At 36.9% G+C, this 218,029-nt stretch overlaps 11 protein-coding genes across 14 annotated transcripts; 5 read left to right on the top strand and 6 right to left on the bottom strand.

Moving 5' to 3' along the window:
- The first annotated feature begins 38,148 nt into the window (after positions 1-38,148).
- LOC124641433 (sodium-dependent noradrenaline transporter-like) lies at positions 38,149-62,763 on the top strand. Its single transcript, XM_047179503.1, has 20 exons — positions 38,149-38,212; positions 42,417-42,478; positions 43,763-43,861; positions 46,238-46,400; positions 49,948-49,995; positions 50,065-50,145; positions 50,701-50,823; positions 52,175-52,306; positions 53,276-53,338; positions 54,369-54,549; positions 55,511-55,644; positions 55,928-56,067; positions 56,419-56,522; positions 56,675-56,799; positions 56,898-57,010; positions 57,358-57,495; positions 57,864-57,963; positions 58,278-58,378; positions 58,704-58,871; positions 60,627-62,763. Exons 1-20 carry the CDS (start codon positions 38,149-38,151, stop codon positions 60,723-60,725), a joined length of 2,238 nt encoding a protein of 745 aa, XP_047035459.1. The 3' UTR covers positions 60,726-62,763.
- Positions 62,764-63,610: 847 nt separating this feature from the next.
- LOC124641173 (dystrobrevin beta) lies at positions 63,611-88,218 on the top strand. Its single transcript, XM_047179172.1, has 20 exons — positions 63,611-63,926; positions 64,141-64,350; positions 64,847-65,063; positions 66,018-66,103; positions 66,869-67,020; positions 67,791-67,899; positions 68,381-68,547; positions 69,357-69,484; positions 69,902-70,005; positions 70,312-70,403; positions 70,904-70,942; positions 71,021-71,133; positions 71,485-71,656; positions 81,535-81,635; positions 82,254-82,342; positions 82,671-82,730; positions 83,707-83,802; positions 85,327-85,377; positions 86,501-86,583; positions 87,572-88,218. The coding sequence occupies exons 2-20, from the start codon at positions 64,149-64,151 to the stop codon at positions 87,623-87,625; spliced, it is 2,115 nt and encodes a 704-aa protein (XP_047035128.1). The 5' UTR covers positions 63,611-63,926; positions 64,141-64,148; the 3' UTR covers positions 87,626-88,218.
- On the bottom strand, positions 72,882-75,026 carry LOC124641171. The gene is made up of 4 exons (XM_047179170.1): positions 74,833-75,026; positions 74,180-74,263; positions 73,635-73,745; positions 72,882-73,026 (listed from the first exon to the last, which is right to left on the bottom strand). Exons 1-4 carry the CDS (start codon positions 74,951-74,953, stop codon positions 72,962-72,964), a joined length of 381 nt encoding a protein of 126 aa, XP_047035126.1. The 5' UTR covers positions 74,954-75,026; the 3' UTR covers positions 72,882-72,961.
- Positions 78,242-80,661, bottom strand: LOC124641170. Its single transcript, XM_047179168.1, has 4 exons — positions 80,520-80,661; positions 79,902-79,988; positions 78,952-79,062; positions 78,242-78,398 (listed from the first exon to the last, which is right to left on the bottom strand). Exons 1-4 carry the CDS (start codon positions 80,638-80,640, stop codon positions 78,334-78,336), a joined length of 384 nt encoding a protein of 127 aa, XP_047035124.1. The 5' UTR covers positions 80,641-80,661; the 3' UTR covers positions 78,242-78,333.
- Positions 88,219-103,726: 15,508 nt separating the features above from the next.
- On the bottom strand, positions 103,727-122,321 carry LOC124641167 (facilitated trehalose transporter Tret1-like). Its single transcript, XM_047179162.1, has 7 exons — positions 122,115-122,321; positions 111,441-111,670; positions 110,801-111,124; positions 107,847-107,982; positions 105,190-105,416; positions 104,590-104,787; positions 103,727-104,185 (listed from the first exon to the last, which is right to left on the bottom strand). The coding sequence occupies exons 1-7, from the start codon at positions 122,185-122,187 to the stop codon at positions 103,913-103,915; spliced, it is 1,461 nt and encodes a 486-aa protein (XP_047035118.1). The 5' UTR covers positions 122,188-122,321; the 3' UTR covers positions 103,727-103,912.
- Positions 122,322-129,500: 7,179 nt separating this feature from the next.
- LOC124641174 (disintegrin and metalloproteinase domain-containing protein 10-like) lies at positions 129,501-136,385 on the top strand. Its single transcript, XM_047179173.1, has 10 exons — positions 129,501-129,735; positions 130,085-130,280; positions 130,503-130,666; positions 131,202-131,399; positions 131,634-131,742; positions 131,996-132,107; positions 133,626-133,808; positions 134,806-134,965; positions 135,401-135,579; positions 136,279-136,385. The coding sequence occupies exons 1-10, from the start codon at positions 129,501-129,503 to the stop codon at positions 136,372-136,374; spliced, it is 1,632 nt and encodes a 543-aa protein (XP_047035129.1). The 3' UTR covers positions 136,375-136,385.
- LOC124641175 (jmjC domain-containing protein E) lies at positions 136,382-149,820 on the bottom strand. Its single transcript, XM_047179174.1, has 10 exons — positions 149,406-149,820; positions 144,430-144,735; positions 144,101-144,217; positions 143,669-143,786; positions 143,047-143,256; positions 142,883-142,952; positions 141,072-141,227; positions 140,394-140,560; positions 139,700-139,951; positions 136,382-136,788 (listed from the first exon to the last, which is right to left on the bottom strand). The coding sequence occupies exons 1-10, from the start codon at positions 149,550-149,552 to the stop codon at positions 136,568-136,570; spliced, it is 1,764 nt and encodes a 587-aa protein (XP_047035130.1). The 5' UTR covers positions 149,553-149,820; the 3' UTR covers positions 136,382-136,567.
- Positions 149,821-149,873: 53 nt separating this feature from the next.
- On the top strand, positions 149,874-150,486 carry LOC124641172 (splicing factor 3B subunit 5). Its single transcript, XM_047179171.1, has 2 exons — positions 149,874-150,027; positions 150,111-150,486. Exon 2 carries the CDS (start codon positions 150,115-150,117, stop codon positions 150,370-150,372), a length of 258 nt encoding a protein of 85 aa, XP_047035127.1. The 5' UTR covers positions 149,874-150,027; positions 150,111-150,114; the 3' UTR covers positions 150,373-150,486.
- A 349-nt stretch (positions 150,487-150,835) lies between these two features.
- LOC124641168 (exosome complex component MTR3-like) lies at positions 150,836-166,106 on the bottom strand. 3 transcript variants are annotated; one of them, XM_047179163.1, is made up of 7 exons: positions 165,956-166,106; positions 160,435-160,603; positions 153,226-153,316; positions 152,208-152,440; positions 152,017-152,134; positions 151,664-151,823; positions 150,836-151,325 (listed from the first exon to the last, which is right to left on the bottom strand). In XM_047179163.1, the coding sequence occupies exons 4-7, from the start codon at positions 152,377-152,379 to the stop codon at positions 150,843-150,845; spliced, it is 933 nt and encodes a 310-aa protein (XP_047035119.1). In that variant the 5' UTR covers positions 152,380-152,440; positions 153,226-153,316; positions 160,435-160,603; positions 165,956-166,106; the 3' UTR covers positions 150,836-150,842. The 3 variants fall into 3 exon arrangements, with proteins under 3 accessions (XP_047035119.1, XP_047035120.1, XP_047035121.1); XM_047179164.1 differs by lacking the exon at positions 160,435-160,603 and having other exon boundaries at positions 165,956-166,078; XM_047179165.1 differs by lacking the exons at positions 160,435-160,603; positions 165,956-166,106 and having other exon boundaries at positions 152,217-152,440.
- On the top strand, positions 153,537-188,341 carry LOC124641169 (transmembrane protein 165). Of its 2 annotated transcripts, XM_047179166.1 has the most exons (5): positions 153,537-153,687; positions 156,853-156,985; positions 179,845-180,198; positions 183,583-183,856; positions 184,517-188,341. In XM_047179166.1, exons 2-5 carry the CDS (start codon positions 156,860-156,862, stop codon positions 184,585-184,587), a joined length of 825 nt encoding a protein of 274 aa, XP_047035122.1. In that variant the 5' UTR covers positions 153,537-153,687; positions 156,853-156,859; the 3' UTR covers positions 184,588-188,341. The 2 variants fall into 2 exon arrangements, with proteins under 2 accessions (XP_047035122.1, XP_047035123.1); XM_047179167.1 differs by lacking the exons at positions 153,537-153,687; positions 156,853-156,985 and adding an exon at positions 166,279-166,359.
- A 1,335-nt stretch (positions 188,342-189,676) lies between these two features.
- On the bottom strand, positions 189,677-194,757 carry LOC124641432. The gene is made up of 7 exons (XM_047179502.1): positions 194,628-194,757; positions 193,860-194,068; positions 193,062-193,442; positions 192,487-192,634; positions 191,629-191,773; positions 190,995-191,128; positions 189,677-190,272 (listed from the first exon to the last, which is right to left on the bottom strand). Exons 1-7 carry the CDS (start codon positions 194,755-194,757, stop codon positions 190,130-190,132), a joined length of 1,290 nt encoding a protein of 429 aa, XP_047035458.1. The 3' UTR covers positions 189,677-190,129.
- Between the last annotated feature and the right edge of the window lie 23,272 nt (positions 194,758-218,029).

Genomic DNA, 218,029 nt, shown 5'->3' with positions numbered 1-218,029 from the left:
TCGGTTGTAGTGTCTCTTAGGTGTGTTAGTGGACCCGAGTTTCATTTTCGGGTTGGACCGACCAATATGTTAGAAGACCATGTATGTTAGAAGGTTTTTCTTATAATTCTCAATAGTAACCTGTAGATTTACATTATCCAGACTGACAGTAACGCGTTGACAATAAGGCAACGCAAGCTAGACGTAGTGTTAAAGCTACCTATTCAGCTTTGTTCTGTTCTGTTACAGCCTTTTGGCACAGGCCTCCTCTCACACGGAGAAGGATTGAGCATTAATCACCACGCTTGGTCAATGCGGGTTGGTGATTTCAGACTTTATATTCCAGGTTTCCTCGAGATGTATTCAGCTTTAAACATATGTAAATAGGTAGGTAGGTATATCGAATTTTCCTCATTTTAACAATATATCAATTTATCCGAATTAATCGAGTTCAATACGGGAAAAATATATTTAATTTTCATTTGAACTATTGTGCCACCAATTATAAACCTTTATATTTGCGATTACAACGTAATATTAAGGCTTTGGCGACCATTTAATATTCCTTTTGGGTAACAAACTCAGTGGCCCGTGCAGGGTTGTAAACACGTAGTAAGGAAAGATGAGCGGATATGCCGTAATGCAGGTAGGTTACTCACCTTCGTCTAGGTCAAATACGTACGGTGGACATGCCCAAAACGATCAGTTACGAGTGAACTGACGAGGCGGTCGGGTTCTTTAAGACATCGGTCAATGATTTTTATTATTAGATAAAAAAAATGAAGACAGAAACGTTCCTCGTCCCCTGCACACCCGCATTTTGGCGCGTTACTTTCTTAGGAGATTTTCCGTTATGGCACCTCCGCTAGTCTTTTGTTCTCCATGATTGTAACATATTGTATTAATTTCATCCGTCTTGGATTGCTTGTGAAGCACTTTACGGAAAACCCTGTGTACTGCAAGGCTTTTTAATTAGCATTTATAAAGGTGGACCGGTTTAAAGAAATATTTTAATTAATGCTAGCATAGACTGGCGATAATCTTAATTTTTTTTTAATGAAATATGAAATGTTCACTATAATGGCGTCCACGGCCGATTTCGGCCACGGCGGCTGTTCTCGTTTTTAAAGAGATCAGCCAGCTGCGCAGGACATATTATAGTGCACGAGCATTTGCGCAGACACAGTTGGACTCCCTATTCCTTCACTTTCATAGCCCGATGGGTCGGCAATCCGACACGACCGGAAAGAGATCAGGCGCAGGAGCGACATTTACGTGCTCTCCGATGCACGGGTGAATCAATCACCAACATCCAGGGGTGAATTTCCCGGGACCAAAAATTGCGTGGCATCGATGAAATCGGTACTAAAAATCATTGTTATAATATTCTTATATTTTTTTCTAAGTAGGCGAAATAGTAATGTATGTGTAGCACTAAATATTTTGTTAATAAGATTAATTGGTTCTCCAAAAAAAAAGTTAAACCTCAAAATTTTTCATTGCCGTGTTTGTCCACACGTCACCTTGATGTGTACTAGACCTTATTGATAAAAATGTATTAGTTATTTATATTTGATTCGTGAATAGTTAAAGTATTGTTACGGAATACATTTGTTCAAATATTTAAACAATATAACAAATGGTAAATTAAAAATAGTTTATCCCAGAACTACCATTCATCGCCATGTCCTAAACATATTTGAGAATATTGCTTTTTCTAACGGTTTGCGTCCCTCCCGCTGTGCGCTAAATGTTGCATATTAGTGGACGACAAGTGTTCCACTTGGAATGACGTGTGCACGTGCCTGCATTTTCGCGCCATAAATGTAAGTATTCAATTTTTTTATTACTAGACATTTTTTCTTTCATCGCCGTGAGTAGGTCTAACTTCTGTTTGAATAAGTTTGTCCTCTTAATTGATCATTCGGTACAATTCCATTAATCTTATGTTTATTTGTGACGTGTTAATTACTGTGAATTATTAACAGATTTTTGTTTTTTTGATGTTTTTGCCTTGATATTCATCGCCACGCTCTCCTTGCCGTGGTTTCCGTGGTCAAAATTTGCTATGTCAATGAAAAAAAATACACGGCAATGAAAAAATTTTCATTGCCATGCCTTGTAAAACAATTTCGTTTCATTGCCGTGGCCACGTGTTTTATTTCCGTGACTTATGTTTTCATCGCCACGGCATGAAGAAAAAAACAATTTGTACTATATAGTCAAAGATATTTCCACGTTCACCTCACAAAATGATACGCTTACACACACACCACTCCACTCTCTCTGTCATGTCATGTGTTTGACACTTCATCACACGACAGACATTCAAACACGCACACACACCATCTCAGACATGCACACGGACTGACACAAACACACACACGTACGCACCTCCACATACACACGCACACACACTCACTTACTCACTCACTCACATATACTAGTCTAATTATAAACATAATAATGGATTGATTCTTTCTAGAAAGCCAAGATGCCTAAACCGAAACTATCGGAAGAGGACAGAAAGGAAATAAAAAGATTGTCTGAAAAAAAAACGACGTGAAAAGTTCTTTCATTGCCACGGACGCATGTTTCATTGCCGTGCATGCATGTTTCATCGCCGTGGCATGAAAATTTTAATCTTGTATATCTCGTTAGTTTTTTAAGCTACCTATTAGATATTAAGTAAGAATACATATCTTATAAAAAACTTGAGTAAACACAATTTTTTCTTGTTCTAAAGTTGAAGAATAAAAAATCCACGGAAATGAAGATTTTATTGGACCTGTTGAAATTCACCCCCAGACTACGGGCTACTGTGTAAGTTTTAAGAAAACCCACAAAGCGATTTCGGCCCGTCCCGGGAATCGAACCCGAGACCTCGAGCACAGCAGCCGCGCTTGCGACCACTAGACCAACAAGGCAGTCAAAATCACTATACTTAAGCACTAATAAGCCTTATCTCTAACAAACATAAAATATACAAATTTACTTCTTTTCTAAAAAACCTTGTAGAGAGATAATTCGAAGCAGTCAGCAAAGTGAGTGTTGGGTAGTTTCTTCTAAGAGGAAATACTATGCATATCAAGAAAACTTCGTTCCTTTAAACTTTCACTATTTGAACACTTATAAAAATAAAGTTTAGGTCCCAATTGTTTATAAATAACTATACCTGTACATACTAGGCACCAAATAAAAACATATCTCTGTATACGTGCAGTAAAAACATCTAAGTATATCTATAAACACCATAGCTAATCCTATCACTGTAAGTGATAGTTGTAACATGATCGCCGTCGCCTCTGACGTACTGTGTACACATTATACATTGTACCTACTTACATATGTCGCGCGGTCGTCGCAATACTCACATGTACAGAGTTTGTATTCTGGTATAAAGGTAGGTGAAGGAAAACTACTAATTTTATAAACGTGAAAAAGTGTCACTTGTGAGATGACAGCATCGGTCAGAAGAGTACGGAAGAAAAAAAAAGTGTGTACTATGTATGTACATATGAGCAATACTCTTTTACGCTAAAACTTATGAATATATTTTGATGAAACAGTAGTATTAGCTTGTATATCAGAACAACACATACTTTTTCCACATACAGGAAGCTAGTAGATCATATTGAATAACTCTAAGAAAAATCAAGTTTAACGTCTAAACGTTTCTCAAGAAATCTTCACAAAACCACTGCCGGGAAAGCAGATTAATTCGTACCAAGTGATAGTTGTGAACGGTGCATCCTTAATTTGAACTTTGACATAAGAACTATGGAGACGCCAAAACCATGCACTATAGTCGGCTAATTGAGCCAACTAGTTCGATAAAGTGCCTCGGACTGGATGCCACAGAGTAGTAACAGCAGTGGCTAAAATTTTCTTCAGTCTATCACCTATTTTCATGCCAAATTTTATTCCAATCGGTTCAGCAGTTTTCACTTGAAAGCACAATCAAATAAAAATTGGGATGATGAATTTGTCAAGATTCTTTGGGCTTATTTAGGTTGACAAGATATGTAATCGTTAGGTTCGGTTTCCGAGTTTACGTGAAGCGACTGCCTATCTAAACCCCCCTTCAAAAATGTGTGGTAATCTGATTGTCAGACTTTCTGGCATTTTACTATTCGTAACGACTAAAGATGTTCAAATGATCCAGTAAATTGATGCGAAATTACACAGTATATGTCCTCGCAGAAAACTTGTTGCACTTTCTTTAACTACGCTATCTAGGTATCACAAAGCAAGTGGAAAAACGCTCATCACACAATTTTTATTTACGAATGGTTTCTGAATAATTAGGAATACTATAGGTATAAAATATGATGATCGTCGCGCTTTTTTTTCATCGCATATTGTGTGAACTTGGAAGTACTTGCATTTTTTTGCGAAAAGCAACACACTGTCATTTTTTTTAAGGAATGATTACACTTTTTACTTTAACACATAAGTATAGAATAGAATATCATTTATTTGCATAAAACATGGTATACAAGATGGTAAGTTAAAATATAATTGAACATACATGTTTTGCTCAATACATAAGCGTGCAAATTTTACATGCATAACAATACAATAATAAGTTATCTAATCTTATGCTCTAGGAATTCCTTGACACTGTAAAAGCTATTAGTAGACAACCATTTATATAATTTGATTTTGAATAATCTTATATTTAACATTTTGAATTCATTTGGAATTTTATTATACACGCGGACACACATAAACATGCAATTTTTATTGTATTTTGCAAGTCTTGGCAAAACATCTAATGTGAGCCTGTAAGGGTCGCGACGGCTTCGAGAATGAATATCGCTGGCTCTAGTGAACAGCTCTATATGTCTTCGGACAAACAAACAAATTTCTAAAATATAAAGGGACGGCAACGGTAACAAATCAAGTTTTTTAAATATCGGCCTACAAGAGTCGTCAGGTTGAAGCCCATATATTGCTCTAATGCATTTTTTTTGAGCGACAAACGCTCTATTTTGATCAGTGCTATTACCCCATATAATTAAGCCATAACGTAGCACCGATTCCACATATGCATGATACGCAGTAATTGACGTTTTAATGTTCGTTACGTTTTTGATCTGTTTTAGTGCATATACAAACTTATTAATTCTTTTGGAAACTGTATCAACATGTGCTTTCCAGTTGATGTCTTGATCCAAAATTACACCAAGAAATTTCGTTTGTGTTACCTCGTGTAATCTATGTATATTCATTTTAATATTAGATTTCGCATTTGATTTATTAAATTGTATATAAACGGACTTCTTTAAATTAATAGATAGGTTATTTTGTTTTAGCCATTCAATTAAACTCTCAACTACGTTATTAATTTCAGTTTCGTGGTCGGCAATTGTATTGTTTCTTTTATCAGATGTCACAATAATAGATATGTCATCGGCGAATAAAATACATTTATGATTAGTTATGTCAATTATCGAATTTATATATAATAGGAATAGAATAGGGCCTAAAACACTTCCCTGTGGGACGCCATATTTATTATAACTGATTTCAGAATAGTGTAATGTCAGATCATTATTATTATCCATTCTTGTAATGGCCACACATTGTCGTCTATTATTTAGATAAGACGATATCCATTGAAGTGAAATGCCTCTTATGCCAATTGATTCCAATTTCTGCAGCAATAAGTCATGAGAAACTAGATCGAAGGCCTTAGATAAATCAAAGAACAGTCCTGTCGTGTAATGATTATGATTAATATTCGTTAATATTATTTTTATTACATTGTAAATCGCTAACGTTGTGGATTTATTTTTTTGAAAGCCAAACTGTTCCTTCTTTATAATATTAAATTTATTACAGAATTCTATTAATCTTTTATACATACATTTTTCAAATATTTTCGATATAATAGGTATTAAGGTTATTGGACGGTAGTTATTAACGTCTGACTTCTCTCCGTTTTTATAAAGAGGCTTAACAATTGACAGCTTCAGAGCTTCAGGAAAAGTGCCAGTTGAAAATGATAAATTAATTAAATATGATAAAATTTCAATTAGTTCATTAGTGCATGCTTTAATAATTTTCGTGTTAATTTCATCATAGCCTTCAGAATTTGTGTTATTTAATGACATTATCACCTCTCTAACTTCATTTTTTGATACTGGTTTAAGAAACATAGAGTGGGCTATTGAACATTCGCTACAGTTTAGTGCTACACAATTACTAGAGGAATGCGCCATATTAATATAGTGTTGATTAAAAACTGTTGCTATTTCTTTGGGATCTGAAATCACCTTGCTATCAATTTGAATATATTCAATGCTATCCCTATGAGTGTTGTCCATGATCTCATCTTTTATTACTCTCCATACAGCTTTACATTTGTTTTCACTGTTGTTTATGAATTTGATGTTAGCGTTCTTTTTTGATGAGTAAATACATTTTTGTAAAATCTTTGAGTATTTGATGTATTTGGTTTTATTTCTTACATTTTTGCTCTTATAATATTTGAAGCGCAAATACCGTTTTGTTTTGCAACACTGTTTTAGACCTTTTGTTATCCAGGTCTGTTTTCTTTTACTATTAAGGTTCACTTTTATCTTTATTCTTGGGAAACACAGATTATGAAAAAGGCATACTAATTCGTGAAAAGAATTAAATGCTAAATTTAAGTCGTTCTTCGCGTAGGCATCGGACCATGACAGATTACCTATGCATTCCTTAAATTTCTTGATATTATCCAAACTATAATCTCTTTTATAAAAATTATATCTTGCCTGGTTTTGTATCTGTTTTAAGGGGAAAGTCAACATTTGTGCAGTGTCGTGGTCGGATAGATGAAGTGGCAGTATTGTAGCATTAGCATTGGGGATATTACTTAGAATGTGATCGATACAGGAAGATTTGCGAGTTGGACTGTTAATATGTAATTTTAAGTTATAATTGTATGATAGTTCTTGCAATTGATTAGCAATATTATTTTTTAGGAGCGTATTAATGTTAAAGTCGCCTGCCAAGACCACGCTTATTTTGGAATTATATTTTTTAAATATATGATCCAAGAGACTGTTTAATTTAATCAAAAAATTTGTGGGATCGGAGTGAGGTGTTCTATAAATACAGATAATAATCAACTTCTGATGTGGAAGTTCTACGCCACATACTTCGAAGGTATTTTGAGTCGCGTATGTACTTATGAAAGGTAATTCTTTATAAACGAGATTTTTTTTAAGCAGAATACAGGTACCGCCCCTTTGCTTTTCTCTGCAAAAATAAGCCGTCATATTGTAGCCATGGATTTTGACATGCGATTCACTACCTTTTTTTATGAAGGTCTCGGAGAGGCATATTGCGTCTGGACTATTGTTTATCTCTTGGAGTTCTTGTAGTGTAAGTTCAAGGAGCTCTTTTTTGGATAGGATACTAGCAATGTTTTGGTGTAGTATTTTAAAACTATGAGATCTCGGAATTTCTGACTCGAAATAACTTTGAATTATTTTTTATTACCGGAAAATAATACGGGATTGTTCCTTTTTTGGGTTTCTCGGTGGAGGTTATTAAGATTTCTGATTGTTGCCGAGAAAGGCTTACACGATCAAAATAGAACGGAATTGTTCCTTTTTTAGGTTTATTAAGTTTGATGTTCTTATTAGCACTTGATTTGTTACTTCGCATATGATTGACAAGGTTCCTAGGATCAAGGTATTTCTCATAATAATCATTATAGTCAATTAGATAATTAATTTTAGTACACAATTCGGATATGTTATTAGATTTACATTCAAGAAATTTACATTTTTTATAATTTATACATACATTTTTAAGACGATAATTAAGTTTATTAACATCAAAGAACTCATTTTTAAACACATTTAAGACAATGGTCATGTTATTATAAAATGTATCTAGTATAGTTTGTAATTGAGATAATACATAGTATATACAAACAAACGTACATACATTTTTTAAGTCGGTAAAAAAAATACCTATCTTGTATTATTTCAAGTGTCCAAATCATTACATCATTACAAGTATTATTATTTCTTGATCCTTTCAATTCAATTGTGTTTGTCCTGCTGTATTTTTGTAAGCTATGTACCAGTATTCGCGGTCTTCAAGTAAATTAATTGAACACTTAGGTTTTTCCTTTCCTCTTCAAACAATTAAAAAACTTGGCTTTTATGTGGAAATCCCTTTCTTTAAATTCATTATTAAATCAAACAATGGTTAATATAAAAAAATGTATTGCCAGTATTATCTATTGACATTGAAATAAGTCATCTTTTGAAATATTGTCTACTTAATCTCATTGTTTATATTATGTTTCTAGAGCCCGAAGTGCTGAAGGTTTAACTGGTTACAACTGGATGTAACTGACTTGCGGCTATACTCGTTGTATCCTTTTATCTTTGGTTAGAATAAGGTGTAATCTTCATCATAGTGGCTGCAACTCGGTACAGCCAAAGACAAATTTTAGGTAGGTGACTCAAAAATCAAAATCAAAAGTCATTTATTCAAAGTAGGCTGAAAATCAGCATTTTTTGAAAGTCAAATTTACAAAAGACAGCGCCCAAAACGGTCACCCTTCACTGCTAGGCACATGCCTCTTCTCATACAAAGAAGGACTGAGCGGACGATGAAGATTTAAGTTCTTTTTCCTTTCTTTTCTTTCCCTCATTAATGTTAAAGATACTTAGAAAGTTTGTTTATATGACTTTAGGAAAGTAACATTGGTACCTGGAATCAAATCGCAGTATTTGAGCGGCAGGCGTTTTAATCACTAGGTCACAATGACTTTGTAGTTTTATACATCCTATTCCTCTACCCACCACAATGCGAAAGCCGCACCTTGAGAGTAATTTGAAGGGCTTGATAGCCATTGTATAAATCAAGCTTTTGCTTAACTAACATAATTACAGTGCCAGCCAATTATGAACTGTACCTGTAATGATATACGGTTGAAATTAAATAGTTTGAAAATGTTTAAGTATTTCCGATGAATACATTGATTTCCAATTGCTTTGAATAATATTTAATTTATTAATTGCTGTTTCTTATATTGTAATTTGAATAATTGAATTAAAGATACGCCTGTCATGTGAAATTTTTATCTTTTTACTGAATACGCGAGAGTTCTTGCAAAGGGTCAAATATACAATAAAAAACACACATATTATACTTATTCCAAAGTACGTTACAAATATTTTATACAACTTTTTTCATTACAGTATAAAAACATATCGATATTCGATACGATTCACAAACTCCTAGAATCGATCTTCAGACCCGCCATTATCGTTCGTGTGGCCACAAAACTCCTCATATTATCTCACAGAATATACCTTTACAATGTACTAAATGTTAATAGTTAATAAAATATTAATAAAATCCTGAACCTTTCTCACGAAACTGGATTATTTTATTCATTTCGGTGTTACGGTCACTTACGGTACTTTTGCTACGAAGTTGCGGCGTAGCAGTTTCGTAGTCAATGCTACGGCGTAGTAGGTGATGTAGCAGAGAAGAAGTTTTATTTTGTTTTGTCGAATATGTAAATGAAAAAAATAATGTTTTAAATACTATATTATGTTAACCTATGGTTATGTTACTTAGTCTGGGTAAACATTTGGCCCTATATGCCTGTGGCCATAGGTTTAGCAGAAGTATGAAAAAATTGGAATATTTTCAAACAAATAGTTGTTAACAACTATGCCCTAACATTCATAATAAAGACCCCATAAAATTACCTGAACTGTGAAGAATTTAAACTTCAAAACCCAGTTTAATTAAGTAATTGCTCATGCAAGTTATCAAGTATAATCCATTCACCGCTATTTTCCAACCAGCAATTTAAACAAACATAACAACGCAATCCCAATACATCAGAACCATAGAGCACTCTATTTTCCAGCAGTAATGAGTCCGAAACACCTGTCTTACCAGCCAGTGCAACTCCAAGAGCCGTCGCCTCAGTCAGTCGCGATCGGGACGCCAGCGAGGACGCACGTCCCGCGCTCGCTCCGCCAAACTTCGTAACTTAACGTAACGTGAACAAACACTTTTCATTGAGTGCCCTTTAACTTCTGAAGCCAATAAATCGGAACTTATTAAGATTTATGGCAGGTAAGTTGTTTTTGAGTACTTTCGGATTTTGTGTTTCGAGGTTTTCCGAGAATTTTGAGAAACTTTGCAAATATTACGCGTAATAGGATTATGATGGTATTCACTTTTAATTGTTAAGTTGAATTTTATCGATAGATTTGATTTAAATAATGATCACACTCTTCGTAGATAATAATTTAATTTTATGATTTTCATATAAAGTCTTAATAAACGGTGACTACAGTATTGGAACTTTTCTATAATGGAATTACGATTTTTCGTCTTTGTCAAATATATATCTAGGCAGGATATGCCTGAAAATCAGGAGGTTAAAAAAGTAAAAGCTCGGTATGGGCTCAATATTTGCTAAGCTAATAAACTTATCTTTTGGATCAAAGTACAGCTACATATTTCTAAAGATATAGGGAGCAGAGGAGCGTCATTCGACATCTTTACCACGAAGGTGTTTCTTGTCGCTTATGTCTTTATCACAGTACTCCAGTTAAACTTTATACTTAACTAGCTTCCGCCAGCGGCTTCGCCCGCGTGTTGTGTTGATAAAAAGTAGCCTATGTGTTAATCCAGGGTATCACCTATCTACATACCAAATTTCAATCAAATCGGTCCTGCCGTTTTTGCGTGATTGAATAACAAACATACATCCATACATTCTCACAAAGATGTTAGGATTATGTTTATTAATTTGGAGTATTTATTTTCTTAAACTTTTGTTTTGGTGATTTGGTTTTTAGTTACCTACTTATCCTTATTTATAACAACTGTATTATGATATTTTAAAGCCTAATTTGTCACCACTGTTGCGTTAATATAATGTCATGTCAAATTGGGATTCGTCTTTTTACAGAATGTTTTAAAATAACGATTTTATAGTTTAATCGTATTTCCACTACAAAAACTATCACTTTAAATATTATTTACGCATATTCATTATCATCACTGACCTTTTTTTTTTTTTTTTTTTTTTTTTATCGACGTAAAATCATCAAATGACCCCTCCCGCTGTGGGTTAGCAGCGGTGAGGGAGTGTCAGACTCTTACTGACTAAAATCGTCGTGTTCCGTCATAGGCCTTTTATGTACCAGGGCCGCGGTATCTCTTTCGAACAACCCGCAGCCCCGGCAGGCCTTGGCCCTGCTGGGCCCCGCTGGGGTTGCTGACGTCTCTTTGAGGAGCGCGTAGAACAACGCGCGCCGTCGACACGGGTCTGTCGTCTAGGAAGACAGAGGGACGATGAGCCACCCGAACTCACCGCCCACAGACCCACGCCTACGGTGGCCGGGAGTCATCTCGCGACACCCGGCGCCCATGGTGTCTACCTGGTCCAGCGCGGCGGCCGGGATGAGAGGTGCGGACTCTCTGGCGTTCCGCCTCCTCCTTCTCGAGCATGACCGCTTCGCAGAAGGAGGCGACGGCATCCCATTCCCTCTCGCCCCGGACCATGGCCTGAACCAGGGCCGGACGCGAGAGGTCGCCGCCGCCCAAAGCCTCGACGAGGACCCGGCGGTGCCCTTCCCATGCGGGGCACACCTGGACTGTGTGGTCCACCGTGTCCTCGGGGCTGTCCGCACAATGGTGACACCCGGGCGCCTCCTCACGACCGATGCGGTGCAGGTACCTCCCGAAACAACCGTGTCCGGTGAGGACCTGCGTCATGCGGTACGTGAGGGCGCCGTGACTCCTCCCGAGCCACTCCTCAAAGAGGGGACTTACCGCCACGATGGTGGCGTGCCCTGCACTGGGTTGCGATAGTCGCTCCCTCCAGGCCACCTTCGTTACTAAATAATAATAAACCAGTTAATTAACACATAATTATTTGAAACATTTCACTCAAAGGCGTGGGTGATTTTATCAATTAATACGTCATCATGCGACGTTTAATTAGTCCCCAAACTATTATGTTACAGTCATTTTTATACCAATTATAATTTGCTTGTCAACAATTGTAATTGGTGTAGAAAAACGTGTTAGCTTGCTAGTGTAAAAAGTGTTTAATAGATTTGAAGTAAGAGAATGTGGAAAACTTTCTAGTTTTTTTTCTCTTTATTGAAATTAAACTATTCTCCGTGGTTTCCAGTCGTTGGACTGTACAATGTAAATACTGTTTAAATTAGACTTGTGGTTTTTGAGATCACTTTGAAAAAATAATTTGTGTCCAAATATGTTTTAAAATTTATGTCCAGTAACATCTCTGTTAAAAAACATACCTAATTAAATTACCTAGTTTAAACAACAAATATACATACAAACAGAGTACATTTCTCACTCACATCACTAACGATTAAAGATTATCTCATCAAGTAACAATATCAATTAGTATAATAAAGTTTAAAGTGCATTTCAGTGTACGACTAAAAGCCAAACAGATTATAAGTAGATATTTGGAAATCATTATCGGATTTATCGGCTTATACAAGTCTACTAAGGGACATAATACACTGCTTATTTAATGCTGGCTGATCCCCGCGGTTTCTCTCACGTTCGAGGAGTCACTTTCTGTAATCGAATAAAAAGTATAATTTCATTAAAATCATTCATTCAAAGATTTTAAATCTGAGATCTGCTCGATATAAGTAGTTATTAAAGTTTACGTTTTCTTGTTTTACTTTTCTTCTATACTAATATTATAAAGAGGAAAACTTTGTTTGTTTGGTTGTAATGAATAGGCTCAAAAACTACTGGACCATTTTTTTAAATTCTTTCACCATTCGAAAGCTACATTATCCACGAGTAGCATAGGTTATATTTTATCCCGGTACGGGCAGTAGTTACCACGGGACGCGGGTGAAACCGCGGGAAAACGGCTAGTAAATAATAATATGATTTTAATTTGAGTGGTTTTCCGTTTTTATAGATATCGTGATGAAACGTATCCAGTTTGTTAGACTCTGCGTCATAATTAAGGAATACGGTATTAAAGATAATTTTACATTATATTTACAGTTCAAAATAATGCAATTGCATTTTTGAGCCGTTTGGGGTTGAAACTCTGGGACCATGGGGCCCAAGTGCCCACAGACTCTTTCGAGAAATTAGTAAGCGATTAGTGGAGTCCACTCGTGACCAAAGGGCTGGCCTATACTTCGGTCAAAGGATATGCATTGCCATCCAGCGTGGCAATGCAGCCAGCCTTTTGGGCACGATCCCAGCTGACAGCGATGCGGATGAATATTTTGATACTTAGTTTCCCTATAATAAGATCATTTTGTAAAACTCTTCAATTGAAATAAAATATAATGCATATAAATTTGCAGTTCATTTGTAGTTCTCCAGTATGTAATTCTAGGCTCTATTTTAGGCTCCAGTATGTAATTTGGGCTCTGTTAGACCCTCACTTAAAAGATTTGGATTTAAAAAGTCCGAAATCGCCAATCCGCCTTAAGCCTTCGTGATATAAATAGCCTTGGGGAATAACTATTTATATGTATTGAACTAGTATGTATTGAATTATGTATCGGTAGGACACAGTGATAAATGATGTGGTATTGAACTTAAAAGACTGCCAAAAGGTGATTCCTTTTAATATTATATACTTCAGGAATAAACCCTTACTTAAATCAGGTTTACTTTGTATTTCAGATGATTTGAATTTCCAGGATCAACCTTATTTATAATTTCGATATTCAGAAGTGCTTGTAAAGGCCTATGAAATAAATGATTTGACTTCTTGATGCAAATAGGTACTTACAAAACTTTGTAAAACCTAGATTTGGGATTTTTCAAAATTTTAAATGGGGGAAGCAACTAAACTATTCCAATACAATATATACAAAGGAAGACAAGATAGATATTATATTTAGGTTTAATGAGCTTTAAGATTGTACTGGTACGGCATCGAGTCTATATACCTCTTTCTACTTTTGTGAGGATATGCTTTGATACATATCGTTCATACGTTCTTCCTTTGTCCTATCTAACGGCTTTGTAACTTCTTAGCTTCATATCTAAGACTTTCTTTGCAACCACTCTAATAAAGCAGTCAAACAATCACAAACTGATTGATCACCGACTTGATAATCCCGTAATGAAACATCTTACTGATGGAAATGACGGTATTCCCCTGTCGCTGGCCATCCGTCAGTATTTCGTTACTAATCGTGAACAATTCGTCTCGCTAATATTACTCTAAGTGCAGTACTGAGGACGGGCTGGCACGCGATTTTGTTTACTTTTAGCAGCAATATGAAGCACTTAAAGTGCATTTTTCTGTGATATTTTGGGAGTATTTGGTGTCATCTCTGGGTAGATCGTAGTTAGAAAACAGTGTTAAGATAGTTTGACTTTAAGATCTTTGTTTACCGGCTTTTATTGATTTTATTTATTACAAAGAAAGTAAGTCTAAATTATACCAAGCCCCACAAAACGTTGCAATGGTTAGATTTCTACATTTCTAAGAGGGTTACTGTTTTTTATTGCGTAAAATTAAAATTTTTACGCCCGGATTGTTTCGTTAAATACAATGTATGGTAATTGATATTGAATCATTAAACAAGCTTTTGACTGGCCTTAAGAAATCGAAAATAATTATTTTCGCATCGAAATATGTATGAACTACCATAGACCAATGTCTTTTCGTCTTTCCTTTTTCAAAAAAACAAGTTTATCTGCGGTCTAAATAGTGTCGCGCAATAGCGATCAAAAACAGACCAAAACAAATAAAAATAAAGCGAAAACTAATTTATGTTAAAACGCGGCTAAACCAACAACAGTAGGATTTATACAACGGCGGGAGTAAGTAAGTAAGCAAAGGGTACAGGTGCACTCTGCCGCATTACCGACAAATGCAATACCAGTCGGGTTTATTAAATGTTTCTTTAATCATATTGCGTTTAGTGCTGCTTTTAGAAACATTGTTTTTGTATTATTTACTTTTTGTGTTTGTTAGGTAATTTAATTTGTATTTAGAATGAGTTTATGGCGTTTTGTCCTGAAAATATTTGTATGATGAGGAAATGAAGGAGTATAATCTCCCTTACGTGCCCATTTATGAATATGATAAACCTACTTTATGTGTCGAACCTAATAGAAAATTTCGTAAAAAAAAGTGTAACTTCAACAAAGACCAAAAGGCTTTTGGTCATAATTTTTGACTCAAACACATTCTTGGTTAAAGTTGGAAAAAATCTGGCCTGGAAAGTACGTTTAGTTTGAAACATACTTCAAGGAAGACCTACATAGTAAGATAGTCCCATTTTCTAATACCTGAGAGTAATAGTTAGTTGGTCTTTAAACCTTTTCATTAAGAAACCTATAGTCATTATTAGTGAGATAACGGCAAGTTCAATCAGCCGTAGCGGACTTAATAGAGATTGCATTTGTTCAATACGGTAAAGAGCAGTGTAATTGTGCAATACACTGATAAGTCAATAAATGAGTTTGCTTTCTTTCTACAGTGCACGTTTCATCTATACTAATATTATAAAGAGGAAAACTTTGTTTGTTTGTTTGGTTGTAATGAATAGGCTCAAAAACTACTGGACAGTTTTTAAAAATTCTTTCACCATTCGAAAGCTACATTATCCACGAGTAACATAGGCTATATTTTATCCCGGTACGGGCAGTAGTTACCACGGGACGCGAGTGAAACCGCGGGAAAACGGCTAGTTAATGATATTTTCTTTACCTACTGTTTAGATTGGAACTTCTTTTGTACGTGTCTGGACTTGTGACGTCATTCGCCTTTTTGGGAACTATTTCGCGTAGCCTAGCATTTCTCCATAAATAAGCTGCCTGATATTGCAAACGAATTCAGTAATTCCCGAAATTAGCGTGTGTAAAGAGAAAAAATCTCTTCAGCTTTATAAACATAGAATCGTCGACCTTTAATCCGCGACCGTGAAAAGCTTAAATAAGCTGCTATTTAAACTATATTTAAAAGAAGTTTTTTACTTCTTAATTCGAAGTTTCACCTCAAATAAATTAACCTCCTTACACGAAATATACAGGAATACACTAATAGACGTTGGAAGTACCACATTGTAGTCTACCAGCAGGTATTAGCTGTCAATTCCAATACTTGAGCCTCGGGAGTATCCTGGAAAACTCAATTACACTTCAGCCGAACAATTGAATCGTCGGCGTCGTGTTTACTACGCACATTCCTCTTATTGCACTCTGTTGCATGTATCGGAGAATTACTATCTTTACTAATATTATAAACGAGAAAGTGAATCAATCTGCACTAATATTATACGTAAATATGAAAGTTACGTTACTCTGTCTGTCTGTTGGACTTTCACGACGAAACTACTGAACCGATTCAAAAAATTGTTTCACTCTTGAGATGCTACATTATACCCTGAGTAACTTGAGCTATATTTTATCCTGCAGTAGCTCAGCAGCTAGTTTTTATATCAATATGTATTCATGGTATTTCTTTATCACCACACTTAAACTTCGGCATACAAAAATGATAACTTACACATTTTTAAACCCTATTTTCTTAACAAAAATTTAAAGATCTTTACACATCCTTAGTATTTCCTTCCGCTATTAAATCTTTTAATTACACATATCTGCCACGAAGCACAAAGCAGCAAGGAGCGTGGTCGATACATTAGCACAAGAATACGCCTTATCTCCCGGCTTTTGTGCAGCGAACGTTTTGCCGCGCCGTCCTGTGGAAGATAAGCTGCCGTAATGACCTAACAGATACTTGTAGTGTGAAGTATGTTGTAAAATATAAGAGCAAGAAGTTGGTGTAGTATAGTATACAACATCTTGTAGTATGTTTCTTGTACATCTATGTATACTTAATGTTATAAGCTAAAGAGTGTGTTGTTTGAAATTGAAATCATTTGTTTGCTTGAACGCGGTAATCTCAAGAACTGTTTGTTCGATTTCAAAAAGTTTTTCAGTCAGTGTTAGATATCACTTGTATTGAGACAAGGCTACGTTTTATATTGGTGCGTGACCCACGAAACGCGGGTGAAACTGCTGGCAGAAGCTAGTTACTAGATACTCGTATACTTAAGATGATTGATTGAAAATCATACAAATTCCTTTATAGGGATTACAATTCCAGGAACTGTATATTCAATTTTCAATAACTTTCAGTTTTTTGGTATCTTTTAATTGCCTACTTATATTTCAATAGATTGCACGGAGGCAACATTGACAGTCTATTGACATTTCTCGATAGAGAGATTAGCTAATCAAAAGTATCGATTTTAAATAAATATAACATAAGTAATAATAAGAAATATAACATTTTCAAACGGAAATTGGCTGTGTGCTGGTTGGCTAGATGTTAAGATTGGATATCAAGGAATCATGTAGGATTTATAATGAACGATTGGTTTACGATATTTCAGTAAAATACATTCGAAAAGTTACAACTAAATATTTCATTACTTTAAACTTAAATTTTGTTATTTTACAGGGGTAATGGTAGTGTTATGTTACAGATAATTTAAGTATTTTTTGTTTTACTTTTGTGATTTTCAAGCAAGTTATTCGGAATCATGCTCCATGATTCTCATGTATTTCAGCTCTGTAAACTATCTGTGTACGAAACATTTAAATCGGTTCAGTAGTTTCGGAGCTTTTATATATATAATATTATTTATTTTTATATATAATATTATTTATTTTTATATATATTTATTTATTTATAACCAAAAAACAAGAAAATGTTTCCTCTGTCTCTTCAAAATAAGGAAGAATTAAAGTAGTAATCTCAAACTTGGTCTCTGCTATAATAAACGACAATTTACACAAGTTTGAACTGAAAGCAACACGGTATCTTCTACTAATATAAATGTATATTGTAAACAGCAGTTCAGAGCCCTTTAAGTTGAACTTTAACTATACAACATCTTAGTAATTGTACAAAGAGAATGTGTCACGATTGTGTAAAAGGTACAGTCGGCGCAACATTCGAGATCAATTTATTTGTACTACAGTTTGCAATATATTGAATACTAGCTGATCCCGCGAACTTCGTATCGTTCAAACCTTCCCTGGACTTCTATCAACATGTTAAAACCAAAATTAGCTCAATCGGCCCAGCCGTTCTCGAGTTTTAATCAGACTAACGAACAACAATTCATTTTTATTTATATAGATTATTGTAAACATATTTTTGTCCGCCTAAGCTGGAATAAAATTGTATTAAAAAGGGGATTTTAAAGAATTTGTTTTATATATTTTGATGAAAAGTTTAGGAAAGGGTTTTGCTTATAAAATATCAGATAAGAAATCACATTTGCGGATAAGCGGGATATTTAATATTATTTAGAAGATGTTTAAGCAGGAATCTACTCATTTTATTATCAATTTACATAGCAAAGAAACTATGAATTAATCTCGTAAGTATTTAGATAATAATATTATTAAAATATATAAACTCAAAATATGTCGATTTTCGTCATGAATATTTCCGTCTGACTGTACATTAATGTGTACGTTTGACGTTATTCAGTGTTGTGTAGCTTTCAATTCAAAGAGTCTCCTAGGAAAACTATGGACTTTTAGATACTTTGATGTTTTATATTAATGTATGCAGTTGAATATCAATGTGTTATTGATAGGCAACGATTCTCTTTATTGGCGTATAGAATGTCTTCCACAGTCAATAATTTAGTGATAGTAGCAGGTTTTAGTAATACCTATTGGTTTTCGATTAAGATGTTTTTAGAATCGGTCAAAACTGATTGGTTTTCCCGCGTTTTGTAACACAACTTTTATGTACGTAACTACATTAACTATATAGTAAATAAATCCTTTGATTTTATAGATAATCGTGTAGCAGAAATAATGTCGTGTTTACTTCAAAAGAAAAACATTGAAAATGTCTCAAAGTTACATTTCATTACCCAACAAAAAAAAAAGTTACCTGATCATTATTTTTACCCCATTTTTAACCAGCTTCATTAAAAAGCCCAAAATCGCAAACCAGCTTTATATTCGGTCACAGATTACCGCGGCAGGATTACACAGATCTCCCCACAACTGGATGTGTCACGTAACACTTGTAAAACAAGTGACTCTTGTCTGCAACGAGTGAGGCGCCCTTTGTCATGCGTGAGGAGTAAATACAACGACTCCTTGGTGAGCTTTGGTCGTACTGCGCCTTCGTTTGAATGTATATCTGTTGTAAGGATGTACGTAGTTATGTACTTGGTAGTGCATGTGATACTGGCTAATATACATGTTCTGTAAAAAACTACGTTTATATGTATATTATACACGCAAATTCACCCTACTCGTGAGATTAAAGATGTTTTTGAACTATCTAAGGAAACATTTTTGTAACATCTATCTGAATCACCTAAGGATTTTTTTTTGTTTTTTGTATCCTAAAGGCTCCGAAACCACTGAACTGATTTGAAAAATTCTGTCACTATTCTAAAGCTACACTATTAGCTAAGTACACTGGGTATACCCAAGCAACGAAGGCTATATTTTGTCCAGGAACGGGAAGAAGTTCTTCCGGTATGCGGGTGAAACCACGAGAAAACAGCAAGAACCTAGAAACAAACAAAAAATAGATTTACCAATAGTTTTAGCATATTAAAATATTTGCAATATTACAAATTATAACGTATGTAGTCGTAGTGTGCTCTCAGTCCGTCAGTCACAACTATTACCGTGTGTGAGACATGCATAGACATAATATTAGTAAACAGGACTGCGCATATAAACCCAAAAAACGAGCCGAGTGAAACAGTTAGTACGGAGGCTGTCTGTCCCTTTCTAATAGGGTGACTATGAGATTAAGCTATGTGAGACAAATCCGAATTTGCTAAGATTATTAAACGCAGATTGGTATTGAAGTTTTAACTTACGCAGTTTGTGACCTTAAGATACTTATAAAGGCTTTTAATAATCAGTATAAAAGCAGGAAGATTCGAAGTGAAGACTGTTTTTTTTTTGTATTTCTACTTCATATATAGACTGCTGAGCCATTTATGTCGCCTTTCTTTATTTTTTGGGAAACTATAACAATAGTACAACAGTTTTAAAATCCATCACCCGTATTTTCACTCATTACAAGAATTCATGGGCACCCTAGTTGTTTGGTTTACGAAAATGTTATTATTAGCTAACCTGTGGAACGATATATTGCAACCACCATAGGATTCACTTTTACAAGTATAAACGCAACACTTTTTCACCATTTAAATAGATTTAATACAAAAAATATAAACAAAATTTTAAATGCTGATTACGCGCCAAGAATGTTCAGGGTTACCGCGCCAGGAATGTTAATATGTAATGTAGAGGTTCGATTAGTTAAAAAAATACTGTGGACGTTATTTGCCGTAACATTCAAGTATAGATTTTTTATTCACGGTTCTCACACTTTAAATCAAATAGCAGTCTTGAGGGTTAACCGAAGACGTTCCTTATAACAGAAAATATCTTCAGGGCATCCTCGACAAGAATCCTACGATATTTTTGCGGGGACAAGGCCTATTGGGGCTGCGGGATTCTTCGAAAGGATTATCGCGGCCCTGGTTTCCCCATGATGGGTTTTAGTCAGTAAGAGTCAGACTTCCCCATAACGAGAGGGGGATCATTTGATGACTTCCCAGGTCGGGCAGGAGTCGTTTGAAGGCAGCGGCTGGCTTCTCCAGTTAATGGCCGTAATGTAATGCACCAAACATTGTGGGATTTTTTGGTATTTTCAAAGTCAAATAGCAGCCTGGGGGTTAATTGTAGATAATTCTTGTAATAGTAAAAAATCTTCAGGGCATTATTCTCTACAAGAATCCACAATTTTTTTCTTCTGGCCGGCACTTTCAGTTTTGGGTACGAAATGAATGTTGTCCTTTATGTTTTTTATGTTTTAAGAATAATAATTTATATAAATAATTTATTCGTATAATAAATTAATGCGATTTTTATTAATTTGTTGACTTACAATTGTTAAAATAAGATAAAAATATATGTGATTCAATTGTTTTTTTGGGAAGACAAAACTGTTGATCACAACATTTTTTTATGCTGGCAAGGTGTTAGAAAGAGACAAACGGCCTCCGTTCTAACTATCCCTCTCGGCTCGGATTTGCATTGTATTATGCAACAATTTTAGTACATTATTGCGTTGGAATAGAGTTCAATTTCGTAAATATATATTTCGAGCGTGCGCAATCTTGTTTATTATATTACATCTATGGAGACATGCTAACAGTGTATTTGACATATCATTGACAATGTCTGCTGTAATTTACGTATGTTTGTTCGTAATAGCCCTGTTGTATTGGATTTAGACGTAATCATATTGACAAGGTTATGCAACTAATTCACGAAAATATCATGGATGGACATATTCATTGTACCGCAAATTCATGGATAAACATATTAAATGAACCTATGGTTATCTGAAATAAATAAATTTAGGCTAAAATGGTATATTTTATCAAAGTTAAAAAAAAAAACATAATGTGACAACCATTTGAATAACGTAATAAGTTCTGGCGCCCAGCCTGGGACTTCGATATAAAGTATTATATTTATGTAATGTATTAGTATATTTGTGTTTAAACAAAACAAGTGACTTATTTAAAAGCAGGAACCATAGAATATAGATCTATTTCGATATTTCGGTGCTCAACGTGTGATAATAACTTCATCATCATCATCATCATCTCAGCCATCAACTCAGGTAACTAACGCAGTAAATGACTACAAAAACTAAATAACGTATTTTTCGACTACCTAAGTATTAAAACTTCAGAGCATGTGGTTTCATAAACTTCATCAAACATTGTTTATCATCATTATTCTATCTATAAGTAGCTTTACATGCACAAATGTCAGTCAGTTTGAATCGTTAGCAAGTTAAGTTTGCAATAAGCAGAATTAAGTGCGTTTGTTAGACAGAAGTTAAGTTGCGACAACTTAGGGTAGCTTAGAAGTTGTGGTTATAAGTCAAGCTCACACTACAGGGAGATAATGAAGCTGCGAATTATAGCTTCGTCTTACAAACCTTTGTGCAAATGCAAAGTTTTAAATGCAAAGGCAAGTTTCTTCAATTTTCATCAATATTTTATTATTATATCAACTAAGAAACTACAGGGTGGATTTCTATAGAAGTAGGTATACCACTAATAGGTAAGAATTATAATTAATAAAAAACTTCTGTTGCTCTTCCAAATAAAAAATAAATTTGAAGAAGATTTTACCTAGACCTTGCCAAGCCAGAGCGTTTATTTGTGTATGTTATAATAAAGTAAAAACCGGCCAAGTGCGAGTCGGACTCGCGCACGAAGGGTTCCGTACCAGAGCAAAAATGAGCAAAAAATCACGTTTGTTGTATGCCCTCCCCCCCCCCAAATATTTACTCTATTCTAGTTTTCAGTATTCAGGATAAGATCAGAAATAACGACCTAAGGTCAATAACAAAACTCACGGACGTACTAACACGAGTCGACCAACAGAAGTGGAGGTAGACAGGGCATATGATGCGTGATAAGCTAGGAAAATGGAGCAGGAAGGTAACGGAGTGGTATCCGAGAGATGGCAAGAGAAACCGAGGAAGACAGAACTCTAGATGGGAAGACGAGCTTAAGAGGACTGCAGGTCCTAACTGGAGAAGGGTTACTCTGGACAGGCAACAGTGGAAATTGTTGGAGGAGGCCTTTGCCAATAGGCACGCCGACGTCAGGGATATATTATAAGAAAAACTCAATGTATATTAGTATTATTATTTTCGGAATAAAGGGCTTTATTATAGTTTTCAGTATTTGTTCTTATAGCGGCAACATAAATACATCATCTGTGAAAATTTCAGCTCTCTAACTATCACGGTTCATGAGATACAGCCTGGTGACAGACGGACGGACGGACGGACGGACGGACAGAGGAGCGAAAACAATAGGGTCCCGTTTTACCCTTTGGGTACGGAACCCTAAAAAGTGTCTACCTGGGCCTCTTTCACTGGATTGCATTCCTTAAATGAGATATCAAAGTTTTTAAAGAGCTTGTTTAATGAGCTTTTTCCCGCTAAGTCCCGTAAGAGAATAAAAATCGTAAATTTTACAAAAAAACTGCTGGGTTAGCATACATTCGTTCAGTTGGCGAACAATTCAATTTTAAGATTCACTGGTGGCGAGTAACTTTTTTGTTTTCTAATTGATGTTTTTGAAAAAATATTGTTGAATTGCAGAATGAAATGAACATGAAAATCACCGATTAAGTAAGCTTCATGTCTAAGAGTTAGGTATTTATAAATAGGTACCTAAATATAATCGTTTTGGAGGTAAAATAATTCTCAGAAGACGATTTTAGTAACTTGACACTGGTGGATAACTCTTACACCGACAACATACTTAGACGTTTGTTTCTCTTAAAACAACAGTTTACTTCGAAAATTCATGGTTAATCATTGCTATAAGAAAACTGACGTTTACATTATCAGTGAACTCAGTGGTTCAAGTACAATATATTTAGATATCTTAAGAGTGATGACGTATTATTATGGTTCACATAAATATTCAACAATAGGTTCTAGATAGGTCCAAGATGGCGGCCCGTTCATTCAAGAGCTTTACGAGTGTATAGTATTTTTAATTTAGCCGTCAAAAGCTAAAGCTTAGGTGTGAAGGATAGGATTATTTTTATTGATGATAGGTACTCTTTTGACCACTATCTCGCTTAGATTCTGAATATAATACTTAAATCATAAAAAATATGAAGAGGTAAGTTTCAATTTATTTTGTTAAAAACATCTCAGAAGTTTACAAGTAGCTTTTCATAAACAGAAAGCTACTATTTTTAGATGTTCGTACACGATTACACCCACGTATATAAATTCTTCAATTCAAACTTATTTTCACCCAGGTAAGAAGATTTAAAAATTAATCCTTTACCCGTTATTTAAAATGAAATGTACTACGAGATTTACCGTGTAGTGGCGTATTAGAAATAAGCCGATTTACAAAGTGTCAACAACCTTTTGACGTAAACTTTACATAGACAACAGTGTATTATAGGTATTTTATGATATTTTTAATAGTCTATATCCTTCATTTCAGCGTCCACAATCAGATACGACCGCTTTTCAATGTCCCCCGGGTAATAAAGGCAGGATAATCGTGAAAATTCGCGCACAAAGCGGTTGAACCTCATCCGTGTATCGCTTCTCAGTCCACTGGTTCCGATCAGCAAATGTTGCCAAATACTTACATACAATTTGTATTTCGTTACAAAGTTACAAAGGAGGTGTTAATTCGTTCACAATTTGGATGATGTTGAATATTTTACCGATAAATAAATGATAGAAAGGGTGACAGGGTGAACCAAGAATTTATAAAATTGACATTCTGATTTAAACAAGTGACAATCAAGTGGAAGAACTAAATGAGAAGACGTATTAGATGTGATGATAAATCAGGTAACATTGTCTTTAATGCTGAATACTTCTGTTTTGTTATGAAAATAACCCGGAACCAAAATCAAAAGGAATTCGGGCACACACGTGGCCTTATTATGATGCCAAGTAAAGTGTCATCCAAATGCATTCCCTAACAATAAATTAATTATTCAAAACAAAAAGTTCGAAAGGATTTCATTTCCCTTCGGCGAGAGAGGTGTAAGGCTTACTCCAGACTGCTTCACAGACAATTAGGCTTGGTGCCCACTGCATGACAATGGCGTCCCTTATCACGGAGCGAGCCACTGCTTTCAGGCCCGCCGTAAGCGGGCGTGCAGCGTGCGCTGCACGCGGGCGGCACGTCCTAGGGGGCGGCAAATCTAGCGAGTTATCACGTAATATTAAAAAAAATACAATATCTTTTTACTAATGATTTGATTTCAATATTTCCGAACACAGCAATAGCGCTAAGAATTTACACTGCCGGTTTCAGTTAGGTACATCTGTTGAAAGGACATTTTCAAAATTAAAGATCCTTAAAAACGATTTAAGATCAACCAGTGGCGTAGCGTGGGGCAAATGCTATTTAGGGGGCGGCGAAATTAAACCAATAAAATTTCAGAAAAAGCCGCCCTAGCTTTGGTCGTCTCCTATAAATTTTGACTGTTTCACCCTTTGCATTCCCAAAAAAATTCGCGCTCGCTGCGCTCGCGGCTCCATGTCAGATATCGCATTTTATCTTTGTTTAATTGTTGAGGCATTCAATTCCGAAAAAAAATTTTTCGCGCACGTCCGTTATGGCTTTTTATGACAATATGTTTACTTCATGAAAACTCTAAGGAAAAAATCGCGCTCGCGTCGCTCGCGGCTTTTGCACTTCACTTCTGTGCATATCTTACTTTTTGACTTTGCTTTGTTAATTTACAGTGGTCTTTATTTGTTTTGTGTCCCCAGACTAAAAAATTTTCGCGCTCGCTCCGCTCGCGCTTCCTTACATATGAAATGTGCCTTATAAGTTTTCAACGGGAAACCCACCAAATAACATATGTTACTGACTTTAAACATTGTTTTAGATATTTAAGTGCGTTAGTTTAAGTTAATCACAATCCTTCAATACATAGGGGCCACTTGGGTAATGATTGCACTGCATTGATGCCCTAAGCAATTGCTTAGTTTGCTTATGGGCTAACCCAGGACTGCTTAGGTTACTCTGAACATTTCAAGTAAATAAAAAGTTATGTGTAATGTATGTTATGTATTGCAATAGTTATTTATCCAAAAGTAGGTGGGTTTTCTGCAATCAGAGCGGTGCATGTACATATTTTTTTCTGTTGGACAAGTAAGATGGATATGAATGGGCGGCCCCTTATATATTTTTTGTCAAAACGTATGTAGTCGTAGGGCGGTATAATCAGTTTTGCACGCGGGCGAACAAACAGCTAGCGGCGGGCCTGACTGCTTTCTGCTGGCCTCACCTCGGCTTTATAGCGGTTCTGATGAGGGCTATGAAGGGAGCGGTCGCGGGTTGTGATTGATTTATCTTTATTTTTTTCTTTGTACTAATGTTTTTTATTTATTTGGGATTTTCATACAAATTACACACATACACATATCATGTAAACGAAAATTAACTAAAATAATGTATAACAATAATTCAAAATTGTATTATATTTCAAAGAAGATATTTTAGAGCACTATATTTTAGAGCACTATATTTTAGAGCATCTAATTGCTTTTGGTTGATCGCGGTGATATGAGAAGCAGAACTAGTAGTTCTAATTGACTTTGAGTGTTAGATATCTCGTTTATAGAAAGTGGTTACCGATATAGGTATTGGCAACTTTTTATCCTGGACATGGGAAAATTTTTGGCCCAAACAATCAAAATGCCAAAATAAAATAATATAATAATGATAAAATAAAATAAAATAATATAATAATATAATTTTATTTTACTTTTCACTCTTTGAAAGAATTGATGACTTTTTTCCATCTTTTCACATTGCGTTTTCGCACGACGTTATAATATGTACTTAGCTAGTTTTATACCTGGTCTTAGCTCTTCCTTATCTCAGTTCTCATGGCCCCGGAATTTTTGTATGACTTTATCAGCGGTAGGTAGCGTGTAAATTAGACTTATGCTACATTAAGCACGCCACGCCTGACCTTCACTAACGTGACTGTGTACGATGGCGCGGAAAATATACTGTTCTGTTAACTCCACAGTTTTGTATGTAAGATAACTGATTGAGGGATAATGATGACGTGACGTCACATTCTGAGGTATTGATAATAATCTTGAGTGCATACACGTATACTTCTATGATTATTCCATGGGTATATATATAAATTTCAGATGCATATACGTCACGATAAAAACACATAAGACAATTTTAGTGAAATTAACGCTCTCTGGAATTTGTGATACAGTAAAAAAACTTAGGTACTTTTTATTTACTAACTTTTAATTTATAAACTTTATAACTATTTATAACTTATATACTTTTTATTTACTTTAATAACATACTACTACTAAGTATATTACATTAAACGCCTTCCTCTCTTCTAACTATTTTGCTGCGCCCATCAGGGTCCATAATTGTGACTACCTCTATTATTTTATATTTTCCACCAAACGTACATTATGGAATGCAATAAATGATATGATATGATATTTCAGACCTATGCAAACAAGTAACAACCAAATCCGCGACAGACAATGCTCTTGACGTTGAATTCTCTGTCTTATAAATACTCTGACACTGTGAGTGATCATTCTCTCTGCTCCTCCACATTGCGAAGTAAGCACAGTTGTGGTCTATGGGTCTAGGATTAGGGTCTAGGTCGAGTGTAGGATTCTGGATACACTAGTTAATTGCTTAGGTAGTGCCGAGACAGACACAATTAAGAGCAATCTTGAAGCACGTCTAATAGTGTACAGGACGAGTAATTGACCATTCTGTATTATTATTTAGTGTCAATTAAGAGGTTTTTTTTTTAATTTACAATGTATCATTGATAGCATCATCGATTTTACTAATAGTTGTGTAATATTATTCATAATTGAGGACATTTCCACCAATCTAGCCTTTCTGGTTTTCATAACAGTTACAACTCATTTATCGGTATCGGTGTGACACTTATTTACCTAAATGTACCAACTAACAAGATCAGTTTCTTCTTAATCTTTTACTTAATCTTTTCGACCAAGAATGTTGTAATTCTAATTTATTAAGAACTAGCTTCTGCCAGCGGTTTCACCCGCATCCCGTGGAAACCTCTGCACGAACCCGGATAGCCTTCCTCGATAAATGGGCTATCTAACACTGAAATAATTTTTCAAATCGGACCAGTACTTCCTGAGATTAGCGCGTTCAAACAAACAAACTCTTCAGCTTTATAATATTAGTATAGATTAAAGTACTGTGAGTTTCTGTCTCAAAATCATTACATAGATAACTAGTTGAACGAAGCACCATTAATATAGCAAAGGTGAACCATTGCACTGCATCGTAGACTTTTCTAAATGGACCGCCAATTCAATATTTATTACGAGTAAAGAGATCTTCAAAGACATGATGAACACAAAAATTATAAAGCTGCCTTCTATGTCTGTTCAAGAGGTAATCTGATCGCGATTCTTGATCATTTCTGCTTTGATCATTTCAAGTCTTTTCTTCGGATCATAATCATGTAATACTCTTTTTGTGTGAAACCGTTTTTGGTACTAAACGGCCTTGAAACTCGATTACAATTAACAGATATATATCTACATTTTCTTGTAGTAGAAAGTGACTCAAATATTTTATTGAAATAAACAATAAACAAAGGAGGTTTCGCATCAAATTCTATAAAGAATTTGTTAATAAATTCAGTGTTATTAAATTGCTAAAGAATTTGGACTTTATTCCAATTTGAATAGAGATACTGCAGTACGCATAAACAGCTACAAAAAGGACCTTTTAAAGTTAAAACTAGGATCAGTGGGAATATAACCCAATTCATTTCTTGCCTACAATTTGAAAAAACTTAGGTACTTATCTACTTTATTTACATAAACCACATTTACAAACTTAAAATTACCTTCCAATACTAAAACATACCTTTATAAAATATCTTGTTGAGTCTACAGATCCCCAATTCTATTGAAAAGCTAGTAAAAAACAAAGTTGTGGATTTCACTTCACACATTTACAGAACGTAGCTGCCGAGGCATCTCACTCGTATCGGTTTTCGATACCGAATATGAGACGAACATTTGAATTCGTGTCGTGAAATTCATGGCCAAGATTAAAAAGCTGCCAAGTGCGAGTTAACTACATAACTAATGATAGAAATAATCAAGAGGTGTTTTATTTATCCATAGTTATATAGTTAAATCTGTTTGCCTTAAAATTTTATTAATATGGTATATTGTAGAGTCCGACAGTAGCATATTATTGTATTGTCATCAGAACTGCATACAGCTACCAGTTTTCATGATGCTATCATTGATAAAATTAGGGAGGGAGGGATTTAGATGGTCATAGACAGACCTCGAAATAATATTCAAGGCCATCTGAACTCAAATATTATGAACAGACTCACTCAATAAGGATATACGAATATTTTCCAATAATTGAGTTTATCAGGAAGAAGTAACCGTGTTTTGGGCATCGTACTGCAAGATGTAAAAACATAACCCTTATATTCAGCGCAGTAGGGAAAAAAGCTCAGAGATTTTCCGTTAGTTAGCTCAGCTAATTTAATATTTTATAAAAACACTAGCTGTTGCCCGCAACTTCGTCTGCGTGGGCAATATAGAATAGTCAAAATACTACTTATCCCGTAGGTGCATTCTTTCACGTGACAGTATAATTAGGATTAGCACTTAGCAGTCGCATAGATTCATTGATCAAGGTTGTGTTGTGGATGTGACCATTTATCTAAATAAAAGAAGTAAAGTTTGTGACGTTGTGAATATCTCTGGATCTAGTCAGCCAATTTGGAAAATTATTACGTAAGGTGCGTAAGTAATTTTCACAGGAAACAGCTATAATCTATGTCTATATGCTTTGAGTCTGACAAAGCTGTCATTTGTACATTTTCTGCAGCTGCTGCGACTAATCAGAAGCCAGAAAGTCTGTCAGTCTTACCATGGATATCGTCTTGTGTAGTTGACTGGATTGAAGATAGGTAGATAGGTAGTCGCTCCAAGCAAAATATTGGTACTCAAACAGATTCGGTGACTGGAAGCCAACACCAACATAGTTGGGGAATAGCTGGATGGATGATAAAATGAGTCATCATCATCAGCAGGCGCATAGGGTAGGATAGTTTCACTACTGGGGAGAAACACTTGTATGACGGGGATTTTCTGTGCACTTACTCACTATGGTAAGGCTGACCCCACATTAGGCGTGCGTGATCCTCGGGCGTGTGAGTAGCGCGGGCGTCGCGAGCGCGCTGCGTGAACGTCGCGTTTTGCTGCCCTGCGGCATGTGTGAAGAGTGCAAGCGACGCGCTCGCGGCGAGCACGCGGCGCTCGAGTTGCGTTCTTACCCCTTCGCCCGCTATCCCCGCCGCCCGCTAAACGCCTTAGCAGTTAAACGTCAAGGAGAGCGGCGCGTGCGCGCGGCGCGAGGCGCGCTGCAAATGCCGCAGGGCAGCAAAACGCGATGCTCACGCAACGCGCTCGCGACGCACGCGCGGCGCCCGCGCTACTCACGCACGCCTAATGTGGTGGCCTAAGCCGGGACTCCACCGAAATGTTTGCATTAGTTCATCATCATCATCATCATCATCATCATCATCAGCCTATCGCAGTCCACTGCTGGACATAGGCCTCTCCAAGTGCACGCCACTGAGATCGATTTAGTTCATTATCGCATTAGTTCACGAATAGACAAAATGTACGTATCTGTGCGAGTCCACTTCATGTGTTCGTACTTGAAACCTGCAGTTTTGCCAAGATTTTCAAAATGTACGCTCGCAATTTGCCATTTCTTGGTGGAGCCAGCAAATCAAAAGAAACATAAGTGTTGTATACTGTGCGTCACTACCGCACACCGGGAAAATTTCGCTATTGCGGAGGACGTTTATATACCATATTTTGTGTCACACATAAACAGGACGACAGTAAGTATCCACCGAAACACTTTCAAAGATCTGATGAACAAACAAATCAGACCTGACTTGGTCACCTGGGGCCAATCAGAGCTCTATGAAGCGATCATACGCTTTGGCTCCTACTGTTATTGTGGTTTCTGAAAATTTAATCACCTCATTCAACGATGAATGTAATTCTGATGGTACTATTAAGAACACTTGCTTAGCGCAGAAGCTGACGTTAGCAGGTCAACTCTTTTGACTTCTCGAATAGGATACCATTGGTTTTTGTGCAATGCACACCTGCAATGCATTCTGGATTAAGATAGGATATAGGTGGATAGGATTTGCAACAGAGAACAATTCTGTCTTTGTGATTAAATGACATCAAACGTAGTTTTATATAAAAGGTGTTTTTTTAGACTTGGCTCGGGCCTTACTGAGACTGTTCGTAATCGTGAACAGTGTATTTGCGATCAGAAGTTGAAAGTAAACATGTCTCTGGTATGCGGCGCGTAATTTGTACGTTTTCAGACGCATAAAATAAAGCATTTTACGTGTGTATGGTATTAAATCGAGAAAGCTCCCATTTCTTATCTGCACTTTGTATCTGGGCTTGTTTTTAAAGCTACAGAATCCTACATTACCTACCTCACGCTTAGCAGCACTTGCGAGAGATAGATCCTCATTTCTTCTAGGATTAAGTTTACATATTTTGCATCAGAAAAAATAATTAAAGTCTACTTAATACTACTCACCCAAAGTAATTTGTTTTAAGGCCACCACATTAGTGGAAGATAAGCTAAACTATGTTTATGAAAAAATCCTGATATGAACTCCATCTGTAACTTTAAATGATAATTAATTGTTCCACTAAAGTCATCATTTTTGACATAATGTTCAAAAAATAATTTAGATGGCACCGTTTTAAATTTGGCCGAGAACTATTAATTTTCCTTTCATCAAGGTAATAATTATAGTTGGATTTTGATGTGGCACGGCAAACTGACAAACACTATTGAAATGTCTATCGAGAAATTACACTTCGTGTTAAAATATGGTGAATTACGGAAAATACACAACTCCATCTGTTGAAATAATAATCCTCTATAAAGAATGTATGGTAATATTGTCATTTACCACCTCGCTCCTTTGACAAATTGATGATGTATTTTATTTACCACAGATGGAGCTACTTTAACCTTGGCTAAACAAAATTTTCATATTTTTTTTTCTTCCGATGTTACTTATAAAGGTGTGATTTTCTGTGTAAAGATTAATAATAGGCCGATCAACTAATATAAGTACAACATTCAAATGTACAGTTTTGACAAATAGATTGCGTGTCGTAATATTTTACATCTTGAATTCACAAAATTAATCATATCTTTTGATAGAGTGAATCGATTTCGATGAAACAAAAACTAAGTAATACCCCAAGTTACGTAGAGTTTTTGTATATAAGCATTGTCTGCATTTAATTCGTAGATTTTACGTGAATCGCGAACAAACAAACAGATAAACAGACAAACAGACAAAAATGACAAAAATGATGGAAATGGGTTCTGTTAGTTATCCTTTAACATGCTGGCTATTTTTTTTGTCAATTTCTTCAATGTACAAAAATTACTTTTCTACAGATTTATTATATGTATAGATAATAATAATCTAAGCATAACAAAATGTACAAAATATACAGTTTGTGAAGAATTGACATTGAAGCAGGGTGCGGGGTGCTAGATACCTACTTTTATATTCGACGCAGTAGGAAAAGTAGATAATACGGAACTAAGAGATTTTGCACGTAGCTAGCGTAGGCCTTATAGCATTCTACGTGTGAATAGCTTTGATTATATTACCTATTAAAAGACAAAAAACATATCAAAAATATTTTGCGAAGAATTGACATTGGAGCATTTTGCTAGATAAATATAAAATTATCAGCAAACAAAAATAGACTTTACGGTCCCACTTTTTGAAGTCCTTTAAAAAAATATGTACAATATCAGGTTCCTTATTTAATTATGTTTTGTTTTTAAAAGCGGAAAATATTGTATGTATTTATAGATTTTTTCTTTGAAGTTCCGTTAAAAACGGTCACACTATAAATTGTTGTTTCGAGTCAGGAAATTAACCATTAACTAGGCGGCAACATCAAAGTATCGGTCACGTGCTTCAAACGAACAACTCTCATTTCCCGGTCGCGATATTTTATATTTTACGCTTATCATCGCTTGCTCTGTAACATTTCCTTTTTCGACTTGTTGTTTTGTTAAAACAATACTTTTGTAATTGACTGATGTTGCATAGATAGGTATGTGTAAAAAAGAAAATCGATCGATTGATGTTCGGTAAGATTTCAATAATATTACGTAGGTAGTAGGTACATTTCACTATTCCTTCTATTTAAAAAGTTTTACATGGATTCCAAGACTTCAAGATATAATGTGTGCGATAAAAAGGAACATACATTATAATTTTTCCCTCATGAACAAAATGTGAATAATTTTAGTAATATAATAACTAGTTTAGGTCATAGTAAAATGAATGCCTGTCAGGTTTGTGATTCCACAGCGCTCAAGGTAACTGCTGTTATTTATTTTGAAATACACTACAAAATATTGTAGTTTACAGTCTTGGAATGTCAGTCTACTTACAGTTATTATCTTAGTACATCATGTGGCCTTCCTTATGCATGTACTTATAATTTATAGTCAAGATGTAACGTAGATAACATAACACTGCAGTATATGGTGACTTATCAAGGTCAAGAAAAAGCATACAAATAGTGGAATTGGATCTACAATTAACTTAGTACTTGCGTACTTAGTATTAACTTAATTTACTTAGTATTAACTTAGTGCGACCATTGCGCCATCGAGGTCGTCAAAATACATTAATGTTTCTTATCAACATCAACTTCATAATTAGACATTAATGTTTCTTATCATATTATTTACTTACGATGTTTCATTTACTGTTTGTGGCAACCAAACCGATGTGAAAAAGTAAATGTAACTTCAAGAATTATAGGAATTCCACCGGAGAAAAGAAACATTTGTGTAAAGAAACAATGTTTCAAACAGTAACAATTTGCGTGAAAACATATCTTAAAACCTTGGCGTGAATAATAATTTCGGTGGAATCTCTCACCATAACAAAAAACATATGTGACCAAACTTATAAGTAGTTGCGCATCTCAGCATCACATCACAAGCATACTGAACCTGTTCTGTCGACAGTCTTGGTTTTCGCAAGACATTAATACAGATTTCACGGGTTCACGGGCGGGACGGACCTTGGGTGCGAGTGCGGGGCTGCTATGCAGACCATGTCCCACCTCATCACATGTCCACTGTGCCCTGAAACTTGCTCGCGGCAGGACCTCATGAGTGCATCCGGCCGTGCTCTCGCTGTGGCGGCATATTGGGCTGACAAAGTGTAGTCTCACTATAAGACATGTCATCGACTCGAAAGAAGAAGAAGAATACAGAAAACCATCATCTGCCTAGCTGAATTCCTCAACCCAGTTGTCCGGGCAGCCCAATACACCTAGATAAGTCTCATGGGCTTATGACTATCCATAACGACTGCCAAAGATGTTCAATGACAGACGGGACCTACAGTTTAATATGCCCTCCGTAACAGTCATCGGTGTCCAAAATATACTTAGAAAGTACATACAAACTTAGAAAAGTTGCAATGGTACTTGCTCGACCTGTAATAGAACCCACACTCATACTTGAGAAGTTCGTTTTTACCTACTAGGCCACTAGGACTCGGCATTAATATAGAAAATCGTTAATGTTTAGAGAGCAAATCGAACCAGGCACTGTCATGCGCGACCACTCCATCGGATATTTTTTTCCTCCAACTATCACGGTCATCAGAGAGTTTTTCCCAGATGTTCGGGTCGATTTTAAACGATACCATGTCGCGTTTAACGCTATCTTTAAATCGCAACAATGGCCGCCCAACTGGTCGCTTGGCATCTGATATTTGGCCGAGGAGAGTTTGTCTTGGCAAACGAGAAGGTTCCATCCGCTGCACATGCCCTAGCCAGCGCAATCTTCTTTGTTTAAGAAGTGCGGTTATGCTAGGTATGCACGCCATACTAAGCACCTTCTCGTTTGTTACTCGATCCTTCCAAGAAATATCCAAAATGCGCCGGAGACAGCGCATATGGAAGTTGTTTAATCTCCGCTCCTGTTTAGCATACGATGTCCAGGTCTCCGCGCCATACAAGAGTATGGATAAGATGCATGTCTGGTAGATAATAATCTTAGTCTTAACTGTTAGATATTTGTTGTGCCAAACTCTTGCGCTCAGCTTCCCGAACATCGTAGAGGCCTTACCGATGCGGCTGTTTATTTCGGCGTCCAGGCAAAGGTTATTTGTGACTGTGGATCCCAGGTAGCAGAAGTTTTCAACAACCTCCAGTGGTGAACCATCCAGTGAGATTGTGGGTATCTCAGTAATCCCCTGCGTCATAATTACCGTCTTCCTTTCGTTGATTGACATAGAGAATTGCTTACAAGCTTTATTAAACCTATCCAGCATTTCCTGAAGTTGCGATGGGCTTGAAGCAACAAATGCTGCATCATCCGCAAACAGTAAGCTATCAACGATAATATCCTGGCGATGTTTTTTGGATTTAAGGAGCGAAATATTGAAGAGCTTACCATCCACCCTGGTGTGAAGGTGTATGCCTTGTTGATTATCTCCGAACGCAACTTTGAGGACAGTGCCTGGTTCGATTTGCTCTCCAAAAAACGCGATCTACGTCACCAACGAATGGCACAGCCTCCAACATCACCAGGAACTCAATTCGTCTGCGGACGTTGCGACCGGCGATGTCGCTCCCGTATAGGCCTTGTTAGCCATCAGCGCAAGTGCCAAAGCCAAACCACCTGAAACGGATGCAGCTTTAATCATCTTTTATAGATGTTATCAGGCCATAGTTAATGTTTAATATGTAGTTTTTACTCCCCATTAAATGACATCTGTTGCAGTTATAAAGCGAAGGTTCTGGCAGATATATCTCGTAAAATATCCGGCTTGTACTGACGGTTGAAATGTGGGGGGAGAGGACAGCTCGCCAACGTGCGCGATTGATTTCACACTACTTATAACACTTCTATAAAGGTAGAATTTTAGTGTGGTACTATTTTAAGCATGTCTGTATGTTTTTTATTTGAAGACAAAGTGTCAGTGTTTTGTTTAATATAAATAAATTAATAGTTTAAAAACTAGAAAAATACGCTCTCGCGTAAAAACCAAAAAGTACCAGTTCATATCTACCGGCACCATCATCAGACAAGTTCGAAAGTACCATGTTATTGTATTGTCACTAGAACTATATGCAGCTGCCAATTTCCACGATGACGTACCTAACACTATAACAAAACGGTTCAATTAGTTATCTTAGATTCCAATACATTTAAGTTACATACGGGTCGACTTAATTATAAAAGCGTGTTAAAAAACTCTACTAAATAAACCTTGCAAATAAAACAGACAAATCCTTGAATTTTAATTTGTTTCTTGGTTCTCAAACAAAATTGATGTAGTAAAAGTAATTAGTCAAAACAAAACCTTTCTCAAGGTCAGAAATCTATTAAAGTGCGCGTAGTGAATCAAATAAACTAAATGTGTAAAACAAATATCGTTGTGTCACGCATCTCGCCGTGAGGTAACTTTTTAATTTCATTTAATTGACTGCTTGCGCGTCATACGAAGTAAATCAGGGCTGTCAAGCTGATTTCAACTGAAAGTATTTTCCTGTGGGTGTAAAATATTAGTCACTACGTTTAACTAAATGGGTCATTGTACAGTTTTCTAAACAAATAATGATTTTGTGATTAACTTGTAAGTAGTTGCGAATGCTAATTAAGGCATTATCTCGAGTGTCTAAATATTTGTTAGATCAGATTGGCTATGATTCCAAAGAAAAAATCTAAAAGACCACTACGTAGACACGCTTTTATTACCTTACATCGTCACAAGTTCAACAAGCATAAATTGGCGTATTAAATAATACAATAAACATGCCTAAACTAAGCGACATACGAACATCTTACACTACTTTTCAAGATCCCTCAAATCTTGAAAACAACTGAACCAAATTCGAAAAATACTTATATCAGCAGAATGCTAGAGAGTCATAAAGGCACTGCAACGACATATGTTATTGTACTTAAGTTAAGGACTGTTGCACATAAAATCTAGCCAGATAACAAAGTGATACTCGAATCTATACCTATGTTCTCACTGAAGATCTAGGCAGCTCTTATAGAAATCGAGTTACCAGTTCAATCTATAGACAATTTAAATTGATCGTAGATTGTTGTCATTTTTGCCCGACGGAGAAAAGGGATGTTTAGAATGAATTCCGTTCAACTTATTTTAATTTTTCTGGAATACCTGCATATTTTTTCAAATTGCAAGTTTCTAAACGATACCTGTACTTTAAATATGACTTTGATTTATTTTATGATTGAATAGTGTATTAATTACAAACTTACAAAAACCCACCTTTCGAATGACTTTGTCTGTTTTAAGATGAGCAAAAAGATGACTATGACTTTTTAATAATATGTGGTCTTTTAAAAAAATAAGGTATTTTCTTTCATTCCATGACACGTCAGCCCTACAAATCGACAGGGTGTGAACATAATTCATTACTCTCTAAGTGATAGCACGCAAGGGTTGTCACGGCTCACACACACGCGGGACGTACGGACAGGCCTTCACTTATATATCTTTATATTCTATTGAGTTAACGGGGCTCTTCAAATTCTTGTATGTATACCTTTGTAGGTAGGTTTCTACCGTTTTTTGTTTTTGTACGGTCCTTAGGAGAGAGCGAGATTTTAAGGACTGAATGTGGGAAGAAAGTTGTAGTTTTTTAAGTTAAAAAAGAATCCAAAATAGGTTCGATTAAGGTAGCAAAGGTCTGAAGGAACTTTGTGTTCTGTACGTGTAGATCACAGCTTTTACAAATAAGTTGTTACAATATGTTATATTATAATTTACCCTAGGCCTGTAAAACCTATGGTACGTTTAAAGTAATAAGCTTAATTCGAAGAATGTACTAATGAATTCTCATTCTACGAGTAAGCCGCGTAGCTGCGTAGCATTGCTACGACGCTACGATGCTACGGCGCTACGGCGCAATTAAGAAGGTATTAGAAGTTTATGCAAATTATTGCTGCAAGTATTTGCTTGGAAAGTCAATTAAGTTAAATAAATTATTTCTTGTATTATTTCAATTATGCTGTGTGGCTGTCTTAGGAACGATGAAGGGCATTCTATGGACTTTTAAAAGATATATTGTGCAGTAAAATCTTTTATGAACGAAGTTGTACAGACTGGCCAACGTTGTCAGCAGTGTACGTTGGATTTGTGCTCATAAATGTCGGTCTTGCGCCTGATCTACCTCCAGTCGTGTCGGATGAGAGTTAAGGAATAGTGAGTGCACCTGTGCTGCGCAAATGCTTGTGCACTATAATATGTCCTGCGCAGCTGGCTGATCTCCTTACGCAGCCGCCGTGGCCGAAATCGGCCTTAGACGTAATTTTAGTATACGTTACCTATATATACATGTGTTATGTGTTGTACAGGTGACATGGAGGAGCGGGTAGCGTAGCGGCCGGCATGGCGGGCATGCCCGTGCTGGGGAACAGCGTCGGCGCAGGCGAGCTGCGCGACAACGGCCGAGGTCAGTATACTCCATGCACAGCCTGGGCAGCTCAGTAAAGGCACTACTCCGAGCTCCCCCGTAAGCACCTCTGCTGCCTGTGTGCATTACGCAGCTGCGTCCATCTCCCCGCGTAGACCATGAGAGTATCTTTAACGAGTTGGCCACGTTGCAGTAGTTACGATGCCAGACCGAAATTTATTTATTTATTTAAATCAGGAACTTGATGCCCATAGAAAACACTATACATAAATATTATAACATTAAATCATATACTAATACATATTTAATATAAACTACTTAAAACTAATGCACACGAAGTGTCGGCGTCGTGTTACGCTGCGAGGTGTCGCGTAGCCATCCTCGGAACCTCCGATATACGACACCCTTCGGCCAAAACTCTTCCTTTAGGAATGTGTCGATGTTATGAGTTGGAACTCGCACCATGAACGAATTAAAGTTCGTATTGTGGCGCGACTCCAACTTCGCCACCCTCAAGGTCCAATTGGTCTTGGCCCGGACATACTCCACGATCTTCTCCACCGTCGTGGTGTGATGTAGACGGGACACGTACAGCTGCGTCGTTGGTACTGCAGGACGCAGCAGGATGTTGGGTCCAGTTTGTGTGGTGCCGCACTGATTCCTACAAGGTGGCCTCTTTTTTCTCCTTTCTACATTTTTCATCCTTGTTGCACGTGTCCTTCTTAAGACCAGTCTGTGGCTGTGATGTGCCACGGGTTTGTTTACCCCCTTTTGCTTTGGCCCGCTTTGTTTGCGTCACAGCGGGCTTGTTCGGAAATGTTTGCGAACAATGACTTTTCCGCGGGCATAAGGCTTGAAATAACGAAACTGCATTGAGCCAAGCGTGCTGATTAACGATCAATCTTTCTGCGTGTGAGAGGAGGGCAAGGTCCATCAGTGGAACGATAAAAAGGATAAAGAAACACCAATATGATTTAAAGTTTTAAAGTAAACAAATATGGAAATACGTATCTAAACTTTTTATATGGTAAGCACTAAATTATTCTGTAGTTCTGGGAGCGAACACGGGCTTAACTCAGTCTCGTGCCTAATCCTTTAAACACATGACGATCGCTAACTTAAGTATTATAAAATCACTCCCGTTTTCCACGAAGGATTACAAGCATATATCTAGAGCTAGGTGGTAATTCTCATTTAAACTACTCCGCTCCCACCTGGCTAAAATAATAATATGTAAATTATGATCTTTACAAATCTATACACACAGTAATTGCATTCCCGCGGCTTCACCCACATCCCATGGGAACTAATGCCCGTATCGAGAGATAGGCATTAGAATTAGTATGATAGGGAAGATGTAACTTTCCAACTCGGCTGCTTAAAATCAAAACATAGTAACTCGTTCCAACAAAAATGTTCAGGAGAGCCAAAAAACTGGTCGGCTACTTTGATTCGTTCGCCCAAAGAAACCAGAAGAGATAGCGATTTGGATGTTTGGCGGAAAGTTGTGCTATATTGTAAACATTTTAGTTTGTTATACTTGCAATCATTTTAGAGTTTAGTTACACTTGAATCGCTCATACTTTATTTTTATTTGTGAATTTACCTAAATATGAATGTGAAAACAATATCAAAACATAGTAGGTCTGCTTACTAGGTTATCAATTTGATTTTCTATGGTAAACGTAAGACTAAACAAATTCATTATAGATTTTAGTGTTTATAAGATTAAAAAAACAAATCCCAAAGGACCTATGAATGCAGGTTTTGAATAAAAATCCTGTTGACACTTCAAAGGACTCTTATATTTAAACATGACTTACACTTTCAACAGTCAACCAAAACTAAAAAAAAAAACTTAAGCTAAAATCGTTCTTATTGTTAATGAACTATTCGTTGTTATTGGTTACGATTTGTCCATCAGTTTGCAAATCAATGGAGTTATCACTCGTGGGTAGATTCAGCCAAAACTCTCTTCTGTTCAATGGCATTAGGGGGACCAATTTTGTAACAATACCCTCTTTCTTCGATGATTTCACCCCTCGGGGGATAGTATTTGAAAGTGGAGGAATAGTGTTGACATTAAATTTCTGCATCAATAAGTTCAGTTCTTGGTAAGACTCATCAAAATCTGTTTTATAGAACAAATTTCGCGATCCTTTGACGAACTTAGCTTCAACTACTGGGTTTAGCAAAAATGTGCTGAGAGCTGAATCATCATTTGTATTACGCCGTGGAATTACTGTGAAAGATTTTAAAAAGAAGGATGAATCGATTCGGTAGTATTAAAACCTGTACAAACAATCAATAACAATGATATTAGTTTAGATAAATTACCATATGGTCATGTTTATTTACTTGTGTCAGGCATCTGAGGCACACAGAAAATACAATACTTACATTGTGTCAATTGTATCATAGCTAAATAGCCCCATAGTAGGCACACTTGTTACGATTAATATACCTACTCAAATCCTGCAAGACAAGTATTTTATCTGAGATTCTAACTCAGCATTATTTCAACAGTTGACCTTACGGTGCAGTCACCCAGAGACTTTATTTGAAAAATATTTTAAAACGGAATAAACATGATAATCTTAAGAGCTAGGGGTTCAATTTGAAAGAATAGTTAAGTGTTAAATACTTTTGAATGTACCGATGAAGGCTAACTGCTACTTTATTGTGGGTGTGCGAAGTAGCTTCCAAAGTATGCGGGTGAAACCGTTGACAGAAACTACAAATCCATAAAAAATATAAGGTGCATGTAAAACTGCATTAAAATCTATGATTCATGTTTACCTTAGGATAGTTTTAATATTTACCTTCGTGTTTATTCCACAGCGATATTAATTACGAGTGATACGCCGCCGGCAAGCGTTTGTTTGACTTTCATACTACATTTCACGTCCAATATCCGACTGTTTTTGAATATAACTGGGAAATTTAAATTTTATGAAACGTATATTTACTAGAGTTTGTGATTTTACAACGCACGATATCATTTTCAGAACCAGAAATCATTTGTTTGTATGAAAAAAAAAAATAGTATAAAAAGTTGTAGTTTTTAACGGACTAAGGCTCAAGTTCTTAGAACGAACGAAAATAACATAGGCCTAAGTAAAATTTAAAGCAATGGAGATTCTCAATTCGATTTTGGCTAATTCACCGTTATAAATTCTTTTGGTGAGCTGAAAGTGGGTATGGATTAGGAACCACTTCTAAAAGATTTTTGTGGCTAAGTTTCTGTGACGCCAAGGTAATGGCAAAGACGAAACTATGTGTAATATACTTATTGATTTATGTGCAATTAACTAAACTCAAGACTAATTGTTTTTTACTTCGAGTAGGTAATTGCTTCGAACGCGTGACTAGTTTTCACAAACAACAAATTGTACCTAGTATTTGGGGATCTATTTGCAAACCGGGGAATATTCCAAGAACTAACGAAATTTTATTCAGTCTAAACTGACTCAAGTTTACATAAAAGTAAAGTTATCCAAATGGCAACAAACATGTTATTCTGAAGTTCCTACGTACGAGTATAACTTACTGTATCTGACCGCTAAAATGTTTACTGAAGCTGAAATCTTAGAAGAGTGTAAATAAATCTACATATGCCGAAGATTTTGTGGTCAGTATATAACATCGAATGCTTTTGGTTTGCAGCTACCGGGATACAGGAATAAATATGTGCAGGATCTGACTAAACTTCTTAAACAATTTTCGGTCCATCATTCAGTATTAAAAATGCATTCATATTCAAAGCGACCATTACAGATTTCAATTAAGTTTTTCCTGCGTTAAGTTATAGTTTCTGCAACTCCTTCAGTTCACTTCATTGATTTCCAAGTTGCCCCTTGAAGACATTACTCTTCGAATGAACTCGTTTAAATAAACAGACTCTTTCCGTCTTACCACAAAAACTTTTTAACGTCAGTTTAAGACTTGTCTAAAAAAATGTCAAATTATGACGTTGACATAAGGTTCATTTTGGAGCCACATTTTTTTTAGACAAGTGGAAAACAGTGGTTAAAGTTTTTGTAGTAAGGCCATTTAGGTTTACTATATTAGTATAGACTTCAATTTCATACATTAAAATCTTGGGGAAAATGAATGTCAACTCTCCATGGAATGTCCTCTAAATTACCTACCAAAATATTTTGCTCACCTTTACCTACCAACACCATCACTAGTTCCCACCTACCAACCTAATCATGTATTATTTTGTTTCGTTTTCCCACAGAAGCCAGCAACAGGTCGTCAAGCAGCGGCTCTCGGCGCGGTTCCTCCCCCCACCACGCTCAGGTACCTACCCCTTGTTTACTAACACACGTCACTCTGTCACTCAATGAGGAACTACTAAGTAGGTACTTACTTCACGAAATGAAGCTTTGGAAGCTATAGATAATTAATTATTATTCTTTGTTACACACAAGTACATTTTGACACGCCGAATAAAGACTGTTTATGTACAACGGCTAGCTTAATCCAGTGTGGAGTTCTCTTAGAGCCAACTTGCGTTGGGGTGTATTAATACCCCCTAACTCCATCAAATTGAATCGGAATAAACTGTACGTAATTAGTTTCGATAATGATGCGGTAATGAATGCCATCTAATAGCCAAAAGCAGTTGTGGTTTTTGTTATTATTAGAGTGTTTTAAAATCCGCCTGTAAAAATTGTAAAAATGACTCCTAACGAGTTGCATTTGACGACGCTATCCCAAACAGGCGGGGGTGTAACACCGCCAACTTCTAGACTCCGGGCTGCATGTGAAAGTTTCTAAAACCCACAAAGCGATTTTGGCCCGACCTTGCAAATGAATGCGGGACCCGAGAGTTGTGGTAAACTTGAGAGCGTAGATCTTCAGAAATATCAATGTCAATTAGGATGCAAGTGAAACGCTCACACACTGTGGTGGCGACTGAACACGTATGAAAAAGAAAGGCTGTTCCTAAAACATATTTGTGATAGCATGCACATGATACCATATGGCTATAGCAGTAACCTCACTGTTCAAAATAGTTCTGCAATAAAAAAATATTGCTACATATGTATTTGGCAGCTCTCCATTTATTTAATACGGAAATATTTACCTCCTATTTATTTTTATCGGTGATAAATTCTAATTATTTTCCAGCCAAAAGCCAGTTGGCTAGTTGCGTAAAATACCCTTTTACGTCAATGGCTTTCATTTCATCATTCCATTATTTCAATTGTTTGAAAAGTTTGTGTTGGCGACACGGACCTAGATGGCCATTTTGTCAGTTTATTAACAAGGTTTTGTTTAGAGTTAATAAAGTTAAATACAATAAGTAAATATATAGTACAGTTTTGAAAAAATAAACCAAATTATAGGTATAAGTAGAATAATCTCAACACTCACTCTGCAATTACATCCTACATATATGCTTTCTGATTACCAAAATACATAAAAAAGTTTAATTACATAAAAACCAAAGAGGTTTGAACCAAAAATATCAAATTTCGAAAATCGATCTTGTTAAGCCTGGAAGCACACATTATTTTTTGGAAATCCAATGTTTACATAGTTAATGTAACATTTCTGATTTTATTTTTATTTTGACAGGAGCATGAAACATGCGATGCGACGGTTCACAAGTCGGACGTGACGCGAACAAGACCCACCAGCTATGAGAGAGAGTACCATGATAAGGTACCTACTATGGTAAGTATGTCATTATAAGGCATCGTTCAGACCAAACGTATTGTCGGCCGCTGACTGTGAGCGCGCGTTACGCAGTTTATTGCTTTTCCATATATATTGAAATTGTCGTTCACACCGAACCGACTATACGCTATTACGTCGCCTGTTGTCGCTGACTCTCAGTGGCCGATTATTTTACTACGCGACTATGCACGGCGGACGCGGATTGGCTACGCGGACGCAGTTGCCGAATACCGCCGCTCCGCCGCGCCCGCACCGCCGCGCGCATCGGCCGCAATACACTCGAGAAACAAACTTCAATGAGGACAGACGTGACACGTGACACCTCGCGATGTTCGACACCGAAAAGTTTATTGCAGAAGTACATTCTAGAGAATGTATTTGGAATGCGAATCCAGAAGAATTTAGTGATAGAAACTTACAAAGATGCGCTTGGGAAGACATAGCATCTGTTATGTATGAAGATTGGGGGGTTCAAATACTGAGCTCTTTTATGTGTAGAATAGTCAGCCGCTCAGCGTACGCATCTAGTGTGAACCTACACGAGCCTATTCTTTTGTTCACACATGTAGCGCATCGTACGCTATAGCTTATTGTCGGCTTGGTGAGTACGCGTACTGCAGATTGAGTCGACGTTCATACTGGGGCAGACAGTGAGTATACTCACAGTCAGCGGCGGACAATACGTTTGGTGTGAACAATCCCTAATTGCTGTATCAGAATTATCAATGTCTGCGTTGCTGAATGTTACCTTTCTCTTAGAGCGCCGATCAGGATTTTGGTCGGTCAGGTTTGGTCGCATCTAGCCTTATACATTTTCGTAAATAAATGAACCATTTTATTGCAGGATCGTTTTTAAGGAATACATAGTATTTCTGGCAAGGGGAGGCCTATGTTCAGCAGTGGATGTCCTATGGCTGAGATGATGATGATGATGATGATAGTATTTCTATAAGTATTATCTATTTTTAATTTCATCTCTTTATCCATTTTTCACGGGGTGTCAGATTTTTACAGTCTTTTGTTTTTAGGGTACCGTACCCAAAGGGTAAAACGGGACCCTATTGTTTTCGCTTCTCCGTCCGTCCGTCTGTCACAAGGCTATATCTCATGAACCGTGATAGTTAGAGAGCAGAAATTTTCACAGATGATGTATTATTGTTGCCGCTATAACAACAAATACTGAAAACTAGAATTAAATAAATATTTCGGGGGGCTCCCATGCAACAAACGTGATTTTTTTTCCGTTTTATAAATCGGTACGGAACCCTTCGTGCGCGAGTCCGACTCGCACTTGGCCAGTTTTTTCTATCTAAAATTAATATTATTTAGCAGAAGGGTTAGCCGTTCTTGAGATTACCCATAACAGCATACCCACTTATTTATTTATTGGTATCGGCATCACAATGTACGTTCTGTTTTCAAAATAGATATAAGCTGAAATATGCACATAATAATATACTGCCAATAATCGAAATTAATCAGCCTACAAAGATCTTAACTAACAACTAACCGATTATTATTATTAACTGTAACCAAAAGCTGTCAAGTTAGAACTAAGTAAGCCGCAATAACTTAATAGCAGCTTAAGTTTGATAATCAGAGTGTTACTCAACTTAGCGGGGGCGGTGTGCCTACGTAATTGCTTGGCTCATCAGTGTTTGTACACGTGAACGTTCTAGAATAATATTAGGTTTCTAGTACTTCATTGAAACTTGGTTTATTTTTGTTTTTGAATAATTCCTTTTGATCAATTTGTGGTAGTTCAGCTTCTTGTGTTTTTTTTTGTTTTCAATAGGTACTTGTCATTTCTTATTGCTTATCAGTTACGTAACTAATAATACCATCTAACATTATAAAGAGGAAAACTTTGTTTGTTTGGTTGTAATGGATAAACTCAAAAACTACTGGACCGATTTTAAATATTCTTTAACCCGGTGCGGGCAGTAGCTCCCACGGGACGCGGGTGAAACCGCGGGAAAACGGCTAGTTTAACTATATATTTACTAACTTACTTTATATAGTCCTATATATGCAGACTTTAGTAGGTCCATGATATTAATTTCGCTTTCATTCCAAATGGGGAATCGGATTTCCGGATGAAAACACTGTCAGTATATTGTTATTGCGTTCCATTTTTATCAACTTATGGCAAACAACTACGATTCTGCAATAACCAGTTAAATGCACCATCATTAGGTATAGGTACTCTCTTCTGGCGACTGGAGAGGTCGTCATTTGTGAAATATAGAAATATTATACAAAGCACACACACACTTGTCGGTAAAGTTATTTTGGTGGCATCTGCCCATCATCGTGCACTCACCACTGGGCTATATTTGAACAACTATGATAATTGTCTGTCTTGTCTACCAGGCAACTCTCAGCGGTGGAGGCGTGGTGACGCACACAGCCCCGTCATATGAAGAGCAGCGCGCGAACCCTGCACTGCTAAGCCGTGGAGCCAGCGGCACTCCTGGGGGCCGCAGCGTCAGGGACGATGGATACTGTTCAGCTAGCAGCACGCCACGGGCTTTTGGTAACACCCTAGATAAATTTTATAAGCCCTAAAGTATGTAGTTAGTTGCAAGGCACCAGTGAAGTTTGGCGAAACGTTCTATCGGGCTGTCTGGGTATGCGGGTGGTAGTAGTTCTCTTGGTAAGCGTGTGAATAGTGTGTGAACAGTGCACTGCTGACCCGCGGTGTCAGTGGCACTCCTGGAGGCCGCAGCGTCAGGGACGATGGATACTGCTCAGCTAGCAGCACGCCACGGGCTTTTGGTAACACCCAAGACAAATTTTATAAACCCTGAAGTACCTATGTAGCTAGTTGCAAGGAACTAGTAAAGTTCGGCAAAAGATTCTTCGGTCTGTCCGGGTATGGGTAGAAGTTTTGTCGGGAGTGGGTGAACAGTGCGCGAACCCTGCACTGCTGAGCCGTGGCACCAGCGGCACTCCGGGGGGCCGCAGCGTCAGGGATGATGGCTACTGCTCAGCTCGTACGTCACTTGCTTTTGGTATAACCCCACACTGATATTAGGATCAATGGTATATTTCAAAGTATGTTGGGACCTGCGCCAGGTTTGACTGAAACAGGTGGCAAGCAACTAAGTGGGTACCGGTACCGCTGTTTATATGGAGTCACTGCTTATCTGACTTCTGACCATTGAAACTTGCGACCCACAATACCTTCGGAAATTTTTTGCAGCATCCACGGAGTTACCACTTCAGGAGATTTTACCCTTGATCGACTGTCCCGTGCAATAAACTAAACATCATTCTTTTGAATATAACATTAGTTAAGTTAACTTAATGTAATTTTAAGTAGGTAATTTCCTAATGCTGACGTGGTAACCTTAAAATTCTTAAACCCTATCAGGTTGACCAATCTTTATGGAGTGTAGCCATCTGCACGATAGATATTGCCACGACATCGAGCCGACACAGTAGCACCTTATATTCGGTCATTCTGATAGTCCAGCCGAACGGAAATCTGATTGGAACACAGAGATATTAGACAGCTTTTATGTTCTTCGAAGCACAAAGGTGGTCTTGAGAAAACGGTCAAACCTTTCTACAAACTAAAACAGTGTTAGTGCAACCTAATCTACCTTACATATCAATTCATTCATTTAAAATTTTCAATCCTGATGAACCTCGTCAAAATATGGATATTAGTGCTTGTTTCCCGCGAATTCACCCGCATCCCAAGGGAATAAATTCATAATTCTGTATTTCGTAGGATAATTATACATTTCCTTCAAAAACCTATTTATCGAGCAAAAAAGGAATATTATTCACTGTCATTTATTTAACGCGCTATTTAAATTAGGAACTTAAGAGTCAAAGTCAAAGTATTCATTATTGATAAAGAAGATTTGATTTTATATAAGATTTTTAAAAGACTTCCCAAAAAGGAGGAGGTATATGTTTTTTTTTATTTAATTGAACATCACATCAGTTAGTAAATCTACATCAAAACGAATTTAATACAATTGCAATAAATACAGTATCTGGCTCAAGTAGTGAGGGGAAATATATTAAAAACTGTAAGTCCGGTAGGCGTTGTGCCACTCAAGGGAAACTTATTGCCACTTCACTATTTATTTCACAACCCTTGTTTGAGTTGGCGGGAAACTTAGGCCGCCATCTTGTTTTCTTAAATATTGAATTAATTTTATTGAGAAATTGGTATTTTTGTAATAGACTTTTCATTGGAGTTTGGAACGCGTTTTTTTAAGACCAGTTTTTTGTATATTGTGGTTTCATACCGATTATATCTCGGTACTCATATGTATGTAGTAGTCAATGTACTTAATATGTAGCTATTAATATCATAAAGTTGTAGTTGCTTGAATGTGAGTTTGTTTTTTTGCTTGAATGCATTAATCTGAGGAACTATTGGACTGAGCCTATTTATCGATGCGTAAAGTAGTTCCCACGGGATGGGAACATTTTTAATAAAAGTACCTTTAGTTATAAATAAAACCAGATAAAAATAGTAAGCTATTTTCTCACCGTTTCACGAAAGAAACGGGATATTTTAATAAAAGAAAAATAGAATTTTGCTCATCAAAGGTCAAATAAAACCGTGGGTTTTCTTATCTGTATGCAGTCAAATGGAAAACGTCTCCTGAGAGCAACATCCATCTTTACATTATTTTGATACCTATTTCAAAAATATCAAGGTTTTTTTAAATCATTCTGCGAAAAAAACAATTTGACATTTACTCGTAAAATGACGCTATATTTTGATTTCTCAACATCCGTTTATAGTTCCACTGCAGAGAACAGGTCTCTTCTTATGCTGAGAAGAAATGAGCGTTAATCACCACGCTTGCAAGGCGTATCGTATTGGCGATGTCAGACATTAAAGTCATAGTTTCCTATTCATCTTAGTAAAAAAAAAAACATAAAATGATCCAGTAGATACTAGACCATCTAATTCACTTAAAGTTTTTAATGAATACCTGGGGAGACATGAAAACATCTAGATTTTAATCAAAGCACAAGTTCTACAAGAAGGTTTCACTTGATTACACCCTATGCATGTTATTTGCTTGCTTCACTGGTTGGGGTCTTCAAACTTTGCTTTCACTTATAAAGTATGTATGTACTATGTGGATTAGTTTTCTATACTGCAAGGTATCTGTATCTAGATACATATGTAAGTATTATAAAAAGATTAAAATACATCATAATTGCCTAACACGTTATACCTATGAGAGTCGAACCTAATACGCAACTAAAACCTTGTATGCTTAATCTTAGGCTTCCGTACAGACTATTAACTACAAAACACACATTATTGACCTTTAAACAAACAACAAACAATCCGCGCTCAAGCAAATTAATTAAAATTTTCGTTCCCATCACACACAGCACAGATAATCAATAAATTCAATAACAGAGCGTTAAATACCGATGCATATACTTACTCGAACATACTTTAATCATCTGAATACCGCGCGAAACCGATCCGACATTAAGGTTCCGTTTTTGAATTCCAATGGAATCGCACACCTCACGATTATTGCGGAATTTTTCCGCATTGGCATCCTATTATGGCGTTCCCGGACGAATGCTTTTGACGTTATTAAGATCCCGCGGTAGGTGTAAGAATGATCGGTATTGGGACAGTTAGGACTTATCTAGGTGTAGGGAAGTGTCCGCATATTGATGAGAGATTAATGTGAGAGCTTTGGGTCCATGTTTGAGGTGTGATGTGGCACATAATCGATCATGATGATGCATTTTTGGTGTGCAATGACAATTGTATGGTAATTTAGGAATGTATGCATCGGGGGAGTTATGAACGGTGTTATTATCTCAGCATTAATCTTAATTTGAAAATATAACTTTTAGTAAATCGATTACGTATTTTGTTGATTTTTGTTGCATGGTTGAGCCATGTTTATTTATATACTTGTGAATGTTTGTACAGAATGGGGTAGCTGACTGTTTTTTGGACTCTGGTTTTTGGACGAGAATAGAATTTTGTATAAAATTACCAGTGGTCAACGGTTATGTGCACTAAAATAACTGGCCTTAAATGTATGAATATCTTAAATAACTTTTTTTTTCAGATAACAAATCAACGAAAGGCTCGGTTGTAACTCTGTCATGTTATAAAAGTAAGTTACTAACCGTTACAAATGAATTTTATTGCTCTGGTCAGATTTTAACATATTGTTCTTTTTCAGAGGAGCCGAAAATACAAATAGAGGAAGAATGCTTTTACAGTGAAACATCGAAAAAGCTAAGAACAAATAGTATTAAACCAGGTATTTATAACTAGAGCTTAAATTATACGGTAAAATTGGAAAACTTTAATGTAACTCGATATATTTTCCGAAACCAATAGTTGCGGATTACGTAGCGCGTTATAATGAGAAAAATAAATATTTCATATTGAATTGAAATGAGAGATATAAAGACGCGTTACGTTCAAGGCTGAGAGATAATCCTTTTCCGCAATAAATAAGTTTTTGCATATTTTATTTGAGTTTATATTTATGAGTATGTCATGTTTCAGTGCATTAACTACTATTCAGAAATTATATTGTGGCGAAAAATAGTACACAGCATCTCTTTTGAGTCCCTTTACACCGCGTACCCTTAGTCATGTTTGCCCATGCTTATTGATCAGGGAGGATATGATCGGTAGTGTGCACATTAGCAGCGATCAGGTATCAGATCAACTAAAAGATCACGATTACCATCCAAATTAGCTTTCAGCCAACCATCGGGCCAACTACTGGCCGACAGTTTAGCCTACTGTGTGCTTTTAAATATCTACCATATTATAAATCTGGATAATAACTGACACTTCACTACAGAAGAGGGTGATGGGCGCGAGACGTGGGGCACGGGGGCAGACTTTCTCCTGTCCATCATTGGATTTGCAGTGGACTTGGCGAATGTCTGGCGGTTCCCTTATCTGTGCTATAGGAATGGCGGAGGTGAGTCTATTTTGTGTAAAATATTTATATTTTAGTGGTTATCCTTCGCGATTCCACTCGGATAAAAATTATTCTATATCTTTTCCCAGGTCTAGACTGTAGATGTGATGTAAAATTGTGACAAACATACATAGAGCTACGGCGGAGTTTAGTTATATGAATGCGTAGTGGCATAAATCAACTTTAAAATTAAAGCCCATATTTAGGGTATATTTTTTTTACACGATAACTGAATTAAATAATGATGATCTATAATGCTTCAAGAATATTTACCGAATCGTTTTAGTTTACGATTTTTCTCCATCAATTCATATACCTACACAAGTTTAATCATCGAAGAGTTCATATAGATAATTGCATGAAGTTTAATACTTAACTTCATTTATTATTTTCTCATATCATTAGTTTGACACGTGGCGCTATAAAACAATTTTCTGGGTTTTAATGAAGGACACGAGGAAAATTATTTAATACTATCTTTAATACTACTTACTAGCTTTAATGAATACCTGGTTAAAAGTAGCTTCTTTCCTTTGTCAGGCTTTCTGTCTGACCAAATCAATCTCTCAGGTATCTGTGTACCAAATTTAATTTACATCAGTTTAGTCGTTTTGCCATGAAAGCGCAACAAATACTAAAAAATGAAAAAGTAATAATAATTACTTTTTCATTTTTTATATATTTTTGAAAAATTTATATAGGAATCCATATTTTTTCATCAGTAATCTCAGTTACGATTACTTCTTAAAGAACTTTTACTCTGTAAGATTTTGTCATGAGAGAGATTTTCATTTCTTAGCGTTTTTCGTTTACTTTTCATTTATGTAAGGCTCTATACGAGTTTCCATGTCAGTGGGTTTATGACTTCCAATGCCTGCTTCCTGGATAAGCGTGTATTGTATGTGACTGTTCAATTTGTATGGCTATGATACGTTTCCACGTGTATGCCGAACTTCTTAACATTTATATGATGTTAAAGTTCATAAAAATCATGGGAAAATGAGTTGTTCTGATGAGAACTAATTATTATTTTCTATAGTTTGGAAAGATTACCCCAAGCTCTCAAGCTACGGCGTAGTAACTACATCGTAGCAACTGCGGTAAAATCACTACGGCGTAGCGCGTAGTAATTTTATTCAGCATACGTTTTTACATTAATTTTGCATTTCTGATCAATTTAATATTAGAAACCTTTATTTTAATTTGAATGCTTCATTATAAAATATAAACTATCGATCAACTCATTCTCGATTCTCGTGAGTCGAGAAAGGACATTTGCTACTTTTGCCAGGGAGCGGAAAGGAGTTCCCTCGGGTTACAAATCTTATGTAACTAAAACTGCTGTATCTAGGAGCATTCCTGATCCCGTACACACTGATGCTGGTCTTCGGAGCGGTGCCGCTGTTCTACATGGAGCTCATCCTTGGACAGTACAATCGACAGGGACCCATCACACTGTGGAAGATATGCCCGCTGTTTAAAGGTATACACCAAACTATTATATTTCTATTTAATTATGTCTGTTTCTTGTTCACTTATTAGGAAAAATATGAAAGACTTTTGCAAAATTTTAATAATAACGATTTCTCGGCGCGGTCAGTATATTCAAATTTCCACAGCTTGGGCAGGCAGCAATCCAGTAGTGGACGTTTTTGGATGTTTTGACGGCTGTGACGACGACGAATTCTATAGTAAATAAAAGGTCATGGCATAATATAAACACAGAAATATACTTTTACAAAACTTAAACAGACATAAAACCAATTCCATTTCACGTCCATACTGAAACATAAACCGATTTTAACATTTAAAAGCCACGTTCAAATTACAAACAAAAAAACACACATTTACAAACGTATTTCATTTCATCGAAACCCGAGAATTATTGGCCGAATGTTTATTGAATAAAACAAATATGGCGAGTTGATATCAAGGTGAATTGACACATTCATTCATACACGAATTTTACACGTTTTACATCCCACGTAAAATGTCGTATCGTCATCTTTATTGTATGACGCTTACACCTTTTTATCTAAAAATAGTCGTATGTATCGCCTACGGAGGAAGGAAGGGTAAGCAGCTGCAGAGATGCCATAAGGATGGTAGGTCATACGTCTCCTTGTAGGTCAAGTATCGTATGGTAGGCGTGATCAGGTAATAGAATTAATAAGGCGTTCGAGTTCCTTGTCAAATCAAGAATAGTCTGTCAAAGATGAAAGATTGGTCTTGAAAGATTGGTGACTTTATTGAAAAAAAAAATGACGGCAAACGAGGCGTATAACGGCAGAACTATACCTAGCACGCTACTTCCTAAGGAGATTTTGCATTATGACATTTCCGCCAGGCATTTTCTTCTCCATGGTATCGCTGGTTTGTAAATTAAAAAGGCGTAAGTTTAAAGTGTAACATGTGTACTTACGACATTTTTGCAGCGAAGTTTGTGTTCCAGGTGTCGGCTTTTGTGCGGTCATGGTGGCTTTCTACGTGTCGTTTTACTACAACGTCATTATTGGTAATTATGTCCAGTTGTTTCACATTATTCACGAGTTTTCAATCACGTTTACAATCAATTATTTTTGTAGACGGAAAAAAATGCATATGTACAGTCTCCCACCACAACATTTATTGAAGTCGATTAAAATGGCCTTTACTTTTAAAGGCCTAAACAATATTGAATTTGTCTTTATGGTGTTAATATTGTCAAAGTTGGATGACTCTTCTTCTGCTAATATATGTACATAGGTATTTGTAGTATATCACATCATATTGATAATATCTTAGGAGCCAAGAATCATATGTTTACATTTGGAACCCATCCAATAGACACATGCAAAGCTGCTCGCTAAAATTAGTGACCTCATGTCTATCAATTTACAATGAGGCTGTTCTACGTATAACTTGCTACGATTTGTTGGCAAGACTATCTAGGTAAAAGCTAATAAGGTAATGAGCTGCTTAATTTTGAATGTGTTTGAACTAATCTTAGTATGCACGTGTAAGGTTCTTCACCCACTGCATTCGTCTTGTCGCGAAGGTGATTTTTACCATTGCATTTCCCGCGCGTGATTTCTTTATAATTTGAGACACTTGCACACAATAATGGTAACATCTGTCATCCCGCGCTTCGCGACGGGGTGAGGTGCAGTGGTTAGAGCGCTTAATAGCTTACCTAGTTACAAAATAGAGATTGATAGTTCTCTTAAATGTAACCTCCACCACTCTACTCCATACCAAAAAAAAACCCACATAGCAGCTCACTTAATTTTCCTTGACGACATAAAGTTTGGCGCTAACCATACCTTTAAATAAAACTACTTTTACGGATTTTATCACGGTAATATTAATATTATTTCATCCCGACGTTTCGGATCCTTTACAGCATCCATGGTCATGGGCAGACTAAGGTGACAGGTAAGGTTACCGCGGTAAATTCAGTAAAAGTAGTTTTATTTAAATTTCTAATATTCGCGTACTTAAGTGTCAGAAATCAACATGCTAACCATGCCTGCTTACCTACTAACCAAGAGTCCATTGACATCCAGGTTGGGCCCTCTACTTCCTAATATCATCAGCTCGCTCAGAACTGCCGTGGGTGCATTGTGACAACTCCTGGAACACGGAGCAGTGTTGGGACTCGGGCAGGATTAACGGTACCAGTAACAGAACTGACGTGCGGTACCAAGGACCTCTGTCGCATTTCACACCGGCTTCGGAGTTTTTTCAGTGAGTAGACTAAAGTGATTTTGGGATATATTACTTACATTTTTATTGAGATCTTTACTGTATTTTTTTATGTATAATAGAGGCTTTCTTTCAAATGCCCAGAACAGAATGACCCACAAATAACATAAATAAGTTTTGTATTAGTAGTACACGGAGTTATTTATAAGTGACATATGCAAAAATAGAAAATAACGACAACTACCAAAAGACATAAGAAGTATCATTTGACGAAGGATAGAATTACCTGTTACTGACATTTCCAGATACATATCTAATAATATTCATCGCAATTTTTTTTCCTAAACTCAACAGACGCAAATAGAATCATTCACAGTTAGACCATATAGGGCAATTCAAAGTACTTGAACGAAAAACTATTGATAACAATATGTTTGTCATGGTCCGATATTTCCTGTACGTCATACGGGACCTTCCGGCAGGGACAAAAGGTCCAATCAGGTCTCACGGAAATTGACCCTTTTTCAAGGGTGACTGTAACGTAATTTGTCTATGCCCAATCCGTTCTCCAGGTTAATGTAAGGGGATCTTAGTTTAGTATTTGAATATTTTGTGTCGAAGTTATTTTTGAATATGCTTAGTATGTAGTGTGTAGGGTTTATACTGTAAAATAAAATTTTGTACGAATTTAACTAAATAGGTCGTTTTGAACGCTTTCACACTAGTGAATTTTCCAGTCGGTTTTCAGAGCGGTAAGGTTCAATTCGTATACGTATGGGGGCGTCGCGCGTTTACAATCTCAATTGAGAACAAACAATTGAAAACTAACGATACAAAGAATTTCCTGAAACCGCGCGAGTCACGACAGGTTTTTTGCTGTGCGGAATATGTTGCAGGACTAAATACGCTAGTGTGATAGCGCCGTTAGAATGGATTCAATTATAAATACCTAATTATACATACAAATCGACATATGTTAACTCAGTACTTACTTTGATTTCAGTCGAGCTGTCCTTGAAATGCAACATTCTGAAGGTCTGAATGATCTCGGCTTCCCGAAGTGGCAGCTGGCCATCTGCCTGGGACTGGTCTACGTCACACTGTACCTATCACTGTTCAAGGGAGTGAAGAGCTCTGGTAAGTTTACCTGGACTGACTTATGTAAGATATGTTGAGGTATATACTTTCCATATAAAAAATCCTGAATAATTAGAAAACACAGAATTAGGGGAAATCATATAAAGAACTTGTACTGAGAAAGAACTAACTGAACAGCTTAAAAAAATCAGTACCTACTTAGCTTAATCGATTTTTACTGTTTTTCTATGAGAGTGCTGAGCGTTGGACCATAGACAGACATGATTTACGTTAACAGTTTTAACACTATCTGCCACAATTACGATTGTATAAATTTTTTCAGGCAAAGTGGTATGGCTAACTGCCACCATGCCGTACGTGGTGCTGTCGATCCTGCTGGCGCGAGGGCTGCTGCTGCCTGGAGCCACCAGGGGCATCGCATACTACCTGCAACCGGAGCTCACGCGATTGAAGGACACACAAGTATACATTAGGATTAATATTATAAAGAGTTTATTGGTTTGGTAATGTCGTAATGGGCATAACCACAACTTTACCTTATGTGTTCCCTAACATACTTCCTAGGAACACCCTTATGTACTTTATTAAGAACTCCCTTATACATTTTCTTAAGATCACCCTTATGTACTTTATTAAGAACTTCTTTAAGTACCATACCTAACTGTATTGTAAAATATTCGTATATATATATGTCGTACTGTAAAATATTTGCCATGTCTCAAGGTATTTTAAAATCCAGGAGACTTTTCTAAAAGTAAATAATTTCAATTTTTTTGTTACTAATTAATTTATTTCATTAATTTTACTTTTCAGGTGTGGGTAGATGCAGCAGTTCAGATCTTCTACTCAGTAGGAGCTGGCTTCGGAGTACATCTATCCTACGCCAGTTATAACACTTTCCACAACAATTGCTACAGGTAACATATCTCGTAAAATCTTTAAACGCAAAACTTTGAACGCATCCATTTTAAAACGGTTTACAAAAAAAGCCATATGTTTTTGCTGAGAAGAAGAAATGGTGGAATAAACTTCCCCGCAATACTGAATTTCTTTTTGTGAATATTTTCAGAGACTGCTTGGTGACTACATTGGTAAACTGTTTTACTTCATTCTTCTCCGGGTTCGTAATCTTCACATATCTCGGCTTCATGTCCTACAAGCAAGGAGTTCCCATATCTTCCGTTGCCACTGAAGGTAAAGATCCTAAAAAAAAAATTTTAAAGTTTTTATTCTTGCTACAATCCTGGTTGGTAACCTTTGAAAAATACTTTTTTTTCATTAATTTATTCCAGGTCCTGGACTGGTATTCCAAGTGTACCCAGAAGCAGTGGCTACCCTTCCTGGAGCGAGTCTATGGGCGATGCTATTCTTTTTCATGCTTATAATGCTTGGATTGGATTCGGGGGTAAGACACACTCCTTATACAAGCCTGGCTTAACTTAAATGCTTCATTCAACACAGATACTATTTTTTAAACATGTGCAATCATTGCTCTATTTTAGACCCAATGGTCCAATGGTCAAAAAATTTGGAAATAATTAAGTTTCCAAAAACCATTGCCTCTTTGCTCGGTTTTTAGCAATCCAGTTTCCCGGCAACCTAGGCCAGATCATTCATCTTGTGAGGCGAACAAAGTAGCGATCTAGATAGGGCTAGAGAAAGACCTCCCGCCTTTGTCTAGTAGCGGACGTCTCTCGGCTGAAACAACGATTGCTCTTTTTGTTTGATTGACCGTTGTACTGTATTGGGCAGATGGGTGGTCTGGAGTGCGTGATCACGGGGTTGCTGGACCAGGCGCGCGCGTGCGGCGCCGTGTGGCTCCGCCGCGAACACTTCACGCTGCTCGTCGTCTGCGTCTCCTTCTGCGTGGCCTGCATCAATGTCACACCGGTACTGTATAACAGTTTATCTACAGTTGTATCTAGCTGGCTTATTGTGGGAGGAAAAACATATGTTTTCATGAAACAAGACGTAAATTGCCCGTGAATTTTGGTGCCGCCTGCGCCATAGCTATACACAATGGACTGTTGACAACACGGCTGCAAGAAGCAGTTTCGCTCGTCAATGAGCGCACATACGAGTACTCGATCGCATGCTCACTATGCGAGTCACTCCTAGTCATTTTATCGGGCGTATATGTATATGCAATTATGCTCGGTGTTTCTCTGTGTGACAAAATATCTGTCGTGCAATTTTAGGTGTCATCGTTTGCGCACAAAGGAAATTATATTGGTTTGAAAAAGTAAAATTTATTTCAGGGAGGTATCTACATGTTCCATCTGCTGGACACGTACGCGGCCGGCATCTCCCTGCTCTGCTCAGCGCTCTTCGAAGCCGTTGCCGTGTCATGGTTCTATGGTAACATAATGTAGCTTTATGTAACCTTTATTTTATTGACATTTACCTACAAGACATATAAAATAATGAATCTGGACAAACTAAAATAGGTCTATACAAAATTTTAATACGAGTATCTCACTGAGGATTAAGGATCATTAAGAAAGAAAGACTCCCGTGGTTTCAACGACGTCACCGTTACCTACCGCGCACGGATAAGTAATAGCTTAAATGTTATTCTGGTAAATAGGCTACATTAAAGCCAACTTTAATCAAAATCCATTGCTTTGTGTGAAAGAGTAACTAGCTAAAACCGTGAATTGATGCAATTGCAGGTTTGAAGCGGTTCTCTGATGACGTGGAAGAGATGTTGGGTTTCAGACCCGGACTCTACTGGAGGATATGCTGGAAGTTCGTCAGTCCTACTTTCATTATTGTAAGTTGGAAGAATGGCCCTTTGGTTCCTTGGTACAAACAATCTAGACATACAAAGTAATTCAAATAGGAAGAAGCTTATGGCTAAGTACCAGCCGGAAGGATCATGAGATTAAACAACGCTTGGCGTGCTCGGTTGGATAGGTGATCCATCTTTTTATGCCGAGTTCCTCCGTGTTTTCGAAGGCGCGATAGTCTCGGCTGTCATTTGTTTATTTTAACTTTAATCAATTGTTGTTTTTTGCGTAGCTTGGAAAATAAATAAGACCCATAAAGACATAATACTGAAAGATAACAAAACCCTTAATAATTTCTTCCCTTCCCAGGGTGTAGTAGTCTTCGGTCTTCTATATCAGCAGCCGCTACAGTACCAGCACTACACGTACCCGCCCTGGGCGGTGGTGCTCGGCTGGGGGCTCGCCTGCTCCTCCATCCTCATGATACCTGTTGTCGCCGTGTACAAGCTGCTGTCCACCCCCGGCACATTCAGACAGGTATGGAGTTAACTGCTGCAGTACCAGCACTACACGTACCCGCCCTGTGCGGTGGTGCTCGGCTGGGGGCTCGCCTGCTCCTCCATCCTCATGATACCTGTTGTCGCCGTGTACAAGCTGCTGTCCACCCCCGGCACATTCAGACAGGTATGGAGTTAACTGCAGTACCAGCACTACACGTACCCGCCCTGGGCGGTGGTGCTCGGCTGGGGGCTCGCCTGCTCCTCCATCCTCATGATACCTGTCGTCGCCGTGTTCAAGCTGCTGTCTATCCCCGGCAAATTCAGACAGGTCATCATCATCATCATCATCATCATCAGCCTATAGCAGTCCACTGCTGGACATAGGCCTCTCCAAGTGCACGCCACTGAGATCGATTTTCGGCTGCTCGCATCCAGCTCCTGCCAGCCGTCTTGCGCAAGTCATCACTCCACCGTGCCTGAGGACGTCCTACACTACGTTTGCCGAGGCGTGGTCTCCACTCTAGAACTCGTTTACCCCAACGGTTATCGGTTCTTCGGCTAATATGGGCAAATTCAGACAGGTCAGGTATGGAATAAAATGGTACATAAGGTTCACGTGAAACTCGTCGGCGGTCCACTACTAAATTCCGAGCGCAAACATGCACTCGCTGACATCTTGAAATGGTTTCTGCGCAGCAACAAAAAGGTTGAGGTGAATTTAGAATAAGCATTTGTGAATCATCAGCATATCAGACTATGATAGTCCATCGCTAAATGGATGTCTCCAACAGGCCCCTCTTCTCCACTGGGCACTATGGGCAAGTGCCCAGGGCCCCGCGATCGAATGGGGCCCCTAGTTCCTGCCAGATTAGATAGAGAGTCCTTAAAATATCAATAAAAAATCACTTTACAGTGAATATTTCTAAGCTATTTAGGCGCTATTTGTAAGCGGAGGTGGAGGACTTTTGCGTCCCAAATGTCAAAAAATGTTGAGCTCGCAGCTGCTTCACTTCCTGGTCGCTTTTTTTAAACTTGTTTGAGTACTTTTGTGTTAATTCTGTATGATTTTACTACGTGATTATATTTTGTCGTTTTTTTTTTGGAAGGGGGTTGCTCAATAAGTAGCCCGCCTCAGGTGCTACCCGATGCTACGCCGCCACTGACGGAGAAGGCTCCTTCTCCAAATTGAAACGAATAAAAAATGAATTAAGAAGTACAATGCTTCAAGAGAGATTAACTAGTTTGTCGCTGATGTCCATAGAATGTGATATTCTCAATACCTACCATAGATTTTGAAGAAGTGATTAACAATTTTGCTCGTCTTAAATCTAGAAGGGTGGACCTTTGCAATCAACATAGAGTTAATCTATATCTATAGGATTTTATGCTAAGCGAGTTACTTTTGTAGATTATTTTTTATATATCCTATTTTTTTAAAGTTAGTAACTGAATAGAAATAAATTTAGAACCTTGTTTGTCTACTTTCTTTATATATTATCACTAAATAGTGTTTTCTCAAGGTCATAGGGGCCCCATGATCCTAATGTGCCCAGGGCCTCAAATAGTTTAAAGACGGCCCTGGTCTCCAATAATAAGCGAGCCCACATACTTGTTTAAAGTAAAAGGCGTAAAATATGGGATTTGCATCTCCATAAATCTTGATTCCCATAATGGACTAAGAATTCTACATATGTATTTACCACATGAATTATATTGGTAAAATACCATGCTGAAATAGTCGATCATAAAGTTTTCACCATTTTCATACTGATGTATCTTGTCTGTCTTCCAGCGTCTAGCATGCTGCATATCACCAGAATCTGAACACGAGGCGATCAGGGGCGGAGCACCTGTCAGCCGCTTCACTTGGAAACACTGGCTTTACGTCTAAGCGAACAAACGCTTTGCTTGAACACTCGTGTCGTGGAAGACCCTGAGGAAGGGGTATTGGAGCGGAGAAGAATGGAGAAGAAACTAAATAAAGAAGTTGCTGCTAAAAACTTCTGTGGTTTTGATTCTGCGAAAACTTCTCGGTCTAAAGTAGGACCGATTGTTCGAATTGCTAAAAAAATGTCGTCGTTACAAACTACAATATTGCAGTACTTCATAAAGAGTTGTGATTTTTTTATTAAAACAAAAATTACTTAGTTGGCACAACTGATGGCCTAATTGTCTAAATGTAGGTAAAACAACATGTAAGTTACCAAACTTCTCAGTGGATCCAACGTTTTATTTTATCAAATAGGTATCTATATTCAGCTTCAGTTTATATTAAAGTTATTTGTATTGTACTAACGAAAGAGGTATCGAACGATAAAAATGTTTCAAAACACTCTGCATGGAAGAACTATAAGTTCTGTAAATAAAATGTAAGATAATCAAATAATTTTATAAAACTTTACTTTATCGTAGAAAAATATGTATAAAGTAGTGTTGTTGTACTGTCGTCCTGCCAAAATATTTATCGGAATATAATATATTTATTACTAGAAAAATGCATGATATTCTGACTATATCAAAATGTCTAAGAAAAAAAAGTAGACGAAATTAATGTTAAAATATTATAAATATTTATTTATACACATTTATTTTAATACTTAATTAGATAAAATGCTACTTTGAGAAGTGTTGTAAATGTAACTAGAGAATTTAATAAAAAAATCTTGAGCTAAGTTTCTTGTCCCTAACTCGAGACTTAGATAATATAATTGTCACCAAATATTTATATTTTCGTCACACCTGAAAGATGTCCACTGCTGGACAAAGGCCTCCCTCAAACTGGGCAGATTTACCCATACCTACTCACCGCGCTAGGCATGCGTGGTGGTAAGCCCTAATATATGCTGAAGAAATCTATGATTAAACATCATTTTCACGGGTCAAAATTAACCCCATTGGGCTACATATCGACGTCTAAATAAAATTCATCATTAGCTATACTTAATATTCTTAAGAGCTACTTACAAAGAATTAGAAAAAATGTATCCCTAGATACGCTTAAACCTAGATGTAATAATAATTGTATGATTACTAAATCTACGTCCTACGCTGGCTGGACCAACTCGCAAACAAATCTGTGACAAGCACAATAATTTTGTATATAACTATATATCTTTGTACTAAAGTATATCTGACAAATTGTACACTCTTGTATCTTATACTAGCGTCTACTGCTTACTGTGGAGTATTTAATTTTGTACTTATTATAATATTAACTAGATATCTAGTTTGATACACATCTCAAAAGAAGGGCTTGATTCAGAAGGCATTACCTAACCACCGGTGGCTTAGGACCCTATGCCCGATAGGTGGCCTATTTTTTATATTTTTGATTGAATGTTATTTTTATTTAATGTATTAATTAAATATGTTAAGAATATGTTTGTTAATAAATAATAAATTGGTGACACATAGACAAGGGGAAAGAATAATTCTTGAATTTTATGTACCTAACCTTCGTCTGCCTACAAATATTATGAGATACATTGATAGTGCTGTGATTTTAAACCATGTTGGGTAACTGAGGATTTTCATTATTGCCGCTTCTAAGCAATAAAAAAAAAAGTATGTTACATTCAAATCTACAAAGAGCATGTATGCTTCTTCTCACTATTTGTTACTGTAACTTTTAAAAGGCCTAATTAAAGTTTTTTTTAAATTACCTACTGAACTTTACAAAATAAACATCTAAGTAGATAAAACAAAACGAATAACTACGATAATTTCTTATTTGTGAAAATAACTATTTTAGATTTATAAATAAATGTGTAGTAATACATACGAAAGCAAAGCTCCAGGCGAGTAAAAATAAATTAGACATTGTAAAAACGTAGTGTTGTGTTGTTCATAAATTCATGTGTAGATTCTAAATAGTCGTGTAAATAATAATTTATTATTGTATTGAGTTGTCTGCAGCAGATAATGTTAATGTAAACTGTGTTCATTTATAAATAAATGTGTTAGATAAACTACAAAAAAGTTTTATTTATTGAAAAAGTTGCCCACATGATTCTTATTTTGAGGTACTATTCACGCATTCCTTACCTACACTGTCTACACAGGTAGTCAAATAGGCATGTGAGTATATAGGTAAGTACTTACAAGAAAAACCTCAATATAAAGAATAAGTGCCAGTCAGTTCCGAATCCACTCAAAGTGAGAAACGAGGCACTATTGCTTCTCCTTCTCCTCAGTAGACTTCTTCGTCAGTCTGTCCGCCCGCCTCATCAAGGCTGTATCTCAATGACCGTGATAGTTAGTTGCAATTTTCGCAGATGAGCCATTATTGTTGTCGTTATAACAAAAAATACAGAAAACTAAAAAACAACAGGTTTGGATGGGTGCACCCATACAATAAACTTGATTTTTGGCCGTCTTACACGCCTCGTAAATTAACTTAGCCAAAATATATAATTTGATTCGGTTTGGTAAAACTTCAAAAAAACATTTGATATAATACTTGAATTTCCCGCCACCAGTTGAATTTCGTTATTAGACCATAGACTGCTTATAAGTTTTTGGACGAATAATTCCATCATTGATAAAAAAATACTAAGTGTCTATGGATGACATTTGTGTGTTCCGATATACGCGGTCGAGTTTTCAAATAAAATATGTCCAGATTAAATAAAATTTTAGGTGATTGTAGAACAAATGAAGTCTATAAAAAATCATAAATGCAAACAAAACTATTCTTTTTTGTATAAAATCTGGTGTTGTTGATGTATTTTCCTAAAAAATATAATTAACAGTGTAAAGGTCGAATCGAGTAAAGATTGATTTCAGGAACGCACTTTTAATGGCAGGTTTGTCATGTTGATTTCGATATTCCGTAATTTATTGGTGTAGAGAAATGACTTTTATAATTTATTCTTTTCATTGAATTAGAAGGAAGTAACAAAGAAATATAAAAGAAGTGTGAACGAGTTGTAATCTGTAAATGCAAGAACAGTTTATTATTAAATCATCAAGCAAATACCAAGTTGTCACTATTAATATCTTTGAATCGATTTATCTACGAAAATAATCTTGCGTTTGCCGTGAATATATTATCGTTATGTCAACAAAGTTATGAGCTAATCGGTTGGTTAAGGTAAAAGGTTTTTCACGTCTTCAATTTCGTAACTATTTAATAAAATTGATGTTTTCAAAAATTGCGGCTCCGAGCCTTGTTTATATTTTTTCTGACGTTGGAATCACTTTCTATCTTATCTTTGTGTTGTGGAGTGGAATCAATTATCAAATACACACCTTATTTTAATTGTTTATTGTAAATGTATTGCTCTTAATAGTGATTTTATGTGCAGCAGTGAAAATGTCGCTAGAACGCGAGAGTGTGGGCGGAGTGCCTAATGTGGGGGATATACGAGGGGTTGTAGGCCCCAGCGTGGGCGGCAGCGGCGCCGACCCCCGCTCGCAGCTGCTGCAGGAGATGAGAGAACAGAACTTTGACCTGATCAGATTTGCCTCATACAGGACTGCTTGCAAGCTCCGCTATGTCCAAAAGAAATGTAACTGTGAGTAATGTCCAGTATCATATACCAATTTTATTCATAAACCAACAAATTTCATTCTTTCTCTACTTGGAACTCCATTTTGGACTAGGTAAATAGCTGGTGATATAATTACCTTAATTTACAAACAGCTTTATGCCGTTTTTATTGGTCTAAATTGGTTTTTATTGCCTCCAAAATTATGATGCAGACCATAGACTGAGTCATGAGTGTAACTGGCTTGGAATAACAACTCAATGGTTTATGTTTGATTGACCATCAAGGTTAAATGATATATGAGATGTAGCTTTACATATTTGCATTCATAAACTCTTGTTTTGTATGAATATTTTACTTACAATAATAAATAAAACTGCATATTTATTAACTGAAATAAAAAAAAAATAATAATAAGTTCCCTAAAACTATTTTTTTTACAATGTTGACAGTATTACATATAGTAAATTAGAGTGAAAAGCTCAAAGTATTATAATATTTCTGGTGATTTCTTACATTTCAGTACACGTAATAGACATATGGAACGTAATAGAGGCGTTCCGTGAGAACGCACTGAACACATTGGAGCCGACCGCTTGCGTGAACGTAACCAGACTTGAGACGTTGGTATCATCACTGTATCACAACTTAAACAAAAGACTGCCGCCCGCTCACCAGGTGTCTGTTGAAGCATGTTCTGCGTTATTGTTGAATTGGCTGCTCTCTGCTTATAGTACTGGGTAAGTTGTTAATACATATTAACTAGACTATAGTTCTGGTATTGATAGACCAAATTTGTCTCATAACATCACTGGTTCATCACTAGTTCAAGGGAATAACTCCCTGTGTTAGAGTAAAATTTAGCTTATGTTAACCAGTCCAGTAGTTTGTGAGTTTTGCTTATTACACAACACATAAAACTTTCCCCTTTTAATACTATTCTAATAGATGTTATAAGAGTGTACCTATTAAAAATAATGTGATAATGAATGATGATTCTATTGTGCCTTAAAAGGAAGGGACAAAGACCTATTAATTTGGACCTTATACTTGGTTTGTTTTTCATTTACTACATTTGGAATATCCTGTTCAATATATTGAAGATACAATCATCTCTATTGTTTAAATAATATGTATATTATGTATTGATGCACATAAGACCTAGAGAGTTACACATATATGCAGGTACTATCAGTGTGCAGCTTATCTTAATTATCATCTCATTGATAATATTGTGTTGTTACACTAACAAGGTGACAATGTTAAATATATTACTACAAGTACCTACATGTTTATGGACCAATTGAAACTAAATTTTATATTCTTGCATAAATAAAAACTATAATAAAATGTATTCTGCTAGCCCAAGAAGCAAGTTCCAATCATCCCAAAATATTTTTATGTGGGTTATTCTTGGAACCTTTTTGGTTTAAAACTTTGGCTTTTCCGGGAATAAATGCGAAACTAACTTGTGTCTATCTGTCATCCTTTCATACTAAAACGGGCCCTTTGTTACACATATATCCTGTAAAAGGTCATAGGCTATTTTTTAATTAGATGCAAGAAGTAGTTCCCTCTGCCTACTGGTTTTATGTGGGTTGACTGCCTATCTGACCTCCTCAACCCAGCTACCCAGGCAACCCAGTACCCCAGTACCATACACCAGTTATTAAACAATGTATGTTTTCTTTCAGTGAAAATGTGGGCAAAATAAGAGTGTTTTCAATCAAAGTGGCATTGGCCACTATGTGTGCCGGCAAGCTGATGGATAAGCTAAGATGTAAGTACCTAGTTTATCTCTCTTGAAGGTCAAGTTATACAATGATTCATTAAGCAGTGACTGGCCTAGTGATTCATAGCTTTGTTTACTTCTGAGATCATTTTGGATCTGCATAATGTGAATATGAATTCTAATTGTAGTAGGTATGCAGTTTGCAGTTATTAATCTTATGTAGGTAACAATATTGTGTAACTATGGACTACTGTGGAGCATGCATAAAATATTTTTTGGATTGATTTTATTCATTGTAAATAGGATCAAAAAATATTGAGCCAATACGTTTATAACTACCATTTTACGTATTAACAACAATCTATAATGGCTCTACTATTATTCTCGTAATGAGTATTTTTATTTTTGTGTTAAGGACATTGCAATAAATTCCATTCAATGACATTTCAATCTATCCTATTAACATTTATTTGACCTTGAACTATTTCTTCAGCTAAAAATAAACCTTATCATTTTAACATAAAGTTGAATACATACTATAGAATATATTCCACAGTTTCCCAAATACCTGTCTATAGCTATCATTTATTTGATAAGTAACCATGGAGTTTCTTGCCCATTCTTCTCCATAGGAAGCTACTTTTGGACCCTACTTTTGGCAACTAGAATCAAACTTATTTCTATTTTTGTTTGATGTTTATAAGTGCCTGAACGAACTGGAAGCCGACCCCAACATAGTTTGGGAAAAGGGCTTGGAGGAAGGAAGGATAAGTGCCTGAACAAAATAAAATTATTTGACTTTCGCTTGTCCAGATATATTCTCCCAACTCTCTGACGGCAATGGGCACCTACTCATGAAGAGATTGTCAGACTACCTGCGAGAGGTGTTAGCTCTACCCGCGGCGGTCTACGAGTCGCCCTCCTTCAATTACACGGATTCACTTGCACTTACTATATTTAATCAGGTAAGTTCTAGAATGCTCTCTTTGGTTTTAAGATTATACATACGAGTTGTGAGTTTAAATAATGCATAACTTTTAATGTTTGATAAGAAAGAAAATCTCGCGTATTATTGGTCAAACTCGCAGATAATTTTCAGAAATAACGCTCATTTATAATCATCATCCTCCGAGCCTTTTTCCCAATCATGTTGGGGTCGGCTTCCAGTCTAACCGGATTCAGCTGAGTACCAGTGCTTTACAAGAAGCGACTGCCTATCTGACCTCCTCAACCCAGTTACCCGGGCAACCCGATACCCCTTGGTTAGACTGGTGTCAGACTTACTGGCTTCTGACTACCCGTAACGACTGCCAAGGATGTTCAATGACAGCCGGGACCTACAGTTTAACGTGCCATCCGAAACACAGCCAATGGTGTCTAAGATATAATTAGAAAGTACATACAGACTTAGAAAAGTTGCATTGGTACTTGCCTGACCTGGGATCGAACCCGCGCCCTCATACTTGAGAGATTGGTCCTTTACCCACTAGGCCACCACGACTTTTTAACGCTCATTTATAATATGTTTTATTAATTGTTTCCAATGACTTTTTTGACCTTGGGATAAAAACGCTTCCTCAACCAACGCAACTGTTTCTTTAACATGGTTGAGAAGCTAGGACCTAAATTAATATTGAAGTATTTAAAGCATATTACAGTGCTGAGTGCTATACAAATCTATACCTGTTTTCTCCTCATAAAACAAAAAATAAAGTATAATATTGTCTGACCATAGAACGGCAAGATCACAGTGAATGACTTCTTAGACACATTGATGTCGGACCCCGGGCCGCCGTGCCTGGTGTGGCTGCCGCTACTGCACCGCCTCGCTAGCGTCGAAAATGGTATGTTGTCCTGAGTTTCTTTCATTGATAAAGTTAGTAAATCTGTTACTTATTGATCATCTTTAAGGAAGAAACGAAATGCCAATCATACTAACGTAGCTATCAAAACATTTATACCTATGAGGAAATAAATACAGAGCGAAGACTTATTTTTCTTTTATGTACAATTAGGTTTTTATGCTTAATAAGTTGGTGATTATTTTCATATCCATCCATAATATCCATGGAAGCGTTTGAAGTATTGTATCATACGTCTAAAAACGCTACTACACCTATCCTGGTAGCTGTAAGTGGGCTGTGCCAGGGGCACGTAAAAGAGATGACGACCGGTAACAATTATATTCGCCGGCCGTGGGATATCGGTTATCGACTATGGCAATATGAAATCGATTTAATTTTGTAACGAATTTTAGATCACAATACACAATCATTGTTGTACGTCTTATTCAGCAAAGCCTATAACTAACTTATTTCTCCCCAGTGGTCCACCCGTTAGCATGCAGCGCCTGTCGCCGCGGCTCCCTCACTGGTTTCCGGTACCGCTGCACCCGCTGCGCCAACTACACCATGTGCCAGGACTGCTTCTGGCGAGGCCGAGTCTCCGCCCCACACACCAACGACCACGAGGTCAAGGAGTACGCCGCCTACGTGAGTAGCTATCTGCCTAGGCATTTCCTTACTGCACATGTGCCAGGACTGCTTCTGGCGAGGCCGAGTCTCCGCCCCACACACCAACGACCACGAGGTCAAGGAGTACGCCGCCTACGTGAGTAGCTATCTGCCTAGGCATTTCCTTACTGCACATGTGCCAGGACTGCTTCTGGCGAGGCCGAGTCTCCGCCCCACACACCAACGACCACGAGGTCAAGGAGTACGCCGCCTACGTGAGTAGCTATCTGCCTAGGCATTTCCTTACTGCACATGTGCCAGGTCCAGTCTAACCGGATGCAGCTGAGTACCAGTACTCTACAAGGAGCGACTGCCTATCTGACCCCCTCAACTCAGTTACCCGGGCAACCCAATACTCCTTGGTTAGACTGGCATTTTTAATTCACATATGCTACAGTATTAGGGTGAGTCCACATCCGGCGAATGTGGAGGCTCTGTATCACGGGCTGCTCGCGAGCTGCCTGCGTGCAATAACGGGAATGGTTTTGTGTAAGGCTCGAGCAAAAATGCATAAGCGAACGGACCGCGAGCCGGCAGATGTGAACGCACACTTAGATATACAATGTAGTTGTTGAAATTATGTGAAAATAATTGTTACACAAGTGTAGGATTACATACATATTTGTGCTGTTAATTTTAAGGTGTAGGTAAACAGTTGTTGGTTAACCTCAAATAAATTAATAAATAAAAATTCCCCTCTTCTTTTTAAAGTTTGTTTAGCCTTATTTCCCTTGACACTTCAATTAAATCATAACTCTGTATTAATAAAACTATAATATTTGTTGTAGAAATCTCCGTCGAAGCAGATAGGCGCTACGCTGCGCAAGTCGTTCCGCTGCGTGCCGGAGCGGGCGCGGGCACCACTGCCGCGCTACCCCGACCAGCCCGAGCGGACGCTCAACCTTAGCCATATCGTGTTAGTACTTAGTTTTAGGCGGTGAAATTGGTCCTCAAACACAGACAAAAGCTATTTGAGGGAAAATATACGAAGGCGTAATAGTAGTTACAAAAAAATAAATAAATAGAATTTGTGCTCAACCTTTTCCCAAATATGTAAGGGCTCGCTTCGAGTCTCGCTAAATGCAGCTGAGCATCAATATTTTATATGGAGCGACTGCCTATGTGACCTCCTCAACCCAGTAGAAATAATATAATAGGATCTCTGGTATATGGTCCTCTATTCGAAGTTTGAATCATAGTAGTACATGGTCCCCTTTTAAAAATTGGATCAAATTTTCACAAATATTTTGTTCTTTATAGTCCTCCCTTCAAAACGCAGTAAAATCCATATTAAAAACCTATATCATAAACTAAAGTATTTATTCGATCACAGTCCGCCGTCTCCAGTGCCGGCACACAACGGTTTCCCGGAGTACGTGGGCGGCTACGTGAACACTGGCTCGCTCGACTCCCGGTCTTCCCGCTCCACGCATCGCAGTATGTATTAACATTAAAAATATTAAATAAATGGCTGAAAAACAGTATTTTTTGAACGTCAAAACTACATGAGACAGCCTGCTAAAATACCTGCCACTTTCTATGTGTTATTGCTGGGAAGAAATAGTGCAACAAACTCTCCAGTAATTTAGGATATAATTATGCAACACTTGTTAAAAGTCTCTAAATTATGCATAAAGTAATAGGCTTTTTTTTCAATTTCTTAAAATGACCTAATTACCCCCATATCAGCCTAGTACAAATTAAAATATTGAAATCGAAATCAAATAAAAATGAAATTGTTAGGTATAGCGGAACACTTATCCCGTGGCGTGGATGATGAACATCGTCTCATAGCGAGATATGCGGCGCGACTGGCGCACGAGAACAGAACTATGGTAAGTTATTACTACACTATATTTTGTAATCTTAAAGTTTACTGAACTCAATGTACTGGATAATGTAGTGGGCTGCAATATTGTTTCATTATTATTAAGTAACTATTTTTGTAACATGTATATTGTAGCTGTTTGCTGTCCCAAGTTGAATAAAATACAAAACGAAAATAAAATAAATTGTCGATTCGCGGGTCAGACTGAAATCGCTTTGTGAGCTTTAAGAAACTAATCCAATGCAGCCCGTCTGGAAGTTGCTGATACACGTGCATCGGAGAGAACGTTAATGTCGGTCCTGCTTGTGATCTCTCTCCGATGGTGTCGGATTGTCGTCCCATCGGGCTGAGAGTGAAGGGATAGTGAGTGCACCTGTGTCCAAGCAGATGCGCGTGCACTATAATATGTCTCACGCCGCTGGCTGATCTCCTTATCAAAAACAGCCGCTGTGGCTGACAATCTGTCTGGACACATTAGTCATTCATTTATTTTTGTATTTTTTACAGCCAAGAGCAGGCCGATCAGCGTCACTTACTCCGGAATTGGTAAGTATAGAACTTCACTCGTTAACAAAATAAAAATAATTTACTTCACAGTTAAATTAATATATTTGCGTTTTATAGGGTCGTTCGTCATCTGAAGGTTCGGAAGTGGACGCGGCGCGGCAGCAACGTGAACTGATCTCACAGTTGGAGGCCAAGAATAGGGAGATCATGCGGGAGATCGCTAGGCTCAGGTAATTATATTATGATACTAATATTATAAAGGCGAGTGTGTAGTTACTTTTTCACGTTCGAACGGTGGAATGGTTTTGATGAAACTTGGCATCAATGTAACTTGTTTGTTTCATATTTAGAAGTAATTTCCTAAGGAAGTGGGTGAAACCGCCGGTGGAAGCTAGTTTGGAATAAAAACTTTTCACCCTTTTAAGTGGGATGTCTAAAATGATTATGTCACATTCTTATTGACTAACACGTCTCTCTCTGGAGCCCTTCATGTACCAGGGCCGCGATAACTTTCGAACAATCCCGCAGCCCTGGCAAGCAGGCTCTAAAAGGACCCGTATGACCTTCACCATACATTTCAGACGTCAACAAGAAGCGGAAGCCAGTGCAGGGGGCGCCACATCGGCCCCCCTGGTGTCGGAGCTGCGCCTGCTGCGCCAGCGCAAGGACGAGCTGGAGGGACACCTGTCCTCGCTGCAGGAGTCGCGCAAGCACCTCATGCACCAGCTCGAGGGACTCATGAGGATGCTCAAGGTAAGTGGACAGTACTCGCTGGAGATGTTACTGGCGTTACTGTAATCTCCGTTGAAGTCCCCGTGACTCTCAATATCATTGGAAAAGACAAACTTACCTGGGAAACAGGGAAGTGGACGGGAAAGAATCTGGCAACGACGGGGCACTCGATGCCGGCCAGCCAGCGGGATACTTCCTCCGCACTCGGTTCAGTAATGTCCACGAGTCCGGGTGATACAGGCACTAACGGTCAGCACTTCTAGCAAGGTTTTTTCATCGTTTTTTAATTGGTTTTGATCGCGCGACGAACCGCGGGCGATATCAATATTTTGACAGACCGAAGTAAAAAAAAAAACGCGAAACCCGTCATGACAGGAATAATAAAAAAGATAGAAATGAGGAGATGACCAAGAAGTCTGAACAGTAAGCACACTATATGTTCTCATCATTGCCTTTGCCCAACTAGATATAGGCTTCCTGTCTAACCGGACACAGCGGAGTACCAGTGTTTTACATGGAGCAACTGTCAATTACAAAAAAGCTTCAGAACAACTTTGAAAAACACAAAAGATGCCACCATACCATCCCATCCCAATTGAATGCAATTAGTTATCGATGAAGTGACATTATTCTCGTATTTTAAATTGGTAGACCAATCGTCCCAACACTATTTGCCGACACTTCCACAAAACAGACCACAGACAACACTTAAAACCTTCATCTTACCAAGTACCACACTACAACACGAAATCCAATTCCTATCTATACAAGCTGTTGATTGTTGTGCTATATTCAAGGACGTAATTATGCTAATGATTCTCGACCCAAATCAATAAAAAAATTGGTACTTTTTTTTTCGGAATTACATCAATATCATCTAGCCGTATTTAAACTTGGCGCGTGTGTCTTGTGGCCTTAAAACCGTGCTGCGCCCTCACACAAACGCAAACACAAAGCATACGCAACGATCATTCATAAAATTGGATTACTTCTGAAATACTACGACATTACAATGACAAAAAACGCAGTGCATATTAGCTATTTCCCGTCTACTGTAATTCCAATCGATTATTTACACATTTTTTGTCCTTGTATAAAAAACCTCGTAAATATATCAAGATAATAAATAACAGTGTAATGTTTCAAAATGTCTACAAACTTTATATTTTAAATTGTTTTATTCTTCAAAATCGAACTATGAGGAGTGACAATGAAATAAAAGACCATAAGATAAGTTGCTATTATTTTTAATCGTGCCTTGAAGAAAACTGTTGACATGATTTACTGAAATTAATATTGCAATACTTAATCAGGTAGACTCAGGTTTTATGCACACCCCAGGTAAGCGGGTGAATAGGTCATGAGGCATTTAGTAAGCGCCGCCCAGTCCCCTGTAAACACAAACAAATTGAATTAGTAAAACTATCACAGTTTATTCAGGATAGACTATATTTTGTATTATGCAGTAGTTTCAGCCATAACCGAAATTGTAATATAAGTTTTTACATGCCTTATGGTAGGATATGGGCAATGCACATCTAGTTATGTAGCTATACCTCTAAGATCTCTATGTTACATATTCGCAAAAAATAAATGAATTTGAATTAACGTGGTAAGATCGAACTTTTTTGATAGCAGTGTACAGTTACCGGCACGGATGTCGGGCTCTCGGCGGAAGAGTGGGGATCGCTTTGCGCACCCGTACGCATAAGGCAATAAGGCAGTAAATCGCTTCTGCGCAGGTGAAGGTCAGGGCTCGACATCCGTGCCGGTAACTGTAGTTTGCTTCTGTTCACGTCCCGGGAGTACGGTTCAATCCTCAATTCATGAACTTTTTTTAGCCTCAGTACGTTCAATGAAACATAGGTCCAAATTCTTCAGGTTTATAATATTGGTATAGATTGGTGTTTAGTATGGACACAGGTCTTTACAGGACTAGATAAGGTACTTTTATAATTTTCAATTCGCAACTGACGTCGTCTTAATACAAAGTACTTACAAGAGAATGGTGTTTTCAGTAATTCCTGGACGAAACACTTGAACATATCGATCGAGGTGACCACTATGCATTTTATTTTAGTCATTTTGGCAGTCCCATCCCCGCCGGCTCCTATGGAAACGAAGAAAAAAGTTACTTTCACATATAAAAGCTTTTCATCGACCTATGATATAACACAAAACAATGTATGTTGGGGTCGGCTTCCAGTCTAACTGGATGCAACTGAGTACCAGTGCTTTACGAGGAGCGACTGCCTATCTGACCTCCTCAACCAAGTTACCCGGGCAACCCAATACCCTTTTGGTTTGACTGGTGTCAGACTAACTGGCTTCTGACTACCCGTAAGAACTGCCAAGGATGTTCAATGACAATATGATGAAGTATATAAAAATTGTTCTTAATTAGGCTCACTAAAGCTCGAAAATGGACCTTAACCGATTTGGTTAATTTTGGTTTAAATTTGCTTTTAGAGGTCCAGAGAAGGTTTAAACGACACGAAGTTTGTCGAGTCAGCAAGTTATTATATTAATAATAATTATTATTACTTGACATAATTTGGACATCTTGCGGTTGTTGGCAGTCAATGTAATCCATTACGGAGGCCACTACACAGTCTTGCTCGGTTTGAGCTGAAAAAAGAACATTTATTTTATTTATTTATATATAAAGAAGGTAAATATATAAATTGCACTCGTTACAGCCTTTTTATCGTTCTGCTGGGCTCAGGCCTCCTCTCACATGGAGAAGGATTGAGCGTTAACACCACGCACCACGCTTGCTTAATGCGTGTTGGTGATTTCAGACTTAATAGTCCAGGTTTCCTCAAGATGTGTCCCTCATCTTTTTATCAGCCATTGGTGTCCAAGATATACTTAGCCTAAATTAAATTGCACTAAGCCCCAGAAAATCGTTGTAGTGGTGGTTTACGGTGAGTAGGATAATTTAACGAAAACCGATCTATTCTCAATTTTCAAAGCGCCGATTTGACCAATGGGCGTCAATTACATACCTAGGACTGCTTATGGTTTGGATATCGTTATAGTTAAGCAATTTGGATCTTAATTTCGCAATATAGACTGATTACATCTTTATAAAATTCCAGAAAAACAATCCACAGTAATATCAAATCGAGCTATTGTGTATGAAAATAATATTAATTTGGCCACAATTATAGAAATAATAAAAGATTCAACCATACCTTCGGATCCCGCGCTAGTGCAGGCTTTTACCGCTTGAGTGACATTTTGTCCGCATGATATATCCGCTGTTACCGACATTCCCAAACCACAGAGTATAGACAATACTATTATAACCTTCATTGTTGCGTTACTTAGCACCACAGTACAGTAAAATGAAAAAAAAACCCGCTTTATATAGCTAGACAACAAATCAAGATAATAAAAACAATGTAATTCTGTAAAATGACCGTTAAATTGTAATTTTAAGGTGAAGTAGATAGAAGCCTATAATAAGGCGTAATTAATGAGATTATAGTCTATTAATTTAAATAAACAATCGAAATGAGTGTGGAGCATGTCAAAGGATAAATAATGACATTAGAATAAGGCTTCCGTTTCAATGTACCATACCAAATGTAATCTTAAATCGTCTCACGGTAGGGCACGCCGCTATCGCGGCGGTAAGGCCCATGCTGAAGGAGTGGCTGGAGAGACGCCACGACGCCTTCAGCTTCCGGCTGACGCAGGTTCTTACCGGACAAGGATGTTTCGGAAAGTTCCTGTGTCGCGTCGGCCGGGAGCCCACGCCCGAATGCCACCACTGTGGCATCTGTAGTGAAGACTTGGCGCTGCACACGTTGGTCGAGTGCCCAGCATGGGCAACGCAGCGCCGTGACCTAGCGGCGGCAGTAGATGCTGCGGGAAGTCTTTCGCTGCCGGCTGTCGTGTCATGCATGGTTGGCAGCGAAGAAGGGTGGAACGCCGTCGCCTCTTTTTGTGAGGATGTGATGGTTTTAAAGGAGGCGGCGGAAAGGGAGAGAGAAGCTGCTTCCTCTCTCCCCGCCCGCAGCAGACGTGGTGGGCGTCGCAGGGTGGCTGATCTCCGGCCACCATAGGGCGCGGCCTGCGGGCGACAGACTAGGGGCGTCTGTCGTCCGATCAGAAACAGGCCTCGAGACGGTGGCGTTGTGTTGCGCGCGCCTCTCTTAGGGGAGTTTGCTGTGGCCGCTGGGTGACGGAGCCCGCCTTTGAACATCTGGCGGGTCAATACCTATCGGGGGTGCAGAAGAATGCTTTGGCGATACCCGTGCCCTCGACAATAGGTATTGAAGGCAACACTGGGTGGGTTTTTAGCTGGTAAGAGACCAGCACACCCCCTCCACCGACCCCAGGTGCAGGGAAGTCCATGAGGTAAAGGTATCTCGAAACGTGGATATTTCACCTTAAGTGTGCAGGTATAGGACCCATCATTTTTGATACTATATTAACCATATGTAGACACAAACTCCAATTTTTAGCGTTTACAAAGATATCTATCTTATAAATTTATTATTCAATATCAACAACAGTCTGAACTGTATGTTTTTTGAATAAGGGCCTGCAGGAGTCTGTGTGGCCCCACCCCACATACTGCTCGTATAGGTACATTTTTTCTGAGAGATCAAAACCCTATTTATATCCGTCGAATTACCCCATAACAAAATACTGCACTTTAAAACGGATCCCACATATCCATGATACGCCAACAAAAGCCGTTTTGTCACTTGCCAGTTTCCTTACAAATAAAGATTTCATTTTCTTATTTTTCTACGGGCATAGAAAAATCTATTTATACGTGTGCACACATTATTAACCTGGGCTTTCAAATTGCAATGTTTGTCTAATAATATACCCAAAAATTTTGTTTCATTTACTTCTTCTATACCTTACCCACAGTGATCTATTGTTAAACTTTGATGTGTACTTTTATAGTTTCGGAATTGTATAAATTTTGTTTTATGTGTATTTACGGTTAGGTTATTTTCAGCAAGCCATTTTGTTATGTTTTCTACTGTACTTTTTAGTATTAGTTTATAGTTATCGATGTCATTGTAAGGATCAGGTATAATGACTGATATGTCGTCTGCAAATAACGTACATTTATGTTTAGTTGCTTTTGGAACGTCATTTATGTAGATCAAGAAAAGGAGTGGCCCTAACACACTCCTAGGGAATTCCAAATCTGTTAAATTCGTAGGTTGATCTATTTGAGGTACAGTTTAAAAGTTACCTACTATCAATGCCAGTAACCTCCACACATTGTTTCCGGTAACTCAAGTAGCTCTCAATCCACTGTAGAGCATTTCCTCTAATCCCATAATATTCACATTTTTGTATTGAAATTTTATGATCTACGAAATCAAACGCCCTGGACATATCAAAGAATATTGCTGAAACACGCTTCTTTTTATCAATGAAAGAAAGAAAGAAAGAAAGAAAAACCATTTATTTTACACACAAAATGACGCAGAAAACAAACACACACATATACAAACAAATAAATCTAGGGACAAAACAGTAAAACAAAAGTTAAATGCAGCTGCGTCACTTATGCGTGAAAAAGGGGCAGCGCTCAGCATAAATGCTGTGTCACGCACACGCAGGCACGAGACAACAGCGCTGGTTTTCAGCGCTGACCCTCAATCGATTCGGTTACACTTTTTATAAGCGAAAATACGGCCAGCGTGGTAGACTTATTTTTCTGGAATCCATTGTGTTCTTCTGGTAATATGTTATGCTAGAAATTTACTAAACGTGTGTACATTAGTTTTTCAAAAATTTTGGAAATAATTGGAATTCAGGTAACTGGCCTGTAATTTTGTATTACTTCTTTGTCATCTTTTTGTGTAACGGTTTAATAACTGAATACATTAATTTTTCCGGAAACAGCCCTTGCTAAAGGGAAAGATTCACAAGGTGACATAAGACAGGAACAATTTCGCGTTTACATGCTTTTATAATACTTGTTGAAATGCAATCATAACCTACTGCACTAGTGTTTTTTAGAGAGGCAATCGCTTTTTCTACTTCATGTTTAGAGCACGGTTTGAGGAAGATTGTGGAATGATTTTTATCTAGTGTGTAGTTTGGAGTTATATTATTTACTTTATTTGTTTTAGATACATATATATAATTAAGATATAAAGTAAAGTAAAGTAAAAGTAAAGTAATGTAAAGTAATCTTTATTGTATTGACTGTGTAGGTTACAGGTGTTAGGTACATAGTTATAGTACAACAATCAGCCCGTTTGGGCATACAATAATTAAAGCCCATGCGGGCAGCTACATTATTATTTATTACATTTAACAAATTAAATAAATTACAATTTATCATTAAATCTAGAAATTTTGTTATTATTATAATTTATTAAGATAAAGATATAAGAAGATGTATTTCTAAATTTTAATATACATTTGATACTTTCTACTGATACAAATGATACATATTTTGACGCCTTATTGAGTAGCGTAATGGCAGGGTAAATTGAACATGCAGGTTTTAATAATTTATCTCTATGGTATTTGAAATGCACACCCTTCTTCAAAATCGATCTATGAGGAGTGACAGTGGTTCTGATGGTCACGATACGTAAATAAAAGACCACAAGATAAGTTGCTATTGTTTTTAATCGTGCCTTGAAAAAACTGTTGACATGATTTACTGAAATTTTATTAATATTGCAGTAATCAGGTACACTTTTTTATTTACACCCCAGGTAAGCGGGTGAATAGGTCGTGAGGCACTTAGTAATCGCCGGCCAGTCCCCTGTAAAGAAGAATAGATTAAATTCAGCTATAAAAATATCAGTGTTTTTTGCAGGATATACTATTTTGTATTATGCAGTAGTTTCATCCATAACCTAAATCTTCTTAAATAAAAATGAATTGCTATTAAAAGGTCTGCCTAAAACTTGAGAAATGTTTGTTAAAATGTTTGTAGAGATCCAGTGAAGGTTTAAACGGTACGAAGTTCGCGAGATCAGCTAGTTGCAATATTTGTGATGTAGCTATAAGATCTTCATGTAAGGCATTCGCAAAAAAAAAATGAATTTAAATTAAAGTGGCAAGATAGAACTTTTTTACACAACTCTAGCAGTACAATTTGGTTTTAATCGCGTCCCGAGAGTACAGTTCTATCCCCAATTCATTAACTTTTTTTAGCCTCAGTACGTTCAATGAAACGTGGGACCAAATTCTTCAAGTTTATAATATTGGTATAGATTTGTGTTTAGTCTGGACACAGGCCTTTACTGGACTAGATAAGGTACTTTTTTAATTTTCAATTCGCAACTGACATCATCATACTACAAAGTACTTACAAGTGAATGGTGCTTTCAGTAATTCCTGGACGAAACACTTGAACATATCTATCGAGGTGACCACTATACATTTTATTTTAGTCATTTTGGCACTCCCATCCCCGCCGGCTCCTGTGGAAACGAAGAAAAAAGTTACTTTCACATTTAAAAGCTTTTGATCGACCTATGTTATGATATAACACAAAACGTACGACCCCGAACCGACCCCCCGACCCCAACGTACATTACGTTGGGGTCGGCTTCCAGTCTAACCGGATGCAGCTGAGTACCAGTGTTTTACGAGGAGCGACTGCCTATCTGACCTCCTCAACCCAGTTACCCGGGCAACCCAATACCCCTTGGTTAGACTAGTGTCAGACTTACTGGCTTCTGACTACTCGTAACGTCTGCCAAGGATGTTCAATGACAATATGAAGAATAATCTTCTTGTATATAAAAATGAATTGCTCTTCATTAGGCTCACTAAAGCTCGAGGAGCTTTAAGGATGAGAAAAGAGTGCATGTAGCAGAGATGAGAATGTTGAGATGGATGTGTGGGGTTTCCAGAATGGACAAAGTGAGGAATGAGTATATCAGAGGAAGCCTGAAAGTAGCGCCAGTGACAGAAAAAATGAGAGGTCAGCGTTTGCATGTGATGAGATGGTGTGAAACGCATGCTACAAAGAGTGTGCTAAGTAGGAATGTGGAAGGATGGAGAGGCAGAGGTAGACCGAGGAAAAGATGGATTGATTGCCTGAAAGGACAAGAAGGGAGTGAATGTAAGTATGACGTCTGACAGAGAGGAATGGAAGAAAAAGACATGTTGCGCCGACTCCAAATGACTTGGGAACAGGGCAGGAAGATGAGATGATGGTTTAAATTTGCTTTTAGAGGTCCAGAGAAGGTTTAAACGATACGAAGTATGCCGAGTCAGCTAGTTATTATATTACTACTACAATAATTATTATTACTTGACATAATTTGGATGGCTTCTTGGGGATGTTGGCAGTCAATGTAATCGATTACGGCGGCCACTACACAGTCTTGCTCGGTTTGAGCTGAAAAAATAACATTTATTTTATTTATTTATATAAAGAAAGTAAATATATAAATTGCACTCGTTACAGCCTTTTTATCGTCCTGCTTGGCACAGGCCTCCTCTCACATGGAGAAGGATTGAGCGTTAATCACCACGCTTGCTCAATGCGGGTTGGTGATTTCAGACTTAATAGTCCAGGTTTCCTCAAGATGTTTCCCTCACCTTTTTATCAGCCATTGGTGTCCAAGATATACTTAGCATAAATTAAATTGCACTAAGCCCCACAAAACCGTTGTAGTGGTGGTTTACGGTGAGCAGGATAATTTAACGAATTTGCCCAATGGGCGGCAATTAGGTACATACCTAGGGCTGCTTATGGTTTGGTTATCGTTATAGTTAAATAGTGCAATTTGGATGTCCAAAATAATGTAAAAATGTTACATATACAATTCCAAAAAAAAATCTACGGTAATATTACATTGTGCTATTGTGTATGAAAGTAATATTAACTTCGCAATATTTATGGCAATAATAAAAGATTCAACCATACCTTCGGATCCCTTCGAAGTGCAGGTTGTTATCGCTTCAGTCACATTTTGTCCGCATGGTACATCCGCCATTGCCGACATTCCCAAACCACAGAGTATAGACAACACTATTATAACCTTCATTGTTGCGTTACTTAGGACCACAGTACAGTAAAATGAGAAAATAAACCCGCCTTATATACAAAAATCTTCGCAAAACAAATCGAGATAATAATAACAATGTAATTTTGTAAAATGACCGTAGAATTGAAATTTTAAGGTAATTGTATTATAATTAATGGAATTTTTATAGTCTATTCATTTAGGAGCATGTCAAACGATAAATAATGTCATTAGAATAAGGCTTCCGTTTCAATGTACCATACCAAATGTAATCTTAAATCGTTTCACGGTAAAGGCATCTCGAAACGTGTAAATTTACCTAAAGTGTGCAGGTATAGGACCGATCATTTTTGATACTATATGAACCTTGTGTAGACACAAATTCCAACTTTAAAGTTGCATTCGATTAACAGCGCAGGTGCCCGTGAGGATTTGCCTCTCAGTGTTTCTACGCGCGACACATCCAAAAAACCTGTCAATATTTCAGCTATTGCTGCTCGAGCCGATATTTGTCAATTGTTTGTACGCCCATACAATAGTATGTTTTGGACACCAAAGAAAGTGTCTCGGAAGGCACGATAAACTGTAGGTACCGGCTGTCATTTGAACATCTTTGGCAGTCGTTACTTAGGGTAGTCCAAAGCCAAAACTACCAAACCACAAGGGGTACCAAGGGATATTGGATTGCCCGGGGAACAGGGTTGAACCGGTCAGATAGGCATCCTCCTCGCTCCTTGCAAAACACTGGTACTCTAGTTAGACTGGAAGCCGACTCCAAAATAGTTGGGAAAAAGCTCGGCAGATGATGATGCCCGTACGGTCCGCGCCGAAAATCCGCTTCAGCCAAAAGCTCTATTACGTGATCCCATTTAAAATATCCAAAACACAATAACATTTAAATTCTTTTCCCCACAGACGCAACAATCATCTCCCCGATCTACGCCGAACTCGTCTCCTCGTTCGACCAAAAGCCCGCCTCTGCCGGGGGCCGGGCCTCAACCAAGTGCTCCAGAAAGGTATACCACTCAAACAAATACACATATATATTTATTTTTGTATGTGTGTTTGTCACTAAGCTGTTTCACAGGCCTTCGAAGCACGCCTTTGTATTATATTTTTTTACACAAGTTCTACGCTAGCACATATAAGCAATTGTATAAAGGCAGCCAGTCTTTTGTTGCACAAAGTTTTTCTTAGGTATAACCTACGAAAATCGTCGAATGTTCCCTCCCGCTGTGGGTGCAGCGTGAGGGAGTGTCAGACTCTTACTGGCTCAAACACACCATGTTCCTTTTTGAGCCCTTTGTGTACGAGGGCTGCGGTAACTCGCACGAACATCGTACAGCCCCAGTTACGTGCCATGCCCATGTTTTGCAGAAAAGATTTTTGACGACGAAGAAGTAACAGTTTATTTACGATAAACCAGCTATGAAGGAGACGACTACATAAAACATTAGTGGTGAATGGTGGGTGTCATGGAGCCTTTTGTTTTTGACGAAAACACATAGGAAGTGGTGAAGGGTTTTGGTGGCTGGCAAAAAGTGCTGTTTTGCACTCAAGTTTGAATAAATGGTTTTGGGTTGGAGTCATACAATATTTTTATTATGGTTTTATAATCAAAATGTGTGTTGAAGGGAGCCGCCACCGCGAGGTACGGTACGCAGCGCCCCTCAGACGCCATCGCTCGGTGAAAGAGAACGAATTGATATGTCGCACAGTCTCGGTAAGCATTGGACATCATTTTATCGATATCGGATATTTGAAGCTTCTAGAATTATCTACTAAATCTTATTTTTAACAGAACAACGAAAGAATGGTCTAAGTTTGACTACTAGGTATATGTGGCTCTTAAACGGTGGCACCGTTTTGGACGCAATTTCTAGCGGGGTTTCCAGAGATGTTTAATCAAAATGGTCTCAACCATTTGAAATTTGAACTTTGCCTTTTGTGAACGTAGTGATCATGGATAAGTAATAAAATCACCTGTAATAATAGGTTTATACGAAATAAACACTTAAGACTTTTACTTGAAAAGCACGTTTGTTTTCTAGGTATGGAAAGCATGGGAGGTGATGCTAGAAACTTCCATCAAAATCAGCGACCCACTAACAGTGAGTATATTTTATTGCTTAATCTTTATATAATAGTTATAAGGTATTCTTCTTCTATAAGTCTATATACTTACCTCATTATTTATTATTTTCTTGTATCTCTATTACCTTTACTTTGTAAACCTTAATTTTTTAAATGCCTTCTAGAATTCTTCCTTATTTACTTGTCACCATATCATTGAGGGTGGGTCATACAGTTATTTAAGGTGTTACAATTTTATTTGAGAGAACAACTTAAAAAGACAGTTGAGGTTTAGTCAGGTTTCATAATTTCAGAAGTAGGATAATTTTTAAGCAAAACTTATTCTAATTATATAAAGCGTAGGTGTTTGCTTAAGCTTGCTTTGAGTAAGCTTTGAAATTATTATGATTAGGCTTTGCTTAGCCATTGTACTCCATTCGGCTGAAACGACGAAAGGCTTAAAAAAAATGTTAGTAAAAGTTTAAGGGAGCTGAGCATTATTCAAGTCTAAATGAAAACTTTTTGTTGTAATGGCAAAATTAATTGAAGGGATTACTTTATTGGTTCTCTAACCTCTTTAGACAGCGTGAGTTAAAGTTTTTTTATGGTGTACTTCGTTGAATTTTATGTACCGATAGTAAATTTTTTTAAGAGTCGATTTTCCAATATTTAGATAACTTTAATCCTCAAAAATATACTAGACTAATAACGGCCAGTTTCTTCATCAAAAGTTAAAGTTAAAGTTATGGCTAAAGTAATGTCTAAAGTAAAAGTAACGGTCAAATTCAATTTTTCTATTAGTTTTGCTGTCACTTTAGCCTTGAAAAAACGAATTTGACCGTTACTTTTACTTTAGCCATAACTTTAACTTTTGATGAAGAAACTGGCCGTAAGTATTTATTTTACAATTAAAGTTATCTATTGAAAATTTTGCTCTTAAACGCAACAACTATTGTCTTCGATGGAAAATCCTTGTACATATCTTAATATAACATTGTTCCTGTTGATGCGAAGTGGGCATAGACAACCGTAGCCTCCGCAGCGACCTGCTGTATGCGGCGGACTCGGTCACCAACGCGATGTCGACCCTCGTGCGGGAACTCAACTCGGGTCAGTGGGTCACACGATTTGTTGCATTTTCACCATGTTTGTACCGTAGCCTGAAAATATCTAATAAATAAATAAATTAAATTTAGATAGTGAAAATAAATAATTTGTAATGTCTTAGTCCCGCGCCCCATATCGAACTACTTATCTACTTCCCGCACTTGTATAAAAAGCTTTTGTGGCTCTGGTATATAAGCAAAGCCTTTGTGGGTTTTCGCAACTTACACACAATGCAGCCCGAAGCCTGGAAGTTGATGATCGATACACCCGTGCATCGGAGAGCACGTTAATGTCGGTCCTGCTTGTTATCTCTCTCCGGTGGTGCCGGATTGCTGTCCCATCGGGCGCAGAGAGTGAAGGAATAGTCAGTGCAACTGTATCTGCGCAAATGCTTGTGCACTATAATATGTCCTGCGCAGTTGGCTAATCTCCTTACATGACAACAGCCGCCGTAGCCGGTAATCGGCCAGGAGGACATCTTTAAGCACACATACTACAAATTTTCATCAAAATGTATCCAGAAGTTTTAACTTGAAATAGCAAAAATTGACTCACATACATACTTACAAAGGTTTGGATTTATATCATAGCACGATAACGTAAATAAAAAAATTATCGGTCGATATAACTTTGATCCATCGACAATTTTTTTTTCCTATGAGCGTTCTTAGGCTAGTCGGTCGCCATTTATTTCGATGAATATTATTTTGCAAAGAAAATAAAAACCTAAAAAGGTTATGGTGTTGACATGGTGAAAATTCCAAGTTTTTTCTTTTGTTTCAGTCAAAATATTCTTTGTCATTTGATATATCTATAAATAAATAGTTGACTTTGAATATCGGTCTGTTATGAAGCATTGGGCATGCTTGTATGTTTCTTCGAGTTTTAACAACGATCGGGCTTGACAGTTGCGATTGACAGTTTTGGAAAATTAAAACATGTGGATGTGGACGTATACCTATTTCTACTATTCACAACAGATTGGAATCAATATTACTGTGTCTGTTCTAGAGAGGTACTAAGATACCTACCTAATATAACACACGTAAAGAAAGTATGTAATAAGTTAAAAAAATAAAATTGCTTTAAAATATATAAAAGGTGACGCATTGCTGGTGGTGAGAGCCTAAAAGCAAAGCGTACATTTTCGATTCTCTCTTTTTAGACTTTTCGTACATATTATTGTTAAGTCTTTTTGAAAAGATGCTTAGTTAATGCGGTGTGTGTAGAGATGCATTTATTAAGAGTCACTGTGTTCCACTTAAAAAATAGACAAAATAAACCATATACTCAGCTGCATCCACTTAGACTGAAAACCGACTTCAACATACTTGGGAAAAAGCTCAGAAAGTGATAAAAAAATTAAACAAATTACATTATGAATCTTGTTGCTTGAAGTAAATTATTTAATAATAATATTACCGCCAATCGCAACTGCTTAATTCCCTTTCAATAAAACTAGCAGATACATAAACTTACATTCTTTGCACCGTTTCCTAGTAGATTACAACTATACATGTTTTGCAGAAGGCTCCGATACGGAGGATACCGTAAAAGGAGACAGCAGAAAGCAAAGAGGTAAGATATCTCCGTCATAGACAATCACCATAGAGAATCACGCACCTTTTTGGAGTTGTTTTTTGTTTTTTTTTTCTAATCTACACTGCTCGGCTCCCTTTTTTAGTGTTGTGTGTAGTGTGATGTTTTTTTTTTTTTTAACACAGTTTTTTGTATATTTTTTGTGGTGTGGTAACACTGCTAGGTTGGTTGTTGTATTCATAGCTTAGGGAAGAATGTTTGATTGGCGTTTTTTTTTTTGTTTTAGTCGGCTAATAGAATAAGAACGTTAAACGGAATGAAGGCATTCGTATGAATAGGTTTTTGTAAATTGCGTATTTGTTTCTTGTAAGTCAAGACAAGGTAAGTGCGAATCGGCATCGAGGTTCAAAGGATTTTACTAAAATGAAACCTTGTTTCAGATGAAGTTATACCTACTTGACCGAGAACTTCTCTGTTAATATAAGATACATAACTTTTTTTTTCTTTTCTGATGGCACTTGCACTTTTTATTTCTTCACTTTGACTTGTAAACATAGAATTGCATTAAAAATATTAGATTTTAAAAGCGCAGCGATTAAACCTTTTGTGATTATTGGCTTCCTGCACTCGCCCTCTTTAGATAATATATTTCAGAAGTAAATTTAAGTTGGAATATTTTCAGACTTCCTAAAATAATATAATATTTGTGTAATTTATTATATTTAAGTTTAATGTTCGCATGCCATATACATTTTGTGTAGACTAATATTATTTGTATACTTTATAAATGTTGTACCTCTACTGGTAAAATTGAAAAAAAAAAAAAAGAAAACATGAGTTGTTTTCTTTTTTTGACGACATGTTTTCAGCATTTACAGAGACGCAGCCCTGTTGCGTCATCCAAATTTTACCTTTCCTCAAGATTCTACAACAATGACTGCCACTGTTGATTAAACAGCTAAAAATACAACTTGACTTTATATAATTAAAGTTTAAAAAAGACCAATACCGTCAGTAACGCCTGACGCTTTTGTCATACCACCGAGATATCAATTTTTAAATTGATTTTTTTTTTGTTTAAAAACATCTTCGCTGTCTTCCTCTCCAATTGATTGAGCTCTGGGCTGCAAACTCCAGACTGATGAAGGTTGAATATTGACAGATTTCGAAGAAGACGATGACAGTGACGAGCCGATGCCGCGGCCGCAGCCACCGCGACACTACTTACACGATAACAACGTACAGGTATCATTATAATATAAACAATACATTATTTTCCTATTAAATCAATAATTTTATACCGACATCTATAAAAGAAGGTCCTTTCTTAATTCGGTTGTTTGAATTTTTTATTGACTCATCCTCATCCTCCGAGCCTTTTTCCCAACTATGTTGGGGTCGGCTTCCAGTCTAACCGGATTCAGCTGAGTACCAGTGCTTTACAAGAAGCGACTGCCTATCTGACCTCCTCAACCCAGTTACCCGGGCAACCCGATACCCCTTGGTTAGACTGGTGTCAGACTTACTGACTTCTGACTACCCGTAACGACTGCCAAGGATGTTCAATGACAGCCGGGACCTACACTTTAACGTGCACTCCGAAACACAGTATTTTTTATTGACTGCAAACATTTATTTTCATGTAGTATGTCAGTTTTTTTTAATGTTAATTATTTTATTTAGAAGAACTACTTCAAATTGGACGTATTGTGTCGGTGCTGCAGCGGCAATGGTGCGTTTGTCATTCGTCGTAAAGACATTCACTTATTTTTTTTTTAAAGCGCAAAACGTCCAATTTGAACAAGCCCTTACAATACGATTTTATCATTTTATTTTTTTCTTATTTTTGCTCAAGTTTTGTTTCTTTGCCATAAGTTAGTGGATTTTTATTTTATTTCAGAATGTCACACCCAGTGTTGAAATGAGATCGTAAGCTAGATTGAGGTTTGTTTTATTTGTTTTTTTTTTTTTATGTTTCGCCTTAAGTTTTTTTTAACTTTTTTCTTTATATTTTTCTTTGCATTTCCATTTTCACAATTACGGATAGAGTGAGTATCCTGTTATCTTCAAGGGCCCGATTTATATCTCTGCAAAATTTCATCAATATCAATACTGCTACTTAAAAACTGTAAATCTGAGATTTACGCATTTATACATACTCTTCAACTTTATAATATTAGCATAGGTTAAAGTTACTAACTACAATATTATTTAAATAATATTAATATTGCAGGACACGCCCCCGCCGCTGCCCGCGCGTACCGGCCACTACTACCCTCGCACATAGCTACATAACTAACCTATGTACTATATTATATACAATATAACTTACATAGACATAATCCTACTATATACGGCAAACTCTGTTCACTATCATTTTTACTTTACCTACCTTAAAAATGCTATATATCTTATGTTCTCTGAGTTTCCATGACAATTTGGTACCATGTCAAAAATTAAGAAAATATACACGATCAATAGTAGACTGACGTTCAGGGTATACCTAAAGGGGTACCGAATGTTCTGTGCATTTGACAGCTGTCAGTTTTCCAAGGAAAATAGAAGATAAAATGATCGTTGACGATAGATCATTATTATTAGCTTTCAGTCTATTATTGATCGTGAACACGGATCTGAACACGGATTTCAGCTACCAATTAGGTAATTGAAAAAAGTTGATGCATATATGGGTTAAAAAGTAGTTTTGGGTATTTTTCTGTTAATAAATTCAATGCAGAAATGGACTATATTTACCGCTTACCTATATTATGTACCATTGGTAAAAAAATATTGTTTTAGGCGAGATGTTCAAACGAATGCATGAGAGATGATTTAGAATTTTCTAGAACAAACAGTTCTATTTTTTTGGTTTTACAAACAATGTCTGTGTTATATATGAGTCAACACAAATACATGGGATCCCAATCTAAGCTAATATTGAATATCTGTGATTCACAAAAATAAGCTAAAACTATTCAAATACTGCTAAAAATTGAACTTTTTTCAATGGCATAAAGGATCATGATTTCTGAGCGGGCTATAGAAACATTGACAAAGTTGTTTGACTAGGCTGTTGGCTTATTAGTAAAACACAGCCTCTTAATGGGAAATTAATATTTAATTTATTATATAAATATTAATTTTAAACATAGAGCAGACATTGAACCGTTAAACCATTAAAATACCTAAATGTATTAACATAATATTATATATGTTTTACTCAGAGCTGTCTATGAACATGAGAACTTTGGAAATTGTATTATTTCTGTACATAGATTCGTTTTTAAGTTGTATGTATGTGTTCCGCTTGTTGTCTAGTCCAAGAGCTATGAAATTCGTTTTAAAATTTTATCGTAAGCGCAGAATTTTACTAACTCTTCATTAACTCTTGTATGTTATACTTTTGGTTACTTAGTGTATTTTTTTACGAGTGGGTCTCTCAATATTGAAATTTCTTGTATTTTGACGTAGCAAAAAAAACTATTTTGCTTAATACTCGGAAAGAAATAGTTATGTTTTACTAATCTTAAATAATATATTAAAGTTCCCACTTCGTTGAAAATATACTCTCTCCAACATATATGTATGCTAGAAGCGCTGACACTATTACAATGTCTGTAACGTATATAATTTGAGATATATATAACTTTATATATATATATATACATATAAAAATATTTCCTTTCCTGTCTTCCATGCGTCAATTCCTTCCAATATTATGTACAAACATGTCAATTGATACTTCCCTTCAAACTCCTTCTTTATTTGTTTAGTCTTTTATTGGTTGGTTACAAGTATGAATATGCAATACATACAAAAGTCTTCATTTCATTATGATGTAATGTTACATCATATTTTCTTCAGAAAATTATTTGGACTTGATTAATATTTATAGGTAAGTCAGCTCGTACTTCTAAAAATCTCAAGCAATCCCTACTAATATTATAAATGCGAAAGTAACTCTGTCTGTCTGTTACGCTTTCACGTCTAAATCGCTTAACTGATTTTAATCAAATTTGGTACAGAGATAGAGTTGACCTTGAGAAAGAACATAGGGTAATTTGTATCTCGGACTTTTGAAGAGTTCTCTTGGAAACGCGATATGACCGAACTCGACGCGGAGTAAGCCGCGGGCGGAAGCTAGTTGTAAAATAAAACATCAGAAAGGTCAAAAGCCTAAATGATTAGCATGTATTTCCATAAAAATGCCGAAACACTGATTCATGGTTACATAATTACATTTATACTTGTTACCAACGGAAGTGTTTTAACTTTACAAAAGAAGTTCTTATGTGCTCCAAAATATGTATATGAAGCCCTTAATTTATAATTCACCACTGTGACGTTTCTCACGGCCAGTTTCTTCATCAAAAGTTAAAGTTAAAGTAATGTCTAAAGTAAAAGTAACGGTCAAATTCGTATTTTCAAGGCTAAAGTGACAGCAAAACTAATAGAAAAATTGAATTTGACCGTTACTTTTACTTTAGACATTACTTTGACTTTAACTTTTGATGAAGAAACTGGCCGTGAGAAACGTCACAGTGGTGAATTATAAATTTTTATAAATTTTAAACTTTTGATGAAGAAACTGGCTGTAAGTCTATCTTAACTTAACTCTTATGATTATTTTCTATAGCATGCTTTAAATTAAGCCTTTTATAAAACCAGTAACATTCCTTTGCATTTAAAAGAATATTGTCGACATATGGCAGCTATCTTTTGCATCTTAAGCTTTTGCTATAATTTTATTAATTCACAGCAATTTTTAAACAATAAGGTTTATTTTTATGTCAGGTACCTACAGACAACAGCACATTAACCTACCCCAATCTGTCAAATGTCTTCAACAGACTTTCAACCTTATCACAATAGTGGAAGGATAACGTTCAATTTTCAGAATCGTCGACGTTTGCATCGACATGGATTGCCATAAATAAAAATAGAATAGATTGGTAAAATTTGACAGATTTGGGTAGGTTGACCTGCTATCGTCTGTACCTTTTCGAAGCTCCTCGTTTTCTTATTAACTGAAAAGCTATTTTAATCCACATATCACGTTAGAAATTGAGTTGTTATTTGCTTAAATATTAACATTAACAAGTACTTAGTTTTTATATAATTTGCTCATACATCACTCATTGAAGACTGACGCGAACATTGAATATGTCTCACCGAATATCTATGCCAAAATTGTTACGAACCAAAATGTTTCATATATAGGTTGTTTTGTTATGTGGCAGCTTATATATTTTAATTTTAAGTCTTGTAACATTGATGTTTAGGATTTTATTGACAGATTTAAAAATGAAATATTGTTACTTAATTATTTTTTATTGTTTTATTGGATATTTTTTTTGGAATTGAAACAACTCATAAAACGTACTTATGAATTAAGTGAAGTTCGTCATAAAATCTTAAATATCAATGTTTTTTTTTGCGTTTTCACGCTTTAAGGTTAATTTTATAATTTATATAATAGTGTTATTTTTGTGTACCTACCCACTCATTGCTCATTTCACACATTCTGCAAGCCCGAATATCACAAAAGACAGCGAAATTGTATAAAAAACTTTTATTTAAAATTGGATTTTCGGGTATATTTATAACTTAGGCTAAGCATCTGCATATCATTTTACTTTTTTATATATAAATAAGTGCAATATATTGTTATGCGGACCGAGAATGGAATCTTGCCGGATTGTGATTGATTTGTTTTACTTTTTATTATAATATTAAGTTTTTTTAAGATCTGTTACTTCGAGAAAATTATGCGGCAACTATTTTTTTTTATTTTTAATCGTCAATCCAAAGCATATTATTAGATATAGGTGTAGTTTAAGTGAGTACTTATAAAAGTCAAACAAATAGAGAATATCCATACTTATTGTATTTTTAGGGCGAAATTCGTTTAATACTATGTAAGTGAACAAATTCGACTATAGTGTTACTGCATATATTTTTCGAATTTCGGATATATTGATTTCATGCAATTTTCGACCTTATTCCCTCAAGATTTAGTCAGGAAACTAGTACTAAATATTGATGAATTAAGGTGATAACATTTTAGATACATTAAGTACGTTTTATTGTTCATAATATTTTGTTTTAGTAAGCTAAGTCCTCCCTCCCCCCCCCCCCTCTTCCCTCCCAAACTTGAAGACGTGATAATTGTAAAGTGATCAGGAATAATAAATATAATGACAGTTTTATAATAGGATTATGCTTATTGTCACCTGTTTTGGATTGAAATAATATAAAGAACTTTAGGGAATGCAAGTACCTTCCTATTTTTTAGGGTTGTCAAAAATGCAAATGAGAAAAATGAGTAACTATCGTATTTTTCATAAAAACGATTTGTGAAACTTTACATAACTTCTATTTAGTCAATTAAATGCATAATACTAGTAATTTTAGTTTTAATTTTAAAACTTAAAAGTTCAATTCAATGACAGGTGAAATAAAGCATAGTTGTCACAAATGTAAATGGAACATTGAAACTAAAGTTACATAAGTACATAATAATCTTTTATACTATGCGTATTATACTTTTGTAATAGCGTAGGCCCGTAGCTGTATGTTAACGTCTTAAGATATGTTATTGAATAATGTGTACTAAATATTGCTGGATCTTTGCCCGATACGTAAAAAAGAGGTACAGAATAATCCAATATTTTTTGTCAATAATCCAATATTTTTGTCAATGAATATTTTCCTGGTAATGAGCAATATTTGAACAAACAAGAAAATTCCCACCATAATATGAAAATCAGAAATGTTTTTTTTACTAAAGCAACATTATGTTAAATTAAACCTCTATAACTAAGAATCGTATTGAGAAAAGATTCAGTAAAGTATCATCTATTTATATATGTATTATCTATTTATAGGGAAAAGCACAAATTTCAGATATAAATGACACTCATTTTCTATAATAACTATACTTATCGTGATCGTCGTTTTATATATAAAGAAATAACTTCAATTTTTTATCAATGTCGTATACGTTAGAACAGAATCATTATGTACTATGTATGTAATATATAACCAAAATAATCGAGTGTCTTGTATAAACTATCTTCGGACTGTTGAAGAAAGGTAGTCTTGCTTTGTACTTTCTTTAAAAAAATACTTAAATAACGCTACTGAAACTATATTTCGAATCTTCAACTTTATTGAACATAAACGCAAAAAGTTTTTTTACTATAGCTCTGCTGTTATATCTTTGATTATATATATGTCTAGATGTAGCGTCGAGTGCGCGCAAGCGTGGAAAAAAATGTCGATGTACTGTTCATCGACAGGAGCTTTCCTGTCAATCAGAACAGATCGTGCCGCTTAACTGTCAAAACGTATTACGCGCGCTAACTAAAATACAAATAACAGAGATAAAATGACGACATGTGCAATTAAAGTCTGCCGGAATTATAAAGGAAGGCTAAAAAGTGCCAATAACATCACCTATCATCGGTAACTGACCCAGAAAATAAATAGTTGTTTTTTGTAATTATGTTTACTAAATCACGCCATTTTGTATCAGTGTTGCCAGTTTCTGTTTTTCATTTTCCCAACTTCAAGTGTTTATGTTATGTATAAAAGATATTTTTTTAAGCATTGCGCAAAAAAATAATAGGTATAATTTATATTTTTATTGCTCAGATAGATTTGATTAGTAAATTATGGTCATCAGCGTAACATCATTTTTTAATAGAATTCCAAGTAATCCTATTGTTAGGAGTCAGTGGATAGACTGCATTAAAAAAAGCCGCGGAGATGTGATGTGGACACCAACAAAAAATACCGTAGTGTGTTCCGATCACTTCCGCAGCAAGGACATGAGTACTGTCGACAAGATAGGGCGCTGAAGACTTACAAAAGGAGCAGTGCCAAGCAAGGTTCAATTTTCTATAAAGTTATAGTTAAACAGAATAACACTATGTATACAAACTTATTTAATTAGTCTATTTTTTTTTCATTATTTATGGGAGAATCGTAGTAGCTGGTATCATTATTTACGTCAACGCGCAGTGTAAAATGACACCTACACGCACACATGCATAACAATTTTGTCTCTGGTTCTTTGTTGGGATTGTATGGTGACACTCCATCTAGACATATATATAATCAAAGTGTTATATATACGTCGATCTGTCTAGAACTATATTTGACATTGACATAAGAATGACATAAGGCCTAGTGCAGGCAAAGGCATTGAATGATTATTCCTATGAAGAACGAAAAAGGTTGTGAATTCAACGAATGCAATAGCTTGAATTTTGAGAGTTTATCCGCAGTACATAGTATTTATATAAAAGTTGATTGGATTGTATGTAACAGGCAAAGTAAGACTGTCTTTCAGGCGAGGCTTATATGTACTTACACATGATATTGTAAGAACTTTATCATTGCAATTGTAAACATTCCATTGCTTGTGAATCTGTTGTTTTATTTATTTACTAACTACCCTAAACTACGTCATTATTAGTAAGTAATTTTGCAAAAATCATTTTTTATGTAAGACATTTGAATTGAATATCTAATGTTTCAAAGCAGCTAAGTATATTACAAAAATTAGGTCATTGATGCAAAAAATCCTCTATTCGAACACTGTGTTAATAAAAAGGTATTTAAAATACCTTAACATTATTAAACAGTTATAATGAAAGCTACTATGACGCAAATGGCCTAGATAACTTAAAATCCCAGAAGAAAGTTACTAAATGAACAGGTAGGGCAACTAACCGCAAAAAGAAACGACATTATTTACATAAAATACTAATTTATTTGTAAGTAACAAAAATAATATACATAACTCGAGATTCCATTGTCACAGATAGGAAATGGCGATTTTTTATACAAACAAGTAGGAATTTAGGTACTACATATACCCCCACCGAGGGGGTCCCCACGTTGTCGTCGTGGTGGGGCTTGCGTGCCTCAATGATCCTGAAGCTCTGCCGGTAGAGATACTCATGCCGGAAAGGTTCAGGGGAGAGGCCAGACAAAGAGGGACCCAGGGAGGGGCCGCTCCTGACCAGTCGACGCTAGTGGACATGGCAAGGATGCGGCCATACCCGCGGAGGTGCAGGCGCACTAAAGCGGTGGTCGTTTGCTCTTCGTACAACGAAGAGCAAACCTTTCGGCGGGTTTGCTGAGCCGGGTTGGCCGGACAGCAGACGGAGGCATGCATAATGCCGCCGCCGAGGGCTTGGCTTAATCGCCCGGCCCAGAGGAAGGACACCTCTTGATAAAAAACCACCCAATCCCAAGTTTCGGGAGCGCGGCGAGGGGATGAATGGCCGTGGGGGACACGGTCGTTAGCGCTCCCCCCTGTTGGGGCCAGCCGCCCCCAACAGTATGTAGGCTTGCCCCGGTATGAGGCCACTGCCGGGGTGGACGAACAATTGCTCTCATGATCGTGGGAACTTTATGGATTCACAAACTTTAAAAAAAAATAATAATAATAATAAGAACGAAAAGGAGTGGGATGAGGACTCGGAATCCGAGTCCGTGTCCAGCGAGGGGGATGCGGGGGGTTTTAAGCTCCCCCGCAACAAGAAGGACCACCGGGTCGACGCCTTCCTCAAGAGGAGGAGGGAAGACCCCGGGTCCTCCTCTGGTGGTCGCGGGGCCTCGGCCAAAAAGGTCGCCAGGAGGCCCGTCAGCGAAGGGTCCGCTGGGGCTTCTGGGGGTGGCGGAGGAGCGGCTCATCTGAGCTCCTCCTCCGAGGAGGAGTCGGCCATCGGCTCCGACCGGGAGCGGAGGGCGGACTTCGAGAAGACGGTGGAGTCCGCCATCAGGCAGGTGGCCCTAAAACGAAAAAAGGCGAGCAAGGACGGCGCCATTGAGGCCGCCACCGCCTCCATCACCGCCGCAGCGGTGAGCAACTTTGGCCGGGCTCCCGTGAGCGAGCTGGCCAAACTGCAGCAAGAGGTGGGTCGTTTGACAGCCGCCCTGGAGTCTCTTGTGGAGGAGAACAGGAGTCTCCGGGCGGAGCTCGCTAAGATGCGCGAGCAGGGGGCGGAGCGCGGTGGGGCCAGGCAACAGGCGCAGACTGCGCCGGCTGAGAGCCAGATCCTGGCCCTAGTCCGTCAGGAGATGGCGGCCTTCCAGGCTCGCTTCTCAGTCCTGGAGGGCAGGGTTCTGCGGCCCCCCCTCGCGGCGTCGAAGCCCCCAGCGGCCCAAAGGGCCTCCTATGCGGCCGCGGTTGCAGCGGCACCCCCACCCAGAAGGGGACCGCCGAGCAAGCCCCCTGTCGCGGCGCCGAACGGACCGACCAGGAGGGCGCCCGCTCAGCCAAAGCCCAAGACCGCAAGGGCGGTCCAGGCGCAGAGGCCCCCGGTGCCACCGTCAGCACCGGCTCCGTCGTCGGCACCAGTGGCGAAACGCCCTCCAAAGCCGACACCGTCTGCGGCCCCTACCTCTTCTGCCACTGAGTCTGAGTGGCAGGTGGTGGGGGAAAAGAAAAAGAAACGGAGGGCGGCCAAAGCGGCCAAAAAGAAGGCCCAGAAACGGCGGCGCAGGGAGCGAGCCGCCGCGGCGCAACTCCGCGCCCCCAAAACCGCGGCTGTAGTAGTCACACTACAGCCGGACGCGGTCAAAAGGGGCGTGTCGTACCGCGACGTACTCGCCCAAGCAAAGGAGGCGGTGAACCTGCAGGAGCTGGGTATCGCCTCCGGCCTCCGGCTCAGGGTGACCGCAACGGGCGCCCGAATGCTGGAGGTCCCAGGAGCGGCCAGTGGGCCCGCCGCAGACGCTCTAGCCGAGAGGCTTAGGGCGTCCATAAGTGCGGACGACGCCCGAGTCTCCAGGCCCCACAAGTGCGCGGATCTGCGCATCATGGGCCTGGACGACTCAGCTACTGCGGAGGAGGTAGTGGCCGCCGTCGCTAGGACGGGTGGGTGCTCCGCCGACGAAGTCAAGGCGGGCACCATACGTCCCGACTTCAGGGGCACGTGCACCATCACGGTGAGCTGCCCCGTGACGGCGGCCAAGAACATTGTTGACGGCCGAAGACTGCTGGTCGGCTGGGTGTCGGCGCAGGTTAAGCTGCTTGACCCCAGACCGCTGAGGTGCTTCCGATGCCACGTCGGGCATCATGTGGGTGTCCGTTGCACCTCGGAGGTCGACCGCAGCGCCCTCTGTTTCCGCTGCGGTCAGCCCGGTCACAAGGCCGTGGAATGCAGCGCCACGCCGCACTGCTCTGCATGTGCGGCTGCTGGCAAGCCGGCCGAACACCGGGCGGGGAGCAAGACCTGTGCCCCACCCGCCAAGCCGAGTAAGGGCAAGGGTCGGCCGTCCGTCGTTGCCACCGCCGTCACCTCCGCAGTGGCCACCACCGCAGCTCCTGCGGCCGCCGCCGCCCCCAACGCTGCCGCCGCTGTCGCCGTCGCCACTGCTGCTGCCGCAGCGCCCGTCCTTGGGCCTCAAGAGGAGGAAGACGTGATGGAGTGCTAGCCTGGCTCCACTACGCTTCCTCCAGGCGAACATCAACCACTGCGCCCGTGCCCAGGATCTGTTGCTCCAAAGCATGGCGCAGTGGTCGATCAACATCGCCGTGGTCGCTGAGCCGTACTTTGTCCTTCCCAGGGATGACTGGGTTAAGGACCTTAGCGGCTCAGTGACCATCATATCGTCGGCCGCCGCTGGTACTCCTTCCCTCGAAGGGGTGAAGAGTGGAAGGGGTTGCGTCGCAGCACGGTTCGGGGAGATAGTCGTCGTGGGGGTGTACTTCTCCCCGAGCCGAACTCTCGCCGAGTTCCACAACTCCCTCCTGGAGTTGTCCGTCGTCGTCGGAAGTTATTCCCTCCCCGTGATAGTGTTAGGGGACTTCAACGCCAAGAACTTGGCCTGGGGTTCCCGACGCACAGATGCACGGGGTAGGATGGTGGAGGACTGGGCGCTGGAAGCAGGCCTGGTCGTCCTCAATCGGGGTTCTGTCCCCACGTGTGTACGGATGCGGGGCGAGTCAGTGGTGGATATCTCGTTCGCCAGCCCCGCTCTGCTACCGCGTGTCTTTGACTGGCGCGTGGAGGAGGGGGTGGAGACCTACTCCGATCACCGGTACATCCGGTTTGATGTCTCCGCCCAGAACCCTAGCGCGCCGGTCCTGCAGACCCCGAGTGGTCCACGTTGGGCGCTGAGGCACCTTGACCGGGAGCTTCTCCTGGAAGCCTCAGTCGTGCAGGCCTGGGTGTCATCACCGGACAGGCCCGCCGACATCAACGACGAGGCGGAGTGGTTCCGGGAGACCATGTCCGAGATTTGTGACGTGGCCATGCCCCGAGTCCCGCCAGGACGCGCCCGACGCCAGGTGTACTGGTGGTCTTGCGAGATCGCGGCCCTTCGAGAGGCGTGCGTCGCTGCGAGGCACCTGTACACCCGACACCGCAGGCTGCGCATCCGCCCTCCGGATGCAGAAGCCAGGGAAGCAGAGCTATACGAGGGATACAGAGCTGCGAAGACCGCCCTCCAATTGGCCATCGTCCAGGCCAAGGAGGTGGCCAATGCGGAGCTGCTGGGGTCTCTGGACAGGGACCCGTGGGGGCGCCCGTACAAAATGGTGCGGGGCAAGCTCCGCCCATGGGCCCCCCCGCTGACCCAGAGTCTTCGGCCTCAGCTGGTGGAGGAGGTGGTGAGCGCTCTGTTCCCTTCGCGCGGGGAACACTCTCCCCCGCCCATGTCTCTGCAACCCGCGGTGTCAAGTACGGACCACACTTCCGACGACGACGATGTCCCCGAGGTGACTGGGGTGGACCTGAGAGTGGCGGTGGCTAGGCTTAAAGCCAAAAACACCGCCCCAGGGCCTGATGGCCTGCCTGGCAAGGCCTGGGTCCTGGCCCTTGAGGCTCTCGGGCCTCGACTTAGGGGGCTTCTCAGCGCATGTTTGGAGAGGGGCCAGTTCCCACTTCGTTGGAAGACAGGGAAACTGGTCCTCATACGGAAGCCGGGGCGCCCTGCGGACTCTCCGTCCGCATACCGGCCTATCGTGTTGCTCGACGAGGTGGGCAAGCTCTTTGAGCGAGTTGTCGCACACCGCCTCGTCGCACACCTTGGGGGGATAGGGCCGGACCTTGCGGACCACCAGTTCGGTTTCCGCAAGGGGCGCTCAACGGTGGACGCCATCATGCGCGTGAGAGCTCTCACGACGGGGGATGCTGTGTCCCGGGGGGGGGTCGTCTTGGCGGTGTCTCTTGACATCGCCAACGCCTTCAACACCCTTCCCTGGAGTTGCATCAGGGAGGCACTCCGGTATCACCGGGTGCCGACCTACCTTCGTCGCGTGGTCGAGGCCTATCTGTCGGATAGGTCCATCATTTACCCTGGTCACAACGGGGAATGGAACCGGCGAGAGATGTCGTGCGGTGTTCCGCAGGGGTCGGTACTGGGGCCGCTCTTGTGGAACATCGGCTACGACTGGGTGCTGCGCGCCGACCTCCCTAGCGGCGTCAGCGTGGTCTGCTACGCTGACGACACGCTGGTTCTGGCACAAGGGAGGTCGCACCAGGAGGCGGCCGACATAATGACGCGCGGGGTTGCGATAGTCATCGAGAGGATCCAGCTGCTGGGACTGGAGGTGGCCTTGCACAAATCCGAGGCCATGTGCTTTCATGGGCTTCGGAACGCGCCACCTTCAGGCTCCCAAGTCACGGTGGGGGGGGCTACCATCGGCGTCGAGAGGGCGATGAAGTACCTGGGACTCGTCCTCGACGGCCGGTGGAGCTTCGTCGAGCACTTCCGACGTTTGGGCCCCAAACTGGAGAAGGCAGGTGCTGCATTCAAGCGGCTCCTGCCCAACCTGGGAGGCCCGAACGCCCCCTGCCGTAAACTCTACGCGGGGGTCATGCGGTCCATGGCCCTTTACGGGGCCCCGGTATGGGCACGTTCGGCACGGCCGCGGGCTGTGCACTACCTGAACGTGCCCCAAAGGGTGATAGCCATTAGGCTAATCCGGGGGTACCGCACGATCTCCCGCGAAGCAGCTGGCCTACTCGCTGGACTGCCACCGTGGGATCTGGAGGCGAGGGTCTTCTTGCGCCTGTATGACTGGCGCGAGGAGGCTCAGCGCCGGGGAGAAACCCCGTTGCCGCGGCAAGTTGTCGCGCAGCGGGCGGAGCTCCGGCGCGATCTCATGGTGGCCTGGAGGGAGCGACTATCGCAACCCAGTGCAGGGCACGCCACCATCGTGGCGGTAAGTCCCCTCTTTGAGGAGTGGCTCGGGAGGAGTCACGGCGCCCTCACGTACCGCATGACGCAGGTCCTCACCGGACACGGTTGTTTCGGGAGGTACCTGCACCGCATCGGTCGTGAGGAGGCGCCCGGGTGTCACCATTGTGCGGACAGCCCCGAGGACACGGTGGACCACACAGTCCAGGTGTGCCCCGCATGGGAAGGGCACCGCCGGGTCCTCGTCGAGGCTTTGGGCGGCGGCGACCTCTCGCGTCCGGCCCTGGTTCAGGCCATGGTCCGGGGCGAGAGGGAATGGGATGCCGTCGCCTCCTTCTGCGAAGCGGTCATGCTCGAGAAGGAGGAGGCGGAACGCCAGAGAGTTCGCACCTCTCATCCCGGCCGCCGCGCTGGACCAGGTAGACACCATGGGCGCCGGGTGTCGCGAGATGACTCCCGGCCACCGTAGGCGTGGGTCTGTGGGCGGTGAGTTCGGGTGGCTCATCGTCCCTCTGTCTTCCTAGACGACAGACCCGTGTCGACGGCGCGCGTTGTTCCACGCGCTCCTCAAAGAGACGTCAGCAACCCCAGCGGGGCCCAGCAGGGCCAAGGCCTGCCGGGGCTGCGGGTTGTTCGAAAGAGATACCGCGGCCCTGGTACATAAAAGGCCTATGACGGAACACGACGATTTTAGTCAGTAAGAGTCTGACACTCCCTCACCGCTGCTAACCCACAGCGGGAGGGGTCATTTGATGATTTTACGTCGATAAAAAAAAAAAAAAAAAAAAAAAAAAAAAAGGTACTACATATACACATAGGCATGTACATTTAAAGGAATTCCAAATAAAAGATTTTCATATTATGAACATTCTGTATCTACTTGTAAGAAATGGCACAAATTATAATAAAATAACCGAATACATAAAATTGTGATTTCTCCACTTCTCTATAATGTATTTTGAATTTCTTTAATTTCTTAGATAAATTAGGTATAACTATACTTACAACAACACATTATAGAAATAGGTAGTATTGTTGTCAAATAAAGCCTATAAAAATATGAGGTCTCTATGTGCCTCAATCGGAACTTTATTTACTCTCATAAATTAAATACTACAAATTATTTTTCTTTATATTCGATGAAAGAATTCATAGAAACTAGCTTAAACCTATTAAACATGGCGACTTAATAAAAATAACTAGGCCAATAATAATAATTATACATTAAAGCCTATGGCCTCAAAAACAGAGACAATTGGAAAGACACCAAGAAACACTAAACTATAGACTATAGGTACCTACTTCGCGTAGCTGAGTATTTGTACAAGCTCACTCATATATTCAAATAAATTATTGTATTACACTATTCTACTTCCTAAACTACAATACAAGTCTTTACGAACTAGACGTTAGTAGGTTAATAGATATATCCTGAGATAGTGAGCCTGGCCGCCGGACTATTGAGCCCAAGTATAGGAAAAACCACGGAGGAGAAAAGACTAGCGGAGATGCCCTAACGCAGGTAGGTCACGCGCCTTCAGGTAGGTCAAATACGTCACGACTACGTCACGGCAGGCGTGGCTGGACACCGCCCATATACCGTCCTTTACATCAAACTGACATCTTGTCATAGTTGTATTTTTACCACAATTTCAACAGATTTTATTTGTTACTCGATTAAAACGATGAAATGCGCTATCATTAATTGTAGATATTGCTCAGGATCCAAACTCAAACATACCATAGGATAACATTTCACGTGTAAGTAATATTTTAGCTTTAAAACATATTTTTTGCTAGAGACATCTGTCGTCGAATAGCTGCATTTCTAGAACCTCTAAGTGAATTTGTATTATTTTCGTATCAATCTTGTATCAATGTATATTATTGGTACCAATTTTTGCCTTAAAAAGCAGCTTCATTTTTCCTTGCATCCTACAAGTTTTTTTATAGATTATTTACAAACCAAAACATATGATATATTATCATGAAAATTGAATATTATAAAAACACCATCTTTCGGTAAGTAGTCGACTTACGTAAATTTGAAGTAAAATTGCGTTCATCAAGACAGAGAGACCCGTTACAAAATTAAGTGCTACCAGACATCGAAAATGCAATCACCCATTCTTAAAAAAGGTCTTATTTAAAAAAGCTGCAATTATCTTAAAATTAATCATAACTCTAACTATGTATATTTATTTATATTCATCACTAGCCGTTTTCCCGCGGTTTCACCCGCGTACCGTGGGAGCTACTGCCCGCACCGGGATAAAATATAGCCTATGTTACTTGCAGATAATATAGCTTTCTAATGGTGAAAGAATATTTAAAATCGGTCCAGTAGTTTTTGAGTTTATCCATTACAACCAAACAAACAAACAAAGTTTTCCTCTTTATAATATTAGAATAGATCAGCAATGTTTTACATAGGTATATCTCTCTTGCCGTACATACTTTTTGAATGTACCTTTACTCAGAGCAACATCCGACTCACATAAAGTCTGCTACTTATTTATACTTCGGCCGTTCAGAGAATGCGTTCCTGACACCTATCAGTTAGTCACGACTAGTGATGGGCACAACATAACACTGAGTTCGTTACCGTTCCTTCAAAATGAACCGCCGCATTATTTTAAGATTATTTTCGTTTTAAATTGGCGGAATCATTTGTTTTATATTTTAGTTATTTAAGTGGAAACCAAAAAAAGGTAATATTCATATAATAAAATTGTTTTATTTATTCTTTGTTACAAGTACATTGAATTGAATGTGCGAACAGAATATTAATCAGACTCCGATTTGCTTGAGGAGGTGGTGTCTTCATCATCATCTTCGCCTACATGTATAATTATATTATTATCAATAACAGAATCAATCCTGATATCTCGGTCTAACAAAAGCCGGGTAATCAAATAAAAACAGATCGAAAATACTTGAAAAACGTGGTCTATGCGCACGAAACGACAACGGACGACTGTTTTAGCGTCACAAAATGGCGGCCCATAACGCCATTTGGGGTTACCATTTTTAATCTAAGTATAAAAATGCGGTTTGGTCATAGTTTTATTTTTATATTTCACAAAAGTTATAATTAAGTCTTATAGTCCATTATTTTCCAATTCTTAAAAAGAAAATCAAAACGTATTATTTTATATTATAACTGTATAAGAACAGATTACGATACTTGCCTGTTATTTTTAGCACAGCACTACAAAATATAAACCGCTGACATAACCTTGTAATAGCGCAGTATAGATTTAGAAAAATTTATTTACCAAGTTATTTGACACTCAGTTTGGCACAAAATTATAACATTCATTGATTATTGATATAATAATGTTGTTTTAATGCTCCTCAATTGTTAAAACGGTAAACAACCAGCAAAAATATTTTTATCGTAACTGCAACGCCATTGCAAAGTTACGTCGTCAGTTCAATCGCGACGTGTCAGGAACGCATTCTCTGAATGGCCGAACTATAGTGGATGCGCCGTTATGATACAGTTGTGAAAACTCTAATTTGATAAACACTGTCCCTATAATTTTAATTCCCATTTTTCTTGGTGAATTTCGTAATGTGGCAACATCGAAAATAACAACAGTCATCGCAGCACGGTTCTAGAACAAATTGAACGAATTTTCGTGCTTGTGATGCCATAGTGGCTAGTAGACGAACTAACACAATGCCATAAGTTGATACTTAAATTACACCATGGGGGTATTTTAGACCCGTGGTGAATAAAAATGATTTTTCATCGAGTCTCCGTTTAATGGTTCCTAGAAACCTATTTCATTTCTGGAGGAGTAAATAAATTGTTGTGGGGCAAGTTCTCTGCACAAAATAATACTTATATAACAATTAATTTTCTAACTTTTTTATCTCTCTCTTTTTCTTCGTTCATTTCAAATGAATGCTTCTTTAAACTTTCTAATTGAATTACTATTTTAAAAGAATTATTAATTTTGAGTATTTACTTTACTTTTGAGTATGTCACTAGTGGTCGATGTTAGTTTAGGGTTAGATTTTAATCATCCTATTCCACGCTAGATGGATTTACAAAAAATGGGTGGCTTCCCATAAAAGGCGTATAAGGGTGGAGCACGGGTGGAGACAGTAACGTTCCTCGTCCCCCGCTCACCCGAATTTTGGCGCGCTGCTTTGTTAGGAGATTTTTCGTTAGGGCATCTCCGCTAGTCTTTTCTCCTCCGTGGGAAAAACCCAGCGACCACAGAGATCGGCTCTCGACATACAAAAACCCGAGTGAGCTTGTATTCAAACGCCTAACACTACTACTAACTGCACAATTAAGTGCAAAATATCACTGTTAAGCCATTCTAACGAACGAGCAATCAATACTTTGACATTCCTAACCTCAAAATGTATCCGCCATGACTGGTGACGTCATAGCCTACAGTTTTGTGACGTCGGCTTCGCAGTCTTTTTCTTTGCTCTTTTTGGTGTTCTTTCCTCCGATTTCCGCGTAGATTTCGTCAAGGGACCTCATTTTAGTTTCTGGGACGACACAGGCGATGTAAATGGTGCTGACGAGACAGACGCCGGCGAAAAGCCAGAAGATGAGGTAAAGGCCCACTGAGGCCGCTATTGGTTGGAACACTCTCAGTTCTACTGACATGAGACCGCAGGCGAAGGCGATTACTATCGCTGTCACTGTACCACGGAGCTGGAAATGGGAGAAGTTATTAGTCATTTTCATGCGTCTATATCAACGTCTTCTGTAAGGGTTGATTTCCAGTATTTTACATGAAACGATTATCTATAGGTATGACTTCCTTAATCTAGTTATCTATCTGCGAAACACGACACGACGTGTTTCGTTGTCGTGATGGTACTCTAATATGGTATAGAGTCTATACCACCTTCATACAAAAGTTAATCTTAGATCCATGACTCGAAAGTTTAAAGAACTGGTATTGGTCTTCGACCACTATAAAATATAAGTAGTTATAAATGGAACATATTTCCACCTACTGCTAAACATAGACCTTTCCCAATGAGCGCCAACCATCTCGGTCTTAGGCAGACCTTCCTTAAAGAGCCATAAAACCCAAAAAAAAAACTTCTTACCTGGAAAGAGAACATCTCAGTCATAATAACGAAGGGCACGGGCTGCAGCCCAGCAGCGTCGCAGTAGATGCACAGACAGAGCGCCACTATAGGCAGCCATCCCGCCGTCTCCGTGGTGGCGCCGACGTGCGCGTAGAACCACGCGCCTAGAGCACACATGGCTATGCCTGATACTAGGCAGGTTGTGCCTAGGAGTGGCTGGGGAGAGAAAGAAAATATTAGTGGGGAGTCGGAAGCAAAGTATCTAGGATTGAAGTGTTTAAGGTTCATTTCGCTAGATAGATAGGATAAGGTAAAACTACAAAAAATTTGAATTGAATTGAGCCAGAGAGATCACAACAGGTGGCTTCTTCCTTAAAAAACTTGTCCTAATATTTCTTCAGGAAAAACACTTGGCTTTTCTTTCGTAGCACTTTTAAAAACTAATAAACAACCCTAACTATATCTATAATATAAGTGCCAAGACAAATAAAAATTGTCTTCATTTGGGTAACAATGTATCGCCACTGAAGGGCTAAACGCTTTCATCGCTCTTTCAGGCAATCCCAAAATAAATCGGTCACCATTCACATTGCACCTTCAGATCCGAAAACTCCTCACCTTCCTCCCAGTCCTCTCCACTAAGCTAGAAGCAGTGCATGACCCCACAAACTGAACCAGCCCCAATACTGCAGCCTGCTGGTTGGCAGTCAGGAGACAATCCCCAGCACTGGCCTTGCTGAAGATGAGGGACGCGAAATGTAACACGGCGAGGCAGCCGCAGAGTTCGCGAGCGACCGTGATGATGAGCACGATGCGGAAAGCACGGAATGTGCTGCGGTCGGTAACTGCGGGAGAAATTAAGTCAAAGGTTTTGATTTCATATAGACTATACAGGTGGTGACTAGAAAGGTCAAGCTAGTTGTGCGGTTCCAAAAAGTGAGTCTTATGGAGAACCGGCAAGAATTGCCAATGTATTTCCTTATATGATCACTATGATCTCCCCTATGTATTTCCTTATGTGCACTTTATGAACTCCCCTATGTATTTCCTTATGTGCACTTTATGAACTCCCCTATGTATTTCCTTATGTGCACTTTATGAACTCCCCTATGTATTTCCTTATGTACCACTTTATAAACTCCCCTATGTATTTGCTTATGTACACTCTATGTACTCCCCTATGTATTTCCTTATGTACACTCTATGAACTCCCCTATGTATCTAACACTGAAAGAATTTTTCAAATCGGACCAGTAGCTCCTGAGATTAGCACGTTCAAACAAACAAACTCTTCAGCTTAATGATATTAGTATGGAGGTAGATTTTGAAGGAGATAGGAATAGGACATTACTTCTATGGAATTAATGCTATCTTTAGGAGGTAAGCAAATCGTCAGATAGATACCATATTTGGAACGGCCATTAGGCCATTAGATAGAGTATGAAAGAACAATGTCAGGTTTCGGCCCACCCAATCAACTTTTAAAACTAAATTCTCACGGACACAAAGTTCTTTACTACAAAAATTTAAATATAAAATACTAACTTCTTATAAAATATTTAATTGTTATCTAGAACTTTTCCAAAAAAAAATCATTTTAATAAGTAATTATTTTGTTTATCGAGTTCAGGTTTTTCGTTTTAATAATTTGGAATAATTTGGTTTTGAGAAGTTCAATGCAAAAGTGGAAAACATAGAAAAGCTTCTGACATTAAACTACACAAAAAACTGTAAGAATTTTCACTGTACATGAAATATTTTTATTGAGCCTAAGTTACTATGGACGTCTGACATTGTTCTTTGTGTCTTCACAATCACAGCTTAAGAAGTCGGGGATTTCGTTTGAATATGAATTGTATGATTATTTTTTATCAGATACAAATCTGATTTTATGGATAAGAAAAATCTGTTGTACCTACATAAATTATTTTAATTGTTGTTAATTTGCATTCAGTACCTATTTTTTTACTTATCTATCTCTCATTTGGATCCACATCACATCTTTTCATACCGGGTAGGTTATGAGAAAATGTAGCAACCTAAGTACACAAATATGAGCACACAAACATTGTGACCGCTACCAAAGCCAACATAGAACAAACTTTGAGTCCGGAAGCTTCGCCTAACGGCTGCGTGTTAAAAGCCCTGGGAATGTACATACTGCGAGTCGCTATATACTAGCTCTGTGACGAGGCTCTGCTTGAATTTTAGTAGGCTGGTATAAAGACATCTGTTAAAACCAAACTTTATGTAAATGTCCAAACAGGTTTAATGACTCGTTATCGGTTTTTATCGGCAGTGATCCGTTAAGTATGTTAAATAATACTAATAAATTATGTATTAACCACAGGACCAAGACAATAAAGTGAAGAATTTTAAACTATTTGAGATTTCAATAAGTATTATTATTTGACTGTCAAAAAAATACTAACTTACCTAAGGACAATATTTTGGTCCTTCACACTCCCCAAAATGGACACTTTCTAAACTTACAGTGCAAGTGTTAAAACCAAACAGGTTCCATTACCCATATAACTCAAAAAAGGTCGGTTCTAACCCAAAAACCTATATTATAAGTTAGTCAAACACGTCGAGAGCATTAGCGTGCACAAACAATGTTTGTCTGTTTGTCCTCGTCCCGTTACCGGTGACCAGACGTTTGCTTATTGTTAGACGGTCGTCTGAACACACAATTAATGGCTCTAGCTGCCTGTTGCTGGGTCATTGAGTAGCGGAGATTCTTGGCCCTATAGGTTTAACGGGAAGAGATGGCTAGTTAGCTGTTGTGGCTACTGTACTTAAATTGTTAATAGCACTTAACAAACCAATGGCTCAGATGTTAGCTTCGCGATCGAGAATATACCTAGCGTTTTGACGTAAACCCATTCCAGACATAAGCACTATTTGGTTGGAGAGAGAGATTTAGTTGGAGGGGTTAACAACAAGGTGCTACCAGCAACATCTGATGTCCAAAGGACCCATAAAAATCGTCTATGACATTATGATGCAAGCTGGGACAAAAAGTAGACCTGAATCAAGATACGTTTTACATTACATAATTTAGTAAACCCTACATGAATAAAAATGCTTATCAGTCAGGTTTGCTTAGATTTTGCCGTAGCTTCCTCCCGCACTAAAAAGTCCTACTTAACAAACACTTCAAATACTTAAGTCTCATTATATAATTACAACCCTTTGTGGATCTTGGCCTCCTCTACAATTGTAAGTCAAAAATAAGTCTCATTCGCAAATAATATAAATTAAGATCTACTCACCAAGCGTCTTGAGAGCATCGATGAGCTTGCCCGACTTGCTCTGCTCTAGCTCGAGCAATAAGTTCTGTAGCTCCGTGTCCACGGCCGGCTCCGAGGACTCGCGGCACCGCAGCCAGGCTAGCGCGTCACGGGCTTCCTGAACAAACGGGCGTGGGAATCAGTGGCGTAGCGTGTGGGGGGCAGGGGGGGCAAATTCCCCGGGCGGCAGCTTTTAGGGGGCGGCAAAATTTACCAAATTAAAAAAAATTGTTCGCAACTAGTATCTGCGCCGCTACATAAAACTGTCTAACAATAACAAAACATTAAACAAGAAAGTTGAAACTTTTAAAACTTAAAATTAATTATTGTTAAAATTTGGTACTTAAAACACACGTGATCAACGTCTAAGCGGCGAAGCATCGTACCTACCGAACATGCACGAAGGAGGCAACGGCGGCGGCGGCCGCATCGCCCACGCGCGAATTTTCGCGATATCTAACTTTATTTTTATTGACTTATAATTGCGAGCGGGGGTTTTCGCATGGACGTATATCGGGTGTGTCGTACCTATAGTCCCCCCATTCATGAAAATGTATGTTTGGGCTACATTTTACGTAATTTTGGTTTTGAGTCTTAAATAAAAAATAATTAAAATTTCGCGCTCGCTTCGCTCGCGTATTCAGAACCTGTATTGTGTTGTATTGTCAACAAACAAAAAGTTAATGGGTATGATTTAAGCTGTCACCAATTTAATTCATTTTGTGTTTCTTAAATAATAGGGTTTGCCCTCAAAATAGTAGATTTGTCACCAAATGTAGTCACCAAACAATATAAAATCATTTCCACAATAAATTACCGAAAATCATGGAGATATGGGGTCAAGTACCAAATAAATGATTTTGTATGTATTATAATAGGTTTGTCCTAATAGTATTTAAGCAAACTAATTTAAAGAGATCACCAATAAATCATATATTATATCACTAGAAAATTTCATGAAGGTCTAAAAATGTAGGGTGGTCGTCATCATCATTTCAACCAAAAGAGTCTACTACTTAACTGGCCATGTGCCTCCCCCCAAGGGCTTTAGTTTCCACAGGTAGTATAAATATATTTAAATTAAATTTCTAGCTGAATAGTAAATAAAACAATTAATCAAAGTCAAAATAATCAATATTTATTGTTAAAAATCTCACTGCCCGCGCCCCGCATCGTATGATCGTACCTACAACCAACCTACAACCCATTCGTTGAGGCCCGAAAGCGCGCCAATTTGTCTCCCTTCCCTTCCTCTTCCCTTTGAACATATTTTTATTAAAATTATAAACTGATGTATTAAATTGGTAACGAATACATTATTTTAATAACTGAACGAAATAAAATGTAACTACTGTATTGGTGACAAAATAACAAATAAAAAGGAGTCGCAGTCAGGGATCGATTAATCGATTTATTTGGTGACAGATCTACCATTTTGAGCACCAAGCTATTATTTAAGTAATAAAACTATTATTATAAGAACGAAGTTTATATTCATGTAATGCACTACAATTTTATTGGTAATCCATCTCATATTTTACACATTATATTAACAATAATTTGCTAATTCATACCTGGGAACACTCTTTGTTTATCTGAGAACGAAAATATTTCGTGGCGATAGATCTATTTATTAGGTGATACAACTTGATGACAAATATAAATTTTGGTGACAAAAAATATAGTTCCCAAAGTTAATTACGTTTGGGCTAAATTTTACGTAATATTTGGTTTAAGTCCGATAAAAATTTCGTGCTAGCTTCGCTCGCGTATTTAGAAACTATATTCTGGCCCTTATCTTTGCATTTGTCAACAAACAAAACGTTAAGTACGTTTGGGCTAAATTTTACGTAATTTTTGTTTTAGGTCCGATAAAAATTTCGCGCTCGCTTCGCTCGCGTATTCAAAAACGATGTGCCCTTATTTTTGCATCGGTCAACAAACAAAAAGTTAAGTACGTTTGGGCCAAATTTTACGTAATATTTGGTTTAAGTCCGATAAAAATTTCGCGCTCGCTTCGCTCGCGCATTTGGAAACTACATAGGCAAGTTTTTCTTTATTTGCATTTGCTTACCTACACAACTGCCGACATGCGTTTAGCAAAGTGCTAATTTAGGTAAACCGATGAGGTGGTCCCCGCCAAGACAAACTTTACTAACTAACTAACTTACCTAAAAGAATTTTAAAACCTTCAAGAAATCAAGTAACAAAGATATAAAAGAAAAGTCTACTTGAGAACCTCCCCCTTCTGCCGGGGCTGCGGGTTGTTCGAAAGAGTTACCGCGGCTCTGGAACATAAAAGGCCTTCGACCGTCGACGGAACACGACGGTTTTTCGTCAGTAAGAGTCTGACACTCCCTCACCGCTGCTAACCCACAGCGGGAAGGGTCATTTGATGATTTTTAACGTCGATACAAAAAAAAACTTCCCCTTTTTTTGAAGTCTGTTAAAAATGACAAACGGCCAGTAACACTTGTTATATAAAAAAAATACACGGGAAGGGGCGGCAAAATCGACAACTGCCCCGGGCGGCAGATACCCACGCTACGCCACTGGTGGGAATTGTGATAACTGGGTAAAAGAATGCCTAGATTTTTTGATAATTAGGCAATAGTAGGTCTGTTGTATTTTAATTGTTTAAAGAAATAATTCTACATCTATCTCTATCTATATATTATATAAGAGAAAGTCGTGTTAGTTACACATTTTATAACTCAAAAATGGCTGAACCGTTTGAGCTGAAAATTAGAGGGGAGAAAGAAAGGCTACTAGGCTTTCTTCACTTCCACGTTATGACAACTATAATACAAGATGCAAAACAACTACTAAATGTCGAAAATCTGTTTGCAGGCTAACGTTGCAAACTCTTCGTAAATACAATTACCACTTTTACTTTAACAAAAACTTAAAAAAAAATCAACTAAAAGAAATCTCACCTCAACCTTCCCACACTTCAGCAAATACGAAGGGGTCTCCGGCATCGCAGTAAAAAGCACCAGATGCAACAACGGCACGATGAGACACACCCACAGCATCGCATGGTAGCTCAGATACTCCCCCATGACGTACGCAAACAGATTGCCCAAGTTCTGCGACAGTACCACCAGGCTGCCAAGAGTTCCTCTAATGGAGTCTTCGCTGATCTCCTTGATGTAAAGAGGCGTGACCACGTAGGAACCACTGACGCCGAGGCCAACTATTGCTCGGGCTGTTATGAGGGCCCATGTTTCTGTTGAGTACAGCTTTAGACCCCAACATGCCTAAAAAAGAGGATGTGGGCTTAGATTTTGGAATAGATTCCCGAGGTTGGTTGTCTAAAATCTGATACTCTGTAAGAGTGCCAGAGGGTGCGTATTTTTTATGTGTTTTTATTCTACAGTGAGTAGGTTCCTATAAACAATGTTATTATCACTAAGTTCAAACTAGAAGCTATTAGAAACTTGATACTGGATCCAAATTAACGTAGGGACAGTAAGATGGTTTATACTAAAGAGGTAGCTATAGAGGTAAATTGTACTTCAGGCAAATACAATTAATCATTTATTGTACTAAAACATAACAAAAGTCGTAACTTACAGCCATAGAAAACGACGTGAGCATCAAAGCCCTTTTTCTCCCAAAATTATCCACGATGTACCCAAAGAAGAACACAGTGGGAGTCCCCACCAGGTACACAACTGACGCCATCCAGGATATGGTGTCTGGATGCACGGGAGCCGCGGCCGGGGTCTCTTCAGACATCAATCGCGGACCCATGGGAGAGATCCAGCCTATCGCCGTGCCGTACGAAAATACTGGGAGGACCACTGCAAGAAATAGTTATGAGAAGTTTAGTATATTATATTTTGTAGAAAAATCTAGCTATATTATTGGGTTTCAAGAGGAATTTCGCCTGTATAAAAAACTGCGTCTTTGCGCTCAAAATAAAAGAAGACGTTAATCATTTATCATTACAAATGGAGAGCAAACAAGCTGCGTTGTACCCTCACGCATAAACAATTTAAACGAGACCAAAAGTACCTCAAATATGAGGTCAATTAAAATCAGTTTCGTCTGCATTACGAAAACATGACAAACAAAAAACAGTTTAATAAACCTCGCCGATCATAACTCATAATTTTTCCGTACATTCTCAATTGCTCAGATTACAAACAAACCAATCTTGGGTCTTATTAATCAGTGTCTAATTAGTTAGCGTTCATGTGTGACCTATCAAATGGATGGGTGATCAGAGCGCACGTGCAATTGACTCGCTGCCAGATCATCATGGGGTTATGTATGTTAAGTAGCTGCCTGACCCTGTTAATGACTGGCGGAAGAGGAAGGTGTGTTGAACAGGGGCCAATTTCTTGGGTACCCTAGATCTGGTGTAGGTACCCTGTGAAATTGATATTTTGCAGATATCCTGTACAAGCAAGGTATCTTTTTCGGAATTGGTCAAGCAGTAGGTACTAAATATAAGTATTTATTCTACCTCGCTTTTCACGTAAACAACATCAAACGACCGTAAGAAGTGTTTAGTTTGTATAGTTACGTCCCTTACCTATCGAGAGTTTTCCTCGAAAACCGCAAATATTTCCACGAAAACATGCTTCAGTATTTTACGCATCACGTCAATTATAGAGCAACTTTCCTACGGCAAACTAAGTAGGTACTTCTATCTGGAAGAGCTTTTTTCAACATCGCGGCGGCATTTTTTAGGGTTCCGTAGCCAAAATGGCAAAAACGGAACCCTTATAGTTTCGTCATGTCCGTCTGTCCGTCTGTCCGTCTGTCCGTCTGTCACAGCCGATTTACTCGGAAACTATAAGTACTACAGTGATGAAATTTGATGGGAATATGTGTTGTATGAACCGCTACAAAAATATGACACTAAATAGTAAAAAAAAGAATTGGGGGTGGGGCCCCCCATACATGTAACTGAGGGATGAAATTTTTTTTTTCGATGTACATACCCGTGTGGGGTATCAATGGAAAGGTCTTTTAAAATGATATAAAGTTTTCTAAAAAACATTTTTCTTAAAGTGAACGGTTTTTGAGATATCAGCTCTCAAAGTCGTAAAAAGTATGTCCCCCCCCCTCTATTTTTATAACTACGGGGTATAAAATTCTAAAAAAAATAGAGGTGATGCATGCTAATTAACTCTTTCAACGATTTTTGGTTTGATCAAAGTATCTCTTATAGTTTTTGAGATAGGTTGATTTAACTGTAATTTACGGAACCCTTCGTGCACGAGTCCGACTCGCACTTGGCCGGTTTTTTTTTAACTTGACACCTTGACCCAAACCAAATGCTTTAGATATTGTTTAACAGAGTGTATTTTTAATTAATCATGTTTTAGTCTGTTTCGAAAGTTAGTTTCTTCATGAAGGTAATGAGCGCCTAAAATGTACGTTCAAAGGTTTGAACTAGAGTAACGGATAGTTACCTTAAAATAAATCTAGTCCACAATTACCATTGTTGTTTACAAAAAGCTTCAATGAATTCCTCTAGCCGTAGGTACGATTGAGGGCCACAAGTTCACACAGGGTCATTAATTGTCCCGGATCAATTGGGTTGGGTCGCCAATACATTGGCTTGTTGACTCGCTTCAGTCGCCCAGCAGTCTCGACAATTCTAGATTGCTATTTATTTGCTATATCATACTTATGAGATCATACACGAGTTCTACACACGCGTAAGTAGTGACTATGATATTTATAACTAGCTTCCACCCGCGGTTTCATCTGCGTGCTGATATGACTGTTTCCCGCAGCTGGATGGTGATAAAAACTTTCCTATGTCCTTTTGGGTTTAACCTATCCCCTCTAATTTTCAGCTTAAAGGGTAGGGTTCAGCGATTCTTGAGTTATAAAATGTGTAACTAACACGACTTTCTTTTATATAGGTAAGTATAGTATAGATTTGTATAGTATGTATCTTTTCGTTTTCCCAAAATTATATATGTACAGCTACATAAATAAGTATGGCATAATTTTCACTTAGTAAGTCGCTAAAAATAAAGTAGGTATCGTATTATGTATATAATTTTACACGATTTTTACTTTTTGATGGAAGCTAAATATTTGTATAGAACACATGTATCGATAAATCAATGAGTCTGGGACTAACGAACACATTGTTTTGATATGTTGACTTAACTGTGATTTAACTTATACCTAAGTATTCATAACTTTTTGATGATGTTTGTTTAAATATAAGACCATAAAGGATTACAACACTAAAACAATGATTATGTGCCCGATATCGGTGGCCAACTATACTTTTATATCTATTTAATATTTAAAATTGTAAATATTTTTTTATGAATAAACGAAAATTGAAAATGATATTGTGATTGATTCCATAAATATTCATCGTAGGTACCTACTAGGTAAATGTCTGGCTTTCTTATTTGAATAAACAATTTTATTAGCAAAAATTGCTCATATCAAATAATGCCGGTGACTATTAGTTGGATAGTGTCATGATGACACCATGAAATGTGGATAAAAACCTCAAAAGGGGACCGGAAGTCAGGTCCACATGGAATATTATGTAGATCATATGAAATGATTTATTATATAAGTAGTTATCTACATAATTAAGATATCTATAATTAATATATACATAAGTTAGATTATGTAGATAACTAGATAATAAATCATATGAAATGATATAATTTGAACAATATCCATATTTTTGATATGATTTATTATGTGACATATATATTTTATTACGTATTTACATATTTGGGCCAGCTGGAAGAGATTTCTAATGAAATAAGCTGTGCCTTTGTACTATCTGTTCTATTTTTCTTCTTCTCTGTATTTTATGTACACACTGTGTGTTAAAACTGTTAAATAAATAAATATTTTATTATGAAGGTATTTCGTATGTAACAGGTATATATACACACAGTATATATATACATACAGTTACATGATGATATTTTTACCGTCTAAAGTTTTATATACAGGAGCAAGACTGCAACATGAAAAAGAAACAATATACTTAAACAAGAATACGTATGTACCTGTAGACGTAGGCCCTAAAATTAACGTAGGTATCTACACAATTCATTAACGATTGCTCTAGCCACGAGCCAAAGCTTTGATAACTCATAGCTTTTGCTATTAACTACTAATTACCGCATTCAATATGTCGTTATAATAACTATGACATAATAAGTTAACTCGTCCTCTTTCCCAAGCGATAGTTGAAAAAAGGATAAACTATTATGTTTAGTTCATGACAGTATTGTGTTCGTGTTACAGCCTTTTTATCGTCCACTGCTGGGCACAGGCCTCCTCTCACACTGAGAAGGATTGAGCGTTAATCACCACGCTTGCTCAGTGCGGGTTGGTGATTTCAGACTAAAGTCTATGTTTCCTCGAGATGTTTTCCTTCACCTTTTTACCAGCCATTGGTGTCTAAAATATATTTAGAAAGTACATAAAAACTTAGAAGAGTTGAATTGGTACTTGCCTGACCTGGAATCGAACCCACACACTCATACATGACAGGTTGGTGCTTTACCCACTAGGCCGCCATGACTACATGACAATGATTTTTGGAAATTCACTCACCTTGCGTAAACACAGATTTTATTTATACATTTTTAGGCAATTTCTTCATCTCTTAAGTCTAGAAATACGATCGGTCCGTTACATTTGATTGATTGAAGGGGATCGTTATGAAAGGTAAGTATGAATGGTAACATCTTTTAATCTTCTGTTATAAAATACGTCAAGGCGACAATTACAGGCGGAAGAGACCCCATTGAATGTATTGTTTCGTTCTTAGAACGCGTACCAGTGCGTACAATGATAACGTAAACTATCCAATTCTCCTTAAAGGTGAACTTATTTCGTGCATACTCCTTGAATGCATGATTTGCATCCAGTTTACGTACGAGTATGAAAAATTAAAAAAATAATTGAAAGAAGTTTATTGAACAACAATTGACAATAATTGAGTGTTTACAATAATTACGATTAGTGCCACCTTTTTTAAGCATGTGGTGCCTGTCTTAGGAGACTCGAGACTCCACGCTTTCTCAACAATAATATTTCATTACAGATATATGGTCTGACTTATACATAATTATAGAATAAGTAGTACACTAAGATATTACTACTTATCTGCTTCTTTCAAAATAGGATCAGTAAGAAATCGCTGAGAACATTTAAAAAAGATCACAACATCTTCCTAGATCACAACATCATCATCCTCCGAGCCTTTTCCCAACTATGTTGGGGTCGGCTTCCAGTCTAACCGGATTCAGCTGAGTACCAGTGCTTTACAAGAAGCGACTGCCTATCTGACCTCCTCAACCCAGTTACCCAGGCAACCCGATACCCCTTGATTAGACTGGTGTCAGACTTACTGGCTTCTGACTACCCGTAACGACTGCCAAGGATGTTCAATGACAGCCGGGACCTACAGTTTAACGTGCCATCCGAAACACAGTCATTTGGTGTCTAAGCTATACTTAGAAAGTACATACAAACATAGAAAAGTTGCATTGGTACTTGCCTGACTTGGAATCGAACCCGCGCCCTCATACTCGAGAGGTTGGTTCTTTTGCCCACTAGGCCACCACGACTTTTCCTAGATTTTCCTAGATCACAACATACTTAGTTAAAATTTCTACTTATAAGCAGTTCTAGAACTATTACAGTAGGTAATCGCTTGAGTATTTTTCCCCAGATTATAAAAGAGTTGATTACTATGAATATATTATTGGTGATATACTTAATAAAGACATTAACATGTCATGTGCAAACTCAAAATATTTGCTCGTTAACATATTATCAGGTGTTGGTAATAATGTTAAGGTACGCCTTTTTCAGACGTTATAAAGAGGGCTTATAATACATAGGGCATTTTCTGGATGTAGGTAAGTAATTGATTACTTGTTTCCTCGCTCTATTACTTGGAAATTAATGATTCTGTATTACCAAAACATTTGACGATCGCATGCAACATACAAAAAGTACGCGCGCGGAATCCTTATATCATCTGCCTTCCCGTTTGGACTAAGAAGCGTCATACTCTCAACACTTGTGCAAACAATGCTAATAATTGGGTTCATATTGTATACTGACATGTCCCAGATATTTATTAGTGTGCCCTACAAACTCATTGGAAATGAGCCTATTGTTTTCAAAATATACATATGGGCTACTAACTTTTATCTTAACGGGGAGCCTGGCACGAATATAAACGTAAACGGTACGTAACTACATAATCTTAATGAATAAATAAAGCATTATTAGAAAAATTTGATTTATAAGTATATCGAAATTATAGAATCTTTGAAAAGTGAAAAATATGTGGTTTTCCTCATATGTAAGGGGAAAAAATACGAAATTTGAGCGCCTACCAAAAAGTTTTTGGAAATACCCATAAACTTTGTTATCAATTTTATATTTTCGTAATTCTCGTTTTTTAAGTTATTAATGTAAGGACCTATCTAGACCTACTTGTGTTGAACAAATAAGAAATATCTTTAGATTTAATGATGATTAATTTGTATCTATATACCTACTCTTTAATCCGCATTGTTCTTACTCTTTAAGTTATATAACAGCTTTGAAACATTTGTTCAAACAATTAATAAACCTGTACTGATAAAGTTATAAATGTGTAACCACACATTTTCTTTCCTAATAAAGGACTAAATAAGTCTCAAACCGCAAGCTTTGACTAACAGACATTTTAACCTGTTGAATTCTAAAAAAAACGCACATCTTTTCTTCCCAGAACGATGCGAACGTTTCTAAATTGAAAATGAAAAAAAAAACGGTTTACCGTAGTGCTAAAAATATCTGCCACTAATTATCAGGTGTGACATAATGCGTTTATAATAACTATGCAGTTGCATGCACACTGCAATCTAAACGGCTTCCTGCTATCTACAACTGTTCCAGGAAAATAAGAAAGTTTCCTATCTGTATATGTATTTCTTTATTTTTGCTAGTAAAATAAACAATCAGTTTTTTTACAGAGGTTTGACACCACAGTTACTGTAGATGAAGGAAAACGTCGCGAAAATACTTGCGATGCAATAAAATTAGGTAATAAGTTAGATAATAATTGTTGTATATAACTATATACCTAGATAGAACCAACCTCTCGAGTACGAGGGCGCGGGTTCGATTCCGGGCAAGTACCAATTCAACTTTTCTAAGTTTGTATGTACATACTTTCTAAGTATATCTTAGACACCAAAGACTGTGTTTCGGACGGCACGTTAAACTGTAGGTCCCGGGGAACATCATTTAAAGTTACGGGTAGTCAGAAGCGAGTAAGTCTGACACCAATCTAACCAAAGGGTATTGGGTTGCCCGAGGAACTGGGTTGAGGGGGTCAGATAGGGCAGTCGTTCCTTGTAAAGCACTATATAGTGCATCCGGTTAGACTGGAAGCCAACCCCAACATAGTTGGGGAAAAGGGCTCGGAGGAAGATGTATATTAACTACTAGCTTCTGCCAGCGACTTCGTCCGCGTTAGATTTGGACTTTGTGCAAAGAGAGGAAGAAATAATAATCACCAGCCTATCCAATTATATAAATCTATGCGTACCTAGCCTATTGGGATGAGTGAGAGTGTTATAAACGTCAGAGTAGACAAATATAATCAGAAAGCTCTGAACTGCTTAGCTATAGGAAGTTGCACGTGTTATTGTGAGTCATAAAAGATAGACATATGCTGTCATGGGATATTTTTTACACAATTTTAAGGAGAACATTTCCGTCATTCATAGTTTCTTTATAGCTTTTACCATAAAGGCTGCACACGCGACGGAAGCTTAAAAAATGGAGTAACTTTTCCCGTTTACCCTACATTTTTCTTCACTGCTCTGCTCCTATTGACCGTAGCATGATGAAAAGTATCTTATAACCTGCCCAGGAGTATGAAGAATATTTGTGCCAAGTTTCATTAGAATCCGTCGAGTAGTTTTTGTTTCCATAACGAACATACAGACAGACAGACAAAAATTTTACTGATTGCATTTTTGGCATCAGTATCGATCACTAATCATTCCCTAATAGTTATATTGGAAATATATTCCATGTACAGAATTGACCTCTCTACAGATTTATTATAAGTATAGATATTATAATAATGTAAATATTTCAATTAAACAAGATTAAAAGAAAAAATAACTTGCATTAGTACATAGTTAGGTATTAAAATCTTTACTAATATTATTAAATACGCAGAAGTAACTCTTCGGTTTTTCGTCGCGCTTTCAGCCCAAAACTAATTGATTTAAATGAAATTTGGTACACAGATAACCTAGCTAGAGCCAGAAAAAAAGAACATAAAATACATTTTACCCATGTAGGGGAAGTGGTTCCTTAAGGAAGCGGATATAATGGTAAAAAGCTCTGGGTACTAGATAATATATCATCATCATCATCATCTCAGCCATAGGACGTCCACTGCTGAACACAGGCCTCCCCCTTAGATCTCCACAGATACCTGCCTGTTGGAGGCGACCTGCATCCAGCGTCTTCCGGCGACCTTTATAAGGATAATATATCAATCATGATTAATCGAAAAGCTACGTTTCTTCGAGATAAGTGAAGAATTGTTTCACGAACAAAACACAATGTGTTAAAGTTTAAAATGTCCAATGATAATTTACATAACCGTACATTCAATGATATAAGTTTATTCGTATTGTAACGTTTTGTAGCAAGTCAATTGATTTCAAAATATCACATATTCATGATAACAATGTTGTAAATGTTATTTTATTAATTATAAATATATTCTACAATCCTGTAGTATGGATGCCCCTCGAAGTATGGGTCAAAAAAGATAGGAGCATGCCTACTTTTCAACCTATTTCCCAAAAAGGAGGAGGTTCTCAATTCGGATGTTTTTTTTTTTGTCTTTTCACACACACGGTCTATTCCAGGCGGTAAATATAATGTTCCAATACAATTATAATTATTTTGGCGATTTCGAAAAACCCAGTAAGTTTTAGGAACAGGTGAACATTATATTTACCGCCTGGAATAGACCGTGTATTGTGTGATACAATAGATAAGTCATGCCCTTTCCTGCGATGCTGATTTACGGCTAAAAGTAATTTATGTTTTAAATGGACCTTTTTTTAGATCTTTGGTTTGAAGTTTTTTTTTGTGGTTTTCGAAAAAAAAAACAAAAAAGGATTCCCTTGACTTTTGACCCCGAATAATTTTTAAAACTTTATTGATAATGGTCCAAGCTCTCCACCAATACTTGGCTTTCCGGGAATTTTTGTCATTTCAAATGTCTATATTGACCGGACTACCACAAGTAATGTCAAATTAGTATCTAAGCAAATCCACAGATAGAAAGATAATTTGGAACAGCCGTTAGAAAAACTATCTCTTTATTTGAAAAAGGATGGTTGCAGTTGGGTCACATTGTCGAAGGCAATTGAGAGTAACTCAAAAATTGTAAACAAGCATTGGATGAAAACTCGATATTTGTATGTATCTATTATATCGGGTGAGTCATATGATCGAGAAGGTTTCTTAGCTGATGATGGAGAGGACCAGAAAATCAAGAGAATTCTACATCGGTCTACAGTAACAACCACGTGTTTGAGCTTATTTCATTTGTATTGATGAGATAATACACGGAAAGTTACTATGAGACCTAACAATGAAAGCAAATTGGGAATGCATTTTAGGAAACTCCTTAACGGTTGACAGCTGCTACCCAGTGTTTTGGCACTTTTTGTTAATATTGATTAGGACTTTCCACCTTTATGAGTCAAGACTGTCACTATTTGTATTTTTTAAAAAATATACTATTGGGCCTAAAAATTGAGATGACTTCAGTTTTTCGAGTTTTTTTTCTTACTTACCTATAATAGGCTTTGAAAGAAAAAATCATTAATGAAAATGTATGGTCATGAATGATATTTTTTTCAGGAGTTTGGCCGTTGTAGATCAGACCTCCTTAACCCTTACTAAGGCTCGTGGCCAATCTTTCTGGTTTCTGAGTACCCACTACGACATCCAAAAATGTACAAATGACAGCTAGGACCCACAATTTAACGTGTATTTTATGTAAGGTCTACTAACATAATCTAAAAAGTTATTCAGCCGTTTGTAACTAAATCTGAATTTAGTGACGCACCTACACTACTACCTCTATTTACTATGGTATGATCTTAAATTTTCAAAAAAATCATAATGGTTATGTAATAAAATTTTCATTACATACCGATTACGTGGTTAACTACTTTAATAGCTAGCAGTAGTTTATGGTGCTGATTAACTGAATCCGATTAACTGGTTTACGAGATTTTCTTAGCTGCAGCCGAAATAATTGAAAATAGTTTCTTCTAAGCGCTCCGTAGCTTCTCCGAAAGGATGTCCGTCCATGTGCCCGGTCGTCTGTGGTCGACACAATCCTATATTTCGACAATGCGCGGAGGTAAGTACCGAGTTCCTTAGAAAAAAAACTTCGCAAAGCACATCCTTATTATTTCGCCCACAAAGTTTTTTTTTTTTAACATTATGTTGTCTTTAATAAGTTTTGTTAATGTCATTAACGTGTAAATCACCACTTATACAATATTGTTAAATTATGTTTAAATTACGTAATGACCGATTTATTTATTTTAGTCTATAGGTACGTTCATCAATAAAAAAAATATCTGGAATTTAGTCCAGAATCGAACCTGCAAAGCACCGCAACTATTTTAGATCAACAATAACTGTGTGTGCCAATCTAGCTATTGAAATAGAGATGAACTTGTAGCTTATCGCATTAACTATTCGTATGAATGAGCGAACATAGTTTACAATTTCAAAGATCTTCTGATAATTTTACACATATTTCAGTAGTTTTCCACCGATCACAGGTGGTCGTGAAAATATCAACAATTAATCGAGAGTTATCGAAAAACCTTTCCAATTGGTTTCGTATTTACCAAACATTATACGCAATGCCCGTTTGTCCGTTTGTGTAGCATAATCTTTTGTGTTTTATAAGAGCTAATGTAATAAGAGATTTCCCTATACGTAATTCGAGATTTTCAGATGACCGGCGTGATCGCCAAAGTTTCTGAATGATAAATTCCTAATCATTTTTTTTATAATCTGATTGTGTACTTGTAATAAATAAGTAATTTCCCTTTCGCTAGGTATACCTATATTTTATTGTATATGTGGCAATAAAATAGTAGATATACGGAAAATGGAGTTAATACAATTTTACTAAAACTAATATTTAAAAAACAGAAAAGTACTCACTCAAACTAGCGACAATAATTTGGTTGAATTTACTCCCTTCCGCACAATATTTCTTCATCGTATATTTTAACATTTTTACTTTTTTCTCAACTCGGCACTATGTTTTACGAAAATGCACAGATAAAAAAAGCGCGGGCTACCGCTCGCGACCCGCCACTGAAGTGGAATGCCGGCCACAGCCTTCCCGCCATAGCGGCGCAAGTATTTGTTTAAAACTGTAATCTCAAGTAGACGCTATTCCAAGCCTATAAAATTTAAGGTGTTACGCGTAAACCGATGGAAAATCGACGTAAAAAAATAAGTTACGGCTGGAAAATAAAAGAAAATTGAAAATGGAATTTTCATTTTTGGCGCTAAGTTTTTGTTTGTGCTTTGCCACAAAGGTTTGTATCTTTTGTACGTTTCGCATTTTAATTTTTGAAAGATGGCACAGTCAGGCAGTCTACACACCATGAGTAGTTATAATGACTAAAGAATTGCAAAATGAACTTATTAGGTAAAAGTTACTAGTCAAAGCTATATAAACAAGACTGCACTTTTACGTAACTACTGTTTTATTATGAGTGAGCTTTCATGAAACATTTTTATTTCTCTCTATAAAAATTGTTCATACTCGAAACATAGTAAGAATAAGATTGTTTCAACAATATCTAGTCTACTGCTTAGGGGTTATTCGAGTGGCCGTGCGTATCGTATTTAGGTTCAATTTCAAAAATGTGGTATAGAATTTTCTTTAGATATTGGTGTTTAGATATTTGACAGATAATTCGTAATACAACCATGCTCCAATGCTCCAAATATCTTCATATAGGTAGGTAGGTACATACATAATGTCGAGCTGTTTCCCGCGGTCTCACCCATGTCCAGGTATTTTTTTTCCATCACCATCAGCCTTATCGTCCTACTACTGGACACAGGCCCTCTCACAAAGAGCTAGATTGAGCTTTAATCACCACTCTTGCTCAATGCGGGTTGGTGATTAGACTTTATAGTCCAAACATTTTCGAGATATTTTTAATACTCAATACTCAATAACTTTATTGCATTCCATAATGTGTACAGGCTGGTGGGTAAAATTAAAAGAAACAATTATGGACCCTGTCGGGCACAGCAAAGTTAGTTTTTAGAGGAGAGGACGAAGAGCGCTTTTTAAACACTTTTTCCTTCACCTTTAATCAGTCATTCGTGTCCAAAATGTGTACTTACTTAGAAAGTACATACAAATATAAAATTTTCCCGAACCCTGATTTAATATAGCCTCCGTCATTTAGGTATAGTATAGCTTTCCAATAGTGAACAAAAAATCCAAATCGATCCATGTAACATACCAATAGTTTTTGAGTTTACCTACAAATCTTTCTTCTTTACAATATAAAGGTAAGAGTAGCTGTCACATGATCAACAATATGACTTTTTACTACATTGAGCTACAAACCTATTAACAATGGTACAAATATTATGACATTTTAAACAAAACATCTGATGGTTTCACACCTTCAATACTTGGTGCGTGGAGAGTCATACTCATAACTTACTTTTTAAATGTAATCATAATACATAATAATTTGTCATTCTTTGATACAATAACAATGATACCTATATCAAGGCTTCTGAGGGTAAATTGTTGCAGATATGTACGCACCTACTAAGAACTAAATGGCGCATGTCAAACATGCGACATAGACGACGTACTTTTCGCGCGATAGGGTCTGTGGCACACAAAACGTTTGTATGGCAGACAAAACTTCGAGCAACACAGAGAGAAAAAGCACATTTTGTACAGCCTGTCAGTCGAACTGTAGTGGTTACAATATAATACTTGATTGTTGAACATGCTTTGCAAGAAGGAAGGTCCCATTCTGAACTAAACACAACCAAATTCCAATTACCTATTTTTAGCAAAAAGTTCAAAGCTGATGCTTTCCGCAATTTATGCCCGTTGCGACTAACTTATTGGAATAAATGGGAATATCATAATGAAATTATGATTCTTAAAGTTATATTTTACTAACCCCTAAGGCGTTATGGATGCTTCTGCCTACGCATTTTCAATGCATAAAGTGAGGTAGTCCAAATCAAAGTGCGCATGGAATCCATCCGCCGCGGGTCACAAATCCCCATACAGCGTAATAAAAATAGACAAACAACAAATACAACCTCCTTCTAATAATACTCCTAAGTGTTGCCAGTTAAAAATAGACTGGATCGCGTGCAAAAACGCATCGCAGGCGCCGCGGTATTCATGCTCGGCGCCGATAAATTATAGTACAGATTTCACATAACTTACAACAGATGGCACCTTGTAGCGGTACCAAAGTGCCAACGGTACTTTACGGTACTTTTATCATAGATTTATTGGTGGCCGATAAATGAAAATGTGGTACTAGTTTTTGTGAGAACGCCTACGAGTGTCATCTGAGTATCTGAGAGATTAGGAATTTATTTCGTGTTATCTGTGTTGTGTGTCTTTCTTTAACCCCTGACCTGTGTGTTATTAATCACTTTAGAATCTACATATGAAGAAACTATTACTTTTACTTTTTACAAAGAAGTTAATTGATAATCAGAGGAGAAAATAACCAGTGTTTTAAAATAATATTATAGTTTGTACGTGCTGCCTTTTATACGTTACCTTACATATATATACTTACTTTTTATATAGGACGATGCCGCGATGTGTATAAAATATTTATCATAGAAAGTAAAAGCATTCTTTTAATAAAATTATACCGTAATCGTTACCTACATAAACCTTTTTAAACTTTCACCTTAACTTAAGTTTGTTAATATAATAATTTATAACAAAATGATAAATGGGAGCTCACTCGATAACTTTGGAGATTAAACGCACATAATAAATTACAAGCGATTTTTAACCATTCCGGATAATAATCGGCAGTATTCGTACAATGACTTACAATGACTATTTTAGCAAAAGTACGAAAATAGGGTGGTAAGATAATAACGAGTTATTACGAAAAAAAAAGACAGATTAAAAAACTATACCCTATCGATACTTTTCCTTTCTGAATTTTTCTTCAAGCAAGTACCTACGCGACATTATTGAATAATAAAAACTAAAATTGGTCATAATTTTTGAATAATAAAAATTTCTCCATGCCGCTCATGTACCTGTTGCCCCCTTGTTGCGATTTAGCGACTGATTCCCGGGGGCCCAGTAGTGAGTTGGCGAGTCTCCACCTGCCATTTTAACATGTATTATAATACATTGTCATCGGCAGGTGCCATAGTTCCCGTAGTTTCCTCATTCCTAGTCCATCACAATAGCCCAAGTAGTTTTCATCCATAGTTAGCAATAGTTTAGCACAGAACCGGGGATTGTCCTTGGGTACATTTCTATAGTGTATATAGGGATAATCGCCGGTTTTGTGTCACCATTTCATTAAAGTTGTCTCAAAAGGGCTTCAGCGTGTTGGCTTCGGCCCCACGTTCGCCTCCCAAAAATCCGGGACTCTATAGTCCCGAGTTTCCCGAAATTTTGTATGTCTCTACCAGACGGTAGAGACATACAAAATTTCTCCATCATTATTTTCAAAATGTTTTGAAATGACCTAGCTCATGTCCCTATTTGATTTTACTTCGAAGACCTATAAACCGAATAGGGCTCAGTAGGTAATTACAGTTCCAATAAAAATCGCTAACTTAAGCATGTAGATACTTAAACTAATTTAAAAGTGATGAAGGCGCTTAAAACCTCACGTTTAGACCAAGTTACAAGCTCTAATGAGTCCGTTACAAAGAGTGGGAGGTGTTACAACTTAGTCACAATTCTAAAAAAAGATCCCTTATTTCCGTTCCTGGAATCCGCTAAGTTAGTGTATTAGCTTATGTTGATTGCTTAGCTAGGATAGACACGGATGTAGAGTTTAATCTGGATGTGCACTAATTGTTAGGGAGAATAGGAATGAATAAACTCGACTGGGCGAACGAATAGTTAAAGTGTTTGGAGATTGACATAAGGAGAATGCAGAAATAAAGTTTGATTGCATAGACATGTTCACTTGAACATGTTCAATTAAAACTTATTGTTACTAATATTATAAAGCTGCTGAGATTGTTTCTTGACTGCATTCTAATCTTAAGAACCACTGGTCTGATTTGTCAAAATTACTTCAGATTTAAATATTTAGCCCATCTACCGAATTAGACTAAGTAGGTATATGTTTTATCCGCGTGGTGCACTTAGTAGTCCCCACGGGATGCGAGTGAAATCTCTCGAGATTTTTTCCTTTCACAGGTAAAGATTACAATGTCCAGCCATACATAGTCGTAGTCACATCCATATACCCTACATCTTTACGTTACCTATATCCGAGGTCTGCGAAGCTCCTTGTCATTAGCTACCCGTCTGATGTTAGACACGACATAGCTTCGGAGTAAGCTGTTAGCAAGCTTCACGTGTGCTAATTAATTTATATATAGTTTGCACACACTTGAGAACCGAGATACTAGGCTTTTAACGCGGTATGGTCCTAGATTTAATCGTCTGTTTAACCATAAAAGAAAAATGAAAAAAAAAAATGCAAATCGGTCCAGACGTCTTCGAGTAATCGGTGACCATACATAAAAAAAAAGATCCCGACGAATTGAGAACCTCCTCCCTTTTGGGAAGTCGGTTAAAAATAGCTAATAAATTCAAGTCTGAATAACATAATCAATAGTACTAAATTATGTATAAAATTATATATTTTTTGTTACATAATTTATCTGTGTAAATAAAATTAGCACGCTTTTATAAAACTCGCAATAAGTATGACAAGCATCTTCGTTTCAATTACTTATGAAATGTGTGTCAGTGTGTCAGTATTAATAAGTTACTGTATCAACATAATAATAAAACAATTGCTCAATAGAGAAACTGATTATTTTATCACAGCTTTTTTCTTTCATTTTACTGGGTTACCAACTTAGCTTAACCAAGTTTAGCCCCGAACAATTTTTTAAAAGTTTTATGTATGTGCCCAACATTTTGATTGCAGCATTGGATTTTCAATTAAAAACCCACCTATCCTCTTATATAAGTATCTATAATTAACTATAGATACTTTAAAATAATAATATTTGCGACAGACAAACTCACAGATCGATTATACTATACACTATGAAGGAACACACGTTTATTTAAACAGAATAATTATTATTCAAATTATACGACTGCCGCCATGAAAATAGCATTTGAATGCAATGTGGAGACTCATTTAGGTCATTAGGCACTTAAATGGTCGGTTTTAGAAAGATCTCAGCTCTGGGACCTGTAGCTAGGGCCCTAGGAACCATAGGAGGGCCCGTAAGGGCCCTATTTCGGGACCAAAAGTATATGTCTACTGAACGTCCGTACGGCTTGGTAGGAATCCAGCAGAATCTTACCTTGTATTCTGCTTGATGTCATGTTAAACAGGTCTTCCATATGGGTCGAACCTAAAATAATTTCTTTATCAATAACTCTCTTATTATTTGAACTGAAGCCTTTGTGTGTAAAATAAAATATGACCATAATAATGTAAACAGAATCAGAATAAAAACTCTTTACATGCAATCTAAAACTTTTCGATCATAAAGTTCCCATGTCATGCAGAAAACTTAAAAACTCTGTCATTCTGACAAGTAACGCAGCAAACACATTTTAGAAAATATGGCCTGATGAAATGAAATTCCAAATTGTGCCATGTCCTCAATTCTGGTGGTATGTGCGTGTCTACTGATCAGTGTGACTGGCGTGGACATCACGAACCAGCAACATACTGTCTGCAGTGCGTATGGGTACCAGGTCTTAGAAGCTAAGTTCGGAAAGGAAGTGCATTTACTGTGCTTGAAGTTGCAGCCTCTTGGTAAACTTAAATACAGTCTTTTAACGCTGAATTTTATTGCCAATAAATTGAAGGAATACTATCAAAAATTTCATCTTCTAAAACATAAGTCCTAAAGTATAAACTACTACCACTACTCTGTTCTGTGAATTCCACCAACGCCCCGAAGGAAATCCTGCTCCCTAGCAAAGACTAGCCCACGTCCTTTCTCAGGCTCACTACCTAATAGACCATCTGCAGCAAATTTTATTTCAGTTGGTCAGTTTTTTTTAAATGAATGTGCGACAACCACTACCGAATCATTTTCGCATTTAACATTAAGTAAGGGTAAGTAATTAAAGATTAAATGATGATATTTTGTCTAAGGCGCATCGACCCTAGCATCACATCACACAACTTTATATTTGGAACCTGAAGATGAGATCCTGGACAAAGGCGGCTTCCCATTATCTGACATCACCATGGCATACGGCTTTCCCGTAGAAGACCCGTCTTCTGGCACAGCTGAGGGCTACATCGGGGAAGATCTGCAGTTCTATGGAGTATTACATTTGGGTGCGCATTTTATAGTAGTTGGTATTTTATTCCTTATCTTTGGCACAGGATATGAGATTGTCAACTACGCGATCCGACGAAAACCAGTTTAACCGCGTACTGAAAGAGTAATAGGTAATTGAAAGATGTAATCATTGATTTGTTGCCTATTGTATGTTGAAACCGACTACTTACTTTCATTTGATGGTAATGCGATTTTCATATCGACAAAACTTTCCAGACCTTGAAATATAAACTGCAAAATATCACAAACTTTTGAGGTTTGTAATTTCTAACTTTCGATCGTAATTTTGAAAGTTATGTACGGTATTCTCTTTATTATCTTAACAAACTCATTAATATTCTTATACTTTGTTATTTTTGCCTACATACAATTTACTCTAGCGTCTATCCAAAACAAACAGTGTCATTGTTTTTGAGTTTAACAAGCCGAAGGATACTTACTTTAAATCGGTAGTCGGTGATGAAGAAAACATGAAGAGAAATATTCAATTGTACATATTTCTCAGGAAACAGAACACTTCACGCAGACCCCTATGGCTATGATGACCCGAAGAAATTCTTTGGGGCTTTTGAAGACGACAATATGGCGGCGCCACGGTCCCGACGCGAATATGCACAGGTGATCAGGTGAAGATGACGGCTTATTATAGTGAACTCCTTGCAGCATTGGTATCTTTGGTTAAGTAGGTACTAGGGATAGGTATGTTTGCCTTAAGAAAAGACTTATTAAAGTCACAAAATAAAATTGTAATCAGGAAATACCCCAATAAAGAATTCTAGGGATAGAATTCTTGATTGGGGATTGGGGATAATAGGATAAATATATAGATTCCGAGTTGTCAATACTTCGTTTTTATACTGACAGAGCTTATTCATGATTCAATGCAGAAACGTCAATATTTATAACTTACATCATTTAATTTCTGGCTATCGGATCATAGTTTTAATACATTTCTGGCATCCAAAATATCTAAGCCCTCATTTTCCTTTTCAGTACAAAATGTTAGATCGCGTTCCTTTCTTCCCCTTCCGAATAGAAGATCGTCAGAGAGTTCCTGGCGTGGCTCGCGCGAGGATCTGTGACCTTCTACTCCTGGCTGATAAGGAGTTCTTCGAGAAAGATGCCAACTCCAGTTTGAAGCATGTTGTGAGACGAATGATGCATGCGGTCGCTCAAGCCGATATTATATTTAGGAATGCTGACTTCAATGAAGATGGTGTGCCAGATAACATTGGTAAGATACATAGATACACAATAAACTAGTCTTCTAAATAAAGAAACGTTAATACCTATGCCTTGCCTAGAAAGGAGGTCCCATACGAAATGAAAAATAATGATACTTGATGTCCTCCTAGCCGATTATCGGCTACGGCGACTGTTCTCATGAAAGGGGATTAGCCAACTGCGCAGGACATATTATAATGCACAAGCATTTGCGCAGACACAGATCCTTTATTCTCATAGCCCGATGGGACGGCAATCCGACACCACCGGAGATCATACTTATCAAACAAGTGGACATCATCTTAAATAAAAAACAATTAATGTCTTCCTTGAAATGCTGTTAATGTGTAAATGTCCAGGTTTCTCAGTGAAGTACATTCTGGTGCTGACGTCAGACGAGACAAACACGCGAGTGTTCGGGGATCTTCTGACAGACAAGGCAATAGACGGCAGAAGCTACCTGATGAGGTTCGCCAGATTGCGCCGCCTGTCTGAAGTGTGTCTAGGAGTTGCCTTCTCTGGCCACGCCTTCCATAATAGGACTTTGGGCTTAAGGTGAGACAAAGATTTCTTATTATTGATTTTATGAACACGAGAGGGTTCTCTTTTTATACGAGTTTTTTATTATAGTGAAAAAATATAGGGAATGGGTGTTCATCATCCCACTTTGCGAAGCAGATTGGTGATTTCAGACTTTTATCCACATACCTACTTACAACATATATACAATTCTTAAGGAAGTGAACCTAAGTTTCCTTCTCGCTTTCGTTTCGTTAGTTTCACGTCTCTGGGCGGAGGCGTGGGCGGCGCAGCGGGTGGACTGTGCGACCGGCGCGCGTATGGTCGCTCCTTCAACACCCTGGCCATCGCACATGCTACCACCGACGAGAAGGCCAGGGTGCCTGAGAGGATCGCTGCCCTTACGCTAGCTCATGAAATGGGTAAGAGCTTGGTATTCATCATCATCCCCCGAGCCTTTTTTCCCAACTATGTTGGGGTTGGCTTCCAGTCTAACCGGATGCAGCTGCCAGTGATTTAAAAAGAGCTTAAGAGATTTAAGAAGACTGCCTGTCTGACCTCCTCAACCCAGTTACCCGAGCAACCCAATACTTCTTAGTGTCAGACTTACTGGCTTCTGACTACCCGTAACGACTGCCAAGGATGTCAGCCAATGATAGAGCTTGGTATTATGTAGATAAAAAAATGCCCTTGAAAATTTTCGGCCCGAATGAAAGCTTGGAATCGACCTGCATCTAGGCAAAAATCATTTAGAAGGCTTTGATAAATTTCACTAAGCAAACTGAAACGTTTAGTTTTAATTCCTCGTCCTCTCTGTCAATTATACGATGTCAAGAGGGATTTATTTGTCAACATGTATTTTTCTCTGCAACTGCATCACACTCGAAATGGATATTGAGTTATTACTCATCAATTACACAGTACATCAGTCAATACATCAGTTCCTCATTTCCTCAGGCCACAGTTTTGGCGCGCACCACGACGACAACTTCCCGGACCCCGAGTGTCGCGGGTACCTGATGGGTTCCCAGTCTTCCACGGCCATCAACGGGATGAACTTCGAGTTCTCGCTGTGCAGCAAGCGCCTGATCGCAGCCACGCTCAGCAGCATGAGCTATTGTCTGTTGGAGGAAGATCAACCTTATTGCGGGAATGGTAAAGTTTATTTTTTAACTGCTGCTAGGTAACTGTTTTCACTTGACCTTTTTATAAGGTTTAATGTTACTCTATATTTAGACCTTGTTTTGACATCTAATACGTAGGTACAAAGGTCATTCCATATTTCAAATGGTAAATTCTAGAATAGTGTTAGAATAGGAAAACATATCGTAGACGTAGGTTTTCCACCCCTTACTTTGTATTTCAATTAAAGCTTCATTAATGTTGCAGGTATAGTAGAAAAAGGCGAGGCGTGTGACTGCGGGCTGCCGTCCCGCTGCATCCACAAGGACCCGTGCTGCACGCCTCGAGGTGGTGGCGCTGTGGTCTTCGAAGAAGGGTACCTTCCCATTATGTTGATCATACCCAACTCACCTGCATTACATTTTCCTGAGTACCTAAGTTGTTGGATTCCAGTCTAACCAGTTGCAACCAAAGCAGCGAAGCACCAGTGTTTTACTGACCTCTTCAACCCGTATCTTCAACTTTACCTATATTATGATCGTTCGACCTCTGCGGCTGTAACTTGGCTACGAGCTACCATAAAAAAAAACTTATATAAAGGACTTATTTACTATCAATTTTTGTTCCAGAACATTGCACAAAGAAGGATGTTCAGTGGCACCTTCGGCGATGTGTCACCCGTCACAAGGGTTATGTTGCACTGCGAAATGCCAGCTAGCCGACCTCATAAAGAGTGGTATTGTTAGTAGTATAATCCTAATATCTATACTCATTGTTATCTATGTAAAATGTTTTTTTTGAACGCCATTGTATTTTACTTTTTTTTCATTGTATTTTTTATATTTATTGTATTTTTTTTTATATTTTTATTTGTTTTTATTTTTATATAACTTTTACTATTTTTTACAATATTTTGTAGAAAATGCTCATTGTATTTTGGTGTAATAAATTCATTCATTAATTTTGTAGTTTTATTGTAGCTTTACAATCTTATTGTAATCACCTAGCTAAGGTTTGTAGATTTTGGAAATTATTTAAAATAGGTGCCTAAAAATACCTATCAAGTCTCGTCCTTTAGGACGTTTAGATGGCAATATATTTAGGAAACGATAAGCCTAGCTAGTTCGACAATCTCGATTAGGTAACGAGGTAACTCATTACAACAAACTCAATATAATTAAGCTTTATTTAAATAAATAAGGTGTGAAAGAGTATATAGTGCATCTATCGTTGTTGATTAAATGTCCAAACAGTAAAACCAAGTAAAGAATATATGCTTAACTTTTTTTAATTCTTGGGCCGTATAAAAAAGCACTAATTTCTTTCGAACTCGAAGTTTTCAACTAGCTTCTGTCCGGTTTTAAGTGGTCATACGAATGAACAACGTTAATTTTGAAATGACAGCTCATTAGGAGATTATTGAACAATATCGAAGCTTTCCTTAAGCACATTTTAAGCTAAGATCCCATTAGGTTGAGACCTTGTAACACAATTAGTTCACCTACCATACTGAAGACACGAGTTTAATAGTGTTGGGATAGTTACGATGAAGTTCACAAACAATAATATTTACAGAAATCAATTGGTTGTTTGCTGGTTGTTTTACTGAAGAACAAGAGCTAGGTATTTTCCCAAAATAAATAGGGTCTTAAGACCTTCAAAAATAATCTAGACTCCGTGACCATCTCAAAGCTTGGCAGAAATTCGTGTCGTAACTTGGAACAGTTATTTACTCCAGCTTTAATGGTGTTCTAAATATTATTCATCCTTTAAATCAGAGGAACGTGCCTCTAGCTTCTTTGTTTAAGCAAAGATTCGGCCATTTTGAATCAACATTGTTAAAACTGAGCCGGTTGGCGTAGCGACCCATTTTGCTATAAGTATTGGAAATCTAAATTGGACCTTGGCCTTCGTTTTTTGGTGTTGACTTTGTGATTTCGTGGTGAATTGGTTCTGACTTTAATGTGAAAGGGAAGCATTTGTTGAGGTTTATTCAGTACCTACCTACCAGGATTCAAATTAGGCTGCGGACGGGTATCTTATCTAATCCCTTTGGAAAATGATACCTAAGCACAGATTACTTAATAGTTACTACGACCTAAGTAGGATCTAATTTTGAGCAAAGGATTTTATCATCAGGCTTATTTTATTACCTAAACTGTCTCTTTTTGACTTCATGATTAAAAAAAAATCAAAGTCAACTAAACCTACATTTTCCAATGTACCTCCTTCGTATCTAAAACACTGCATCTCTTCCAGGACTGCAGGACTCAGGATCAAGAGTGTACGTGCCCAGTCCTATCGTCCGACTGTCGCTGTGGGCTCAACGGCAGGTGTCTGCCGGATGGGTCCTGCCACGCGGCTGAATGCGCCCGTCTAGGGCTCCGGGAATGCGAGTGTTTGAAGAAACACGAACAACAACCCAGAAGGGGATTTATACAGGTAAGAATAGTCGCCGACATCTTCCTAGCTTCCTACTCGGAACTTGGCAACGATTTGGGTTCTTCATTGAGTGTAAACTCGAACATCATGCACTTAGGGACACATTAGTTGGATCTTTTATCTCTTGTGTGTGTGTTTATTCTACTTGTATTTAATGAGGACTAAGTTTATCTGCTTGGAAATATACCTGGGGCCTGATTCTGCTAATGTAGTAATGCGTCAATTGGGGAGTTTTAACCTAAGCAGGCATTCTGCTACCTATTAATATACCTACCTAAGACCAATCGTATTCCAATGACATTTCATTAGTCGGTCATTTGATTTATTATGGGGTAGTCTGCTCTGCAATCATATTGTAATCATAAATCTTTTGCAGACAATATGATTAATTATTGAATCATAGAAAAGGATAAAAATAAAAACGTTTATTTAAAAGAAATAAAGGGTCTTGACAGACAGACAGACAGACAGACAGACGGACAACAAAGTGATCCTATAAGGGTTCCGTTTTTTCCTTTTGAGGTACAGAACCCTAAAAATAGCGGAATACCTACCACGTACCTACGCTTCAGTCGTAATTGCGTCGTGATTGGATATCTCAATCGTATGTCGCTTAAGTAAAATTAGCAGACTCAAGCCCCTGTTTTTATCATACGATTCTATTAAATTTATGTAGGTACTGGTAAGTGACTAGATACAAAATTATGCATATTCTTCGAAACGTATTCTTCGAAGTGTGTAACACCTCTAGAAGAAAATATACGTAGGTAGGTACCCCAGTATATCTTGAATTTTTCGAGTACAACTCTACATTTAGAGCCTTCCTAATTTTATCTCTTAGCCTACAGATATGTAGGTATAGGATCTGTGGTCTCCTGTAAGTGAAGGAGTACACCGATAATATTCCTATTTTGTCATACCTGTGTCATGTTAAGTACATGTACATCTTTTGTTGGAGATCCTGCCTAAAAAAATATAGCTAGATTTTCCTCAACAGTCATCATTGCTGGGCGATATGGACTTGTGCGGTATCTGCTGCGAAGTACCCGTGGTCGGCGGCCGCTTCCAATGCGTGGGCGCCGAGGAGGTGGTGCGCGAGAGACTGGCCAGCGACAAGCCAATACCTGACAATTGGCCTGACGAGGATTATAGGGGACGTAAGTATATTATGGTAGATGATGATGAAGTACTTGTTAAATTTTTGCAGGTTTTGCAAATTTGGTGATAGGTCTTAGTCTGAAGTACCTATGATGAAAGAAGATTATGGTGGGACCGGGTTTGAGAAGACTATGGTGGACACTGATATTAGTGTGACGGCTGATAGAGAGGAATGGAACTAATAACATATTGCACCTGAATAACTTGGTAACTTGGCAGGTAGAAGACCGGAGTACATCATCGGAGACATGATGTGCTCGAAAACAATAACTATATCTGCTTAATGATTGTTAACTTGACTTTTGAAACATAAGTACCTAGTAGTTCAGGTCAGGTAAATCAGGTTATACCTGTAAAAGGCGAGCCCACTAAACTTAACACGGATTCGCGATGCCATGACATTGTAAATTAAAAAACATTGTCTTTAATTCCAGCGAACATAACAATCCGTCTATGCGAGGACTACTCGTGCAACGAGACGGTATTGCGTGCCTGGCGGACCGGCAGCGCGTGCGTCACTCAGAATGTCGTCGGCGTGTGTTCGCCGCGCGGACAATGCAAGCTTGACTTCATAATGCCACGGTCCAACATCTATCCGGATATTATGGTAAAGGTCTCTACTTACATTTATCAACGCGAAATTGGCTAACACCGGTCAAAAAAGCCTTTAGGTATGTTTTCGTAATAAGGGTGTTACTAATAGATACCATTCGCATCGGCTCGGCTCGGACGACGCGTCGCGCGGCGTGGCTGACGGTGAAACGAGCCGTTTGTGTAGCTGACCGGCGATGTCGAGTAGTGTGTTGATACGCACTCGTACGGTGATAAATGTGGGGAGACCCTAAACTGAAACCCAGGTCATGTACTTTTTCTTCCGCCAGCGGTTTCACCCGCGTCCCATGGGAACCTGAACATGGGGATAAAACGAACGAACCCGGATAAAAAGTAGCCTTCCTCGATAAATGGGCTATCTAACACTGAAAGAATTTTTCACATCGGACCAGTAGTTCCTGAGATTAGCGCGTTCAAACAAACAAACAAACAAACTCTTCAGCTTTATAATATTAGTATAGACTAGCTTCTGCCAGCGGTTTCACCCGCATCCCGTGGGAACTACTTCCCGTACCGGGATAAAAAGTAGCCTATAGCCTTCCTCGATAAATGGGCTATCTAACACTGAAATAAATTTTCAAATCGGACCTGTAGTTCCTGAGATTAGCGCGTTCAAACAAACAAACAAACAAACTTTTCAGCTTTATAATATTAGTATAGATGTGAACTCAAAAATTCACATCTAATTCGTTGGTTTCAGAACATTCGCATGCACGGCAAGGACTCGTCAAGACTCGTGAAGCCAGCCTCGTTAATATTCATTTCTAGTTTGGTTTTGTTTTGTTTAATAAAATAACGTGAAATATGTTTTCGTGGTTTTATTAACAATTTTGTATAAATAGGTAACAATTTGCGTAGCTTAAAATTATGACTATATATTTCTCCCTAAGGTATTTTCCTAACTAGCGCTTTATCACACAGTGATTTGTAAGGACTTCCATACAAAATGTTCATATTGCAATTTTTTTCTTCATTTCTATCAAGTTTCTTCAATATTTCCCACATAATTTCTCCAGCATTTTAAAGTAACAGTATTTAACGTCGAAATCCATGTCATACCAATAGTTGACCGCGATGCAGCCGTGACTTTGCCGCACGTGGTGAAACCATAGACTAGGCAGGTATAGACAGTCGCCTTTTTTCACGCGAACTTTATACGCGTGAGCTTTCTTGTACTCTGGGTACTTTGTTAAATTGGGGGCTAGGGGATCTGGAAGACAAAAATCATATAAATTCTCTCCTCTTTTTTGGGAAGTCGGTTAAAATGAATAATTTCACATTTGTTCTATGGATATGAACATCAATAATGTAGTCAAACAACTTAAAACTTAGGCTTAAATTAATTTTTCTATAGAATTGCATTACAGCGTCTTATCAATTGTTTTGGTAATATTAATCATTATTTTTAGTAATAAAACCAGTCTACCTGTGTCTCTAGTATCTGAAGAGGCAGTCATGCATGTGTCGCTTTTGACAAACCCTACTATCAACTTTGGTGGTAATTGCTCACGCTCGCTAGAGGACGCTCGCACCCTTCCGGCTAAGTGGGGAAACTAGCTGTGACCGACAGGAAAGTACGAAATCTTACACTGGCCACGCTGGCCTGAGACACAGTGGCGGCCCTAGGGGTGTGCGAACTGTGCCATCGCACAGGGCCTCGCGCTTGGGGGGGCCTCGCGCTATAACTCACACTAATATAAAAAATATATATATCTGGTCAAAGAAAAAAAATGCATTTTTTCTTTATTTCTAATTCATTCTGCTTTTACTTTTTGAGTCCTCAATTTAACAAAAAGTTGGAACACCAACGTAACAAAAACAACTGGCTCTCGATCCAGTCACGGATTCTTTTTATTTGTGCTTAATTCCGAGTTTAATTTGAGAGTCCTTAAACAAACAATTTAAAAAAATTCGCGCTCGCTACGCTCGCGGCTGTTCACTTGACAGTAGTACCTTTTCTCCTAACTTGATTTTATGTCCCAAAATTCAAAAATTTGCACGCTCGCTACGCTCGCGATTCACCTTGCACTGTTGTTTGTTGTACAAGTTTAGGTGCTTCAGTGACCCAAAGCTCAAAATTTTTTGCGCTCGCTACGCTCGCGGGTGCTTTACTTTCCACATCTTTTGTTTTTTTCATCCTTTTTTAGCCGAAAAAGAAAATAACTCTTAGTTTCCGTATGAACTTTCTTATTTACGACGTTTGAACTACTCAAGTCACAATCTTTCAATACGTAGAAGGCGCTTGGGTCATGATTGCACCCGGTCGCTACATGAACTAGAGACGGCCCTGAATCAGTTATACGAAGAGCTGAATATTATCTCGGTGCTGAAATACAGCTTTGGCCAAAAGTATTGAGCACCTTACAAATTTCGCTAGATCACGGTAATTATGGGAGAAACCCGAATCTATCGTTGAAGTATTCTTTTATCGGTTATCTATAAAGATTTTAAAACAATGACTTATGCCGCAGTTGACAATAAAACACCTGGGTTCAAGAAAATGTGTCTTTTACAATTTTTGAATTTATTTTCTAGTTCGCTACCATCGCTCGTTAAAACAACATCCAGTGATCTAGTGCGCCTTTGGTATTTTATTTCAAAGTTTTAAGTGTTATAGTTGCGATAAGCCAAAATGAAACGAACTTTCTTTAGAATAACGAGTGCAGATACAGCTTCTGTACGGGCAAGGGAAATCACAAGTAGAGATTTCCAAAACTGTGAAATGTTCGCGCCGATCTGTGCATTATGCTATTCAGCGATTCTCTGATACCGGATCACATCAAAATAGACCGAGAGCCGGGCGCAAACGCATCACCATAGGCCGTCAGGATCGTCAGTTACTGAGAGAGTCATTAAGAAATAGGAAAAAAAACATCTTCAGAGCTCGCTGCTGAGTTTTCAGAACAAATGAAGAAAACAATTTCTGCTCGAACTACTCGTAGACGGCTTCAGGAAGCTGGTCTGAAAGGCTGTAAAGCTAGGAAGAAGACATGGCTCTCCGAGAGCAACAAAAAAGCTCGGTACAAATGGGCCTTACAACACCGAACTTTCACCGCTGAAGTTTGGTCAAATGTTGTGTGGTCAGACGAATGAAACTTTGAGGTGAGTAAGTCTCTAAAGTATAATGGCCTGGGGTTGCATGACCGATTCTAGAGTTGGCGAATTGTTCGTGTGTGAGGGCCGCATGGACTCTTCTAAGTACATAAATGTGCTAGAAACTGCGTTGCTGCCTTCATTCACGAAACTTTTCGGTGACACGAACATGGATAGTGATAAATGCCAGCAGGATAACGCGCCTTGCCAAAAATCTGCCCGCACTATGACTTGGTTTCGGGAAAATAGCATAGAGCTTCTTGACTGGCCTGCCCAGTCGCCAGATCTGAACCCCATAGAACATTTATGGGGTTTATTAAAGCGTCGAGTTAGGCGCCACACAATTAACAACAGAGAAGAATTGAAACGCTACCTGCGCCTAGAATGGAACGCGATTACTGCTGAAGACTGTAAAAATCTTGTTAGCTGTTTACCAAAAAAAATTCTGCTGTAATAAAGGCAAAGGGTGGACCCACAAAATATTAATTTTCAATGAATAAATAGTAAATTACAAATAAAAAAAAAGTTTTGTTTTATTTCTGTTTGATACTCCGCATAAAACTGAAAGATGTCATAGGTGCTCAATACTTTTGGCCAAGGCTGTATATATTAGAAAATAATTTAACTGAAAATCCCACTACCGAAATAGTCTTGAGAATTCGAATAATAAAATAACAATATCGAAAAAGCAGTTTTTCGAGGCTTAAAATTATTAAAACATGTTTAGGGAATTCGATGTCACAAGATCGACTTTCAGCCCTTGCTATGCTTGAAAATGACATTGCTCATTCGATTACTCTGGTTTAATTAAAAATTTTAGTCTTAAGAAAAGTCGCAAGCATCAGATCATTTTAATATTAGTTAATTTTGTGATTCTAAATATAAACTGTAGTAAAAATAAAATTTTATTAAATGAGACTTTTCACGTAAGACAAAGGGCCTCGCATATACCTGCCGCACGTAGCCTCGCAATAGCTAGGGCCGCCGCTGCTGAGACACTCTTGGCAAGTTGAAATTCAAAATCTCACCTATACTAATCCAAGGCAATCCTTCAGCGTGATCAACATCCTCGTTTAACCCAACTTCCTGCCCCGTATCTGTCTGCTTGCCGACTCCCATAGATTCCGTCGGTACTATATCCCACTTGCCATCCTTGTATGTGAACTCAGCTTGAGGGTACCTTTTGTATGGCACGAATGGTAGGTCAGTGGGAGGGATGAGAATGAAGTCCTTGTAGCCGTCTATCACGCAGTATATGTTCTCGTAGGGGTCTTTGTGCACTGGAATATTTAGAAAAATTTTAGGTGTGGAAGAAGACATGCTGTACACACAAAATTGTGCTTTAAGAGCTCTCTGAACGCACTTATAAGCGGCACTGAGAGAATTAGTTATTACTGTTTTTAACTAACTTTAGCAACCAATATCTAGGTAAGTATAACTGGCTGCTCCCGAGATCCAACACGTGCTGAGGACGAACTTCCCATACCTGGCTAAAAAGTGGCCCATGTCCATTCAATTGTGTACCAATTTCACACGCGCCTCGGGGAAACTACGCTCGGCACCCGGACAAAATATAGCCTATGTTACTCAGGGATAGCCCAGCTTCCCAACAGTGAAAGAACTGTTCAAATTGGTCTAGTAGTAGTAGCAGCCTTTAGGGTACTTTTTCCTAATTTTTCTCTTTATTATCTTAGTACAGAAGTAAACATGTTCTCTACTTACTAGAAGTAACAGCTCTCTCATCCCCCATCCAGAAGTTGACAGCATCAGGTGTCTTGTCAAACGCTTCACTGGCAAACGGTATCTCTGTGAACACGTCCGGTAGCAGCTCCGGAAAGTCCGTTGTCAGGTTGGAGTTCTGTGTTTGTATGTACTGGATGTAGTCCTTTCTGGAAGTGTATAAGAATCTCTTTTATTAATAATTTATAGAATAAGTACTTAACTACTTGAATGCCGCTAATTTGAGAACAATAGAAAATCTATTGTCTCGCATGGATTGCACTGGCATACAAGGTGTTAAACGATTATACTAATATCATAATTATAATTTTATGTGTTAGTTTATCAGTATAATATTGTCTGTGTATTTTCTATAGACCTAGTTGCTTGAAATAAAGGAATAATTAATAAATATAAAAATAAAAAGGTCAAGTTTCATACAAAAAAGATTGATTTGAACTGTTTTCTCATGTAAAGCGTAAGATAAATAGAAAGTTCTTGTTCTCCATCATTACACCACATTCTTTTATTGATCTAGAATTGTGCACCAAAAATGTGACATGGCAAGACATACTAAATTACTATAGTAACTCTCACTGTGGTGGCATATTGGGCTGACAAAGTGTAGTCTTTCTATAAGACATGCCATCAACACGAAAGAAGAAGATTATGGTAACTTACTTCTTTTGCTTCAAGCCGTCCAAAAACTCTAACATAGTCATTTGAACTTCACAAGGAGTGACAAATACCTCTTCTCCTTTCCCATTCTTAGTTATACCATCGGCTAAACCATTTGGAGTAATTGCTACTGTTACCTTCTTATCTGGCATGGTTTTCCTGAAAAATATATATACACCTTGAATTAATATGTTCTTTAGTTTATTTAATGTAATGTGTATATTAAAGTACCTAATTTTAAGGGATAATTCAAGGATGAGGGACCAATTTGTAGAAATTGTGCTTCTAACTTTAAAACTTTTTTTTTTCACTTCTAACAAGTAAAATCATACTTTTGTTACACAAAAGTCTCAATAGGTTTTAGTCGTCTCTTTTATAAGGTCGTCATTACAGTTTAAAAACGTCCACTGCTGGACAACAATCTCCCCCAAGCTGTGGAGATTGGTCCTTACACACTCCCAGCGCTGGGCATGCGTGTTGTTGAGCGTTTATAAGATCGAGGTAGAGGTTTTAAAAGGTCACAATGATCGAAATTCCGCTATAAAGCCATTTCCTACCTGAAATAGGCGGCATTCCACTTAGAGACCGCTGGCCAGTTTGAACAACCACCTCGTATTATCACAGGAATATTTTTCGATACAAAGTCTCTATGGAACTGCAGAGGCTCTAAAACAACCGTCTCTGCTATTGCACTGCCTAAATATAACGCTAAAATAATAAAAACTTGTTAACCTCCTTACTCGGAACCAAATCATAAACTCAAGACAGTTTTCTGTTAATATTTACCTGTAGATTCCTCATTTAAAACTTGGTAAGCTGCGGTTAATACGTTATCCATGATTTCTGTGTTTATTTTATTGTGTTTAATTTATATTTAGTGTCTATTATTGTTAAAAAAAATTAAATCATTTTTGTAAACATAACCTTTTTGTTTTTGACAGTGGATGACAATGACACTGATGACAAATAATAAATGTTGCGTTCACAATTATATTTTTATCTGTAAACAGATTCACAGACACACAGACCAAAATCACCAAAATAGCAGACCAATCGCAAACCAATCGAATGTCGAATGTCGTTGGAATACGATTGGTCTTATATTAGTAGCAGAATGCCCGATATGGTTAAAACTGCTATTGCGATCATATTGCGATTCGATTTCTATTCGATTTTGACATTATTAACTTAGGAGAATCGGGCCCCAGTAGTTTTCGTACAAAACCGTGTTAGAAAGGCGAGACGAAATTAATTATAAGTGCCTGATCGATGCTCTTTTATATTATGTTTTATGTTTATATACATTTTGTATATAGTTTTGTATAAAGATAAGTAGCTTAAGTTTGTATATATGTATAGTGTGTACATTAATAATTCAATAAAAATTATAAGTGTAATGTAATTTCGAGAAAGGGCTTGTCCACAGGTGACTACATAAGTGAGTAGGTACACGAGTGTTTACATTACGAGCTTCATAAGGTAATATGTAAATGTGACATCAAAAGTAAATTAGGCACAGCCTTGATCTAGTCATGTCCATAGTTTTAAAAGTACCTAAATGGAACGATAACGTATTGATGATCCCGGGAGCATAAAAAACAATACAATTTTTGGTATCAGAACAATATAATAAGGCACACGTGATTTATCATATAAATACTAGTTACAAAATAATTATATTAAGTACAAATATTTAAATATATTTCATAGGCATAGGTTTTTTCAATATGCCCTTTATAGGAAAGCCTTCGTTTTCAGATAAGGGCTGTTTCGGTGGCGGTGGGGGCTCCATTGGGGGTGCGATGCCCTCGCGCGGTGATGGGCTTTTTCGCGTTCGCCAAAACGCTCGTGGCATAAACGCGTATGTGGAATCGAAGGCTGTCACTGCTGCATAACAAAATAAACAAAAGATTAGATGTCTTTTAATACAGCGATATAATTAATTGAGAATTCTAGGATAGTAAGATTTAGGACGTACGTTTAGGTTTCACATTAGATATCTCAGAAATAGAAAGAGCACTTTGAGCTCTTGGTCCGGGCAACATGTTGAGATCGAAGAATTCGTCCACCCCTTTCCGGGTTGTCTCGATTTTATTCTTCTCATGTAGCTGACGCAGACGGACTATTTTGTCGAAGTTACGCATGAAGGTTTTTGAAGTGTTGTGGATGGATACTGTATCCAATACCCCTGCAAGATTAAGCAAAAGAAATATCATCATCCTCCGAGCCTTTTCCCAATCATGTTGGGGTCGGCTTCCAGTCTAACCGGATTCAGCTGAGTACAAGAAATATATAGTGTAAATTCTTTTTGTGGCTAAAAGGCTATGGCTGTTACCATAATTTGGCCTTATATATTGGCCCAGGCCCAGAGCAAAACTATCACGTATTAGAAAGCGAATCAAGAACTGGAGCATTTCAACCCCAACAGCGCATTTTTCGCGCGTGTGCTCTACGTTTTCTACCCGTGAATGAAACTCGACAATACCCTCGTACGAGCTTTTTGGTCGTGTTCTACATACAAGCCGCGTCCGATAGTTTGTCCAGCTTGACTTGCTAGGACTTAAAATGAAAGTACTTTTACCAGCAAGAACAATACATACGCAGTTGCGAACACCTCGCAATGATGGTCTCCTTATACCGGTGTTTCCTTGTCATGGGATTGCCCAGGAAATTGATGTCCACTAGCCCCAACAGCGTGCAAAGCTCGTCAGCAGTAGACTGCAGTGCAATAGAAGAATACGCATTTAATACAACTAAACGGATCTTTTGAAATAAAAAAATTCAAAAGCATTGGCAAAAGAATAGATTGAAAAGATGATTATACCACGTTCGGCTGAACCAATTCAGTTCAGTTTTATGAAGCAACTTCCTTATCTACCTAGCCTTTTCCCAAAAATGTTGGGGTCGACTTTCAGTCCAACAGAATGCAGCTGAGTTTTACAAGGAGCGACTGCCTATCTGACCTCATCAATCCACCCAGTTATGAAGCACCTTACTATAAATATATGATAAAGGACATCCAAAAGACTTACTTGGTAATCATGCAGCATATTCTTCTTTGCTATAAGGACTTCGAGTCGCCTCAGAGGCTTCGCCCAAGCCATGTCAGTCAATTTGTTCTCGGATACATTTAGTATTTTTAGCGAGGCCTGAAAGCACGATAAAATCGTATGCAACAATAAGTTTCGTTGTTTGTTAGATAGTGGAACAAAAGTCAAGACTTTTAGATGTGATATGACCAGTCACATGTGTACCTACTTATGGAAAATAAAGATCAAAGGAATTAGGACATATTCCGAATGAAATTGAGAAAAGGGCAGAATAATAGTGGTGATAATAAGTTTTTAGGGTTTATACTTACACCAATATAAATGATGGATCTCGGGTCAAAGCATAAGGCATCAGAACCGTCCAAATTCTGTTTTTCTATATGCAATTCTTCTAAATATCTCAATCCCTCTAAATTTTCTACTACGCTGATCTTGTTATTGCCCAAATACAACTTTTTTAAACAGTGCATGGCTTCCAAACCTTCCAGTTTGGTAATTTTATTCCATTGCAAGTGTAAATGGGTGATGTTGTATAAATTTTCGAAATTTTCGATTTTCGATATTTGGTTGTTATGGTAGTATGCATAAACTACGTGATTTGGATTCTTGGGTACAGGCTGCAAGAGACAAATAAAAAATGATTCATATTTTGCCGAGGTTCAATGTGTTAGGAATTTATAGTCTATGACATTTAAAAAATGTAGGGTTGTTAGTCTATGAAAAAGAATGACTGTGGTGTGAATTGTCATGATGTAAAAACTAGTGAGAACAATGTTATAATTCCTAACAAAATGTGATTGTATTTCTTTAACTATTAATAAAGGCTTTCAAGAATACCAGAAGTTTGAATACCTACAATAGGTTATGGGCCCAGAACGCCCGAGAAGAAAAAATTAAAAACCGGGATTGGGTAATGAAAAACCCAACATAAAAAACAAGGGAAAAAAAAACTAAAAAACAGTAATAACAAGGAAGAAAATAAAAAACGGTGAAAAACTAAAAAATGGAAAAACCTGAGATAATACAGATAGAAAAATTAAAAGATGCGGAAACATTTTTATTGTGGAAATTTGAATTCAATATACACTTAAAAGCGGCAAATCTTGCAAAAACAATTGCACAAACAAAAGAAGATGACAAGAAAAGTGACTTCAGTATCAAAGATGCTCAGGTGCAAAGAATTATCATAAGCAGTATTGATAAGAAACTAAAAGGTCACATAATTAATTGTAACAGTGCACGTGAAATGTACGTAAAATTATGTGAAATATTCGAAGGTTCTGAGCAAAGAAACAAAGATGCATTATTACAAGAGTTTTTCACATATAAGAAACAAGAGAGTCAATCGCTTTCCCAATTAATAAGTGAAATAGAAAATTTACAATTTCGTATAAGTCAGCTAGGAACAAAAATAGATGATGAAATGGTCATATCCAAAATACTAAGCTGTTTACCAAATAATTTAAACTATTTTATAACTTCTTGGGAATGCATGGCAGACGATAAGAAAACCCTTCAAAATTTAACAAACAGACTTCTGGCTGAAGAAAATCGAATGTTGAAAGCAAAAGAAAGTGACAAGCAGCTAGCATTTCAAGCTACATCTTCATCTACATCAAAGAAAAAGTTTAATGCAATAAAATGTTTCAAATGTAACAAAACAGGGCACATGAAGAAAGACTGTAGAGCCTGTAGTATCTGCAAAAGGGACAACCATGAAGATAAAGACTGTAAGTTTAAAAATAAACAGTGCTCAATCTGTAAAAAAATTAATCACAGAGAAGAAAATTGTTTTTTCAAAAATAAGAATAAGAATGAGAATGAAGAAAAAAGTAACAAAAGAATAGAAAAGGCATTTTTTACAAACGGTGAAATTCAAGAACCAAAACTGAAAGAATTTGTTGTAGACTCTGGGTGTACTGCACACATGACCAAAAATGTAGACATACTAAAATTTTTTGAATGCAAACCATCATCTGTTTTGACTGCAAATGAAGAAACAATAGAGGTGAAAGGGACTGGTAAAGTCATTGGCAATAAATGTACTCTTAATAATACCCTGCTTGTTCCTGACTTATCACAAAATTTATTATCGGTTAATGCAGTTACAAACAATCAAGGAGTGGTTATATTTACCAAAGATAATGTAAAAATATATAAGGAGTCAGAATTAATATTAACAGGAAAAAAAGAAAACGGTTTATATAAAATTAATTTGGATGATAATAATATGCAAGAAAAAACACTGTTAATGAAAGAAAATGGCACTGCCTTAGAATGGCATCAAAGACTTGGACATCCAGGAAAGAAAATACTAGATATATTACCAGATGTGGCAGATGGAATAAAAATAAATGGATTAAGGCAAATAGACGAATGTGAAATCTGTACACAAGCTAAACAAACAAGACTTCCATTTAACACAGTAAGAAACAGAGCCAGTAGACCACTTCAATTATTACATACTGATGTATGTGGACCGTTCGAAAACAAAACGTATGATGGCTATAGTTATGTTTTAACCGTCATGGATGATTATACTCATTTTACAAAAATATACTTGCTTAAATATAAAAATGAAGTTAAAGAAAATTTAAAACATTATATAGAAGAAACAGAAAGAGAGAGAACAGAAAAGGTATCTACCATAAGATGCGATAATGGAGGTGAATACACAAGCAATGATTTTAAAAAATGGTATACTGAAAAGGGAATAAAACTAGATTATACAGTACCATACTCACCACAACTAAATGGTAAAGCAGAAAGACTAAATCGAACATTATTAGATAAAACCAGAGCATTACTATTTGATTCAGGGTTAGATAAAGAAATGTGGGGTGAAGCTGTATACTGTTCTACTTATATTATAAATAGATTACCAAGTGAATCCTTGAAGAATAAGACACCTTATGAGATGTGGCATGGTAAAAGGCCTAATATATCTAATATATGCAAGTTTGGTTCAATAGTATATGCTAAACAATTACATTCGAATATTAAGAAACTAGATCCAAGAAGCAAAAAGTTAATCATGATTGGATATACTAATAATGGATATAGATTGTGGAATAAAGAAGAAAGAAGAATTGAAATAGCAAGGGATATTGTTATAATTAATAATAATAAGAAAATTGGAGAAAAATATGAAGAAACAGGAAGTTCGGTGATAACAGAAATAATACCAGGTAATAATGAAGAAGAAATAAATCAAGAAGAAGAAAGTGATGACAGTTATTATGAAATAGAAGAGTTAGAACAACAAAGTAATGTAATAGAAGATAACATCCCAGATATTATTGATGAAGTAGAAAATGATGAAAATAAAGAAAGTAATACTGCAGAGATAGAAACTATAGAAACTATAAATACAAAACGACAACGGAAAAAACCAGCTTACCTGCAAGATTATGTATTACTTACGTATGATGAAGTCATGAAGTCTGCTGAAAAGAATAATTGGGAGAAGGCCATAAATTCGGAGAAGGAATCATTGGAAAGTAACAATACATGGGAAATAGTTGATGTAGGAAGAGCAAAAGGACACAAGATATTGTCAAGTAAATGGGTATTTTGTATAAAAGAAAATGGTACTTACAAAGCAAGACTTGTAGCAAGAGGCTTCGAACAGCAAAGCATTGACTATCAAGAAATATATAGTCCAGTAGTAAGTCAATCAGCAATAAAATCATTAATAGCAATTGCTGCTTCAAAGGAATATGAAATGATAACTTTTGATGTGAAAACAGCATTTTTGTATGGCGAGTTAAAGGAAGACATATTTATGTATATTCCTGAAGGATATGAAAGACAGCCTAATAAAATTTGTCATTTAAAGAAAGGACTATATGGGCTAAAACAGGCACCAATGACATGGAATAAAAGATTTACAGAAACTTTAAGGAAACTTGGACTGAGAGCTTCAAAGTCGGATCAGTGTGTGTTTTTTAATGAAGACAAAACTATAATATTGGCTATATATGTTGATGACGGTTTGGCCATATCAAAAGACAAGGAAAAGTTATTACAGATCTTGCATCAATTGGAAAAAGAATTTATCTTAAAAACATATGAACAACCTCAAAACTATATAGGTTTTGAAATAAAAAGATCAGAACAAGGCATCTTGTTGCATCAGCAGAATTATACAGAAAAATTACTTAGAAAATATAATATGTATGATTCCAAAGCTGCAGATACTCCATGCATTGTGGGAAAGGAAAATGAATCTAAGGTGGCTACGTCAAATTTCCCATACAGAGAACTAGTTGGTGGATTATTGTATTTGTCAACCAGGTCAAGACCAGATATCAGTCAAGCTGTGAATGAAGCAAGTAAAAAGGTAGAAAATCCATCAAGGCAAGACATATTAGCAGTAAAGAAGGTGTTGAAGTACTTGAATGGAACGAGAGATAAAGGGATTTTGTATAATGCTGGGAAAGATATTACAAGATTGCATGCATATTGTGACTCAGATTATGCAGGTTGTACAGAGACCAGACGAAGTACAACAGGATTCATAATAATGTTGGCAGGTGGACCTATAGCTTGGTGCTCCAAAAGACAGCCGATAGTAAGTCTATCGTCAACTGAAGCGGAATATATAGCAGCAGCAGATTGCGTTAAAGAGTGTTTATACTTAAAGACTTTTATAAGTGAATTAATTGGTAGCAGTATTAAGATTAGTTTGAATATTGATAACCAGAGTGCTATCCAATTGATTAAAACAGGTTCATTCAGCAAGAGATCTAAACATATAGATGTGAGATTTTATTTTATACACGAAAATTATAAGAAAGGATATTTAGATGTTATATATTGTCCTACAAATTATCAGATAGCGGATATGTTGACGAAACCACTATATAAAGAAAAATTTAAATTTCATTGCGATAAAGTTGTTGTGTAAATTGAGAGTTATAATTAGAAGTGTGTAAGTTAATGTTTTGAAAACTTGTTTAAGTTAATGTTTTGAAAACTGATGTGTTTCTGAAGTAATTATAAGGTATTTTTAATTTATGTTCATATATTAAAAATAGGAGAAGGTGTTAGGAATTTATAGTCTATGACATTTAAAAAATGTAGGGTTGTTAGTCTATGAAAAAGAATGACTGTGGTGTGAATTGTCATGATGTAAAAACTAGTGAGAACAATGTTATAATTCCTAACAAAATGTGATTGTATTTCTTTAACTATTAATAAAGGCTTTCAAGAATACCAGAAGTTTGAATACCTACAATACAATGATATATGAAATAGCTGACTATAACAAATATTGGATACTCACTATTTTTGTAAGGCATTTGTCATGCATGAACAAATGCGTTTGTTTTTTCAAGATATCCGAGGACTTCTGTCGTAGTATTTTTTTTGCTTGTGTTCTCATTCTTTCTTCGCTTTGTTTTAATTCAGATAATTTCGGTGTCTTATTCATGGTTTAATCTTTTAATTAATTCATATGTTTAAAGTAAAATCTTCTCGTAATACCAGAATGATCGATTAAACAAATTTGAAAATGGCGCCTGTCATCTGACCAAGATATATTTTTTTACTGCGTCCCTTACAAATTCGTTTGGATACTTCAGTAAGATTTAGATTTAGTTTTCAGTAAGAATATTCTTAAATTCGAAGACACCTGCATTTTTTAAACTATTGTTATAACCAAACACAAATGATTGATTTAATAAATAATAACATAAAACGACTGACTGGCTGTATAAAATAATTCCTTACATAAAATCACTTGACACTTGCGTTGCCGTCACCGTTGTTGTGCTCGCTCGGTTTGTTCGTCGGTTTTCAATTGTCAATGTCAAGTTAGCAAGCTGCGGAATTCATTATAGTGGCACTAAACAATAAACAAAAATAAACTGTATTCTGTATCTATCTTGCAAGTTTAATAAAACCAGGTAACTTTAACGAAATTACTGTTATTTGTTTACCTAATACCTTCATTCATTACTATAACTTAACCTTAAAACTTGTGTTGCAGCGAAATGGGTGAGCGATACAATATTCATAGTCAGCTTGAGCATCTTCAGAGCAAATACATCGGTACAGGACACGCAGACACTACTAAATACGAGTGGTTAACGAACCAGCACAGAGATTCATGCTGCAGTTACATGGGTCACCCAGATTTGTTGAGTTACTTTGCTATCGTCGAAAACGAGTCAAAAGCTAGAGTTAAGTTCAATCTAATGGAGAGGATGCTTCAACCTTGCGGTCCTCCCCCAGAAAAGCCTGAGGATTAACAATATTTACGTTTTTATTTGTAAGTTTTGTCTCTTGTAAGTGGTATAAAATAATTACTTTTGTGTGATACTGATTTGATTCCATAAGTTCTCAATAAAGTTAAATACTCTAAATAGGGATTTTATTTACATTATATTTATGGACTTCTAGGTCAGATAGGCAGTCGCTCCTTGTAAAGCGCTGGTACTCTGCTGAATCTGGTTAGACTGGAAGCCGACCCCAACATAGTTGGAAAAAGGCTTGGGAGATGATGATTATATTTATTAACTTTTACACTTTTCAGATGCAGTACTTATATTTTGTTTGTCTTTTGCTGCAATCGCATTCTAAAGGCAATGTTTGTAAAATTAACAATATGCAATATATGCATAGTTAGTATTAAGTACCTCTATCTGAAAAGTTTTGTTTGTTGACCTACATAATATCATTAACTACAAAAGGGGTTTAAAAATGAAATAAATATTAAATCTCATCCAGCATTTAATAATCTTTTCCACTCCTCCATCTTGGCGTTTAAAGCCTGTTCCCTCTCGTTGGCTTCTTCCTCCAACCTCTTTCGTTGTTCAATGCACTTTAAAACATTTGCTACAAGCACCTTCTGTATCAGAGGTACAAGCTTCCCACATTCTTTTTCTAGAACAGTCATAGCTTTTGAAATACACTCAACATCCATAGAGCCTACTACCGTGAAGTCCGATATTTGCTTCAATTCTGACAGCATAGACAATGTGACAATACCATGATTTGTAGCAGTCTGTGGGCTTAGTAAAACTAAATGTTCTTCATTTTCTGTTGGGTCCACGAACATTTTGTCGCCTATGACTGCGATAGAACAGGATGTTATTACATCGTACATTGGTACAGCTGCATCAGCTAAGGCCAGGCCAGCAGCATTGATTGCTGCAGGCAAGCACGCTCCATCGTGCTCCAGAATATATATGAACACATCCACCTGTGGAAGAGATTATTTTGCAAATTAAATATCAAATTGTCTAACCTTAGAAAAGAAAGGGAGATAAAGAAGCAACAATTTAAATCTTCAAGACTTCAAAAAAGATGGATCTTTGTTTGACCTATATCTTTGTATGTGTGTGCATGATTGTCTCACATTTAGCTGAACCAATTAAGATGCTGTTTACAGTATAATATTTGTAATACTTAGGAAAAGGTTTATTAGTTTTTATCATTTCCCTGGTTAGTAAAAGTAGTATTTTTCAATTCATTTAGTAATTAGATTAAAATCATTGTATCATCATTGATTAGTGGGAAAAATAAACATATTATAATTACCTGATAATTAGGGAACATGTGTCTACAGACTGTAGGCTCCAAGGCTTTTCTGAGTGCCACAGACAAAGCTTTCTCTTCAGCATCAGGCTGGTGTTGGCGCCGTTTGCGCGGACATGAAAATGGCGCGAATTTCACCTCACAGAATATTTGACCAAGTTGACTGAAAACAAACCAAATAATGAACTTGGAGAGATAGACTGTACAGACGTGGGATTTTTCAAGTCAAAGAGTTATTTATGAAGGTAAACTTCTAAAGTATTAGCAAACTTTTACCAGTATAGCAAGTACTGTTTAATTAATTTATGGTGAAGGTTATAACATTGGAATATTAAGAAAAATATTGATTAAAGTACCTAAACTCGTTCTGGTGGGGGATTTCCCGCGGATCAAACACGGAACAAACCACTTTTGTTTTTCTCAATTCTACGTACGCTGATCCCTTTGCTTGAGAAACCATATCGGTTCTAGCAACTGAAACATAAACGGCATATTATAAACACAAGTTTTATTTATAAAAGGCCACAGAAATTGAACCAGTACATACAAAACATACACATGCTACGAGCCTCGGCCAAAGCGCGGCCGTCTTTCCGAACCCCGTTATCATCTAGCAACTCTTTGTAAAGTTCAGCATAAGTCTTTGAATGGTCCTTAGTAAACCGCTTGTACGATACACTGTCTTCGGGTCCATTAAATCTTCGGTAATCCAGAGGCATTTTGGTTCTACTTTCGTTTTGTTATGAATACATAAACCTCGACTTCTCATAACCTCAAAACCAGTGTTGCCAACAAGGTGAATCTAAAACTTGCTAAACTGATGTTAAAATTTTGCCAAAATTATGCTAATTTGCTTTATAATATTGCCAGAAAATAAGCTAACATTTTTCAATGTCAAATACAACGTTATTTAATTTTAAATGTTTATTAATCAACAAAATTTTGATTTATTCCGATGAAGACGAAGATATTAACATTACTAAATAAAATGTTAATATCTTCGTCTTCATCGGCAGGCTCGGCAGCTGATGTGCATGTAGACGTGGAAGCCTTATTCTCAAGACTATAACTCTCCTTGGTACCTATAGAGCGCAGTACGTTATCCGGAACTGTGTAAGAATAGCAGCATTTCCCTGCCCTCTTTAGGCCGAATCTGACGTATAGAATGGCATTTAAAGTTTTTATCGACAAACGGTTGCGAAGTTTAGTTTTGACTATATTCATTTGGCTGAAAACGCGTTCAATTTCTGCGTTGGAATGAGGTAGTGATAATAATGATATTGCTAACTGAGATAAATCTGCAAAGGGGTTATTACCAGCTGCCCTATCCAACTATAAAGAAGTACATCAACAATAAAAAACAAATGACAATTACAGTATATTTTATATAGGTATATATTTTTGAAGTAATTGGACTTAAAAAAGGAAAGTAAACTTGTTATTCATAATTATTTTATATGCCAAAAAATATGCTATTTGCTAAATAACTTATAAAAATGCTAAACAACATAAAAATATGCCAAATCTAGCATAAAATTTGCTAAATTGGCAACACTACTCAAAACCAGACAGCCACAGAGTCAACAAAGTTCAGTCAACCATCTGACGCATGACGTTGATGACAGGACTCAAGAAAATAGACTGCTGCTTGCTGATCTGTAAACAAGTTTTGCGAGAGATAAATTAACAGTTAGCGTAATTAAACCAGTAATTTTATGTGATAACCTGACGAAATTATCCATAATATTAGCACGAAGTAAATACGTAAAAACGGATTGCGGTTGTCCTCGTGGGGCACTGTTGACAAACAGATGAATATTGTCTTTGATAACAGTCAATGTCAGTCAAGTGAAATGTCTGTCAGTTTGGTCAGGGTTATTTCGATTTTAGTTCACGAAAATGTTGAATCTAATATAGAAAACTTGTATTGAAATACTATCTATTGGGACCGCTATGAAATAAAGATAAAAGCTTGATATTTTTATTGTCGAATTTGCGTGTTCCCTTCGCGTAAGAAAGAATAAAATGTAAGTATATTTTACTGACATTCACATCGAACTTATAGATGACGTTTCATAGCGTGTTACTAAAAATCTAATATTGTGTGTGGAAGAATTCAAATCGATTAAAAGGTTATTTAGGTACTCCATAGCAAATTGTTATGCTTGTTGACTGTAGTCGTTACGCTGGACAGCAATAAACATAAGAGATTATTCAGTTATTAACGCGCCAGTCAGGTCCGGTCATATTTTGAGACGTGAGTATATCACTATACTTTATAAAGCAGTGTTATCATGTTATCTATTGTTAGGATTACTAGCTGATCTGCTTGAGTTTATGTTAACTTTACAATAATATTGTTCTGGCGGAACTGAGTATAAGTACCTACATGCATTCGTCATGCAAGGAATTTCCCTATGGTTTTTGCAATTTGCAGTGAAGATAAACAAGTTATAATTTATCTAACTACTCATAGAAATAACATTGGTGCTCAGCTGCATCCAGTCAACTTAGAAGCCATTCAACTCACAGACATTAAAACAGTTTATTTAGCTATGGCACAATCTTAGTCTTTTTTTATTTAATTTAAAAACACCTGTATTTCACAATCAAATGTATAAAAATTGAGTATTTCTTGTTATATCAGTTGTTTTTTATATTGGCACTTATCACTCCATAATTCTGGGAAAATTATAAAATAGATCATATCAGACATCTTAAAACTTCCTTGATAACTCAAAGATTTTATCCACTCAAGCGTCCGGGCGACTATAGTCGCCCAAAAATTTTTGGCGTTAAGCGTCCGGGCGACTATAGCAGCCTCTTTGACTTGTGCACTTCAAACGAATTTTTATCTATGACAAGTTTCAAAGAGCTTTACGAATGTTACACTAGATGGATCTGTATTAAATAACGCGTCTATGGGTCGGTAAAACAGTATGCCAGGTACAGCAAGAATATAAAAAATAATTGTTTACAAACTGTGTGTCAAGTTTTGTGAAGTGTTTAGGAACTTTACATTTAATATTTAATTATTCATTTATTTATCATCCTACTGTATTAGTGTTATATATTAAAATAATCCTCAAGATTCATTCTTTCAAAATATTCATAAGTGCTATCAATCCAAAATTTGATAGGTTGTCTTTACATTTAAATAAAGTCGGCATGCGAGAACTGCCTTTGAGTACCAGTTTTTCGTTAAGTTTTTGTGTGTTAAATTCTATATTTTAATAAAATTCTTCTTGAAATTAAGAGAATAGGTCATAATTAATGTATAAAAAAAATATGAGGAAAAAAGAAACGGAAATAGTTAGGATTTAACGTTTTTTTCGTCATTTTGTCATCCGAGGCGATAACAGATTGCTGCGGGAATGCCTTGTTTGTTTTGGTTTAATGTGCTACACTGTTCATTCCAAGTATATATAATATTGGTATCAAAAAAAAGCTTATTTAATCTAGTTTAATAATAAGTATAAATCAATGAGAAAAGTTAAATAACGTTGAGTTAAAACTTGTTAAAACAAATATTTTGCTTGAATTTAGCCTGTTCTGTTAAGTTCAACTTTTTTTTATGCATTTGTGATTGATTTCTGTACTTTAATTAGTACATATTTTGATTCATTAATAATTCAGCTTTATACTGGTATATTTTACTTTGCTATAGCTGCAATAGTTTGCTAGAAAATACACTTTAAATCGGTAACGGCATGGGGCGCTCGACGCGATTCAACACAGATCGAGCGCGTGAACGTACGAGGTGTTGACAGGTGTCGCACGCGAACGCTTGAGTGGTTATCTGACCCATTATAATAATATAATGTAATTGACCAAATATCACATAATGACCAAGTAACCGTAAAGTATAAATCAATTAACTGCATATCTTTATCAAATTGTGTTAATTGGTTATGCCGACTCAAGTACTTTAAAAGTTTATTTGTGTCCGATCCCATTCATATCTGCTTGAGTAATAACACTATAATTTAACTTATAAGGATAGGTAAGGTTTGCTATCTAGCTTGGTTAAGTATTTAATTGAGTCTTATAATACAGTAGCTGTTTTCCCCTGGTTTCACCCCTGCCCCATGGAAACTACTACTAAATTGTTTGCGGCAGTTTCATTTCTATCCCTAAGGAAATACTTCTACTACTGTATTTCTGCCTGGTCTAATCAAAATCATTCTGTTGTTTTTGTTTGATACAAGTGAAAATCCTCACTCCCAAACTTTGATTAATTTTGTGGCTAATTAGACCACTAATAAAATAAGACTGTGACAAAATAGATTTATTGCTCTTTAAATACCCTTGATAGAACCTTAGGTTATACAGAACCTGTTACTTATACTAAAATCTTTACCTATAAACAAGTTTCTTATAATTTTTATATTTTATTTTCCTCATAGTAAGTGGTTCTATACATACTGTAATATAATAAAGAGACCTTTTTTTGTTTGTACCATAAAGGCTCCGAAACTACTCAACTGATTTGAAAGATTCTTTCACTGTTGGAACGCTAAACTATTCCAAAGCAACATAAGCTTTATTTTATCTAGGTATAAAAATATTTTTTTCTCAGGACATGGGTAAAACCGGAGGAAACAGCTGTTCAGCTATTGTAGGCATTATAAAAATATATATTCTGAAGTAAACATTGTTAGTCATCCAACTAAATGCTGAAGAATGCTTGCACTGATAAGAAATAACATTATTGTAAATACCTATATTAAAACATGTTTAACTGGAAATAACAACACACCACAAACTACATTTCTATGATAAACTGTTTGAAGAAATATGTTTTTAAAACTTAGTTTACTATATCCAAGGTTTGAAAAACGGTTTCCATGCACAGTAGATGATTAAATTCTACTTGTAATCTTAGCCTATAAGTGTGTAACAATTGTAGGCAGATAAATAATTAAATATTGTTGACTCACTTCAAAAATTGCTGGATGCACAATTGCACAGTCTACATAAAATAACAGTGATAGAAAGACATTTTGAATACCTCAATAATCAATATGAACTTGATAATTAACCTTTTGAGTCTGAATATTAAAAACATTAGATGAAGATGACACTTATAGCATTATCTTCAACTCTTTAATCCAATATCCCTGAGTATCATAAAACTATCTTTTTCTATCTATCTTTGTCAAAAACTAATACATCCCTAAAAACATTTCCAGATACAAGATGCTGAAGAAGCGCACTGTCTTCCTGGCGGTGGCAGTGTTCCTGGGGATGGTGGCTGTCTCTGTGGCACAGGGCCATGTCCCCGTGCCGCCATCTCCAGACCCTTCTACGCCTTCTACTACACCGGTATGTCTAGTTGTATTATTGGGGAGTTGATGAAAGAGGTTGTATATACGTTTGAGTTTTGATACTGGCAGGTTGTAAAATATGCACCAGAAAAAAAAATCGTTTTGAAGTGTTGGCCAATTTTCGCGCCTAAACTAGATGTAGGTATCATCCTTGTTGGACTGAAAAGCGTCGTTATTATTCGTCCTATTCAGTCTCATCTAACTAAACCGAAATACGGAATGGATTGAGTATCCCTACCCACTCAAAAGCGGCCCATAGAAAAGTTTTTTGTATCTTTTGCAACTTCTTGTCCGGTATAGGTACGTATCGATTAAAAGGCGCGATTATTCAAATTTTAAAACATGGCCATATATCGTTAATTCAATATTTTCAGCGCATACCAATAAATCAAATCTTTTATATTCATTTTACATACAGAGATTATAATATTACTCATTACATGTACCTACACATGTATAGTTGTTTAAATAATTTTCCTCATCGCCTCAAATGTGATGTAAATACAAAAATAAACTGGTGTGCCTCTGTTTTATATCCAGCGGTAATAGTAATTGTCAGATGAAAAGGCGACTGAGAGTTTTCTCACGTAAATTTTAATATAGATGAGAGCAGAGAGTTCGCACTTAATTATATTTCGTGTGATGTAGACTGTCATTATTTAATTAGCTGGTTTTATTTATACTTACTTACGTGCATTCATATAAGGTTTAATTTAGAACCACGTCACATCTTCACTTAGATTTTTATTTATTGCTTTTGAAAGTAAGAAAAGTTAATTATTAGACTATACTGACTATTGGGAATTTTATTATATTGAATTTTCTATGTCGCCTTTATTCGTTCAAGTCGCACCTTATTTCATGCGAATTTAACCTATATCTTATCATTTATGAATTAATATTTTTTACTTTTATCAGACATCACTGACCAATAATGAAATAAAAAGTTGAACCAACTCAGATAACTCCGAATTTAAAATTATCAATAGCGTAGATTTCGTCTCACGCCTGTTATTATTTAGACTACGTTCATAGTAACGATAAAGTTTTTATAAATAAATATTATTTTACATCAAGGTTGTGTTAAGAAACTCATTAAATTGCCACTGACCTAGTACATACAGATGTTTTATATTTAGTTTTTGTCAGTGAAAGTATTTTTTTATACTTAAGGTTTAATTTTATTGTCGGAAAATAAACTAACAAAAGAAATATAGTACATAACTATATATCGACTGCAAGCAAGCAATACCTCCTATCTGACATTTTTGTTTCAAAAAACCAAAAAACTTGTATCTACCATAAACTACCTTTAGATTCAAAATAAAAACAAAAAAACTTTATTAATCAATACTATGCTTAGTAAAAGAAAACTTGGATTTTCAGTATCTCATTATACCTTCCTCGGAATAAGGATTTTATTAAGTTTTATTGTTCCCCTTTAAAATCCACCCGGAGTCAGATAGGAGGTATTGCTTGCTTGCAGTCGATATTTCGCCGCGGTTTCACCTATGCCTATATCACTCGGGGATAGTTAAGCTTTCAGACATTGAAAGTATTTTTAAAATCGATTCAGTAGTTTTGGGGCCTTTAGGGTACAAAAAAAAATAACAAATAAACTAGCAATAGTAACATTAGTAACGATTCGGTTTTGTTCAGCAATGTCTAGACGCCAACTCTATGTAACAGATATGTGTAAATTAAAACGAAACAAAATTATTCATTAACAATTTTAGATAATAACAATATATTCAACGTAGCAGAACGTAAATTATAGTACAAAACCAACTGTGTATTCATCAATTAACGCACATTTTAGATTGAAAAGGTCATTAATGTCAGAACTATTATCACTAACTTGGTTGGTTGGCAACATAATTTGTTAAACAGTAGGCTGTAGCTGTAGGTTTAGATAAACGTTGTAGCTACGAAATTTAACTTACAGGTAACTAACAACTACATTTAAGAGGACGCATTGGAAATTTTGGCGCCAATGATCTCAATTTTTCTCAGTAAATACAAAAAGGATCAAAATACAACTTGGTTACCCGAAAGTTCATGATAAAAATCTTATTTTGTTAGTTTTCAAAACATGATTAGGTAACTTTTTTTTTTTTTTTAAAGGGAAAAATATATCAAACATACCTCTTTTTAAAAAGAGTCACATATTATGGGCAAACGGGACCGATTTAAGCCTCTTAACTTTTTTCGTAGTTGAATATATACATACTCTTTAAAATTGTAGAAGGAATATTTATCAAATTATCATTTCTAAATAATGAAATAATAAAAACTTTAATTATAAGCTAGCGTGCGTATTGTATCCTCGCCCCGCTCAGACGCTCAGTCCCCTCTTGGCCTCTTAGGTGCGCGTGCCCGGTTATGGAATTATTGTTTAACAATTCGTCGCCTTAAAGTAGAGAAATTATGTCTCCATTATAGAGAGGAGAAGGCATTCCTAAAAATGGTCGGTACAAACTAACAAATATTTGAGAATATAAAAGCAAGAATAGTTATAACTTCTCATAAGTATAACAGATCTTTATCATATTCAATTCAACCCAACTTCTCGGTCAAAGTGAATGCTATTGCCTCCTAAGTTTCCTTTCTAATATTAATTTAATACAATAACTTGTGTCGTGAATACAGTGGCGCCATTGTTAGCTTAACGAAGCGGTAATTATCGGAACTAAAAAGGCTAGCATTTGGCTACGGTGTGTTGGCTTCGGTTACGACCTTCGACAACGTGATAAATGTTCAAGCTATGCCTGAGAGATGGCGCTACTAGTATTTAAAGATAGATTTATTCACTTTATATTTGCATTTTTTTTCGACGATTAGTAATCCGTTTTAATTCTCTAATATTGGAATGTTGATATAATTCGTACTTTTGTGTGACCCCAATTTTTTTAATAGTGATGTCAGTGAATTTTGATGTTAATCTGTGAATTTCTTAAGTATTTAAGGCAGTATCAACTTGAATTACTTGACATTTTGCAGAGGTATGCCTCGTATTATTTAACTATCACCAGAGTCCTCGGCTAGTGCAACTGGTTGGCTTGACTTTAGTTTGGGTTTTTCAACTAGCAAAACCCAAACAAGATTTGAAAATGTCTCATAGGTGAGCCCAAATTCACTTCGTAATTTGCTCTGTTTTGTCCAGAAATCGCATTTGTAATAATTTAACTTAATTTTCAAGATAGTAATTTTTATGGAGTTACTGGTACAGCCATTGACCCATATTCTTTTCCTCAGATCACAATCTTCCAGAGCATAAAACCGATAGTTTACCTCGTAACAGAAAAAAAAACTGTTTACCTTGACAAAGTCATTAAAGTCGTTAGCACTTTAATATTTCTGTAATGACATGAAACTGAAGACAAAACGTTCAGCTGAAAGATATAGATTTTCTACAAGATTCTTAGGATGCATGCGCTGAAAACGTACTTGCGGGCTTTAATATGAGTACATTATTATATGGCTGTTTCTTGGGGACTTGGGGAGTTCTGACGCATTATTTGTTAGTTCATCCACCAGTTTATCCTTTGTTTGCAATTTGGAGTTGCAGCACAGCATGAAATTATTTCTTTAAACTCGTCATTCCTCTCTTGTTTTTCTGGAAGATATAAAAACAAAAATTACAAAAAAATAACGCCGACTTCAAAATACTACCTACTGACAAATATTATACTGAAAACCGCATCAAAATCGGTCTAGCTAAACGCGAGATAATTTGGCACAAACATACATAAAGGTCAAATTGAGAACCTCCTTTTTTAACTCATTTAAATTATATCAGATTGAAAACTGCAGTTTTTATGGTCGTGTACTTAAATTCAGACTCTTAAGAAGCTTCTATAGTTTCTTGATGCCTCATACGTGAGAATATTTCTACAGTTCGCGAGGATCGGTCAAACAGGACATGGAAGTAGGTAAATAAAAATACCTACATGATGTCATTTCTAACACTTAGATATAGGATTTTTATGGCACATTCATATTGTTGTTAGATATCTTCGTCACTTATGTGGGTTTGTATTTATGCAGTATATGAGCTGTTCATTGTCGTCTGTTTTATAGGTTCTTTACCGCATCAAGGAAAACCATAGGAAAATGGCTTGGCTTTATTTCGTTTCTCTGACAAAGACTATAAGTATTTACACACTGACCCTGTTTCCGCGGTTTCAGTCGCGTCCCGTTGGAACTACTACCCGTAGCGGGATGAAATGTAGCCTATGTTACTAGGGAAGAGTGTAGTTTTGTAACTGTGAAAGAAAAATTTCAAATCGGTTCAATTTGTTTCGGAGCATTTACCGTAGAAACAGTCAAAAACGTTTCTTTATAATATTACTTTATGGTGGTATATTTTCGTATAGAGATAGGTTGCAGATTTTAAAATTGCCTATCTGGATGTTATGAAAAAAAAAAAGTTTTATTACGCAGAGTATGTGCGTAAGTACTTGAATGAATGATCCTTTATTACTATGAATATATGTTATCTCAGCTCTTTAAACTTCTTACTCGAGGTTAGATAATCGTAAACACACTCAAGTGTTTTTAAAAAGATTTTACTATTAAATAATTTCAATCGTGTTCAAAAACTAGTTTGTTGATGAAACTTCAGTAGAAAGACAAAAAAAAACTCCAAAGAGACGCTTTAGACCCTTATGCCCATTTTCACCAATAAATACCTAAATTATGGGATCCCCTAAGAGCATTTACGGAACACTTAATAAGAATTTCGTTTTCACCAAAGTTTAGGTGTCCCTTATCCATAGTTATTTATGTCAAAATTGGGAGAGCCCTTATTCTAAGTGGCACTTAGATTAAGAGATTGTTGGTGAAAATGGGCATTAAATAAGTAATCATATCCTTGAAATATTTAAAGTTGAAAATGTACGAAAACAAAATTGATTACCTAAACAACAAAAAACTTGTGTTTGTGGACTTTCGTGCCGAACAACCAAAGAATAACATTGGTTCTAATACTTAATAGTTTAAAGATGTAAAATTAATAAAGCTACGATAATAAAAACAGTTTAAAAAAACATCACGTGATTTGGATTCCATATATCCATACAATAAGTATTTTTTGCAGCCTGTTATTTGATTTGTATGATTGCGATTGCCAAGTGTTGCAAAAAGTCTTAATAGGTGAAGAAGCTGTCTATGGATGACAGAATGCGATGAATAAAAACCGGCCAACTGCGAGTCGGAATCACACAGGAAGGGTTCCGAACCAGGGTTCAGAGTAAAATTAGCAAAAATATCACGTTTGTTGTATGAGAGCCCCACAAAATATTTATTAAATTAGTTTTCTGTATTTGTTGTTATAGCGGCAACTAAAATATATCATCTGTGAAAATTTCAGCTCTCTAACTATCACGGTTCATGAGAAATGTTTTGATTGATTGATTGAACTTTTTTAGTTTCTATTTAATAACAGCTTCAAATAATTTTGATAGACGATGTTATGATAAGAAGTCTGGTTACACGGTATGTAATTAGAAAAATACTGAGGTTCCCATAAAAACTGAGAATGGCACTTTATTAATGCCGACCTGTGGTCAAAGTCAAGGTCAACTTTTTATATGGAAGGTGAACTTTTTGATGTATGATAACTTTTTTTATATTAGTTGCGGTCAAAGGTTGTAAGCGACTTAAATGTCTTATTCGTGTCAATAGTTAGTGGTTTAGGGCTAGGGTCACTTTTGAATAGTCAGTGAAATAATGTAAAAGAAAAGATTTAATGGACTTTTGCGGTGGTCCTGAAATCATTAAGTTTTTTGTGAATATGTTACTTGACGATAGGGTTAGTGGGTGGGACTTTCTGCGTTTCACTTTAAAAGGTTCACGTTTAAAAATATGCATTAATAATATCCACGGTTATTCGCACAAAAAAAGTAATTATTGCTACCTTGCACGAGATAATCAGCGACGTTAATTTTTTTTATAAATTGAGAGCAAGGTCTTGCATCAGAGTAAAGGGTTTACTTCAAACTGCATTTACATGGCCTACTTGTTAAATATAATTGAGGTTGATTGTGCCAAAAGCGAATGCAACGTATTCTTGAAGAGAGATAATGTCCTGTAAATGTCCAAATAATTTGAAAAGTAAGGATGACAAGTGATTTATAAGGAAAAGTTTTCATTCAGACGCTTAACGCTAATGTTCAGATACAATCTGAACACCTGTAACTATGTTATCAGTTTACAAAATGTTTGTACTTTTTATTTTTAAGTACATAGGTAGGTTATTTGTATGAAATGTATGGACATAGTTGCGACCCTAAGACCTGGATCATTTATTTGCAAAATCTGCACTTCAATCTGGCCATGAACACTGGTTCTTTGGAATAAGTCCTAAAAATATGTCTCTAAGAATATTGCGCGTGGTTCTCAAAAGTTTACAGAAAAAAAAATGAATAGTAAAAAATAAAACTTAAAAATAGAATCGCCAGTTACAAGTTTGCATGGAACCAGTTTATAATCAGCTGAGCTAGACTCCGTAGGGCATCTGGTCCTAATAGTAGGACGGCCACCGACCGCCACCGGATGACCGCTTTACGTGTCTCCTTACCTCTCAATTTGTTTTCATTATGCAGCCACCGCGCATTTCGAAACTGCAGACTGTAGGAATTTTAAGAAGTATATTTTTGACTACATCAGCGATTTTCTATATTTAGAATTGAAAATTATATATATCTCAATTATCCCTTATCTCAATTTGATAATTATATATTATCAAATTGAGATAAGTCGGTATCGTACGCAACGGACGTATCGCACGCAACGGATCGTAGTATTATTTATATAGAAACTCAAACAAGTGCGTCCACCTGTCCGCATCGTACGCATCGCACATCTTGTTTGAGTTTCTATATAAATAATACTACGATCCGTTGCGTGCGTTGCGTCCGTTGCGTACGATACTGACAAGTGGACGCTTAGCTTGAAGACGAATTGATTTCAATATTATGGGTCTTGGGATTTTTTCTGCTTTGAGTGTCGAGCATACTTGCATGTTAATTTGATGCTTACAAACATTTTATTTTCTTTGCCAAATCTCGTAATTCTTTAAAAGAACTTCTGTCTCAAAGGAAGACGAAATTTTCATTTCCGAAGCTTTCACTATTAAGAATGGTTGTTTTAGGTAGTACCTGTATCATTTATTACTTTCTCTACTTTTGGTAGGCATGTAATGAACTTTAACTGTGTTTGTGTTGCTTTGTAATTGTCAGCTGGCTTATCGTTAGATAAAAATGATGGAATTGAGTAATCATTAGTACCTGCCTTCCTACTTAGGTATCACAATGAGTGATGATACGTAAAAACCCATGAATTACAATTATATCGGATTTGAAGTAAATGGTTTGAAATATACTTTAAAAAGTATTGTAATGTAAAAGCTATATTTTCATATTTTTGTTTTATGAAAAAAGTATACATAAAAAATAGTCTGGTTTGTAGCATTTGGCTGACAACTATATCTAACCTATCAAAGAAAACAGCTGATAAAGTTTCTTGATCCTATTTTGTTGTTGTAAACTGCATATTATGTTTTTTAGATATCTATTGATAAACCACTTTCTTTTCGTCTGACATTAAGAATAGGTCCCAGGATATTTTTATGAACGATGACCACAAAAACATTGGTCACAGAACCGGATATCCATCAGTATTTCATTAGACACCATTCTCATTGGTCATTAATATGTTTATTGCTAAAATGAAACAAGGATAGAAAAGTAAGTCTACAGTAAAGAAAGAAATTTTGCCTTATACCCATTAAAATAAGTCGGACAGGAAAAAAAAATATTGATGAAGCCCTTCGGACCTTAGAGCTTTCGATAAAGAGGATGAACAAACCTGAAAGTTAGATTTCGCTGAATACTTTTCACTTCAAATATCACGTTTACAATAAGAATTATTTACGATTTTTAAAATTTTTAAGATGAACTCAAAAAAATCGAAGTGAAAACGGTTCTTCTGTTGACGGTTTTCTGCGAAAGCCGAAAGGTTATAGGTAATACATAAGTTTAGAAATGATCTCTGAAAATTAACAGGATGAGGTACCTATAGCACGAAAAAAAATATGGCCTAATAAAACATATAAATCATCCCTTTAACACCGTACACCGTACACGCTGTAAAAAGTGGTCGAAACTAAAATCCTCCCATCCATTACTTATCCAACGTGTGAGACAAAGTTGCAAAAGAAAAGTTACGTAGTCATAGAGTAGGGAAATTAGGAATGACATCACGTATGACCGGTCGATACCTGATGTCTATTTGTGGATCACAGGCCGCGGAACCCTGAAGAAAAGCCTGCTAGTGCATTAGTTAAGAAGACTCGTTTATATGGAAATTATACTAATATCATAAAGAGGACTTATTGTTGTTATTTGTATCCTATTTGTAGCTTCGAAATGACTGAACTGATCTGAAAATTCTTTCACTGTTGGAAAGTTACACTCTTTCTGATCACTCGGAAAGAGTGTAACTTTTGGCTATATTTTAACCAGGTACGGTCAGTAGTTCCCACAGGACGCGGGTGAAACCGCGGGAAAATATGTATGTTTATAAATTAATAGTTTGTACTGCTGAGGGAAAAATACTTTACGGTGAATTGGTTTTATCACCATTCGTAATTTGTAGCGCATTGCTCTGTATATTACATAATTTTCATTGAAAAATACTCCTCACCAAAATCGGCAGCCAAACAGGACGCAGTCTGATATGTCGTTATTTCTATTTTCATAATTTCCTCTCCACCTTCGCAGACAGTTTGACGTCAATAGTAGCGAAAATATTGTGGACAAAAATAATATTAGCCACTGCCAATTTTTTTATCAAAACATTGACAAATTAATCGCATGGCCTAAGTTTGAAATGCTCTAAAATAATTTGTTTTGCCTCATGTGTAAAGTTTTTTTTAGTTATAGAGTGTGTCTATGTATGTACTTACTTGTTTTTCCTTTAGTTTTCTGGTAGTAAGTTTATGCTGTAAGGTAGTCGTCGCGCGAACCACAAGGCGCGCGGTCGCGTGGTATCGTGCCACATCGCTCGAACAACTGGCTCCGTCCACATCGAATGTCTTTATGAAATATTTTATTATATTATCAAGATGTCTAAATGATAATTTTATCAGTTTTTATTAACACTCCTTCGTCGGCGCGCGATGTGACAGTGCGTACTTTTGGCGGGAAGCATACAGTGTTTTATTTGTGCAAAAAAAGTTAGGCATACAGCCTATTTAATTAAAAAAAAATGAATGTTACCGATATGATGGATTTTTCAACGACAATGATGCCTGAGGTGTCAACCGAGGCCCCCGATGTTAGGACATGGCTTACCAATTTAATATTGCAGGTTTGTTTACTAATATTGTAGTATAATTGTAGAGTAAACACCACGATATACAGTGCTCTAAACACAAAATTGTGTAATGGTTCATTGACTGTGTTATTGTCGTAATGTCTAATGATAGTAATATCAGTAAATATTGTTAAACTATTGCAAGGTGTCTCTATCGTAAACTCGCAACTAGAAATTAATGAAGTTTTAAATGTTGCATTTTCATTTATCACTGCTTAGGCAAGGTTATGAACTGTAATGTTTTCCTAATGCACGTTTTACACGCCGTTTTGACATGCATTATGATTTTTTAAAGAGTGAATCATTTTAAAACGTAAATTATGTGTAGATAATATGAGTGATCAGGCAGGGGAAAAACTGTTCGTTCTCGTTTATTGGTATTAGTAATATAAAAATCTACATTTGATTAGGTTCTCGCATTCCAAAGCCGTTGGTCTATCTAAATCTTTTCTCAAGAGTTTGAGTTACCATCCGTACATACACAGCCTATTTAGGAATAGTCTGACACTCCGTTTTCACCCACGGCGTCATACTTCGTATTTTTAAAGCAAGATCTGAAAATCATAGCCTAAGTTAATAGAGGTTCATGAAAGTTCATATACTTTGCTAGTTTCGACTCCCTTATAAAATCTTTACTGTTTACAAGTTGTCAATGAATCAGAAAACTAGGTCGATAGGTCGACGGCCTAACAAGTTGTAAATAACAATATAATACATTAGGCCAATGCCTACATTATTATGAATGAAGTAGTATTACATAAATATACAATCTTATAGTGTTAGCTTTACTTGTTTATGTCAAAGGAAAACTCTTGATTTTATTTTATATTTACATATAGTGTTTGCCTTGCGTTTGCTGTAATAATTTGTCACGGTAACCAATCAAAAACAAATTGGAAATAAACATAACATGTTTTATCAGAGTATATGAGAAAGAATGCATGTAGCAGAGATGACAATGTTGAGATGGATGTGTGGGGTAACTCATTATTTCCTCTGTCCCTTACAGAGGAAATAATGAGTATATGAGCAGCCTAAAAGTGCTCTACTTTTTTCAGTCATAGAATAGAAGACAGGTCAGCGTTTGTCGTGGTATGGGCATGTGATTAGGTGTGAAACGCATGCTACAAAGAGTGTGCTAAGTATGAATGTGGAAGGATGGAGAGGCAGAGGTAGACCGAGGAAAAGATGGATTGACTACCTGAAAGAGGACATGAATAAGAAGGGGTGGATGTTAGTATGACGTCTGACAGAGAGAAATTAAAACAAAAATCACATTGCGCTGACACCCAATAACTTTGCAATAGGGCAGGAAGAAGATGCATTTAAGCGTATTTATATTGAATATATTTTTCCAAGATCTAAAGCTATAAAAATTACAATGGTCAAATCACATTCCATTTCTATAGTCTTTTGCGATGACAGTTAATATTATTACTATTTATAGTTTTAAACTGTTATTCGTAATATTTGTTTCTGAGTTTTGTTTATTTGATTTCTTGTGCATCTAAGTATTACCTCAAGGCCGTAATAATCACATGCCTGGGATGTTGTGTACTCAATAAAAATCATTAGCATTTGCCATGCAACGGCGCGGGCGCAGCTTGTAGAAAATCTTAATTTTAAATGAATTCTTTAACATAGTTGTTATGAGAAGGAAAACTGGTTGTATTCTTCATAATTAATTGACATGAAATCTAGTTTGTTATCCGTTAAATCACTTCGATTGATAATACTTTCGCTATCAGATAAATACGGCCGTCCTAGATTGTTGCTTATAGGGTTGTCGTTAAACTAGCCGATGTTCGAATATTTAATTATTTAAAAAAACAAAATATGCAACGATCTCCAATAGTTTTTATTCTAGAAGCAATACTGAAACTCTCGAACTACATAGATAGTTGTCGCATATCATCATCGTCTACCTAGCCTTCCAGTTTAACCGGACGCTGCTGAGTAACAGCGTTTTAAAAGGAGCGACTGCCTATCTGACCTCCTCAACCCAGTTACCCGGGGTACTTCGATTAGTTGTCAGACTTACTGGCTTCTGACTACCCGTGACTGCCAAAGATGTTAAAATGGCAGATAGTGGTCAAATACATGACGAACTTTTGCTTTTTGTTTGCATGAAAGAAGGCTGACAATATAACATTGTTTAACAATTCATCAAAATTTCGGAATTCGGTCAAAAGGATGTTTGAATTAAGTCTGAAACTATTATTGTACAAATGTACTTACACTCATTGTAAAGTGCGATTCCACTCACTTTTGTATCAAGTGATTCATAATTTTGTAGTGACTTGTTTAAATTGTTTTCATTATCAATAAGTATGCAAATTTTAAATACAAAATATCTTTAAACTATACTTACTGATATAGCGTGTGGATTAGCAACATCTAGCAAGAAACAAGTTAAAACGTGCGAAAAACGATACAATATATTCGTCAAGTTTTTTGCGTGAACAAACATCTAATCATAGGGTGCTTACATAAAGAAATAGGTTTCCGGTACAGACAAACCTGTACGGGTAGGTACCGATCAGTGCAGGTATAATATTTTAATACAATCCTATTCACTCACTTATAAAGAAACAGGTAAACAACCTGTTTCTATACAGACAAACAATCAGTCAGACAAAAACCTCCATTATCCTATTGTATTAAATTATGTACTTACATTGTCATATTTTACAGCATTCTCAACTCATTGAGTAGTTACCTATGTTTACGTGTTACGAGTATTACTAATTAAATTATCAACAGTGTTAAAACATTTTAATTATACAATGGGAGGAAACTTAAGTAAATGAGTATTAATGTACCTTTAAAAATCGTATTAAGATTATAATTCACAATGGTTTGGTAAACAAGATAAAAAAGTTCCTTTTTTTTCAAACATCTATGCTGTAGATTCCATTTTGACCAAAGTCCGGTGATTTACTTCATGCGGTTGTCGCTTGGTTTAATTTTCATTTCACTTAAGAAACAGGTCATTTAGGCATATTTTAAGGTACTCGAAAATTATCTACCATTCACAAATAGGTAGGTTGGTGATTACTTCCCAAAACTGGCACGAAACTATAAAGTTTTTTTAGGTTATTATGTCGTCGCTATAAAAAGAAACTGCAAATAATAACAGACTTCTTCTGACTTATCTTATTTATATTTTGTTTATCAAAATCTGAATAAATTATTACACATGGAAGTGTAAAATGGCGACGGTTAAGCCCGTAGGATTGTCTGTGTTTGTGCAACCCACTGCAGTAGTCTGGGTACGGGTATTTAGATAAAATATGAGGTACCATAAAACATCTTTTTTATTACATAAAAATAGTTAAGGAAGGTTAGAAGAGTCATGTGGTATAAATAGCATCATCAGGAACCGTTGAACGTAAAAAGTGAACATTTTCTCAAGGTTCTCATTTTGGATATTTATATTTTTTTTGGCAGATATAGTCCTAAGTTTTCTTTGGAGTTTTGATTCAAATCCGAGCGATTCAATGATTCCCAATGTACATTAAGTAAATCTATCCTTGTTTAACTAGATATGCAGTTGTCTTTGTATAATGAAATCAATACCATGAGTGGAACACAAAACGATAATGTAATCTCGAAGTACCCGCCATTGACGTAGCAGAAAGCTTATTTAAACGCACACTCTGGCCTTGCCAACATACTCTGTTGAAACATAATTTTTTGATATTACAGCAACGAATTGCATGCTATTTTCACTGCTAGTTTTGAAATGTGTATAAAAAATAACAAGCCTTGAGAAGCTGTCTGGAGAGCTGGCTGTCTGTGGAAGAGGAAATTGAATATTTTCTCTATGGTCTTGCGAATAGTGTCAGAAATGTATCTATTTGAAGATGTTTGCAGTAGTTTATTTTGTAACTGTCGACAGTGTCAGACTTAAAAGTTGTATTTTCTATGTGGATGATAGTATGATAGATGTATTTTGTAATGGAGAATCTGATCACTTCTTATTTGCGTGTTGTGAAATCTACTTCTATCTACTTTTTTTATTATTATCTGGTTGCCAAAGTTCAGTGCATTACCGTAGGTCGTATAGTTTGGTATTTTTTACAGGAACAAAATAAGATATTTTGTCCCAAAAAATACACAAACGCCCCAAAAAATGGCTCACGGACACGATAAAAATGGACAGACAAATAAAAATTACACTAAAGTACAGTGCGTTGTAAACTTATGCGCCTACCTCGGATATATTGGACCGTGAACTTGGCTGTTATCGTATCGATCTCAGCTGATTTGTTTGCACGCCCACGTCGGGTAGCCTGGTTACTACGACTAAACGAGATATAGCTAATATTTGTGATGCGTTTGCACTTTATTTTCTAGATAACATAGAGCTGCTGCCTACGGTTTCGCCCACAGAGGGTGATAACAGGTTTCAAGGGTGCAATTTGGTACTTTACATCAACTTATCTATATTAACAACTGGTTATCTGCGGCCTGTCCACGTCCCGCGAACTTTGCACATCCAGATAAAAAAGTAGCCTTTTTAAGTCAACCTCTGTAAATGGACATCAAAAGTTTGTGGGATTTTCACGCTTTCACTTAGCACTCATATGTGGCAGGATTAACTCCCAAGACAGAGAAAGTCTGAATTAGATACAAGTTTGTCCTTTCGAAGGGTGATTGCTAAAATTAACTAAATGCCAACTATATTCTTACGAAGTATTTTCATCGCAGCCTGGCAGAAGCACTTATCTATGTTTAAATTATACACGTGCGAAGCCGTAGTAATTAAACGGTAGTGGGCAAGTAATTAAGTGTTGCAATCTCTTGCATTGAAATTATACATATCGATAAATTACCACCTAAAGGTGAACCATAATGCAGACATGGTCCTTTGAAGATTGCTTCACATCAAGTTCTTTTCGGCCCTTGCATGCATTCTAAATTTGGGTTTCGATTTTTAGTGCCAAAGGCCACTTTACCAAGTTATTTTTAAATGGCTTATGTTTAACTGATCACCAGATATAGTAACAAATAGCAGACAAAAATAGTAAATGATCACCAAAATTAAACTCGCATTTTAATGTAAAACTATAACCAAAGTTTTAACACTTTACTATCCTATTTAAGTGAAATTACTCCAAAATAAATCATGCGTAAGCCAAAAATAGTAAATGATCACCAAAATTAAACCACCATTTTAAAGTAAGATTATAACCAAAGTTTTTAAATTCTGCTATCCTATTTAAGCAAAATGAGTCCAAATAAATCATTGTTATCCCAAAAGTAGTAAATGATCACCAAAAGTAGTAAATGATCATCAAAATTATACCAGCGTTTTAATATAAAATGATAATCAAAGTTTTTACATCTTGCTATCCTGTTTAAGTAAACTGACTCCAAAAAAATAAGTTCGGCCTGATACAATAAATTTTATAACATTATGGGGACCCTTTTCCTGCACTAGGGTGGAAAATTGTCTATTGCATGCCTCTAAACAGTGCGATAAGAGTGTGTTTTCGAGGGAGTGTATTGAGAAACACATTCTTCTTCTTCTTTCTTCTGCCCTGTTCCCAATTTTACTTGGGGTCGGCGCAATATGTCATTTTCTTCCATTTTCCCCTGTCACTCGTCATACTGACACTCTCGCATGCATTGCAAGCCGGACACATAACTTAATATGGCATCATAATACTTTATTTGGTAATAAGCCTACATTTTATGGCAATCACAGTGACTTATTTAGGCAAAAATAATACATTAATTGGTCGTCAAGTGTTGGTGATCATTTACTAAATTTGGTGGTCGAATACAATTTAAAGTGAAGTCGTGACTAAAATAGCTGGTACTATTACATTTTTAGACTTTATTTTTCTGGTGTTCAGTAGATATTTCTGGTTACAAAACTAAGGGTATCAAAGCATTTTATGGTGGTCATTATATTTGTTCCCTTTTTAAATCGTTAGCAATTTAAATTCCATGTTATAGTGAATACTTAGCATTTTATAATAAAAATCCATAATCTAAAAACATTACGAGAAATCTGGGATCAATGACTTGCCTTACCATAAAGTTCCAAAAATAACGAGACCGAATACTAAAATGAGTATTTACATACCTTAAAATTAATTAAGTTTATATTTTCACCGAATCGCAGTCATTCCAATAAAAATGTCTGGGGGTACCAACATACTTATTTTTAGGGGTGTTTTTCATGTCATCATCTTAATCGGTCAAATCTCGCTGTTTTGACCTCGCTCAAAGGACATTGAATTTTTATTTTCGTAATTAAGATTATTTGTCACAGTGAAAGTATACCAAGGTTTGCTGTTTAGCATATTTTCGGGGAATGCTCAAGTGATGACGTGGATTTCTCAGTTGTTTTAATGTTTGTGTCCATCGCTCTGCGTCAGTGGGCTAATTCTCTGCAATGATGGCTTTCTTTCAACGAGACGTTCGTCTCAACGTCATAGGATTTACGTCAATTTGTCGCGTTCTTCTATACTTAATACTTTCATGTTATTCGGTCATGACATTGAGTTGATGGTACCCCATCATTAGGTAATTGGATTGGAATTGGATGGCAAACAGTAGGCTCACGTGTTTTTTTGTTATTAGTGGATGATGTTTCGTGTTAGTAAATATTTTATATTGCCAATCAGACTTTGAGCCGGTAGGCTGAAATAACTTTCACTTCCGCGACATCAAGCATTGAATGATGGAAAAAAAGTTTAGAATAACCTTTTTTAGAATTCTTGGTTTACCTCGAAGACAATTTAGAAGTCTCCTTGTTGAAGTAGTAGGAAAGTATTGGTACACTCTTGATGGTATAAAGAGATCACGTTTTGATAAGATATCCATGAACTTTTGGACACAAATGTACGTTAGTCATTAAAAGTACCTCCACCTGAAAAGAAAACGTTTTAATAGATAAGATATTCTCAACGACAGTATCAAAATTTCAATCGTACTGTGACGCACGATTTCACTAGACAATGGAATGCATATCACACATGTACCCTACAAGCGACAGCTTATCTGGTTGCTAACTATGATTTCGAAACGACATGTTTATCAACTTGTAAGAGTCATTAATGAATCTCGTATAAGTTCCCCGTGTCCCGTCCATGGTGAGACTTCTTTTCATTCGACTTTCCAAGGTTCTCAATTCTGATGTCTTTATTGTTTTTAAACAATGAGGACTTAGTGATTGGATCATGCACAGACATTTCTTCTTCTTCTGTCACTGCAGGATTGTTCGACAAAGTTAACAGAACATGGGTTGATTTTAGTCAGTACATAATAGTTTGACAATCTCTTTCAATTCATCCCTAGTTAGACGATTCTCTATTTTTAACGATTTTCAATCTCCTAAAACAGGACATTTTTATACTATTTTAGCTTGCTACCAGATTGAATCAGATAGCTTGTGTTAAATTGTTCGGTAAATAAATGTCGGCCCATCTTTATATTATTTGTCCACCGCGTTTCTTATCAAATAGGCTATGATAAGTATTTTGTCTTTTATCTATGAATAGAATTCTCCTAGATACCTAGCAGTAGTTTTAACCGACTTTTCTATGGTACATATGTACTTGGAAGCTTACTTTGAAATAAATGGCAGGTGCATTGGTCTCTGGGTCGTTATTCGCTTTTCTAAAATATCTGTAGTCTAACTTAGAAATATTATACTTACTCATTTTCTAGGGTCTAAAATACATTCCTCAGTAACGGACTGTCGTTATAAAAGCTTTTCCGACATTTCTTGATTTCAATATCACGCAAAAGTTAAACAGATATGGCTTAATTAGAAGCCACCACAAGCCATGCTGTAAATTAATAATAACAATGTACTTTACTAACACGAGTTTACGACACACCGTGGAACTACAAACAACTTTATTTATACTGCAACAATTTCAGTATTTGTGTGTGCCTTAAAACTACACACTTACCTACATTGTGTACTTGATACACGTATGTAGAAAGTAATTGTGCTTGTTGCTGAAAAGTCTCCAAACTTTTTCTTGCAAACATCAAAATCCTGGGTATTGAAAACCCATGTCTAATAGTTTTTTTGCAAACACTGGTCATATCTTAACTTGCTCCTAACTTCTTATTTATTGCTTAGTTGGTTTTCAGTTTTCACTGAAGTACATATTTCGCTGACACTACAAACTGTGGAAAGCTTGTACCGCCCGAGACTGAACTGTATATGATAAAATATGTAGTTAGCTTTGCATGTCGCACGAATGCGTGACGTCAGGTCTGCCAGTCTTGGTTATGTCCCGTGTAAATGTACCTACTATATGTTTCCCGCGGTTCCACCCGCGTGCCAAGGGAACTTATTCCCGTGCCCGGATAAAATATGGTTAGTTAATAAGGGTACATGTCACTCAGGGATAGTGAAGCTTTCCAACAGTGAAAGAATTCAGCAATTCGGTTCAGTGGTTGAGGAGCCTTTAGGATACAAACAAACAAAACCATGTTTCCTTTTTATTATAGTACTAGCCGTTTTCCCGCGGTTTCACCCGCGTCCTGTGGGAGCTACTGCCCGCACCGGGATAAAATATAGCCTATGTTACTCGCAGATAATAAAGCTTTCTAATGGTGAAAGAACATTTAAAATCGGTCCAGTAGTTTTTGAGTTTATTCATTACAACCAAACAAATCTTCTTTATAATATTAGTATTAGATAAATAAAATTCTAATGTATCGGGAAGGCAACAGTGTTGAGAAGTTCCCATATTTCGTACCATCTAAACGCTTCTGCCAAATGATAAAAATAGGCCACCATACCATTACGTAGTCACACGTGCTAACATCACGTGTGAAAAATATGTATTTTATAAATATACAAGCAGTCAAGTTCAAGAATTCTTCAGTAATTGCGATACATATCAACCGACCTCAACAGTTGGGAGAAGGCTCGGGAGATGATGAATTTTGGAACATATCAACATGAGACTCCTAAAAAGATTTTATCCTAGAGCCTTTATCGTGTAAAGACTACTGCTACACGAAAATTGCGGAAGAACTGCCACTACTTTTTTTTTCACGATTCTCTAGTTCCAAATGAGCGATGCTGAGAGGGCCTCCGAAGAGGTCTTATTCAGCTCGTTTCCACCAAGCATTTGATTTTGAATTCGACATTCAGAGAATGTCAGTAGTTATAGTAGTAGGAGAGTACGCAATCTGGCATGATTATTGTTTACTCCTGATTATATTGTCAATATTTTTAATCAGTAACCGGGCTTCCTTTCATTTGCAGACACGTAAATTCCGGTCGTAATTACAATATTTTTCATGCTATCTTTTTAGTGCACGGCAATTTAATTGTTATCAGGTGTTATAAACTTAGAAGCAGTACGTTCAAATAAGAGATTATTTCAGAATTTGTGTAACCTTGTTTTTGTGAGGGATATGAAGTATTTAGATCCGGTAGTTTGCTCCCGACTAAATTGACGCTGGGTTTAAAAAATGCTGAAACTAATTTCGGCTCTCATGCATAACTAGATTTCCATCCGGATGGTAGTTTACTGACCTGCTTCAAAACCGTTTATTTACGGTTTGACGGTTTTATATCATTGACATTTATTCACCATTAGGGAACAATGTTAATTGTAGTTATATTTTTTTACTATCTAAAGGATATTAGGAAGCCTGAATCAATCGTCATTTTTATAACAGTCTGGTTTCTTAGAAGACTGGATTACCTTTAGCCGAAAGATTGTTAACCTCTAACATATTATTCTGTATACATGGAAATAAGGTAGTAAATAAGAGGTTTAAGCTAAGCGTCCACTTGTCGGTATCGTACGCAACGGACGTATCGCACGCAACGGATCGTAGTATTATTTATATAGAAACTCAAACAAGTGCGTCCACCTGTCCGCATCGTACGCATCGCACATCTTGTTTGAGTTTCTATATAAATAATACTACGATCCGTTGCGTGCGTTGCGTCCGTTGCGTACGATACCGACAAGTGGACGCTTAGCTTTAATGAATTACTATGTTACTGCAAGCATCGCAAATAATAATAAATGAGTAAACGTGGAAGTTGTTAAAGAAAACACACAAACGAGAGATTATAATGTGTAATTGTCAAACAATATGCAGTTTATAATTATAGCGTAATTATGTAACAAAGGTTGAAATTATTTTACATAGTCGGTGAAACAATTACGTTTAAACAGGTATACATATGTATCTGTTGTGTGAGTCAATATTTCAGTTTGTTTATGTTTCGCGAGCCGATTGTTGGCTCGTGTCGTTAACTGGGAACAATTCAGTTGCGGCACATTAGGCCTTTGGTGAATTGTTAACTGTTATGAATACCGTATAGACTAATTGGGTGAATGTAGCGATTATTTTGTGAAGCTATTAAGTCCAAATCATGATGATTGTTATTTCTCATAGTGTATTGAACCATTGACATTATAGGATTTTATTGAACAGTAATAGTTCTTAATTGTAGTCGGTAACGCAGTAGCCCTATGAAGATTGATCTGTTCTTCCAATATAACCTAGAATAATTGCTACAAATTCAATACAGTAATTTAAAAAATTGCAGCTTATTAATGCAAGCTTCCCATCGCTGACCATTTCGCATGGTCTACGACCCCCGCGGGTCCCATTGCGTTGCGAACGAGACCTATAAATTCAATTGTGTCAGCAAGTCTTCCATCGATACCTATGTGTATTTATGTCAGTGCATTGGCACGAACCGATAAATATGCGTCACACGGATTAATTCGTACTCTACACGAAGCCTTAGGAGGCTTTATTTGAACACGGGTATTATTTGAAAAAATCTTTGGCAGTCGTTACGGGTAGTTAGAAGCCAGTAAGTCTGACACCAGTCTAACCAAGGGGTATCGGGTTGCCCGGGTAACTGGGTTGAGGAGGTCAGAAAGGCAGTCGCTCCTTGTTTTTACAACTTTGTTTTCACTGATACTCAGCTGCATCCACTTAGACTGGAAGCAAACCCCAACATAGTTGTTAAAAGGCTAGGCCAGGCAGACGATTGGCACGAGTCGATAAATATGCGTCACACGAATTAATTTGTACTCTATACAAAGCCTTAGGAGTTCCCCGACCTTAATGAGGTGTTATGTAAACTTGTGCGCGGCACGTGATCTGGTAAACTTAGTGTTTGTTTGCAGATTTCGTCATACTTACTTAATGTTTTAAATGCGAAAGTTACGCTAACTGTCTGTTGGGCTTTCACGCCAAAACTACTCAACCACTAAAAAACTTTAAATGATATTTGGCACACAGATAGTGTTGTCTCTAGATTTTATTTTAAATCTCATAAATAAGAGACAGACTTAAATGGGGATCGAAAATCCCCCAAAGTAACCCCTGTTTATGTGCATGAAAAGGGACATACGCTACTTCCTACTCGGTTGCGGAAAGTGGTTTTCCTCGGGTGAAACCAGAAACAGCAAGTAAAACGATATGTCATGCACGTTAACAATACAAAGCACCTACTCATAAATTATTTGGTATGTCAAGATGAAAAGCCAAAATTGGTTCTTATCCAAAAAGCGGGTTATACGATACTAGATTTTTTTTATGCGTTCTATTTATAGAACACCATCGCCATGTTTCTTCAGCTATAATTGTAATAACACCATACTATAAGATACGTTGACGTACCAACATCCAAAAATAACACAATGTTTATTTCGCCATCTCATATTCTTACTAATTAGGGCCAAAGTTGCGCAATGAAATTACGGAAACGTCAAGTACGGTCATACATTTTTAGCAGACTTTGGTCTTAGGGATTGTTCACACCAAACGTATTGTCCGCCGCTGACTGTGAGTATACTCACTGTCTGCCCCAGTGTGAACGTCGACTCAATCTGCAGTATGCGTACTCACCAAGCCGACAATAGGCTATAGCGTACGATGCGCTACATGTGTGAACAAAAGAATAGGCTCTTGTAGGTTCACACTAGATGCGTACGCTGAGCGGCTGACTATTCTACACATAAAAGGGCTCAGTATTTGAAGTTGCACTTAGTATTTTATAAACGATAAAACTAGCGTAATTTATTTTTTCAAATCAGACGTTTTACTGATATTTCAATTAAATGATGCGCATTCAGATAGTTGCCATTTGCGAAGCTCTAGAGGAAGACGAAAATAATAAAAAGAAGAGATTGTGGGTACATCCCTTAAATTTGAAGAGATGTTTTCTTGGTCAATTTCATACTTTATATTTCGAATATAGACTTTATCCAAATAAGTTCAAGAAATATTTTCGTATGACAGTAAAACATTCGATGAGTTACTATCTTTAATACGTTTAAGTTTATATAAAAGGGACACTAATTATCGACGTGCTGTACCGAGGCGCGGCGGTGCGTACGCGGCGGAGCGGCGCTATTCGGCAACTGCGTTCGGTGTGAACGACAATTTCAATATATATGGAAATTGTCGTTCACACCGAACCGACTATACGCTGTTACGTCGTCTGTTGTAGCTGACTCTCAGTGGCCGATTATTTTACTACGCGACTATGCACGGCGGACGCGGATTGGCTACGCGGACGCAGTTGCCGAATAGCGCCGCTCCGCCGCGCGCCTCGGCCGCAATACACTCGAGAAACAAACTTCAATGAGGACAGACGTGACACGCGATGTTCGACACCGAAAAGTTTATTGCAGAAGTACATTCTAGAGAATGTATTTGGAATGCGAATTCAGAAGAATTTAGTGATAGAAACTTACGAAGATGCGCTTGGGAAGACATAGCATCTGTTATGTATGAAGATTGGGGGGTTCAAATACTGAGCTCTTTTATGTGTAGAATAGTCAGCCGCTCAGCGTACGCATCTAGTGTGAACCTACACGAGCCTATTCTTTTGTTCACACATGTAGCGCATCGTACGCTATAGCTTATTGTCGGCTTGGTGAGTACGGGTACTGCAGATTGAGTCGACGTTCACACTGGGGCAGACAGTGAGTATACTCACAGTCAGCGGCGGACAATACGTTTGGTGTGAACAATCCCTTAGTATGATAATGACAGTCGCCTACATCTAGTTCGGCATAAAATGACTAAAATTAGAATGTGGTTATAACCGGTCTTCATCTGGAAGTCTAGGAGAGCAGTGAATTAACTTTCTAATGCATAGCAAATTCTTTGCCGAAGTCACCTAACGGGGCTCTTAAACCCTTATATGCTTACTTCTTTATGAATGTTATATTTCTAGATTTCTAATAAGTAGTTAGTATGAAAATATGTTACCACATGAGACGTTGAAAAAAAGGAAATTAAGGGCCATTTTAGTTTTTAAGTTGACCCTAAATAAGTCTTGTATAACAAACTGTCTTTTGGCCGCGACCTATTACGTAGCTAATTAACATATTATAGTGGAAACGGCACTTATTAATTTGTAACGTCGTGGTTTACATAATATTGTAATTTCTCTAGAATATTTATTTATAGAAAATGTTTTTAACATACCTTTTTCTTTGCTTTCAGCGGGCTGCAATCCAGGGCAGTTTCCTACAAGGGTTCCTCGCGTCTCTCTCCGTGGTCATAGTTTCGGAGTTGGGTGATAAAACATTCTTCATAGCGGCAATCATGGCGATGAAACACCCTAGAATCATAGTCTTCGCTGGTGCCATATCAGCACTGGTCTTCATGACTATTCTATCAGCAGCATTCGGATGGATAGCAACCGTTATACCTCGAGTTTATACTCACTACGCCAGTGCGGTGCTTTTTGCTATATTTGGTATTAAAATGTTAAGGGACGGGTGGAAAATGAACCCTAATGAAGGACAAGAGGAATTAGAAGAAGTACAGAGTGAACTGAAAAGAAGAGAAGATCAGGTATGTTGAGTACTTTTATGTAGTGTTGGGACGGGTAGCTATATATTATATCTTGTTATAGTTCGGCCATTCAGAGAATGCGTTCCTGACACGTCGCGATTGAACTGACGACGTAACTTTGCAATGGCGTTGCAGTTACGATAAAAATATTTTTGCTGGTTGTTTACCGTTTTAACAATTGAGGAGCATTAAAACAACATTATTATATCAATAATCAATGAATGTTATTACGTCGTCAGTTCAATCGCGACGTGTCAGGAACGCATTCTCTGAATGGCCGAACTATAGAATATCGATGTATTGAGTGGCATAGGAAAAACAAAAGACTGCAACTCGGTCTATTTATAGTAGTATCGGCCTTTTCGTTCAGGTAATGAACATCACTGGAACAGTAATTGTCATTTTATGATTAATTCAAACTTCATTAAAATCTCCTTCCCCTTTTTGTTTTAACGTTTAAAGTACCTACGTAATTATAGCACCAAGGATTAATGTATTTCGTTAAAGATGTTTTGCAAACAATTATTTTATGTCGTGATGGCTTTCAAAGACAGAAAGAATAAGTAAAAAGGAGAAATTAACATACTATGTACGTCTATGAATTATTTTTGACTTTATATGTAAAGTCGGATTTGTGAATTTATTTGTATAAAAATAAACCTTTACTGTATATTCTACTCGAACTAGAAGTCCAAGTAGTGATGGTAATTGAAATCGATTCACACGCTTATCAACAGAATTTTGCGGGACGTTTATTTAATCTACTCCTATCATCAATTTAGAGATGGATGTGATCTAGGTTTCCGTCAATATTTTCAATTTTAACGCTCCTAAATGCAAATGGCTGTTGACACCATTTATTTTACCTTTAATGCGTAAGATTGTCGAACTATTACTATTTGCGGACCAAATCGATTATAGAAATTGGCAACAGCTACCATGGACTTGTAATAGCTTCTTATTATGGCTTAATAGTGCAAGTGTAGTCATGGTTATAAAATTTGCTCAATTTCGTAGTTTCAATTCCACAATCCGCAAACAATTTTTTGCCTGAATTATCTAAAATAATGGTCCATGATTCATATGTAGGAGTACAAAATGTAAAAAAATACATAGAAGTGATACCACAATGAAACGCTTTAGCCTAGATAACGTTTTATATGTTCCTAATTGTTTTTCTACCTACTGTTCTTTATCGGCGCACTAAAATCTCTGATACGTCACTTTTGCGGACCGTGTTATCAAATGACACTCTGTAAAATTAAATCCTTTAATCAGACTTAATTTCCTTAATATCGTACATGATCTGTATCAAAAAAAATTATGTCGTCTATCAACGTAACAGTTATGGCATACAATTTTGTTTATGAATAACATCTGATGAGAAATATTGGTGTACAACGATCAATATGAATTATAGTTAGAAATTATTTTCTGTGACAATAACAATGAAACAAAAGGGGTCCTAAAAAAACAATAGAATGGCGGTGTCCAAGGTGGTTGAATAATAAACGACTAATAATGACTTGTAATGAAGGTCGAATTAGCAATTTGTCACTGAATCTTACTGCTCACTTTAAACAAGACCATGCTTATTAGATAAGATAGTGTTCTTGAGATATTTTAGTATTTGTAGATTCTTTTCAGCCTTAATACTTAACAGCAAATGTTGAATTCCTTTCTTTATATATTATTTTGTTGACCTAGTTACAACTGGCACAAGCGACGCCATTTTGTTTCATAAACGGGGAAGGGGATTTTTGAAAAGCGAATTAAGATGTTGCCAGTACTCATTGATTTTCAAAAATGATTTAGTTTCACGTGAAATCCGCAAAATCGAAAACCGTTTAATATTTGAAAATCGAGGATAATTTCGATCTTAGTTGCCAGTTCAAGATTCAATAGTATGACACTGCGCAGGAACCGCCAAAAGATCGTTCGACGTCGATCGATCGATCGGCTGACGCGACGTCGGTCGCGACTGCTGGCTCCCAAAGCCCGGGGCCTTCGGTACCCGCAGGAGCGAAGAGCGCCCCGGGGACCCCAGAGTCCCCCCAAGCGGGGAACTCGGCACAATCAGAACCGCTGAGGGTGATATTACGTCATTATGCCTGGCAGTACGAATGACACCTTAGTTATTTTTTTCTTTTAGCGTTTGCTTTTTTTACGTTCTGTTCCGCACAGACCATATCATTATATCGTTTGAGAGGCTTCGTTCGAAATAGATGAATTGAATCAATTATGCAAAGGAATTCAGCATTTGATTAGAATGTTGTGTAGGCAGGCGTTACACCATCAAATAGTAAATTATTGGATTGGTTAACCTTTGATTGTGTAATACCGGCTGGCTCTAGTACGATGAAATTTAGTTATGCACTTGTTCATTCAATTGGCTAGAAAAAAGTTCTCAATTCTGTAATTTAATGGTTTTTATGGAAACCGTTATTCTGGGCAAGCTTTTTTAGCGTTAGGCTTCAAATATTTCTGTAAAGGATCTGTAGACAAAAAAATAACACCATGTAGTTCTGCCCAAAAAATACTATTTGGATACAATAAATTGCCCACACTACTGTATAGCTTTACCTATTGCATATTTGAAGCCTGGAATGTATACAATTTTCACGCATTTTGTATTTTACTTTCGCCTCATATCTAATCATTGTGTAAAATCATGTTTGAGGGCTGAAAGAGCCTATTTTTGTTTCCAAAAAATCAAACGTCTTATTAAAAATAGTTTAAACAAATCGTCATAATTTCAGAAAAAATATTGCTCACTCACCATAGCACGCCAAGATTTTATTTGCAAGATACCCTTTGTTTTACATTATGAATCCGATCATAAAAATATTGTTGTTTCAGCCTTTCTCGCTTAGCATGTACTTAACTGTATTTACATGTCTTAATCTAGTCAGTCTTCACCTGAGTGACGACTCATTTTATTATTAGAATAGTAACTCACTGTAAAAATATTAGTTTGTAACTGTTGATGATAAAACCTGGAATATTCCATTTTGTCTTTTTTGTGTACTTTCTATACTTATAAAGCTAAAGTATATGATGTTTATGTCAGGAACTACCTACTGAAAAAAAAATCGGGTATTATAGCCCATTTGTAGAGGAAGACAATAGGCTACATTTTAGCAGGGTCTGCGGTGTAGTACCCCAGGGATGCGGGTGAAACCGCTGGAGGAAACTAGTTGTATAATAATTAAGAGAGACCCAATATAACATCGTTAAAACTACTAAAACAGCTTTGAATGGGAGATACATAAAACTTAAAATTATAATTTCCCTTATGTCTTCAGAAATGCAAAAAAAAAAACAGACCCTTAAGGATGATTATTGCCCATACCTATACACACTTACCATTCCCTTCAATTGCAGGAAGAAAAAGAAGAAACGTTAGACATGTTAGAACAAGGACAAGTGGAAAACAGAAGACGGAAAAGAAACGCCGTCCTCAAAGTTCTTCTCCAAGCGGCGACGCTAACCTTCCTCGCCGAATGGGGGGATCGGTCGCAGTTAGCGACCGTGGTACTCGCGACCAGGGAAAACGCTTTCGGCGTGGTCGTCGGCGGGTCGCTAGGACATGCCCTTTGTACGGGGCTGGCTGTGATAGGCGGTAGGATGGTCGCTGCCAAGATTTCTGTTAGGACTGGTGAGTTTTTTGTTATTATTATTTGTATTATGTGTGGATGGCGACATCTACCCTCTGGAATGGGAAAGTGAATCGGGGGGAATTCTAAGGATACCACGTAAGATGTTAATTTAAAAATAGACGAGATCGCATTGATGCCTTGCAGTAAGCTTGCCAAAGCAATAGCATCAGGGTCTTATTATATTAAAGGATGTAAAATGCCATAGAAAAAAATTGCAGAGCCTTAAATGATACCCTGGATATGTAGCAGATAGTTTTAAACTCCAGACGGACCATAATTCGGGAATCAAAATCTTTAAACAAAAATAAACAGCTATGACGCATATTGTATATTTGGCAAATGGCTGACCGTCATGAATTTATTTTATAGTTTTGCCGAAAGACATAACTTATGCAGATTTTTGTTTGGTTTTGAAGATTTATTAGTCTGGTTAAGTGGTTATCTTTTCAACTTTTGTTCCAATATTATTTATTACTAGCCGTCGCCCGTGACTTCTAACAAATTATATACTGAAACTTTCCTCCAAAATCGCGCTACAGAGTAGCTTAAATTGCTTGAAAATCGGTGCAGCAGTTTTTGAGTCTACCGCGAACGTACAGAAACTGTGTATATAATATGTTTATGATATTTATTAATGTTGTTTTTTCTTTGTTCTACAGTTACCATAATCGGTGGAATTGTGTTCCTGTTTTTCGCAGTAAGCGCGCTCGTCATCGGGCCCGGTGATTAGATCTCTAGTTTTATACCTATGTGTAAGTGACAATATGTACTGTACATTGTTATTTTAGCTGAGATAATCTCACTTGTTTATATATGTATATTATATGTTTGATTGTAGATAAACATTTGGATAATTTGTTGGAACAATACTAGCTTGAATGTTACCCGAGTAACTTATAGAGACGAATGTGAAATAAAAATGTATAATTTTATAAAGGCCTAAACTCCACCAAAACGGAGAAATAAAGATTTTAAACGGCCAATAGCATTTCGTTGCTAAGAATTACCGCTGAGTGGGCGGAGACAAGATGAAATTGAATTCTATTGGTTGTTGAAAAACTTCTCTATTCAACTCCATTTTGGTAGAATCTGTGCCTAAAGGGGGTCATTAGAAAAATAATCTGACTATAAAGTGCCCTTTCAAGAGTACTTTTATCATAAAAATATTTGTACAGACGCCAGCAGGTCAACCTGTCCAAATCTGTCAAATTTTACCAAACCTATTGTGATAAGGTTGAAAATCTATTGAAGACATTTGACAGATTGACGCAGGTTGACGTCTGCACATTATATTGACTGGTACTTGATATATGACAGTAGGTATTTATGCTTTCCAAAAACAAAATCAACATAAAGATAATTCGTACGTGTGAAAATGTTCGAAGATAAACCGAGTGTGGTATCGATAGGCGCTGTTAAGATAGTGTTGTTCTACGGATTTACATCGATATTGTTATGTCGTCTCCAATTGTGATGAATACCTATAATATTAAAAGTAAGCTCCTCGACTTAGGCCATTTTTTTAAATAATATACACAAAAACACACAATACATACGCAATTTATACAGATATTTTCAGGACCATGCTATATGTTTCTTGTTTACCATTCTACCCTACTATTTTCATAGATGATTTAATTTTTGGTCACACATGCAATTATTAATTATTTTAGACACTATTATTCTCAACTGTGACTAGAAATGTCAACAGATTAATAATTATTACTCACGTAGCCCTTGGATTGAGTACATTACTTCTTTTCTATTGTTTAATTCTTATGAAATTCTTGACGAAGCATGCCATATTATGAAGTGGTCGTAATTCTTAACCTTCCCTTTACTTACATAGTAATGCACTTATCAATGCCACTATCGTAAACTCAATCTATTTGAGTGTACATCAGGTTTAATTCACAACACGAGCTAGCATTATCGTTCAACTAGCCGTTTTCCCGCGGTTTCACTCGCGTTCCCTTGGAACTACTGCCCGTACCGGGATAATATATAGCTTTTACTCGGAAAGAGTGTAGCTTTCCAACGGTGGAAGAATTTTTCAAATCCGTTCAGTAGTTTTGGACCCTTTTGGGTACAAACAAAAAAATGTTTCTTCTTTATTACATATTAGCTTTTGCCCGCGGCTTCGCTCCCGTCAACTGACTTCTCTACTTTACCCTATTTTTTTTTTCATAAGAACCTTCTCCTGACAATAACAAACACAACAAAAAAAGAATTAGCCAAATTGGTCCAGGCGTTGTTGAGTTATGCGCTTACCAACACATTTTGCGATTCATTTTTATATTATAGATTAGAAAAATGTATGTACGCACTTTTGGAGACGGCATACAATATTCCACAAAGAAATTGAATACAATCATACTTTCAAATAAATAACGTAATATGTGATACATTGCTTTGTTTGAAACTCTTTGTTTCAACGAATTACTCAGAAACGGGCAATGTTAACAAATGCGATGTTATTTTTTTCAACTGTCTTGTATATTTTGTGTAAATTTTGAATTGTGAAGAGCTATAGGCGTTAATGATAGTCGGTGAGGAATTTAAAAATCGAATTTCGAAATGAGATTTATCGGCCTGCAAACGTTATTATGATTAACACGAAAATTATGTATAGGTAACCGAAAAAAGGTTTTAAATGAATCGGCATAGAGTGCTTCCATCTGTAGGCTATCGTATTTTTGAGAAAGAAATTTGAAGAAAATATAAGTGAAATCAGGTTGGATATAATCGTTAAGTTTTATTTGTGTATGGATAGGAATCTGAACGATTTGAAGAGATGTACTAATAAAGAAATAAGTTCGGTTCGTTCCAAGTAGTCACAACAATTTTCTAAGAACAAAAAATGTAAGGCCATTTTGTAGAAGACAAAACTAATGACGCGGACGGATCTGCCTTTATTACGAAAGAGAAAAAAATTGCCAAACTTTTTTTTGTATCCTAGTATGATTGTTCTAGATAAAATTATATAAATTACCTAGCTTAACATAAATATATATTATGATATTATTATAAACGCTTCTAAATAACGCCAGGTGCGTTCTAATATAATCATTTGACTTATATTTTTATACTCCTTGTCTGTGATCTTGTATGCATGGTGAATTATTTTTAACTATTAACTACACAGTACAATGTAAAACGATTAAAATTAAAATAGTTTGCATTTAAAAAGCTTTATATATGTAACAAAAAAATATTTGGTATGAGAAAGTAATTTGAACGTTCTTTCTGTTTCCCTCCATTTTGTTTTGGCGCTTAATTCAAAATTAGACAAGTTGTTCTGCGAAATTGTGCTATCCTACGCATTTAGAGTAGAAATTAAAAATACTTTTAGTTTTCATCTGAGTTTGTATTTATAAGCTAAATAACACATGTCATAAGTGTTGCTATTGTAGAAAATAATATTGATCTTTGTTTGTGTCAGCCATTTTGCCTTATGTAATTTATAAATAATTCGAGAATGTAATATGATCATGTGGTGTAAATCAAAATGAAATGCGGTAATGACGTTAAATAGAATATTAATGTGTTAATTTTGTTACGAATGATAAAATAAAATATGCTGATACGAAACGAAATGTCGGACATTGTGTCAATTTTACATGAATTCGAAATAGAAAATAAAACAATAGATTTAAATTAACTTAGTGGAGTAATAAAAAAACATGTTAACGCGTAGATTAAGCGGGTTGTGTACGTATTATATTCGAATTGCTAGCGTACATAATCTTTACGGGAAGTGACGGACGAAAAAGTACCAGCTTTAGTGCTAGATTTAAACCATTAACTTTGTTCAAGAGTTTAAACCTAGTACTAAAACCAATACTTTTAAAGACCACGTTTTATAATCATTAGGGCTATTTAGTTCGAATATAGTATAACTAATACCCGTAATATGGCTTTACTTGTTAAAACTAGACTGTAAGGAGTTTAATCTTTGCAAAGTCAGGTGTTGTGTGTTTTTTATCGAATTTTGTATGACACGACGATGAATATATTCCAACGTGAAGTTTCTGCGCAAAACAATTTAGGAATGATCTAGATTATTCTAGATGCAATAAATAGATAACTAGGCAAACAAGAACAATCACTGTGTAAGTACTGATGCCCTGAAGTATTGCGTTTTGTTATTGCTAAATACAAAGTAACAACGTTTAGGTATGAAGCGTTAAATAAATACTTTATGGTATCAGCACCATTAATGAATTAAAACTATTTTTACTATGACCTAATTTTAACATGTTGAAGAACCTGTTAAAATTACACCTAACCACATTCAGATTTGCTTAATAAATATGCATTTAAACAACTCTGAGTGGGTTAAACGTAATGTAATATAATGTTGAAGATATAATTTTATAAGTACAAAAATGTCAACTGGAAATCACATAGATGTTGCTTGGAAATTGTTGATTAAAAAAAGTATTATTTTGTAAAAACGATAAATAAAATGTGTAAATAATGTATATCTTTTTGTTTTAATTGAATCCTTGGCTTGGCAATAATTAATTTTACAAGAGACCTTGTTTAGACATGAGTCTTGAAACGACATAGGTATATAATCATTTTGGAAATTGAGTTTTTTCATTAATTTTTACGAAATAGTATTATTAAAATGTTTCAGTTTTTTATTTTATTATAACAAAGTAGGTATTTCCAAAGCGATGAATCATCCCTAAAGATTAGGCAAGTACTAAGTACGTAATTTACCAGGAAAATAAGAACGTCACTAATCAGTAATTTATTGATAAAATAAAATAACACTTTCATCTTAATCTAAATTAAATGATTATTGATTTTATTTGTGACTTTACAATCAGTTATAAATAAAACGAAATTATCAGCAGCTGCCAAATTATGATTGAACGATTTTTAAACGTTTTTCGATTTAAATTATCTTTGTCGTGACAGTATTATCTTGGAATTTAATTTATGGAAGATTAAATGTTATGATACCTTTATCGGTATACTTAGCTAAAAGTCACCATGATAGCGCTCACATGTCGAGAATTTAGTACTAAGGATCAACCACCATTTAACTATAACGACAACCAAACCATAACTATATGTGTACTTGCATTGGTAAAATCGGTGATTTGACAACTTCAAATGGTTTGATTATATCATTATATTTTAATGGTGCAACTATTTCGAGCTATTAACAAAGAAGTTAAAAATAATCTTGGTCATTCAAAATTGTAATATCAAATTCAAATAATACTTAAAACACGTGATATTATAATGTTTGTCAAAAATTCGTCATAATTATTAAGTCTAACGAGAATCCTATTGTTTACCTTAATTTATTCAGTCTTTTAACTCTAAAATACTACGACATAATTAAAGCTTTAAACTTCTAATCTTAGGTAAGATTTTATGGTAATCTTTGGTTAACCTTAAAAAATTAAAATTAAAATTTTAGACTCAACAAAACCAATTATTTTTGCTCGAGTATAAAACAGGTATAAAAAGTAGGTACCAACCACTAGGTACTTTTCGCAAGAATCCGCTTTTGATAAAAAAATATGAATGATGATGCATCCATTAAATATCAATTAGGTGATATTATAAAATGATAGTGTTAAACCGAAACGCACATGTCAGATTATGATAACATGCAAATCAAATTACGTGACTTATGAAGTCGGGTAATTATAATTACGCCCATTAATTTATCATGCAGTGGTCAAATTGTAAAAAAATAAGTAGGTACTTATACCTAAATTTCAGAGAAGGTAAAATATAATATAATTATTATTTTTTCCACGTAAGTAGGCACTCAACTATAGATAAACCATCTGAAGTCAATTTGAAAATGAAATGCAGCTAAAATATCTCCGTAAATACAATAAAGCATTAATTGGGTAACCAATTGAATCATTATTTTCTTCAGTCTAAGCAGTATCCAAATTATTTGTTCAATATGTCTATTTATGTAAAAAATGTATCGATACTACTACATAAAGTTAACCTTTTAGCTAAGTTTACCGTACCTAAGCTTTAAGCTTAGTTTACCTTACCTAAGCTTTAAGCTTAGTTTACCTTACCTAAGCTTTAAGCTTAGTTTACCTTACCTAAGCTTTAAGCTTAGTTTACCTTACCTAAGCTTTAAGCTTAGTTTACCTTACCTAAGCTTTAAGCTAAGTTTACCTTTAGTTTAGTGCCTACACAAATGGAGTACCTATACCGTTTTTATTTTAATTTAGTTGTCAGTTCTATATGTTTCACATATTATAATATTAATAACTACATTCCTAAGTAAGGTAGACGGCAATATAATCGTCGCAGGCGTCGAGTATAGCCTTAGCAAGCATCTCGTCTCTTGGCGCCTGGTGCGAGTGCGCGGGCAGGAACAGGCTCATGCGGGACAACTCGCCCCATGCGTGGTTTAGTGTGCCTGCAAGATTATTTTACAAAACTTCACATTTGTATTCCAAAATCCTGGGATCATCAATAAAAGCTATTAAAATATATTTGAAAAATGTTTTTTTTTTCCTTAACACCATTACAACATATTTCCATGTTATGTTCAACCTATTCAGTCACGGTTGGATAGTCACGTGGTAAGCTATAACGACGTCAAAAATCATCAAATGAAATATCATCAATAAAAAAAAATCCTGCTGTGTGAATCCCGAGTGTCAGACTCTTACTGACTAAAAACCGTCGTGTTCCGTCGTAAGCCTTTTATGTACTAGGGCCGCGGTAACTTTTTCGAACAATCCTGCAGAAGCCAATAAGTGCCTTGTGTTTTGCGTGCTAACATAATAGATAAACTACATAATACTTAAATTACCCAGACTGTATTGAGAAAGCTTGTTCGTTCATCACACAAATGTTGACGGCACCAGGAATCGAACCCGGTAGCCATCATCCATCAGGTCACACCCAGACAATAGTCAGGAAGTTGGCTCATAACACAAATAAAGACGGTACCAAGAATCGAACTTGGGATTCTCAGTCCGGCATGGTAACCATTACGCCATCAGGGTCGAAAAATCGAGTTTTTCGGTACATAACAGTTTATGAGTAGTATTGAGTAATGGTTCTTAATTATCTAGGTATACTCAATACCTAAGCTATGTTCAGGTTATGTATGAAAATATTCTACCATCATACCATAATACTTGAGCGGCCAGTGATGCGGCGAGTGGTTCCTGGCGAGCAGACACGAGGGCGTGGATCCCGGAGTCAGCACTCGCGCCGGCCACCACGGGCACGGGCCCAGCTTGTGCCAGACTACGTCGTCGTAACTGGAATTAACGAGTTATCATATTAACTGGGGCTCGTTATCTTTTACGATTTCTAAATTAAATGATCAAATTGTAATAGAGAACTGTGTTGCTGGAATGTTTGTTCATCACTGTTTCTTATTCTCAGCCATGATATTAAGAAGTGGTGAAAGATGGTCTTTTTTGGGAGTGATGGCCAATTTTCATTGATGTGAAAAATTGCTTATTTAATTAGCCTAATTTCAATCATTATATATGTGACTTTGACCGTATTCATTCTAACTAGCTGTTTCCCGCGGTGAATCGTGTCCCGGGAGATCTTATGACTTCTAACAAACAAAACATAGCGCCAAATTGCGCAGGAGCCATTTTTTATATCAATCGGTGGTTAAGGTGGGAAAAGGTAATGGTCATAAGCCATTGACTTGTATGAAAGGTGAAGGTAGTAGCCATTGCCGTAAAACCATATACATGAATGTTTTTGTTTTTTAATAAAAAAAAGTATTGAAAATATATCTTACCCAACTCTCGGTCCCCACATGCAGCTAGGACATAGCTCAATATTCTCCTTCTCTTTGCGCACAGAACATATAGTGCGGGTGCTGGACAATATCTTCTCGACCAGCGTCACTGGCTTGTTGGCCTTCTTTGGTGGATTCTTACGATCTAGAAAGAATATGGTTAGACTGGTATGTGTGCTCTTCCCAATATTCTATCTATCTGTGATTAGGTTACTAGAGATAGGTATGGGGCTAATGTTAAAATGCTATCTCTAGTAAGCAAAACTTCTAGCAGACAGAGTGTTGAGAACGGTGGTTAGTCAGTAAAATATGGTTAACCATAATGGACTGTACCAGTTACATGAACTGAAACTACACTTTGTACATAGAAGTCAAGGTCTAGTTCTCGCCAAATTTTTGTCGCGTGGGTGAAATTTTGATGCGGGCCGCCATCGCGTTGTCAATTAGGTTGAAGAAGTGTGTGTTGTATTATTGCTATTCTTTTCTTGGCAGGAGCTAGTGTAAAACATACATTAATCTTACGCCTTGATATGATGGTCAGTCCCTAACGTATGTGTATTTTTCTGTTAAAAAAGCCAGAGTTAGAGTTTTTGTAAGATAAATAATCAGGCTAATTATTTGCAGGACTTTGTGACTGGATTTTCTGACCAACTTTTTGTAGTTCAGCTATTGCTATCAGTGTATTCTATGTACAAAACTAACACCTTTATATAAGCATGAAGCTCACTTTAGGATAAATTAGTGACAAATTGGAAAATTACTGAGATATTGAAACCAGAATTTTTTATTAATTTCCAGAAAGTTTTACCCTGCCTGCTCAAGTGCTTTTTTTTAACTAGGTTTGTAAAGTATACTTACGTATAACAGTGACCAGCCATTCTCGTCTGCAAGCGAGGTGGAAGGCAGAGGGACAGTTGGGGCACTCTCTGAGTCTCTCCCCCTTGCCACAGACAAGGCACCATGGTGTATGTAGAGTGATGACTGGCTTCACGGGTGATGTTGAATTCTGCAATTATAAGAAGTTGTAAACTTAATAAAAAAAAAAAAAAAAATACAATTGTTCTTGTTGCCAGATAAATCATAGCAATCTAATATTATGTATTGCACAAAAGGATGTTCTAACTGGGAGCAAATAATAAGAATTCTTACTAATATATATTTTATGTCTAACAATATATTATGTCTGAAAGTGAGTATTTTTGTTTATTTATTTGTTAACGACTATGGGTTAAAATACTAAACTGGGGTTCATGTGCTAGAATCATAACATTGTATAGAGATTTTAATAAATAACTGTTTGTCCAAAGTTACTACTGACTTCACAAATTCATCAAAATATATGAATAAAAACAAAACACTAGAGCATGTATGAGAATTCAAATGCATAACTTCAGAAAAGCAACATTATTTGAGACCTTTAAAAGTATACTTACAGAACTATCAGAGTTATCCTTATTACTATCTATGTGCTTATGAACAAAATTGTATCGCCAGCACTGATGCAAATAATTCTCAATTTCTTTCTCCGATACTATATTCTTTATCACCATTTCAAACTTGTCTTCCGTACTTGCGTCCACGTTCATCAGGAAATCCAGACAATCTCTGTTCGTGTCTATGTCACGTTGTAAGTATTCATAGTACTCATCGAAGAGAGATTCTTTCCCTCGACGGATGAATTCTTTGAAGGCATTTTCATATCTGCCTTGTTTTAAAGGAGTATGGATTGCATCATATGTGGTGTTCAGGTCTGGTTCTCTATATGGGTTTAGTTTAACGTTGAGCGGTACTGTTAAATCTTCTTTTATTTTTCTCTGCAATAATTTAATATAAACATGATTAGGTAGTATTTGAAAGAAATGTTTTTTATTTTTTTAGTTATTTAAACATACACACTATCAATACAGCTTAACCAATACGATAGCTGTGTCCAAAGTAATTATTGCACAATAGCTACACATACAAAATGAATAAATTTAATTTGAAGGATGAAATTACAAGGAACAGAGTTTGTGGTATTGGAGGGAAGGGATAATATGAAACAATAGCATTTATGTAGCGGTTTCACAAATGTTCGGAAGAAATTACTCTATGTAAATGTTGTTTGTATCTGTAGCCATTCTACAGTGATTATAACATTAAAGCCTTATTTTTAACATGTATCAGGTAACTGTCTGATTTAATACAGAAATAAATACATGTAATGAACAAAAACATCTTGTTTTATTTACCTTCCTAGGAACCGATGGTGTTTTAGGCACTGGAGTGATTATCTTAAGAGTCTTGTACGCAGGCCCATAGAAAGGTCTAGATCTTTCTGCAAGGAACATGCAGGTGTATGGCAGCCAGAATCTGTTCTTGGTTTTGCAGGTCTCCACATAGTAGCATAGTTCCTCTTTCACTGTTATGGAACCATCTTCATTGGCTGATATGCCTAGAACTGAAATTAGAGGCAGTTGAAATGTGAAGGCATGTAATTTAGAACTTATAGAATTAGTATTAGGTAAGGGTATGAAACACCACAGAGATATTCTAACTGCAAGAATATTATCTGTACTTACTTTTTATCTGTAAATGACGGAAGTTTTTTACCGACTAAAAGTACAGTAAAAAAAAATACATTAGATTGTCTTTAGATTTTATCACGACTCATAACGATCGATCACCAGTCTATAAGTAAAAGTAGGTACCTACCTAATTATGCGTACCTAGGTATAAACTCTATAACTATAATTATACTATGTTTTTATATAAACGCTAACTAACATTCTTGTCATTATACTGCAAGAAAATCAATATTTAAGTACTTAGGTACTTGAGAGTCTATTCAATTCGAGTTCTTCCAAGAAATGGACGAGTTTTCATAATTACACCTGCCAAGAGATTTATAATGCCGGGAAATCCCAAGATTACTGACGCCTAGTTAAAATATAAACATTTGAGCGGCTGTTCTGTGTCCTATAACTTATCTAAAATGAAACAATAGAATGTTTTGATACCTTTGTCGTCATAAAACAATCCATCATCGTTTTTCACTACTTGCACGTTTGCGTAAACTTTCTTACATATTCTCGCCCGGGATATGTCGCCCAACTTCCAATGATAAATCCCAGTTTTCCCCGTCGTCATTGTGGAAAGAATAAATGAATCTAACTTAAAAATATAATGATTTTACTAAAATTAAACATAATTAGGTATATGCCTAATTCACTTTTATAGGCAGGCATAAATAAATAAAACTGAAAATTCTCTCTTCATCATCTTCACTGGTTGATCATTCGTTCAAATATCCGCGCGTACAAGTTATAGAATATAGGGTATTTCTAATCCATGTAATATATAAGGAATGTAAAATTTATTATTATTTTATTTCTAAAATTATAAATTTGATTACTTAGTCTATGTAAATCCTTGTAATATTAAAAGGAATTTATTTATTTTATTTCTTACAGCGTTTTGTGACATTGCCATCTAGTGTTGAGTAGCAGTACTTCTCTGGTGATAGTGCCCTCTGTCGTATGTTTTTGTGAAACAGAGAAAAATAGTTTGTTTAAAACGCGATAGATGGAAGTATGCTACACGTCTCAAAAAATCTGTAGAGATAGTAAGAAATTGATTTTTAAAAATAATTAGAAAAACTGATGATGAATCTACAGAAAAGTAGGTTCTAGATCAGAGTATAATTAAGGCACAAGTAGATACATATATCTCGTATCGATCCATACTACCTATATTGATTGTACATTATACAAGTAGGTAGGTATTGGATGAATTCCAGATCACCAATCGTTTAACGTGGCGGGTTAACAACTGAATTATATTTTATTCACACATGTGTGACACAAGAATATTATGAATAGAATAAACTCCTAAAATCTACTTTACAAAAAAAAAAACAGCAGGCGCGTTTGCCATTGAAGGAGGATTGTCAGAGCTTAACCAGTTAGGTAGGTATAAAGAAACTAATTTACTTTCAGTCGGAAACTCGTTAGTAGGCATGTATTTGCCAAATTCGCGGATACCGAAATTAGCAAAGCTTTTCACTTTCCTAATTAATACTTATCATCTTCGAAAGCAACGAATCCCACCCACCCTATAGGTATATGTATACTCTGAAAGCTATTTCCCAATTTCCCCATCTCAGTAGGTACCTATTCTCAATTCACCCCAACTTTCTCTCCCTATATCACAACATACCTACTTTTCCCCCTTATTTATCAACACACAGATTCTATTGACAAACTACATACGTATATCGTTTACAGAGATGCTGGGCTCCGATTGGCCGATCTCCGGAGGGGCGTGGTTTGAGATCGCAGCATCCAATCCCCTCTCCCCGTTGACAGTACCTATATTTATAAGTAGGTATAGTCTGTTGAGATTTCAGGCTTATCTTATTGTGGGTATCATTAAAAATATTATCTTGTAACTAAGTATGTACCTACACGAATCTTCTATACATATAATATCTATACATATAATAAATCTGTAAAAAAACTGTGTCTGTACATTGAATATATTAAAAAAATAATAATTGGGTGGGGTTTAGAAACAGTAATGGAGCACAAATCCAAAAAAAAAATTCTGTCTGTATGTCTGTATGTCTGTATGTCTGTATGTCTGTATGTCTGTATGTCTGTATGTCTGTATGTCTGTATGTCTGTTTGTTTGTACACGCTAATCTTCCGAACTACTGAACGGATTTCAATGATTTTTTCTTTGTTGTATCAGTATTAAGCCTGCTCAACATATAGGCTATAATTTATCTTCGAAACTTGAAGACCTGATGCAGAACTCCAACAGACCAACAAAACTATAAGAGATACAAAAATGGTGCCATGGCAAAAATTGTTTCATGTGATGAGCATTTTTAGCTGAGATAATAAATTTGAAGATCTGGAACACCTGATGTGGAACCCCAAGAGCCCAGCTTCTCTGTACCATATACAGGTATGATGTTTTAGCAAAAGTTGTTCAATTTGATAAGCACTTTCTATTGACTTATACAAATTGAAGATCTAAAACAACTGATGTGGAACTCCAGGGGCCCAGTTAGACTATAGCATATGAAGATATGACGTTTTAGCAAAAGTGGTTCAATCTGATAAGCACTCTCTATTGACGTATAAACATCGAAGATCTGGAACACCTGATGTGGAACTTCAAGAGCAATACTACACTTGAAATGTATAGAAATGAATGTTATGAAATAGGTATGGCGAATCAAAAAAAAGTAATTAGTCCGTCTTTTAGATAACCCTTAAATAATGGACACGTATTTTTCTTTTCTCTCTCTCACAAACAAATAATAACGAAGATACAACACGCTTGAATTTTGTGTTAAGTCACTGCTTAGTACAAATTTTACATACCTAGACGTGGCGTCACGAGCCCCCACTCTCCGACTTTGTTGCGTTATATCTCATTATTATTTTGTATGTCTCTTCCAGACCTCGGGACTACAGAGTTCCGAATTTTTGGGAGGCAAACGTGGGGCAGAAGCCAACACGCTGAAGCCCTTTTGAGACAACTTTAATGAAATGGTGACACAAAACCGACGATTATCCCTTTATGCACTATAGAAATGAACCCAAGGACAATCCCCGGTGGACGTCGTTAAAAAAAGACAATCCCCGGTTCTGTGCTAAACTATTGCTAACTATGGAGGAAAAGTACTTGGGCTATTGTGATGGGATGTTAGTAGATGACAATGTATTAGGAATTTTGTGTTAAGTCACTGCTTAGTACAAATTTTACATACCTAGACGTGGCGTCACGAGCCCCCACTCTCCGACTTTGTTGCGATAAATCTCATTATTATTTTGTATGTCTCTTCCAGACCTCGGGACTACAGAGTTCCGAATTTTTGGGAGGCAAACGTGGGGCCGAAGCCAACACGCTGAAGCCCTTTTGAGACAACTTTAATGAAATGGTGACACAAAACCGACGATTATCCCTTTATGCACTATAGAAATGAACCCAAGGACAATCCCCGGTGGACGTCGTTAAAAAAAGACAATCCCCGGTTCTATGCTAAACTATTGCTAACTATGGAGGAAAAGTACTTGGGCTATTGTGATGGGATGTTAGTAGATGACAATGTATTAGGTACATGTAAAAATGGCAGGTGGAGACTTGCCACCTCACTTACTGGGCCCCCGGGAACCAGTCACTGAATAGCAACAAGAGGGCAACAGGTACATGAGCGGCTGTAGGGTGAGGATACCTCGGTGGGCTTTAAACGATGATTACGCGCTCCCTGTGCTTACCATGAGGCACCTACCCTCCGAGCAGGGCTACTAATCCTGCTCTAGCGACTCCACTCTGGACGGCCAAGCCAAGCCAGAGGCGTGAGACCTACCCCCGTCATGGTTCACTCCGACCGGCCGGAGATGGGGGACAGTATACTCTCCCTGGAGAACTCAGTATATATAGCCCCGCGGGGTCGCTACTCCCCGTCATCAGCCTCAGATGTCCTGCGGTGCCTGTATCTCATTATTATTGTCGTTATTATCTCAAGTGCCTTTGTCCCAATTATGTTAAGGTCGACTTCCAGTCACGATGCAACTGAGTACCAGTGTTTTACAAGGAGCGACTGCCTATCTGACCTCCACAACCCGGTTACCCGCTCAACCCAACACCCCTCGGTAAGACTTACTGGCTTCTGACTACCCATAACGACTGCCAAGAATGTTCAATGACAGCCGGAACCTACAGTTTAACATCCCCTCCAAATAACGGTCATTGGTATCCAAAATATACGTAGAAAGTACATACGAACTTAGAAAAGTTGCATTGGCAGGCACTTGCCAGACCTGGAATCAAAGCCGCACGCTCATACTTGAGAGATTGGTTCTCTACCCACTAAACCACCACGACTTCCACTAAGTCACCACGACTTTGTCATCTATTTAATGTTTTTTTACGTAATAATACGTGTACCTAATATTTTTGCCACTCACAACTTAAATGCGGACTAATTAGAATCACCACTTTTATCCCTATGGTCACGTCTATTGCGGTTCAGTTCTCAGCGTTTTGTTTAGTCTGCTGTGCTTTTGCCGTTAAAGTACAAAAATTAAATATATGTAACGTTTCTAATGGTTATGCGTATTCCGTTGTTTCCAAGTCAACGGGCCCTTAAAATTCAATATCAGACTATTCAGATCTTTGATTTTGCTGACCCCGTAGTCGCTGGCATAAGGGACAGGATCCGCGTACGAAGTCGCGGGCAGAAGCTAGTTTTTAATAAGATTGGAATTGCCGAGAGGGAAATCACCTAATTGATAAAATAAGTAAGTATCTCATTAATGTTGGGTAAAAACAAGGGATTTTGTCGAAATTTTAAATATTTATACCTATTTACTTACATATAGGTACACCTACTTTAGAAAGGTGGAAAATGAGGTGTGTAATAGAAGATCCTGGTACAAAATTAGCTTCTCCGAAGAGAAGTCAGACCAGATCAGACCTCGCTAAACTGAAACATAAAACTGAAAGATACTTAATACCTAAGTATTGAATTTACCCATTTGAACTTATACTTACAAGGTTCTGATTAAATAACACACAAAACCATTTGACATAAGTACCTTATCGATGCATTTAATACTAAAGAGACACTTAGGTACCTAGCTGAATAAAAATGCAGATTTGTCTACTTAATAAGTCGTCTAGCTTCTTGGGAAATCCGTAAACCGTTTTAGATAATCACAAAAATGTTATAAGTCAGGTCACATTGCAATAAGCACCTATTTACGAAAAAATACGGCATTTATATTATATTTTACAGGTACTTGAGGTACCTACTTAGCTCAAAAATTTCACAAAAACCTAGTTATCTTTCTACCCCGGAAGGCAGCCTTATAATAAGTTCGGAAGCTCTTCAATATGACACGTGCCACGTCTTAACAAGGGAAAGTGGCGCGACAGCTGCGCAACTCTCTCCCAATTATTTTGTGGCCGGCCGCCATTAATTCGCCTCGTTAATTTTGGCAATATAATTGTAGGAGGTAAACTATGTTTTAAGTTTTTTTTAGATATTGTTGTATGCATTTTTGGAGTGTGGTTGTCGTCTTTTCTTCTTAAACTACTAACTAGCTTCCGCCTGCGGTTTCATCTGTGAATAATCTATAGGCATCTACTATATATTAGTATGAAATTCATTAAATCATCAAAATCACTCCTAGTTTCTGCGTAAAAGAGTAACAAAGATGCACGTCCTTGCAAACTTTCGTACCTACCTGGTTATTTAAGGATAAAAAAAATACGTTTCACCATTCGTCCTGACGATAAATGCATTTATAAGGATAAAAAACAATGAATTTTATTCTAATGATTAATAAGTAAATATCTTCCTTCTCAAGAGGATGTCCTAGTTTTTTCTCTCCACTCACTAATTACAGAGCATAGTAACGCTTTAGATGCAACAATGAGTGTGAGACTAGGTGCCAAGGTGCCGAGGTGCCGATACTCGATCGATGTAACAATCGCTCAGTTTTTACCGGTCTGTGGCCCGTGCCGGCACCGGCACGCTTCCGGTAATGGCGGTTACAGAGGTCTTAAACGTTGTAAGTATTTAATTAAATAGATGTTTGTTTGAGATTCAAGGATTTAGGAGATTCTGAAGGAGTTGCTTGACTCAATTTCACTTAGGTACTTACATGTTAAAGAGAATTACTCTTTTCATCATCAATCATCATCGGCCTTCTTAATGTTCCACTGCAAGACTACAGCTTCTTCTCGTACAGAGAAGTTATACTCTTCATAACAGTTTGCTATGTCGGTTAGATAAATAAAATAAAAAAAATATTCTAAGCGGGTCTCGCATCTCGTGTCCAAAAGGCTGTCTACCTTGGTTACCTTGGACAACGGATAAATACTTAAGTTTTGCAATCCAGTATGGCAGAGCGAGGGACAGCGCCTTTTAAAGCATGTGAATATCTATGTCAGTACTACTTATTTTATAATCCATGTTTATAGTAACTTAATAAAATAAATTGTGCAAAATACAAGCTTCATCACAAAACACCCCAATTCTTAAAAACAGAAACTTGTGTTCCCACCTGTACGCCCTTTGTCAGCATCTGTCGTCAGAGTTTTTGTCGGCTGCTGTTAATTTCTCCAGTTTTTTGTTCAACGCATTGTTCTCTCAACGTTAGATGCGGTCAGTCGACGACCTGTCTCGCAAAGGTTAAGGAAATAAGATGGTGACTCACTAGCAGTCTAGACGCTTATATTTTTATCCAGACGGATTGTATTTGAGGGCGTGTTTTGCTGTATTAGTAAAACAATGGGACATATTTGAAAGAAAATTAATATTGTGTTATTGCTGATGACCGAGCAAAGAGGCGAACTATGAGAGATGCCTCTGTCGAGCAATGGACATTTTTAAAGGCTGAAACGACGACCATTTATATTAATGTAAGGATCTATTGTGGGGTGATCTGTGATAACCAAGACATGTAGTTCTGTATTTATATGATATGTCTTCCCCTCATTATCACCTGAGGACCCGGCCTGTCGGAAGCTTGGCTGCTAATTTTAAGAAAAAAGCGATAAGTATTTGTATATCGTTAAGTTCATCTTCATCAAAATTGTATTTTATTATCATTCATCATTTAGGCAATTAGATAGGTAAATTATGATCAATTTTGAATGTATTGTGTGTTCTAATCACCTCTGAAAACAAATGCACAGCGATTTCAATCAGAGTGCCATAATGCCATAACCAACTAGATCCTCCTTACGCTCTTAATTGAAATAAAAAAAGAAACAAATAATGAATAGCACCATAGACTAGAAGATGCAACAGGCCATTAAGTCTTTTTTGTCGATGGCACGGGCCAACAGGATATCGACTATTTGAGATAGTTTTTGTTACTTCCTACAATTAATTCCAAATGTTCTTTTATTTAGGAACAGGATCTAGTTGGTTTGTTCGTTGAATCGTGACGAAGTAAAATTTGTGCATCCTTAACGTCGAAAAATTATGTTCGTTTTCTAGTTTCAAGATAGTAACCCGAAATGACTGTCGAAGATAGATAAATAGATCAAGCTATTCTGTCTGTATTCCTTACATATGCAGATTGTAGATGGTCCCCATTCTCACTCACCATATATTCACCCATCTAACTCCATCACGATCCATGATCGATCCGAGCTCCTCTTATAATTTTAACAAGCTTCTGCCAGCAGCTCCACCCACTTCCTGACGGAACTACAGCACACACGAGACACACCCAGATAAAAAGCTTTCTTCGATAAAAGGCCTATCTAAAAGTGAAATCATTTTTCAAATCAGTCCAGTAGTCTCTTAAATTAGCCAGTGACTTCCTTATCATGATACTAACATAAATATCCTTGTTGATTTCTGACACTTACGCGAATATTAGACATTTTTTAAAAACAATACTTTCACGGATTTAATCGAGATTAAATAATATTAATGTAACTGCGATAAAATCCGTAAAAGTAGTTTTATTTAAATAAATATCCTGATCAAAACATAAGCGGTTAATGAATTAGAAATAACCGCGGCAAGCAAAGGTGCGCGAGCGACGCGAGATGCGCTGATGTCGTAATTACGAAGCGCGGTCAATGTCGCCGTGACTCAGCGCCGCGGCGCAAGTTGTGAGCGGCAGCGGGTAGCTTGTCCTTTGTTGTGGATAGATTAACGACTTTTCCCTATCTATATTATCTATATATATAAAAATGAAACCCGCTTTCCGTTGTCACGACATAACATGAAAACGGCTTGACCTATTTGGCTGAAAATTAGAGGGGAGGTAACTTAGACCCGGGAGAAGGTTTTAGGATAGTTTTTGTCACCATCCGGCTACGGGACGCGGGTGAAACCGCGGGCGAAAGCTAGTACTTCATAAATCTGTTCTTTTTTAATGCTTACGTAATGTCAAATTCCTGACTTCAGTTAGCAAAATGACAGTTAGTAAGTTTTTTAGGAATGGCTGTAAGGAGAACCTACAGATGTTTCATCTCACGTCCGTAATTGTCTTTCATTCTACTGAGAGCTTGCGCATAAGATGATCGTTTTCTGTTAGACTTCTATTCCAATGCCAGTAAATAAAATAGAGTGTAGTATACTTTTCTTGACGTATAACTTTTGTCAGATCATTTGACAGACTTAGTAGTAGTTGTTAATAAACTTATCTCTCTGCAAACTTCGCTGATACATTTTAAGGATATGTTAGGTTTGCTTTAGAGTATTTAATTCCTCTAATAAGAGTATAAAAAGTCGTGGTGGCCTAGTGGGTAAAAGACCAACCTCTCAAGTATGAGGGCGCGGGTTCGATCCCAGGTCAGGCAAGTACCTACCATTGCAACTTTTCTAAGTTTGTATGTACTTTCTGAGTATATCTTAGATACCATGGACTGTGTTTCGGATGGCACGTTAAACTGTAGGTCCCGGCTGTCATTGAACATCCTTGGCAGTCGTTACGGGTAGTCAGAAGCCAGTAAGTCTGACACCAGTCTAACCAAGGGGTATCGGGTTGCCCAGATAACTGGGTTGAGGAGGTCAGATAGGCAGTCGCTTCTTGTAAATCACTGGTACTCAGCTGAATCCGGTTAGACTGGAAGCCGACCCCAACATGATTGGGAAAAGGCTCGAAGGATGATGATGACTAAGAGTATAACTCGCTATAATCTTACACCGTGTCCAGTCGCAGCCTCACCGACACGCAGACAGACAGACGCGAGATGCAGCTGACCCATGAGATACCGTGACTTAGTCATCTTGATACTTGAGCATATAAAATAAATATTAGACGGATTTTATGTACTTTCTAAGTATACAGATAGATATTCTTTATTAGGTACACCAATTTTACATTTTTGGTCTAAAACTAGTTAAAGTAGGTGACATAATGGGCGGTCTTATCGCTAAGAGCGATCTCTTCCAGACAACCTATCTTGGAAACCAATGGCTGATAAAAAGGTGAAGGAAAACATCTTGAGCAAACCTGGACTATATAGTCTGAAATCACCAATCCACATTGAGCAAGCGTGGTGATTAATGCTCAATCCTTCTCCGTATGAGAGGAGGCCTGTGCCCAGCAGTGGGACGATAAAAAGGCTGTAACAGTATTAGATGGATTTTATTAGGTCTGAGTAGGTGCTGGATATGTGGTAGGTGGATGCTTGATGGTGTTTGACAAAACATTACCTTTTCAACTAATTACAAAGCAGGAAATTTTGATGATGACGCTATTCCATAGTAGATGTTCTCTCAGTTTGAATTTAGTTATATAATTTCATCGTCCTCTACTATTTTTTCCAAAACAGTTACCGTCTTACCACAAAAACTTTTAAATGTCAGTTTAAGACTTGTCTAAAAAAATGTCAGATTATGACGTTGACATATGGTTCATTTTGCAGCCACAATTTTTTTAGACAAGTGTAAAACAGATGCTTTAGTTTTTGTAGTAAGGCCATTAAGGTCCTAAATGGTCATCTTCTTCTTTTCTGAAATCCGTAAATCAAATTCCTCTGACGTGGAATTTAACAATCATCATTACTTCTCTCCTTATCAATAAATTCTTCATCATCCAACATTCCAAGTACCAAGACTTACCAGCGTCAACTTGCGCACGCGCCACGGCAGATGTTCGCAGCATCTGTCCGCACGCACACAACCACACAGCGCTCATCTCGTCTCACGCACACACACGTAACAACCTGCCGCACAGCTGATCGCTACCTGGCGGCGTTTTTATAGTTTTTATTCGAAGAAGGATTTGTTGCTCCAAATAGGGTATAGACAATGAATGGCTTTTTAATTTCTTATAGGAAAATACGAACTGGCTGTTTTAAGAGTTCTATTTTTGAAATGAATGGTCAGTTTATAAGTAATTTAGGCTCTAAGGAGGTTTGAGTACTTTCAGTTTAGCGTGTTTGGGATAGCTCTCAGTACTTATGGATAGCTACATATTTTGGCTTAGAATAATTTCTGATTGGAATAAAATGTGTTTGGAAGTATCTTATTCTAACATAACAGGTGGTGAAACGGTTGGTATCTGGTCCATCAATATTTTTTTTTCCAATTCTTCTGTTAGTCTGTTACTGTTTATTGCAGCTTGCTTATGGAATAATTATCTAAATTGGCATTGTCATAGACTTTTTTCGTAAAAATATTTTTTGGATTGTCCTCTACCAAAGAGGAGAGAGGCAAGACAACGAAACATAACGTCTTCATATTTTATCCGATGATTGCATCATTCTGAATTACCTAACACACCTTTAACTTCATGCAAAACTGTGACGTTTATAATCAGTGGTTAAAAATTGACATAATATGTCAATGTTTTTAAAATTTACAGCTGGACTCAAATGCACCTGTTTGCCAAAAACTACCGTATTTGACCCAAAGACCTTAATTTGACCATAGTGACTTAAATGTGTTACAATGTCCTTCATATTTTTTTAATAAGTTTTTTTATCGAACGCAGTTTTAAACTTTGATGTTCATTTTATATAATTTTGATAGTCTTTTATTGGCGAATGAACGGAAATGCGACTAATGAGGTCCTTTTCAATAATGGTATCATTTTCGATACATTTCGGTCGGCGAAATGTTTCTTTGTGAAGAAATATTTAATTGCTTGCAAGCCGTCGGTTCTATTTCTGGCAGAGAGCAATAAAATGTAGGCTATCACGTATTTCTGACCAAAACTGGAGAAGGTCAAAAATGCTTAAGATTCGCCGCATACAATTGCTTGAGGATCGAACATTTTTAGGGATCAAGGCACTTCGCCTTATTTATAGCAATGGCACAATTAAGAACATACTTATGTACGATGGTTTTCTATGTATAACCTACATATTCATCGTTAGTCATTAGCTCCATATGAATTATACTTTCAATCTCTAATCGCAAAGCAACAGATAGGTTATAGAAATCCGCAGTTAGAAAGATTTAAAACTGAACATGTTATTCCTGAATTAACGTTGAAATGGATAATATGTAATCCAATAAGAATAAATATCAGTTAGAATAGAACCCCTTCGTTCTCTAACGTCCCTATTTCTAGTGATGGGTCATCGTCCGGGAAATCCGTATGTGCGGCAGGTGGGAGGGACACAGCTGCGGGATTTAACTGCCCATCACTATCTAGTATCTAGCCGAATGGGGGATCGCCCGCAGGAGTGACGGTTACAGGACATCTTGTGTAATGTAAACTAATATTGTAGATTCGTAGAGGTAGTAATAACTATTAAGTAATGTGGTATTGTATATAAGTTTGATTTTAGCAGCTTGAATCGACATTGGAGAGAAGGGTATTGTTTTTTGTGTTTGTCCCTTCGGCATGTTTAAAAAAAAGTTGCAAAATGAGTGCTGAGTTTCAGTATTTAGTGCATATTATCCAATTATTTTCTAAAACTACTAATGGTGACAGGAAGCAAACCTGAACTGCTTAATGGCAAATTCTCCTTGAGTTAGCCTAGAATTTTAATTAGAAACAATACAAACAAAAACATTCACAAATGAAAATATTATTTATTAATAAGAAAACATCTGTTTATTATGCAGAGTAAGTAAGTGCCTACTTTAGCTATCTGAGAGCAAAGTTCTCTGCAAGCTAATTCTGACGCAATACATTCCTTGGAGCTTGATCAATGTACCTAACTTGTATCACGTATGAAAATATGTTAATTCTCATATATTCATGAATCATACCAAAATCCCACTGTTCCAGAGTATGATAAAACCACGGGATTTCAGCGTCGCATAGGTAGCATCATAACGGAAAAAATCTCATTGAATTTTTGTTTCATAATAATTCCGTGATGACATAGTTAATTATTTCCAGTAAGAACAGATATGAAATATAGCCTGTGACCTTAGCAAATACTGTAGCCTTCTATAGATAAAATAATAGGTATTTAAACAAACTTACAAATGATATAAGATATCTATGTAAAATGAAATAGATACCTATGTGTGTAGGTATATCGGAAAACATGAAGAAACAACTAGGGCAACACACAAACACATGGAAGAATTAAAAAGACAATTACTACCCAATTATGACAGTCTATATTTCACAATGACCCATAAATAATGACTACCTACAATAAGCGACCCATAAAGGCTGATTTACATTGAGTCAGTGTAGGCGCCGAAAACTGACGCGTGCTATTTACACGAACTATTACAGTCAGTGTACTGACTTCAAATCAATTTACACGATGGCAGTGCCGGGTCAGCACTGACTTGCCAGTGGACTGACGTCAGTTACTGACTCAATGTAAATCAGCCATAAGTGCCGATCATCGAGACAAAACCTATTTATAGACCAAAACAACACTTGTAAAGGTGAAGAAACTCGATGCAATTTGTCAAGTAAGTACATTATTATGAAAAAAAAAACTATATTGTAATTAAACAGCTTTGCAGACAATAAAATGATTCAACGAGCGTGAGTCACAAGTCTGTCTGTCAGTGTTAGGAATGTTTTGAATTATTTTGTTTTAATCTCCCCATGTAGAGTGAGTCATGCGCGCACGCACTTTTATTTCATACTAGCTGTTTTCTCGCGGTTTCACCCGCGTCGTGTGAGAACTACTGCCCGTACAGGGATAAAATGTAGCCTATGTTACTCGGGAAGAGTGTATCTTTCTAATAGTGAAAGAATTTTTCAAATCGGTTGGGTAATTTCGCAGTATTTGGGGTATAAATAAACATATTTATTATATTATTATAGTCTAGCCGTTTTCCCGCGGTTTTGCTCGCGTAGTTTGGAAACTACTACCCGTACAGGGATAAAATATAGCTTATGTTATTCGGGAAGAGTTTAGCTTTCCAGCAGTGAAAGAATTTTTCAACTCGGTTCAGTAGTCTTGGAGATTTTGGGGTACAAACAAACATACCTACATATTTATTATATTAGTACCTATAGAGACTTAAATGAATTTAGTAATTAATTGTTTGTGGTTGCAGTGCATCGTATGATGATGCTTTGAAAATGCGGTTTTGTTTAGATAAACGAAATTAGGTCATTATATTATGTAATATGAACTAAAAACAATTGAAAATGTTAACTAACCTACATTAACTTGTCCATACTGAATGAGAAACTGAATTGAAAATTCTCCTTCTTTTACTCCTCATATCGATAAGTATCGAGTAATTTAAAATATATCTTTAGGAATTTCTAAGAATAGTCTTTTGAAAATACATCAAACTAAAATTTTAAAAAAGGATATGGTGATCATAATTTTTATCTATTAAATAATCCTATTTCAATGTAATAATAAAAATATTATATAAAATGTTTTACCTATTCGATAAATCGACTAAGATCTTTTGCCTAATCGATGCATGGTTGTGAATTCCGATAGGCTCTCAATAAAAAGTCTAGCTTTATTACAATCGCGTATCAATTTCAATAAAACTAGAGGTTTAGTATGAAAAAACGTGAGACAATGGTGATTGCCTTATTAGAGTAGATTCTTATTGACAGAATTTTATCGATTTAGTAAGAAAAAAACGGAATAATTTATCGAATAATCAATTCCTAATATGAATAGGTAATAACTTGGTAATAAGGCACATCCACCTACCGCAAACTGTCAAATGTCTTCAATAGATTTTCAACCTTATCACAATAGGGTAAGGTTAATGTTCGATTGGTAAAATTTGACAGATTCGGGTAGGTTGATCTGCTGGCGTCTTTACTTACAGTTGCAATAAATATTATTGGATTTTAATTAAATGGATTATTAGCCCCTTTTGGGGTGTTATTTTTAAAAGATGACAAAAGCATGTCTATATTTTATCACAATTACAATAAAAAATATGTATGACATCGAATCAACGCAGCATAAGGCGTCGTCCTAATTGGCAGCGATCGCACGATGGCGCGATGCGTTTTTCATCTCACGATCTCACTATCTCACTTGCGAGGTTCAAATAGGACACTCTGATGAAATCTGTATGTTTGAACTCATCGAACGACGAGAACGCATCGTGTCATCGTACAATCGCTGTCAATTAGGACGACGTCTTAGATGAAAAACGCATCGCGCCATCGCGCGATCGCTGCCAATTAGGACGACGCCTAATACATATATATCGTTATGTTATAATCGAATAAAAAACCTCACTAAAAAACAAAAAAAACCGGCCAAGTGCGAGTCGGACTCGTACACGAAGGGTTCCGTAAATTACAGTTAAATCAACCTATCTCAAAAACTATAAGAGATACTTTGATCAAACCAAAAATCGTTGAAAGAGTTAATTAGCATGCATCACCTCTATTTTTTTTAGAATTTTATACCCCGTAGTTATAAAAATAGAGGGGGGGGGGACATACTTTTTACGACTTTGAGAGCTGATATCTCAAAAACCGTTCACTTTAAGAAAAATGTTTTTTAGAAAACTTTATATCATTTTAAAAGACCTTTCCATTGATACCCCACACGGGTATGTACATCGAAAAAAAAAATTTCATCCCTCAGTTACATGTATGGGGGGCCCCACCCCCAATTCTTTTTTTTACTATTTAGTGTCATATTTTTGTAGCGGTTCATACAACACATATTCCCATCAAATTTCATCACTGTAGTACTTATAGTTTCCGAGTAAATCGGCTGTGACAGACGGACAGACGGACAGACGGACAGACGGACATGACGAAACTATAAGGGTTCCGTTTTTGCCATTTTGGCTACGGAACCCTAAAAAGCGACTAAACACAATCGATTATTTTATCGATTACGCAGTAAAACATTTAATAAAAACCGCCGAGACTCGAGAATCGAGACAATACAATCTCATTAGAATCTCATGAGCGCACGCGCAAGGTGCACGGCGCGTGCTGCACCTGCGAGTGTCATTGCACCTTCTTGCACCTCTTGCACCTCGATGCACCGACAGATTCATATGTATAAGGATTATTTTCATTGAACCTTTTTGTTTGTCTTCTTAATTATAGGCACGTGTTACGTAAACGGCTGTTAGTGAACTTAATGGTGAGAAGGTTTAAGTCGTGTTGTGTTAAGGCTTGACATTGTTATGTTATGTATGTTTGTTAGTGACACTTTTATGGTTAAATGGCTGAACTGATTTAGATGAAATTTAGCATGGAGATAAATAGGATACTATTGTTGGTTATAGGCTACAATTTTTTGATCTAGCGAGCTAAGTAGTTCCCTCAGGACGCGGATGAAACCGAAGGTACTGTCTTGTCTATGACAAGGCAGCTTTTTCGGGGGATTTAATCATGTCTGACACTGCTTCCTACTTTATATAATATGCCAATTCATATACTCCTACATAATACCAAAACACCTATAAATATAGACACAGTTCAAGCCAATTCTCCAAGCAATTTGCATCACTAACAGCCACACAATTTGCAGCCTAAACCACCACTTTCATCCATATTATTGCTTCAGAAATACTCAAACAAGATGTCACAGTAAGCTAGCCATATATAGGTGTTCAGACAATCTGTGATGCGAGACAGATTGGTACTTGCCTTAGCGAGAAATTACTACCCTTGCTAACTGTCCAGAGAGCGCAACTTCGTAGGTGGACTGTATATCTTAGTTAGCTTGATTGTTCTGGGGGAATACAACCGTGAACACAGCTTTCGATGTCTTGTGATTGGTTAGTATTGGTATTGGGAGAGTGTGAAATTGTGAGGTAGGCAATTTGTTTAGATAAAATTACTTATGAAGTATGGAAGAAGACATTTATGGCCTTACTACAAGAACTTTAAACCCTGTTTTACACTTGTCTAATAAAATTTTGGCTGCAAAATGAACCATATGTCAACGTCATAATTTGACATTTTTTTAGACAAGGCATAAACTGACGTTTAAAAGTTTTTGTGGTAAGACGGTTACCGTCTTACCACAAAAACTTTAAGACGGTTGCCGTCTTACCACAAAAACTTTTAAACGTCAGTTTATGCCTTGTCTAAAAAAATGACAAATTATGACGTTGACATATGGTTCATTTTGCAGCCAAAATTTGAGAGAATGGTGGGTTAACTTTTAGAAAGAAAACAATTTTAGTTTGAACTTACCTTTCTACTTGCTTACGTTGTATCCCGGTTTCAACCGCGTCCCGAGTGCCTACTTCCCGTACATGGATAGAAAGTGGTCTATGCATTATTCTGATATAAAAACAATACGTAGGTATTTTTTACATCATTTATTTATTCTTAAACATATTAATTACATTTTTAAATATTAAATATAAAAATAAAAAAAAAAACATTTAAAGATATAAAAAATAGGTTATAGGTATTATTGTTAAGTTTTAGCACTAAAAAGTAACAAAAGTATAATTGCAAAAATATAAATCTATACATCCTATCAAACTGTTGCATTTACAATATTATTAGGATAGCAACAAAAGATAGGCACAGTAACTTATCGTAGAAAAACCGTTGGCACGGTAGCATTAATTTCATTAAACCTCAAAAACATAAAATAGATAAACACAAAAAATAACTGTTAACTCATCAGTTATTACAAATAGTTTTTATTGAAAGTTCAGACGATTGAAATCGCGTTTTCCGGTGTTTTGTTAATCACGCCATTTTGATGCGTTCAATGGAAATACAATGCAAATGGCGGACAAACAAACTTTGCTCCTTTCTACCTGTTTTAAGGAAATTAAGATTTTAACAAAAGATTTTGGTTTATGTTATTTTGAATGGTTTGACTACTGTTAGAATTTTAAATGGCATTGGTATCTATTGGTTTTTTATCTGTTATTAGAATCATATCTATGAGAATCTTTATGGATACACATGTAGGTACCTACCTGCCCTTAAACGGTAGCTAGGACGTCAAAAAAGTTATACTTATGAATAATTCGTCTTATCACACTAATATAATAAATGCGAAATTTTATAGGGATGCAAAACCAGGCAATACCTACAAGTAGTATTTTGATAAAAATCACTAGTAACACAGCTGATAAATCAGAATAACAACACGTTTTATTCAGGTGCAGAAAATAGTTCCTTTAGGAAGCGGGTGAAGCCATTTAACATGTTACATTCCCAATTTTCTTAACGATATAAATGATACCATGTACTTAAAAATACTCCTTTATTAATTTCAGAGCCAAAAAAAACTATTTGCAGTAAGCTACCTACATACATGTAGGTAGATCTACTCAAAACGTCGAAAACATGCAACTCACAGTTAGTTCGGCCATTCAGAGAATGCGTTCCTGACACGTCGCGATTGAACTGACGACGTAACTTTGCAATGGCGTTGCAGTTACGATAAAAATATTTTTGCTGGTTGTTTACCGTTTTAACAATTGAGGAGCATTAAAACAACATTATTATATCAATAATCAATGAATGTTATAATTTTGTGCCAAACTGAGTGTCAAATAACTTGGTAAACAATATTTTTCTAAATCTATACTGCGCTATTACAAGGTTATGTCAGCGGTTTATATTTTGTAGTGCTGTGCTAAAAATAACAGGCAAGTATCGTAATCTGTTCTTATACAGTTATAATATAAAATAATACGTTTTGATTTTCTTTTTAAGAATTGGAAAATAATGGACTATAAGACTTAATTATAACGTTTATGAAATATAAAAATAAAACTATGACCAAACCGCATTTTTATACTTAGATTAAAAATGGTAACCCCAAATGGCGTTATGGGCCGCCATTTTGTGACGCTAAAACAGTCGTCCGTTGTCGTTTCGTGCGCATAGACCACGTTTTTCAAGTGTTTTCGATCTGTTTTTATTTGATTACCCGGCTTTTGTTAGACCGAGATATCAGGATTGATTCTGTTATTGATAATAATATAATTATACATGTAGGCGAAGATGATGATGAAGACACCACCTCCTCAAGCAAATCGGAGTCTGATTAATATTCTGTTCGCACATTCAATTCAATGTACTTGTAACAAAGAATAAATAAAACAATTTTATTATATGAATATTACCTTTTTTTGGTTTCCACTTAAATAACTAAAATATAAAACAAATGATTCCGCCAATTTAAAACGAAAATAATCTTAAAATAATGCGGCGGTTCATTTTGAAGGAACGGTAACGAACTCAGTGTTATGTTGTGCCCATCACTAGTCGTGACTAACTGATAGGTGTCAGGAACGCATTCTCTGAACGGCCGAAGTATAGTTTACCATAAACACGACTACTTTTTTTGCCTAAAGCAAAAAAGAGGAATTATGTTAATTGACACAATATTTAAACGTCCTAATAAGACTATTTAGTAACGGAACTGTGATTTTTGAAAAAAAATACAAATCACAGTAATGACCAAATTAAGAAGACCCCTACATTTGTAGATTGCTTTAGGAAGTGAGGGTTTACTTAACTTAGTCGTATTATCGAACCCTAATTTACTCGATAAGTTTTTTTAATCTGTGACATTTTGCGTTAATTTCTCGGAATGATTCCTTCAACTTCCGGTAGATGTCAATAGTTTACATGCAACAGTATAATATTGTCGTTAATTTGAATTTTCGAATTAAGAACAGGATATTCGTTAAGGGATACTTTGAATCGATGTTTTTCTAATCAGTTTTATTCTAATTTGTGTTAATTACAAAAGAAACAAAAGAAGTGTGCATATAAAAGCACCCATTACTTTAAAATGAATTCCATAGAAACTTGCAACTTTTTGACTAAATAATTCTACTACTTTTTGACTAAATTAATAAGAATGACTAATTACGTGTAGTTAACATTACTTCAATTGTGGTCGATTTTATGATTTTTTAAAAAGTCCATTTCATTATCTGCAGGCACAAATGCGGTTTATACACTCGGAAGGAACTTGGTACACCGCAGCTTCCCGAATCGTACCCAGTGTGAGAAAGGATAGCGACCTGCCTATCCCTATTAACTTTGACATTTTATTATTACTGTATTTTATTGTGCGCCCTTGATTATTTTCTTCTCATTACTCGTTTGATAAAATCACTTAATAAGATCTAGTTTCAGATGTTTTAACCTCCAGCTCTGGTCCTAGGATCCTGTGGATAGGATAGTTACAAACATTTGACTTGGACTTGTAGAATTAACTGCTACCGATCGTTATGATAATCGCGGCCGCCGAGACCGACTACCACCATACTCAAACCAAAGAAGAATAAAGAAAAATAATTATTCAATGACATAGCGAATAGCCGTACACAACTTTACTAGACTACTAGATACTTATAATAAAGTTAGAATGAGGCCTACCAAATAGATTCAGTTCAGCATGTAAGCCAGAAACATAGGTACAGACTGAAACAAAATTATTGAAATCTTTTCAAACACATTACAAATTCATACCATTAAAAACATGCTTCACAGTTTATAACTGTAAGCTCAATGCCTAAGATCGTCCCCCGTGACGCTACACACACAGACGCGCGCCCCTGGAAGCGATATACGGCTTCCGATCGTGTTACCTTCCGACGGACATGCGCTACATGTGCTCCTTTTGTTGTACTTGTAGTGCTAGATATGGCACGCGGGTTTGTCTGAGCTCCAAATAGATGAATTTTTAAAAAGAAAATAGCAATGTTTCTACAAGAAAATCGATGTACGAAAGCTATAACAAATTGGGTCGCTCTAGAAGTATATCGGTCTAAAATTCTTTAGAAATTCAGATAAAAGATTCAGATAATGATGATTCTTTAGAGATTCAGATGATGTCCTCCTAGCTGATTGTCAGCCACGGCGTGTGCTCTCGTATAAGGAGATCAACCATCTGTGTAGGACATACCTATTACTTATACGATAAAAGTAAGCCAGATTCGAAGAGCAAACATATTTTTTTAAAATTAAATTAAATTAATTAAAATTAAAAAAATATACCTGTATCAGACACAAATGTCCTTCTTTCTCCTCTCCTGCTTGGCTTTTCATCCCTTTGGTAGGTACAGGATACGGCAGGAATTTTGAAAAAATTCGAACATCAAGAGCTAAAAAATCCAATAACAACGACGGGTTGAAACATACAAACAACCATACTGTTTAGCTTGTTAGTATGGATCGCTTCCATAGGGAACTTGGTGGGATTTCTGCGGTTTTGGGGAGAATTGGTTCAATTTTATGTCACAGGATTCTATGGCAAAAGCATAGGAAATGAAATGGAATAAGTTAATTCCGCTCGAATTAAATGTTTAAACTGGACATCAAGTTAGATGGAATTTACTTACTTATGTAGAGTTTCTTTCTTCCATTATTAGGTTTTTTTTTACCCACGACGGAACGGAGCAGGTATATGCTTTTTTACATTTAGATTTTGATTCCACTAAATTATCAAAAGTGGGTGATCATATATTATTAGCGCCACCCACAGTGATATGATTTATTGAATTCCTATCTAATAAGAAAATAAGGAAAAGGTAAGCCAATTGTTAACAAGAGATACCTACTCACATCTGCTAGAACCTAATTAGAGCTTACAAAAATCTTATCAACAAAAAAATAACCGAATTGAGAACCTCCTCCTTTCTGGGAAGTTGGTTGAAAATAAGAAATTACAAAAACCAAAAACAACTCATTTAGGTCGCACAAATCGCCACAAAAAAAAAATACAAAAATATCAAAAGCCAATATTATGACCGTATTATCAAGTAATGCCCATTTTTCTAGTAAGACAACTGTCGTGAACTCGCCAAGTGCAGTCCCCTCGTAGGAACGTAGGGTGTGAGGCCCGATGCACGGCAGATGCGCTCGCATCTGGTCTGTCAGTGACCTAGCGCCCAGTAAAATGCTTTCTTTTTCACTACGATTTTTATCACATTAAAATATAGTTTAAAAATCTAAAAAACACGCTTCGTTTCTTAGCTAGTCGTGTATTGTCATCAGAACTCAGAGCGTGTGCAAAATTTCATCTTGATCGAAGACCCGGAAGTGGGTCAAATTAAGATGCCAAGATTTTCTTACATACATAGTTACAAGTGAAGCTAATATATGCGTAAGAACTAGCCATTTTCAATAAGGTTATATTGGGTTTTACCCGCGTTACTATTGTCTGTAAGGGGTAAAATATAGCCTATGTTACTAGGGAAGAATGTAGCTTTACAACAGTGATTTTCAAATCGCTTTAAAAGTTTCGGGGCCTTTTAGGGTACAAACAAACAAAGTTCCTCTTTATTTTAGTATAGATAGATAAACAAAAGTATTTTATAAAAAATACAGCAATAAGAATTATTTCTTATTTTAAAGTGTAAAAAAATAAATGAGTGTTTTTTTGCATTGTTTGGTATCAATAGAAGCTTTTGTAAATGTCGTTGTAAAAGTAGAGAATGTGCATATTTATTTAAAAACCTTTTTGTTGTTTATAGGCAAAATCACATTGTAGTTAAATGCCTTTTAAGTTGAGCTTTTATACGGCAGTTAAGTTCAGTTCCGCCATTTTTTATTTTATCGTTTTATTTAATCTAGCGAGTAATGTTGTTGCATGCATCTGGACTAGACGGAATTAAATGACTTTCTTAAATACTGGGAAGAGTGAAACTGGTATTTAATGGTAAAGTAGAGCAGGCTTGGTTACCTTCAGATTAAGATAAAGATAAAAATGGTTACTTTTGTGCAAAATATTTATATGTTCGTTTTATTTTCTTGTTGTTTGGCTTATATTTTTGTTTCATTATTATCTTTGTGTATTACACATTTATTTGCTATGTTATTTTATTAAATTTGATACTATTAACATTATTGGCTGGTTAGACGATAATTACATGTTTTGCCTTTTCTTCGATGGATCTTTAAAAAGTTTTTTTTTTACGTTTTCATAACCTATTGCAGTTAATGTGTCACAGTTTATCTAAAGGTGTTTACAAGACGCAACTGGACTATCAATAGCCTAACCTATAGGTTAGTCTAGTAAAATGCTTTCTTTACGTATCATAAGCATTATATAGGCATTAACATTTTTGAAGGTCAGGTTAAATTCAGGATTAAATTAGTTCATCCAATTTTTTTCATACACCTACCTACTTCATTTATTTTGTCATATTTTTGTATACAAGGACAAGTAGAATATTTACCAACAGCCCAAAATTAATAACCAAACAATTAATTAAAGAACAAAAAAAAAAAAAACATCTTGACTTTCAACCTGTATTTTAAGCCATTTTTTAAATTTAACGACTTCCCGATTAACATACGAGAAATAATTACAATACTCACTAAGTACTAAAGAACATTGAATTACCAAAAAACAAGGTGTAACCCCCAATTGCGGTTACTCGAGGTTACATTGGGTTACATTATGTAAGTTGTGATCGATCGCACCTGGGTCTCCACCTGCCGACAACACGTGCTCTCACCCTACGCAATCTATCAGTCTGTATTCATTTTGTTTTGAGGTTAAGAATGTTGTTTAATTATTTGTTTTTGTTATTATAATACTAGGAAGACGAATAACTTACTGATTTTTCAATTAAGTAGTTTTTCTAGACTTATTTAAGTCTTGGTGGCTATTCTTCTCTAAGCAGATCAGCCAGCTACGCAGGACATATTTGCGCAAACACATATGTACTCACTATTCTTTCACTCTCATAGCGCTATGGGACGGTCATCATCATCCTCCGAGCCTTTTTCCCAACTATGTTGGGGTGGGCTTCCAGTCTAACCGGATTCAGCTGAGTACCAGTGCTTTACAAAAAGCGACTGCCTATCTGACCTCCTCAACGGTCAACGGGACGGTAAAGTAACCATATAGGCTTCCTACTACTCATATTCCAACAAGAAAGCAATAAGAACTTAATAAGACATTACTTTTACTAAAACCATAAAAGAATCCTGATGATCTTTTAAATACAATATGCTACCACAAAAGGTTGCTATTAAAGCAAATAATTATCCTTCTACTAACAGCCAAAGGTACTAACAATATAATAAATGCTACCATTTATAAAAGGAGTTACAAACAAACATACAGTTTACATCGACATAAAGATGAAGACATAATTACAGCTATTTAATTAAAACACATAATTATATGAAGACGCCTTCCGAACGATCTCACTAAATGTCCCTTTTATAATGTGAGGCGTTTGTTTCAAAATGGCTTGAGAGTCTTGGAGTATTAATAAGACAAGCTATAGGAATGTACCTGAGTTCTAATGAAAGTATAAACATAGTGGCCGAAACAATAATGCTTCAACCGACAAGAGTAACAAATAAGTTTTCATTCCACAGATCTTTGTCTGATCTCCCTTTACTTGTACCACTGAGGTACAGTTGCCACAATGCCTTTAAAGGATGTAAACAAAACATTTAAACACGTAGGTAGGCCAGCTTAACTTCTCCAGTAAGTACTTGCCATATATTAACCTCAAGACTTACCAAAAGATATCTTATGCCCTAAAAACTGGGTTGAAGAGGACAGATAGGCAATCACTATATGTAAAACACTG

The sequence above is a fragment of the Helicoverpa zea genome, chromosome 22 (assembly GCF_022581195.2).
Source record: "Helicoverpa zea isolate HzStark_Cry1AcR chromosome 22, ilHelZeax1.1, whole genome shotgun sequence".
In the NCBI taxonomy this organism is placed as follows: domain Eukaryota; kingdom Metazoa; phylum Arthropoda; class Insecta; order Lepidoptera; family Noctuidae; genus Helicoverpa; species Helicoverpa zea.
Note: the sequence above shows the minus strand (reverse complement) of the source record. Positions and strands in the feature narration are given on the sequence as shown.

What these genes read in the sequence shown, in the direction of transcription:
- LOC124641433 (XM_047179503.1), top strand. Translation starts at nt 38,149, where the DNA reads ATGGCGGGCATGCCCGTGCTGGGGAACAGCGTCGGCGCAGGCGAGCTG. An exon ending in CCGGCTTCGGAGTTTTTTCA is followed by an intron (nt 54,550 to 55,510) that starts GTGAGTAGACTA and finishes CTTTGATTTCAG; the next exon opens with TCGAGCTGTCCTTGAAATGC. An exon ending in ATCTTCCGTTGCCACTGAAG is followed by an intron (nt 56,800 to 56,897) that starts GTAAAGATCCTA and finishes AATTTATTCCAG; the next exon opens with GTCCTGGACTGGTATTCCAA.
- LOC124641432 (XM_047179502.1), bottom strand. Translation starts at nt 194,757, where the DNA reads ATGACGACGGGGAAAACTGGGATTTATCATTGGAAGTTGGGCGACATA. An exon ending in ATTGTTTTATGACGACAAAG is followed by an intron (nt 194,069 to 194,627) that starts GTATCAAAACAT and finishes CTCTAATTTCAG; the next exon opens with TTCTAGGCATATCAGCCAAT. An exon ending in ATGGCTGGTCACTGTTATAC is followed by an intron (nt 191,774 to 192,486) that starts GTAAGTATACTT and finishes TATTCTTTCTAG; the next exon opens with ATCGTAAGAATCCACCAAAG.
- LOC124641169 (XM_047179166.1), top strand. Translation starts at nt 156,860, where the DNA reads ATGCTGAAGAAGCGCACTGTCTTCCTGGCGGTGGCAGTGTTCCTGGGG. An exon ending in TGAAAAGAAGAGAAGATCAG is followed by an intron (nt 180,199 to 183,582) that starts GTATGTTGAGTA and finishes CTTCAATTGCAG; the next exon opens with GAAGAAAAAGAAGAAACGTT. An exon ending in CAAGATTTCTGTTAGGACTG is followed by an intron (nt 183,857 to 184,516) that starts GTGAGTTTTTTG and finishes TTTGTTCTACAG; the next exon opens with TTACCATAATCGGTGGAATT.
- LOC124641167 (XM_047179162.1), bottom strand. Translation starts at nt 122,187, where the DNA reads ATGTTAAAATATACGATGAAGAAATATTGTGCGGAAGGGAGTAAATTC. An exon ending in TGGAGAGGACTGGGAGGAAG is followed by an intron (nt 104,788 to 105,189) that starts GTGAGGAGTTTT and finishes TTCTCTCCCCAG; the next exon opens with CCACTCCTAGGCACAACCTG. An exon ending in CTGAGATGTTCTCTTTCCAG is followed by an intron (nt 104,186 to 104,589) that starts GTAAGAAGTTTT and finishes TCCCATTTCCAG; the next exon opens with CTCCGTGGTACAGTGACAGC.
- LOC124641172 (XM_047179171.1), top strand. Translation starts at nt 150,115, where the DNA reads ATGGGTGAGCGATACAATATTCATAGTCAGCTTGAGCATCTTCAGAGC.
- LOC124641170 (XM_047179168.1), bottom strand. Translation starts at nt 80,640, where the DNA reads ATGAAGGTTATAATAGTGTTGTCTATACTCTGTGGTTTGGGAATGTCG. An exon ending in CACTTCGAAGGGATCCGAAG is followed by an intron (nt 79,989 to 80,519) that starts GTATGGTTGAAT and finishes TTATTTTTTCAG; the next exon opens with CTCAAACCGAGCAAGACTGT. An exon ending in ACTGAAAGCACCATTCACTT is followed by an intron (nt 78,399 to 78,951) that starts GTAAGTACTTTG and finishes TCTTCTTTACAG; the next exon opens with GGGACTGGCCGGCGATTACT.
- LOC124641174 (XM_047179173.1), top strand. Translation starts at nt 129,501, where the DNA reads ATGTTAGATCGCGTTCCTTTCTTCCCCTTCCGAATAGAAGATCGTCAG. An exon ending in TGACGAGGATTATAGGGGAC is followed by an intron (nt 134,966 to 135,400) that starts GTAAGTATATTA and finishes CTTTAATTCCAG; the next exon opens with CGAACATAACAATCCGTCTA. An exon ending in ATCCGGATATTATGGTAAAG is followed by an intron (nt 135,580 to 136,278) that starts GTCTCTACTTAC and finishes CGTTGGTTTCAG; the next exon opens with AACATTCGCATGCACGGCAA.
- LOC124641171 (XM_047179170.1), bottom strand. Translation starts at nt 74,953, where the DNA reads ATGAAGGTTATAATAGTATTGTCTATACTCTGTGGTTTGGGAATGTCG. An exon ending in CACTAGCGCGGGATCCGAAG is followed by an intron (nt 74,264 to 74,832) that starts GTATGGTTGAAT and finishes TTCTTTTTTCAG; the next exon opens with CTCAAACCGAGCAAGACTGT. An exon ending in AGATGTCCAAATTATGTCAA is followed by an intron (nt 73,746 to 74,179) that starts GTAATAATAATT and finishes TCGTTTCCATAG; the next exon opens with GAGCCGGCGGGGATGGGACT.
- LOC124641175 (XM_047179174.1), bottom strand. Translation starts at nt 149,552, where the DNA reads ATGAATAAGACACCGAAATTATCTGAATTAAAACAAAGCGAAGAAAGA. An exon ending in TGCGAGGTGTTCGCAACTGC is followed by an intron (nt 143,257 to 143,668) that starts GTATGTATTGTT and finishes TTAATCTTGCAG; the next exon opens with GGGTATTGGATACAGTATCC. An exon ending in ATTGCCTTGGATTAGTATAG is followed by an intron (nt 136,789 to 139,699) that starts GTGAGATTTTGA and finishes TTTGTCTTCCAG; the next exon opens with ATCCCCTAGCCCCCAATTTA.
- LOC124641173 (XM_047179172.1), top strand. Translation starts at nt 64,149, where the DNA reads ATGTCGCTAGAACGCGAGAGTGTGGGCGGAGTGCCTAATGTGGGGGAT. An exon ending in CACTTACTATATTTAATCAG is followed by an intron (nt 67,021 to 67,790) that starts GTAAGTTCTAGA and finishes GTCTGACCATAG; the next exon opens with AACGGCAAGATCACAGTGAA. An exon ending in TTCCCGCTCCACGCATCGCA is followed by an intron (nt 70,006 to 70,311) that starts GTATGTATTAAC and finishes TGAAATTGTTAG; the next exon opens with GTATAGCGGAACACTTATCC.
- LOC124641168 (XM_047179163.1), bottom strand. Translation starts at nt 152,379, where the DNA reads ATGCCTCTGGATTACCGAAGATTTAATGGACCCGAAGACAGTGTATCG. An exon ending in TCGTAGCATGTGTATGTTTT is followed by an intron (nt 152,135 to 152,207) that starts GTATGTACTGGT and finishes TTTATGTTTCAG; the next exon opens with TTGCTAGAACCGATATGGTT. An exon ending in CCCCACCAGAACGAGTTTAG is followed by an intron (nt 151,824 to 152,016) that starts GTACTTTAATCA and finishes GTTTGTTTTCAG; the next exon opens with TCAACTTGGTCAAATATTCT.